This window comes from Gymnoscopelus microlampas (genome assembly GCF_963454915.1).
Source record: "Gymnoscopelus microlampas genome assembly, chromosome: 5".
NCBI lineage: Eukaryota > Metazoa > Chordata > Actinopteri > Myctophiformes > Myctophidae > Gymnoscopelus > Gymnoscopelus microlampas.
This window is the reverse complement of record NC_139942.1, coordinates 46,554,827-46,799,614: the sequence shown is the minus strand read 5'-3', so window position 1 is coordinate 46,799,614 and position 244,788 is coordinate 46,554,827. Positions and strand designations below refer to the sequence as shown.

The following is a 244,788-nucleotide window of genomic DNA, read 5'->3' as shown; positions in this document are numbered from 1 at the left end:
GCAGATCTACAAGCTCATAGCACGGCACTCGGATGCATTCCCAGTCTTAAAGGGTTAAATACCAATCCCATTTTTATTTGCTTCACCCTGTCTTCTACCCTCAGCCAGTCACCCAGACTAGCAAAGTGTGTTGGCAGGAATTGCTTATCTTTATATTTTTTTTTGGAGCTATAAAGAACAGTGTGTGACATTCAGGGTACTGTAGCACTGCAGACATGTTCAGTCCCCATTCAGGTCACATGGTACAGTAGCTGCAGATACGGCATTGAAGCAAACCTCTGCAGACTAATGCTGCTGTGGCTATAGTTCAGAGAGAAGGGGAGGTGTGTGTGTGTGTGTGTGTGTGTGTGTGTGTGTGTGTGTGTGTGTGTGTGTGTGTGTGTGTGTGTGTGTGTGTGTGTGTGTGTACACGCACATGCGCGTGCATGTGCATGTGGGTGTGTCTGTGACACAATACCACTGTTGTCAAGGCAACCACGACACTGCTGCCCGGGGTGATGATGTAACACTAAGGTTTCTAAGGTGTTTCTTGCACTTGACACTACGGTGAAGACGACAGTCTCAACGCACCTGCTGTCTCTGGTACAGTATAAACATAAACACTTACCTCATATGTCCAAAACTGTTACTTTTCAGGACGAAAAAACACAAAAAATAATGGAGATAAGAGGTTTCTGCCTGACAGCCACGATAAGCTGACTTCAGCCCTCCTGGCTTTACGCATCACACATCACACTAAAGGGAAACTGGAGTTTTGATAAGGGACCCGCATAGTCAGTGACCCACCGCCTCTCTCTCGTTTCATGATGGCACTCATCATTATCTACAAAAAAACAGGTGATTGTTTTCTTTTTGTTGTTGTCCTCTTGTCTTCTCAAGAGACACTAATGGTTGTAATTTCAGCTCAAACTAATCCGAGGCACTTGGGATAATAAAAAGAACTCTTCAGTTCATCCCCAAGCATTTCTTTTCTCTTTCCGTCCCTAATCGCTGCTCCCTCTCCAGTCATGATTGGACCGATCAGATCATCAAAGTCCCCGGTTTCATTAGTGGCTCAACGGTAGAATGCAAGACAACAAAAGGAAGAAGGCTTTGCTTTGGCAGATAGGACTGAATGGCTTTCAGAGTGAACAGCAGAGCAGCTGACAGTGAGCCCTTTCTATCACAAGGGGGCAGTGTTGAAAAGCTGATGTATTTTCTAAATGTCTCTCTTAATTCTCTCAACCAAGGATGATGAATTTAGGGTGCAAATGAATTACAATGGGCACTAACCTCATAGAAGCCATGAGTTACAGATTTATATTTATATGTTTTTTAATCCATATTGGGGTCCATATGCTGTCAGAATCCATGCTACTCAACCGCAGTAGAAAGAGTACGACAACAGTCATCGATCGTCAAATACGTAGATAATGCACTTTATTTGCAGGTCATAGAAATACTGTATCACACATTGAAAAAAATATACATCAAATCAACCTCCCAATACAAGCCACTATGGAAACTGTGCAAAGCTGGCTTGTCCGTCGTAAAGACAGTTCTTAAAAAGGAGCTGAGCGCATCCTAACTTTAATTATCTACAAAATGATAAAAATATAGATGGGGGGCTATAGGACATTATGGAAAAACAAGTTCTAAGCAATGAAAGAATGACTGCTTTAAACACAGAATGAAAAAAAGAGTAAAGAGAGAAATATTACAAGATTCTGTGTAAAGAATATCTGAAATACTGGCCCACCCACAAATGTAATCAATACCTCGCCATTGAGAGTCATTTAGAAGTGACAGTCATGCCCATGTACCGTTTAGGCTGTAGGTCCTTCACCAATGCCATTTAGATTTATATTCTTAAAAACCCGGGCTCTGGGGACCCCCAGCGGTCCTTGAGGGAGTTCCAGGGGGGTCCCCTGCTAAATGATGGATGGATAAGAACCAAATGGACACTTGTTGTGGGTTCCATTTGTACACTCCCAGAGTTAAATTAGCCCATTAAGACCTGAGTACCCGATTCAAAAAATGTCTTCTAAATCCTAACAGTTTTCTGGAAAACGTGTTCAGTGATTCTCAAACCTTTTCATGTCAAGGACCCCCATGTATTTGGCCGCCAACAACCCATCTCAAAATATTTTGTTCCAGGGACCCCCAGAAGCAAAGTTTTGAGTGCAAAGATTTGCAAAAATGTTCCCGATTAAAAAAATATAGCAGGTCTACAAGCTCATACGAATGCGTTATGAACTTGTAGATCTGCTATATTTGAATAGACCAAGTATAAAATAATAGTTAAAAATGGTTAAAATTGGCCTGGACCGCTGGCGTAGCGGTCCAGGCACCTAGGCTCAGTGTAGCCTGACAGCGTGTCGTGGGTTTGAGTCCCGATCCCGACGACCTTTGCTGCATATCAGTCCCCATCTCTCTCTCTCCCCATTTCCTGTCAATAAAGGCATAAAACCCCCAAAATAAATAAAAAAATAAATAAAATCTAAAATGACACATGGTTGCAATGGGTTAACTGTGTACATTGGGGTCCCAGAGATACTACATTCTATATCAAATCCATGGCCTATAATGGGGGTCCGGATGAGAATCACTGGTCTAGACAGCGGGCCCTATTCTATATTTGTATCCGTCCAGAGACAGAGGGCTTATTTATTATACATTCTTATCCGTCTAGAAGACAGAGGCCTCCTCAGGCTGCAGCTTCGCACCTCTGGCTGATCAAGACCTCGACCACATTGGGGTCCGCTAGGGTGGAAAGGTCCCCCAGGTCCTGCTCGTTGCGTGCGATCTGCCTCAGAACTCGCCTCATGATCTTACCTGTAAAAGGAGAACACGATCAACCTAGATTAGAAGTTATTAACCACCCCAGCAATGCATCCCTATTCCGGGGTGGACATTCGGCAAAAATAGAAGATCTACAAACTCACAACGCCTCACAACATCATGACATGACACGTTGTGAGCTTGGAAGTGATGTAGTATAATTAAATTGATAATAATCAAGTGATGCACACAGTTACTATTTACAATTTGTTGCTGTCGGACAGAAACCTCTTATCTCCATATTCTAACTTTTGTTGTTTTTTTCCGTAAATGAACGCCCTACTTGATCATACAACAGTGTCACACAAAAGCATCGAAAGTAGCAGATCCGCAAGCTCGAAACGCAGCGCGAAGCGATGCGTTTTGAGCTTGTAGATCTGCTACTTTTGAATTTGAATCCTGAAAAGTAACAGTTTTGGACATATGAGGTTTCCATCCAACAGAGACGAATTAAAGTGATGGGTTTGGTACTGTATATTATAACATAAGAGCAACATGGCCACTTTCCATCTGGCGTCCCTATTTTGGGCATGTCATTATAGGCAAACATTTTCGAAACAAAACAAAACAAAAAAGAGCTTGTGAGCTTACATGTAGATCTGCTATTTTCGCTATTGTCGCACGACACCATCGCATCGTACGACCAAGTATAAAAGGGGGGTTAAGTGGTTAATTAAGTCACATTAGGTAGGAGATGATGACGCTGCAGTCAATGTCAAAGTTACCTGAGCGAGTTTTGGGGAGTGCTGGGGCGTTCTGAATGAAATCCGGGGTTGCGATTGGTCCAATTTTTTCCCTCACTAAAGAAAAGAAGAAAATGTGGAATTTGCATAGAAAACTTCAACACAAATAGACAAAGAGATGGCCGGAGAGTACAGGAACAAGAGAAAGGTAAAACATATTATATAGTTCTTGCACTCCTCTCTGAGTCTCACCCAGTCTCTTCAGCTCATCCACCAGCGTGCAGTTGAACTCCCTGCTGTCTTTCAGGGTGACGAAGCAGTACAGACACTCCCCCTTCACCTTGTGGAGCCGGCTGACCACCGCAGCCTCCGCCACCGCGGGATGCTCCGTCAGCGCCGCCTCCACCTCCGCCGTGCTCATCAGGTGGCCTGGAGGTAGGTATGGAGGTAAGTATAGAGCAAGGTTAAGATGACAGTTCTTTAGTCATGAAGAATAAACAACAACAAATGGAACAAGAGGAAGATTTGAAGGCAGGTGAAAATAAATATAAGTACCTGTAAAGTACAAAAATGTGCTTTTCAGAGATAGCGCTGTTTTGAGCTCTGTATACCTTGTTGTACGACAAGTAGCTAAAATAGCCTATCTACAAGCTCACAATGTGTTGTGAGCTTGTAGAGCTGCTATTTTCGCAGAATTGGAAAATATGATATAAAAATAAAAAATCATTAACTTTTAGAACACAGAATTTGGCCAAAAAAGGGACGCCAGGGTTAAGGGCCATTCACACTGAGCACTATAACTATAAAAATATAGTTTAAAAAATCGTTCTAAGGCAAGTGGATGGCAGAGTTCACACCAACCATAAAGAAATACAATGGTGAACGATATATAGTTACAGTTATCGTTATAATTATAGTGCTCAGTGTGAATGGCACTTAATGTGGTAAAACAAATGACACTATAGTCATGATTTAGTGAACTGCAGTAATTGTAATAAAACCAAATAAGAAACTCTCAATAGCAACGTTGGGTAATGCAGTAGAGAGATAACATCTTATCTGCCAGTCCGTCTGAATAAAGGAAACAGTGTTATCATCAAGTGTAACATCCAGTAGCACCTGAGACGTTTAGCATGTCGTCTATCCTTCCTGTGATCCAGTAATAGCCGTCCTTATCCCGCCTGCAGCCTGACAAAGAACAAAAACAAGACACTAAATTAAAACACTCATTTCTTCCATTTCACCTTTTTCTAGGGTTCCAGACATTATTTGCCCAAGGTGAGAGGGGGGGATAAAAGCTCACAGAGGATACACTTGCACTGATTGGTCAGATGCTGTATCAGATATGACATGTCAATATGAGTGTCATACAAACTTTTGTCTCATTGATTGTTAGGTATTGTATTTCTATGTTTTTTTTGTTCTCTGGTCTAGTTTTCTTGGTTCTATGTTTCTGTTGGCCCCAGCTGTATCTCATTTGTAATCACCCCTCATGTGTATATCAGTCAGTCCTTGTTGAGTCACTGGTTTGTGTGACATGTTTTGGTTTGTCTGAGTTTTTGTTCACCTGTCTCCTTTATTAAAACACCCAATAATGGGGTTTGAGCACTACCTGGCCTAGCTGTCCTGCGTTTGGGTTCTCCCCACACCAGCACGCAACACCAAGGAGACACTGGAGTTTAGCCAGATGCAAAGAAACCAAAACACAGGGTGGATCAATGTTTCACAGAATGCCTGTGTAATGGTGAGGTCGACAAGCCAGCAGCACCTACAGTGTTCTCAGCAACTCTCTCCCCAAACTGTCGGGTGAATCCCAGCGGGACTATACCATTTTGGTCACCGGGGCAGCTCCTCATTGAAAGGTAATCTATTCTTCTAATCTAGTTGAATAAATAATCTATTTGCTATTGCTGATAATTTCTCATTGTCTTTGTTAATAAATGAGGCTATGGGTATGTGATAAACAAACTGCTTCCTGGCATTCATCGTCCAACCTCAGGCAAGGCTGCTGATATGCGGCCGGTTGGGTAACATGAAATGTCCAGGTGTGATCTATTGCTGTCGGGTGGAAACCTTATGTGTCCAATGTATATATATGTCCAAAACCACTCCTATTTATTTTATTTAAAAAACATTTTAAATGGTCAAAATAGCCAATCTACAAGCTCACAACGCATCGCAATGTGACGTGTTGTGAGCTTGTAGATCTACTATTTTCACTACATTTGCATGACACTGAGGAAGTAGGGCATTAATGTACCCCCCAAAAAATATTGAAATATGGAGGTACAAGGTTTCTGCCTGACGACAAATAAATACATGTACTTCTGTATCAAGCACCAGAGTATTGTCATTAGAAGGCTTAGTCACTGACAGGTTGACATTTGCTTACCATCACCAGTCACATAGAAGCCTGGGAATTTCTTGAAGTAAGTGTTCTCAAAGCGTTGGTGGTTTCTGTATACAGTACGCATAATGCCTGGCCAGGGTCTTCTGAATACCTGTCATACACCCACAACATATGTACCAATATTAGAAATGAATATATATATATACTTCACTAATAATTATTATTATTAATAATATTGATGATGATGATACTACTACTGCTACTGCTACTACTAGTACTACTACTACTACTACTACTACTACTACTACTAATAATAATAATAATATAATAATTATTATAATTATAACAAAACCAATAAGACCTGAGGCCAATTCTACAAATGCCTTCTAAACCAGTAGTTACCAGGTATCCCTCCGCCTCTCCCTCCAGCTCCTCTCCGTGCTCGTTGAGGATGGTGGGCTCCACGCCGAAGAAAGGAAATGTCTGAAATGTTAAGATGGATGGCCTCACATTAGCTCACTGACGTAGATTAGATCACTGTGTGTTTTCAATACCCCAGCACAGGCAGTGCTGCTTATTCCAGATCACAATCACATCCCTATTATTATACATATGTCCTGTATTAAAAATGTTTATGAAGAAAAGTTGCGTGTCTCATTTAATAACAATGTTCCCGGTTTGTCTATGTCCCAAATATTTTGGTCCTTATCATCAACTAAATATAATAACTATTAGCATTCATTAAGATATGGTATTATGGAGGCCAAGTCTTGTCTTGTTTTTTAAACACGTTTCTAGAGCAGTGGTTCTCACCGTGGGATCCAGGGACCCCCACAGGGTTCCTTGGGGGGGTTTCGGGGGGTCACAAGCTAAATGATTGATAGTTACAAAACAAACGGACCCTTAGGGTCTGTAACTCTTGAGAGTGTACAAAAAAGTGTAAAAATAGCAGAAATGGCTGTTGTACAAGCTTACAACGCACCACGAAGTGACACGTAAGCTTGTAGATCTGCTATTTTTATATTTCAAAATGTGTTCTTTTTTAAAAACGATTTTAACGATTATGCAAAAAATAATTGCGATTATCTCAAATAATTGCGATTAGACGATTATGTAATAATTGTGACAGGCCTAGTACAGTAAAGGATGTAAGAGGTGCGGTCACTTACAGCAGAGCCAGGTTTCAGAGGTGTAGCAGCAGGCAGAGGAGTCAAGACGTGACCACCCTGTAGAGTCAACGAGGAGAGGAGATCCCAAAGGTCAATGATTGACACATTTAGCTGTGAACTGGGTAACTGAACTTGATTCAACTGAAAACTGATTTGGGTTGTAAAGGTCAATGACAAAATGTTGCACCTTTGACTGCTCAAAGGCCTTTTTGATGATGAACTAAAGGCACAGGTTGATGCCTTTAGTTCAGAAAATACAACCTGGTTCTAAATAAAACATTACATCGCTTTATCGCCGCATATAATACGTGTTCTGTGTGAATGTACTTATAGCTCAAACAACAGTTCACAAATGAATTGCACAGAGAACCTACTGAACAAGACTGAACATGTGAACATATACTGTGTGTTTGAGCTTGATTTACATTAGAAGCTTGGTGCTAGGAACTATAATTAAAATTACTTTAAATTAGGCTTTTATTCTGTGCTTTTTCAAATACTTTTCAACCACACAAGGACTGAATCTATGACCTTTCAGTAACAGTATTCTTTCTCTAACCACAAGGTCAGCAAGCCGCCATGCTCTCATGTTCTAGCTCCCTGTATTTGGCAATTTTATTGAGCCATAACCACAGATTCAATATTGAGAAAGACAATGTAGGCTAAAGCCAACGTTTTGCAAGAGCAGGTACATTAGTTAATGCTTAATATAAAAGGGAGGAAAGACATGCACGCCCACACCCGAGGTTGGGCAGGTGCTGAGCGAAAGAATATAACATGGAAACCAAAAGAGAACGCTCGCGCACTGTGGGCTCCAGTTGCAGAATTCTTTATTGCACCTGAGCTACGTTTCATTCATAGAATGCATTGCAGCTGTTGACATCAGACACATAGACCTATGACCAATGGCCAATCGTGTATGATTAAATACATCAATGCATTAAAAAAGATGGAGGCACTAGAAGTGTCAGAACATGTAACATTGTATGTACGAAAACCCAATATGGGTGTCTCTTTGGGTGCACTTCAGTCTGAGGAAGGGCGAAAGCAGCACTCCTGTGCAATAAAGAATTCTGCAACTGGAGCCCAAAGTGTGCGTTCTCTTTTGGTTTTCACGTTAGTTAATGCCAGAGCCTTGCATTAGAGAGTTGCGTCACCTCGGAGGCAGAAAACAGCGCCGGTCACCGGGTTCATGTAAACTCGAAATAGTGACAAACGCTCATAGACTCCAGTGCATTACGTAAACATCCAGTTCAGGGCTTTGTCACTATTCGCCAATAGAAGGCCCTGTAGAAGACTGGCCCGATGATGAAGTGAGCTGACGGTTAATGCTTACCGTCTCAGTCTGCCAGAAGGTGTCAACCACAGGACACCTGCGCTGGCCGACCACCTCGTGGTACCACTGCCACGCCTCTGGGTTGATTGGCTCGCCTACAGTACCCAGAATCTTCAGGCTGGAGAGGTCATACCTGATAGAGATAATGAAAATATGTATAAACATTTTAGTTATTGCTGTACGGAGCAGATATAACAACAGATAGACTTGACAGACTTCACAACGGACATGTTGGCAGGTAAACACAGCCAGTGGTGTAAAGTAACTAAGTACATGTACTCAATCAAGTACTGCACTTAAGTAAACTTTTGAGGTATTTTTACTCTTAAGTATTTACAATTTTCAATACTTTTACTTCTACTCCCCTACATCTCAGAGGAAAATATTGTACTTTTACTCCACTACAACTAAATGAAAACTTTCACTAGAGTTACTTTGTAGGTTTTGATTATTATTAAAAAACACACTAACCACTTCAGCCGTATATATATTTTGGTCATTTGAAAATAGCAGATCTACATGCGACGCATTGTGAGCTTGTAGATCGGCTATTTTCTAAAGATTTTTTTTATTCATTTTGAACTTGTGAAATGGGACATTCTGCACAATGAGTACTTCTACTTTTGGAACTTTAAGTATATTTTTGATGCCAATACTTTTGTACTTTTACTCAAGTACATTTTTAATACGGGACCTCTACTAGTAACACAGTATATCTACATTGCAGTATTGATACTTTTACTTAAGTAAAATGTGTGAGTATTTCTTCCATCGCTGAACACGGCACAAGATGATAACGTTCATTGTGTTTCATGCAGGTGTTACTGTGTGCCTGCCAGCATGGACCTCTCCATACAGTTAACAACATGCTGGCCTGAGGGCCTGGCAACACCTACAGTAAATAAAACACACCCGCTCTTTAAAATTATCACCGTCAGCTGTATTTACCTTTATGAAAAAGGTTCGTTAGCAAACATTCGTCATGTCGCCGGTCGGACATCAAACGGTAAGTTACATAACTTGAATTGTAAGTGTTATGTAATGAAATGTGTAGTACGGATCTGAGTAGCAAGTTTACACTTATTATGCATTAATTAACTACTTTCAACCTGGCAACCCGTTTTTGAGCATGTCATCAAAAGATTTCAAGCTACAACATGTTGTAAGCTTGTAGACCCATTAAAACCAGTAAAGCATCTGTGTCATTTTAGATTTTAGCAGCTATTCAAAAATAGCAGATATACAAGCTCACAGCGCATCACTTCGTGCCGCGCTGCGAACTTGTACATCAGCTATTTTTGAACATTTTTGAAAAATCTTGAAAGTGTGAGAACTATTAGTAATCTAAATCCATTTATAATGCATCTTCGGTGCATTTACACTTAGGTTTTTATGTGGTTGAACAATGAGATATCTATCTGATTGCTCAAGATGTAGTTCAGGATCAGAGGTGCTTTCTCCTTTTGGCCAAAAGATGGCAGCTTGTAGTGACTGTGTGCTCCTGAGCACAGTTTCTCAGGTTGTTCTTGGCAGGTGACCCTGGAATGAAGGCCGACCGTTCCTGTGGCCCTCGCATTAAAAAAAAACATGGAAAATTGCATGTTTACACTCCTCTGATTGCAAATTGCCTGGAGAGCGTAAACAATATTCCCCCTTTTCTCCGGGAGGCAGAAATCAAACTGCCTTTGTGAACTAGTCAACTAGTGTGTAGTTGCATTTATGTAGCTCAAAAGTTATAGTATAATTCTTTTTTATGTTTTGACAGTGGCAAGATAGTAGGTAATACTGTAGATTAGAGCTTTAGGAGTTAGGGTTAGAGTTATCCCTGATTTATACTTGGTTGCGCACTGGTATGTGCACCGAAAAATATTCTTTGTCTATAGAATTCAGCTATTTTCATTGCTGTCCTAAGATTTTTATGTCCTCACAAGTATAGTAATACCAAACGTGTGTGTGCGTGCGTGCGTGCGTGTGTGCGTGCGTGTGCGTGTTCTTACTTCTGCAGTGGCTCTTTTCCATACTTCATCAGCAGGCGGATGGCAGTGGGCGCTGTGTAGAACTTGGTCACTTTGTACTTCTCTATGATCTCCCAGAAACGACCCACGTGAGGATAGACTGGAATACCTTCATACTGTGAGACACACACACACACACACACACACACACACACACACACACACACACACACACACACACACACACACACACACACAGGTTAGAATTACTATGATAGTGAGGACATCAACATTTTAGGGACAGCATGGAAAATAGCAGAAATTGTAAATCTGCTTGTAGATCGGCTATTTTTCTGTGCGGGAAAAACAACCAAGCATAAAATAGGTAAAACTAACCCCAACCCCTAAACCTAACCTTTAAATGTCTAATCCTAACCCTAAAAATATGTTTTAACCATAAAACAACCATTTCTATTGTGAGGACCAGGAAAATGGTTCTACTATACTTGTTCTGGGGACATTTTGTCCTCACAGGTATAGTAATACAAACACAAACACACACACCCACACACACACACGCGCGACACAAAATATAATGTATGCATTTGCTCTGACTTAAATGGCACTAACATTTGCAGGTTTATAGAGAAAACATCCACCCGTTGGTATTGTGTAGAGGGTTTAATAAGGTACAGTAGACAGCAAGCCCACATTGTAATGAGCACTATTTTTCAGCATAATGAGCAGGTAATCAAAAGCTTTCGCACGCCTGACTGAGGTTTGACAGGTGCGTTGGTTGGTGGAGGATAAGACTACTACTAGACTGAATGAAAATAAAAGCACCCGCACACTGTCTACACTTGCTCAATAAAGAGACTACATTTTATTAAATGCATTTAATAAACAAGTCTCTTTATTGAGCAAGGGTAGACCGTGTGCTGGTGCTTTTATTTTTATTCAGTGGCAGCATAATGCACAAAGATACAAATTAGCGAAAATAGCAGATCTACAAACTCAGAATGTAGCATCTGCTATTTTAGCAATATATAAATAAAATAAAAACATTTCTGAACATTTGCCCAAAATAGGGACACCAGGATTGATTGTAAAACAAAACCACTGACATATTACGATTACAGTACATAACGTGACCTCTATTGAAGAGAGAATCATGCTGTTTTTAATCTCATGTACAACTCGTTTTTCTTCTTGCATCTTAATAGATATATACCTTTATTTTTCCCTACGGGGGAAATTCAGTCGCCCCGAGGCAGCACAGCAGTTATGTCTTCTACATCATGAAGAGTATACACACCAACGACTATGCTCATACACCTTATGTCTGTCTTATGTATAGGGCATCACAGTTGCGGCCACTTCCGGGTTCCACTGCAAAATTCTCAATGCAATTTTCCCATTGACTTTTCCAAAAATATTTTTATCAATTAATTTAAGCCTAGAATCAAGCCATCCAGGCTCCTGGTGAATCATGACCATTAAACATTTTTTTCTGTGATTTTTTTTATTTTATATTTAATTATATGATATACTATATTTAATAAATACCCTTTGTTTTGCCGTTTTCAAAACATTTTTTCACAGAATCAAACGTTTTATGGTCATGATTCACCAGGAGCCTGGATAGCTTGATTCTAGGCTTAAATGAATTGATATAAATATTTTTGGAAAAGTCAATGGGAAAAATGCATTGAGTATTTTGCAGTGGCACCAGGAAGTGGGCGGGAACTGCGATGCCCTATACTGTTACGGATGGATATGCTAATATCCATCCTAAAAAATGTAGATACCTTTTTTTATTTTTTATTCTTTCTTGTCCCCCTTATCCTCTCCCCCCATGGAGCTTGCACAACAACGGTTTCACACCTGTAAACCTGTGATTTGACAATAAAGATGACAGATGTATCTACTCACCAGGACGCTGGTGGCTCCATTGGCCAGGGGGCCGTAGGTGATGTAGGAGTGTCCCGTGATCCAGCCGATGTCAGCCGTGCACCAGTACACGTCGTCATGGTGATGGTCAAACACATACTTGAAGGTCAGCGATGTGTAAAGCAGGTACCCGGCCACAGTATGGAGAACACCCTGTGTACAGTACACACAAAAAAAGACACGCGCACACACGCATTACTCACCCATTTGTAACTCTAAGAGTGTTGAGACCTTACGGGTTCATTAGGAAGCTTTTTTTGGTCCCATTTACAGTATACTCTCTCAGAGTTAAATTAAAAAGGAGGATTTTTACCGTGCATTTTGCATATCGTTGCTGTCGGGCAGAAACCTGCATCTCCATATTTATTCACGTTTTTTTCCCCGGGAATTAATGCCCTACTTTGTCGTACATAAGTAGCGAAAATGGCCAATCTACAGGCTCATTTGTTATAAAAGGTTGAAAGTGAAAATGAAAGTGGTTCGGTGGTTTTATAAATATGACTGTTTATAAAACCATTCTATTGGAACACAGGTTCTTTTTTTCCATTGTACAAAAGTAACTCTCGGACATACAAGGTTTCTACCTGTCAGCAACGATATGGTACATTTCCATTGCGTTGGCTTCCTGTAATAAGCTGCGAAACTGTACCTCAAACCACGCGCAGTGGTCTCCTATACGACCTACTGTACCTTAGGCTTGCCAGTGGAGCCGCTGGTGTAGAGGATGAACAGAGGGTCTTCTGAGTCCATCCACTCCGGCTCACACTCCTCAGAAACACCTGTGATGGCTTCATCCCACCACACGTCACACTGTGAGTCCCATGGGGTCTGAACACACACACACACACACACACACACACACACACACACACACACACACACACACACACACACACACACACACACACACACACACACACACACACACACACACACACACACACACCACCACAACACAGTGTCACTCACTATCGTCGATTCGTTTTCATATTTTTTTTAGTTGTTTCATGACCATAAGTTGATACTGTAGAGCAGGGGTCTTCAACGTTTTCAGGCCAAGGACCCCCTAGCTGAGAGAGAGATGAAGCAGGGACCCCCTCTATATTGTATAAAAATTGTGTTTCAGATTTAACTGTTTTTGTTTACTTGCTCTTTTTTTCCCTCTACACGACCAAACACCTCTTTGCCAAAAAATAGCCCATCTACAAGCTCACAACGCCTCGCAGCGCGAGGCGTTGTGAGCTTGTAGATCTGCTATTTTTTGGCTAATGTCCTCCTCAGAAAAGGGATGCTAGGGTTAAAGTGCTTAAGGTAAAAAAAAATCATATCACACAAAGATTTTGCGGACCCCCTGTAGTAACTCTGAGGACCCCCTAGGGGTCCTGGACCCCCTGTTGAAGACCCCTGCTGTAGAGTGTATGTAGACAAACAACTGGAAGTCCTTTCAACCCATTAAGACCTGAGGCCGATTCTACAGATGTCTTCTAAATCCTAACAGCTCTCTGAAAAACCTGTTCATGTTGCTGTATCAGTGGTGCTCAAACTTTTTTCATGTCAAGGACCCCCAAAGTTATATGTATTTGGCCGCGAACCCCCATCTCAAAATATTTTGTTCCAGGGACCCCCAGAAGCAGAGATTTGAGTTAAAAACTGTTTTCTTTCAAAAAAAATTCAGGATAAAATAAAAAGCAAGCTCATAAAAACAAGCTCATAAAAAACAAGCTCATAGCGCGGCACTTTGTGCCGCGCTATGAGCTTGTAGATCTGCTATTTTTGAATAGCCAACGCTAAAATCTAAAATGACAGATGCTTTCCCGGTTTTAATGGGTTAATGTAGATAGAAAACAGAAGAGTCACTATCATAGAGCCCTGAGGGACTCCGGTCAACCAAGTACAGGGTTTAAATAGGGGTTAAAATACTTAGGTTGCGGCTCCAACAGAATGAAGGGGGGGCACCGAGCCCGCAACCGTCTTCATTTGAAGTGCCCACCTGTAGCTTGTTACAAGCAGCTCCACTCTTTGTCCTGAGAGCCTGGTGCTTGACGACCAGGCATCTGGTGATACTCACTGGGCCTCTGTGGGGACGACATGAAGAGGCTCGTAAAGCCAAGCAAGAGACAAAATCCTCCCCAAAAGCATTTCATGGCCACTTTAGGCTTTGCCTAAATTTCCAAAATATAATCAAATGGGTTTTTCAAGCACGGCGGATTGACGGAAAAGGCATTTCAAATAGCTAATTATTTTTGAATTAATGAACCTCGCCGTTAACCTCTCAACGGTTCCCTCCTCATGTTTTATTGCAGATAACCATTAGCAGCACAGCCTTTTATTATTGCACGTCAACCACTTACTGTAAGGCCTACATACTTCATGTCATGCAATGAATAGCAAGAAACAGCCGGTCTGCGACCAGGATGTTGTGAAAATAGGGACGCTGGGCTGGAAGTGGTTCAAGCCTGCTGTGTTAATATTTATCAACCACATGACCCAATTTACAATTTAGGCATTTAGCAGACGCTCTTATCCAGAGCGACGTACAATAAGCAAGGTAATCACATACTGTACATCAAATGCAGAGAGACAGTGCAGTGCCTCAGTAAGCTAGGATCGCAGGTAAGCCAGGAAGGCAGGAACCTAGCATCAGTCTAAAAACGATGTGCCGTCAATAATAATGAACTCTAGCGTCCCGATTCTGGGCATGTGAACATTCGGCAAAAATAGGCAAATATTTGTCTACAAGCTCACAATGCGTTGCATTCTAGATTGTCTGTTTTCGGCAAATAGATGTATAGAGGGGACCAAGTATAGACCTCTGGGACACATCGGTAAATGAAGTATATACTGTAGGGTCTAAGTGTTTAAGTAAAAGCTGTGGATGTTACTTTGTGTGTAGAAAAACAATGAGTGCACATCTCTGCTTCCCAGGTAGCCATACATGCTGTTCTACGCAGTCACCATGCTCCCCTGATGAGTCATAACGCTCCATGTTGCCCGGCAACCTGGCACTATGTTTCCCCAACAACCCCCAATAACAGCTGATAGGGGTCTGAGGTGTGTGCGTGTGCGTGTGCGTGTGCGTGTGCGTGTGCGTGTGTGTGCATCCGCACGTGTGTGTGCGCGCGCGCGCGTGTGTGTGTGTGCGAGTGTGTGCATGTGTGTGTTTCAGTAAGCGTGTACGTGCGTCTGTGTTTGCGTGTCTGCAACTATACAGCTTGGGTTTGGTCCCATTACCAGTGGCAAGTGTCAATAGGAGCTTCTGTTTGAGCTGTAAACAGGGACCCACCTTTCACGACATTTTTCCAGAGCCTCGTCTGCAATATGTTTAAGATTAATCAGCTTCTCTCCTCTGTATACACCGTCTGTAAAATACGAGACACATAGACCGACAGGGATAGAGTGAGAGGGATGATAAAAACAGAAAGTCAGCTGTCATGATTGCATGATGAGGCATGATTAGTGGAGAGGGTCTGTTTACACTCTGACACTGGCGGTGGTCATATTTACTACCAGAACAAAGTAGCCCCCATAATGACAACAAACCATTAGACCCGGATGCCGTCATGCTTGGATTCTCAGTGGTTAACCAGTTAAACCCTCTAGAGACAATGGGTCTTCAACAGGGGGTCTGGGACCCCTAGGGGGTTCTTCAGAGTTACTACAGGGGGGCCACCAAATCTTTGTGAGATCGTAACTTTTTTTCGTACCACTTTCCCCTGGCATCCCTATTCTGAGGGGAACATTAGTCGAAAATAGCAGATCTACAAGCTCACAACGCCTTGCACTGCGAGGCGTCTACACCAAATCGCTTTGCCAAGAATAGAGCTTGTAGGTCGGCTATTTCTGGCTCATGTTCCCCCCAGAAGCCGTTGTTGGGGTTCATTAAGCAATCTGGGAACCCATTCGGTAGATTAGGGTTCAAGTGGCTAAAAGGCCACTTTTCTCGTTAGGGAAGCCCATTAGGGGAGCCACGTTATGTAATGTTAGCCATAATGTTGCATTGTACTGAACCTGCTGTCACCAGGAGGCTGCACTGAGCGTCCACAATCCTCTCACACAGAGACTCTGAAGAGAAGCCTGCAAACTGGAGAGAGAGAGAGAGAGAGGGAGAGAGAGAAGAGGCATGTTTGGATCTTTATACAATGTTGAAAGGAAGGATTAGCCAAACTGTATGGGAAAATAATTTCATTGGCGGTTATGTAACCTTTTTTGTACAGAGGCAGCCAGTTGGATGGCCTTATTATTTCATTGCCAGTTGGCAACCTTTCCTGAAACGCACTTGTGTCCTGGCTAAAGTTAATAGTTCACCGAGTTGATGACAGCACCACAAATCAATTGATTAGGGGACTCTGGACTCTGCAAATGTCACTGCGACGTTAAGTGCTTTTTATTTAGATTATAATTGTATGCCAAAGCCACTTTCTATCAGTAGCAATATGGACACCTTAGAACTGAATTAGGGAGGCTGGCCTCATCCCAACAATCCCCGCAAGTCTAACTGACATTTGTATACTAAAAGATTGGAGGATAGAAAAACCCACAACAATGACCAAGGCGAGATGAGGTCGTTTATATTTAATCCTGTCAAAAAACTATACGCCGGCGCACTTGAAAGAAATCCCAAGAGCAGCCAGGGAGTATTTTTAACAGCAACACTAACCTCTACATGGATATGAAAGGTTGAATGGCTAAAATAGCTTTGGCTGGGCGGCAGAATTATTCTTACTGTGTGATCCCTTCACGATCTGACAGTAAACATTTGACCCATATTTCAACTCTTGGCGAGATGAGGCCAACGAGACCAATCTGCTGGTGTGCAGGTGTTGCGAACATTGCTGTTCACAGCCTGAACAGCTGAGCACCGGACCAGAGCAGACTAGACTAACATGGAATGACACCTTTAAACAAATGTTTTTCCTGGGGAAATGGGGTCACATCAAGAAACCCTGCTGATTAGGGACGCAACAGTTAAATCAAACTAGTCGACTTGAGGGATTATAAATAATAATCGATTTTTTAATAAAGTATTGGTAAAATAATGGCATTTTCTGCCATTATGGGTGACAAGAGGCTAAATGCAGACGACTGTGTTAGCTGACACGAAAGCACTCTGCATCGATCATGAGACGGCCATGGACCATTCCCGGTGGAAGAAAGCCATAGCGAAAATCCAGTCCAACCCAGCGGTGCCTGGAAAGCGGACTTTAAACAGATGATGATGATGATGATGTCATTATGGGGTGACAGCACTACAGGGAGTTTCCTGATGACATGTTGCCTTGGTTAGACACTTTTGCCAGTAGCTCTTTTCCAGGCTTTATCTCCTCGTGAGATGGACATAAAACTGGGAACAAGGTTAACTTGTCTGTTATCATTTCAATGAATAAGGTTGAATGATGGAGTGTTTTCCTTCTCACTGATAGAAGGCCGGAGGAGACAGTGCAGTGAAGGCCGTTTGAAAGTCAATGTCACACAACTTTTCTGACAACTAATCTGACGCTTTGAATAGACCTGATGCGGTGAAGCCCTCCTGCCTCGTAAACCAAGCAGCTTTTAAAACCCAAAGGATGACTTCCAAATTCATGTTTAATCCGGGGCTGAATATTGCCTCTTAATTAACCTTGACATCCCTCTTTTGGGCACGTCATTATAGGCAAAAAGCTGTACGGCTAAACTCGAGCTAAAAAATGAGCTGTGGAGAAGGGACGTATTGTCACACAACTTACCACAATGGAGTGAACAGCTCCTATCCGGGCACAGGCCAGCATTGTGTAAACAAGCTCTGGAATCATGGGAAGGTAGATGGCCACCCGGTCTCCCTTTTTCACACCTTTAGTAGAAGACAGAGAGCGTGCAAGGGTCTGAGTAATGACTGTTACACTATCCATGGAATTGTGTAGGAGTTTTGTTAATAAAAATAAGCACAAATGTATTGTATCATACTTGATTTCAATAACATGCACTCTGTATAGTCCACAGGGGCTCGTGAGACACACGATACAGCATGTGTATCAGTCATTACAGCTATATTAACGATACCATGATAATGTCACTGAAAATGTAGACAGGTCTATGGCAGATGTAGAGTTAAGTTTCTTACCCATCTTTTTTAGAACATTAGCACACCTGCACACCTGGCTGAGCAGCTGACTGTACGTAATAGCCATGTGGTGATCGGGTGAGTTCCCCTCCCTGGGAAAACAACAAACCAGCAATAAAGACAATACAATTTGAAATGTGGCAAACAGATCTCACGTTGGTCTGTGATACGCTGTATAATAGTTGGCTACAATAAAATTGTCTTGATGGTCAACCAGATGGAGAGTTTTAATATTTAGGGAAATAGATTGCTCATATCGCATTAAAGTTGCAATCCATACAGTATGTTTTATTGGAGGTAATTGCAACTGTAACACCCAGGATTCAAACCCTGTCCTTTTTTTGTATTATAGCCCCCCTCCCCCAATTATTTTGCCTGGAAATATAACTACGACTTTGTAAACAAGCCAAATTGATAAAGATCGGTGGATCACCTTTGAATTGGAGATAAACTATTTAACAGCGTCACAGCATGAACCTCTAGACTGAACGGTGTGAGTTCATACAGGAGATAACATGTAACCATTGCTGACTGGTCAAATATTGGGTTTGGATGTGTGTCAGGCTTGAACAATTAATGTAGCACAATGTGCTGTAGCACAGAGCCAGCAGGCACCGGCCAGGGCAGCAGCATGCCTGCACAGCGCTCGCCTCTGTTGTGGGACAGACGCCAGAGAACCGCAACAACTTAACATCGACCTTATCGCCAGAACAGAAATGGTGAAACAAATTGATAACAGTGATGAAACTGTGAGTAACTGTGGACTGACTCGATATATAAATGTTGAAATTCTGCAAGTACCCAGAAAAGAGATTGGGAATGATCTTGGCCAAGATCCAGCAGACATATGACTCAAACCGCCAACAGCAAGCCAGGTACAATATAAAGTGTGTCACAGTGTCTTATCTATTACTTTCGGCCAATAAAGATACAATATAACTTTGAGGCATACAATGCTGTTACTATTCAAAAAGGAAACCTAGGAGTGATTTAAAATACAAAATACAATGTTTCCTCAATCACAGTATCAAACCACTGTTCCTGTGAGTAATGCACCACCTAATTTAGGTTAATATTCTACCTCTACGAGCACAGCCAGGTAGTCTCATGGCAACCACGAAGAGAGCTGCACTTTCTGACTAAATCACCTCACGTCACGTCATGTGACACGCAATACGCTGATAAACACATTGTAGCTGACATTTAACATTAAGTGTCTCAAAGTGGGCAGGCACCATTCTCTCCAGTGAAAATGTAAAGGTTATAAGTGTTAAGATTGTGCGATATTAACCACTGGCTACTTGATGAAACCATAGATGTTTTATCTACCTAGTTTTTAATCCATCCACATATGTCTACCTAGTTTTTAATCCATCTATATTTCTAAGTATACTTCATAAGGACACAAAAAACAATGAAAAGGTTCATTTAATTCTCATTCAGCCAAAGGTATCCCGGTAGACCAGTGGCTCTCAACCTGTGGGTCCGGACCCCCAGAGGGGTCCCCCCACATGATCATTTGTTTTGAAGGGGGGGCTCCCCAGATGACAGTAAAGTGAAAATTTAAGGTAATACCTAAAAATATAAATAAGAACATTACTGCATCAAAAGTCATCAACAAGCTATACTATAAAAACTGGTCAAACATTGGCCAAATTGTCAGATAATATAAGAAAGAGGCAAACATTTTGAAAATAGCTGATCTACAAGCTCTTGCGAGGCGTTATTTATCTGTGGAACTGAGTCAAACTAAATGTAATGCCTACAATTCCAATTGCTTGTCAGAGTGGGGGGTCCCCAGTTCAAATACGATTATTTTGGAGGGTCCCCAGTTCAAATATGATTATTTTGGAGGGTCCCCAGTTCAAATATGATTATTTTGGACTGACCCCAGGTAAAATATGATTATTTTGGGCGGTCGCGGTCTGAAAAGGTTCAGAACCACTGGTCTATACAGTCTATGGTCTAGACGGCCTCAGCGGAGGGAATTCCCATCACTTGTGAAGTCCTTAGTTAGAACAGGACGTTGATAAGACTTGGGCTTTATTGAAGAGGTGTGACCAGACCACATGTTAGCCCTGTTGCTTTGTCACAGTTCCGTCAGATCAGATTATATCGTGAATGGCATGTAGCGGCATGAAACCAACATGACAGACAGTTCACAAAGCCATCACATAGAGTGCCAGCGTGGAATTCAAACACTGTAATGTAACTTATGTGCATAGTGGCCGGTCTTACAAAGTAGCCCAGTATCACTGACTGTACTTCTGGCACTTCCAAGTTGGCGGACAACAATTCCTTGTTTGCTTAGTCGACAGGATTTACAGGGTAAATATTTGCACCTATATGAAATGAAACCCTATAACAAGTACAGCCTTATATCGTGGCTGGCTTAGGATGTGTGGCTTTATTGTCACAACCTTGGTAAAAAAAAGTCCTTAACCCATTCAATCCGGGAACGTATATCATGTCATTTTAAGATTTCTTTGGACTTAATCAAAAAACGCAGTTATACACGATCGGTGCCGGGCTATGAGCTTATATATCGGCTATTTTTGAATAGCCAAAGAAATCTAAAAATGGCAGAGATGTGTCCCCGGATTGAATGGGTTGAAAGGAATATGAATTCAATGAATTCAATTGAGGATACAAGTATTTTTAAACTGTAATTAAACTCCTTTAAGGTCCTTTAAGGTCCTCGTCAGAGTGTTCCTGTAAATAGACACAGGGAGACTATAAGACTTTATTTGGGTCATTGGATCAGACTCTAATTATTCTATTAATATCAGGACAATATTATATTACAAAGATTATGTTATTGTGTAATGTACTATTAAATAATATCTACTAATAGGATATCCGTCTCTGGCGCCTGAATTTCCCCCCGCGGGTTCAATAAAGGTATCCATCTTAGCCAAACTTCTAATTCATTCTAAGAATTTTGGAAACAGTCCTGGCGGAGTTCTCCTTTTGGATTCCAACAGGACTTTTGGACAAGTGACATAACCCCGGGCGGGTAGTCTTTCAGATGAGGATGTTCTTTTTTATCCTGTGTAAATGTTGTTGCTTACCAGTAATACGCAACCTGGTCACCAAGATTCTTCTCCCTCACATTTCTATCAAGGACATTGTAGCACATGTTGGTTTTGGCGCCCTCCATGCACTTCACGAAAACATCCCCTTTTGTCATGTCAAAGTTGTACTGCAGCATTGGTCCTGTTGCGGGCTTCTTCCAAAAGAAGTCATCAGCAACCTCTTTCCAGAAAGCTGAAAGAGAGTGACGTTATTCAAAATTGGCAAATAATTTGCATATTATATTCTAGCATTGCAGAAAGCAGGGCTTTACACATTATGTCAGACAGAGAAACTAAGGCTGATATGGAGGCATGCACACTGTAGAGGCAGTCAGAGAGAGAGAGAGAGAGAGAGAAATAAAGAGGGGAGATGACAGTCATGACAGTCATGACAGTGACAGAGAGGATGAACTGCGGGTAAATGGTTTTAAGTACAACCACTCAAAACTCATATTGACCTACCTTCAGGATCGTCCAGAGACTTCCTGTAAAGTGTTAAATAGGAGTTGAAATCAGGCACATGAGCATCCCTCTTCAAGTCAGGAGGAGGGTAGTACATAGTGTCCTGTATATGCTGGGATCCAGGAACAACCATTGTTGTGGATATAGATGCAGGCCCGGCCTATAATAGCATTGGAGGATGAAAGAGAGTGAGAGAGGGAGCGAGAGAGAGAGAGAGAGAAAATGGGTTAATCCGTAGCTAGCCACTGCACTGCTGATCAGACTATTCTCCTGGGGGCCAGCAGGTAAGAACACTACAAGGCCTCTGGTATTGAAGCACAACAGTTCAGTATCAGTACCACCAACAGGACCCGCCCCTAAGCCCTCTCTTCCCCAGTCTGCTTAGTGCCGGGCCAGCCAATCGCATCACACGGTTCGGCACTCCCACTTTTTCATTGGCTGCCCCGTCGCTGGTCTGTTGGTGGCATTATGCTATGGGGGAGGACCATGGATGTAGAGGACAACTGACTGGCTGGCTGACTGACTGCAGGGGTGCAGGATGAATGCTGGGATTCAGACACACTGGGGCGGGGGGGGGGGGACACTCCTGCTCACTGCTGTACACAAATAAGATCCCTGTACCTCTCATAGAGTACAAATGGACCTGTAAGGATCCACATGATTTAATTAATAGTTTTTTGAACAGAGACCAAGACTATAGACTGTCCTTGTTTTAAGTCATTCGGTTTTATTATTATCATTATTATTATTATTATGATTATATGCTTGCTTATATATTTGCCTGAAAGTAGGCCAAGATATTTTCTAATTGTTCCTTGTAAGCAATACTTTTACTGTGGTTTGTGTTAAACTTAACTGCACAATATCACACTGAACTATAAGAAATATAAATATTTCAATTAATACAGTTTATTTAGTTTTTCTCCCCTGATCATTGTAATGTTCAAAGCAGGTGGTATTGGCAGTGGATGGAACCATACTCACAATGCATCAATGCAATGCACAATGCAGCAACATGATTATAAAGGCTTCATTACCGGCCCGGGATCAAGTTCCTTGGGTCATACTTGGAATTTAACAGCATAGTATCACACTGAACTGCAAGAAAATATTAGTGTCTAAATTAAATGTAGTTTTTTCCCCTTTCTTTTTGTAATCACTGTTCAAAGTAGACAGTGGTGGAAGAAGTACTCATTTGTAACTTAAATAAATGTATCAATACTGCATTGTAGAAATACTCTGCTACAAGTACAAGTCTGGTATTCAGAATTTACTTCAGTACAAAAGTATTGGCATCAAAATATACGTTTTAAAATGTGTAAAAAGCATTTGAAAATAGCAGATCTACAAGCCCACAACGGGCTATTTTCAAATAGCCAAAGTATAGGGCTGAAGTGGTTAATGTATGTTTTTATTTTTATAATAATCAAGATACTCCAGTAAAGTAATAATAAGTAATAATACAATTGCGATACAAACTTTTCCAGTTATATAATTTAAGGAAAAAAATACAGAAAAATTGTACTGGCCACATACGTACGTAGGCTTTTTATCATAGAGTTATAATATGCTTTTTATGCTTCCATAGCTGTCATCTTCACTCGATCGATGCCATATTGTAATCTGTGATCGATTGAGTAGAGAAACGTTACGTATCGCGTCAGACCCTCTCAATCGAGAGAAAGGACACTGATTCAGTCGGCCATTGCAGACAGATTGTGGTCGCTGTTGATAGTACACATCGGGACTGAAACTCTCTTCAAGATGTTTTTATCCTCCATTGTTCGGTCTGCTGTGTCGCGAACGGTATGAATGTGATGTTCTACTTCATTGGAACACTTATATCACCATGACTATTAACATTACTAACGTTATACGAACAGTCTAGTGTTATGACACCTTCACAAGGGCAAGCTGTCTGTGAAGGCCAAGGCTATGTCTGCTGCAGCTAACGTTACTGAGTGTTTTACTGCTTTAAACATGGACATTAATATCAATAACTTAGACAATGATGGTTATACGAGCACGACATTGAGAATTAACGTTATCATGTCCTATTGCCTAATTGACTTAAATAACAGGCTCACTGACATTAGCTTGGCTAGCTAATAATGGCATGATGTAAACAGTGTGTGTGTGTGATGCACTAGAACATCATTGTAAAACGAAGGTCTATACATAAACATAACAAAAACAACTATTCATCATTCTGACTGTAGACCAAATCGGGATCTTTGTAAACTAACATCTAGGTTATAGGGTGGTATTTCCTGATGGAATGTGTACAGATACTACACAATATGAGATAAAGTGACTGGAGTACATTAGTTACGTTTAGTTGTCAGCCTATGGATAATTAGAACAAAATAATATATGATGGTTATACGAGCACGACATATTGAGAATTAACGTTATCATGTCCTATTGCCTAATTGACTTAAATAACAGGCTCACTGACATTAGCTTGGCTAGCTAATAATGGCATGATGTAAACAGTGTGTGTGTGTGTGTGTGTGTGTGTGTGTGTGTGTGTGTGTGTGTGTGTGTGTGTGTGTGTGTATGTTTGTCTCTTTCATGAGTGCAGTTGATATCATTTATATAATTGGAAGTAGGTTTAACACCGTGTTGTAACTATGTGGCAAGCAACACAAATATGAAAAATAAATGTTACCTCATTAACATGTACAGTATATTTCATTTTTATGATTCATTTTTATTATATTTGAATAATTTACTGCAAACTGTCCACATAATCACATAATATAACAATGTGATTCACTTTATTTATTTGTTGTTGCAGTTGTAATGAGCTAACTTACTTTTTCATGTAGCCCTAATATATTGTGGGAATATCTTTGCCACTGGTGATGACCAATGCTGTGGTTTTATATTTATTTATTTTTGGTTCTGGGGTAATGTACATCAAATACACTCAAATACGGTTCCTCCCATAGGTTGGAAAACAGTATAGTTTGCAATAGTGTTATCTTTAAATTAATATTTGGACAAACAAAATGCCTGCAGCTTTTGCAATAATAATGGTACGTGCTGCTCTACTTCTTTAATATTTAGATATCTATAACATTTCAAAGATATTGTCCATCTCAGATGCAGGGGTGGTGGCATCATTTGATGATTACTAGGATGTTTAGGCATGGGTGGTATGTATTGTATAAAGATTTAAAATAAAAAGTGATAATGTTGTCCATCTGACCAGCTCCAAAATAAATTAATGGAAATGAGCTGCAGTTTGATGCAGATGGGAAGGTAGAAGTATTTATTAATGTTGGAATAATTCATTTTCTATTCTCTGTTCGTTATAGAATGGAATATTTAATAGTTTTGTCCTCCATGTCCACAGGCCAGACAAGTCAGGAGTTTGCATCAATCTGCAGCACGTGCTGGAGCTGGAGGCATCTTTGTGGTAAGTTTGAATGTCATACATCCTATGTGTGTGACCTCAAATGATCTATTATTATTATTATGCAATTGAAGACAGGCTTCTTAAGAAGGACAAACTTATGACATAATTATGTTGTCATGGTGCTACCGTTATCTTTAGCTTAACCCATTGAGATATGAAGCTGATTCTATGTCTCCTAAATCCCAACAGTTTTATGAAAAACGTATGTTTCTATATTAGTGGTGCTCACTCTTTTTCATGTCAAGGACCCCCAAAATTATATGTATTTGGCCGCGGACCCCCATCAAAATAGTTTGTTCCAGGGACCCCCCAGAAGCAAAGATTTGAGTTAAAAATGTTCGCTTTAAAAATATATATATTCAGAAGATTTGCACACATTTTCAAGATTTTTCAAAAATAGCAGATCTACAAGCTCGTAGCGCGGCACTCGGTGCCGCGCTATGAGCTTGTATACCTGTTATTTTTGAATAGCCCAAAGTGTAAAATAATGCTTTTTAGCTCAAATCATAAAATGACACAGTTCCAGGTCTTAATGGGTTAATTTGAGAAAAACACTGTGTTTTGGCAACCATAATATTATTTCATACACATACAAATCCTGCGCAAATGTAGTGGACAGGTTGCCAGATGTGTATGCCAGATGTTTGTCTTCTGAGCCAGCTGTGACGTTGCCCTTCTGATATATATTTTCAGACAACAAAACAAAAACATCACATGTGGAAAGCCTATGTAATGGGAAGATGTCATGGTTACAGTCCCTTGATACTAGTGCGATGACTTGTTAATTCCCTGTTAGGGGGGGAAATAAAAACATTGTATGGCAGAATGCTGTCATCAATCTACATTTGTATTAGTGGTGGGAAGTGACCTTTCTCTTGTCATTTATTTTCATCATGAAGGCCATGCATTTTAAGGTTATATATTATTGAAGAGAACACAAGTGATCTTTGCTGCTCACAAGGGGGCAGTGTGTACAGAGACACAAACAACCTCATGTATGTGTGTACTATCTGGTGAGGTTGCTGTTTATGGTTTGGTAGGCGGTCTCCCCTGTGGTCCTACATATGGGAGTTATTCCATAGTTAACTACATGTCTCTCATAACCCTGATGCACTAGAACATCATTGTAAAATGAAGGTCTATACATAAACATTAAAAAAAACAACCATTCATCATTCTGACTGTAAACCAAATCGGGATCTTTGTAAACAAACGTCTAGGTTCTAGGGTGGTATTTCCTGATGTAATGTCTACAGATATCTACACAATATGAGATAAAGTGACTGGAGTACATTAGTTACGTTTAGTTGTCAGCCTATGGATAATTAGAACAAAATAATATATATTGTATATATTTATAATACTGTGTTCTGTTCTTCAAAAAATATGGTTAACAGGGATAACACTGGCCCAATGCTACGCTGCCAGAGTTATCCACACAGAAATATATGTTGGTTGTGGTGATGTATTCCTCATTTGTAGGAACCTGCTTTGACTCCCTTTATTTGTGCCATGTATCCTACATATAGGTATTGCCCTATGTGGGAGGTATGATATGTAGAATGACAAATATCTGAGTTCAAATGACAAAGGTTTGAACCTTTTTGGTTGTTTTTGTTTTGTTTTTAGCACAGGGACACAGCTGACAACAATGCAGACACTCCTTTTGAATTCACAGAGGAGAACATAAAGGTAGGCATTAGAGGCGTTACAAATATCTTTATATCTTTATTACATTGTAAATTGTCATAAAGTGTTGAAATACAAAGGTGAAATGTGAGTGTTTTGACATCCTCTCTGTTAGCGCATCGACGCAATCATTGCAAATTACCCAGACGGACACAAGCAAGCAGCCACCCTCCCTGTGCTGGATTTGGCCCAGAGGCAGCATGGATGGCTCCCCGTCTCGGCCATGAACAAGGTACAGAACATTAGGCCCCTTATTTCACTGTTGGATGGTAAAAATATTTTTATTCTGCAACTGGCTTCACTTTGATTCTTCACTTTCAACCTGGCGTCCCTATTTTGGGCATATTAGTGCCATTTTATAACCAGTGGCTTTGGCTTTTATACATTTTCTTTTGTCCAGTTTGCCCAAACTAGATTACTGTGTAATGTTGTATGCATTGTATTTTCCAAATAATGCATGCTGATAAATCCTGTCATAAAACATATTTTTGGCCTCTCAAAGAAGCTAATATACAGATTTATTAAAGAAGGCACCTCTTGCATTCAACATTATGTTCAGAGCTTATCTATCTGTGTTGCTTTCTCTGTGGACATGAGTTGCTTGTCTTGACGAAGGGTGGTGTAAGTGGTATTTTTTGTAAATTGAATTAAAACATTAAAGCTCTATGTATTGTGATAGTAATCATTGCTAGAGTGTTTGATCAGTAACAGGTCTCTCCTCAGAAAATACATTTCCACGTTTAGATACCAATTTAATCCAATCAGAAGAGAGATCCCCACAAAGATCACATCTCTCCGTTTCAATTTTATTGTGTTCTAATTTTGTCTACTCATTGTTTTTGTTTCATCACTTCCAATTTCACTTGTTTATCCTGTATGAGTCCTCTCTCCTGATTGGACCAAATTGGTATCCTGACCTGAAGATTTATTTTCTATTTACTAAAGAGCTAGAGAGATCATGGGAATATCCCTGTTAAACTGAAATCTCTATAGTCTACTCTATAGCAATGATTGCTATGGGAATAGATATTTAAAAATATCTATACACACTTAAGTAAATTACTACTGTGTGTCCCTCAGGTTGCAGAGGTGCTGGAAATCGCCCCAATGAGAGTGTACGAGGTAGCAACATTCTATACCATGTACTTGCGTCAGCCGGTGGGGAAATACTTTATTCAGATCTGCACCACAACACCGTGCATGCTCTGCAACTCGGACAGCATACTGGAGGCAATCCAAAGCAAACTGGGTAAGAGAGTGACGAACCAGTTCACCCCAGTAATGTAGAGAAAAACATTCATGAAAACAGAGACTTTGTAGTATGTATATTCAATGTAAACAGTGGTTGGTGGAACAAACATGTAAATATACAGTTGTCACTGCTAGTCAAACAACAGTGAGCACTCCGGTTCAGTTAGGTCTAAGCAAACAAGCTGAAGTGCAAATCTGGATGAAAGCCAGGAGAATGTTACTGGCGGGATGAGTGACGCTGCCTCAATCTGTGTAACGTCTATGAAGTCAACCAATATTGCATGAACTTTTAATCAGCTGAACAGTGAGGTTATACTTTTGTTATGATTCAGGTGTTGTATTACCGCTGTGTAATGTCAACCCACACTGCCTGTGTCACCAATATTGTTTGTTTCAGTAACCCAATCTGCCAGGTTGTCAGGAATAGATCGGGCTAAACGCACAGTGTGTGTTAATTGTTTTTCCACAGGTATCAAGGTTGGCGAGACCACACCAGACAAGATGTTCACTCTTATAGAAGTGGAATGCCTGGGTGCTTGTGTGAACGCTCCAATGGTTCAGATCAATGACAACTATTATGTGAGTACATGGTGCTTGACTACTCCCCACAGGCAGTCTTCTTCACTGAACGTGATAATTCAACTAAATTAATTTAGATCAAAATGCATTCTGAGGCACATGTCTGCAGAGTTTGCCCCTCTAATGTGTATACACACATACGTACAGTATGTGAAAGTCCATCTGCCTAATCACCCTTTTTGCACGAGATATGTTAGCTCATAGTTAGCAAGCTAATTCACAATGAATGGAAACCTTTCTTTCTTTTTTTCATTTAGAAAAGATTATTCAACTTCCAATTTGGCAGTCTTGCCTTGTGTACCCGTAAATCCCAGAGCACGGATCCAGTGATCCAAATGATGATGAGAAAGTCAGAGAGATGCAAAGACCAACATTTCCATGCACAAATGTTTTGAGTTTACCTGGCTCTAGTTTGACTAAACAAAAGTAAATTGGCCTGGTGTTACATTTGCAGAGTTGCAGGCAACACAAAATGTTCTGCACAACATTCACACAATAATTCCTGTCTTGGCATTGATTTCCAATATGATGATGATGAGAATGCCAATTCATAAGATGTTCAGTAGTAATTAGGACAAAAACTAAAAGATCCTACTTCTTGTTTTCAGGAGGATCTTACTCCTAAGGACATGGACGAAATCATTGATGACCTCATAGCAGGCAGGGTGCCAGTACCAGGCCCTAGGTGCGTAAACATTCGGATTTCACTTTAGTCCTAGCACTTCTCATCTTGTATGTTTCTTTCTTTTTCATTTGAGAAGGTTATAAAACAGCCGTAACATGATACATTTTAGTAATGTTGTTGTACCATCAGTCTGACTATTTTCTATGCTCTATTTACCATCTGTTGTGTCAGAGGCAGGTATAATATACTAATTGATGGTTTTTCTGCTGTTTGACTTGTTATATTCACTACTATGGATAAGAACATCAGATACATTACACAAATATAATGTCGAACAAATCTCTGTCCAGATTTAGTATATTATTTACTGGTTTTGTTAAAGCAATTATTTAATGTTAAGATATACTGCCAAGATTAGTTTTTCTAATAAGTGTTTGCGATTAATATTTCTAAATACTTTACAATTTGTTTGTTTCTTTCAGGAATGGCCGTTTCTCCTGTGAGCCTGCAGGTGGCTTGACTAGTCTGATCGAACCCCCACCAGGACCAGGTTTTGGTGTGAGAGCAGACCTGTAAACTTATGCCGAATTAGCGTATTTAAGAAGCGAACCCTTCCCATAAATGTTTGTCAAGTCAAGCAAAATGTGTAAATAAAATGTTCATTTACCTGTGCTCTAGGTGTCAGTGTGTCACTTTATAAATAAGACAGTGGTGGTGAGGCCACGATGGAAGATATCATTACAATACAAAGAGGTTACCTGTATATTGTCTTTCTTTGTTGTTCTTATGTTATTATATGTGTAATCTCTGCATCATTGTAAATGAGGGTCTCCCTCAATGGTCTCCCAGAGAATTCTAAATAAAGGTTGAATGAATTACGCAGTAATGCACATTGTGTCTATACAAATTTGACCAAGAAATATAAGATTAGATGAGACCTTTGTTGATCCCGGCTGGGGAAATTCAGGCGCCAAAGGCAGTACAGCAGTTGGCAATGGAGATGTTTCTGGAATAGACTATGCACAGTGAGTGGTCCAGAATCTGGAATGCAGAAGTCATGAACCACCTACACACAGCGTATGCACCTACCGCACATTTATATAATTATATTGCAGTCTGAAACAGAGGCAGAGTGTCTGGGCATTTAAATTCTCAATACCATTTCAATGACAGCCCTGTGCCACAACTGCTCCTGTCATTTCCAAGTCCACCCTGCATGGTGGCTCATTCATGTCTAGCCGGTGCCCCTCCCCCGCTGCCATTTACAACTGTGATTTTCAAGCTTGTTCTGCAACATAATATCATGCATCACTGCGCATGTGCGTCAAGCCCTCCTCCATGATGTAAATGTCACTGCGCAACAATTCAAAAAACTGGCCGATGCAATGAATTCACAAAACACTGGTGATTTTTTGTTTTAACCTGGGCAGTTTATATATAGGTAATAACATGTATATAGACGTTAATAGTGCAAGGAGCCCGTCGTCTTTCCTCTATTATATTATTATGTCCCCTCAGTTCCAGAACGTTCCCAGACTTCCCAACACTGACCGCAGCGGAGCAGCGGAAAAGATGACGTCAAGTGGTGGAAAAAGTACCTTTTTTTTTTACTTAAGTAAAAGTATCAATAATGCAATATAGAAATACCTTGTTACAAGTGAAAGTCTGGAATTCAAAATGTACTTGAGTAAAAGTACAAAAGTATTCGTATCAAAATGTACTTAAAGTACCAAAAGTATAAAGTACTCTTAATTATGCAGAATGTCCCATTTCACAAGTTTTCAAATGTATAAAATGTATAAATATGTTAAGAAAATAGTAGATCTACAAGCTCATTGAGCTTGTAGATGGCCGAAAATGTATATAAAGCTGAAGTGGTTTAATGTTAATATTAATCCAAATCTAGTAGCTTAAGTTTTCAAATAATTGTAGTGGAGTAAATAAAAGTAAATAGTCCTGTATTAAGTTAAAAAAAATACCTCAAAATTCTACTTCTACTTATTATTAGTACAGTACTTGAGTAAACGTACTTAGTTACTTCACACCACTGACGTCAAGTGTCCATTTACTGCCGCTTCATAACGTGTCTCTTCCAGCGACAAACTGGCTTAAATACTCACCATCAGATGATTATAAGACACCATCCTGTCATCTATTATAGAACCGTAAAGTGTTCTCGACGACGGAGGTGAAGTTGCACCACACTAGACTTAAATCTAAAGGAGGATTTAAATGTTTTTTGTTTTTTTTACACATACACAACAACATGTCCATCCTGGTGGAGACGTAGACGTTATAAGCTCGCTCGGTGTGTGGGGGCTAAAACCTCGCACGTCACGGAAAGCCTGGGGTTTCTGTTTGCCATTCGGTGCTCGGATCCGATCTAGAACCCACCCTACTGTATCCGGCAATTCCCCACTATTTCTCTCCTGATAAAGTTGTTTATTTTGTTTTGTTTTGTTTTAAAGTGACTTTGGGTACTACGAAAAGTGCTGTACAAATGTTATGTATATTATTGTTATAATTATTAACGCACATACGCGCACTTATACACTGGCCGTTTCCGCATCCGCTCCAGAGCGGATACGCAAACGTACGAATGTGAATCGGTTCCCCGAGCAGCGTTGCCAGATTCTGTGAGAGAAACAAGCAACCAGGCCTAGGAAAACCAGCCCAAAAGAAGCGACTAAGGGCCACATGTGCACTTTAACATATACATCAGCTATTTGAAAATAGCCGATCTACAAGCTCACAATGCGTCGCATCGCGTCACAACGCGTCGCATCGCGACGCGTTGTGAGCTTGTAGATCGGCTATTTTCAAATACAATCTTGCGGGGAAATTATAATGAGCAGATCTGGCAACCCTGTCCCCGAGTCTTTTTTTTTTTTTTTTTACGTGTGGGCTTCGTCGTCACTCGTCAAGGCAGGACCGCGTGACCCGCGACCGGCCAATGGGAGCGCCGCTCGCGCTGTTTTGCTGCTGCTGGGGCTTTTCTATTAGGAGGAGAGAGACGACAGAGCGAAGCGAACGGAACGTCGGAGCGATGTTTTCAAAGCAGCAGCGAACAGACGTCACACAGCCGTAGGCTACGGTTAGAAACGTCTCAACATTTTAGCAACACCATAAACCCTAAAAAAAAAGAAAAACGCTCCATATTTATATATTGCGCAATATTCACTACATATATAACAACAGCCTGCGTCCGAATGACTTGGCGGGAACCTCGTATAGGTCAAATTAAAGGTAAGCTTTAAAAAAAATATTCATAAAGGTTTTTGCTATATATTTGGATATCATAGACAAGCTAGCTGTAGCTTAGTAGGGGGGGAGAGGTAGGAGAAGAAAAATCCCAGTTAGCATCCGGCGGCTAGCTTAGTGCAAGGCAGGAGGAAGCTATAGCGAATGTAGCTAGCCTGGCTGTGTGTGTGTGTGCTAACTTTGACGTAAATGGAATGTTATGTGTTATGTTGTTGTTGCGTAGGGGTTGTGGTATTATACTTATGTGTGCCACGTGCGTTATTACACATTACACAGTTATTACACCGTTGCTAATTAATCCGTGTATAACTCCCGAGAGGGTGCAAATGTGACCAGATGGACCCCCCCTCCCCACCTTGGGGGTCCATCTGGTCACATTTGTACCTTTTAGTCGTCGGAGTTAAATGAACAGTCTGGTCCAGTCCGCGTAGGGTTCTCCTGCTAGCTTGGAGCTAGCTGTAGCTGCTGGGGAGGAGGAGGAGGGGGGGACGTTGTAAGGGCAGTGGGAGAGAGAAGGGGGCTGCATTGCATTGGGGCTTTTGTTTGAACGGGGGGTCTTGTTGTTCTCCTGTTAAATGTAGGGTACTAAAACGTTTCACCTCGTTTTCATTTGACGTTGTTTGACAACATGAGACACTCGTCTCGTCTGGCCAGAAGGAGCTGCGTTTTTTAAAAACGTCATTTACATGTTGTGCTGGTGGGTGTTTTCTTTCTTTAAAAACGAAATATTACCGTTTGTTTTCACGCCTCAAAATGTCTGTTACGTGGACAATAAAGAACCCGTTTTGATTCGGCTGAAAACATGCAAAGTCCTCCACAGCAAATGAACCAGTTTTGGCTTGAATAAATGGGATCTCGTGCGCCTGCGAACCGTAGCTCGTGTGACACCATAGCGCGAGGGTTTTAGAGGGGGGTGTGTTGCTTTGCTGCTGCTCGATACAAAAGCACTCTGTTTTACATGGCCGTCCTCTCTGTCTGCACAACCATGCAACCACCATGCAACCAGAACCTGCAACACCTCCTCTGCCTTATGCACTGTTGTTGTTGTTTCACATAGGAAGCTTTCAATTTGATACAAACATTATAATTTCAGTTATATATTACAGATTATTAGATGAAGGATTAGATTAAGGAATATATATATATACATATATTTTTTTCAAAGCCACGATTTTATATCTGTTACATTTGAAATGGTATTGTAAACCTTTTTAAATTAATGTCAACAGAACCTGCAACAACACCTCCGCCTTCTTATGCACAGTTGTATTTGTTCATATAGAAGGCTTTCAATTTGACAAAACATTATATTTTCTGGTATATATTACAGATTATTCGATGAAGGATTAGATCAAGGAATATATATGTTTGTTTTTTAAAAGCCAAGATTTTGTTAACACATATATACTGTTACATTTTACAATTTAGGCACTCTTAATCCAGAGTGATTTACAGTAAGCAAGGAAAACACGAGGTAGTACATCAAATGCATAGAAATGGTAATCTAGGATCATAAGTAAACCAAGAACCTATCATCGTTCTAAACCGTATAATATTAAAAAAAACTGTAATGTGTACATTGAAACTATACACACTGCTACTACATTGAAATGGTATTGTAAACCTTTTACATTAACGTCAAATGCTGCAGCTTTTACTGCCTCAAATGGAGCAGGAAAGAGAGCATAAATAAATCTGTCCATATAGTTGTTTTGGAGAGGAACAAATGTTAAATCTACATGCAGCAGCAGACTTCAGTAATGGTAGAGATTTTAGTAATGGTATCTGAAATGTGTTGTTGAAGGCACATGCAAAGAACTGATATCTGTCACACGTTAAAGCTATGGATCTGGCTTCTGACTGAGGAGGATATATTTAAAAATACGAGAACATGAGAACAGCCCTAAGTCATTGTGCAATTTACAGTTGGATACCGGGAGAGAAATGTGACAGTGATTGGCTAAATGTAGGTCGATCTTCTAACATCTACATTTGTCAGGATCTTGTAATAAAGTGACATTTAAAATAACTCACTAACCAGTCCACTGACCAGCAGAAAACAGATGCCAGTGGTTAGTTGGGTGGGCAAAAAATGACCTAGCTAGAACTCAGTCCTGCTATCACAAGACACTGAAAGCTTAATCTTTTAAGATTTTGCACAAACCGTTTTTTTTTTACAAACTCAGTTTAAAAGGCCATACTTTTAGTGAATGGCTACGATTGTTACCAAGACAAATTAAGTAACATAGCATTCTCCCTGTCTGACTGCTGCTGTATTGTCACGCAAATACACCCTAGATATGTATATAATATGTGTGTATACACTGTATATATGAATGAAGTCAATCTGCCCTCTTGACATCTTGGTATAGCACACACAATGTACGTTATTTGAGATACATGGCCTTTCGTATTAAAGCCATAGATTGAGTTAAACCCAGTAACCCTGTGATACAGCTGTCTTGATGTTTGTGTAATGTCATATGTATGCTTTACAACAGTTGCACACATGAAGTTACATGCAGGTCAGTGGTGAAGCTAGGGACTATGGTTATTTCCAAACAAGTGTCAGTCAAATGGATCAGATGTGGCTTTTCTGGATATACTGCTGTTTTGCAACATAAAAGGTCAATATTTGCCAGAAAACCGGCAGTCATAAATGGGTAGCTGACTAGCCTTGATGTAAAAAATGCCATATTCAATGGTAAACTACTTTGTAATGAAGCCTGCAGTCACATCAGAAATCTTACCAAAATCAATATCAAATGTCAAACTAGCCTAAAGCAATTTGAATATGAACCTTGTATTTAATTATAAAATGTGTTCTGGCTTAGAAGATAGATAATGGAGGGCTCAGGGCAGCCAGCTACCTCCAGAAATAGATATTAACAAGAACAACCAGTTAAATGCTAGCAAATCGTTCAACTCTAGCATCTTCTTTTCTCACACAGCCAGGGTTTGGTGGTTCTTTCACTCTACCAAATCTAGTTGGCTAGGGAAACCATAAAAGTAACAAAGTCACAATGCAGCTTGCGAATCACTGTGCTCTGTAGACGAGGTATCTTCCTGTTTTTCGTGATGATTACCAGCTGTTTGTCTTCTTGGCTATCGGTGTGATGCAGAGGTTTCACTCTGATGTTTCGGATGGCATGTCATCAAGCCAGGCACAAGACATAGTTTATAGACATTTTCCATTGACTATAATCTCTTAGGCTGCTGTGGTTATTGTACACCTGGCATTAATGTCTTTGCTGATCAGATAGCAAATTGATTCCATTTACGTGCATAAAAAGTCCAGGTGTAAATGCTACTGAGAGGCTTGGAGGGGGGATTTCAGCAACGTGTACCATTTCTACAGAACCGCAGATGTTCAATCGACAGGTGGGATGGTTAAAGAGTTAATGGAGGAAGAACAATTCCTCAATGTAAGTGCTGGCAGGGGGGTCATTTGGATTTCTATTTATATCGGCAACACATTTTCTGACAACAGCTGTCAATGTAATATGGATAATATCCATATATATCCTGAATATCATCCAGATATAATCTAGATTAGAATATAGAAGATTAAATACAAATTGTAGGTCTAAATTAAATAATAGGTGTGAATCTTGATAGGCCTCACGATTCAATTATAATTCACCTGTTAACCATTCGATTGTATGATGCATCTTGATCGTTCACAATTTTCTATATTACTATATTACAAACTATTTTATTTTGTGTTACATGTGATGTGCATATAATCACTCCATCAATATACACTAAATGTCTTAACATAAACATTTTGTAGTCCAAAATAAAATAAATCCCATGGTATATAGGCCTAACCTTTTACCTTTTATTGTAAAAATATCAAATCCTCAAAAACAAAACAAATCCTTCTGCAGTGCATTATAACTTTACAAGCGTGCTGCGTAATATACAAAAATAAGGTGTTTACAAAGCATAGCAACTCTAAGACGGGGCACTTAACAAACATGACTGAGTACATGGTAACATCTTTCTCAGTGTTAGTTGAACTCAGACAGTGTACAAATTAATATAACCATTGCCAAAAGACCTGTGAAGCCACGTCGTACCACTGTCACACGGTGAAAATAGCAGATCTACAAGCTCACAACTTGTCACATCATGAAGCATTGTGGATTTGTTGTGTTTTTGTAGATCTGCCATTTTCAATTGTGAGTGTGTACAGCAGTGATGTTAGGTTTTCAATGCAGTGGGTCCCGGGACCGACAGGTGGTCATCTGAATGCGTCCCCCAGCCGGGTCCCCAAAACAATGTGTTTTTTGCCAAACTAGATTTTCAGGCTGCTATGGGGCCTTCAAATCTAGTCCTATAATGCACTCATCAGAGCAGTGGTCACCAAATTATGTACGGAGGACATCCATCCACCGTCCAAGACAATTATAACATAATTGTTGGGTTGAATTCGTATTTGATGTAGTTTCTTTCCCCAAACATTTACAAATGTCACATACGAAATTAAGACAAAATGAACAAGGTACCCAAAGTGGGCCTTTGGTGGTGACGACTATACATTACCGTAACCGTGATCTGTTTTAATTATGTGCAACAGCACAACAACCGGTCTTTCCTTATTTCAGAGAAATCTGTTGCGGACCATTTGATAAACAAATATGTATATTATGCTTGAGAGTAAATGAAACCCCATTTAACAAAACTGGTTAAGAGAAATCATGGAATTGTTTACAACTTATTCCTGATGAGTTCTGTATCCTTCGTTATTACAATGTTATTCATCAAAACGTATTGCACCAAGTGAAGTCATTTACATAGCATGATGACGGCCGGTGGACTATGTTTGTGAATATGTTTGGGACTCATGCACACACACACTTGTGCAGTTTGTAGATCGACACATTTCGGTGCATGACACCTTCGTACGCCAGAGCATAAATTAAGCATAAAGGTGCGTTCAGACCTGGAGATATTTTCTTTTGTTCGAGCGTTGCGATTACATAAAGTGAATGCAAAGATGCAACGTGGCGTGATCAGGCCCAATGTTTACATCAAGCGGCACGGACGAAGCGATCCGTCGCCTCTGTTTCTTCACTCCAGTTGGAAAAATCCAACTGAAGCGACGTTCGCTTCCTCCCACTTCACCCAACGCGTCCTGACAGCCAATCAGCGTTGATATTGTTCTGTAGGACACGACATCGACATGTATCTCATATTAGGGATGGGCATTTGGGCAGCTTTCTTGCAAAAGTGTATGCATGAACTGCTCTGCGGTTAAACAGGGACCGGTTAAATGTGGTTGACATCGTATATGAATGCACGAAATCTGTGTGTGTCAAACTCTCGCACAAAGCTTGAGGACCGTCCAACTAATCAACTTCAAGAGTACGTGAGGTGTGTTGTGTTGTGCTTATTGGGAACTTATGGGAAGTCTGTTGGATAAGGGGTTGTCCAGAACCGAAAATCCACAAATCATTCCCAACGGGAATTGGCCTAGTTAGTAAAAATGTTCATGGCAGCGCATATCACAAACTTACGGTATCATACTGTAGGCTATACTGTATGTAGCACAGGTGATGTCATTAGCTTACTTGAAGCAAGCAACCAGCCTACAAGGTGAAGAGCAACCAAATAAAGTTAAACAGTCATCTGTCTTTCTGAAAACATTTTCCACAGCTGTGTTGTTTCTCAGTTGCCGCTTTATCAGCTACTGTTTCAGATCAATGCCTTTTGTTTAAAAACAAAATGAAACGTTACTGGAGTTTATATATGTAGATCATTTCAACCTTAATATGCCACTTGTTCTGATATTAATGTTATAGGTTTTGTGGCGACCAGCAGTCCTGAATATTAGATGCATTGGATGAATTTAACCTAGAGTCAAGTCACCAAGCTTTAGATGAATCCAACAGGATCGTGGCTCTGGATAGAGAAGGCACTTCAGCTGTCACTAGCACACGTGTTGGCACATCTAAGAGCTGTGCACATCTAACATTAGAATGAAACGCTTGTAGAACTAATTAATTAATGTGTTAAATCCAGTCTGAGAACTACTGACGATGCCTTTGAAATGTGTTACTCTACAACGTGCAACACTTGGAAGAGTATTGTATTTGAGTTTAAATGATATACAATATTTTACCTTCTTGTGGATACTGACCACATTAGTCATGCATTATGTGCAGCATTTTCTATGCAAAATATATTAACAATGATAAAATATTTACAATAAATTAAAATATAATTTCTGAGCTCAGTTGACAGCCCTAATTTTCATCAATACATTATTAACATACATGAGTATAACCATATAAGATCAAACACTACAATTTGTATTAAAAACACATTATTGGGGACCGACCACTTGAGTGTGTGACCCACCTGGATGACCACCCCGTGGGTCCTGGGAGTCACCACATTAAAAATGGTTCAACATGCATAACTGAATGAGAAACCATACCATGCTATGTCGTAGCTAGCCTGGCAGGCTGTAAGCTTCTTAGCTGTCAAGAGTACAGTATGGACTCCATACTATGCTGTAAAGTGCAATAGAGCTGGAACATGGATACCAAACCGTATTATAAGTAATCTGCTGTTTTTTGTTTTTTGTTTTTTTTGTGTTATTCCTTAGTGTCTTTTTAGAGACCTCAGGTGCTGAAAGACACGTGCCTTTGAAAAGATTGCTTGTCCCTCTTAAGGCAGCAGCGAGTATAAATGACAATGCTTCTATTTTTATGTTCTGGTTTCAACATGACTTGACACTTTTACAGTTTCGACATTCATCAGGTGCATATCCAAAGAAAGACATGTTACATTTGTGCGTTCACATTAAGCAAAAATTACACTCATTGAGATTAGGAGTAAGAGGGCATTTATATACAGTATATGTTGCAAGGTTGGGATTTGTTTAATGTTGACCCTTGAAAAGGGTACGAGGGTAGTGTGGTACAAACATAGACTAATGGGAAGTATTGCCAACTTCCATTTACAATCTGGACAACATAACCCCTCGTTAAGAGAAATAGGTGTGTAGAATACCTCATATTATGGTAGCCTCCGTTGCAGGGTTGACAAGAGAGTAAATTCCCTCCTATGTGAGCCCTGTCTCACTCAATGTTGGTCTTTTTTCCACGTGTATCACGATAAGAATGAGTCATAGTGTTTCTCTAATGGACGGTGCCCTTTGTGCTCGAGACTTTTTCCCATGAGAGGCCCTGCCTACCCAGCTATGATATGTTTGGGCAGATTTGGCTGTCGTAGCTAGGCCAAGTCTTCTTAGCCTGATCTTAGAGTGTAGGCGTCGGAATCTTTTCCCTAGGTTGTTTTGTTTTTAAACGACGGTATTTCCAGCTTCATATGCGTACTGTATTCTCAAATGTTTTGCATTCACATTCTAAGACTTCAGCTGCTGCTTGTAAGAGACTTGCAGAGAGACGTGCAGTGATTGAGCAGATCGGGTTCAGTGTCGTGATTCAGGATATTTGACTGTTGTGGGTACTGAACTTTTGACCTTTTCCAACCAGTAAGCAACCCCGTTTCGCAATCGCATCAGTATTGTTGAAGTGTAAGCCAGTCGTTGTAAGACGGCTTATGTGGTTGTAAGACGGCATGATGTTACTTACCAAGTTCCGCTTTTCTTTGTTTTGAATATCATATCTGTTCTTTATCTTTTAGGGAAAGCCCCTTCAACGGTTAGTTGTAGTTTGACTCTCGGCCAACAAGGCCAATGCCGGGACCACTTCTTCAACACTTTGAAATGTAAAACTGCTGTCAGTGACTAATGTGAACCATAACACAACATTTTGGTGTCATTTCGGAGCTGCTGGAACAGGATTATATGCAGAAGGGGGAGATCAGGCTCTGGAAACGGTCTTATAGGAAATTATTTAAAAAAAGAAATCTCTTGACAAAAGCGACCTTAAGGCAAAAACAAAATCTTCTTACTCCCCCTAATTCCAGGCAGGGCTGTAGCTTGGAAAATCTGCACTGTATGACTTCCCCCTTGAATTCTAGAGGATTGGCCACCTTTTCTAGTGCGTTGCAGTTCAAATGAGATTGTGAAAGCACAAGTGCTGTTCATGATATGAAGTGCCTCTAGCACGGCCCAGGCATATCTGCAGTTGAGTTTGGCAGGCGAGTATGTATCTGCGTCTCTGAGAGGCCCAGCAAGTGTGTCTGTGTGTGCGTGGAGGGTAGAGAGGGTGGAGCCTGCTGATTACACAACATGTGTGAGCATTGCCAGCAGTAGACTCTGTGCGGAGAGCGTTGTTTTGTTTAGTACGTTGACAGTCGGCGAGAGCGCCGTGTCTCAGTGTGTAACGGCTGCGGGTCATACTGATGTTGACTCGATAACCAATCATGTGCTTTCTGAGGGCTTGGCGATTCATAAGCCTGCAAGCTCCCATGGCTGTTTGAATGTAGGGTGTAAATTCCAAGGAAACACGAGTGAGAGGGTAGAAGGCCAGGCTGTTTATCTGTTAAGTGGTCGATTATTAAGGCCCAGGAGTGAGTTTTTCTGAATGAGGAGATGGCTGCATTTGTTTATTTGTTTATTTATAAGGATCCCCATTAGCTGTGCCCTGAAGCACCGCTAGTCTTCCTGGGGTCCGCATCTAAAAACAATACATTTTACAAACATGTGTCATACATTTAAAAACAAATTACAAAAAGGAAAAAACTAAACAAAAACAAAAAGCAACAAACAGAAACAAATCATAAACATAAAAAGAAAAAATATATGTATTTGGCTATGTGATCCATTCACATTGTGCTATGGAACACATAAGATTAATTAAAAACAGTTTAAAAAAAGCATTGATAGCTGTAAGATGATTTTTGACAATGGGCCTGAGGTTTGCATTCTTAATTGCCTGGGAATGGGTTGCTCTAATATTACCAGTGGCAAAGAAAGAGGTCATATCCTGTTTACTTTAGCTGTTTTAGTGACCATGCTTTCATGCAGACCTGAGGATGACCATCCTGTTCCTAAATAGGTTAAAAATAATTTGCTCATGAAGGAAGTGGGCAAAAAAAATCCCTCTTATGATGTGACTATATTCTATGGAACACCATGTGCTATTACTGTATCCTTGTATTTTTGGGGCAGATTTCCAGAAAGGGGTCAAGTTTGGTTAACGTTTACAGTGATGTGGTTTTTGCCATTCTTACTAGACTGTTGGGATATAGCCAATGATGATTGTCCACCATTTAGGTTGACAATGGAGCCTTAAAAACCTATTTTTAAGTAAAAGTTTCCAGAAATTCCATTCTCTATTCCAATCAAAATGATGGTTGTTGAGATAGTGTGTGCCACTCTTTTCTAAAAAGTTGATACATCATGTTTTGGTGTAAATCATATTAGGATGATGTCAAAGAAATTAAGCCAGATCTTGATGTTTCTTCCATAATGTACAATGCAATAATATTGTGATAGTCCCATCACAGTTGCATCATCGCCAAGTAAACATGTCAGCTCACATCATTAAGGTCAAATGTAGCATACGCAGTTTGGCTCAATGAAAAATAAATCTCGGCATGCAGGAATTTACAAGACATTTAGAGCGTTCTACAATGTAAACATTAACTACACAAGCCATGAAAACCTGATGGTAAATGGGATAAGTTTATGTGCATGCGTCAGTATGTCTGGCTAATGTCTGCTCGTCCAAGCTTATCATATCTGGGTTAGTAATAATCAGGACATGGGCTTACAATGTCTGCTGCAATAGCAGGGACAGTAGTAGGACATAGTGTTTACACGTACAGGAGTATGCCGAGCAACATTGTAAAATGCATGGGCAAGCAATGCAACACACTCATTGTAATGGAGAGTGCTTAGCACTGCTGCCACATGATGCATCACTTTAACTGTGAAAGATTGATTGACTGGAAATGGTTGTTGTGAATGAGCTGCAGCCTCCAATCAGCAGTCCTCAGCTTATAGCGCGATTACATTAGTCTAAGGCCGACTAGTTACTGTTCTGTTTCTGTTCAGGGAAGAGAGATGGTAACAAAATGAACAATGTTATGTTAAATTTTAACCAATACATTTGAGTGAAGTCAAGACTTTTGCTATATGCCATTGCCGTAGCACATTTCATGCACACAATTATAAGAAACTATATATATATACAATATTTATACAAATAATTATGGGGCGGAATTTTGATGGAGTAATGCATAAAAGGTCATGGCACCATTGTTACAAAACACAATTTCATCCAATAAGCTATTTTAGAAAATGGTCAATGCTACTGTACGTATTGAGAAGGCAGACAGCACATTTCATCAGTGTATTTATTCGGTTACCTACGGTGTACGATTATACTAATTAGCCTATTGTTTATTCTCTTTAATAGACAATGTGACCCTGGTTCTCATGATATCAAAAGCATTGTAGCTTTGTAGCTTACTGGAAGCTGAACACATCTGGTTCCATTCATCTCATTGTATAATACTGAGTTGATCAAGGATCTTGTATTTAAAAATACATGAAGGTTATACTTTCTTTAAGGTTGAAAATAAGCATGTCAACCATTCTGCGTTGGCCTTATGTTATTTCTCACGTGCAGTGGGACTTGAAAATAAGCAAAATAGGCTACTATTCATCTTTAAGGATGTAAATTGGCCATTGATATATATTTTCAAATATGATCCCATTCCTCCAGTCCAAACAGACATCAGGACACCCAGTCAGGCAGTGGGCCTTTTAGCAAAGTGGCTGATACAGGCCTAAGCTATGTCCATGTGGGGCTTTAGGTCACTGCATGGAGGGCCATGTGCAGAGCAGAGCCTATGATCGGATCGACGCCTCATCACGGCTGATAGAGTGTGACAGGTGCACACTGCGTCATGTCTTGAATGCCATAATGAAAAGTGACACAACATTTCCCTGTAGTTTACTCTGCACTTCAGACCAAGGCCTGCTAGTTTGATCCAATGGAACCTAATAGCCGGGGATCCCCCTGTGGTTGTAACACCCTCATAGCCACCGACGCATTTCTACTTTATGGTCGCGTGGCTTCTTCTCAGACAGTGCAGCCTTAAAGCATTTGCCTTCATCTTTTTACTTGGTTAGTTTACCAGGCATATAATGGGAAAATAACCTTGAAATGATGGTTGATTTAATTTCACATGAGTTCATAGATGAGAGAAAAATACCAGGCACAACTAAAAGGTTTGACCAGCTTTGATTTTTGGTTGTCATGTTTATATTCCTATTGTATAAACAGGTCCAGGTCACGCACATGCTATTCCCTGCTGCTTAGCTTTTTGAATTGTGTGTAGTGTATATTAAATCCTATCATGGTCTGTTTTGGAAGATGTTTACCTAAAACTGGTACCTTGTACTGATCATAAAATTTGCTAAATGTTTTTTTCATAAGCTCTCTCGATCAAGATGTCTTCCTCAAGTACATGCAGCAATGTTGGTTGTCCACAAAAATGTAAATAATTCAGCAAACATATCACAAGTCTTTGAAATGAAGCAGAGTCTGGCAATTCTGACAAACGATCCCTTCAAGATTTTCTATCACTTAATCATCATCTTTCTATACCCAAGCCCACAATAAAATCCTCAAGTGTTATTCTACACATTTGTAACTCTTGAGAGAGTATTACATGTAACCAAATTAATCCTTTGGTTACATTTGTACACTTTTGAGTTAATTTAACACTCAGGGTTTCATAGTGTAGCGTTGCTGTTGCTTGTCTAGCCTTATCTAGCCTTGAAATCCTCAACGCTTTGTCTGTCACGCTGCTCATGTGAGTCTGGCGCTGCGGTTGAAATCTGAGGACCGTCTGTGCAGAGCTAGACCCACGCCTAGGTCTTAACCTTTGGCCTGACCCCCCCCTCCACCTTCGTTTAAACCCATATTCAACAGTAAAGGCTTCATTGTTCTCGTCCACTGCTTGGGTATCTGATCATTAACCTACATTCATAATGGTGGTGATAGGGTTCTTAAGGCACTCACTGACTCTCTCCCCCTGTCCCTCCCCCATTTTCTTTCTCTCTTTCTCTCTCTCTCTCTCTCTCCCTCTCTCACCATTTCGCTCTCTCTCTGTCTCGTTCTCTTATTTCTTCCTCTCTGCCTCCTTTACATGCTGTCTCTATATCTTGCTATTTCTCTCCCTCTCTTCCTGGCCAACGTAATGGGCGTGTATCGGTGTCGAGGCCTGTGCTGAGCCTTCGTTTCCAGTTAGTAAATGTAACCCTATTTATTTCTCTCACACCGACTCAAAGGTTGGAGCTGAGCATCTCTTCCCAGTAAAATGGCTGTCTGGGATATGCAGCCCTAACAAATGAGTGTAACGAAGGCCAGACATGGTGGTTAGGGCCTGCGTGTTTAGTCTGTCAAGGGGTTAGGCTAGTGAGAGGTGAACAGACGCCCCAGGGCATAATGTGTCACTTTTTGTTTGTCCATGTCGAAATGAGTCCAAAACAAGTTGACCATATCAGACATTTCTATGGTGACTTGAGTAGAAGACAATAATGGCATTATTATTAAAAATATATATTTTTTAGAGAAAAGCTGTATCCTTGTGAGACTACAGTGTCAGCTAAAGCTAAAGCTATGTCAAGTGCAATACAATTTATGTTGCTTTTGTGTTTTCTAAATTTAAATTTTGTACAATTATGTTTTTTTTATATAATTTTGTGATTTCCTTCTCTAGTCACATGATGTTCGTACCAGGCATTGAGGTCATGCTACATATGGTGTAATGCCACTGCAGGGCCAGGCGCGAGTCCAGTTGATTTCTCTCTCTGTCACCTCCATGTTGCTACACAGACAGCGGGATTACTGACCACATGTTAAAGCATAGGACCCCCCCGCCCCCCAGCATTTTCCCTGCAGCAAAAATAATTTGAGTAGACAGTTCTAGGGCATGGTGCAGAAACAGATTTGGTGTACATACATGTGTGTTGTTGGTAGGGGGGGGGGACATTGTTGTGTGTAAATGCTGAAGTGTGCACAGTGTATGCATGGATGTCTGCAGCCTGTGTGTGCGCGCCAGTGCGTTTATGATGGCTGGGTCTTTTTGCTAGGTTATTGTCTCTCCGCCTCTCTCCTCCTCCAGTCTCGATAATCAGGATTTGCCTCCTGGCTTTGTCCTGCTGCTCATTAGGGGGTCTGAGGAGGCGGAGGCGGCTGAGTGGTGGGTGGGAGTACAGCTGAGAGACCTCCCCCATCATTTCTAGCCTGATGGCACACACAGCAGCACCGTGGCCACGTGACCTGCTGTTTACTGTCGCAGGCAACGTAGTGTGTCTCCTTGAGCCCATTAGACGACCCATCCCCACTCCCCTTCCCTTTGTAAGAGGGAGGGGAGAACGTGGCGTGGCTTACGCTAGATTCAAAACCTCAGCTGGCGTTATTTTACAGCTGTTCCTTCCTTGTGTAATATTGAGACGCAATCCTGTGCTTTTATTTGACTTGGTTTCTTCTTTGTGCACGCCATTATATGCGCAAGCCTCACGGGAGGCCAGCAGGGAAGCATCAGATGTGTTTTCCACATGGTGTGTGTCTGTGTACGTGTGTATGTTGCGTGTATCTTATGCACAGCAGGCGGCACAGTGGTATAGCCGTAGTGTGGCCACACTGGTGGTGCTGGAAGTGCTGGTGTTCTCTCTGCCGTGTGTCAGGCTGACGGCTATTCTTAGCCTTACTCCCTCCCTGTTCCATCCTGCAGTCAGTGGATCAGGTTACTGCGTGCGTGTGTGTGCGTACTTACATCTCTTCCAGCTTCACTAGCCCCCCCCCCCCCCCCTCGCCGTGCATGCACCCCACCACTGCCACCATAATAACCCACCCCGCCCACATCTCTCTGCCACAACTGTGGTGCTGCACGCAAGGACGTGTGCCCCTGTATCCGCGCTGGGTCTCGGGGACAACATGCACCACCAACAAACCAGCTACTACAGACAAATGTCTGTTATTGTTGTCAGTCAGACTCAGGAACCAGCAGACGTAAAACACAGGAACACACATCAGGGTGTTCCACAAGTGCTGACCGCCGGCTGGATAGCCAGGCATTGAAACATTTCCAGCCGTCTGGTGCCTTTACTGCGTTACTGCCTTTTTCGTGAGCTGCCTTCGAGTCCTGACTATTGATGTAAGCAGCCTAAAATCCAGTCTACTTTGGGAAAATTAAAGATCAACTGTCTCTCAGTACTTGTTACGTGCACACCCGAGTCACATCTTTTTGCAATTTGCCAAGTCAAATGCTTTTTGTCTGCTTCATGTCACGTTAAAGATCAGCTACAAAATGGATCTTGTGCAATACGCAACCTATCCTAAGTTAATCATGTTAATCAACCTATCCTAAGTTAATCATGTTAATCAACCTATCCTAAGTTAATCATGCCACACATGGATATGTTTTTTTGATGGACACTAATATACATGTATCACCCCTGTTTGTTTATTAATCCAATTTGTACGACAAAGTATAGCCAGTCGTATATATATTATATTGTATTTAGCCACTACAAATTTCTAATTTGCTTAACTTGTCAAAAGTATTTTGTATTTTTAACGGGCAGTTTCAAGTTCAATGGTCAGACTGTTATCAATATTAAAGTCTGTTGAACCATCCTCCCTGACACCCAGCATATTTGGGTAATCTTCTATTAGGCTTTGATGAGTCGATTCTGTGGTCGGAGATATTGTATTATTTTTTCCTCAAAAGTAGAGTATCTAGTCTAGCCTGTTTAATTATTTACCATTGATTTACAGATCAAAGAACCTCAACACATTCATCCTTTGTCCCTTTTGAATAATTCTGCTGTTTTGATGACAATGTACTGTGTAACATAGGGATGCACTTGATGCGATCTCTTGAGTTTTACCACACTCAAAAACGTGTTTGAGCCTCTATTAATCTGATACTGTACTAACCCCCAAATTGGTATGTATTTGGCCGCGGACCCCCATCTGAAAATGTTTTGTGCCAGGGTCCCCCAGAAGAGAAGATTTGTGTTGAGAAAATCTAAATTATTCAAACATTTTCAATATTTTTCCTTTCTCTTCAAAAATAGATGTACAAGCGCGCAGTGCGGCACGAAGTGACGCGCTGTGAGCTTGTATATCTATTTTTGAATAGCCAACATATAAATGGATAAAGTGTTAAAAAATGATCGTGACGCTGTATTAACACATTTTGCTGAGGACCCCCTGGAAACCCAACCCCCAAGGACCCCTGGGGGTCCCCGGACCCCACTTTGAGAGCCAATGTGTTACTCTACATGGGCTACATGATGCACGAGCCACCCTTCCCCTCCCCTCCGCTGGCTATGCCTGTATATAAATGCTACCCGCGCACCGAAAATAACATGGCTTGCAACGCATTGTGTGCTTGCGGATCAGCTATGTTCGGCATGCGACACTGACATACCGATACAATACTGGCGCAAATGTCTCTTCCCCCTTTTTACTTGGAGCACCCACGAAAATGTTAGGAGCACCAATATGTAATCAATGCTTTAATGAATAAAAACAATGATATAACAGTACGTTTTACTACAAGTAGTATAAAATGGTGAAAGTAGCCTTAAATCGTATGGTAGGCCACTACTGGGGATGGGTTTTTTATGCAATTATCTGGAGCCAGGATTTATGACGTAGTCTCCTGGCTGTCTGTCCCTCATCCATCCATCCGTCTCTTCTCTTAGACTGAGGTATCTCCAGAGGAGGACCCTTTACACCAGTGGATTTCAACCAGTGGTCCGGGGACCACCAGTGGCCCTTGAGGGGGTTCCAGGTGGTCCCCAGCTAAATGATGGAGAGTTGGTAACCAAATGGACCCTTACAGATCTTTAACTCTTGAGAGTGTTACATGAAACCAAATGGACCCTTACGGGTCCATTTGGTTTCATTTTACACTCTCAAGAGTTAAATTATTGTTCTTAACACCAACGTCACCAACATAAACACAACATCTGCATTACTTCATTTACAAGAAGTCTCCACAATTAGAGAATGTAGAAGAATTGTTATTTTGATCAACATTTGCCTGTTATCTCTCTTATGGTACCAACATCAATACAGCATGGAATTGTGGACGAAATCGTATCCAACGATAACAAAATATTCGAAGTCTTGGGTATGAGAGGCTAAATCTCATCAAACGGTGGTTCCGTGGCTCAAATGCCCAATAAATAATGGACCTTGATATGAAAAGGGTTGAAAACCACTGCTTTACACTGATTCGAAAGACATTAGAATCAGTGTAAAGACTTCACCTGTGTGACCCGCTCTACCTCCTCCTGAGCCACTGCCCCCCCCCCCCCCCCCCCCCCCCATATCTCAATAGGCTACATATTTATTCAGAATATTTAACCCATTCAATCCGGGAACGCATCTGTCGATTTCTTTGGCTATTCAAAAATAGCAGATATACAAAGTCATAGTGCGGCACCGAGTGAAAAATCTTTTTAAAGTAAACATTTGTAACTCAAATCTTTGCTTCTGGGGGGGGTCTATTTTTTTTCCAAAAATAGCAGATCTACAAGCTCATAGTGTGGCACTCAGTGCACGCCATGAGCTTGTATATCTGCTATTTCTGAATAGCCAAATAAATCTTAAAATGACAGATGCGTTCCTGGTCTTCATGGCTTAAGCAGTGCTGGGCAGCAATGCTTTACTAATTAATATATAACTAATATTACTTTCTCCAGTAATAAGTAACTTATTGCGCTTGCCAAAACATGAATAATATAGTTATTAATTCAAGCAATGCTATGTTAACAATGAGCGTGATTTGTTTTAGACCAAGATAAGTGCTCTCTCTTCCCTGCATTGTTTGTCTATAAGCCACAGTGTGTGTCCATCCAGCTGCATAGAGCCCAGTCAAGTGCCATAGTAGTCAGGAGGTAGTCACATGCAAAAAAATAAATCTACAAACTATCAACACATTGCCGTACAATGCATTGCTGGCTTGTAGATCTGTTCTTTTTAAGGATGCGCCTCGCACGTGAGTGATTGAGAGAGAAGAGCAGGGGATGAGAGAAGTGGTCTTTACTTTCGCTTGATATAAATCTCATGTATGTATTTTCTGTTTCCTAAAGAGCTGGAGAGACAGGGAAGACCCCTGTTAGTGAACAAACACTTGCTAGCAATGATTACTATCAGAATATAGAGTATATATTAACATATCTGCTGCACCTTTTAAATATATGTAGTATCCCCCCCGAACGGTATAAATCCCCCCTATGTGAAGCATATATTAAAGGGGGAATTCCCCCCCAGACTGCTCATAAGCGAAACATTGTTAAAACACAAACTACGTTTCTTTCCTACGACTTGATGTGTGGTGGAAGATTGTTCCAAAGTTTGTGTGGACATTAGAAACCGACAATAGAAATACTTGTTCTTACTACTGTGGCAGCATCTCGTGTACAACAAGATCATGTGCGGTGCATTGTCTCGTCATGTTGTGACGTGCACAACTGTCACAGCTCTTTTCTCCGTTGCTGTTTACCTTTTGCCATCATGTACTACTTACATTTGTTGTCTGGTCCATGTGACTGTGGTGACACTGATAGCAGTAACTCAGCACTTCTCAATGTCCCTACATTGTAGAGCTGTCGTTCTTCCTCTATAATCGCGTTCAAATTTTGATGCTTTTATTTATTTGTTTGGAATATATTCAAATATTGCATTGCTTTCTTTTTAGCCTATTATTAAGTGAACCCCCGGCCTTCACGGCGCACCGATCTAACAACATACATGTGAACAAGCGTGTGCACGCATCCAACTGCTATAATAGGCTAGATAATATAGCTAAACGAACTGTATTAGTTAAGGATTATGGTTTTAGTATTGGTTAATTTTCTTAAATGGGGGTTTTGATAAGAGGAGAGTAATATTACAACGTACTGGGACAGTGTGTCCTAGAGGAAAATACGCACCTCTTCCCGGAGCCCGAGTAGCCTGCCAGTGGCAACCCACATTGGCCCTGCAAGTCCTCCTCTTTATGTTGAATGAAATCCACTGGTTTATCAATGTGATTTGGATGTTTGGTGTGGGGGAACCTCAGAGAACAGCATACGTTGGGGCTGATCAATTTCATAAGATGGCAGGTGGAATGGTGGATCCATATTAGTTGTAACTCCTGCTGGTATCTGTATCGCTTTGTAAGTGGCTGTGCCTGAACGTTCTTACCCACTCTGAGTTTCTCACTTGAGGGCAAGGTCGTTGTTTGGTATCAGGTGTGTGGTGCTTTTAGATAGAGGGGTAGAAATGAATCGATTCTATCCAGATACTGTGCCTTGTATTTCCAAACAGGGTATTTACAGTTATGTGAGAATATGTCTCACATGGACAGTCTCCTGTTGTGTGCTACTTGTACGAAAGGTTGACACCTGACTGGACCATGTCCCTACCTGATTCCCTGGACAGAGTTCATAATGTGAAAGAAGCTTGAGTGATTAATTTACAGCATTGGTCAGCAGGTTGGCCTAACAACGGACTAGCCAATCACAGAACAACTGTCCGTCAGGCTATGGGATATAGTGGAGGTTGGTGGGTCTTATCTGCAATATTTAATTTGATTCCTTATAAATCACTCGTAGAATATCCTGAAAGAACCTGAACCCACTTACAGCATATTGGGTAAATAGCTCAGGTTCTCACCAGACAAATGATTTTGTGTAAAATATAGACAGATGAGATCACCAATCAGCACAGCACCTCCATTCCAATGCGAAACTGGGGGTCTGGTCAAGGCACATTTAAAATTTGAACCGGTAATAAGCCAATTTACGATCATCTGTATAGTTTACCCTTTTATCTGACATTATTCAGAGCGTAGGGTAGCGAGGCAGAAATCGATTTACTTTTTAGCTTATTTACAGATTTTGTTATATGCTTCATTATAATTCTTTCAAATACAACATCTGCTTACTGTAACAATCCAATATAGAGCAGAGTAGGAGGGAAAACAGCTCTCCGTATGCCGAGAGGCATAAGGGAGAGTGCAGTTAAAGCACCCAAATAAAACTCATTCTGACTAACCACTCAATACAGACTGACTGAGTCTTAGAAATGACACATCTGCAGTCAACAGATGATACAATAGTTAGTTACAATGAGTTAAAGCGGCACTATATAACTTTCCTCTTCTACCCCGGATTTGAACCTTGTTTCCTGCTTAAGTGCTGAAGGTTTTTACCCTTGAGCCGGCCTGCTTGCTAAATATAAATTGAATCTTGACCATCAGGTCAAAATACGTGTCAGATCCTGTGTCTAGGTGAGACATGACCTTTGACACGATCGAAATGTCAATAGAAGAGCAGGGAGACAAATTACAACCACCCCAGTTGTACGTTATATTTTATTAACATACTCTACTATTACAGATTGGACAAAATAACATTTTATTCATAAAGAAAAAGTTACATAGTGAGGCTTTAATCATTTCTCTTTCAGATTAAATAAAACATTCCAAGATATGACTGGAAAGTGTTGCTCTTACTACTACATTTATTAGAATTCTTTCCTTTTTTTTTGTTTTTACTTCAGTACAATAAATATTACAGGGGCCACTCCGGAAAATATCTGAACGTTTCATATCCAAGGATTCACATTATAGACACTGACATATCATTCTAACAAATTGCCCACAATTTCACACATTAGCCCTACCCATACAAGGTTCAGCCTTATACTGCGTTTCTTTTGACCCAGTTTTATGTAGCAAATGTCAGGCATGTAAAAAAGTGATATGTCAGTGAATTAGGTTGCGTGCCAAACCGTTCTCAGCTTCAGAGTCTTTGTGAACTGTAGTAGCTGTCAAAGTGATGGTTTTGATCTTGCCTCTAAAAAGGCCAAGGTTAACGGCAGTCACTTTACGCAGTCCAGAGTTGCTCGTGAAACACTGTGGACACTGGACACGAATGCCAAACTGGCAAAGGGCCCAAATACCTCTGTAATTATAGTCACACCCTCCTGGCTGTGTCTCTGGGACACATTGGAGTCGTGTCAGCATTTGTTTTCTGGTCTGCTCTCGAGCCCTCCGCACTGCTTTAATACCTAGCCCCCCCCCCAGCCCGGCCCCCCTCCCCAAACACTGGTCTCTCTCTTTACACTGGTCTCTTCACACCTACAGTCGCTGTGGCCCTCTCAGCTGTCTGAATGATAATGCTGCATGGTGGAGATTTGCTGACTAATGCTGGACCCCTCACTGGCCTTGCCCCAGCCACAAGGGCTTCGCATCAACAAATGATGCTGGTACTGTGTTGATTGTTGGTATTATTATTGATTAGTAAAGCTTAAAGGATTTTGGCGAACTTTGAAATGTTGGATTCTTTCAATGCAACATTTTAATTATGGGTTGTTTGAACTGTGGAAATTAGCTCAGCATGGTTTCATTCTGTTGTAACTGTACAGGACAAACTAATTTACTTGGATGAAATATGCCTTGTCATTCGGCAAGGTAAGGTATATGAAGAAGGTCTGTTAAACCGGTATCGGTATGCAAACATTTCAGTGGTACTCAGCCAAACTGCTGACTAATGCTGGACATCTCAATAGTCTTGGCTGAGCTGCGAGGCTAGACTGTTATTGGAGCAACATGGCTACCATAGCTCAGTTAGTTTTCACCCCCTGTATGTAAGCAGAGCTGAAAGAATAGCAGGTCAATATGGCACAGTTACTCAGCAGTAGGAGATTTTTTAGGTTCTTATGGACCTGAGAATGTGGCCCTTTGGCCTTTGCGGTGTACAGAAATGGAACACACACTCACATACAGGCGTTCCAGAAGAGAAATAGGCCACAAAATGCAATTTCTCTCAACCTAGATGAAAGGGCTTTTTTGCCTTCTATAATGTACAGTATGTAAACTGATGCACTAAAAGTTGACAGTGCCTGAAAACATGCTAATGAATGAACATGGTATCACCTGCCTAGAAAACCGACACACTCCATTAACTCCTATGTTAAACATAGATGAGTCATACTTGGTCCGGAATACCACCGACACCCACAATACCCCCATTGATGTTACTGCACTTACTACCAGCTTAATCTGGTAACACAAACCACATCACAAAGCTGCTTGGTCACGGCGTCAAAAGGGAAGTTTCCTCTGAGAGGCCTAGATGATTCGAGAGAGCCCCTAAACGAGTGATTCATGCTGCACTTTGCCTAGCCGTAATATCCCTTGCACTGGCTCTGTTTTAAGGTCAGTCTCGAAAGAAATGAAATGGAAATCTCTGCAAAATTCCCCTTATTACTGCCTGGCTCACGCAGCTTTCATCAAGAAACAAAAGTTGAGCTCCACATTGACAAGACTGTTAGTCCCGGGCTCTGATATCCTGCTCCTTGCTTCCTATGTGAAGCAGATGTTTTTTGCCGGAAAAACCAAGCTGCATGTATAAACAGTATCTGTAAAGCATCTGTATTTAACAGTATCTGTGCTTAAATCTCTGTTCTTGGCTTGCCAATGTTTTATGCAGGCCCCTTCTCAGTTTATATCCAGTCAAAACACTGGAACAGTTGTTCGCACAGAGTGAAGTAGCAACATGGCAGGGGATGCAAAAAATAAAGTCATGCATTAATCATACATCATGCTTTTTAGATTCCACAATTAATAATCGTAGAGAAGGGACACTAGTGTGAAATCTTGACCCACCAAGTCTTTCATCAGGGACCCTTTTCATCCAGCCAATGCACTTTTTGTCCCACTTCCTTCAGGAAAAAGGTTACAATGTTTTAAGACCAGAACCACTCATTTCCGTAACAGCACACATCCTGAGGCAGTGAGCGCCCTTAACTCCTCATAATCAGTCCAGATCATCAATTTGACTTAACTATGTCCCCTAGTGGGGTTTTCTTTTTAATGCACCGATTACGTGTTGTTTTATTTATTTTGTTGGATATGATGTTTATGCTGGGGTGTATTTGCATTGTATTGTTTTGTCTATCCCAAGCACACACTAAGATTAATTCATAACAATGTTTCATTGAAATGGTAATACATTATTTGAATCTTGAATCTTAAGACTAGTAAAGGTTGGCAATATATTGAAACCTTTTTAAGAATGACTGCTTTTTATAGTAGTTAAAATGTTCATGTAAGAGGCAAACATATATTTTGCCCCCTCCCCAATCATCTAAGACCTATTCTAACCTTAATTATTAAGCTTAATATTATGCAAACGGCTCAATTTGCATAGTAAAAAGCATTGGATACTCTCAAGGACTGATATTGTATATCAACATGTTAGATTGTCAGCTCTTAAATCTCTTGTTGTCTGTAGACCCCTGCTTAGTTTTTGTTCCTTCTAAACAGCTGTCCATGAGAGACTCTCTCATGGACTTATAGGACACACCATATAAATCATTGCATAGGTGTACACACTTCATTTCAAACATAGAGAGCATTCTTTCGTTTCCCCCAAGCCTTGCATATAACATCTGCTGAAAAGAAAATACCTTTCATAGTTATCAGCTCTCTGTCAGTGAGTCAATGACGGGAGTTTTAGGGAACATTTTATGTTTCTGTCTCTTCAGATATGAAGGTCATCAGCCTGACCAATGTAGTTTAAAACCGGTGTGTGGATTTGTTTAGTTTTTTCCCTACTTGATTTATAGACAATTTAGTCTTTGGCCAACAGCACTCGGGTGTGTGGAGACTTCAGAACATTCTGTCACTATGGTTTAATAGCAAGCAATGATCAGAGAAGATAGCTGTGGTAACTTTCAAATCGCAATGTGCTTTCGGTTAAACCCAGTGTGCAGCCAGGTTTAACAGGGGACATGTCATGTTGACATGATACTCACTCAGTGTGATTTTTGTCTGGTGTTTTTTCCAGGTGCATGATGAATTCACTGCGTAGCTGTCACAGCTAGTCAGGTGCCACACCATGGCCAAACCTGGGAGTGACCGAGATGGAGCCATGGTGGATAAGCAGGCGGGGAAGAAGGTACAGAAGCACACACACACGCGCACACACACACACGCGCACACACACACACACACACACACACACACACACACACACACACACACACACACACACACACACACACACACACACACACACACACACACACACACACACACACACACACACACACACACACACACACACACACACACACACACACACACACACACACACACACACACACACACACGGTAGCACTACACACACGGTAGCACTAAAGGTGGCAAACTTAAGTGATGAGGTGTCTGCTTTTTTGACTGGGCCGCAACGGTGGCGCCGCCGACCTTATAAACGTGAAAGTCTCTAACTGAGTCACTGACTAATGAAGTTACACCATTGGTCGGCCACCCGGGTGTTGGCGTTTCGCTATACACCTCGTTCCGCGCGAACAGTTTCCTATTATGTCATCAGGGGCCATTCACAGCGGCTCCACAGTCTTCAATTACGCCCACAGGGGTCTTCAATTACGTCCTAAGCGTCCTAAGAATTCATTCCAAAATTATTGCACGCCAAGGCCGGAACATTTTGCTGCTGCCGGATCACATTAATATCCTGGATTACTTCAAATGAATGAAGTTGGCAAATGTTAAACATATTTGGGCCTATCATTAAATACTCTCATTACTAGGCCCTCCTAATATTCCTTTATCACACTGGTTCTCAACGTGTGGTACAGGGACCACCAGGGCACCAAGTGGACCCTTAAGCCTGGTACATACTCCGTCCAACAGGGTAGGCAATAACTATAAAGTTACGCCTCTCAGAACTTCAGGATGGGTCTCTCAGGACTTTCTTTGGCTTTTTTTTGCACCTCTGACATGTTATGACCAGTGTTTTTGGTCAGAAGTTGGTCAGAAGTTCAAGGTGGCCGTGATATATTTAGTTTGGTTTCGGCAGTGAAAGCAGCGATTGTTTTGAAGAGAGGCTGAGGACTAGGCTTGTCACAATTATTACATAATCGCCTAATCGTAGTTATTTGAGATAATCGCAATTATTTTCCACAATTGTTTCCGTAGAGATGTACCGATTTTTCCTTACCGATTCCGATACCCATAATTTGCGTATCAGTTGATACAGAGTACCGAACAGATACTACCAGTGTAATTTAAACAAATCTAGGACAGTGGTTCTCAAAGTGGGGTCTAGGGACCACCTTGAGGGGGTTCCAACTTGACCCTTACAATTGTGTAACTCTGAGAGTGTACAGATGGGTTATAGGTCCATTTGGTTCCATTTATACACTCTCAGAGTTATGGGGGTTCTTGAAATTAAAATGTTTGAGAACCACTGATCTAGGAATAAATCAAAATTCCATTCATAATCGTTAAAGAGCAGCTACAAGTTAGTAAAATAATAATGTGAATAGTACAGTAAGAGTATAAAACAGTCGTGCAACATCAACTGAAGCATTCAATCTATGACTGTAAATTAAATGTCATCATGTGATAAGTTGCGTGGAATCGGATTGGCACAGACAGGCATACTCACCGATACCGATACCAGTATCTTAGGCAGTATCGGCAGCTTTTACGATGCTGGTATCGGTATCGGAACAGCTCTATGAGAAATGTTCATACATTTTGAAATATTTAAAAAAAGAGTGGAAGTAGCCGATCTTCAAGCTCACAATGTGTGTGTCGCGGTGCGACGGGTTGTGAGCTTGTAGATTGGCTATTTCCACAGTATTTCCACGCATTTTTTTATATAAAATATTAAATATGCCATATTTTGGCCATAGCACATTATTTGTTTTGATTATTGGTATCGTTCATTGTCAGTCATTTCTTTGTATATACTGTAGTATATATATATATATATTTTTTTTTTTTGTCATCTGCCCCGTGCAACCCTTGTTTACAAAGCCTAAAAGCCACACAATGAAATCGTTAATCGCAGTTTGCATTTGTATGACAACTAATCTTGATGTAAAGTGTCATAATCGTGACAGCCCTACTGAGGAGAAGTACTAGTCTCACTAGCCAACCTCCAGGAGTTACAAACACCTTTTGTAATCCCTCTTTAGTGGCCATGCATAAACACAACCTGTCGCAAGCAATGGTCAAAACAGTATGTATTACTTTCGTGCTCTCTGAACTGAACACCTGTAAAGCTTACATTTGCGTCAAAAGTTCACCAAAGTTGAACTCCAGATGAGGCTCATGGTGCGAATATGCTTTGCTGCCGGAAGCTCCACCCCTTTGCTCGCATAGAATGGATTTTAACAGGGAGTGAGAATTCAATTTGCGACCATACCCTGACAGGAGCCATAGCTAGGCAACGCTGAGTAGATATTATCTTGTGGGTCTGTTATTTTTGTTATATGCGTCACCGCCGTACCACGTGGTAGTATTTAGGTTTTAACTGAAGCGTAACATTGAGATACATTTACATTGTGTCCACCCCCTAACAAGAAATTAACTTAACATGAATTGCATTGGGCTTCTTTCTGATAATATCTTTTGTCAAATGTAGCCACGCCTTTGACCGCTTTGCTTGTCCAGCCATCCTGATCCTAGGGCGCAACCTGACTAAATGAAATGTCGCGAGGCAGTTAAATTACTCTTCCTTGTTTAACGGATCTATAATGCTCTATCTATCACCAGTAAATGTGAACATACATCTATCACCTATGAATTGATTTATGTACAGACTAGGCAGGAGCCATTAATCATAAAACGGGACAGAATATATGGATGCTTGGTTGTGGACCTTGATGGCTACTGGTTCAAAGACGGACTGTCCGAATTGCTTTGTTTTGTGCGGGGGGAACTGTGTGTGGCTGAACGTGCTCCTCATCTCCACTAGCTCATCATAGAGGGGATGAGCGGGGTTCATCAGGATAACGTCCGGCTTCCTCATCATCATCCCCTTCGCAACAACCTCCAGATTGTCCAGTTTAACTCCCAACTACAGAGCTAGCCCTCAGCAGCAGCTTGCTCAGTTTGTTAGTGTCTCTTGTGTTGATATCACCCCCAACAGAGTAATAGACCACTGCAAGTAAGAGCATTCTGTCTTGTAAATCAAGATTTTTGTTTTGTTTTGTTGGTTTTTGTCCAAATGTTCATGTAAAGGACATGTTTATGAATTTAACATAGTTGCAGTGCTTTCAGATTTTGGACATACTGTACAGTAGCTGAACAGTTGAGCTGTTAGATATTCATAGGTCATTTAGATACTTGTGGCATGCAGCTACAATATTGCTTTTTTTCAAAAGTTTCAATTACTAACCTGTAGCATTGCAAAGTTATTCACATGGCTAACATTACAATTGGAAATTATATTAAGAAAATAAAAGTGGTTGAGGTGTAGAATGACCAGCAGTCTCTGGGAACGGATGAATGGCTGGGCAAAATGTGTCATTTTCTTCTCTTGGCTTCACCCCGCCTGTCCGTTTATCCCCGGAGTAAACCCTAGAGTGAGTCACTTATATTCTTTCTCCTGACCTTTACTCCTTAAACACCAGCTTGTTACAGGCCCTGCCCTGGGAATAGGACTAAGGGAGAGAGGCATTATCCAGTGAAACCGGCCTGCTTGACTGCACGACCAAATACAACAACAAATACGAGTTCAGAAACTCCTCACTGGCTGCCTGTAACATGACCATGTGCACTCTGTTATGTCAGTGTCATGTTTTAGCAAAGCTTTAGTCCTCTCTGAAATATTATCCGGTGCTGCTGATCTCTCGCCTATTGTTGTGGGCCAATTTCCTGCTAGTTTGCAGAGCTTTGTGATCGGATTCTCCTGTGCTGGATTCACCATCGTTGTTTACCCGGAAACCACACATGGGATGCTGCAGTGAATCTGTCAGGCACTTGCATTTTGAATAGAGGCAGCAGTTGTCGACCCCCATAAAAAAAAAAAGAGAGAGAAAAGGTTGGGCCGTACTTGAGCGTGCAGCGCTGCTTCTGGGGCGCTTCGCCTTGCAGCACGCACTGCCGATGTAGCATGTGCAATTGATTAGCATGGCAGCAGCCCAGCAGCAGTTTCTGATCGCCTCCATGATGGAGCCGGTGTAGTTTGGGGTCTAGACACACACACAATACATGAATTATAGACACACCTTCATTTCTTTGTTTTTGTTGATTGATATCTATCCTTCATATATACCATATGCTTAAATACTATATAGGCATTAATGTATTTAAGTATTCATTCATTCCAAATGGGAGCAAAGAATCAATTGTGTTATCAATGCATTCATATATATGTGTGTATATGTTGTTTTATTTAACATTTTTAAATAAATTGTTTATTTCAGAGCAAAGACAAGTTGTCGTCCTTCACCAAAACTCCGAAGCTGGATCGGAGTGAGCTACTGGGGAAGGAAGGGAAAGCCAAGTCTTCCATGAAGCGCAAGCTCTCCTTTACGGCCAGTCCGCCTCGGACAGAGGAGCGAGACTCGGACACGGGTAAGAAAGAGTCTCTCTTCTCTCTCTCTGCTTCCACTGCTGGTACTGCTGGCTGGGGCTCCTCCCCCTTCTTCCAGCCATGCTGCTGGCCCCCTGCCATGTCCCCACACTGCCCCCTTGTGGTCAGCTGTGGAATTGAGTCAGATTCTCTAGCAGCCCCTCAGCTGGGTTAGCATCAGCACCAGAATTTGACCTCCACTCCAAACCTCAGAGACCAAAATATGTGTCAATATAAATAGATGCGGCCCAGTGCACTGAATATTTGATTAATATCTTAAAAGTTTATGACACTGGATGGACTAAAGGGCTGTAGGGCTGCAACTATTGATTATTTTCTTAGTGGTTGTTGTATAGAATATAGATTACATTTTGATGAATCAAATAATCAAGAAGAGTTTTTTTATAATCTTGCATTTTTTTTATATAGCAACGAATCTATGTGGAAATGTCTAATTGATTTGTTGTAATTTACTAAATCACTTTGTTTGATTAACCACTTAAACCGTACTTTATACTTTGTTGTACAACATAGCCAATCACAACGTGTTGTGAGCTTGTAAATCTGCAGATCCCCCCCAGATCGATTATTTTGTTGAGTCGATTTTGCTTAAGACTCGATTAAATTGATTTGTTCGATTAACTGTTGCACCAGAAAGTGCTGTGTAATTTATCAGATGGCAGAAAGCCATCAAAGACTGCCCTTTTATAATGAGGCGGTCAAGTTCAACCCCTAAAAAACTCATATATATGACAACATTCTGTTCTCTCAAGCCAAGTAATTTTAAAGGTAGTTATCCAATTTACACAAAAAAAAAGGAGTTACGATTTTGTCAGTGGTCGTCTGCAATAGGGATGTAAAACCACTTGTTTGCAAAACGTAGTAAGAACACAGGACAGGATCTCTCGTTAACTTTCATACATTCTGAAGACAGACAGCTGCACACAGGCCTGTGCTTGTTGTTGGAGGCGTTGGATTTTCTTTTCTTTTTTTTCTTCTTTTTACTTTAAACCTTAATCTTTCGGTTGTTTACGTCTTTCCTTGTGCAAATACACTCCATTCTATTACTGTCATTTAGTTAGAAGTTTAAGTATAAGTTTAGGTCAGATCTGAAAATGGGCTGTTGTATGCTGCAGCTATAATTACAGCAATTCAAAAAACCCAGAGGCTTTTTAGCTATGTTTTTGAGGACCTACTGATTTGACTGTGCTCTACGCTGTAGAGCAAAGCTATATAAACCTAACGATTTTCCATTGTGTGGTCCTGCCTTTTAGATGGTTCTTGCGTGCACTGAAAAGTGCAAGAAGGCCTGTCACAATTATTACATAATCGCCCGTTCGCAATCATTTGAGCTAATCGCAATTATTTTGCATAGAATACTTTCCATTCATCCGTATAAGAACAGCTGGATGAAATTACGAGTAATGACATACAGTATTCCCGATCATTGTTTCCACGTTGCTGTCCACGCTATCTTAGCCACTTTCAACCTAGCCGTCCCCATTGTGTGCATTTAGGGAAAAACATTTCCAAAATGTTCATACTTTTTCATTTTTTGTGAAAATAGCCAATCTAAGACCGTCACCTTGTGATCTTTTTAAAGTATACAATTATTACGTATATGGCCTGTTTTGGCCCTCGTTCATTAATTATTTTGATTATTGGTAACGGTCAGTGTCAGTCATTTCTTTGTCTACTTCATTGTTTGTCTTGTCTGCCCTGTGCAGTTTTAGTTTACAAAGCCTAAAAGGCAAACAGAAATGTTATTTTTATTTATATTCCATATGTTCAATGTCAGAAACAGAATTGAATCATGAATTGCATTTATTTGTATCATGACAATTAATGGTCAATTACAGCTTCATGATCCTAACAGCCTTAGCCTTAGATAGCCTCTTGCATTCAGTGTGAACAGTACAACCTGTATTGCTGCGGTTGTTCATTCAATCTAGCACAGAGAAAGGGCTTTGCCTCCTTCTCACAGGGATTCAAGTTTCCTGTGTCAATCAGCTGTAGGATGAAGGCAACCGAGCGACTCCTCTGACCTCCCGTAGATCACCAACATCTCCTGTGTTACTTGCCATGAGTCATAATCTGTGTGTGGCGGGTGGGTGGGGCAGTCTGTCTTTTGTGCGCTTGTTGTGTGTGCGTTTGTGTTCTACGTTGGGAGTGCGTGCGAGAAGCGATGAGCCCAAGGGAGCGTGTGGTGTAACACGGTGCTTTCCCCTCTGTGTTCCCTGCCTCCCTCTTCTCTCTCCCCTCCATCCTCTTTGCCTCGCACTGTAGATGACTCAGACCCAGGCCAGTCCAGTGAGACCTGGGGAGAGAGATTAGTGCCTCCCTCCAGGATATATGCAGGTAAACTGCTGCGAGCCCCCCTGAGCCTCGACCTCCAACCCCACCCTGCTCCGTGTCCTCAATTAGAGTCTCACACACACACACACACACACACACACACACACACACACACACACACACACACAGACACACACACACACACAGACACAGACACAGACACAGACACCTCATCTCTATCTCTTAAGTTGCTATGCTGCAAAAGAACACGCACCAACCCTCGTGCACGCTCTCGTGTGTGTATTTCACCTTCCCTCGTTGCCTGCAACTGGTCACCTCGTAGCTGCCCACGCATGTTTTTCTTTTCAGTAGCGACTGACTTGACTGACATTGATAGGAATTGGGAAGCCCAAGCAGCAACTGTTTGCACTTGGCTGGCTTAAAGAGAATGCTGGTTTGTTATTCTTTTCTTAACCCCAACCCTCTTTCTCTCTCTTTTCGAGCCTCATGCTTGTAATCTGTTCTCCGCGTTGCGCGGGCAGATACAAGGGCAGGACGAAAAGACTGTGCCGCCGTGCCATTGACGTCCCTGTTAGAAAAAGAAACTTCTTTCCCACCCTTCTATTTCTTTTCACTCTACCCTTTTTTCCCTTTCTTTCTTTACCATTCCTCCTCTGTTTTCTAAACGGTACATTTCCCTTTGAAACGTTCTTCTCTTAGATAAAGATGGGCCGGACAAGAAGAAGGTGAAGAAGGACCCCGGCAGTAAGAAGTCCCAGTCTTCGACCCTTTTGTTCGGCTACCCGCTGTCGGAACGCAAGCAGATGGCTCTGCTGATGCAGATGACTGCCAACAGTCCAGGTCTGTGTTGCGCTGCCCTCTTGCCCTTTCCTCCACTTCCTCAAGATGCCTGCTGCTATATTTACTATAATGATGAGTCACTGTGCTGAAGGAGCGAGCAGCCCTTCAAAATGTGCTCCACAAAGCGTCATGGTTGCTGGACAAAGGGCTTTGAAAAGCTAACTGTCCTGCTGGTTTAACTGGTTTCACCATTGGTTGGCGGAGACACATTTTTAACCACTTAAGCCCCATGTACTTTGTCGTTGGACGAATAGCCAAAATAAACTGTCTACAAGCTCAACGCGTTGTGGCGTGTTGTGAGCTTGTAGATCGTCGATTTTTGTTCTTTTTGAAATATCCGAAAAGATCTTTGCAATTAAAATAATAATTTGAATACATTTTGCCTATAATGACATTCACAAAATAGGGATGGCGGGTTGAAAGTGAATAATAACCGGTGTAAATGTAATGTGGATAAATCCCATCTGGATTAGAGCCCTGAAGGCCCGTCGTGACCCGACCAGGGCCCGGCCCGCCAATACGGGCCGGGCTAGGGCCGTTTCTGTATTTGACCATCGGGCCCAGGGCAGGGCTCGGGCTCACAGACCCCATTATATTAAAGGTAAACATTTTGCCGGCCAGGCTCAAGCTCGAATGGCAAAGTACATAGGATTTAAGCGGTTAAAAATGTGTCCCCGCAACCAACAATTAAACCAGTGAAACCAGGCTCGAGCTGTAAAATTGCGGCACCTATCGGGCCAGGGGCCGGGCTGGGCTGAATTCCTTGGTGGGCCAGTGCCGGGCTAGGGCCCACATTTTTGCCCTAATCTGGATACAAGTGTAAACGGTGCGTATTGCTCTGTGCTCGTCTCCAGATTCTACTCCCAGTCACCCCTCCCAGACGCCCCCTGTCCAGAAGAAGGTTCCCAACAGCGCCTCGTCCAAACAAAAGGACAAGGTTAACAAGCGGAACGAGCGAGGGGAGACCGCACTACATATGGCTGCCATCCGCGGAGACGCCAAGCTGGTCAAGGAGCTAATAAGTCTGGGCGCCGACGTGAACGTCAAAGACTTTGCAGGTACAATGTCACTGGCTGGCCGTTCCTCATTCCATTTAACCCATTTAGACCTGTTACACCTATACGTTGTTATACCTTTCAAGCTAGGAACGCCTCGTGTGTTATTTTAGTTGTTGCTACGTATATATCGCTGTTGTCGGGCATAAACTTCTTTATATCTATATTCTGGAAACATTTTGTGTTTTTCTTTTCTCGTAAATTAAAGCCGTACTTGATCATACTACAGCGTCACTCAAAAGTAGCAGATCCACAAGCTCAAAACGCGGCGCGAAGCGACGCGTTTTGAGTGTGTTGATCTGCTACTTTTGCTATTTTTGAATTTGAATCCTGAAAGTAACAGTTTTTGACATATGAGGTTTCTACCCGACAGAGACGATATATAGCAACAAGAAATTACGTCTCTGGGGTACCGACATTAGGGTGGACGACGATTTACGATTCTGTGCCTATCGCGTCATAACTCGGACGGCACTGAAGGTGACTTTGCAACGCTCGGCACGGCGACTCACTCGCCTGAGCTCGCTCAGCGGTGCCTCTCGTGGCTCAAGTCACCTTCAGCCGCCGCACCTCCGTCGGTGAAACCGAATGCACCTTTTTCAGTCTGACTTGTTTTCCAATCATACTGTGTGTGTGTGTGTGTGTGTGTCTGTATATGTCCAGTGTTGGGAAGTAACTAAAGTAATATGTAACTTAAAGTAATATTATTACCTTTTCCCAGTAACTAGTAACGTAACTAATTACTTTCACGTTTTGAGTAATAATATTACCTTTACTTTTTTTCAAAAAGTAACTTATTACTTTTTTTCACGAGCCTCGGTGGTACTCTGGGTTTGAATGTGTTTATTTGATCCTGTGTTGTTTTTGGTCCATTGATATCGTGGTAGACTGGTTGGGATCGAGTTGCTATGCAGGCTGCTTGCTGATCCGGTCTAGAGCGGATACGGAAACGTTGCGCACTTGTCTGTGTGAGTTATCAGCTGCGGAAGGGCGGGCCGCCCTTAAACCGGATCAAACAGTGTTGCCATGTCTGCTTATTATAAGCGACTTGTTAACCGATGAAGACGCGCCGTAAGCTTGTTGTAGGTCGGCTATTTTCTATATATATATATATAATATAGGTCACTGACTGTGGCATGTAAATACACACACACACACACACACACACACACACACACACACACACACACACACACACACACACACACACACACACACACACACACACACACACACACACACACACACACACACACACACACACACACTATATATATATATATATATATATATATATATATATATATATATATATATATATATATATATATATATATATATATATATATATATATATATATATATATATATATAGGTCACTGTGGCCTGTGTCTCATGATGAGTCATTATCTGTTTGAGCCCAGGTTTTTATAAAATACATTAAAGGGCAAGACCACTTTGTTAGAGGTTTGGGTTGTGTAGTTACCTTGCCATGATGTAACTCCAAAGGTGGACAAGAAATCAAAAATAATTGCTCCATTGATTAGAAATTGAACATTCAAAATATGCTCCTCATTGACTCACATTGTACGCTGAAACAGCTCTCAAAGTCACTCTTTTAGCATGTAAACGGACGCAAACAAAGTTGATTCAGACAATATAGAACATCACCAAACCCAGTACTGTTTTTTTTTTAATAAAAAATGTTAACTTCCTGTTGATTTTGCTATTTTTATTTAGAAGAAAACATGGACTGGATCTGAGGATCCGGATCCAGTTCTTCAAACAGTAAAATCAACAGGAAGTTGACATTTTTATAAAAAAAATTCAGTAATGGGTTTGGTGATGTTCTATATGCTCTGAATCAGCTTTGTTTGTGTTTGTTTATGTGCTAAAAGAGTGACTTTGAGAGCTGTTTCACCGTACAATGTAAGTCAATGAGGAGCATATTTTGAATTATCAATTTCTAATCAATGGAGCAATTATTTTTGATTTGTTGTCCACCTTTGGAGTTACACCATGGCAAGGTAAATACACAACCCAAACCTCTACCAAAGTGGTCTTGCCCTTTAAATACATTTAAAATACTTGTTTCCATTGAGGTCCTTAGTATTCAATTCATAGTCGTCAAATGGTTTTCATTTAGTCTGTAAGTTATGAATTCATACACAGTAAAAGTCTTAGTGTTAATATAATTCAAATGAGTGTACAATGAGGATTTTACAATGTAGGCTGCAGAAAAGAGAAAAAAAACAACTACTAATGTTGAAAATACAAAGTCTGACTTTTGGGGAGAAATGATGCAATTACTGGGGGCGAGGAAAAAAAGTAACTAAAGTAATAAGTAACTAAGTACTTTTGGCAGGGAGTAATAAGTAAAGTAACTACATTACTTTTTAAACAAGTAATATGTAATAAGTAATATATTACTATGTTTTAGTAACTATCCCAACAATATAATATGTCTATGTATACATATGTTTGTATGTATTTATTTATTGAAGTTGTTAAGAAAACTTTTAGAAGGCGTTTTTAGAATCGGCCTCAGGTCTAAATGGGTTAAATCAACTAAAAGCTTTCATCATGACCACATGTGAATGTGTAAATGTAAATTGATTCAAATACGTTATGTGGAGTTGTGATTGACGAGCTGGGAGGAAACATAACGCAAGCCTCACTATACTCACCACTAGCCCAAGATTTACCAGCATGAAAATACATTTGCCTGTGTTTATACGGGTTGGGGTTGCGTGGTTTTAATTTTTTTTCATACTGTCAAACAGTTCCCCCAAATTACTGGTGTAATTAAAATAAAGAGAGAGAAAAAAAACATTGCAGGGGGCTAGAAGGAGCTGTAATGCAAATGTTGCAGACTGGCTAGCGCCCGCTGACAGAAATACAGTTCATAAACTCCAAAAGATATAAATGCAAGACTAGCTCAGATTCTCTCTCTTTGTGTTTTTTTTGCATCTGACTGCTGCTTTAGCTCCCTGATGTAGCATTTTTATCTTTTGGAGTGCTGCTATTTACACTCATCTGGTGTTTAGAAAAAGTATTGACTGTAGCTGAGCCAAAGAGGCAGTCAGAGGAAGCGCACTACATTCTGACAGTTTACACACTATCCTATGTCTGTTGAGTCTTGATGTCAAGTATATAAACTGTTGTATTCTTGTCCATGGACCGCTCTAATCCTGTTTTTCCGTGCATGCAGTCACTGCCAATGTTTGTAGTCTGTTTTCTTCATCCAGACGATGTTGCTTTTAAACTACTTGATAATACCACATCAAGAAGAACCATTTGGAATTTTCTCATCCAATTACCATCTTGGTTCAAAGTAAAAAATGTAACACAACCCGTAAATGTGAATATGGCCATTTTCCTCCTTGCAGGAGCATTCTATTGAAACTCGCTTAATGTTGCCATACCGTTGTCGCAATTAACACTTTCAAGACAAGAACCACTTTCCACCCCACTACAGTATGTACCACAAAGAGCATATTGAGGGGGAAACACAATAACAGCTGACTAAATAAGCGCTTTGAATGGTTGTTTCACCCCGTCGCTTAGATTTTACATTCCGACTATTTTGCCAAGATCTGTTTCGGTCTACCTTTACTTTTTGGATACGATGTGCAGGAAAACTTAATCACCGCTGGGGACTTTCACCATACCCGACCTCATCCCGTGGAACCGCATCTCGGAGCTAATTGCGGAGAGTGAGGTTCCTAAACTGGGCTAGCGTTGTATCAAGTGATGAAAGTGGATACCGCTGTCATTTAAACATTCCTTCGTTTATTGTATTAGCCTAATAAATCCCAACCTTACTGCATACTGTTCCACACTCTTGACTCTCTGTTTGTACGCTGTTTATGTGCTTTCCAGGCTGGACTCCTCTTCACGAGGCCTGTAACCTTGGTTACTATGATGTGGCTAAGGTTCTGATAGCAGCAGGTGCAGAGGTCAACACCCAGGGTCTGGATGATGACACGCCCCTCCATGATGCCTCAAGCAGCGGACACAAAGATGTGAGTTCCATACACTTCACTGTGTGGTTAGCAGTAGTGTCAAAAACGTGCAAAATCGATTAAATCAAGCTGAAAACTTAACGTTTTTGCAAAAATAGAAAATTTAAAAATAGCCGATTCCTTGGCGAGTTTGTAGATCTGCAGTTTTTGTTAAATTTTGAATACTTTTCAGACGTTTTCACCTCTAATGACATGCCCAAAATCGGGTCGCCAGGTTGAAAGGGGTTTTAAAAAAAGATCCCATGGACTGCATAATTGCTGATATTGATGTCATCAAAAAAGACGATATATCGCTCTGGCTCTAGTTGGCAGGTGTTGTTGGTGCTGGCCGAGTAGGAATAGAAAAATATGATGGATGGTGCCAACTGCTACATTTTACCCATAGCTGTTGCCGATTTGAGCTGCTGCTATGGGCAACTTGATCACAAGTGCTGTTTTTCTGGTTTGCCAGTCCCATTGTGTCCACCTGTCTAGTTGGAGTGTTTGAGTTACACAGTCATGCATCCATTGAGAAGTCAAGAATAGGTCATGAGCACTCACTCGCTGTCGCTTTTACTGTTATCAAAAAAAGCTCAGTAATGAATAGCCATGTGTATTCATTATCTGTTGGTACTGAGCAGAAATGTGCTTTTAAGCAAAGTACAAAATTAAGTAACCCTATGCTTTCAAAATGATGTACTAGTAGGAATTTGACACTCAAAAAGAAATCTGATGTGATACAATTAAAATAAGGTTATTTTGTCAATCACTTTGCTAAGACAAATATACTACTATTTTAATGCTCAAAATTGTTCACCATTGCTACTAGTTTTTTTTTTGCGCCTCCTGCTTTTAAATTATTTCTGTCAACACCATAGGTTGTAGATGGTGTGTTTATACTGTTTAGGTGCTGCTTAACAGTAGGAGTAATAAACCATACGACAATGATGTGAACACTGCATCGTGGTTTGTGGTCTGATTTATGTGTTGTGAAAGTGCACTAGCTGTTAGGCCACATGGTCAGCCCCGGTGACGATTTGAATCTGCAGTTCCTGTATTTTCAAACCGGTTCCTGTTCTTCGCTCAAATTGCAGTATTCCACACTTATCACCCCTCCTCTGTTATCATCCACGCAGATCGTGAAGTTGCTGCTGCGACATGGCGGAAATGCCTTCCAGGCTAACAAGCGCGGGGAGCGGCCAGTAGACGTAGCGGACTCCCAGGAGCTGGAACGCCTACTGAAGGGGGAGGTGCCCCTATCAGACAAAGAAGACAGCTCCTCAGGTACACAAGGGGGTAGACCAGGGGTCTTCAACCTTTTCGGGCCAAGGACCCCTTAGCTGAGAGAGATGAAGCAGGATACTCTATATTGTATAAAATTGTGTTTCAGATTAACCTTTTTATTTTAGTTGGTCAGCTCTTTTTTCCCTCTACACCTATACCCCTTTGTCAAAAATAGCAGATCTACAAGCTCACAACGCCTCGCGCTGTGAGGCGTTGTGAGCTTGTAGATCTGCTATTTTTGGCTAAAGTTCTCCTCAGAATAGGGATGCTAGGGTTCAAGTGGTTAAAAACAAAAAAAAATCATATCACACAAACATTTGGCGGACCCCCTGTAGTAACTCTGAGGACCCCCTAGGGGTCCCGGACCCCCTGTTGAAGACCCCTGGGGTAGACCATTGTTGATCTGCACTGACTCATTATCTAATCATGCAAACCACTATACTGATCAGTGACAAATGTCTTGTGCACGAGGAAGTCTTTCACATTTTGTCTTCTGAGAATATTCTTCATATTTTTCATAATCTCATATCTCAGAGGCAAACTCTGAGATCTGACAATCTTTGGGGAAGATTGACATCAATTGACATTAGAGATTCACAGGGAAGCCATGCCGTTAGTAGTACCCATCTTTATTAGTTTCAATCCTGTATCCCATAGTCTTATCGGCTCTGCCCAGATACTGATGGAACCATGTGAACATACTGTATACTGTACTGCTCTGCAGGATATAAAAAAGACCCTTACAGTGCAACGCACAGAGTAAAATCCTTAGTATTCATTTCACTGCTGCAATTGAGGATATTTGGTCTGATATAAGCTTATCACCAACTTTGCATGTGTTAATAGAATTGCATTTATTTTTGTAAGAACGCGAGAGAAATGGCAAAGTTCTGAGTTTGATCCGATCACCTCTAACTCGGCATGTGAGTAGCACGGCTTATGTGACTACGGGGTAATATTACCCCGCAACATTCCAATACTTAATTTATGCTTTGTTGTACAACGGTGTCGTTGCCAAAAATAGGAGACCTACATGCTTCACAATGCCTCGTTTTGAGCTTGTTATTTTCGGCACGAGACACCATCGTACGACTAGGTATACATCAGGCTTAGAACAGTTTGGTCTCATCACAGATCTTTGGTCGTTCGATGGTAGGTTGGGGTGCTTCACCTCAGCAATCCATCTCCCAGGGGTCTAGCGCATTTCAAAAAGTAGGTAGGCACCCTCGTTATTCGGCTGATACCGACAATAAGCCACTCCGACCTACTTACGTATGCTCCAGGCTACCACTATAAATAGTTGTTATCACTACTACTATTATCTATTATATATTAACCCATTAAGACCTGAAGCCGATTCTACATGTCTCCTAAAGCTCAACAGTTTTCTGAAAAACGTATGTTATCAGTGGTTCTCAAACTTTTTCATGTCAAGAACCCCCACAATTATATGTATTTGGCCGCTGACCCCCATCAAAATATTTTGTTCCAGGGACCCCCAGAAGCAAAGATTTTAGTTAAAAATGTTCGCTTTAGAAATATATATATTCAAAGATTTGCACACATTTTCACGATTTTTCAAAAATAGCAGATCTACAAGCTCATAGCGCGGCACTCGGTGCCGCGCTATGAGCTTGTATATCTGCTATTTTTGAATAGTCAAAGTGTAAAATAATGCTTTTTAGCTCAAATCTAAAAATTACACAGTTCCAGGTCTTAATGGGTTAATGAGTTTTTTTTTCGTTCCCTCCATAGACTCTGAAGACCCCCCATCAGTGAACCCCTCCAGTATAGATGACATCATGGAGGACTCTGAAGGCGAGAAGGACTCGGACGGCAAGCCAGCCGCCATGAAAGCCTCTTCCTCTGTGTCGGGGCTGGATGAGTACGAGTTCAAGGATGAAGAAGAGGAGGAGGACCTGAGCAAAGCCCTGAACGACAGGCACATCCTCCGGAGGGAGCTACGGCAGAGGGAGAAGGAGGAAAAAGATAGGAACCACGTTGCAGGAAAGCAGGGTGGCAAGGGGGATACCTCGTCGTCGTCGTCCTCCTCCAAAGCCAAAAAGCAAAAGGCGTCTCGCGTTCTGCACTGCACCTCGGACACGTCCAGTGACGAGAATGAGAACGTGTCCGAGAAAAGGAACTCGCCCACCTGCTCTCAGAGCTCGGAGGGACTCAAATCGGACGCTCGGTCTAAGAAGGAGATCGTAGAGCCACAAAAAGACAAGGGCAAAGTGAAGAGGAAGAGCAAAAGCCAGAATAAGAACAAAGAAAACCAAGAGGACGGGAAGGAGAACAGCAAGGCTCTGGTGTTCTCGGTCGCCACGGTGTCTGACACCACGGACAAGAGCCGGGACGAGGACTCCTTCAAGATGTCATTCAGCCCCAAAGACGACTCGTCCGTCCACCTCTTTCACCTCTCCTCCGTCAAGTCTCCCAAACTGAACCACAGCCTGTCGGACAAGCAGGCAACACCACTAAAACAGGAAAATACTAAGATCGCCATCAGTGACAGTCCCTGTCCTATGGACAGTATGAAATACAACCACTACACAGACACAGATTACTGCACTGAAGGCTCCAGCTCGAAGGGGTGCAAGCACAAGGAAAAGAGCAAGCACCAGCAGAAGGACCCTAATGTTGACGGCGACGATGGCGGTTCCAGCCCTTACAAGGAAAGCAGCATAGGAAACAGCTTAGACAGCGCTGAGGGCGTCTTACGGAAGACAGATGTCGACGGCAAAGTAGTGAAAAAGCATAAGCTAAAACACAAGGAGAAAGACAAACACAGGAGGGAGTATGAGGCTGAGAGAAGCCGCCACAGGCAGAAGGATGCCAGGAAAGACGGCAGCCACAGGAATTTAGAGTTTGACAGGGAGTTCTGGAAAGAGAATTTTTTCAAAAGTGACGAGACGGAGGAGCCTCTGTCAGTGAAAAAGGAGAGCGAAGACAACAGCCTTCCGCAGAAGACCTCAGACACTTCCCTGGTCAAGGAGGAGAGAGGCGCAAGAGAAAAGCACTCCGCCAACAAGGAAAAGAGGCTGAGGGCAGAAGAGCGAGAGAAGGACAAGGCTGTTAAAAAGGACCGCAAAGAGTCCTCCGGGAAGGAGGAGAGGGGTAAGGATGAGAGAGCAGACAGCCACGGCTCAGCTCGCATAACAGAGGAGACGCCACAGCCAAACACCGGCATGAAAGAGGAAGTGGAAGAGAAACCTGTGAGTGCAAGCACAGCTGATCAAGACCAGCTGGAACCTTCAGAAAAGGGCGTGCGCGAGAAGGCCGACAAGAGGCTGCCTGGAAAGGAGAAGGAGGGAGAGAAGATGGAGCGAAGGCATCCTGACAAGGAAAAAAAGGTCAAAACGCAGGAGCACTCTGACAAAGCCGAACCGCAGAACTCAACAGACCGCTGGAGGGAAAAGGAGCGAACGGCAGCCAATTCTTCCCACGCACTTGGTGATAAAAACCACAGAGAAGGCGAGAAGCTGAGATCCTTGTCCACAACAAAAAAGCATGAGGACAACAGGAAGAATAAAGACAAGCTAGACAAACGGAGTGATAGGGAGAGAGAGAGGGAGTACAGTGGAGAGCACAGGGAAAAGGATAGGGCTAGCACTGACAAGAAGGGTAAACCCCAAGAGAAATCCACAGATCACTGTAAATCTGATCGCTCCAAAGACAAAGACTGTGATAGGAAAAAGAAAGACAAACTTAAAGACGGGGCTCTGTCCTCCAGTTCCAATCTAAAGTTGCTCTTGGAAGACAAGAAGGGCTACGTTTCTGAAAGCGGCAAGGCCGTGCCCACAAAGTCAAGGGAGGAGGTCTTGAAAACACCAGAGAAAGACCGTGACCGGAGAGAGAGAGACTCTGACAGACACAGAGACAAGGACAGACACAAAGACCGCTCTCAGCCGGTCAAGGTCACCAAGCCCAAGCCCAATGAGACGGAAGCGGACAAGGCCAAATCTGACAGGGCGAAGTCCTCGCCAGCGTCGAGAGACGCCCGGCCCAAAGAGAAAAGGCTGGTGAATGACGATTTGATGCAGACGAGCTTTGAGCGCATGCTTAGCCTCAAGGACCAGGAAATTGAACAGTGGCATCGAAAGCACTTGGAGAAAATAAAACAGAAGGAGCGTGAAAGGATGAAACAGCGGCCTGCAGCAGACCCAGCGAAGACCAAGAGCAAAGACAAGGCCAAGAATGAACCTTGCTTGAGCAAGGAGCTGCTACGCTCAAAAAGCTCAGAAGCCTCCTCCGATAGCCACAGCAGAGACAACAAGCCAGTCAAGGACAGCACTGGCTCCAGGACAATGTCTCTGGATGGTAAGAGTCTGTCGTCGATAAGTTCAAAGGTCATGGTGGGCGTGGAGAACAGCCTGTGCCGGTCGCCTAGGCCAGATAGCGAACGGTCTGGACACATGTCCAGGTCGGTCTCTATGATTTCGGTAGCCAGCTCGGAGGACTCGTGCCAAGCAACGACACTAACCCCAAGGCCCTTCGAGTATGACTCTGACATGAACCTGGAAGCCTCAGACTCACAGCCTCCATTCCTCCAATCTTCCCTCATGCTGCAGACGACAAGATCGCCATCTGTTCATGATAAAGAGTCCAACAGTCTTCCAGATGTACCACAGCAGAGTAACTGGACACCGCTGTCTGGCAGACACGAATCTCCTTACCTTAGGGCTATTCTGGATGAGGACATCAATTCATCACCTATTGAAGCTAAGCCCACTGAACATCCCCCAAAGGCCAGTGTGTCATCGCAGCCAGCAGAGGAGACACGAACGGCACAGAGCTCTGCAGATTCGGAGGAGAGTGTCATCAGTCAGAATAATGATAATAATAATTTGACTGCCCAACAAAATGTGAAGTGTGATGTCGATGCTAGCTCTGAGAGGGAAGGGGCCACTGTTGGCGATGGTACGCAACACATGTCAGCCAGCGACCCTCTAACCAAGGAGCTCGTGCTTCCGCAGCCCAGCCTCCCCCAGGCTAGTGGTCCCCAGGCTAGTGGTCCCCAGGTTAGTGGTCCCCAGGCAGAGTCAACAGATCAGAAACCTCTTTCAATCCCCGACCTTCCTCTAACAAGGGAGGTCCAGTGTCTCCCTGTGGAGAACGCCAGTGCGGAGTCAGAATGTAGTAAAAAAGACTCGCCCTCCGATCCACCACTGGTATCGGCAGCTTCTCTGTGTGCAGACTTGGCGGCTTTTACCAATGCAAAGACCCCCCTGCAGAGTTGTAGCCAACCGAGGGAACCCCTCCCAAGTGCCAGTATGGAGAGCTTGCATGAGTCAGAATCGGTGTCGGCACCAGGCCCTGACCATAAAGAAACTCCTGTGGAGAGTGCAGCTAGCAACAGCGCTGCTGAAAGAGTAGGACAAGACATCGTGGAGACCTTTCCGGAAGGCTGCGGATCAGAGACAATTGACACTCCTGTGCCTTCTACTAGCACACACATTCCCAGCTCCAGCACAGAGGAATCCATGCCAGGCGTTGACAAAACTAACTTTGATGTAAAACCTTCCCATGAGGACGTAGATGTAACTAACCAAGATGGCAAGAAATTAAGACCTTTTGTTGACATTGGAGGTTTATGTTACAGTCCTCAGATGGACAGAGTGGACAGCACAACGCCAACGTCGTCAGTCGTGTCAAACTGTGCGAGCCTCGAACAGAAATCTGAAGAGAAGGTAGAAGCTCCACTGAGCGCTGAGGCAAGTGCTGAGACCCCTATGATGACCGAGTCTTCCTTAACCGAGGGCAGCCTGGTTTCAGAAAATGATCCAGAGGTTAAAGCAGAACCCTGCTGCTCCGAGCCGATGGATATATCCCCTGTTAAGGAGCAACCCGAGACGTCACTGTCTTTTGCTGCAGGGGAGCCAGGTCAGAGTACTGTCCAGGTGTTGGCTCAAGCAAACTCTAGTTCCAATTCCTCAGGAAGCTCCTCCCCGCAGTCAGGAGAACGGGATTCTGATTCCTCCGGTGCCACGGCCAAGGTCCGCTTAGGGGATGAGGAAATGGATTTCCCTGTGCAACATCCGCGCAAGAGGAAGATGGCCAAAGTCATCGCCACTTGTTCTGCCACTGAGCAGGGAAAGGAGCAGTCTTTTGCTGATATTGTGGACGCTGTGAAGCTGGAGGAGATAGAGCCCTACCAGACAGAGAGAGCCAACCCTTACTATGAGTTCCTGCATATTCGCAGGAAGATCGAGGAGAAGCGCAAAGTGTTGTTAAGCGTCATACCCCAGCCGCCACAGTATTATGATGAATATGTGACCTTCAACGGGTCCTACCTCTTGGATGGAAACCCGCTCAGCAAGCTCTGTATACCAACAGTGAGTTTTCCTTTTTTTTCCCCTCCCATTGGCACTTTTCATTCCTGGGGCAGACAGGACCTGGGTATAATGCACTGGTGTTTGTTGTCTCCTGCTTAAATTTCACAGAGGATGCGGTGTACCACATCGGCACAGTTCGGTATCGGATGGTGTCAATTAAGTTGTCTGTCACAAAATGGTGTTTTTACACCAGATTGTGTACATTCCCCAGTAGTTAATTGTGTTGGCTTATTATATGGCAAATCCTGACCATCAGGCACCTAAGTAGGGGGGAAAAGATTTGTATTTGTTCGTTTACTAATCCTCCTGTTAATGGCCAACCATGTCTCAGGCATCCATATGAATCCTTGTTAAGTAACGTGAGCTAACCATCCAAATAGTATTCAGTGAATTGTCTACATAATTGACTGATTGACTCTCATGTAGAACTAATCGTCGAATGAATATTCAATTAAATGTTTGTTTTGTCTCTCCTTTACACAGATAACTCCTCCGCCGTCGTTACCGGAGCAGCTCAAAGAGATGTTCAAACAACAGGAAGTTGTCCGCATGAAACTACGTCTACAGCACAGCATAGAGAGGGTATGTTTGAAAGTTTATTTTCGTGGGTATTTTATTTCACTTTATTGAGACGGTGCAGTGTTGATTGACAAAATACATATACCGCACGTCTACATATATTTGTACATATCTGTCAAAAGGATAAAACGCAAAGCTTGAGAGCTTATTTCCAGTGTGGGAAACTAAAACGAAAAAATAACATGGGTACAGAGACATTGGTACCTAGAAACATCCTTATCATGCTTGTAAGCTTGAGTTTCCATGCCAGGGGCCATGCCAGAGCACAGGCTACACTGTAAACTCCTCAAGTGTCCACTTAACTCACTCCGACAGTGTACAAGTGTAACCAAATGGACCCGCAAGGTTCCATTTGGTTACACTTGTAGGCTGCCCGGAGTTACAGACCCGTAAGGATACATTGGTTACATTTGTACAATCTTGGGAGATACAAAACAGTTAAGGGTCCATTTGGTTACATTTGTTTACAGAGTGGCTGTAAAATCAGTTCACACAAAAAAAACATTAACCACATGAACCCTACTGTCCCTATTCTGAGTGTCATAATAGCGAACATTTGTCAAAAATAGGTGAATGTTCTGCCAACATTCTGCAAACGTTTGGCAAAAGAATTGCGGATCTACAAGATAGAGCTGCTATTTTGTCTCTTTGACATACAGTGAAGTATAGAGGGTTTAAGTGGTGTTTTAACTGAACTCTTTTCTTTTCCCCGTCCAGGAGAAGCTGATCGTTTCCAATGAGCAGGAAGTCCTGCGGGTCCATTACCGGGCAGCAAGAACACTAGCCAATCAGACACTCCCTTTCAGCGCGTGCACCGTTTTATTGGATGCTGAAGTGTACAACATGCCTCAGGATGTCCAGGCAAGCAACATGAAGTCACTCTTGTTTAATCCATTGGGACCGGGAACGGCGGGAACGCATCTGTGTCATTTTTTTGATTTCTTTGGGCTATTCAAAAATAGCAGATAGCGTGGCTCAGAGTGTCGCGCTATGGGCTTGTAGATCTGCTATTTTTGAGGGAAGAAATGCAAATGTTTGAATGTATATAATTGTTTTACTCAAATCTTTGCTTCTGGGGGGTCCCAGGTACAAATGTTCGCTTTAAAGAAATATATATATTCAAAGATTTGCACACATTTTCAGGTTCAAAACAAAAAATAGCCAAAGAAATCTAGAAAATGACACAGATGCTTTCCCGGTCTTAATGGATTAATCCCACTCTCTTTTAGATAGTGGCGATGACCACTGAAACCTTGAGAGCTAAAACAGACTACAGTTTTCAACGACGTTGTTAGGATGCTGCGGCAGATGTTCTTGATAATGCAGATGTGTTTAATAACGCGTTTGATTGTGGTTTGCAGCAGCAGCAGCAGCAGCAGCATGAAACTGATGTTCCCGCTGATGCAGATGTGTTTAATAAGGCCGTGTTTGATTTTGATTTTGCTTGACAGAATGATGATGGCAAAACGTCTGTGAGGGACCGATTCAACGCCAGGCAGTTTATGTCCTGGTTACAAGATGTCGACGACAAGTTCGATAAATTGAAGGTAAGCAATGGTGATTCTCATCTCTGTTGTCTGGCAAATCTATTTTTAGTTATTGTCCTATGCTTTCATCATGTTGTCTCCATCCCTTTCAGATGTCGTATGTTGTGTTAGTTAAGGCATACCTTCCTCTGTAGATAATTGATTTTATCCAGACCCTTTTTTTAAGCACCATTATCTATGTCATGTATTTCTATTGACTTGCCATTAAAGGTTAGGGCATTACTACAGAATATTCTATACAATAATATCGGCTGCCTTTTGTATATAATTATATAGAAATGACTTTAAATTATTATATTATAAGTGTCCCTGTATTTGTTGAGTGGTGCGGTCAAGCAGCAGCAAGGTAATACTACTTACACTCCTGACATCACAGCCTTGACTATGGGAAATGTTGGGGTGGGTGGATTTAGCTGTTTAAACACAATTCCCCACTTTAGTACAATTTCTCTTTCTGTTCTGTTCTGTCGCCCTGTCTTGTATTGTCAGCAACAGGGGCATTAAACCATTAACTTATGAGATGACTTATCTTTATCTATTGTTGCAGTGTTGTGCATCCCAGTTACATGATTTTTATCTATTAAAATCGCATGGAATCATCCAAAGCACATTTTCTTAACGCTCCCTCATCATAGTCCATGCTGTGCTTGTCCTTATGTCAGTGTGTTAAACCTATGTCTCTACGCCCCTGGACCTGGAACGCATCTGTGTCACCGTTTCATTTGAGCTAAAAAGCATTATTTTACACTTTGGCTATTCAAAAATAGCAGATATACAAGCTCATAGCGCGGCACCGAGTGCCGCGCTATGAGCTTGTATATCTGCTATTTTTCAAATATATGCAAATCTTTGAATATATATATATTCTTTTAAAGCAAACATTAACTCAAATCTTTGCTTCTGGGCGTCCCTGAAACAAAATATTTTGAGATGGCGGTCGGCGGCCAAATTCATATCATTTTGGGGGTCCTTGACATGAAAAAGTTTGAAAACCACTGATATAGAAACATACGTTTTTCAGAAAACCGTTTAGGATTTAGAAGACATTTTGCAGAATGGGAACCTCAGGCCTCAATGGAGCTATAGGGGTGCAACAGTTAATCGAACCAAGACAAGACAATGTCACTGGGTGGTGGTGGTGGTGGTGATGATGATGTTGTGTTCCTTCCCCATCCTTCCTCCACAGACCTGTCTACTGATGAGGCAGCAGCACGAGGCGGCCGCCCTCAACGCCGTTCAGCGCCTGGAGTGGCAGCTCAAGCTGCAGGAACTGGACCCGGCCATGTACAAATCCACCAGCATCTTTGAGATCCCTGAGTTCTACATCCCGCTGGTGGAGGTGAACGATGACTTTGACCTCACCCCGATATGACACACGAGACAAGACGGGACAAACGATGCTCCCTTTTGCTCCTATAGACGTCACGGGGTGGGGAGGGGAGGGGTGGAGGGGGGGCAGCAGAGGCCTTCCTCACAAACGTTCTTACGGAAACGGACATGAAGCACTTAACGTCAGGAGTGTGTGAGTGTGTCACAGAGAGCACTTAACAAAAAGCGAGCATTTCCCTCCAGAGCGCTTAGGGTAAAAATAACAAAGTTAACCGCCTTCCGCACGGATAGGACCCTCTTCCACAGGCGGCAGACTGACCTGCTTGCATATTCACAACGTTACCCCCCATGCCCTGTTGTTGGGCCTTACAAGGGGTCCAAGCCCCCAATTTTAGCCCCAGGGACCAGTGTCCGATGGCTGGGAGCCGGGCAGTGAGCTGCTGTCTGGGTGAAGTGAGTTGCAGTGAGAGACGAGAAGCACTGAGGCCTCCATTACCGCCTGCTATCGCTCTTCATCAAGCAGGGTCACAGAGCTGAAAAGATTTCATTTCTTTTGTTCTTTTTTATTTTATTTTATGGTTAATTTTGTCCTTTTTTTTTTATCCCTCAAGTGAGTGTTCATACATTATGTACAGACTGTGCTCTTAATTTTTAACTTATTTTATACATACAGATTGTGCATTTGTAAATAGCCATGTAATTATTGTTTTAAACTTGTAAGAAAATGAAAAGCAAAACAAAAAAGGTAATAGATATTTTGATTGTAAAACTTTTTGTTCTGTCTCATGTTTTAATGGACCAAAGTTGGTTTTTATATTGTGTCCTATTGTCCTTGATGTTTATTGTCGTTGGCTTAAATCTTAAGCATGTGTTGGCTTTTTTCTTTTTTTTTCTCGTAGCTTTCTTTTTTCTTTCTTTTTTTTTTCCTTTTTTTTTTCCTGTTTCTCTTTTTTCTTCTCATTCAAACACAACACAGCTGGTGTTCCGTTTTTGAATTGCGATTTCAATGCTGTGCATGCGTTGCATTGTTTGTACTTTTCTTTTTTCCTGAAAAGCTGTTCTGTGGACTAAATTGTGAGGTTTTAACTGAAGTGTTCCAGCTTGGTTTTCGTTTAGTTTTTTATTTTATGCCATGGTGTTCTGTCTTTTTCGCAGCCTCACTCCTTGTGTGTTGTCCATTGTGTCTTGCGCACATTAAAAAAAAAAGAAAGAAAAAGTTTGTTGTGGCTTCCAAGGAGGAAAAAACATACTTTTACAGTTTCAATGTGAGATCACAACAAAACCTATTTTTTCAGCATAATGCCTTTTGAACGATAGTTCTAAAAAATATGTCTATTTTAATATTTACTTGTTACATGACATGTACATATTTGTAATATATAATTGAATAAATTTTATTGGTTGTGAAATTCAAACAAGTGTCTGCATTTTAAATACATATAATGCTGATATACTGTAGGAACATGAACGAATGCTTAGTATTGTGTGTGTGTGTGTGTGTGTGTGTGTGTGTGTGTGTGTGTGTGTGTGTGTGTGTGTGTGTGTGTGTGTGTGTGTGTGTGTGTGTGTGTGTGTGTGTGTGTGTGTGTGTGTGTGTGTGTGTGTGTGTGTGTACTGTGCGTGTATATTTATATATATTTATTGTATATTACAATGTCACAGAACTGCAGGCACTTTATATTTTCAGTTTTTCTTGACCCTCTGCTTTGGTTTTATCTTGACTGAAACACAACTGGTTTCGTCCAGCAGATGGCAATGTACACATTCAAAGCATTGCATATTCGATGCAACACAACATGGTTCATGCAATGGCTGAACACAGTGATTTCATTAAAGCGCTGATTTATTACAAATAACGTGCCAAAGTAATAACATTAAATCAAGTTAATGTGCACGCGTACGCATATAAATGTCATGCTGCGTGAGCTTAATGTCTCCCTGTTGTATTGTACAAAACCATGGCAAGAATGTGTGTGATCACCAAGTTACAATGAAAGTCCTGTTATTTGTCACTGTAATGGTCCTGATGCACACATGCAGCATATGGCGGCAGTTCTCAACCTTTTCAGGCTGTGACCCCCAAAAGAATCATATTTTGAACAGGAGACCCCCCACCCTGACAAGCACATGGAATTGTATGAGTTGAGGCATTACATTTTGTTTGACCCATAGATAAATATTGTGAACATAGCAGATCTACAAGCTCACAACACGCCTATTTTCCAAATGTTTGCCTCTTTCTTATATTATTTGAGAATTTGGCCAATGTTTGACACATTTTTATAGTAGTTTGTTGATTAATTTTGATGCAGTAATGGTCTTTTTCTTTTATTTCTTTTTGAGGTATTAAAAAGGTCTTAAAAGCCCTTATAATTGTCACTTCACTGTCATCTGGGGACCCCCCTGACCATTGTGAGCTTGTAGATCTGCTATTTTCAAATGGCCGAAATGTATACAGGGCTGAAGTGGTTAATGTATGTTTTGTAATAATAATCAAAATCTACAAAGTAGCCTAACTAGTAACTAAAGTTTTCAAATAATTGCAGTGGAGTAAAAAGTACAATATTTGCCTCTGAGATGTAGTGGAGTAAAAGTAAAAGTTCTGAAAATTGGAAATACTCCAGTAAAGTAAAAAATCCCTGAAATGTGTACTTAAGTACAGTACTTGAGTAAATAAAATGTACTTAGTTACTTTACACCACTGGTAAAAGCCAGGGGTGAATGGGGTGAATTCTATAGAAATGTTTTGGAACAACGTTCCCAGCGGGGGGGCGTCTACAACTTCAAGGCTTCACACCTAACCATGAGCACTGGAGTCTGGACTCTCAGCTCATTCATGATGATTGATGGGGCTCTGGATAAGAACGGGGTACAAAGGGACACTTCTCAATGCTTTGATTCAGTGGTTCTCAAACTTTTTCATGTCAAGGACATGTCAAGGCCCAGTTTGACATGCATTAGGCTATGGACCCCCATTCAATGGCATCTCTATCTCTGAGGCCCCAATTCATATCGTAAAATCAATGTTAATTTAACTCAGAGTGTGCAAACGGGTCCATTTGGCTCCATTTGTACACTCTCAGAGTTACAGACCCATAAGGGTCCATTTGGTTCATAACTATCCATCATTTAGCTGGGGACCCCCTTGAACCCCTTCAAGTACCCCTGGGGGTCCCCGGACCCCACTTTGAGAACCAATGCTTTGATTCATTGAAGGATTGTCCACCACCATAGGTCATCATTAGCATTGGATCAAGACTCTCATAATCATAGTATGTATTTTATCGATTTTGACATTTTTTTTTAAATCTACAATGGTCTTGGCTAGCCCCCCCCCAGTGTCCCCTGCACTTTCACCAGTAAAGCCCGTACTTCTCCGTAGATGTATTAAAACAAATACAGGGTGCTGCTGACCCGGTTGCCCAAAATGTTAACTCACGATTCGGAGTCTTTGCGCAATGTATTAGTCCGTATTTTTCAATAAATATGTGTTTTAATCCCGTCTGTGTCCGAACGCCATTTCGCCCCCCTCGTTTGCTTCCCTTTTTCATTGAGTGTAATTCCAGCTTTCACCGGATGCGCCCCGTCACTACCGCCCCTTGAGGAATACAGGGAACTTCCAACAGAATCCGACAGATGGAATTAAAACACTTCTTTATTGAAAATACGGACTAATACATTGCACAATGACTCGCGAGTTAACATTTGGTGCAACCGGGTAAGCACCTTATTGATTTTTTTTGGTACATGTATGGAGAAGTACGGGTTTTACTGGTGAAAGTGCAGGACGCACTGCGGGGTGCGGGCCAAGACTATCGTAGATTAGATACGAAGGTAAAAGTCAAGAGTAGATAAAATACACCTATGATAGTCTTCTTGATCCAAGGCTAGGTCATCATAGCCTCCAACTACTACAGGCGTCCATGTTGACAACACATGGACAACTTGTCTGTGGAATACATTTTACGCGTGGGGTTTTACGCACACATAGCCTTTTACTGGAGAGAGAGCAGCTCGTATCCAGTGTTGCCATGTCCGCTTATTATAAGCGACTTAAGGCTTGTTTTTCTGTAAAAGTTGCTAGTTGTAAATATTGGTGGTTGCGGCTTTGTGGGCTTGTTTCCGAATGTTTAATTAAACCTTTCGGTTTCAAACAGTTTTATGGCAAGGACCCCCCACCATATGTATCCCCCCCTACCTTATATCCCCACATTTTGTGGCAGGGATCTGTGTTGTTTAAAATGTTTCAAAATTACCTTTTCTTAATTCAAGATTATTTTTGAAAATAGCCGTAGCCCTACCCAGTCGCTTCTTTTTGGGCTTGTTTTCATATACCTGGTTGCTTATTTCTCTCGCACAATCTGGCAACACTGCTGCTCATATCCATCGACGGGATCGTTCCAGTTGCCTTTTTATCCGCCTGGATTCTTTCTCTCTCTTTTAGAGGCATTCTGCTGCTGTTCACCTGGAGCCCCGGCGGTGCCTCCTTCTCTCTCTCTCTCTCTTTAAATGGAGTGTGCGCCTTTAAGGCGCCCGACTGCCTGTCGCTTTGTGTTGCGGAGAAACTGACGCCCTCTCTGGACAGTGTGCACACACAACTACACACAGTGGACACACACACAACTACACACACAGTGTGGACAGGACACACACAACTGACTCCATCCTGGAAGGAAAGTAGTGGAGAAGTTTTTAAAAAGGGAAAAGCTCATTGTCCTCCTGAGTTCCTCCTTTTAAAGAAGAAGACCTGCGCTTTGTGGCGTCGCTGTGGTAAGTTTTTTTTATATTTGTGATCATAATAATAATAAGAGCCGATCTGATCTGATCTGCCCCACGGGGGCATTAAGCAGTTTATGTGTGCGTGGAAAGTGAAACAAACGGTGGGTCTGGGGTTTTTCTAGCTGGTGTGGCGATGAGCAAAAAAAAAAAAAAAAAAAGAGGCAATCCGTACTAATGTTCCTCACATGTTTTCTCTCCATTATGAGGGAGAATGACTGAGGCTGCACATTGTGCAACGACCAGGGGTGGAAAAACTACTCGCATCTTTTTACTTAAAGTATTAATATTGCACTGTAGAAATACTCTGTTACAAGTAAGTAAGTACGTCTGGAATTATGTTCTTGAGTAAAAAAAAAGTACAGAAGTAGAAAGTACTCATTTTGCAGAATGTCCCGTTTCACAAGTTCAAGATGTATTAAAATATTTTGAAAATAGCAGATCTCAAGCTCACAATATATATATACATATAGGACTGAAGTGGTTTGTGTGTTTTGTAATAATAATCCAAATCTACAAAGTAACTAGTAACTAAAGTTTACACATGTTTATAGTTGAGTAAAAAGTGCAATATTTTCCTCTGAGATGTAGTGGAGTAGAGGTAAAAGCATTGAAATTTGTAAAAACCGAAGAAAGTAAAAAAATACCTCAAAATTGTACTTAAGTACAGTACTTGAGTACATGTACTTAGTTACTTTACACCAATGGCAACAACGAAGCCATGTCACAGGATGGGACAAACTTTACTGGACCACTGGAGTGTAGAGATCACTTTTAGATCCTTTAGTTAGTAGGCCTGGTTAAAGTTCAAGTTGCTGAATGTAAGTTAGTTTGATCTGGTAAAGAAGGCTGAAGCTGATGTGGCCAGATGTGTATGTAATGTATGTTCTGTAAACCTGTGCATCCTGTGATAGTATTGGTATCAAAATGTACTTAAAGTACCAAAGGTAAAAGTACTCATTATGCAGAAGGTCCCAAGTTTTCTAGGGTATATGAAATGTACAAAAAATCCTTTGAAAATAGCATATCTATCTATAGCAGTTCTCTAAACCTGTGATATTTTACTTAAACATACAGGTGCATGCCTATTAGGTAGGCTATGTAATGCCATAACACATAACAATATATTAATGGGTGCAACATATAATGCGTCAGCTTAGCTACACTTTGCTGTCTTCTTGACCTGAGTTGTAGAATTTATACGAGTTTCCACATGATGTCCTACACACTACACAGTAACATTCTTTATCCATGTGTTCCTTATTTTCCGATTCATGTCTAACTCAGAGTGTAAAAATGGAACCAAATGGACACTTATGTGGTCCGTTTGGGTCGATTTGGTTACATTTAAATTGACACTGATGATTTTACTGTGTGTGTGTGTGTGTGTGTGTGTGCGCGCGTGTGTGTGTGTGTGTGTGTGTGTGTGTGTGTGTGTGTGTGTGTGTGTGTGTGTGTGTGTGTGTGTGTGTGTGTGTGTGTGTGTGTGTGTGTGTGTGTGTGTGTGTGTATCGATAGATAGATAGATAGATAGATAGATAAGTATATAAGTAGGCTAACAGCTGCTCCATACTTGTGTGACAGAGTTAAGTTTATTTTTCCTTGGCATCTGTCTGTCTGTCATAGGGACAGTCAGTCTGTGTTGTTACTAGTCTGTCAGTCAGTATTAACACCTCGGCGGTCTCTGGTGTGTTGTTGTTGTGTTGGTGTGTGTAGGTGTTCCAGAACATTGGTGCGGAGGAGCCCCCCAGGATGAGGCCCGTTCATCTTCTCATCCCAGCCACGGCTGCCCTCCTCTTCCTCCTGTCAGGGATATCGGTGACATCCGGCTGCAACAAAGCCCTGTGCGCCAGCGACGTCAGCAAGTGCCTCATACAGGTGAGAGAGAGACGAGTGTGGTTTGGTTTACCTCCCCCGGTGTTTTCCATTGTCAAGCCAGGTGTTAGAAGTCTTTGCCTGAGCCGCTGACGCTGAATGGCAGGATTTGCACAACAATTGTGTAATGCATGTACCTGGTCACACTGATTTCCTGAGTCACACAACACAACCATTTAAGTGTAGTGGAAGGTAAAGTCACCTGATTTTGGTTTAGGTACCACGAAGTGGGGTTTAAAGCTTCTCCACTTTCATTTTACTTGATGTTTGTTATTAGTAACATCCCTGTGGGATGAAACATCAACCTTACGTACAACGACATTTTAATCTTTTGCAGAAGAAACAACTTGAGATAATTGCCTTTTAATCAGATCCTTCAACACACAACATGGCTGTTGTTTATACATACATAGCAGCTTCATTACTTTGTACTTGATCAGTGCTTTGTTTAATAAAAAATAAGAAGGTCCATTTGAGTGCAGCCAAGCATAAGTGTCTTTCATCTCAGAGCGCTCAGGTTTTCCCACGTGAATAGTGACTGTTGTTTCTCTAAAAGTAAGAACAAAGATGGAATTTCTGCCCGGGCCTGTATTCAACTGCACTTTAGCTGAGTCTGAACCAAGGCCAAAGACAGACGAGACAGAGCAACCGAGCCTATTTCAAGATTGCAACCATTTATTTGGCTTGATATTACAAAGTAATATATCACTGTATTTAAATCACACTTTTTTATGTGTAGAGGATATCAGTCATTCAATCAATCAATCAATCAATCAATCAATCAAAACCACCACTTATGCAGCAACGCCTGGCTGAATCAGATTATTTATTTACAATTGGGGCTCTGCTATAAATTAAAAACACTGCTAATATAAGAGGAACAACTCAACAGAGGCAATGTCAAACAAATTACATTGAAATAAATAATACGCAACTTTTGTTGAGTTGAGTCTGTAAAACAGTTTTGAAATGGCTCAGTAGTACAGTGGATATGGGCATTTAGAGATTCAAGGACTTTATCTGTCACATAAATGTCACAGGGAAATGTTGATGCGCCTAACTGCGCCAGACAGTGCTTCAAGTAATGTCCAACATACACAATACAACATATAAAGTAGGTAATAAAAAGGTTATAATACAAGTAAGGTAGTAAAGTACTACTAGCAGTAATACGTAATACAGTAAGTAATCTAGTGTGCAAAAACAGCATCAGTATAGAGGCATTGGTGTGTAGCGAATAATCATAGACTAGGGTATAATTAATACTGTACAGTACAGTAATTACAATTTAGAATAGGCTCTATGCACAGCAGCCATATTGGGAATGAATTGGGCCCCTTCCTTACTTCCTTCACAGGTGTTACCAATGATACTAATTAAGGCTCTGTTCCATTTAGTGTGGCATAGTGGTTGTCTTATTTTCAAGGACCCCCATAACTCTGAGAGTGTACAAATGGAACCAAATGGACCCGTAAGGTCCATTTGGTTCCATTTGTACACTCTCAGAGTTACACACCCACCATAAGGGGCCATTTGGGAACCAAAATGGAGTGTTTCTAGTGAGCCAAGATGCACAATATCAACACCCTGACCAGAATGGAACAGAGCCTTCATTAGTATCATTGTTAACACCTGTGAAGGAAGTAAGAAGAGGCCCAATTTCTTACCAATATGGCTGCTGTGCATAGAGCCTATTGCACATTGGGGAGAACTTTCAAAAATGTTTAAAAAAAATATAAACATCCTCAGAATTTTCAAAAAAGAGAAAATAGTACAAGATCACAAAAATGTACATGCTCATAACGCTTCCCATAGCTATTTTCATTTTCACTACTCGTCATAGGACGAAGTACATAGGGCTTAGAAATGTGTCAACTTGTGAAAATAAGCAGACACACACAAAACAGAAACAGGAAGATAATCAAGTACAACACCGCTGGATCCTAACCTTGAGAAGTAACATAGAATCTGTGTCCAGGTACAGAAGAATGCAGATACAGTGCATTCCTCTTGATAAGTCAAGTGAAGTTCTTGAAAGGGATCCCAGAATGACTTTCCCCGCAGCCCAGGGGAGGATTTATCCATCTGTGTTCTCTTTGTGCAGGCCTATACCTGTGGTATTTAGGCGGTTTGACATAGTTATAGCCGTGGCTCAAGAGATATCATTACAGGACTGTTAATCATGTTTAAATGTGCAGTACAATAGTACATAAGTATTCCCTGGGTCAGGAGAGGGATTCCTTGTGGCCTGTTAGATTTTCACTCTATTGCACCTATTGACTGGGTTGACGTCACTTTCACTGTGCAGTCACAGTTTCCCTCATGCCCAAATATTACCCATCTGGGGTGATTTTCCATGGAAAGGGATGCTACCTCCCTCGTGTTAATAAAAAACGGTGACATCCACATGCCGTGCTTTAGGAAAAGATGAGAAAGCATTACTTTTTGCCTTCCTATTATCTGCTATGCTGGACATGGACAGTTCAACTGCTGCTGTTATGTTTGTTATGTTTGTTTAGTCTTTCCTTACAGTATTGTCATCTGTGTCTCTGTGACTGTGTGTGTCTGTGTGTGTCGTGTATGTGTTTGCGTGCAGTGCACGTGAATGCGTCTGTTTGACCCACTGACTATGTGTTTAGTGGTCCTGCCTTGCCCATTAACGCCTTCGTGTAGCACTGTTAGCACTCATTACTAATTTATAATCCGTAGTACAGCGCTGTTGCTTGCCAACAAGAACTACAATGATTTACAATCAGTCCGTGTCAGCATTGCACTTCCATGCCATGGAGTAGTATAAATTAAGATTTAGTTGTCCTATAACCGTGGTTTCTCTGACCGTAAATTAAGGCTAAGATCTGATCGTAGCCGCCGAATAGACTGGATTCTTGGGATTGATAGTGAGCTATATAAAATATATATATAATGTATGTATATAAACTCTTCAAATTAGTGATATTTCTGGATTCAGGCCCCATCAAAATGCCCAGGGTCTGACATGGCCTGGTTTGTGAAGAACAGGTTAATAAGTTCACCCAACCTTTCCAGTGGGGTCGTGATGGATGCTTTCTAGGACAAGCTCTCCTGGCTGCCAGTGTTGACAGATTTTGCGAGTGAAATAAGCAGCAAGGTCTAAAATGAGCCCAAAAGAAGCGACTATATCAGTTCAACCACTTTAAACCTATTTAGATCGTCTATTTTTAAAAAAATCCTGAAAAAAGATGTGAGATATTGTGAATAATTTTGACACAAGATAGTTTCAGATGGGGGTCCACGGACAAATACATATTAATTTAAGGGATCCTTGACATGAAAAAGTTTGAGAAACTACTGGTTTAAACAACAATAGGAAACAAGCCCAAATAAGCAACTATAAGAGAAACCCGGCAACCCTGCAACTACCAATATTTACAAGGGACTTCACATTAAAACAAGCCCAAAGTCGCTTATAATAAGCGGACATGGCAACACTGTCTGTCTGTGACCCCATCGACACAGACCTGCTAGCTGTCAGGGGCAGCATGGCCAACCGGGGTGCTGTGAAGGAGAAACTAACCCCCCCCCTCCCCCTTCCCTCCCTGGAAGCTCCATGTTGCGGGTGATTAGTGAGATATGTTGTCTCGACGTTCACTTACACTCTGCTGCCATCTCAAGTCATTTGTCTGAATTCCCCAAACCCCCGAGGGGGAGAACATGAGAGGGAGGGTGTGTGTGAGTGCGGGGGAGATGGTAGGGTCACGAGGAGGTGTGTGTGTGTGTGTGTGTGTGTGTGTGTGTGTGTGTGTGTGTGTGTGTGTGTGTGTGTGTGTGTGTGTGTGTGTGTGTGTGTGTGTGTGTGTGTGTGTGTGTGTGTGTGTGTGTGTTGGAGGTTGGAAATAACACCCTCAGTGCCTGTAAAGCTTGTGGAGAATAAAGGCTCATTTACGCCAGTGTCGCACACCGGAAATCGTGTATTTAAGTATAAATCAGGCTTAAGGCAGTGAGCTAATTGTGGGGCTGAATTTATACTGCGTTCCATGGCCACAGTGCTCACAACCAAAGATAACTGTTAAAGGGCAAGAACACTTTGGTAGAGGTTTGGGTTGTGTGGTTATGTTATCTCCATTGATTGAATTTGATAATTCAAAATATGCTCCTCATCGTACGGTGAAACAGCTCTCAAAATCATTCTCTTTCAGCCTGCAAACGAATGCAAACAAAGCTGATTCTGTCTGTATAGATTATAGAGCGTCACACAACCCAGTACTGTTTGTTTTTTAAATAAAAATGTCAACTTCTTGTTGATTTTACAATTTGAAGTACCAGTCCGGGGTTTCTTCCTAATAAAAATAGCAAAATCTACAGAAAGTTGACATTTTTATTTAAAAAACAAACAGTGCTGGGTTGTGTGATGTTCTAATTATATCCTAATTATAGCCGAGCACAGGGTTTGCATTCGTTTACAGGCTAAAAGAGTGACTTTGAGAGCTGTCTCACCGTACAATGTAAGTCAATGAGGAGCATATTTTGAATTATCAATTTCTAATCAATGGAGCAACGATCATAGATTTGCCCACCTTTGTAGTTACATCATGGCAAGGTAACTAGTAACTACACAACCCAAACGTCTACCAAAGTGTTCTTTTTTGCACCATTATTTTCGAGAACAGGTTACGGACGGTCATACGGCAACATCTAAATGTGTCTTTTTGATTGGCCTGTCTGCCTGCGGCCCAGCCAGCTTTGTCCTGACCCAGCCGTTAGACGTTAGAGGTGGGGCAGCAGTTTCAAAGTTACACAGCAGCGCTCAGCAGGACATGGCAGCACACGTTCACTCTCTCCCTCCACACACTTTCTCTAACGACTCCCCTTCTCTCTCCCCCCTTGTTCACCCTTGACTGATTGCGGTGATTTCCGCCGGAGAGCTACCACTTGTTGCTAGGTTAATAAGGCTTTTAGTTTAACTCCATCCATCTCAGTTAAAAGGCCTCGTCGCCTGTTGTAATGTACGCAGCGCTGCCAGCCCATGCCGGCTGACGACCTTGTGATTCCAATTGTTGGTGTTTTTTCACGAATTTAGTTGAATTGGAGGGTTTAAATGCAGCCCTCTTCGAACCCCAGGCCCCATAAAGTGAGAGCTACGTTCAACATCGCCCGGTATGGTTTCGAAAACAGATGTTTGTCAGCAATTGGCAGAAGGTTTTTCATTTAATGATTCCTTAAAAGGTGACTTCTTGGAAATGGAACGTGTTTGTTTACGACCTGGCTGCCTTGACGTTATGTGTGCCGTACATGAAACAGTTTCCCACCATGACGAGTCAGTAATCACGCATATAGGATCAGATCTGGATCAGAGAGGGGCAAGGAGGGTTGAGCGACGAGAGATTAAGCCGACTGTGTGTGGCTCAGCCATCACTCACTGGTGAGTCACCGAGGGTCTTTTATCTCGCCTACACTGTGTGTTTATGTTTAGGAGATGGCTTCTCCCCAGGCACAAAGGAATGGCCAGAAAAGGAGGGAGAGAAGAACAAACAGTGAAAGAGGGAGAGGGAGAGAGAGAGAGAGTGGCAAAGAGTGAAAGAGAATGAGGGGGGAGAAAACAAGGTATAAAAGAGAAACGGTTTGAAGGAGAAGAAAGAGACAGGAGAGGAAACAAGGAACCCGAACAAGGGAGGGGGTGAAAGCAGCCATGTTCTGTTCACCAGGTGTTTTTGTGTACCCACTCACTCTCTTTTCTCTCCCTCCCTCCCTCCTTCCCTCTCTCTCTCTCCCTCTCTCCCTCCTTCCCTCTTTCTCTCCCTCCCTCCCTCTCTCTCTCTCTCTCTCTCTCTCCCTCCCTCCCTCTCTCTCTCTCTCTCTCTCTCTCTCTCTCTCTCTCTCTCTCTCTCTCTCTCTCTCTCTCTCTCTCTCTCTCTCTCTCTCTCTCTCTCTCTCTCTCTCTCTCTCTCTCTCTCTCCCTCCCTCTCTCTCTCTCTCTCTCTCTCCCTCCCTCCCTCCTTCATCGTTGTGACCTTGACTTTGTGGAATGCGCTCCCTTCTCTGTCAGGAGAGGAGTGTTGGTGAAATAGAGACTGGCAGTCCGACCCGACATTACTCCTTGCCTGGTTTCTCTCCACGCACACAGCAAAATCGGGAGTGTTCATTTAACTCAGAGATTGTCAATTGTTACATTCTCTTTTGAGTTAAATGAACACTGTGTAGCCATGCCAATAGCCACAACCTGGCTTCAGTTTATTGAAGGAATGCTGGGTGCTTTTGTATCCCGCCTCTGAATTTTCTATTTTATTTTCTTGACGCGGCCTGGATGCCCTTCAGATATGATTGCTGCAAGAAGCCCAAACACAGATGGTTGAGTTGAGGGCAGGGCAGGCGTTCGTTGCATGTTTTGGATATTTTTTGTTTACGGATCTTGTGACAATGTAGTAAACATTTCTCCCTGAAGCCTGAAATCCACTGTACTATTTTCCAACAGGTTTCAATCAAACCTCTGTCCTCTATGCCCATACAGCGATGTTGACACATTGGAACAAGACGAAACAAAGATTGATAACTACTTTCAACCTGGTGTCGTTATTTTGCGCATGTTATTATAAAAAAGAAAAAATCACAAATTTGATTACTCATAAAATATCAAACATTTTCATAAATAAATAACCAGTCTACGAGCTCACAACGTGTCACGATGTGACACATTGTGAGCTTGTAGATCGGGTATTTTCACTATTCTTCTTATATAAACAAAGCATAGGGCGTAACTGGTTAAAGTAATAATTAAGTAATAAACTATATTTCAGTCAGACATAATAATATAAATACCATTTGTTTTGTCTGCATGTTAGACATACATTCAAGTCATTTACCATTTGCCATAAAGGGGGTTACAAGCATGTACAGAATTGTATATTAGCAATTACATACTGTCGCTACTTTTTCTCTCCCTTCATCCCATGTGATGCTGGGTCCTTTATGTTGGATAGTGTGGGTGGAGGTGTTGCTATCTGTGTGGAATGCCTTTGCATAATTGTCTTTGACTTCACATCACAGATTTGCTTAATTTGGTTACAAGCAGTGGTGGGAAAAGTACTCAAACCTTTTACTTAAGTAAAAGTATCAATACTGCAATGTAGAAACACTCTGTTACAAGTAAAAGTCTGGCAATCACAATTTACTTGAGTAAAAGTACAAAAGTATTGGCATCAAAGTATACTCATTATGCAGAATGTCCCGTTTCACAAGTTATGTTATGTATAAAATGTATAAAAAGCACACATGTGAACTTGTAGATCTTCAAATATCCAAAGTTTAAACAGGGCTGAAGTGGTTAATGTATGTTTTGTAATAATAATCAAAATCTACAAAGTAACTAGTAACTAAAGTTTTCCAATTATTGTAGTGGAGTAAAAGTACAATACTTGTCTCTGAGAAGTAGTGGAGTAGAAGTAAAAGTATAGAAAATTGTACTTAAGTACATTACTTGAGTAAATGTACTTAGTTACTTTCCACCACTGGCACAAGTCAGGGCGTACGGTATACATCTGAATGGACACACACACACACACACACACACACACACACACACACACACACACACACACACACACACACACACACACACACACACACACACACACCGTGGCCAGTTGGCTAGACTAGACTGAACATCATGTGATGGCTTGTCACGTTGTTACGCCATTGTAAAGTTCATGAAAATAGTTTTGTTTATACTCGTATGAACGTTTGACGTGCCGGAGCATGTACTGTACTCCAGTGAGTGTACAGTTGATTCTGTTAGCAGAAAAGCCTTCATAAGAGCTTGTGATGTAGTGTTTGTTGTGCACCGCTGCATCACATTGTTTAACTCACTCCCTGGCATTTTTCGTGTAAACTTTCGCCAAAGCAAGTTTCTCTCAAAGGACGTTGATGGTCTGGAACAGATTTTTGTTGTTATTTTCTACAGGCTTGAAGCTACAATTTTGTTTCACTGCGCTTTGGAGGGTGTCACGCGTTCAGATAGATACCATACATACCATGTGATGTGTACAGTTCAGCTGTCTTGTAATTTTTTTGTGTCCGGTAATGGCTGCTGTGCTGGACACGAACCTGCTGTTGCTCTACTTGTTGACATTTTAATGGTATGTTTCCTGTTTGTATGTGAAGATGCTGTAGCCGAACGTACACCGTGTTCTGCCTGTGCAATCTGTCTTGCAGGTCTAATAAAACTGCTCCTTCCAACAGGCGCTCTGTTCAGATCCTGTACTTAACAGATGCAGCCTATATCTGTTTATTTACGGCCATATTGTAGTGTTTTGGTAACAAGAGGTGAGAAGTTCAATGTAGTTCATATAACTCTTGTATTTATTCTTTCCACAGTACGCATGTTGTATTATGTGCCTCAAAAGGATTATCTTTGTGATTAACAGTTTATTACAATAATACTTTCCATACAATTATTGCATTTATTTTTTTCCACAGTATTAGCATTATTTGTATTATGTGCCTCAAACCGATTATCTTTGTGAATAACTGTTTATCTCAATTAGTTTCCACAATTAATAATAATAAATACATCTACTAGCAGTCAAATAAAGGGATACAGTAACATTTGCAATTCATTATTTAACTTTGATCAGGGCCCAAGAGTTAAACACTTTTAATCCCTGTCTGAGTGGATCAGATTTAGATTTTTAAAGATAGATATCTTTAACAACAGATAGTTGTTAAAGATATATTATTTAATTACTCAAACTGATATTTCTTAATAATAATTTTTCTTGGAAAATTCTATGATCAAAGATCGAATATCAAAGTGATCCCAATGCCTTTTTTGTTTTGTTTTTAACTATCCAAAATCCAAATCTGATCCGCTCAGAGAGGGATTAAAAGTTTTGAACTCTTGGGCCCTGTAGATTAAAATAGTTAACGATATTAAAACAGAAGCTATTATTCAGAAACTGCATAAATGGCGTTAAAATAATGATCAAGACCAGTAATCCTGACTAGAATCTGCAGTCATGATATCTGAAATAATGACACAACATAGTCGTTTAGGTCAAATTGTGCAGCACTAACATGCGTGCCGTGGGATCACATGCATCAGTGGCAAACATAAACCACTTTTCTACCACTGTGCTTCTTGTACACAGTGAAATCCCCAGGGCTAATCTCTCCAGTTGTTCCTTATTTCCAATCCCAGAGTCAATGTCTTACTCTGGTAGTGTTCAAATGTAACCAAATGGACCCGTAAGGGCCTTCCTGTACACAGTGAAAGTATCAATATTAATGAATCCATTTGTTCCTTATTTCCCGAGTCACGTCCAACTCTGGGAGCGTTCAAATGTAACCAAATGGACCTGTGAGGGTCCATTTGGTTACATTTGTACACTCCCAGAGTCAAACAAACAGTGTATTCGTGTGTCAGTGCCTTGGCTGATGGGTGTCTGTATGTGTGTCTCAACAGGAGCTGTGTCAGTGTCGACCGACCGATGGAAACTGCTCCTGTTGTAAGGAGTGTATGCTGTGCCTGGGGACCTTATGGGAGGAGTGCTGCGACTGTGTGGGTGAGTGCTGCCTGCCGTGTGACCGTTCATTCACCAGATCCTAATTATAGCCGATGCCCGAGTGAGTCAGTGTATTATTTTTAAAATAAGCAATTGATAACCGCTATTTGTAAGAGTAAAAGCATACTATGCTTAGGGCGCCGTTGACGTCACAAAGGATTAAAATAAATCTTCATGATCCTTATGCTTGGAGGCAACGCAAGCTCCTGGGTTTTAGAGAATTGTAATGCTTCATGTACACTGCATAATGCTAGTGTATACTATTTGAGCGATTTGGGCGGTTATGTACTTTTCCGCCCCAAAACTACTTAACCGGTTGGAAAATAACTCCTCACTTGTGCGGAAAGTGCCGGTAGAAATATGGCCCTTGCATTTATAGTGCACTTAACATTTAAAAGGTGTGCCGGTTTAAAAAAGAGCAGCAGATAAATCTCGAGTGTGAGGTGAGGAAGGCCAGACGCTCTGGAAGACAGGCCTCAGCCTGGAGGTTAATCCAGGGTAGAGTCCGGACCGAATACCTTCAGGTACCCATCAACCCTGGTTAAGGACAACTGTTCAGTGAGCAACAGGAAATTAAACTAGCGCTAGCTAGTAGCACTTACCCAGATGGACAGGAAGTCTCAGACAGGAGGTTCAGAAGATCAAAGAGAAGCCGGAAGCGAGAGAGAGAGAGAGAGAAAGAGAGAGAGAGAGAGAGAAAGACAGAGAGAGAGAGAGAGAGAAGGAGGGCGACCTCTCCCAAATGATCTCTGACCCTGCTCTCTCACCAAGGCACAGTGGGGAGTGAGCTAAGTCACTCAGGGCGAGACAGGGAGATTTGTGAAACGGAGCAGCGTTTTAAATCGCCAAACCCTCCCACTCCTCATTTGAAATCTCCTTCATACTTATGGGTTTTTCAGATGTGTTTTGATAGACAGATATTGGTGCAGGTGTTGACAAGGAGGCTTTATTAAAGCTCCTTCATGTGTAAGACGAATGAAAGCACATGATGATGACACAGCTGAGCGCTGAACCCACTGCTGCTATACAGATGTTTTGCGGCGAAGGAGTCTTTGCTCCGGGAGCCAGGCTTTACAATACACAGATGACTAGTACTCGTAGCTGCGTGCCAATGTATAGATTCCTCATTTATATGATGCCTTGATGGCACTGTATCTACATCAGCATTTCAAGTAAATTTCCACTCTAAACATGATTTCTGTGCCGAGCGCCGGCTGCTTTTGAAGTGCGTATCTGTGAGTGGTTAAAGGCTACGGGTGCAGCCCAGTAGAACAGCGGTGGGGAAAGAACAGTTTGTATTTTAGAGGATGGGAGGACCCGTGTGTATGCTTTATCTGAAACAGCTGTTTCCCCTCTGCTTTTAGCGTTGGTTTGTAATCCAATTCTTGGTCAAACTCCGCTCGCCATTAAATGATTTACCCATTAGCCCTAATTCACTTTGCCTCATTTAGGGGGGTTAGGAGAATCATATTTGAGGCTGCAGAGGTGCAGACGGAGACATTGTCAAAATGATTGCTACTGTGTTTGGAAATTAAATGAAAGTGCTTAAATGGCACTTAATGTAGGACAAGAACATTGGCATTTGATTTAGTTTTTGTTTATCACGTTACAAAAAGTGTTGTTGCTGGTGTGAATTCAATTTTAAGTCAGAGCAATATATCAGTAGGATGATCTTGGCTTATTGCATATAGATATTTTATCTTCATATGTTGTCTGAACAAAGGCGATACGATACGCAGAGAAAAACACTTGAGATCATTATTTGTGTAGTCTATTTGAAGTGCCCAGTTAAAACGAGGGTGAATTTCAGTATTTTCCAATATATCAATATATGCCAGCACAAGCAGACTGAGGAACAGTTTCCTCCCCCAGGCTGTAAGACTGCCAAATAAGACAAAATGATGAACACCTTCTGTAGTATTATGGCCTTGTATGCTGATTTGGGTTTTTAAACTGTTTTTAACCTAATTTCTAAATGGCTTTTAAGGCTGTTATTAGTTTAGTATTTATGCTTTTTTTTTTTATTGTGTATTATGGAGCACCCCAACCTAAGTTTTTCACTGTGCATGTACTTATGCGTCCATGTTATAATAAATCTATTGAATCTTGAGTTAGGCATGTATGCACCATAGCTACATTTTTATCACAACTCTGGTTTGACCACATTTGAGGGATCCCTGCTAAAACAAAGGGTTTATCGGCCGATATATCACTGTATCGTAACTTTTTCCAGATATAAATATCAGCATTGGCCCCAAATATCCAATATCAGGCAGGCTCTAAATTTAACATAATGGATTCATCCTACTTTTGAACCCATTACATTATGGCCGGCTAATAGCATTATAATGACTCTCTGCTTTCCCCCACATGTGTGTTTATTTATTTGTCTGCGGTTGTTTAATTTCCAGGCATGTGCAACCCCAAGAACTACAGCGACACTCCAGCCACCTCCAAGAGCACCGTGGAGGAGCTCCACCGGCCCATCCCCTCTCTGTTCCGAGCGCTCACCGAGGGCGACGCGCCCATCAACATGATGGTGGTGTCGTTCCCCGTCGCCGAGGAGCTCTCCCATCACGAGAACCTGGTGTCCTACCTGGAGAGCCTGGAAGACCAGCACCAGAACGTCTCCCTCCCCGGCAACAGCATCCATGCTAGCTACGACACGCAAGGTGAGCACATGGTTTTTTTCGCTGCTAGAAACTGTCAACGCAGGAAAACGACGCACTTCCACACGTCAACAACACGGCTGTTTGTTTGAACTCATGACTTAGCACACAAATCTCTGAAGGATAAACAAGAGCTGTTTAATATTTACGCTAAATGCCCCCTCGCATGGAAGGCAGCTGAGGACTTTTTGAGCCTGTTGTAAGTCATTAGTGTTTGGGATGGCAAACAGGGTTATAAATGTTGTACCGAAGCCATTTCTTATTTTCTTCTGTGGCTGTTTTGGCTCTCTACTCCTCCTGACCCAGTGCTTATTTACTATAAAAAGACACCCTCATTGAGAGAGAGTTCCCACAGAGCTTAGCTGTGAACTCATTAAGCCCACTGAAACATATGGTCGCACTTAGTAGCTGCAAATTTATTTTCCTCCGCAGTAAAAACAGCAACGTTCAGGGCTAATGTTAATTGCTTTTATATACGCTCGAGATTACAGTCCAAGATGCTCATGTCCCGTTTTACAAGGTTTGTGACTCACGTCTCCCTGTCCTTTCTCCGCAGATAACATGTGCACGGTGGTCTACTTTGACGACTGCGTGTCCATCCGCCAGTGTAAACTATACTGCGAGTCCATGGGGGGCTCCAAGTATCGCTGGTTTCATAATGCCTGCTGCCAGTGCATCGGCCCGGAGTGTCTGGACTATGGCAGCAAGGCTGTGAAGTGCATGAACTGTCTCTTCTGAAGTGTGGGCACATTTATGTCTGGTACGAGATGTCTGGGCTATACCAGAGGACTGAAGAAATTGGGAGTCTATGACTGATATGTGCTAACATTTACCTTGTAAAGTAATCCCCTCCACCCCCTTATCTCCTATAAATTGTTTTTTATTCTGCTGTTACGTTTAACTGTATATTTTCTAGATGCGTTTTCAATAGTGTGTTTTTGTTTTGTTTTTGTTTTTACTAGAGGTGTATATGAATAATGTATTTTTACAATAATGCTCTGCTAAATCCCCGTGTCTCATGCCAAATAAAAGAAATGTTTGGTGACTTGGCATGTGTGGTCTTAAATGTGCACAGATTGTGTGACAGAATGTGAGCCGCTGTTGTTAAAATGTTGAGCTGAAGCCTCGTGTTCCAAACTTTTAACCACTTAAGCTTATTTCAAAAATAGCTAAAATAGATGCTATTTTTCAAATCTTATCTGCCTATAATGACATGCCCAAAATAGGCCCGGCGACACCAGGGTTAAAGTTGTTAAAAGACCTGTACAGTATATTTTATGAGAGTTAAACAAGAGTTGAAATGGCATGATGGAAATGTTTGTGTATGCCGGATTTTTGGGACAGGCGGCTCCTGGGAGCCCCAGTCTGCCGCTCTAATCTTAGCTTAGTGTTACCCGTGTCAGGAAACGCATCATTTCCTGGGGAAACAAAGTTGTTATTATACCATTCAGGCCCACAGGTGTTCCAGCAGAGCTGGCCGAGCATGTCATGCGAGTGGAGCTGTGGAGAGAGAGAGAGGGGGGGAGCGTTGAGCGCTCGCTGATGCCAATCTCTCACCGCTAATACACACAACCAACTCTTTGTAATGCCAATACTATGTTCAAAAGACTGCAGGGTGCCCTAACGTTGATGCTGTTCCCAATTGGCAAGCAAGCTGTAGTGTGCAAAAGAGACTAATGTGCCAGACACACAATGAAGCTTTGTTTGTCTTTTTTTATGATATTGAATCTCGACCTCATTTCGCCGGCGCAGCTGTGTGGGGATCAGAGAGCCCCGTGCCAATGTGGAGACGGACTTTAACGTGTTCCATATGTTCCCCGATGACCATCAGGCTTCTGAATCCAACCACAGTGTTTGGGGAGTTACACGTGATTAGGAATAGCATGTGGTTATTATAAATTTAGATCAAAGTGCTTATTCAAAACAACTTTTGACAAGTTTTCCTTGTACACTAACATATGCAAGCAACACTTCTGTTTAGATCAAAATGATACCACAATCTAAACACGCTTTATGCGTTCCAGATTACTCTGGGGGGAGAGGGATCTACTTGGATTACTTGGGTGGGGTAGCACAGAGCACGCGCGCGCACACACACACACACACACACACACACACACACACACACACACACACACACACACACACACACACACACACACACACACACACACACACACACGGCACTTGCTGTTCACATCACATCCATCCAGTGTTGCCATGTCCGCTTATTACAAGCAACTTTGGGCTTGTTTTTCTGTGAAGTTGCTTGTAAATATCGTTAGTTGCGGGTTGCGTTTTTTTGCAGTGTAGTTAGTTGCTTATTTGGGCTTGTTTCCAAATGTTCCAAATGTTCATTAATTTTCATGCCGGGCCCCCAATATTTAAAAAATACCTTTTTTCCACCCCAAGATTTCCCCCCATTTTTCTTTGTTGAAAATAGCAGATCTTCAAGCTCACAACGCGTCGCGATGCGACACGTTGTGAGCTTGTAGATTGGCTATTTTCAAATAGCCATAGCCTAGCAGTCGCTTCTTTTGAGTCTTTTCATAGACCTGGTTGCTTATTTCTCCCTCAAAATCTGGCAACACTGATCACATCCCGTGGTTAAACTACACCTCCCACCATGCAGTTCGGGTCACCCGGGCGCAGACTCAGATGGGTTTATTTGGTATCTACAGACAGCCGGAAGCGTACGTACGTTTCTCAGTGAATTGACCGAACGGACGGGATAGTAGTTGGTAAAGTTATTTTTCTAACTATATTTTCAGAATTGCTCATTCATAAATGTATTGCGAAGCACACATACAGACACTCGTGTCTGTATGTCGCTTTCATTTCGGGTTTTAACCTCACAGAAACACAGCATGTACTCATTGTAGGAGGATGAATAGGCTGGCTAATCAAATAGCTTTAGCTGCTAATAGCAGATAACGTTAGCATCCGGGCCCTTCATTCAGAACAATAATGTATTGATGATGGTTGATGGTTATGATGATGGCCAGGTACGTATGGACAGGTCACCTACACAGCCAGTGAAGTAGGCTGTGTGTCTGTACAGACACACAGCCTACTTCACTAGCTGTGTAGGTGATGTACAGATACATAGGACCTAGCCCTGGAATGCCTTTGATATTACAATACATGTAATAACGTATTGATGGTGGTTGATGGTTATATGGGTGCCAGGTACGTATGGACAGGTCGTCATTGGTCACCTTACACACAGCTAGTGAAGTAGGCCATGTGACAGTGTTGATGTACAGATACATATTGTACTTTTTACTCCTCTACAATTATTTGAAAACCTTTGTTTCTTTGTAGATTGCAATTATTATTTCTAAACTTACATTAACCACTTGAGCAGTCCTACATACATTTCGGCCATTTGAAAATAGCCAATCTACAAGTTCACAGTGGCTTGTAGATCTGCTATTTTCGAAAGATTTTTATACATTTGAAAACTTGTGAAGTGGGACATTCTGCATAATGAGTACTTTCTACTTTTGGTACTTTAAGTGCAAGTAGCATTTTGATATAAATACTTTTGTACTTTTACTCAGGTACATTTTTAATTCCAGACTTTTACTTGTAACAGAGTATTTCTACATTGCAGTATTGATACTTTTACTTAAGTACAAAAAAATTGAGTACCTTTTCCACCACTGCATACATGTAATGTTATTACATTGTCCACGACACATCAAACCATGGAGGGTCGCACTCAGAAATAAAAGTCCATATTTTGCATTGTTCCATAAGCTATATGCCTCAAATTGACAAGATTAAAAATGTTTTAGGCTATCCAGCATCTCATCTGATGAAGGCTGGATAGATGGATGGATGGGTGATTTGTTGGATAGTTTTGTTTATTTGATAACACTTCAGAGTGTGGTGGTAGTAGACTTTAGTTTGTTATTCTACATTGTACAAGCCATAGATCACTCCCATGGCATGGAAGTGGGCTGTTTTATATGTAATAATAATACATGAAAGCTATGTAATATCACAGCAGGCATCACAGGGCTACATACGTGGGACCCAGCAGGACAAAGAGATCTGATCATTCACATCGAAGAACAGACAGACAGTTTATTATCAATAGTTCATATATCAGATTGTTGATGCGGCACATACTATACGTATTATAGTATACATACGGTATTACACATGTCTTTGCATGTATTTGGGCATATATACATATAATACTAGGTCATGTCGCACAAATATAGGGTGTTAAACTCCTCATTAGGCCTGATCTATGTTCAAATATAAATATATTTAGACATTTTGTTTGGATCATCCTGTCAGACATGCTGTGTTCATAATGTATATATTTATGATTTTATTAAATAGGTCCTTTCTCATCAGGTATGAATGTATGTACCAAGAGCTCATTTTATACAGCTTTAACATTCATACCAAGAGCTCATTTTATACAGCTTTAATATTCATACCAAGAGCTAATTTTATACAGCTTTAACATTCATACCAAGAGCTCATTTTTATACAGCTGTAACATTTATTATGGAAAGACATGTATATACTTGTATTGAGTTGTCCAGCTTTTCAGTTCTCACAGTTAGGGTGATATACTGATATACTGACAGATATACTGTGTGTGTGTGTGTGTGTGTGTGTGTGTGTGTGTGTGTGTGTGTGTGTGTGTGTGTGTGTGTGTGTGTGTGTGTGTGTGTGTCTCTGTCTGTCTGTCAGCAAGCCTATGTGTTTTAATTTTGATGCAAGTGCACATTTTATTTTTTGCTGACTGTGTGTGTATTACTGTATTAGGAGGATTATGATCTACAAGAAGCCATCTTTCTTTTGTTCTTTAACAGAGCCCCCTCTGCTGGCTAGACCTTACCACTGCAGCTTACCAACAGTACATAGTTAGAAAACACAAGTGTAACATTGTAATAACCACAAAAAAAGTGTTGCATACTATGTAATACATAGCACAGCTTTAATGTGGCCATATTTCCAAGGATATAGTATTATATAATGAATAAAATCTCTATTATTACGATTAGTCCTGTCTGCTGTGTATGTATTGTAGTTAAGTTGACCCACACCCCTAAATGCCCTATTTATTATAGTTTGCTTTGTATGATTAATTGGTTGTCTTCATCTTACGGTCTTATGTCTGAGCATTTTAATTGCCTTCAAGTGGTAACAACAACAGAGAATACCAGTTACCCCAGATTTTTAACGAAGTTATACAGAGACTACTAGTAAAGGAGTCCGATAACCCACTGGGCCTTAGAACACAAAGTTGTGTGTTCTATTGTTATATTACTGCTATTATGTAATATGCATCTCTCTCTCGCCTCTGTTGCTCAGCCTTGCTTCCAAATGAGGACACTTGATTCTTTTAGTGTAAATATTGGGGTCCGAGATTACAGATTTGATCAGATGGGTGTCCGTGGTCTAATGCATATCGTTGCTGTTGGGCAGAAACCTCTTATCTCCATATTCCATGTGTTCCATGTGTTTTTTTCCCGTAAATTATTGCCCTACTTGATCATACTACAAAGTCACACAAAAGTAATAAAGTATCAGAAGAAGTAGCAGATCCACAAGCTTGAAACGCGGCACGGTGTGTTTTGATCTTGCCGATCTGCTACTTATGCTATTTTTTTTATTTGAATACTGAAAAGTAACAGTTTTGAATATATGAGGTTTGCACCAGACAGGGAGATATCAAACCGGTGGACCTTGAAATTAAAAAGGTTGAGAATCACTGCACCTTTTACATGCACTGTTCTCTTAACTAAAATTAATTTTGTCGACTAAAATGACTATGACGAAAAATGTTCGTCGACTACCTTTTTTCACTGACGTCAACAAATAAGAAATAGACTAAAATGTCAGGGAGGGACTAGTGGAGAAGAGATCCAGTAGAACTAAGCCACGTCATTCTATTCTTGCAGGTGTCACACTCCGAAATTGTGAGCTTGTAGATCTGCTATTTGTGGCACACAGCCGAGTATAAATCAGGCACTTCAACGCCATCACAGCCGGCCAAAATACATTTTAGTCGACTAAATCAACTGTAGATTAAGTCGACTAAAATCTTATGGTATTTAGTCAAGTAAAACTAGACTAAAATATGACTAAATCTAAATGGAATTTTATTCGAAAGACTATGACTGAAACAAAATACAAATTTGCTGTCAAAATCAACACTAATCTGTCTCTCTGCTGCCCCCTGCAGGTGTGATGGAGAGGCTGGCACGCCCCTGGCAGTGACGAGAGGAGTGACCAGGGCACGGAGCAGCCATGACGGAGTGCTTCCTGCCCCCGAGCAGCAGCCCCGTGGAGCAGCGGCGGGCCGACCACCCAGGGGGGGTGGCCCGCACCCCGAGCTCCGAGGAGATCAGTCCCACCAAGTTCCCCGGGCTGTATCGCACCGGCGAGCCCTCGCCGCCGGGCCACGACGGCCACCACCATGACCCCCCCGACGCCTACGTCTCGGACGACGACAAGGAGCATGGCAAGAAGAAGAACAAGTTCAAGAAGAAGGAGAAGAGGAGTAAGAGCATTACCTGTTAAAACGACCCCTACATATTGTCTAAAACGCCTTGTCGATGTTGTATTTAACCGGAGAGAAGGTGCTCGCTTTCTTTGCAATGCGCTGTTGGACGTTTAAACAGTGACACACACACAACCTTCTACTTTTGGTCACTGAACTGCAATAATGGAGCATTTGGGACATGTATATATACATGTAGTACCGAAGTCCAGACATCAAAATCATGCCATCTGGATCATGCAGATTTTTTTTCCCAATTCAAATCCCATACTTAAAAAAAAAAAAAAAAAAAATGTTTATGATATTTAGTTAAATTTGATACCATCTGTGTTTGGAAAAAATATATATTAATTCTGCGGCCATACCCGGGAGTGGCGTTGGATTAACTTTGTTTGATGTCATTTTAAATTCTTTATTCTACCTTTTTTTATTTTAGCAGGTCAGTCCCATTAAGATTAAAATCTCTTTTACAAGTGAGACCTGGTGAAGAAGAGCAGCAGCAAACCTAGTTACAACAAAACTCACATGAAAAAAAAATAGTGACTGAGTCTGATACCAAACATAGACTTTACAGAGCTTAACTAGGCCATGAAGATTAACTTCCATCTGCAGCCTTTTTCCATCCAAGCTGAGGGTGTAAATATTGCCTTAGTTTGCTGGGCATTGCTCTTACTTGACCCCATTGTCCCATATTTGTTGTTTGTCTGTTTTTATCACAGTTTTCCTAGTGCCTATATTTAGCACCACCTGGGCACGGTGAGGTAAAATAAGAGAGAGTCTTCAGGCAGCAGCAGGGAAAGGGGGAATAGAAAAAAAGACAAACCTATGAGGGGATCATTATCAGTCACGGTTTGGCAGTCATTCAGTCAGAGGAACTTCAGCAAAACTCTGTTGCACGTGAATAAAAAAGAGATCTGCCAGGTGCCGAGGGAGTTGTGCTAAATTGGTGCCTGACCTCTTTTCGGAGTCCCCATTCTCCCCCTCCTCCGTCTCTCATCTACACTCTCTCTACCGTTTCCTCTTTCCCTCCTTTCACTGTTCTTGTAGCTCTTGTGTTGTAGGTGGAGGATGTGAGATAGGGGCGTTCTAAATACATTCTAACCCCAGTTCTGTTCTCCCCATCTCTCTCTCTTTCTCTCTCCCGCCTGTCTCGTCTTCAGCGGAGGGCTACGCCGCCTTCCAGGAGGACAGCTCGGCGGACGAGGCGGAGAGCCCGTCCAAGATGAAACGCTCGAAGGGCATCCACGTGTTCAAGAAGCCCAGCTTCTCCAAGAAGAAGGAGAAGGACTTCAAGGTGAAGGAGAAGGGCCCCAAGGAGGACAAGGCCAAGGACAAAGACAAGGACAAGGACAAGAAGTCCAAGGACCTGACCGCCGCCGACGTGGTCAAGCAGTGGAAGGAGAAGAAGAAGAAGAAGAAGCCCGCGGCGGAGGCAGAGCCGGTGCCGGTGGAGGTGCCCACCTTCAGGCCCATCTTCGGCGCCCCCCTGGCCGAGGCGGTGAAGAGGACGTCCATGTACGACGGCATCCAGCTGCCCGCCGTCTTCAGAGAGTGCGTGGACTACATCGAGAGCTACGGCATGAAGTGTGAAGGCATCTACCGCGTCTCAGGTAAACAGGAGGGAGGTCAACCGCGGGAAAGGAGGGGGTTCATACAGGTTTTTAACCCATTCAATCGGGGGACGCATCTCTGTCATTTTAGATTTCTTTGGCTATTAAAAAATAGCAGATATACAAGCTCATAGCGTGGCACCAAGCTTGTAGATCTGCTGTTTAAAAAAATATATAATAATTTTATAACTCAAATCTTTGCTTCTAGGGGTCCCTGGAACAACATATTTTACAAATGTTTGCTTTAAAAAATATATGTTTAAAGATTTGCACACATTTTCACGATTTAAACAAAAATTGCAGATCTACAAGCTCATAGCTATGAGCTTGTATGTCTGCTATTTTTAAATAGCCAAATAAATCTAAAATGACAATGCGTTCCCGGATTGAATGGGTTAAAGTGAAGGTTTCTAGAACATTCGGCTGTATATGTTCCTTACCTCCATGTGACTCTCCATATGGTAAATGGTGCATTTATATAGCGCTTTTATCCAAAGCGCTTTACATAGATTGTGCATTACATTCACCCATTCACACATATTCACACACCGATGGCGGAGGAAACCATGCAAGGCACCACCTGCTCATCGGGAGCAATTAGGGGTTCTTGCTCACACTTTGACACTAATTCTGGGGGAGCCCGGGATCGAACTGGGAACCTCACGGTTCCCATCCGGCCACTCTACCCCTGAGCCACTGCCGCCCCATATAATCATTGTATCAAATCAGAATCAATTGTTACTGACTGTGCGTAGTGAGGTTAGAGGTATCTCCAGAGAGTAGATTGTGTTGTAGCAGGTCAAAACGGATGTTTTTTTGGCGTTTTTCTTCCCGCCAGCATAAAGGCAGCTTAAATAAAAACGGGACTTCTGGTAGGCATTAGGCAGTAATAGGCACTGAGCGAATTTCAAAATAAGACCCATGTTGACTAATATTATGAAAAATTTGTAACACATTTTGGGTGGGTCTTAGTTTGAAGTCTGCCCACTGGCAGTTTTTGTTGAAGCTGGATTTAGTGTAGAGTCTAGCCTACAGTGCAAAGAAAGTCCTTTACATTTGAATGGTTATCCCGATGTAGTGCAATATTATAGATATGAAAATAAACCCCTTAGATCAAATAGATTATCGACCCTAATCCTTACTGACGTCATTCAACCTCCTCCCATCCCCGTTCCCTCCCAGGGATGAAGTCCAAGGTGGACGAGCTGAAGGCGGCGTACGACCGCGAGGAGTGTCCGTGCCTGGAGGAGTACGACCCGCACACGGTGGCTAGCCTGCTGAAACAGTACCTGCGGGAGCTGCCCGAGATGCTGGTGAGCCGCGAGCTGGCGCAGCGATTCGAGGACGCCTGTGGCCGGCCGACGGAGGGCGAGAAGGTGGCGGAGTTCCAGCGGCTGATGGCGGAGGTGGCGCCCGGCGCCCGGCTGCTGCTCGCTTGGCTCATCACGCACATGGACCACGTGATCATCCGCGAGACTGACACCAAGATGAACATCCAGAACATCTCCATCGTCCTCAACCCCACCGTGCAGGTCAGAGCAGGGTGGAGGAGGGAGTGAGAGGGGGACGGAGGGAGGGAAGGGGCGGGAATAGAATGACATCTGGGGAAATGGGACCGTTAAGGAAGGAAAGAAGAAGTAACGATGCATTGATCATAGATTTTGATGGTACGATTATAGTCGGAGAAAAAAACTCTGGTTTCATGATTATTATGGGTACCACTATGGATGTATAATATCACATTAATATCCGTTTTTTAACCCCGCAAAGTTTCTTTGTTGGCTTTCAAAACACAAAAAATACAATAGCCAAATAATACACACAGAATAATAAACAAACAAAAAGTATATCTCTTTGGAGTTAAAAATAACATCATCTTTAAACCTGGTCCCAATTTTATAGGCATGTCATTTTAGACAGAAATTTCCAAAACCACTCATTTTTAATTAAACATTTGATTAAACATCCATGTCAGTAATATTATTTTTGTAATACACTGTGTTGCTAAACCTCTAGGGTTAGATAACGGTCGGTGAATCGCTGCAACCTTAGGAAGAAGTGAATATTGTAAAGAAGGTGATGGGTGACGTGTAAGGAAAATGTAAACGGTGACTTTCGGTGATAAATGAGAGGAGAGACCAAGGGTATAAGAAGTATTAAATGTGAGGCAAAGGGGCAACATGGGAAACCTCCCTTATCGCATAGCAACGCGCCAGCGAAGACGGTGGGTTTTTATTGGGTCACACAGTTCATTCATATGCGAAACTCTGGCCCACTTTAAAGCAGCTAATGTATTCCCAAAGGAGAGATCCCTGTCAGTGCTCCATTTATTCTGAACCAACCACACTGCATTAGCATTACATCTACTAGTGGTCATAATCAATCAATGTGGTCGCCGTGCACAGTATATTATTCAGTGTGTATTTACAGTATAACTGTGATTTGTGTGTATTTACAGTATAAATGTGATTTGTGTGCAAACACATTGAGTTCAGAATTTCACAGTAGTAACATGGCAGACAACCAGAGACAACCGGAACTTGCATAAAATGCAAGAGAGACATGCAATGTGCAATAGACGTATATTGCATGCATATTTATTGAATGCAAATTTGGTTATGTTGACTCGACTTGTGGTGTTTGTATATTTTTGTAGAATTTCCATGTATATGAGCTGAAACGTTTCTATCCTGTTGTCTTCTTCTCTACATTGACATTTGCTGTGGGATTAATTTGACAAAAAAATTCCCCTCATAGTCGAATAATCGATCAAGGCTTTGTTACTTGATTCTTTTTTTTGTTCATGCTTAATTTAATGCTAAATTGCTTATTTATTTACTTATTTCTTGAAATATGACCATGTCCATATCTTTTGTAAATTCTTGAAATAACCCTTTAATTCTACCAGTCCATAGGCCAATAGCCAGTGTGAAATAAACAATAGAATATTTAGTTCTCATCCTCACCAACCTGAAAAGGCGGGTCTATGTGTGATTGTATGGATCGAACGCAGATTGGACACAACTAATCACTTATTTTAACTAATTCAACTAGTTCCTATGACAATTAGTCAACTAAGAATGACTATATTGGAGGACAGCCCTAAGCGTGACTGTGTTCTGTGTTCAGATCGGGAACCGTGTCCTGTACGTGTTCTTCACCCATGTGAAGGAGCTGTTTGGGGACGTGCCTCTGAAGCCTGTGGTGCGGCCTCTTCGGTGGTCCAACATGGCCACCATGCCGGCACTACCCGAGACCCAGGAGAACATCAAAGAGGAGATCCGTCGACAGGTGGGTTGATTTCACCGACCAGCCAGTTGCCTGGTTCCTGGGGAATCCTGAGTTATAGGTAGTTGTGCATGAGTCGCATAGCCGATCTACAAACTCTCAGCGTGTCGCGCATTGTGAGCGACTGAAGTCGCACTGTCGTTGTGGCAACAGATGGCGCACCGTCCATGGTCGGGAAAGGACGGGTGTTAACTCGTGAGAGAAGGTTCAGACAGAGAAATTCTGGAATTTTCATTCAAGTTGTTACGTAATACAATGGCAGCATTCATGTCTTTTAAATTAAATTAAGTCTTTGGAAGATGCAACTGTCCCAGAAAAACCCAGCTTATTTCCCCTCTTTGCAGTCTGTCTGTGGTGCATTGGCAATATTACAACATCGACAGGTGCAAGGAAAAAACATCAGTGCTGAAAAGTGCGTGTGCTTTCCAAGTCCTCAGTCAGCTTAAGAAGGAATTCTCCCTCTTTCACTCATCGTTTGCCGTCAACGCATCACATCATGTGCTGTAGGAACTCCAAATGGAACTATTTGATGTTCAATCACTTCAGTGTGACCTCAAATGTAATTTGGGATTGTGGGTCTGGACTCATTCTATCAATACCTGAGACCGATGTACCCGAAGATGACAGACTTTGCCTGAAAGATTATTTTGCGTGTTCGGGACTCTGTGAACATGAACAACTCCAAGCTGTACTCGCAACTGACACACAGACATCTAAATGTCATTACACGTGACAATCACAACTGCCCAAAAACCCAGTTAAAGCCAAGACATGTCAGGTGTCTGTAAGCACTATTCAGTGCACAGTGACATGTAAGCATCAGGAAATATTTATATGTGATCTCTAGAAATACAAATTGATAGCTGGAAGCAGGCCTGGCTATTAAAATGTAGATGCAATTATGTAGCCTCCATTTACAATGTATTTTGTTAGTTTTATGTTTGTGTCTGCTAATGTTTGAGGCTGCCAAGACAATCCTAGTCAAAATAGATTTTGAATCTATCATCACAACTTTCTTGTAGCAAACGTTGCCTGTAAGTTTACTAAGTTAATACTGATCATAAAAGTAGTGCTTAGTAGCTAGGCAATCTTCTTGATAATAAGAAATGAAACTGTAAACACTTTTTATGATTTATACATGACTGATACACATGAGAGCACAAAGGCAATTTAAGCTGTGGGAGCTGGCACGTGTGCAGAACTGGTCCGACCCGCAAGAAGTTGCGTTTTGTCCAATCAGGCCCTTGATCAGAACGGGTGCCATTTATCTTGAAATGTAAATGTGTAATGTTTGCCTGTGTCCCAGGAGTTCCTTCTGAACTGCTTACACAGAGACCTCCAGGCAGGCGTGAAGGACCTGTCTAAAGAGGAGCGACTGTGGGAGGTTCAGCGCATCCTGACGGCTCTCAAGCGCAAATTGAGGGAAGCCAAACGTCAGGCAAGTTGTCTCAGTGCATATAATGTCCTGTATCATGCAAAAACTCATCAAAGTGTCCGCAACAGCCTACCAGTTCTGACCCTACCAGGGTCAGAATAATGTCAGAATACTACACATTTAGCCTATTTATCCTATAGTACTCTAAAGTACCTTGCTAGATGTAATAGTAGTATCATCAACGGACACCAAAAGCAGGGGTCACACAGTCTGGAAAGTGTGGAAAACGCTTGATTTAGGAAAATATTTTATTAGGCACCTGGAAATGCGCTTGAATTTTACTCTTTAAAAAGCTCTATGACCCATGCCAAAAAGGACAGAAAACCTTTCCATCTAAGTTTTCAACCGCTATAAAAGAAGCAACACAAACATTTTTACCTGGATGATTCATTCTGATGCTTATGATGCATTCAGTGTTATGCCATTTTTTATGATGTGATTTAACTCATCACGCAACCCTAATAAAATTACCCTAACCCTAACACATTTTGTTAAATCAAGCAAATCCTCTTATGACCACCACACCGTTCAAATTATATCACCATCATCATCATCTTAAATAAAAGTGATGTCGTCTGACCGTTCTATGTGTTGTTCTCAGGACTGTGAGAGTAAGATCGCCCAGGAGATCGCCAGCCTGTCAAAGGAGGATGTCTCCAAAGAGGAGATGACTGAAAATGAAGAGGAGGTGATCAACATCCTTCTAGCACAGGTATACGCACGCTCGCACACATCATCATCTGCTTCATTACTTGTCGTAGACACTGTCGTAGACGTGCAGGCAGGTTCTGAAATTGATAAAACAGAAGAAGAGGAAAAGGCAGTTTTATGGCGTGGCTCCTCGGAGGGGAGCCGTCTAGAAGAGGGTCTGTCTCCGTCTGTCTGTGTGTCCACATTTCCTGTGCATACTGCCAGTAGGCCAAGGAAGTAAATTCATGAATATTTTGTTTTGTTTTGTTTTCTTCTTTTTTTTCAATAAGCCTTTTGAAACTTGCATTGTATACTGGTAGTAAAGGGTGGGGCACATAATCAAATATTTGGAAGTCACTATGACGTCACAGCATACCTACCAGTTAACTGAGCTCAGTGACCTTGTGGTTCTGAGGGAGGTCGGAGTTCAATCCCTGGCCGAGGCATACCAAAGAAAATGGTCCCCAATGCCTCCCTGCTTGTCTCTCAGCATCAAGGGTTGGATTGGTGGCAAGTCCCTGCGACATACTAGTGTCCAGGGGGTGTACTTGTGCATCATGACTGCGGGATGTACGTGTACATCAAGCCGCCTCACGTTACAGGAACAGGAGATGGGCTCTAGGCCTGTCACAATTATTACATAATCGTCTAATCGCAATTATTTGAGATAATCGTAATTATTTTTGCATAATCGTTTCCATGTTGAAAGATTTTCACACATTTTCAAATGTTAAAAAAGCAGAAATAGCAAATCTACAAGCTTACAACGCGTCACTTTGTGACGCATTGTGAGCTTGTAGATCAGCTATTTCAGCATTTTTACATGTATAAAGAAATTATTGACATAAATTAATCTATATATACAATTTGAATCCTGCGCCATGTCGGTTGTCAGTATGTATGTATGTATGTATGTAGCCAGTGTGACGTCATATGACATCACGGTCGTGACATCACGATGAGACACGCCAGTGTGACGTAATCTCACGACAGCATGACATCACATCCTACCTATAAATAGGTAGGATGCACCAGTTCGACGGCTTCCATCCTCAACACAACCCACGCCGACGACCCTTTACACAAATAAACTGCTAACTTCATCTCCTGCGATTTCAACTGCGATTTCAACTATCTTTTCACATTGTACACCACTGCACACTCCCCACAGGTCTGCCATACCAGGTCTGAGTAATCACAAAGTGGGTTTTGGTCATTGGAGAGGTGATGCACGTCACCTCTTTCTGAAGTGGGTACTTTCAAAGCCTGCCGTGGATTTAGGAGAGCACAAAACTCTCTCTCACACTGTGAGGTGCCTGTAAGGTGGCACTGCAAAGTGAACGACGCGTCACGCTAGACGTTCGGGCCGCGTAGCGGCCCGAACTTCTAGTTTATATACAATTAATCGTCAACTTAAATGTGTAATCGTGACAGCCCTAATGGGCTCCTGACCTATGGGCTAAAAGGCTCGAGAACCATTGGTTCCCGGGCCACTTACATGACGTTATAGCAATGTGAGGTCATCATCATGATTAGGGGTGTGCCGATATATCGTCCCGCGATATATCGCGATACGTTTTCGCGACGATATGTATCGTTTTGGAAAAAAAAAATATCGTTTTTGAAAAAAAAAAAAAAAATTTTTTTTTTTTTTTAACAATCATAATAATCAGGCATGCAAACGGCCCCGAAGTGAAAAGAGTGACAACATGTTTTTTTTTTCGGGTCAGGTGTCATACTATTTGGATTCAAAACGGCTATTGTAGCTGAAAAGCTACAAGTTTGCATGTCTGAATAATGCAAAAACAGAATTATTTGTTTGCATTTTCTTTTTTTCTCCTCCATATATTTTCATAATAAAAAAAGTGCGTATCGAAATCGTATCGAAGTTGTGAGCCAAATATCGTATCGTATCGTTTCGTGAAATTAGTGTATCGGCACACCCCTAATCATGATGCCACAGACCCACACTGAAGCCGCACCGTTATCAGACCCCGTCTTGGTTTTAAATCTCCTCTCCCATCTCCAGGAGAACGAGATCCTGACGGAGCAGGAGGAGCTGATCTCCTTGGAGCAGGTGCTGCGGAGACAGATCGCCACTGAGAAGGAGGAGATTGAGAGACTGCGAGCCGAGATCGCAGACATCCAGAGGTAAGAGGTTGTTTCACTACCGGCATGAGATGGCATGTTATTTAGACAGATGCCAGGTTCATTTGTTGACCTGGCATCCTAAAGTTTGTATAGTTTCAATGTACATATTATTTATTGATATTATAATTTTCAGACTGATGATAGGTTCTTGGTTTACCTTTGATCCTAGGTTACTGAGACACTAAACTAATCTCTATGCCCTTGTTTTTACCTTGCTTATTGTAAATCGCTCTGGATTAAGAGTGTCTGCTAATTGCCTAAATTGTGAGAGGTTCAGAAATGGATGACTTCTCTGTGTCGGATCTGGGGGGACCACCAGGGGTTCAAATTGAGCCTTTTGGGATTAGGCATGCATTTCTTCAGAGAGTTGTTTCTTCAGGTGTTGGTCATGCTATTACACAGTGATGCATCTCAGCCATAATCTCCAAACTGGAATTACAACTCCGGCATCCATCCGTCTCCACGGGGTTGGCCAACATTGGCGTCCATGCAGCTCATCATATTCCCAGATCGTACGGCCAAACTGAGCGGTCGAAGCAGTTTGGCGATGTATTTATCATTTCCTTTATAGGACTCATCTGACAGGAAATACAGGAGGGTGAGATGTGATACAATATTGTGTGTGTGTGTGTGTGTGTGTGTGTGTGTGTGTGTGTGTGTGTGTGTGTGTGTGTGTGTGTGTGTGTGTGTGTGTGTGTTCCTCATGCAGTCGCCAACAGGGTCGCAGTGAGACCGAGGAGTACTCCTCAGACAGTGAGAGCGAGAGCGAGGATGAAGAGGAGCTGCAGATCATCTTGGAAGACCTGCAGAAACAGAACGAGGAACTGGAGGTGAGACACTGCAGACAGACAGATAGGTACCGCTTACAACTGCAAGCCATTTAGTCGCGGCTATTGTGGCGTTAAAGAGCTCTGAACCAGAATATTTCTTGCTTTAAACTCGACAACTGTCTACACAGTAGGTGGGGAGAGAGAAACCTGTGATCTGAATAGTCATTATTTTTTTCTTTTTTTTGAACAAAGACGTTCATTTGCTTTTCTGCAGAGAAATGTCACATTGTACAATTATTTTTAAGCAAATAAACTAAAATAAAAACACAAAAAGAGAAAAGACGAAACACACCAGAAAAGAAAAAAAAACAAGACAGTTCGGCAGACATACTAAGCAACAGATTAAATCAGATTTAACTATCAGGACATTCACTTGGAGATCAAAAATAACTAGTTACAACACAAAGATTATCATGACACATACACGGTAACATAGGCTTTCATATATGAATAGTCATTCTTAAGTGGTTACATTCTTAAACTGTTTCTCATTTTGCTGGGAACCCCCTCAAGGACCTCTGGGGGTCCCCGCACCCCTCGTTGAGAACCACTGAAATACAGTACAACTAGGAGAGAGCTAGACAAATTCCGACGAGCCATTTGCACTCAAATTCCGACGTGTTCCACTTGCAGAACAAGAACACTCACCTGAACCAGGCCATCCACGAGGAACAGGAAGCCATCTTGGAGCTCCGTGTTCAGCTCCGCCTCCTGCAAAGCCACAAACTGCAGCAGGAACTGACTGTCCCGCCCCCGGCCGAACAGGCCCCGCCTACGCAGCCTAGCCCGGAGGCCCGCAGCGAGGAGCAAACCAAGCGCTCCGTCACCGCTGCTGCGGCGACAGTCGTAGAACCCGTCGCCTCGGCCAATGGCAAGGACCCCTCGAAACCTTCGCCAAACAAAGACAGGAGAGAGAGCAACATGTGAGGTGTCATCGTGTCTGGTCAGCATCGGGCGGCTATGTATTGCTATGTGTCTCTGTTGCTAGTCAGCTGTCCTGCTGAGTCACGCGTAGCCCGCTAAAGGTTTTTGCTCCATCAGCGAGTGCACGTGGCCGAGACATTTGAATACCAGAGTTGTTTCCGTCAAATAGCCAACAATGAAGAATATTTAAATTCTACTCTTGGCACACTGTCCGTGTCAATACAAATTGAGGACCTTGGTTTTCCCTTATCTCTGCCACGTGAACACATATGTGCACGCACACACACACACACACACACACACACACACACACACACACACACACACACACACACACACACACACACACACACACACACACACTGATAAGCGTAGGGATAGTGTAGTCGCTTTTAGAGGACAATTGGCCACTGTGTGACACGGGGTGGGACCATTCATTTAGAACGTCGGTGCCAAGAGAGTGTGAAGGAACGGAGTTGTCAAGGGTTTGGTGACAAGCGTAAGTTGGTTGGTACACAAACTGAGAGGAAGGCACTTTACAACTAACAAACAGAAATTTCTTCTTCTTTTTTTGTCATTAGAGCTCAGAAAAATTCTCATTTATTTTTCTTAGATAATTTACTTCATCCTTTGCGTAGTTTCTATTTGGACACATTAGGATTGCAACCACTGTGCCATAACTGACACTGCAAAACTGGACAAGTTGCCCAAGAGAACCACTAATGCAAAAGGCTCTTTGATTTATGAAGAATTTGTTACATATGTTAAATAGTATTCTGGATGATATGGGAGACTATTCAAAGAAAGACGTTGATTTTAAATGATATGCTTTTTAGTAATATATATATATACAGTATATATATATAAATATATATAAATATATTGTAGATGCTTTCGTTTGTTTGAACTACAAATGCACATAAAGGTTGCGATGAATTTTCCTCGTGACGACCCAGTGGAAGAAAAACATGTACAGTGTGTGTATAATAATAATACGTATATATAAATATGCAACAGAAGTGCATGTGTCACTGCGAAATATAAACATTTGGACACACTTCACTGCTGGAGGCAACCTCAACACTTAAGAGGCTGTGTCCACCGTTTACAAAGGGGAGCGCCGCGTTTTTGGAAACCTCGGCAGCGTGATAAGGTGTAATTTGCTCTCTCATGTTCACGTGTGGCGTTTTTTTTAATCTGCTTGCTGATAGATTAAATATTTTCAACTCGGGTGTTTGGAAGAAATTTTCAGGCAAGCGCTGTGGCGTTTTCAGCCAGGAAAGAACGCCTTGGGTGGACACGGCCCCTAAGTCTGTACGTTTCCAATGCAGTCGCCATAACATAAATGATATTGTTTTTTTTGTCTGTTACCCCTGCCTTTCACAAACCAAATGGAAAGTGGAACGTGGACAGACTTATAATTAGACAGATGTAACAGAATAAAGTGATGCCAAGTGTCTTAAAATGTGTGTAAAAAGATATGCAGGTGATGTATTGACTTTTGTTGCATATTCAATGATATTTTCATCTCTCAATGGAGGGGAGTCATCGTCTTGGATTTCGGTTTCGAGTGGAATACATGTGGGGTGGGGTGGGGGGGGGGGGGTGAGATTACAAGTCAATCATTTCAGAGTAACTGGTCTACGACTATTACAAAGTGCTGTCTTATCTGTTTCATTCTTTGTGATAAGTAAAGCGAAGGCACAACCTACTTAATGTTCATATGTATTGTTACAATTGCAAACATACTGTATTTTCAGCTCTTGATGTTCTTATCATGTTTTTTTTTTTTTGTATTATTAATAATAATCTCTTAAGGCGTAGCCTATTCTCGGTCGACTGCCCTTGCTTTGGACATGGGCAAATTGAAGCAATCTGTCGTTAAGACTCATGATTTGAAACGTTCGTTCATTGTTTTAATACGGTAATCACCTGTGATTTAAATGGATTAATTCCAGATTTGGGCTCATAAGCTTCTCATAAGGTTTATTTTCATATTGTTCCAAGGCTTTTTGTAGCTTATTGTTGCAGACAGAATACCTAATGCTGTGAAGAATAAAGTGTCAATCTGAACTGAATAAGCTGGATATTGAATCTAATTGTAATATCCTAATTGGTTCGTCTTACCTCTCTAAAAAGGCCTAGTCGGGTGGGTCTGTAACTCTTAGAGTGGACAAATGGAACCACATTTGGTTCCACTTGTCCATTTTCTTCCATTTATCCACTCGGAGTTAAAGAAATAGGATTTTACTGTGTAGGTTGGGGTCCCAGAGATAAAAAGGAAAACTAAATAATTGCATCTTATGGGGGTCAGTGGCCTAATGCAGTTGACCCCCCCCCCCCCCAAATAATCATATTTGAACTGGGGACCCCACACCCTAACAAGCACTTGAAATGTAGGAGTTGAGGCATTACAATTTAGTTTGACTGATAAATATTTGGCCAATGTTTGACCAGTTTTTAGTATATTTGTTTGATGACTTTTGATGCAGCAATAAGTTGTCTTTTTTCTAATGTATTAGAAACACACACACACACACACACACACACAAAAAAATCATGTGTGGACCCCCCTGGGGGTCCCGACCCACAGGTTGAGAACCACTGGCCTAATGCATATCAAACTGGGGGTCCTTAGAATGAACATCACTGACCCAAACTACTTCTCTTTTTTTCATGGGAGTGTATTCCCATGAATGTGGTGCCGTTTATTTTCCATCCTGTGGTCTCTCTTATACATTCCTTCTTCCTTAACTCATCCGCAACCTTTTATAGGCTTGGGAAGCTTTTTGTCGTCCTCACTAATCTTTGAAGCCTAAATGTTTTCATATTCTCGATGGAATACTGGATGTTAGTTATGTATTTTACGGCTATACTTCTCATTGTAGCAGAAGATAGTTGGTACTGAATAGTATTGTTGCAGCCGCGACACCATCGTACTACTGGGTATAAATCTCAGTCCTTAAACCACGTGACTGAAATAGGTCCAGTGTTGCCATGTCCGCTTATTATAAGCGTGTTTGGGCTTATCTTTCTGTGAAGTTCCTTGTAAATATTGGTGGTTGCGGTTTATTGGGATTGTAAATTGCTTATTTGGGCTTGCTTTGCTTTGCAAAGTATTTATCTGCGGACCCCCATCTGAAAATTATGTTATGCCAGGGACAGCCCCCATACAAGATTTGTGTTGTTAAAATGTTTAAAAATATATTTCTAATTTGTCACTTTAAAAAAATAGCAGATCTACAAGCTCACAACGCATCGCATCGCGAACTTGTAGGTCGGCTATTTTCAAATATCCAATTTAAAAGTGCTCATGTGGCCTAAGCCGCTTCATTAGGGCTTGTTTTCATAGACCTGGTTGCTTGTTTTCTTTTTGTCGCGAAACCTGGCAACGGTGGTCCCTTTCCGTTACATTCGTAAAGATGGTCATAGTCCCTCATAGAGAGGGGGGCTGGGTTTGGTTTCTCTTCTTTAACATAAAACACACACATCTGTTGTAAAGCATGACGAGACAACAAAAGCACTAAGACAACTCTGCAGGAACTATGATTTAAGAAGATAATCTCTTTTAAACATGGCCATCAGGGAGCTCAAAGTGTGTCTTTTAGGGGTAAGTGGCAGATGTTTTTTGTTCTTTCTGTCTGTCTGATCATCATCACTGTTTTATTTGCATCTCGACAACATTTGTGATGAATCGGCGTTACTTCGTCTGGGTGGCGGCGGATACATAATTTAAATACTTTACATTTAATTGTGTGTATGTTGTTTTATTGTTGGTCTTTAAAACTTGGGTCAAAACAACTCGCCTCGGTGGTCGATCGACCCACTTTCTGGCGGATCAGGACGGATGGCCGGCCCTGCAGACAGGCAAGCATTTATGAACAGTGACAGTGGTGTAAAAAGTACTCACATTTTTTGTTTTACTTGAGTAAAAGTATCAATACTCCAATGTAGAAATAATAAAAGTTCGGTATTCAAAATTTACTTGAGTAAAAAAGTACAAAAGTATTGGTATCAAAATGTACTTAAAGTAGATCGGCTATTTTCAAATGGCCGAAATGTATATAGGGCTGTGGTTAATGTAGGTTTTGTGATAATAATCAAAATCTAGTACAAAGTAACTAGTAGTACAAGTTTTCAAATAACTGTAGTGGAGTAAAAGTACAATATTTGCCTCTGAGATGTAGTGGAGTAGTTAAAAGTATCGAAAATTGGAAAAACTCCAGTAAAGTAAAAAAAAAAGAAAAACCTCAAAAGTGTACTTAAGTACAGTACTTGAGTAAATGTACTTAGTTACTTTACACCACTGTCGCTGTCTGCTGTCAGTGTGTCTGTTTTGCTCTCTTTCCTTTTTTCCTCCCCTGGCCTTTGTCTCTGAAAATGACCAGGCATGCATGACGTCATCATCCGGCTAGTTCTTACAAGTTTAGCCCCCTCAACTCTATGGTTTAGCCAGATTGTTGCTGTGTTTGCAAAACACCACCAGACCAGTGTCTTTGTAAAGACACCACCAGACCAGTGTCTCTGTAAAGACACCACCAGACCAGTGTCTTTGTAAAGACACCACCAGACCAGTGTCTTTGTAAAGACAAAACACCTCCAGACCAGTGTCTTTGTAAAGACAAAACACCACCAGACCAGTGTCTTTGTAAAGACAAAACACCTCCAGACCAGTGTCTTTGTAAAGACAAAACACCACCAGACCAGTGTCTTTGTAAAGACAAAACACCTCCAGACCAGTGTCTTTGTAAAGACAAAACACCACCAGACCAGTGTCTTTGTAAAGACACCTCCAGACCAGTGTCTTTGTAAAGACAAAACACCTCCAGACCAGTGTCTTTGTAAAGACAAAACACCTCCAGACCAGTGTCTTTGTAAAGACAAAACACCTCCAGACCAGTGTCTTTGTAAAGACACCTCCAGACCAGTGTCTTTGTAAAGACACCTCCAGACCAGTGTCTTTGTAAAGACAAAACACCACCAGACCAGTGTCTTTGTAAAGACAAAACACCACCAGACCAGTGTCTTTGTAAAGACAAAACACCTCCAGACCAGTGTCTTTTTAAAGACAGTGCGCCTCTAGGACCGTAAACGGTGTTCTTCTGACACTGTACCTGCAATTAAATACATGAATTAAATATGCAACGACAAGGAAATGTGCATCACTTTATTCACTTTAGAGAAACAAGGAACTCCATCCGCATACCACTGTGGTCGCATGCATTCCAAGATGTTCCAAATTAAAAGTTGGGGCAGTGTGCTCTCATGGTGTGTGTGTGTGTGTGTGTGTGTGTGTGTGTGTGTGTGTGTGTGTGTGTGTGTGTGTGTGTGTGTGTGTGTGTGTGTGTGTGTGTGTGTGTGTGTGTGTGTGTGTGTGTGTGTGTGTGTGTGTGTGTGTGTGTGTGTGCACGTGCGTGTGTGTGCGTGCGTGTGTGTGCGTGCGCATGTATAGTGTGTGTGTGTATTGTGTATATATACACAGGTTGTATCAAGATTGGAGATTCACAAGATTCAAGATTGTTTTATTTTGTTACAGCTAAAAACAACAAATAAATACATGTCTAAGAATAGCAATAATGTAGAAGGTAAAGCAAAATATGTGCATTACTCATGTGTCCTACTTCTAAATTATACATATGTGTATGTGTAAGTATTTATTTACATGAAGGCTATATTGTGTGAAGGGTGTGTGTGTGTGGTAGGCAGACAGACAGACAACCGTCAATCGTTCATTACCTGATCACCTGGGGGAGCTGCTACGGAGCCGCTATGGAGCCTACTGCCTTTGCGTGGAAGCACTTTCCATGTGGTAGCATCTGAAGCCATCCTTGGTTGGGGTGGATAGGATACTCACAGTGATGTGTGCACATGGGACATCGCTGACACTCTCCACTGCACAGACGCCATCGCCGTAGAGGCGTGCTCTCTTTACGGTCTCCTGTGGTAGTAGTAGTCCACGATCAGCTCCTTGGTCTTGATGAGAGACAGGTTGTTCTCCTTGCAACATTGGTCAGGTTCTCAACGGCTCAACCTCTCTGTAGGTCATCTCATAATCAGTTATCAGGCCCATCACTGTCATTGATTGATTGATTGAATGTAAACAGCATGTGGTACAATCAGACATTAAGGCTAAAAGGATAACATAACTTCCACTGGTCCTATGTATTCAATTCATCAACATAGCATAAAGAATTAACACAATAATACATGTACAAAGGAGAAAAGGGAATTGGCAGTGAATGACACCTCCTTTCGTTGGGAATTTACATTTACCTCCCCTTGTGGTCTCCTGATGGATGTTTTTTCAGGCCAATTTTGAAAGAAACCAGTGATACCCCAAACATCCTTTAATGGATGGTGTCAGGGCATTCCACATGTTGGTGGCAGAGTAGTAGAATGATAATTTTCTCATGACGACAGCAAACTTGACCACTGGTTTGGAGGTGTGTGTGTGTGTGTGTGTGTGTGTGTGTGTGTGTGTGTGTGTGTGTGTGTGTGTGTGTGTGTGTGTGTGTGTGTGTGTGTGTGTGTGTGTGTGTGTGTGTGTGTGTGTGTGTGTGTGTGTGTGTGTGTGTGTGTGTGTGTGTGTGTGTGGCCCACTCAGTTGTGGCTGTCTGTGATCCAGCTGCACCGGCTGGGGTTGAGTCCTACTGTAGGTATACCTGAGCTGAGCTTGGTGTCAAATCTGGAGGGGTCTACATAAATGGTGTTGAATGCTGTAGTTTTCCTCTTCTCCAGGTGTGTGAGGGCAGTGTGGAGTTTTATGGTTTTGGCGTTGTCTGGATCTATTTCTCAAGACCCACAGGGGTCCTTGAGGGGATACCTGGGAGGTCCTAAAGCATAATTAGTTCATATAGCATCACAATAATTGTAACCTAACCATATTTTATACTTTGGCTATTCAAAAATAGCAGCTCTACAAGCTCATAGCGCGTCACTTCGTGCCGCGCTATGAGCTTGTAGATCTGCTATTTTTGAAACTTGTAATTTTGGCACAAAATATTTTGAGATGGGGGTCAAATGCATGTCATTTTGGGGGTCCTTGACATGAGAAAGTTTGAGAACCACCGCTTTACATGCTTCTCAAAGCATTTGCTCACTATTGGGGTGAGGGCTGTAGTGACGCCAGTCATTCACACCAGTTACCAATGGTGACTTGAGTTGAAGCAAGAGAGGACGACTCATCCCTCAGAAAGGGATTGGTTGTACTCTAAATGTCCACAAATGCTCCACACAGCCGAGTCGTGCATCTGACCCCCACTGCCTTGTGTGGGTTAACCCTCTGGGGAAAAAAAACATGCACACCTCTGATTCGGCAATGACCGGTGTGGTGGCGTCATCATTGCTCCTCAGCACCCATCCAGTTTTTTGTTAGCTGATTTGTTAGCTTTTTCAACACCTATGATGATCTTCTTGAATGTTTACATGTAACCTAATGCTCTGCTTGTATGATTGTGTACTATCATGATCTGCGTACGTGTTTACATGTACTGTAATGATCTGTATGTTTACATGTACTACATTGATCTGTATGTTGTTCACACATACTATGATGATGTGTATATAGTATGTTAGTTTAAACATGTACTATCAAAATCCACGTGTATGTTTACATTTTGAGTCAAGACAAGCGTAATGAACTTTGATGCCTTCTCAAAGATAATGCTGTAATTTTCTTCCATTTTTAGGACACTGGAGTTGGGAAGTCCAGTATTGTGTGCCGTTTTGTACAGGATCACTTTGATCACAACATAAGTCCAACAATAGGGTAAGATCATCACAATTATAAAATACATTGTAGGTGTGATGTACACAAAAGTGAAACAGATGAGCACTTTTAGTGCTCATCTGTTTAGTTAGAAGATTAGTTTAGTTAGAAGATAGATAGATACTTTATTAATCCCTGAAGGGAAATTCAGATATCCCATAGCGCATACAGGCATACAGTAAGGTTAGTTAAAAACACATCACAAAAAGAGGGGAAACAGGTTAAAACTGATTTAAAATATACATTATGAATAAGCATGAAAAGCATTAAAAAGATGTCACTGGGAAATGGGAATAATAATCCTTTGTTATTTGTTGCGTGAATATCATCAGAGTCAGACAAACTTCTTAATATGCAATTAAAATCGTTTTATTTTCTGTACGGTTTAACAATACTAAAATCAGGGGAAAGGGGAGGTGGAACAATGGGTTGGCATGTCATCTTCAAACAATTCAAATCAGATCCTGAAGGCAGGTGTTTCTGTCTGCCTAATAAGCACAGGTAGCCTGGTCTCTGGCACAGATGGGCTCAATCCCACTAATTAGGGATGACAATGGTCACTGTCCTATTGTCTTAACCCATTAAGACCTGAGGCGATTCTTAAAAATGTTTCCTAAATCCTAACAGTTTTTTGGAAAAAAAAATAAAAATCAAGTTTTTTTCAAAAATAGCAGATCTACAAGCTCGTAGCACGGCACTCGGTGCCATGCTATGAGCTTGTATATCTGCTATTTTTGAATAGCCTAAAGAAATCTTGTGACACAGATGTGTTCCCGGTCTTAATGGGTTAAAGTGTTCTAGAGTGATATAAAACATTACATAAACATTACATTTCAGTTTCCACAATATATCTTCAACATTATTGCACATAGCCCATGTGTAACTAAAACTAGCCTGCTTCATTCAGACCCAAGTTCAAATTAGTTTGTAAATTGCATTTCAGTGAACAGCATACTCAAGTGAACTTTAATGAATAGCAGTCAACTCAAGTCTAATCTCTTGACTTGCATGTGCACATAAACTGTTGAGCCTAACTCATGGTTAAGACCACTATGAAAAAAGACACACTAATACCAATACCGCTTTCAAATATATGATTATTCTTTCACGTTTTCACCAAGACAGCATTCTTTGTTCACCGCCAAATTGTGTGACTTTGTAGAATGTATGGCGGTAATTTTAGAAAACTTTGTGCTCTAAACCACGCAAAATGTTCTTTATTCTTCACAGTGCATCATTCCTTACCAAGACAGTGCCGAGTGGACATGAATTGCACAAGTTCCTGATCTGGGACACAGCAGGACAGGAAAGGGTGTGTACTTGCACTACAGACAAACATTTCACTTACCAATGGAGTTTATGAACTAAATTTGCATTTAAAATTACAAATCATATTTGTCAGGACGCTCAGGTGGTGTAGGGGTCTTGGGGTCCTTGGGGGGTACCAGGGGGTCCCCAGCAAAAGTAGTTAATATAGCGTCACAATCAGTTTATATATCTGCTATTTTTGAATAGCTAAAGTATAAAATATCTGCTATTTTTGAAAAATCGTGAAAATGTGTGCTAATCTTTGAATATAGTGTGATCATTTTTAGCTTTGTTTCTGGGGGTCCTTGGAGCAATACTTTTGAAATGGGGGTCCCAGGCCAAATACATATCATTTTGGGGGTCCTTGACATGAAAAAGTTTGAGACCCACTGGTCTAGAACGAACGCAATTGACTGTGTTTGAGGGATGGAGGATCATGCGGGGAGGGTGATCTTTGTCACTGCAGATACTCCTACGGGCTAGGGCGGCGCCTGTCAGTCGGGATTGTTGGGTAGCGGGAGGAGTAGGAGGGACGTCCTACTGTACGTCCTCCCGGTGGGGTACAATAGCTGTGGCAAGCAGACAGGGTAATTAATTGACAAAATGACTAAATTGTGGGGGAAAAGGGGTAAAAAAAAAAAAGAAAAAGATAATTGGTTATGGTCTCAGATATAGGTGTGTACATCTCCTCCTAGAGGCCATTATTTAGTTTGTTTTAAAGCATGGGTCTTCAACAGGGGGCCTGTGACCTTTAGGGTGTCTTCAGAGTTAATACAGGGGGTCCACCAAAGTTTTGTGTGATAAGAGAATTCTTTTTTTGTTATTACGTTTTTAGTTTTTATCAAAAAGTTTGAAATTACACATATTACACATATATTACACGTGAGTGAGTGAGTTGCGGTCCCTGCTTACTCTCTCTCAGCTAAGCGGTCCTTGGCCTGAAAAACGTTGGGAAGGAATTTGTGCTTCTGTGGAGATTGATATACAGTATACTATGGAAACAGGAAGTGATGATGTGCCATTATGGCGTTCACCCAGATTCTAACCCACAATGTTGATTCACACCCCTAACTGGATGAGTCGACGTGTCCTTCAGCTTATCAAGCAAAGCAAGACAAACGTATTCACACTTAGTTCATAAATCATGCCTGAATATTAGTGCATTGACACTGTCCTCCCATTCGCGGAATGTTACGCAATCTCTTATCTTATGTGTGTCATCGTGAAGTGGGCTGATTTGTTGGCATGAGGAGGATTATTCACACAGGTCCAGAGTTTGAGGTTGTTGTTTTGTCACGGTGCCACATAAGAGGGGAGGTGGGGTTATGGATGGATGGAAAAAAAACTGTCCTGTTCTTGTGCAAACGCTTGCTAGCTTGAACATGGTACGTGGAAAACCAGTATTAACCCCTTAAGCCCTATTTAAAAATCAAATCAAAAAGCTGATTTACAAGCTCACGACACGTCGCATCACGACATTGATGAGCTTGTAGATTATGCTACTTTGTTTTTTGAATGTTATCTATTCTGACACGCCCAAAATAGGGAAGCCAGGGTGAAAGTAGTTAAGGGAATGCCAATGTATTTTTTTCCTTCATTTTGTTTTGGATGACGCACTTGAGGCAGTAATGTTTACATGCTTAACAACTTAAGCCCTATATACATGATCGTATTAGGAATAGCTAAAAAGAAATAGCCAATATATAAGCTGAACTTGTGAGCTTATAGATCTGCTATTTTAGCTATTCTAAAAATGTCTTTTGACTTTTTGAACATTTCCCAAAATAAGGACACCAGGGTTAATGCGGTTTACCAGAATCAAATTAAGTGCCATGCGCCACCCTCTGTAGTGTTAATTGTGTTAAAGTCAAGTTAAAGGTTTCCTTACAGTCAAATTGCTTAGAAATATTCAAGCAATGTGCATTCTTTTAATCATTGCATGAACTCATCCAAACCTTCAGAAATCAATTACGTTAAATATTTAGCATTAATTCTGTGACATTCCACAATTATACTAGACTAGATCTCTAGTTCACATATGATCACAAGACCGTTGCATAGCATGATGAACCGATGAAGCATGCTGAATAATGTGATGTTCCATATGATGTAATGAGTGAACAGATTGTCACGCTCTGTTCTTCCCTTTTCTTTTCTTTTTTCTTGTAGTTTCACTCACTAGCTCCCATGTACTACCGAGGATCTGCTGCTGCTGTCATCGTCTATGACATTACTAAACTGGTAAGAAAGTTCAAGGTTCACTTTATTTGTCATTTACATGCTTGCACATGAAACGAAAATCGTACTCAGGACCAATGGTGTACAATAAAATAACTATCAATAAATTAAAAATAAGCATGTGAATTAAAACTGAGCAGCATATTAAAAACAGTAGCATCCAGCATTTATCAAAACAAGATAACGTAGCAGCATGACATACTGTATAACAGCACAGCAAGGCAGAACAGCGAAAGTGCATTTATGGGGGCATAGAGTTCATCAGTCTATCAGCCCCTGGGTAGAAGCTGCATTTAAGCCTTTCAGTTCTAGCTTTGATGGACTCTTGCCCGAGGGGAGCGGGTGAGTGGGGGTCCTCCATAATGCGGACCGCACTGGTCCTGCACCTGCTGACGTAGATGTCCTCAATGGACGGAAGATCTTATCTGTTTTTAGGTAGTCAAAAATGTCAACTACTTAAACCCTATATACTTTGTTGTATGCCAAATAACCGATCTGCAAGTTATGTGACATGCTGCGAATTGCTTGTGGATTTGCTATTTTTGCCTAACGTTCGCCTGTTTTTGCATGCCCAGAATAGGGACGCTATGTAGATCAACATGTTGCAAACAATCATGTCTAATTTTCCGGACCACCAAGTCCTTACTTTTTTTTTTTACTTCTACCTCCCAATAACGCTACAAGGGTCTTGAGGTCTACTGACCAGTCACTCCTTAAGGTCCCAGCAACAAAGCTGAAAACCCGGGGAGATAGTTAATTTTCCTTCATAGCGCCCACATCATGGAACAAGCTTCCACCCCATGTTAGAGCGTCTCAAACCCTGCCTGTGTTTAAATCACGTTTGAAAACTCACTTGTTCTCCTTGGCGTTTGAAAATTCAGATTGAGAAGCTGCTGTTTCCTCCAGGCATTGTGTCTAATGTTGTCCTCTTTATTGTGTATTGTTTTTTGCTCTTGTTTATTTTAGTATTTTGTTTCTGAGTGTACAGCACTTTGGTTCAATACTGTTAAATGTGCTCTATAAATAAAGTGGATTGGATTGGATTGGACTTACTTTCGTCCTCTGTCCCTGCCTGTGATGTCAGTCCAATTCATCATAGTATCTGTTACTGTACATAATTATAGTGAAATAAAACAGTTCCTCATTTTGCTGGGGACTGAAACGAGAGATTGCAAAAAGTTTATCGCTATCACTTATTTTCAGTGAAATGCGTGGCAAATGATGCTGCTCAAAGCAACATACAGATTTGTGACCTGTTTTAACAGTTGTTTTTTGACAGTTCTATGACTTTTGGATATTGTGGTGTTGACTATTATATAGTCAACATATAGTATTGTTAGTATTATGGACAATACTTGTTAGTAGGACAAATGCTGACAATGTTGACAATGGCCTTATCCTTCAACCACATGAACCCTAGCATCCTTATTCTGGGGTGAACATACGGCGAAAATAGCCAATCTACAAGCTCAAATGCGACGCAATGTGCCATGTTGTGAGCTTGTAGATTGGCTATTTTCAGCTAAGCGATTTTGTGTAGAGGGGGAAAAGGGGAGGGGATCAAGTATAGAGCCATGGGGGACATCGGTCAGCTAATTGTATTGGGTTTAATTGTTTAATCAAGACTCTTTAGCTTCAGTTCTCTTCAGTAGAAATGCAGAGTCACCAATAGCAGCACACTGGTGGTGCTGGGTTCTCACAGCTGTCATCATGTGTAACTTTAAAGTGGGATTTGCTGACAAAGAGCATGTCTGCTCAGCACAACCTCCCAGTTAAAGTGAATAAGTGTTTCTTAGCCCTGAGATGACTGTTATTTTGCTGTGTCGTCTAGGACTCTTTCCAGACACTGAAGAAGTGGGTGAAGGAGTTGAAAGAGCATGGACCAGAGGACATTGTTGTAGCCATAGCAGGGAACAAGAATGATTTAGGAGACATCAGGTGGGTCAATAACTATGCTCCTATATTGTATTAGTGCAGTATTGATATGCATATGCTAGAGAGAGAGAAAGAGAGAGAGAGAGAGGGAGACAGACAGACAGCGACAGACAGACAAACAGACCTTTATTGATTGCTGGAGGGAATATCAGATGTCATAGCAGCAACAACGATATGAATAAAACATAGAAGAGGTACAGGTAAGAGTACAGAACAAAACCAAGATAAATCTATACATTCCAGGAATGTTTTGAATAAATAAATGCATACAGTCTATACCCTATGAACCATCTATCAACAGTGAATATATGAATGGATACTTGGATATACATCTATTGCCAATTAATTAATATATACTGTGTGTGTGTGTGTGTGTGTGTGTGTGTGTGTGTGTGTGTGTGTGTGTGTGTGTGTGTGTGTGTGTGTGTGTGTGTGTGTGTGTGTGTGTGTGTGTGTGTGTGTGTGTGTGTGTGTGTGTGTGTGTGTGTGTGTGTGTGTGTGTGTGTGTGTGTGTGTGTGTGTGTGTGTGTGTGTGCGCGTGCGCGCGCGTGCGTGCGTGCGTGCGTGCGTGGTTTATCAGTTTATCAACAATGAGTTTATGGATGGATATATGCATGCACAGTCTATCAATAGTCTAAAGAACCTGCAGACAGAGACACATATATATAGATATAGGATATAGTTGTCGTTGACCAATTAGATTGAGGTCCGTGGCCTGCTGTCAGAGTGCACAAGAAATATGCCATAGTTTGGATATAATCGATGTGAGATTAGCATGCACATTTAAATTATTTATTTGAATCCACAAATTAATATTAATTTACAGGTAAACAAATGAAACCGGGTTAGACAGTTCATAGGTACATATAGCACCTTCTCCTCCACACAGCCATACTGCCTATAACAGCTGAAACAGAGCACTAATTAGCTATAAGTTGTTTGGCTTTGCTCTTTGTCATGCCAGCGATTTTCAGGCCACTCGTGGTCAGTTTGCCCTGGCTTCCAAATACGAGTATGCAGAGTCTACATCTGTAACCAAAGTTTGTTATGATTCTAGTGAGAATCAGTAAGTGAGTGAGTGAGTGAGTGAATGCAATGCATGTCATTGTAGGTGCTTTGCATAAAAGCATCTCCCAAATTGCATGAATGACAAATGTAAAGCAAACTGCACCTCAGAGATATTTAAGGTGGACTCTTTATACATCATAAAACATGGTAAAATGTCCAGTAGCAGCAATAGAAGATAGCTCAATATTGACATGATTGCGGTGGTCCCTTTCCACTGTGGCCTACCACTTGCTTACTTTAATCTCCTTCTCATTTACAGGGAAGTGCCTATGAAGGAAGCTAAGGAGTTTGCTGAATCAATTGCAGCTATTTTCATCGAGACCAGTGCTAGAAACGCTGTCAACGTTGAGGAACTCTTTCAGAAAATCAGTACGTTTCCTGTGCCACTTATGGTTATCATCATGTGTGACATGTGTCACTACTAGGTCATGTTGTCATGGTGTGTAGTGTGGGTCTAAATATTGTCAGTGTTTCAACATATGAAGCCAAGAATAATTCCTGTGTCTGTGTCAAGCAACGGTCACCCATCAAATGCCCCTTTTTCTTTTTTTTACGTAATTCAAACTAAAGGTCATTTTATGGTTGGTAGAAGGGTAATGATGAGGTTCCACAGAAAAAAATGGATTATTTCCCTGTTTTAAAATGTTGTCATCCCTTTTGCCATAGTTTCTGGTAAAAAAAAAAGAAAATAAATCACCAGCCAACATCTTTCAATATTCAGTTCTTAGAGATTTATAACAGAATACAGTTTCCCATAAATTTCAAACAATCCTTTGCAATTTGTCAAGTGGCTGGTAGAATAGACAGTGTTACTAGCCCTAGTCAAAATACACTGGCATTTGACTGGTGTGTGGTGGTACCATTAAAGGAACTACTACTCAAACTATGCTTCTTGCTGCTAAAAATGACTGATTAGTGATTACCCAATCTCTCAAGACAGATTCTGCTAACAGCTGAATCTGTCAGCACCACTGCCTTAAATCTAGCGTTTTTGTAAGTAGGAATAAACACCCGGGAGGAAGTAGACTAAGAAAGGGGAAGAGCCAAACCAAGTTCCTCTTTCTATACAATAAAGGAGGTGGTGCCCCAGAGGCAGAAACAAAGACAAACATTTTCTTTTCTTTTGTTTTTACCGGATGGGTTCCCAGATTGGTGATTACCTAGACTAAAAACCAACTCTAATTCTGATCCCTTTTCTTTTTAGGTAAACAGATTCCGCCGCTGGAAAATCCTGATGCAGATAGCAACGAGTCCTTCAAACTTACTCGGCAGCCGCCTCCATCAACCAGGAGATGCTGCTAATAACACTTAGCAAAAGCTCTAAGGGGGGGTATTAGCATCAGCTCCAAGGAATCCCCCCCCCGACCCCACCCCAACACACCACCTCATCTCCTCAGCATGCTGTCCACAATATTCACAATGTGCTGGTCCATGGCAATAGAGAGGAAGGTAATGATAATGAACTTTATGAATAACAACACCCATCTGAACAATGTGGTGGTCCAGGGGAATAGAGGAAGGTACACATGAAGTCTTGGTTGGTAAGAAACGTGATATAGAAGTAGTAGTAGCCTGTCCCCTGATTGGTCTTTGTGCTTCCTGGTTTTGTACCTTGTGATTCTGATGAGGAATGGGAACGGAAAACATTTGGTTTGTCTCCCTCAAGTGGCCTTATTTCTGAATTACAATACTTTGTTGGGTGTCTATATGGCAGTTTTGTAAGCATATTAGACATAACCATTTGGGTAAAAAAAACAAAATAAATGTTAGCCCATTATCACTAAAAACCCATTATCACTAAAAGCTAAATCAAGCATTAATTGATAGCGAGTCAGCTAGTTGATGTGCCATTGAAAGACTAAAAAAAAAATGTAATAGTTGAGGCAATATTAAGTTTCTTTTTGAAGAGTCAGTTGCTCTGTAGAAACTGTTGATGCACTGTGGGCCTTCAATGACACTTTCTAGAGGTTGATGTCATTGATTTAGTCATGGCTGTATTATTATTGTTTTCCTCATGGAGACATTGTGTGGCCTCACAGTAAAATCCAGTGTTAATGTAACACTGGATTTGACTGTACAATATATAATGTATAGAATTTAATTTGACTATAAGGTGTCAACATGTAGCGTATAACTAGCATACATTTTGCATTACTAAGTTACAAAGGCTTTACATTCCATTGGCTCATGACGCGTTGTAAACGCTGTGGCTGCGTAAGGATTTTACTGTAATGCCATCGACTGACCAGCTTAAATCTGTAATAGCACAACGGCCCCCTATGCTGAAACACTGCCTTTCCATTGCCAGCATTGCTCCTACAGAGATGTAGATGAAGATTTTTCATAAATTGTGTCGTCTGAGCTTGAGAAACAAACACTGCCACTATGTTGTAGCCGTTCACAAGTGTCAAATACCTTTTTAGTCTATTGAAGCTTGGATTGTATTCTTTTTCTTTTTTTTACCCTCTATCCTCCTAAATGTAATCGTTAATATGGTTAAATGATAATTAAGGAAGTAATTACGGCACCTGCACAAACAGGGAATTTGACCACTTGACAATGTCAATTTTCTCTTCTGTATCCCGACAGTATTGTTGAGTATTTGACTTTTTGGAGGCTGCACAATTAATTGCAGTATAATTGCCACTTTGCCTTAAAGACATATTCTGTGCATTTATGGTTTAAACATGATTGCCAATATGAGTATTAGTGAAACCACAGTTCCATACATAAGATAATGTTTACAGTTGTATTATTTGAGTTACAAAATGTGCTACTTCTTACTCCCAGTGTTGTACGATAGGCCGGTTGAGTTTTGACTTATTATAAAAGAGTTTTTTTTACTTTGCACATGATTGACCACCATACAACCGTGTTTATCATCTAATAATTTCTTACAGGTTATATAATATGTAGTAGACTTTATAAACAGTTTTGTAAAAAGTAAGAAAGAAAAATGTTGCCATTTCTTGGATTGCCATTGCTATATTCATAGCCAAGTGCCTTAAAAGAAAACAAATCGAAGCTGCTGTATGATGCAGATAAAATGGGCATGCTGCAAGTTAGGTAGATGCATGTATTGCTTGTCTAAATCGACAGACTAATGGCATACCTAAGAATCTACTTTTAAACCGCCCGCTATACATCTATTGCATCTTTCCTTTAATGCAGTGGTTCTGGTTCAAAGTGTGGTCTGGGGACCCCCAGGGGTCCTTGATGGGGTTCCAGTGGGTCCCCAGCTAAACTAGTTAATACAGCATCAAATTTAACCACTTTAACCCTATATACATCCTTTTGAAAATGGACAATCTACAAGCTTGCGATGCATTGTGAGCTTGTTGATCTGCTATTTTCAAACAATCTTCAAAATATGTGAGGGCCCTTGAGATGAAAACATTTGAGAACCACTGCTTTAATGTATGCCTACCCCCTTCTGTAATGTTTGTAGACCAGATTAACATTTGTACATTAATCTGTGTAATAAAGAAGTAATAATACATTTTCCTTGTGTTGTTGTTTTACTGTAGTGGAATTACAGAAATGATTTGATCTAATAGTGTTATATATATAAGGAATGTAAATGTTTCTTTTCATGCTTTATGGCAATTCTACTCAAGCATACTGTATGCAGTGCTGCAGAAATGAGAGAGGGAGAGGCAGAGGCCAAAAGTCAAACGAAAGTCATGAGCCAGATTTGACCCTATGACGTCACAAGGGCATGCTTTGTCGGCCCAGGAAAAGGAAAAGAAAAATATGATGTGACTGCAGTACTTTCTCAAGCCATAAACACGTGTGAAGTAAACATGCATTTTCCTTCAACTCCCAAGCGGGTAACTAAAAGTTTGGCCCCAAAAAAGAATTACTGCTAGATCTTCTAGTTGACCCAAACTTTCTCAATGGAAGAGGAGGAAGACCACCTCCAGCCTCTGATAGTTACATTGTGTTATAACATACTCTACTATACAGACTGGTTAAAAAGTATGTTTTATTTATAAGTTCCGGCATTGCAGCTTTAAAGCAAGTGGAGCGGAATACTAATTGGAGATTAGTCTCAGTTAAGCATAGTGCAAATGCACTGGACAAAAACATCAGGATGCACTTCTGTCAATTTTCCCTGTAAGTTCCTGTTTGTGCTGCTTTCAGAGTCACACATCAACCATCACCAATACCTCAATAAGTGTATAATCTAATCTCCTGGACGGTCACGTTATCTCTCTGCAGCTGGACGGAACATATTATGACGAAAACATCTTGCCGTACAAAGCAACAAACCAGGCAGCTCAAATAACAAACTACACTTTCAAATCCTGAGTCTTCACATGTTAGTGTGAAAATGGTATTGTACGTTTCCATGATCAAATTATTTTACTCCATTCTTCATGTCTATGTTTGTTATACAGTATACAGTTGGGCTTGAGGAACCAAATATAACAGGGAACCACTATGCCATTGAACTCAATGGATGTTAGCCATGTTCTTTTCTGTCTTTACTTTGAATGGTGTGCACGTTCTAGATAGTATACTATATATACTTGCATGTAATATGTGCATATATTTTTAGACTGATTATTGATTGAATACTTTATTGGTCAAAAATGTAAACAGCACGGAAGTACAGTAACACTTGGGCTAAAAGTATAACACAAAAAAGTCCTGATGACTTGTTGCCATTGTGGTCCTATGTATTCAATTCATCAACGCACGATATCTGAAAAGTGCTTTCATTTAGGGTTCTCTGGTTCCACTGAAAGCTGTAAGAAAATGCAAAACCCTTCTCATGAAATGTCAAAGGAAGAAACTAATCTCCTTCTCCTCTATCTCCCCTCCAGATACTGAGGAAGACCAACCTTCCACAGCTGGAAGGGACACATGACAACATCTCACCTTCCAAAATAACAAACAATGAGCTGGGTACTTATCTATTTCTTTTTTACATTATCTTTTAGCTCTTTACCCCTTTTTCTCCCCAATTTAGTCATTATGCCAATTGATCCGTGGTGGTGGGCAGGCACTTTACCACTGCGTCACACGAGCGCCCGGAGGGTACTTTATCTATAAGCTGCGCATATACTGTCATTATAATTTTTGGCTTGAGAGCTACTATATTGTAGATGTCTTGCTATTTTGCAAGACAGTGACTACAGGATCTCCTCTGATGAGGAAGGCCTGCTGCCTGCCCCTCCATGTCCTCCTCCTCCTCCTAAAGAGGAGGATGACTCAGAGTTCTCTCAACCTGAAGATAACTTGGACATCCAGGGTATAGGCACCACCACCAAGTTTACTTTGTCCCCTTCTGCCTCTCCCCAGTGAGTAACGAAAATATATTAAGCCCAGTCAGCCAGAAACTCTGCAAGAGAGAGTCATGAAGGTAACTAAGTGGAACAGACAGAAACCTAGGCTAAAAACAGGTTATACTCGCATCGAATTCGAACACAACCTTTTTTGGATCTGGAAGTATATTTGAATACCATTTGTTATTCATTGTATTCAACTGTAACTCAACAGTATAACAAGATTGTTTCTTTATTTTAACGTTACCAAAGAGAAAGAATGTATACAAACACCAGCAGTCCCTAATTTTAATTTAGCACTCGCCCCGAGTCATTATGTGATTATAATGATATTGATAATGATAATAATGATGTGTTATTCCTGTGGGGGGTGGGGCGGGTATTGATTTATGCTGTCAATGGCACATAGATTGGAGAGTTGATCATTCCACTGGGGGCTTGTTTTGGCTCATATAGCAGTGGATTAATCTCTCAAACAGTTCACAAAGGGGGAGGTCTGCACTTATCACGAAGATGGACTTAACCGTGGCCAAGACTGTCAAAGGTCTTAGAGAGAGCGGAGCGGAATACTAATTGGAGATTAGTCTCAGTCAAACAGAGTGTAAATACGGTGGACCAAAACCTCAGGATCCACTTCTGACTGTCAACTTTCCCAGCAAGTTCCTCCTTTTCTGCTTTCAGTGTCACACATCCACCATCACCAATACCTCAATAAGTGTGTAATCTAATCTCCAGGACCGTAATGGAAATAATTCATGTGACTTTATTGCAATATTCTGATTGATTAGCTATTATTGCCTATGTGCATATCTGTGTATGTATTGTATTTTAATGTATCAAATCAGCCAAATCAATAATCTCAGTTATAGGCTACCCCCATTTGGGAAACACAGGCCGAAATTAGGGTGCAAATAGTCTAGATGACTGATCCCTTACCTACATTATGTTTAGTTTTTTAATTTGTTTGGTATGTTGTCTCTTATTAGGCACACATTTAGTATTCTAATGTATTATATGTTGAGCACTGCCATTGTTGTCCCATTGTGAAGCACCTGAGGCATTGGTTTAAAATGGTGCAAACTTACTTTTAAAGAAGATAATAATTTTGTGCTGCTGAAATGCGAAGCCACATATATCTGATAAAAACTGTGAATTGAAATGTTGATGGTAAGGCAACAGGCAAAAACAAATCAACAAGATTTGCATAGCAATGCTATGAGTGCATAGTTGTGCACTGTCACTGGTGCAGTGGTGTAAAGTAACAAAGTACATGTACTGTACTTGAGTACAATTTTGAGGTATTTTTACTTAACTGGAGAATTTTCCAATTTTCAATACTTTTACTTCTACTCTACTACGCCTCAGAGGCAAATATTGTTCTTTATCTCCACTACAATTATTTTAAAACTTTAGTTACTAGTGACTTTGATTTGGATTATTATTACAAAACCACTTCAGACCTATATACTTTGGCAATTAAAAAGTGACGTGTCGGGCTTGTAGATCTGCTATTTTCAAACGCTTGTGAAATGGGACCTTCTGCATAATGAGTACTTTTACTTTTGGTACTTTGAGTATATTTTGATGCCAATACTTTTGTACTTTTACTCAAGTACATTTTTAATACCCAACTTGCACTTGTAACAGACTATCTCTACAATAGGGTATCGATACTCTTATTTAAGTAAAAAAAAAAAGTGAATACTTCAATCATGTTCCTGTGATACTGTGTGAACTAATCACATCAATCGGTTAGCCACGCGGGGACGCGCAACAACAGGGGCCGCGTTCCGCGCACTCGCGCGAGTTCCAATATTTGTAGCCACAATGCGCGTTCCGGGCGCCCAGTCAGCGTTTGACTCAGACAGTAGTGGCAGTAGAGGGAAGAGAAGCAGGGATCCACGACTTCCACTTGCCAGTGGTGTGTGAGTGAGTGAGTGAGTGTGTGTGTGCGTGTGTGACTCCCTCATATTGCTGCTATCAAGTGCACCCCCCCCTCCACACACTACAGCTAAAATGTCCAAGTTGGAACAGATCCTAATTCTTGACCCCCCCGTCGACCTCAGATTTAAAGGTAGGTGAACGTGATTTATCCGTGTCCGTTGGTCTGGTTGTCGCCGCTGGTTAGCGAGTCGCGAGGTTAGAGTTTCTAGCCTGAACGCTGGAGGAATGACTTCACACACTCCCCTCTTCCGACCGACTTTTCCCCCCGTTGCTAGTTAGCTTAGCCGGGGCTAGCGTTAGCTTATTAGCCTTCAAACCGCCATTTTAAGTGAGCAAGCTTCCAGTAGCGCGAGCGACGACGGAGGCCGCGGTGGAAGCCTCGTGCTGCCGTGACGTGGAGGACCCCGGCGTGGCGCGTCGCCCCACGGCGGCCCGCCTGTCATTCATTCTGTGTGTGACTGTGTGTACAGAGTGGCGTTAACGGACGGACAGGCGCGAGGCGGCTGTCCGCAGTGGTGGAAAGTAACCAATTACATTTACTCAAGTACTGTACTTAAGTAAACATTTTGAGATACTTTACTGGAGTATTTCCATTTGACAATACTTTTACTCCACTACATCTCAAGAGACAAATATTGTACTTTTACTCCACTGCAATTATTTGAAAACTTAGTTACTTTGTAGCTTTTGATTATTACAAAAAAATACATTAACCACTTAAGCTCTATATACATTTCGGCCATTTGAAAATAGCAGATCTGCGCATTGTGAGCTTGTAGATCTGCTATTTTCAAAAGATTTGTATACATTTGAAAACTTGTGAAATGGGACATTCTGCATAATGAGTACTTTCTACTTTTGGTACTTTTAAGTACATTTTGATACCAATACTTAAGTACTTTTACTCAGGTACATTTTGAATTCCGGACATTTACTTGTAACAGAGTATTTCTACATTCCGGTATTGATACTTTTACTTAAGTAAAGAATGTGAGTAATTTTTTCCCCACCTCTGGCCACAGCACTGGGACGGTGCGTAAAAATCGCCAGGTTGACACGCAGTCGCGCGAGCGTATCACTCGACAATAAATGACGTGTTTTTCCACCTGTATATCAAGAAAAACATTTACGTCGACGTCGACACCCCCGAAAAGTTGTACCGTAGTGTTGCTGCTGCGGTTTCACTGACCGACCAGAGCTGAACATAACAAGCTAACAACACGTCACATTAAGTCCTGTTATCAATGCAGCTGGGAGGCAAGGGCTTAATACATGTATTATAACTCTATGGTTTAAAACAGTGGTTTTCAACCTTTTTCGCGTCAAGGACCCCCAAAATTGACAAATATTAGCCCAGGGACCCCCATTTGAAAAGATATGCCAGGGACTCAACCATATAGATTTCTTGGGGGTCCCAATCTACACTGTATCACCATCATCAGTGTTCATTTAACTCTGAGAGTGTACAAATGGAACCAAATGGACCCGTTAGGGTTTTGTACACTCTCAGAGTTACAGACATACAAGGGTCAATTTGGTTGCTAACTATTAATTTGGCTGGGGACCCCCTGGAACCCCCTCAAGGACCACTGGGGGTCCCCGGACCACTGGTTGAAAACCCCTGGTTTAAAATAATAAAGTCCAGTGATGTGTCAGTGAGTTTAGCTACAGCTCATGTTGGCTAGGCCAGCTGTGCTATAGTAGCCAGTGAAAGTTGACATACATACATGTCCTCAACAACACTGTCCAAGAACAAGCGATGCTTTTTTTTGGTTTTGCAGTGCTGTGATGCTTAGAAAGGGGACTGCTACATGTTCACTTAAAATATAATTAGACAAAAGCACGTGTATGAACTCTGTTCTTATTATGACAACCTCATTTGCAAGTATAGTTCCCATTACGAGTAGTGTTGATAATGTCGTTGCCTGGCATTTAAGCTGACGTAGTAAAACTTGTGTGACTTACTTGTCCCACTTTGTGTATTTTTGCCAGTGGACGTGATGAAACACAGGTGGTAATATTAATGAGGCAATGTAGAAGAGCATGTATGCCAGTGATCCTAATATTATTTTCATGATGATTAATGATTGTTTATAAGTAGTTTTTCTTTGTATAATGCACTTTATCCCAATGGCAAGTCTCACCATGGAGGTTAGCAGTAGTATTAGACAACCAAGAATTCTTTCAGGCCATTGCATGTGACAGTTCATCAGCTGAGGGTGAAACATTGCCCCCAAATACATAATATTTGTTCCAATGTTCTGATGAACCTCACATCACAGGCAATCTACATTTGGCCTTGTCATCAGAAGTGGACCAGAAGTGCTCTGTCATAATCTGGTTTTCCACCTCCTAATTCATCATAATTTGGTGGTTATGCTCCAATTTGCTGATCAGTCACACGGTTTACATTCTCGCCTGATCAGATAAAAAAATGTTACCCCGTACTTCACCTTGGAATAGGCACAAAGAGACTGATGAGACTGATTTGCAATAATTCGATTGCATATGAGCATGTTGGCAACACTGACATTGAAATGATTCTACATAAGGTGAAAACAAGTCCTTTTCACAAGTCTGAACATTGTCAAAGCCCCCCCCCCCCCCGAAAAAACCCAACTTGAACCTATGGTGACTTTGAGATGCAAATCAAAATGCAAAACTCTTGCAAATACATTGACATGCACTTTATTTCTTAGCAGGCTAAGTAGCAAAACCTGCTTTATGCTACAGCACTAATGCCACACGTGCCCCTATGTAATTTTAGTACCCCTGCATTCTAAGCCGTCTTGTACGTTGGCTTAGGTCTGAATGCAACATGTTATGCAAGGACCTGGGTTTTGACACAGCTTATAATTCACCATAGGGTGCAAATCTGATGCAAGCCCACTGTGTTGCCACTGATGACTGGAAGGACTGTAATTGAGGAGCAACACTGGAGTAAAAGGGCAGAGCTCATTTCTGAAAAGGTATACCAATTCTAGGCAACTTGAGGAGGCGGTGGAGGATGGCTGCAGCTCCTTAACTGTCACAGAGACGGTGCTAAATCTGTCCGTGTTGAATCCTGGTGCTGCTCTGTTTTAGAGGCTCTGCTGGGATTCCTCCAGCAAGCTAGAGGGGGCAGCCCTCCTTTTCTCGGTTGATATTTTTAGAACGGGACTGGCCTGGGGGACCCTAACTCAGCAGCATACATGCAAGGAGATGAGGGAGACCGTGGTAATGCTGCTTGAGCAAAAGTGGGACCTCAGAGTTATGAAACAAATGCAGGCTAGAATGGTGGGTGTGAGCAGAGCATGCACATTTTCGAGCTGTGCACTATCCTGCTTTTCATGGTTTCGCCTTTCCTTGTGTTAGATACTCCCCTGGTGTATGTATGCCGAGTGTCTAAAGTGTTAACTTATGAATGTCTTCATAATTGAGTTGCAATCCCTTTTACACAAGGATCTCATGCCACATGGCTGGTACATTTTCATTTAAAGTACAGTTTTGTGAATATTTGTTAATCTTATCAGATCATTGTGATTACTACTAGTTTGTGTTTTTCCATGTTTTGTTTCAACAGAGTTGATGACTATGTGAATGGGATCCTAATTACGTCCAATTTCCAAAGCTATTCACAGAATTTTTACAAGAGTTAAAATGCATTCTGATGTGGTATTTCAGGTTTAGTGGAATTCCTTTGTCACACACCACCAGTGTTGTAAGTGCTGTAACCTTCCATTCACCACCATAGCTGTACGTTTTGCCCTCAGCTGGGTGTGACCACTCCAATCTGGTCATGCATTGCTTCTTATCTCTGGGTAGTGGGTGTGAAGAAAGGCCGAGCTTGTAGACACAATCTGAACACCAGGGCTCTTGTCTTGTCCACATGCAGAGAATTAATGGAACATTATTTTGACCATTTCTGTACCTTTTTTTTATTCTGGAAGAAAAATTGATTGAGAAAAAAACATCTGTGGGTATGATGATGAAATATGAGTAATCACGTGAAAGTTGGTGAAAAGGGATAGTTCACCCAAAAAATAACTTAATAACTGTTTTCCTATCGATTAGTCACCCCATAGAGACTTGAATTCATGGATATATTTTAGTTTTTGTCGCATCCCTAAGCCAATAATTTGATGACCAGTGGACCGGTAAGCAGCGGTTCCGGTAGGAGACACAAAGGAGTCTCTTTGTGTCTCCTACCGGAACCGCTGCTAGTCATTACATTATTGGCTTAGGAATGCGACAAAAACAAAAAAATATTCATGAATTCAAGTCTCCATGGGGTGACTAATCGATAGAAGAAGTAATTTTGGGGGTGAACTATCCCTTAAGTTTATCACCACGCTGCAAAATACTTGCTCTTCAGTAACACTGTATTTCATATAAGTTCGTAGTTTTCATAGTCTGCAGTTAAAAGTGTGAAATGGAGTAAAAAAAAATAGGTCTAAAAATCTGCCTTCAAATATGTTGTAACACTGGAACACCCACGCAACAGATGGACAGCCAAGTGCAAATATTTAGAAAGCTGAATAAATTGAGCACTATTTTCCCATCGCATATATTCATTATGACAAACATGATGTTGAAGCCCATGCATACATAGCAGTGTTGTGGCCGTGGCGTTTAGCCTTTGCGTATGCACCGCTGCAGTTCGTCCACATGAGCGTCCTGCTTTTGGCTTTGTAATGCCGCTGGTTGGCCGGCGCCCGTGGGGAATGCAAGGTTCTGATAAGGGCATATTTAATGAGAACTAGAGAAGCAGGCCTGACAACCTTTGGTGTAGTACCTTGCTTCTGATATTTAAATTATTGTATTTAGTGTACAGCGATACCACCCACAGGCTACATTATTTTCTATTATTATTATTATTCATCCCCTGGACGTATGGGCATTTATTTATTTCAGCACTGTGTATGTTGGAACATCACTTCTCGGTGTAGATTAGAACTAACTGGTTTAGCAGCCATCACTTTCGAGTTACAACATTCAACAGGTTAACAGGTTGTGCTAGCTTAGTTTCAGTCGTTTGTCAAATGGTCTACTCCAGTCTGTATTTTGTCTAAAAGTAATAAGTACATTTTTATTTATAAATCAAATCTGAAGGAAGAGCAACACAATGTGTCCATATCTAGACGATATCAGTTGTTTTTCTTTAAATTATTGTATGGAAATGACTTAAAATGGGAAGTTGTGCATCACTGCTGAAATATATATCACAAGGGGGGGAAGTTGCTAGTTGTAGGCCTACTGTACTTTGTAGAGTATTAACCTATTAATGTACATGTATATATCAAAACAATGTCACATAGAACAGAATAGACTACATCAAGCACGGTATGCAGACCAACCTTGTAGGCTTAGGCTACACAAATCACATCAAACTGTTGGAAACTGACTAATCATGCATTGAAGGTGGTGCGCTGAACAGATGGAGGTTACACCTGATTGAGTGGTAGGCTAGGCTGTTCCACAGCTACCTCTGTACACTGATTACAAAGGCACTGTCATCTTAAGCTTTAATTGAGACTGTGGCCTAGGGCAGTGGTTCTCAAACATCTTTTGGCAGTTGGCACCATTACCCCCTTTCCCTGATTTCCTAATCCAAGTACCCCCTTTACCCAACTACTGTAGGCGACTACAACATTTTGCTTAGAAAACGGCAAGAGAAAATCATAGCTAGCATATCATTGCCGTCAGGCAGAAACCTTGAATCTCCATATTTCAACTTATGTCTCTTAAATGAATGCACTAGCAGCCCTACTTCGTCGCATGACGGTGTCGAGTAAAAGCAGCAAAAATGGCTGATCTTAAGGCCCAACACGTCGCAATGTGTTGCATTGTGAGCTTGTTGATCGCCTATTTTCACTATTTCTGAATGTTCTTTTTTGCAAGTGGTTAACCGTGTGGGTTTTATAAAGTATTAACTGCATGTGAGCAAATGACTACATTGGATCTATTGGAATAGAGGTTATTTTTTTCCATTTCCTGAAATGTAACGGTGTGTGTCGAAGTGTCCTTGAGCAAGACACTTAACCCTTAACCAGAAAACCCTTAACCTTGCATGGTTTCCTTTGCTGCCGGCGTGTAAATGTGCCGTGTAGGTAAATGTGAAATGCATTGTAAAGGGCTTTGGAGAAAGGTGCTATATAACCCATTAAGACCGGGAAATCATCTGTCATTTTAGATTTTAACCACTTTAACCATTATTTTAGACTTGGCTATTCAAAAATGGCAGATATACAAGCTCATGGAGATATAAATCAGGCTGCATTAGCAGCCTAGGTGCCTGGACCGCTACGGCAGCTGTCTGGGCCTGATTTCTAATGTATCTATCTAACTATATAAATGGCGACCAACTTCCGCACCCTCGGTGTCCACACCCCACAGCTCTCTTATCGACTAAACAACGCACCGCCAGACCACATGTCGCCAACTGACTCGCCACGCCGGCCGCGCTGAATTTACGCCTCGCGTAGGGGACATCTCACTGCTCAATACACCTTTTCCACCGCGCAACATAATTAATTCTACTCACCAAATGTCGGACAAAACGGAAGGGGAGGCAGCTTCGTACCGTTTACCGTGCGCACGACCTCATCACCACAACTGCACGCAGCCGCTGCGGGGGTTTTTTCCTTTTTTTCCAAACTTCTTTTTTTGGTCACCATTTTCTCCAGGCACCATTTCTCGTGTAACGTCGGGTGTTTCTTTTCACCAGCCAATCACCTTTCACGTTGCCACGTCCGTTGCCACGTCGCGCTGACGTACGCTAAACAAGCGCTGCCGTGCGCACAATGCAAACGAGCCCAAAGGCGCGCCAAAATCAGCCGACCATTGCTTACACACAAAGTCAGACCTGGCAACGCAGCCTACGCCAATCATGTGTGAGAGATCTACAAGCTATGGGGCAGAGACGCCACCGTATCTTAGCAACAACTACAGCGCTCACTCTCATTGGTCGTGTCACGCTAAGAGCAGTCTCCAGACAATGGCATCGCAGACAGCTTGCTGTTACTGCTGTAGCCATCACAGGCAGTTGCAGCACGACGGACAGGGCGCTGTGATAGCTGCCATGTCGCTAACGCTAACCTGGTTGTCATGCCTGCAGCGGCTGTGCAATCACTTTGTCAACAATGCACGTTCGTGTGGTGAATGTCTATATTGCTGCTCAGTTCGTCCATTGTAGATGGTGTATGTTTGTGTGTGTCTTCTGGAGAACTATGTCGCTCCACAGCAACTACAGTAACTAACGTAATGGCAGGACCGCCCCGTGCAACAGATGTTAGGCTGCATTATGGTCATGTAGTAATTTCAGATAATTTCGCTCCGATTAGAGCAGTGTTTATCAACCCTTTCACGCCGCCCCCCCCCCCCCCCCCCCCCCCAAATACACGTACTTGATCTGGGACCCCCCCATTCTGTTTGACTCCGTTCCACAAGTAAATATTGTGAAAATAGCCGATCTACAAGCTCGAAACGCCTCACGTTCAGAGGCTTTGTAAGCTTGGAGATCGGCTATTTTCTACATGATTGCCTCTTTCTTACATTCTTTGCCAATGTGGCCCATGTTTTCATAGCATAGTTTCTTGACTACTTCTGTTGCAGAAATGGCCATTTCCTTTACTTTCGGTTTTTCATTGTCTCCGCCAGGCCGAAAGGCATGGCGCAACACTATGTTTCACCCCCTGTCCGTCCGTCTGTGATAGCTAATCTCTCACATCGTTGACTTGATCGCAGCAAAATAACAGCCCGATGTGGAGAGTCAGTGAGAGCTGGATAAACGACGTAAAATGTGTCAAAAGGAGTCTGTACGGCTGTCGATAAATGAACACATGACGTTGGTGGGACAGCAGATATTGTGTCTTTTGGACAAACAGCAGCGTGGTGCTGATGTTTGTTGTGTGAAGCAGCTTAATGTCAGAGTGTTTGTGTTGGAGCGCCTCAGTGCGGCTGCAGAGTTCATGTGCAACCTCTTCCAGAGAGACACAGAGACACTAGAAACTCTGCTGGGGAAAAAAAACACTGCTGGGCATTGACTTTCCTATGGACATTGATCTACACACTGCAGGTATATCTGCTACACACACAACATCAAACTACACACTGCAGGTATGATGCAGCGTTTGCATTACAGCCAGCATGCCAGCGTAGTTCCCATATGGTTTCAAGGTGGGCTAAACCATATGGACCCCATGTCAGCAATGTCAGCGGCATCCACTTCAGTCCCAACTGCGATGCCCATGCAGGCTATAAGTAGCTTCTACCTGGCCCTTAGCTGGGCCCCAACTAGCCATGTTTATGTGGGACCAAGGCGGGTCCTAACTGGGTTTGCCCATGCAGGCTTTAACTGGGTTCTACCTGGGCCCTAGGTGTACCCTAACCAACCACAGTGCAGTGCCCATCGCTCCAATTGTTGTGACGTCAGGGCTCTCAATACTGCACATTGGTGGAGGAGGAGGGGCCGCAGGGCGACCGCACACATCGCTGAACCAATGGTAGCCCACGGATGTTTCCTCTGTGGATTTACAATCTGCCCCTCTATGCCACATATCATCCGCACTACAGGGTCTTCACTGACCGCGCCACGGCCCCACTGACCCTCATGACGCTACGCCACTTAAACGTGCGGCAGCATGCGCTGGGTTGCCAGGTTTGCACAGCCTGCGCCAGAAACAAGCGACCACCTTCATGAAAAAAAAAAAACACCGAAATGGTCCGCAATGTTCCAGGGGTGTCCCCGCGCGTCCCAACACTCCACAGGGGGTCAGTGGACCATCAGGGGGTCCGCGGACCCCCTGTGGACCCCCTGAAACATAACAAATATTATTTCTTCAAATTTTTTCCTTTTTCAAAAAATTTTTTCCACAGTTTCACTCCGGCGATTTGGGTCCCCCAATATACACACGGCTGGGCCCCGTGCGCGGCTGGGGTTGAGGGGGGCCTAGCCCCCCGAAACTCTAGTAATCTATAATTGTGCATGTCAAGTTTTTTTTTTACTTCATTTGGTTTAACACTGTACAGATCAGCAGGTTCACCCAAAGTCTCAATGTTTTATTATTAAACATAATGGTAAAATAAATGTTTACATTTTCCACTTTCTCTCATGTACCCCCTGGAGAACCACACACATACCGCCCCATTTTAGATAACTCTCTTAGGGGAAGAGTGAGTGCAAAGTAGGTCAGTGATGTATAAGAGAATCCGTGTTAAGAACTAAAACCCTATTATTTTTTGGTCGACCGTGGTCCTCCAGGGCAGGGGTCCATACTAGGTCCGCTCCTCTTTTCCCCTCTACACCAGATCTCTTTGACAAAAATAGACAACCTCACAACGTTGTGAGCTTGTAGATCTGCCATTTCCACCGAATGTTCACCAGAATAGGGACGCTCGTCGTGGTACGTTAGCACCTCAAAGGCATTCAAAACAAAACTGCAGACCTCTCAAAACAAACTGGTCAGGTTACTACTGGGCCTTACACCCAGTACTCGCCTAACCCCTGCTCATTATGCTAGGGTGGGATGGCTCAAGGTAGAGGACCGAGTAAAGCAACTTGCAATGGGCCTGTTCTTCAAGATATGCGAGAAAACAGGGATACACATGTACCTGTCAGACTACTTCAATAGCGTAAAAGACACACACAGGCACAACATCAGAAGGAGCCCCACTGATCTCACTGAACCCAGTTTCGGCACACAAATGGGGTCAAATTCGTTCTACTGCTATGCCGCCAGAATGTGGAATGCCCTACCAACAGTCATAAAAAAGTGACTCCTTACCCTCCTTCAAAACCGCTCTAAAAGAGCACCTACACCTGTACAGGTGTCTGCAAATTGTAACTGGCCCCTGTTAAAAGTCTAAGTATATCACCGTAAACCCCCCCACCCACTGTTAACTGTACAATGTACATATCTTTCTTTCTTATTACTACTCGTATATATGATGTTTTTTGCATATTACTGTATATTATTGTTTATTTAAATGTCTCGATGAATTGAATACACAGGACCATAATGGAAACGAGCCCTGAGGGCTTATCTGGGTTATCCTTTAAGCATTCTTTTGTATAAATCTATATGGGAAATATAGATGGTTCTAATTGTGTGGTTAAAAAAGATTATTTTTTTCAAGATGGGCTAAAACCCTGTTCTTAATGTCATTGTCAGCAATCTAGCAGCTGAATTTTGTAAAGGCTTTAATATGCCGAAGCAGCCATTGCACACTGGGTGGGTGTTCCAGTGTTCCAACATGGACAAAAACAGACTGCAGGATGTGCTAGTCAGTGGTTTATTTTTATTTTTAGGACCGTATGAAGCTTTTGTATTTTGTGAGTGCTAGAGGGGATGCTGCCATCGATATCAAGTAGCACTTCTACCGATATCAAGTAGCACTTCTACTGCAGTGATGGCTTGTAAAATGGCCTTTTGGTTATTTAAATGGGTGATAAACCAAATTCTGGGACCTCCAGTTGAGGGAGCTGCTGGATTCCACAATCCATCTGCGATTGATTGAACTGTATGAAGTCCAGACTGAACCTATGATAAATTTGACCAACACCAATACCTTTCCACCCTGAATACTTAGGCTAATAGGCTATATGAAAGTTTATGCAGAATCCCTACTAAATGGATGCATAAAGGCATCTTCTCATGTCAAGTTTCCTTTTAATAATTCAGATTTGTTTCTAGTTGCTCAGACAGTAGCATACCAATCAATATAATTGCCTCAGAGGATGGAGATGACTCTTCTTTAGCTACAGTAGGTAAAGGAGGGCTAGTTTTTCAGCTAATTAACCGTTTGATTAAGGTGTCTGGGTTATGGTTTACTGGTAGTGACAGGTCCTTGACTTCCATCATGAATCATTTTAGTAGAATCGAATGGATTTTAAAGTAACTGTAAGCTGGCTTTAATGGTGATCCGTCTCGTATTCAGTCCTGTTTAACCCAGTCAAACACAACCCCTCCCAGATAATGCAAGTGGGACAGAAAATCAGATTTCACAATCGAATGTCCTCAATATAGCCATCTATCATGGGACAGCAGCAGGGGAGTGGCAGGTAGAATATTGACCACTGTGCTAACTTAGGACCAATACCCCGGTCTATACCACAATAGAACATGACATGGTCATTATGATTTGTCATGCTGCGTTTGTTTAAATGTGCAGCATCATGGCGCTTATTTGTTTGACCCCCTGTACATGACCACAGGTTCACACAATGCTCCCATGGTAATTGTGTTCATTAAGTTTGAGGTATAGGGCCGGGGATGGACAGCCGCCTTGCCTTTGGTGTTCAAGTTGTGTTCCTGACAAAACATGGACCTATCAAAGCCGGCCTGTGCTGACTGTAGTTAACAGACTAATTTGAAGCAAACCCTGTCACAAGAACGGACCAAATGTACTAATGTGCTCCCGGTAATTGAACTGTATAGGTCAAGTCCAATATGGACACGAGATCTCCATATGAAATTAGCTGCCGGTGAGGCGGTGTTCTTCATCTTGGATGTCTGAAGATGTGTGTCCTACTGATGTTCTCATCACAAGCTATGGGACTATGCTTGATGATGACAGCACAGGTTTTCAAGGTTATCTACTGCAGTTTGCCATTTTAAAGGGGCTGTGATTTTCTTAGAGGGGAAATGTGATTTCAAACGCCTTCCTATCCTGGTCCCTTTCAGAATCCCAGGCCTACTAATAACACAGATGTGTACTGAGGAAAACTGAGTAAATAATACAAACATTTGTCCTTTTATATATATTTTTAATTTAGCCTAAATGTGTGTGATACCTCATTCATACAGGTGGATCATTTTATTTGCGGTAAAAATTGTTTAGCTTGCATCCTTTTATCGCTGCTTAATATTCACGTTCAGTGTGGATAAACTCATGACACAAACAGCAGTTTATATGAATGCAAATGAATTGCACAAAATAAATTCTCCAATATGCTACATGTATTTCAATGAGGCTATTTCAATATTTTTGTTTAAAATCTTTTTTATCCTTAAACAGTGCAAGGGAGAATAATTCACAAAATGAATCTCAGTCGTCGCAATCTCTAATGCGTTTTCCAGTATAAATACATAAAGGAGATGAACTGTTGTGTCAATTATAGAAAGTTCTGAAAATTCAGAATATTTGAGACATGGTTCCATAAATATTACACAAGTCCTGTCTACCATTTGACTTTTTCCTCAAAACTGCTGAAGCAATGTTGTGACTCAGCCACTACTAGCCAAGGAGCTCTGTTTACTTAGTGAATTTAAACTAATTTAAGTTGAGTTACAGCCTGATAGCATTATTCAACTAAAAGACTTGCTTTGAACTGCTTTGCTGAGCCAGGCACAAAACGACTGTAGTAATCTAGTAATCTAGTTGGAACTTGGAATATTGAATTTGTTTTCTCTTTTGGTGTACTGTAGATACAAAATATACTGCTCAAAAAAATAAAGGGAACACTTTGATCCCTTAATTCTTTTGAGTTTTTTCATGAACTGTGTACAACAAAAAAACTCAAAAGAATTAAGGGATCAAAGTGTTCCCTTTATTTTTTTTGAGCAGTTTATATCTTGACCTCCATAATATCCTGTATTGTGAATTTAGGAGATCTACTGGAAAATGGTGTTTCTGTTTACTCACTTAATTTCCGTTTACTAAATAATAATGGGCCTACTAATTCTTAAAAGTCTTTGGAGGACTTCACTTCATATTTAAGTAGGACATTTGCTAAACTATGCTGTTATTCAAATCGGTTTTGTTTTGTAGCAGTGGTAACTTGTAAACTTCCTGAATATAGTGACACACTGCCACCAAATGAACAAAAGGACAGGGAACCGCCAACACACACAAAGGCTTTGTTGACTACTGTTGTTTATAATAATTTCTCCCTCTCTCTCTCTCAAGGTCCCTTTACAGATGTAGTCACCACCAACCTTAAACTGAAGAACCCCTCTGAAAAAAGAGTATGTTTCAAAGTCAAGACGACAGCGCCGCGCCGGTACTGTGTACGACCAAACAGTGGCGTCATCGAGCCTGGAGCAACCGTCACTATCTCTGGTGAGTGGGTTTACACTTAAGACCCGAACCAACTCAAACCAACCTACGACCATTATGTTATACAGTCAAATCCAGTGTTAATTTAACCCTTACACGTTCACAATTATATTAGCACTTAAGTTTCCGTGCTTTATAGTAATTTAGATGGGTTTTTCTTTTCTTGCAATGAACCTCCTTGAGCTTCATCATTGTTACATTAAGATATTTAATTGATGTTCTCATCCAGATGGATTTTCAATGAGGGAAACAAAGTGGAAGATTTCAAGCAAAGAGTGCAGGAACCACAAGTCTTACTGTAGCATAACAGAGATCTGTTATCCTACAATGTAAGGAAGTGGAAGTGGTAGTGGTAGAAGTATGACAGATTTTGTCAAGATATGGACTTATTATAACAATATATACAGTAGGAGAAACATATGAGTGGGTGATTCAGGTGTGGGCTGTGGTCATGTTGATATTTGTTGAAGAGTTGAGTTTTCACCTTGCAGCACAGCACAAGACGTATCTTTCTTTGGACTGCGCCCCGGTCCAGTGTAATAACTGGATGGGGGGTGCACTACAAATCCCGAACCCATTAACCCATGTAACCCATCGCTGTGGGAAATATAGATGGTATGATGACGCATGATCAGGCCGATCTTGGATTTACATAGGTTAAGGTTATCATTTCCTAGTCTTAAAGCAATCATGGCACCAGATCTTTCCGAATAACGAATTTGAGCCGCTCCACAAGTTGAAAGGAGTAGAGAGCCTTTCGGTTGAACAAGTCGCATTTTTTTTTGTTCCACGTTCCGGTGTCACATTGGCCCTGATATGATGTTTTTCTTTTGCAACGCAGTACCAAATATAAATCAGATTACATGAACATGATTGAGTTAGTAAGACAAGTTCTGGATGTATGCTGGCCCATTATGGATGCTAATTCTGCACTATGTGCCAGACATCTGCCCTGTCTGGCACATAGTACCTGCTACAGTACAAACACGGGATGCTGCCTCAGCTAGGGGTGCAATGATTCAGTTAGCCCATGGTTTGGTTCGTACCTCAGTTTTTGGGGCACAGGTTTGGTTTAGGTACAGTTTGGAAAATGTATATATTGATAATATTTAAAAAATGCTCTCATTATTCCATTTAGACTCATTCGAGTATGACATTATTGTCTTCCTTTCATTATTTTCAAGGAGTCAAAACTCTGTTGTTTTTGGTTGTTGTAATCTCTGTATAGGATTAAAAATATTATGCTAGCACCTCAAAGACAAGTGTTTACTCGCTCCGCTCAAACTGTGTTGGAAATAACTACACTTTAGAATGAGGCAACGAGCTCACCCCGTTGCACCCCTAGTCTCAGCATGCAGAGGGTAAAATGGTTTTGGTGTGCCAACTTGCCTCATTTATATGAACTATTACATTTTTACTGAAAATTAAGACAAAGTAAGATAAATCTGCAGACATGTCATCTACGCCTACATGGTGTGTGTTGATACAACTTGCAAAACAGTTGTCCTAATTGATACAGATCAATTGGATGCTGTTGCTGATGCATTTAGTAATTAATGCTGTGTTTAGTATGCATGCTGGTGCACTAAGACTACACTCGCATGAACATACTATATATGTACAGGAAGGCACAGAAGTGGACAGGATTTCTGCCACGGAAAGAGAAGAATAGACTCCAGACAGACTATTCAAAATTGTTCACGAATCACATTGTGGAGAAAACATAAGGCAGGCTAAAACAAACTAAAACAAATGTTGCACTCAATGCAGTTTTGACAGTTTGGTGAGTTTATTTAACGAGGATCTGGAACTTTGACATTATAGCAGAAGATAAGCAATGCTACAACCATACGTTGAAGTAGTGTTGCCTGCTACATTTTCATGTAGCTTAATTGACATGATACATGGAAATGTAGCTTGAGAATGGTATCGTAAGGATCCTTAGTCTCGGTAATATTGTCTTGGTCTTTATTTTAACACTGGCCATAACATTTCACGAAGTCCTGTTTTTATATAATGATGTTCAAAGTACAACCAGCATAACAGCAAGTTGGATTCAGAAATCCAACTTGCTGAAATCGGAAATGGGATACTTATGTTAAAAGAGTTTGACAAACCACTGGTATAAATCGGTCATGGCGCTCCAGATTTTGCAGTTGTCGGGTCTGATCTTTTTGGCATTCAGATGTTGACCACCTCGATATTCATATTTGTGTAATGTATGTTTTGACGCCGTTTCTCTTTTCACTTCACAGTAATGCTACAGCCCTTTGACTACGACCCCAATGAGAAAAGCAAACACAAATTTATGGTGCAGACCATTTTTGCCCCACCAAACGTTTCTGACATGGATTCATTGGTAAGGTTCTTATAAACCTGCTGTGGTTTAAGTCGAGACACACACACACACACACACACACACACACACACACACACACACACACACACACACACACACACACACACACACACTGTACATCAACCTTTTAGCCATGAGCCTAATGCCGAAAAAGTAGAAGATTTACAAGCTGACAACGCGGCACGTTGTGAGATTATAGATGGGCTATTTTACGGTGCACGACACTGGCACGCATCTAAGTATAAATCAGGTTTAATTACTCTTTAATTCCAACCCTTAACACCTAACCTCTAAATGTGTAATCCTAACCACACCCTGAATCTTTTTCTAATTGCAAACAGATCTATAAAAATATTTTTTTTTAAACCATAAATCAACCATTTTCCTTAAAAATCAAAAACTCAAATGCTACTATACTTGTGCTTGTGGGGTCATTCGGTCCTCACAAGTATAGTAATACACACACACACACACACACACACACACACACACACACACACACACACACACACACACACGCACAGTATTGTGTGTCAGTTTATAGGTTACTTATCGACCTGTAATGCTTTTTGACGAGGATTTGCTACAAACACATACACTCAATATATTGCATTTTAATTGAACAAATCACCTCTGCCTCATTAAGGTAAATGGATTTCATAATTGCCTGCTTTGAGTTACCAGTCAGACAGGCATTCCTTTTTTTCCTGCTTTGGTATGAGACAGTGTGACATTTGTCCACCAGAGGGCAGCAGATACCCAGTCTGACTGACACACACACACACACACACACACACACACACACACACACACACACACACACACACACACACACACACACACACACAGGCACATGCCTCATTGCTCTCGGTCATAAGCCTTGGAAAAAGGAGTGCAAATGAGGAAGTAGTGCGTAAGAAACCAAACAGACTTACTGATAAGTAATCTGCTAGGGAGACCAATGCTTTACAGGAGACATTTGTTCTCAGGTGTTACACAACCGTTCTGATAGAAAAATGTTAGTCCTAAAGAACATCTTGTGACCAACTTTTGGGGCTTGACTCTCTGGGCGAAAAAGAAAAAGCATTTGGTGTACATTATCCGTGTTGCTTAACTGTATTGCAACAACAATATTTCATTGTTCCTATGGTTTTATATTTTTTATCATTTTCATCATACTCTAAAGTTTGAACTGTATTTTCATTCTACTGTATGTTACACTGCACATTAAACTGTAGCCACACAGCTACACTGAATTGGTTGTATATATACCAGTAAGTGTTGGTGAATGTAGGAGCCTTTCTGTATAAAACAATCCAGTGGTCTGTCTAAAAAAGACTGACAGATTTGAAATGTACCGTTATGGTTTTTTAAGAGCATTTTAATTTTATGCAGCCTGACTCCCGAGAGGTTCATGGTTTTATCGTGCATTGAATGAAGACAGCGGTGCATGTGTGTGCATGCACATGTGTGCATGGATGAGATCCAGCTGTTAACAGTTCAGTCAGTGTGATGAATAACACTCCCATTTTTCATGTCCGCCAGTGGAAAGATGCAAAACCCGATGATCTCATGGATTCCAAGCTGAGATGTGTTTTTGAGCTGCCTTCTGAAAACGACGTGAAAGTGGTAAGAAGCGTCTGGAGCGAGTTTGAAACTGATCCCATATCTAGTTACAAAAGAAATACACCAAAAACGACACTAAAATGAACTTGCCGTTCTAACTAACAATTATCGATGGACCTGATTCTTTAATTTATTTAAATCTTTTCCTAAGTGGATCTTAGATCTGTGTGCTACAGTACATCAGCGGTAATTGGTTATTGACCGTTTACAGAACATCCCGAACGATAGCTTATGTACAGATTTAAACATTGGAGGTATGTAAACGTACATGCATTTAATCGTTGTGCACAGAGTATCATGGATCTCATACAGATTGTGTAAACGTCCACTTCAACTCGGTGACTTTGATTCAGGGACAATTTCACAGCTAAATGGAAACAGAACACTGTGTTGACGTACATGTACAGGGTCAGCAGAACCTCGCATCAATCACAAGGAGGACAAGTACATAATAGAGACGGTAAACTGTACCCTGCAAAAATGTAATTGAAAAAAGGTTAACATTTTCCAAAGTCGGTCACAATTATTAATATTCTAACATCAATGTTTTAGAAACATTTAACGATTAATTTAAAAGAATGACTTGGTGGATGTCAGTTTTAAATGAAACTCTGATGGTTGTACATGATTTCCAGAGGGAAAGTGGGCTCCTATCCAAGAGCAGCAGTATTAGCCAGTGCAGACGGGCAGAGAATAGGATGTAAAATCAGGCTCTTACCTCCAGCTACACAGGCTTCGCGTTCAACAGCTGGTCGATGCCTCAAGCTTGCCGACCCTGGCCTGTCCCCCACCCCCAGGCAGCGTTCCCAACAGAAGCGACCTTTAGGGATTCAGAACAGGGTCGCAGAGCTCTTGAGGTCAAACACAGGAAGCATCCAAGGGTTGTTGTCAGGGTTGAAGATCAAAAGGTCATGTCTGCTGATTGGCACATATACTGTACTAGTGGGATAGCAGGTGAGCAGCTGGGTAGGGAATGGTCACTGCTGCCACAGATTGGTGATGTTTAGTTGTTGAGGTATTTGCCACTGTACATTTGCACATACTGTACGTGAAATTTGTAAAAAAAAATCTGCATTTAGCCATCCTAACTATATATTAACCCATTTAAGGCCTGAGTCCGATTTTTAAAATGTTTTCTAAATCCTAATAGATTTTAGAAAAAAATATAAAACATATTTTTAAACTTTTTCAAAAATAGCAAATATTTTGTAACTATTTTTCAAAAATAGCAGATCTACAAGCTTGTAGTGCGGCACTCGGTGCCGCGCTATGAGCTTGTATATCTGCTATTTTTGAATAGCCAAAGAAATCTAAAATGACACAGATGCGTTCCCTGTCTTAATGGGTACATGAGTACATATCTGTATGTAATTGAATTTAGTGTATGGCAGAATAAATCAAATGTTTTGTTTTCATCAGCAAATGTTAGTGACCAGTGGAGAAGTAATTGCTCTTGCTGAAGGGTCCCCCGCTGACGTTGATGCATGCCTCCTACCTTGTAGTACACATGCCGCATATTACTAGCCACGACAGCGTGGATGGTATTGTGAAGTGTTTATACTGTATGTCTGTGGACAGATTTTGTCACCGCGATAGTCATAACCACATAAGAGTCAGTCAGTTAAGAATATAATTAACGCGGAGTTCTCAGTAACCGTAGTGTCGATAGAAAAGAACGTAGTGTCAATTTGACTATTTGACCAGTACCTCCAGAAAAACAAATGTTTTGGGTATAACTCTCACACTGCCAGCCTCTACATATCCATGCCATCATGTTTGTCTGTTCTCCAAAACTAAGCCACATCAAACAAGACTCTCGGAGGCACTGATTTCCTCCCCGGTCCCTTTGATGTGGCTGCTGTGTGCCTCGAAGCCCTGGACGAGTCTCCCTGTCTCTGGCACAGACTCCCGTCTGGAGGCTAACCTCCCTACTTAGTCCGGGGCATGCTGGATTTCACTTCAGTGGTCTCTCTTTTCTCTCTCTCTCTGTCTGTCTCTCCCTCTTTGTGCATGCCTCGCTCGATGTGCAGAAGCAAGAGAATGACGTGGATGCGACCAAAGCAGCCCCTGTGATGAACTCTGCTAAGGGCGACATGCCCTCTGCAGCCACGGCCGCAGCCAAACCTGTCAGTGCCTCCCTGGACGACTCTGAGATGAAGAAAGTGTTGGAGGAGTGCAAGAGGCTGCAGTCTGAGATGAGCAAAATGTCTGAAGAGAATCGGCAACTTAAGGTTTGATTTAAAGACGTGTGATGAGCGATATTTAATTTGTACAGTGGGTTTTCAGACAATCTTGGAACCCATTTACTATTTTATTTTATTTTTTACAGACAATTAGCCTTTTCTTGATTTTTGTTTTGTTTTACAGTCAATTAGCCTCTGAGGGAAATGGGTCAAGTTTGTGGGCTAAAACCATTAATCGTCTGCAAAAACAAATAAACGCAAAAAGATTATCCAATGGGTTCCGATATCAGTTTTCAGGTTACTAGTTGAGACAAAGCATTAAATTGAATTTGGAGATCTGGATGAGGTGTATAACCCATTTAGACCTGAGGCAGATTGTAAAAACGCGCTTCTAAATCCTGACCTAAGTTTTCTGAAAAATTGAATGAATTTATTCAAAAATTACAACAAATGTATGTTGCTATACACTGTACATGACAACAAGAACCCCAAAAGGGGTTCCCGTCCTGAAAGGTATAGTTACAAATAGGGGTTCCCGCTCAAAATGGGATAAGCAAAGCAGCCACAAAAATATCTTGTATGCCTCATTCGTTTTTCACTATGAATGTTTGGCATCACCATCAACTGATGAGGTTATCTGGTTGCTTTTGAAATGCAATGCAGAGAGAACTGTGTAGAAGATGTATACAATAGCCCCTGGGACTGTTTTTAATTGTTTCTCCCGTTGCTCTTTCCCAGGACGATGGACTTAGAATGAGAAAGGCTGCCCGCTCGGACCACGTGACATCAAACTCCACCATCCTCGGCCGAGAAACCAGCACCACCTCGCTGCCCTCCCTCCTCGTCGTCATAGCCGCCATCTTCATCGGATTCTTCCTAGGGAAGTTCATCTTGTAAACTGGGAGACGGTGTGTGTGCCAGCACGGCTCTCACCAAACCTCGCCCTGGCCCCCGGAATATGGAAAAAAATAACGAAAACAAAAAATAAACCAACCAACCAGGCCTGGATGAAATCGAAGTCTTTCTGTTGACTTTGCCATATCATTGGTAGTGCGGCCTACAGTGAAAACACGTCTGTACAGCATCATGTCGAGGGTGTCGCCTTTTTACAATCTTCCTCTCACACACGGTTAGTACACACACACACACAGAGAGTCAAGAAAGAAAGGAAAAAATAAAACAAAGTGATTGCTCCTTTATCGTTTTATTTTTTGATGGCTGGATGTACAGGTGGTAATGTGGATGTGGTGGGTAATCAATCAATTAACACGGACAGTTGAGATGCGCGTAGAGTGACGGCGGGCAAGAAGCAGTCAAAAAAATCATTCTCTCTCTCTCTCTCTGTTTTAATAGAAATTGAATGGAATGTTAGGTGTCTTGTAAATGTTGTTTTAAAAAGATCCTTTTAAGAAAAAAGGAAATAACTTCCATCAAAAAACACCTTGCTACCTGTTGCTGGATTGCCTCTGAAGTTGACTTAATTATGTTCAGTTTGTAATTTCTACTGTTTTCTCTTGGGGAATGTTTTGAGTCCAGCTCGGGATTTCGGTGCCTCCTTCCTTGTACATTTTCTGTCCTTTTCCTGTCACTGACAACACCAATGCAGACTTTATATTATTATTATTATTAATTTTATTGTTCTTTTGTTTCTCAATACAAATATATTCCTTCTGAGGCAAAAATAATGTTGACTGAATTAAGGTCTCATTCTTACAATCCTGTTCCATGGTATTAAGCATTGAAGAAATAAAAATGAAAAAATGTTGTTTTGATAACTGTCTGACTGTGTGTGTCCCTTGAGCCGTACACCATCAGCCATTGCACATTCAGATATAATATTTTCATGCAGTTGAATAAGCATATTTCATTCATAAACCCTTATCAAACATGACCCTTGAGGCACGGGTACACGTCTTCCTGTTGTGTATTGTGGCTTCCTCCTGTTGGTGCCACAATGTCTAATGTTCAGCAGGGGTTATACTGTCAACGTTGACAGAACTTGGTACAAGCGTTAAGACATGACGACTACACATGAGTTGGTGGTACAGGTGTTAAGTTGAGGATGTGGCTTTTGAGTCATGAAGGGATGAGACGGTGCACTGTACTTAGGGTTTCACCTCAATTGTTTTTTAAAACATCTACAACATTAAAGAATTGTGTTTGAGAGGTCCTCTGGACTTTTCAGTTATATTTCAATTTTATTAAAGTGTAAAATCACAGCAAGTTGTCTCCAGACACTTAACATGTAGAGCAGAGACCCGACATTGTCCCACCCTGATCAAGCTCTTTTGTAACGGTGGCACTGGCAACGACAAACTCCTCCTTAACTGGAAGAAGCGTCAGGCAGACCCAGGCTCTAGGGTGGCGGCCATCTGTAGTAAATAAATGGGAGTATGTATGGGGGAGAATATCCATGATGGGTACACTACAGCAAACCCAAAGTGTTAATCCAATCCGTTGACTCCATGAACCCAAAGTGAAAGCTCACCCTTTTTGGGTTGTCCTAATGTTGGCTCTTTTTTTGTTTTCGTACTCTTAATACTGCCCCTTCCTGTTTTTTGTGAGTGACTAGGTAAGTTAGACCAGTTGTTCAAACCCTTTCATGTCAAGGACGCCCAAATTGATATATGGCCGCGAACCCCCATCTGAAAAGAGTTTTTGCCAGGGACTCCCGGAAGAGACGTCCATGGACCCCGCTTTGAGAACCACTGAGTTAGACCACTACCATAGGACTGACTGGTAGGTAAGACACCTGGACATTGGTCCTTTTGTTTTCATAGTTTTCTGCTAGAGTACTTAAACTACTTGTAGTTGTCATTAGTAGAGATTTGCCCCTGCCTTCAAAAATGTTAGTCTCCCTCTGTAAGGGAAGAAGAGGCAAACGGCAGGCAGACCGGTCCTGGCTTTATCTGGTGGGCCATCCTTGTTGAATTACTGCACCTCATCCTCTTCTACTGTGCCGTCTGACTTCCTCCAGGTGGGCTGTAAAGATATAACTCACTGCCGGGTGACCTCAAAAGCAATAAAGCATCATTTTCAGCATGGCTCTGGGGGACTTGTGTGTTCGGAGCTCTTTCAGGGGTGGCCACCAGATACACGAGTCTACGCTTTTTGTACACCAGGCTGGTATTAGATAAGCCACCAGAGAACTATTCCCTGGAGATGGGTAGGTACTGGGTGGTGTGAATGGATCATTACCAGAGGTTGGTGTTTCCATGATCGTGGGCTTTCCTTATATACTACTTAGTCCTTGAATTTTGTGCAAGCAAACATAGCTAGAAAGCTCCTCCTCTGTTTGAGTGTATCGTGTGTCTCCATGTCTGTGAGGGTATGCAACACGAACGACTCCTAGTCCAAAGTATGATGTCACGTGTCACACATGTATGTGACATTGTAGTATGCCAATACTGACGTGCTTGAACATCTCCCTCCTGATTCACCATTAAGTCTCCTTGTGGACCAGTTCCATTTGTGGTGCTGTGATGTCACTGATGTTCAGAATGCACTTGTTGAGGTAACTGACCAAGCGAAGGAAACGCTGTAGTGAAGTCTGTGGGGACTGGAGTGATTGCTGCAGTTTTAGAGGGGTCAGCTTTTTGGTCTTCGATTGTGAAGTTGTAGTCTACATCAATGGTTCCCAAACTGGGGGTCCCCAATCATTTTGGGGGGTCCCCAGATGATTAGCTTAATGTGCAACATTGTTTTCTCACTCAACAGTAAACAAACCAACATACAGTATAACAGGTGTATACAGGGTATCTGCACATTTCTAAACTAATAAGACCATTACTACTCAACAAACTATTCAATAAAAAATGGTCAAACATTGGCAAAATTGTCAAATATTACCTAAGAAAGAGGCAAACATTTTGAAAATATCCGATCTACAAGCTTGTGAGTTTGTAGTTCGGCTATTTTCACAATATGTATCTGTGGAGCCGAGTCAAACTAAATGAATGTCTCAACTCCTACAATTCCAAGTGCTTGTCAGGGTGGGGGGTCCCCAGTTCAAATATGAGTAATTTGGCCAGTCACGAAAGGTTTGGGAACCCTTGATCTACATAACCTGCTTGCCTTGGTCCAGGCGAAATTTGCACTTTAACCTGAGTTTGACCTCCCCACACGCATTTTAAGCACTCTTTCCAAACTGGCATATTCAGCTACACCACAGCCTCCGATGATGATGTCATTGACGATAGCTGAGCATGGATAATCCATCAACAGCTGTTCCATAGAGCGCCTGAAACACCTCACTTGTGCGGTTAATGCCGAAAGGCATCCGTAGAAATCTTTAGCGAGTGAATGTCGTCAACGTTGAGGATTTCTTGTCGAGACATATCTGCCAGAAAGAGTTTTTGCCATCCAGTAGAGAGAACACTGTTGCCTCTGCATCAATCCAAAAGAAGCACAAATGTCAGAGTGATAAATACATTATTGTTTGTTTGTTAATGATTTGTTGGTATAAAGACATATACCGGTACATGCATAAGGTTTAACCGTCATGGACATTACACAAAGGCCGTCAACTTTTCTATACCAGACTGCATACAACCCCAGTATGCAGCCATGAACTTTAAACAAGTAGAATACTGCCTGGCCAAGGACCTGGATGTTTCGTCTGCCTAACCATGAGAAGCTGTACTGTTGTGGATTCCTGACGCCTGCTATCAAGCTTTGCCCCGACCCATCGGATTTGGGTCATAAGATTTCCGGAAGCTGCATACTGCATATTGCCTGGAACCATGGAAAGATGGTTTTGAAGCTGAGGTCAAACCTGCCCCCCTCCTCCTTGTGATAACGGACTCTAAACAACCACTTTAATATATTAGGAGATCTGCCTATTTGAAGCCAGTTGTGCTTATTCATTCAAGAAGGAAGGAACCATTTGTTCCATTTCACGCCTCTGTCATAACTGTTCTGTGCAAACTGTAATTAATAACTGTAATTAATAACTTATTTGTAATAATACCCTATTTGAACAGTCGTCTCATTCATTGAAACATACTTTTTATAACGATCACCTTTTTACAAATTATACTTTGACAGGGTCCGGGTTTCAGTGATATTGCCATAATTATTCTAAGTTATCACAGAGTCTGATTTCTTGTTTGTCCTCAATGGTCTTCAACAGGCCGGGAGGTGAAGAAGACTACGTATGTACCCATTTCTTACAAAAAATGCCCAAATTGAAATTGCATGTTGAGGGGCCTCTGCAACACAAAAAGCGCTTTCACTTCTGCCCATGGGGTGCCATAAATGTGAAAAGTTGAACCGTATGTTGTAGAAGCACTATTTCCCCCCGCAGCTTCCTTGCATATCGCCGACTATCACCACCACCACCTAGCTCTGAAACATGACTGTCATACCATGACAGACGAGCGTCATGTGAACCATGGCTACACCACCACCCAGCTTGGCAAAGTCAGGTGCTCAGGGGAGTGCCCTTTTCCAGTTATGGGATATGGCACTTTGGCATCACCTGTAGTCCTTTGTGTCTCAGTTAAGCCTAATTTATATTCTGTTACACAACGGTGTCACTCGCCAAAAATAACTGATTTTGACTAGAGAAACTCGTTGGCAAAACAGCATTACACTGTGAAAGAGATGCCCTTTTCCACTTGACAGTGTTGAAGTCAAGACCAATTAAGTCTTAAGTCTCCGGTTCCCAAGTCACCACCTTACCTCAAGTTGAGTCCAGTCTCTCCAGCACTCTAGTCCTAATCCAAGTCATGCAACCGCCAGTCCAAACTCTTGGTTGTACGATATGGTACGTGGTATATGAGAACAAATCCTCATCAATCATGTACGGCATCATTCCAAACTCATGTCACTTCCCCTCCACCGCTGCTCAGTTCATACCATTGGCATTTACCATAAGTGAATTCTAATTGTTGCCTAATGCCTACACAGCTAATTTTTAAAAATGTATTCTGTACAATTTGTGCTCAGAGTTAACGTTTTAACCATGCAAACCCAAGCAACCTATTTTCTCTAACCATTCAGCTATGGCCACATCATCAGCAGTGATTCTAAGGCAGTTGTACTCTGAAACAGTAAAGGGGTTTCAGGGGAAACCAGCAAAATGAGGAATAATATAATAAAAGACTGTCTTGCTAATAAAGCGTCATGTCTCTCATTTTCTACAATGTATTTGATATTACCTTTATATTATTTAATAAATCATGCATTTCATCCTCTATATATTGTCCAGCAACCTTTATGATAAAGGCGAAAAAAGATTGTAGACCCAAATTTCTCTTTTGGGCCTTGAGTCCCAAGACTCAAGGCCCAAAAGAGAAATTGAATGTCTCCGCGGGAGTAATTGGTTCGACTCAAGACCCAAAAGAGAAATTTTGATGTCTCCCCGGAATCATACGAGGAAGTAAAATGGACATTTAAAAGCAGGCTTACAACTACATACTTACGCCTAGTAACCTCATTTATACTTTAAAATGTTCATCTTACTGTGGACATGTTTGCCTGAAAAGGAATCTTTGAAATGTTGCATAGTTTTAGAATTGTACTCCTTTAAAAGTTCAGAGATTTATAATGGAGGTCGATGGACGATTTTGGGACCTCAAAAAAACACTTTCACCTAGAAACTCCATTCACAGTTCAAAAATTCCACCTTACTGTGAACATGCATGCTTGAGATTTTTTCTTTGAAATCATTTGTAGTTTTGGAGATATTCAACTTTAAGCGTCCCATGCATTGTTAATGCGGCAATGGACATTTAAAGGCAGGCTTACAACTACATACTTACGCCTAGTAACCTCATTCATACTTTAAAATGTTCATCTTACTGTGGACATGTTTGCCTGAAAAGGAATCTTTGAAATGTTGCATAGTTTTAGAATTGTACTCCTTTAAAAGTTCAGAGATTTATAATGGAGGCGGATGGAAGGTTTTGGGACCTCAAAAAAACACTTTCACCTAGAAACTCCATTCACAGTTCAAAAATTCCACCTTACTGTGTGGCGTGGACAGCATGAGCATGAACCGTTGTGGTGCAGTGTTTTAGATACAGGGCTTGCAACCACAAGGATCCCGCTTCAAATCCAGCCAGGATTTGAGTCTTGAGTCCCAAGACTCAAGACCCAAAAGAGTCTTGAGTTGAACCAATTACTCCCACGGAGACATCAAATTTCTCTTTTGGGCCTTGAGTCCCAAGACTCAAGGCCCAAAAGAGAAATTGAATGTCTCCGCGGGAGTAATTGGTTCGACTCCAGACCCAAAAGAGAAATTTTGATGTCTCCCCGGAATCATACGAGGAAGTAAAATGGACATTTAAAGACAGGCTTACAACTACATACTTACGCCTAGTAACCTCATTCATACTTTAAAATGTTCATCTTACTGTGGACATGTTTGCCTGAAAAGGAATCTTTGAAATGTTGTATAGTTTTAGAATTGTACTCCTTTAAAAGTTCAGAGATTTATAATGGAGGCGGATGGAAGGTTTTGGGACCTCAAAAAAACACTTTCACCTAGAAACTCCATTCACAGTTCAAAAATTCCACCTTACTGTGGACTTGCATGCTTGAGATTTTTTCTTTGAAATCATTTGTAGTTTTGGAGATATTTAACTTTAAGCGCCCCATGCATTGTTAATGCGGCAATGGACATTTAAAGGCAGGCTTACAACTACATACCTACGCCTAGTAACCTCATTCATACTCTAGAATGTTCATCTTACTGTGGACATGTTTGCCTGAAAAGGAATCTTTGAAATGTTGCATAGTTTTAGAATTGTACTCCTTTAAAAGTTCAGAGATTTATAATGGAGGCGGATGGAAGGTTTTGGGACCTCAAAAAAACACTTTCACCTAGAACTCCATTCAGAGTTCAAAAATTCCACCTTACTGGACATGCATGCTTGAGTTTTTTTCTTTGAAATCATTTGTAGTTTTGGAGATATTTAACTTTAAATCCGAAAAAATCACTAAGTGTGGAGGCCAAAATCGTCCCCCCAAAAACCTGTTAGGAGTACGTTTCAGGCAATTTAGAGTTGATTGGTAGTACTTTGTAGTGGAGTAAACACTACCGAAACGAGAAAAAAAAATGTTCCCCCAAAAACCTGTTAGGAGTACGTTTCAGGCAATTTTAAGTTGATTGGTAGTGACTTTTTTTTTGGTCCCTAATATTCATCGAGCTCTGGACTTAGTAATTTTTTTTCCGTTTCGGTAGTGACACAATGGTGTCACTACCGAAACGAAAAAAAAAATGTTCCCCCAAAAACCTGTTAGGAGTACGTTTCAGGCAATTTAAAGTTGATTGGTAGTGACTTTTTTTTTGGTCCCTAACATTCATCGAGCTCTGGACTTAGTAATTTTTTTTCCGTTTCGGTAGTGACGCTACCGAAACGAAAAAAAAAATGTTCCCCCAGAAACCTGTTAGGAGTACGTTTCAGGCAATTTAAAGTTGATTGGTAGTGACTTTTTTTTTGGTCCCTAACATTCATCGAGCTCTGGACTTAGTAATTTTTTTTCCATTTCGGTAGTGACGCTACCGAAACGAAAAAAAAAATGTTCCCCCAAAAACCTGTTAGGAGTACGTTTCAGGCAATTTAAAGTTGATTGGTAGTGACTTTTTTTTTGGTCCCTAACATTCATCGAGCTCTGGACTTAGTAATGTTTTGGTAGCACTTTACAATAATGACCCGTTATAAAGCATTTATAAACGTTTATAAGTAGTTTGTAGACTATTAACAAATCATTAACAACCTGTTTGTTGACATTCGTAAATGATTACTAAAACCTTTATAACTACAGTTACAAATCATTTGTAAAGTATTAGTAAGTAATGAACTATTCATGAATAAGCCATTTATATACATCTGTAAAAGATTATTAAATCATTTGTAACGACCCATTCTAAAGCATTTATAAACGTTTATAAGCAGTTTGTAGACTATTAATAAATCATTAACAACCTGTTTATTGACATTCGTAAATGATTACTAAAACCTTTATAACTACGGTTACAAATCATCTATAAAGGTATTAGTAACTATTCATGAATAAGCCATGTATAATACATCTGTAAATTATTATTAAATCATTTGTAACTGATGTTACATAATATATACAAGCTATTGGTAGCTTGTTCATGTTTAACATATGCTTTGTTAAACATTCCTAAAGTATCTATAAATCCTTAGTACATGTTATTATGTGCCCTATAGTAAAGTGAAGACAGTTCATCATTTACAACTGTCTGTTAATGTGTTTGTTCATGTTTAACATGCTTTGTAAAACATTCCTAAAATATCTATAAATCCTTTGTACATGTTATTATGTGCCCTACAGTAAAGTGAAGACAGTTCATCATTTATGACTGTCTGTTAATGTGGACTTTTTCCTTACCTGTTGCAAACTACCTGGCTTTCATGAATGCAGACACCAAACAATTACTAGAATTATCATTCATGTTAAGCAAATGATGCGTAAGACATTCGTAAAGAGTATGTAAACCATTTGTGGTGTTAGGGACCAAAAAAGTCACAACAAAGTACTACCAATCAACTCTAAATTGCCTGAAACGTACTCCTAACAGGTTTTTGGGGGGACGATTTTGGCCTCCACACTTAGTGATTATTTCGGATTTAACTTTCGTTTCGGTGGTGACCAACTTTCGTTTCAGTAGTTTGATTACAAAATGTAAGTTGTGTAAAAAATAATCTGACTATACTAAGTTGTTATTTGCTTGTTTAAGTCAGGCTATACTCTACTCAGAGTCATAAGTTTACAAAATGTACTAAAGTACAGTGAACGTCTGTGCGGTTTGTCTTCATCACTGAAAATAACGTACATGTAAACTGATGTCATGTGCAGTTGGGGTGAAGAAACACAACCATTTCACTCCTAATAATACCTATTTGATTTGACATCCTGACTTGCTGCTGTAGCTGAGGCTTGAACCTGTTACCTGCGGCTCACTAGTCAGTGACTCTATCCATTCACCTATAGCTGTTTCCTTGGAATCTATGGTTCTGAAACGTTTTGTTGTCAACCCCCCAAATTGACATGTATTTGGGCAGTGGACCCCAATGTGAAAAGATGTAGTGTCAGGGCCCCACATGAAAAATATTTATATTTATGCTGTAACACATTTTTTTAAAGTTATTTGTCTTGTTTGTTGTTCAAGTCAAAGCACCAGGAAGGCTGTATTTGTCAGCCATCTGTTAGCTCAATGGGTTGAGACGCAGTATTCATGATCCAGAGGCCATGAGTTCAAATCCCATTGATGTCTTTCCTATGATTCTTTCCTTTGCAGACTGGCTTCCAGAAGATCAACTGAAAACAACAAGGAAGGCTATATTTGTCATCCAACTGTTAGCTCAATGGGTTGAGACGCAGTATACATGATCCAGAGGCCATGAGTTCAAATCCCATTGATGTCTTTCCTATGATTCTTTCCTTTGCAGACTGGCTTCCAGAAGATCAACTGAAAACTACCAGGAAGGCTGTACTTGTCAGCCATCTGTTAGCTCAATGGGTTGAGACGCAGTATTCATGATCCAGAGGCCATGAGTTCAAATCCCATTGATGTCTTTCCTATGATTCTTTCCTTTGCAGACTGGCTTCCAGAAGATCAACTGAAAACTACCAGGAAGGCTGTACTTGTCAGCCATCTGTTAGCTCAATGGGTTGAGACGCAGTATACATGATCCAGAGGCCATGAGTTCAAATCCCACTGGTGTCTTTACTGTGATGCTTTCCTTTGCAGACTAACTTCTAGAAAAACAAGTTAAAACCACCAGGAAACCTGTAACTCTCAGCCAACAGCTTAGCTCAACTGGTAGAGCGTCTGTCCAATAACATGACTTGACTTGACTTGACTTGAGTGGGTTCGATTCCCACTTGAGTCAAGTGTCCCCGGTATCTTGGGGCAACGGATAAATTGACTGATATAGTTATATATAGATATAGTACAACCCAGGACCGCTCGGTCCTGGGTTGTACTGGATTTGAACCAGCACACTCCTACAAGTTATTCTACGGATATCAGTCAATGTATCCGTTGCCCCAAGATACCTGGGACACTTGACTCGAGTGGGAATCGAACCCACTCAAGTCAAGTCAAGTCAAGTCATGTTATTGGACAGACGCTCTACCAGTCGAGCTATGCTGTTGGCTGAGAGTTACAGGTTTCCTGGTGGTTTTAACTTGTTTTCTAGAAGTTAGTCTGCAAAGGGAAGCATCACTAAGGATATCAGTCAATTTATCCGTTGCCCCAAGATACCGGGGACACTTGACTCAAGTGGGAATCGAACCCACTCAAGTCAAGTCAAGTCAAGTCATGTTATTGGACAGACGCTCTACCAGTTGAGCTATGCTGTAGGCTGAGAGTTACAGGTTTCCTGGTGGTTTTAACTTGTTTTTCTAGAAGTTAGTCTGCAAAGGGAAGCATCACTAAGGATATCAGTCAATTTATCCGTTGCCCCAAGTTACCGGGGACACTTGACTCGAGTGGGAATCGAACCCACTCAAGTCAAGTCAAGTCATGTTATTGGACAGACACTCTACCAGTTGAGCTATGCTGTTGGCTGAGAGTTACAGGTTTCCTGGTGGTTTTAACTTGTTTTTCTAGAAGTTAGTCTGCAAAGGGAAGCATCACTAAGGATATCAGTCAATTTATCCGTTGCCCCAAGTTACCGGGGACACTTGACTCGAGTGGGAATCGAACCCACTCAAGTCAAGTCATGTTATTGGACAGACGCTCTACCAGTTGAGCTATGCTGTTGGCTGAGAGTTACAGGTTTTCTGGTGGTTTTAACTTGTTTTTCTAGAAGTTGGTCTGCAAAGGGAAGCATCACAGTAAAGACACCAGTGGGATTTGAACTCATGGCCTCTGGATCATGTATACTGCGTCTCAACCCATTGAGTTAACAGATGGCTGAAAGTACAGCCTTCCTGGTAGTTTTCAGTTGATCTTCTGGAAGCCAGTCTGCAAAGGAAAGAATCATAGGAAAGACATCAATGTGATTTGAACTCATGGCCTCTGGATCATGAATACTGCGTCTCAACCCATTGAGCTAACAGACGGCTGACAAGTACAGCCTTCCTGGTAGTTTTCAGTTGATCTTCTGGAAGCCAGTCTGCAAAGGAAAGAATCATAGGAAAGACATCAATGGGATTTGAACTCATGGCCTCTGGATCATGAATACTGCGTCTCAACCCATTGAGCTAACAGATGGCTGACAAGTACAGCCTTCCTGGTAGTTTTCAGTTGATCTTCTGGAAGCCAGTCTGCAAAGGAAAGAATCATAGGAAAGACATCAATGGGATTTAAACTCATGGCCTCTGGATCATGTATACTGCGTCTCAACCCATTGAGCTAACAGTTGGATGACAAATATAGCCTTCCTGGTAGTTTTCAGTTGATCTTCTGGAAGCCAGTCTGCAAAGGAAAGAATCATAGGAAAGACATCAATGGGATTTGAACTCATGGCCTCTGGATCATGAATACTGCGTCTCAACCCATTGAGCTAACAGATGGCTAACAAGTACAGCCTTCCTGGTGCTTTGACTTGAACAACAAACAAGACAAATAACTTTTAAAAAATGTGTTACAGCATAAATATAAATCTTTTTCATGGGGGGCCCTGACACTACATCTTTTCACATTGGGGTCCACTGCCCAAATACATGTCAATTTGGGGGGTTGACAACAAAACGTTTCAGAACCGCAGATTCCAAGGAAACAGCTGTAGGTGAATGGATAGAGTCACTGACTAGTGAGCCGCAGGTAACAGGTTCAAGCCTCAGCTACAGCAGCAAGTCAGGATGTCAAATCAAATAGGTATTATTAGGAGTGAAATGGTTGTGTTTCTTCACCCCAACTGCACATGACATCAGTTTACATGTACGTTATTTTCAGTGATGAAGACAAACCGCACAGACGTTCACTGTACTTTAGTACATTTTGTAAACTTATGACTCTGAGTAGAGTATAGCCTGACTTAAACAAACAAATAACAACTTAGTATAGTCAGATTATTTTTTACACAACTTACATTTTGTAATCAAACTACCGAAACGAAAGTTGGTCACCACCGAAACGAAAGTTAAATCCGAAATAATCACTAAGTGTGGAGGCCAAAATCGTCCCCCCAAAAACCTGTTAGGAGTATGTTTCAGGCAATTTAGAGTTGATTGGTAGTACTTTGTAGTGACTTTTTTGGTCCCTAACACCACAAATGGTTTACATACTCTTTACGAATGTCTTACGCATCATTTGCTTAACATGAATGATAATTCTAGTAATTGTTTGGTGTCTGCATTCATGAAAGCCAGGTAGTTTGCAACAGGTAAGGAGAAAGTCCACATTAACAGACAGTCATAAATGATGAACTGTCTTCACTTTACTGTAGGGCACATAATAACATGTACAAAAGATTTATAGATATTTTAGGAATGTTTTACAAAGCATATTAAACATGAACAAACACATTAACAGACAGTTGTAAATGATGAACTGTCTTCACTTTACTATAGGGCACATAATAACATGTACTAAGGATTTATAGATACTTTAGGAATGTTTAACAAAGCATATGTTAAACATGAACAAGCTACCAATAGCTTGTATATATTATGTAACATCAGTTACAAATGATTTAATAATCATTTACAGATGTATTATACATGGCTTATTCATGAATAGTTACTAATACCTTTATAGATGATTTGTAACCGTAGTTATAAAGGTTTTAGTAATCATTTACGAATGTCAATAAACAGGTTGTTAATGATTTATTAATAGTCTACAAACTGCTTATAAACGTTTATAAATGCTTTAGAATGGGTCGTTACAAATGATTTAATAATCTTTTACAGATGTATATAAATGGCTTATTCATGAATAGTTCACTACTTACTAATACTTTACAAATGATTTGTAACTGTAGTTATAAAGGTTTTAGTAATCATTTACGAATGTCAACAAACAGGTTGTTAATGATTTATTAATAGTTTACAAACTACTTATAAACGTTTATAAATGCTTTATAACGGGTCATTATTGTAAAGTGCTACCATTTTCCGTTTCGGTAGTGACACAATGGTGTCACTACCGAAACCTACCAAAAACCTGTTAGGAGTACGTTTCAGGCAATTTAAAGTTGATTGGTAGTGACTTTTTTTTGGTCCCTAACATTCATCGAGCTCTGGACTTAGTAATTTTTTTTCGGTTTCGGTAGTGACACAATGGTGTCACTACTGAAACGGAAAAAAATGTGTTCCCCCAAAAACCTGTTAGGAGTACGTTTCAGGCAATTTAAAGTTGATTGGTAGTGACTTTTTTTTTGGTCCCTAACATTCATCGAGCTCTGGACTTAGTAATTTTTTTTCCGTTTCGGTAGTGACACTACCGAAACGAAAAAAAAAGGTAGGTAGCCGCAGGTAACAGGTTCAAGCCTCAGCTACAGCAGCAAGTCAGGATGTCAAATCAAATAGGTATTATTAGGAGTGAAATGGTTGTGTTTCTTCACCCCAACTGCACATGACATCAGTTTACATGTACGTTATTTTCAGTGATGAAGACAAACCGCACAGACGTTCACTGTACTTTAGTACATTTTGTAAACTTATGACTCTGAGTAGAGTATAGCCTGACTTAAACAAACAAATAACAACTTAGTATAGTCAGATTATTTTTTACACAACTTACATTTTGTAATCAAACTACCGAAACGAAAGTTGGTCACCACCGAAACGAAAGTTAAATCCGAAATAATCACTAAGTGTGGAGGCCAAAATCGTCCCCCCAAAAACCTGTTAGGAGTATGTTTCAGGCAATTTAGAGTTGATTGGTAGTACTTTGTAGTGACTTTTTTGGTCCCTAACACCACAAATGGTTTACATACTCTTTACGAATGTCTTACGCATCATTTGCTTAACATGAATGATAATTCTAGTAATTGTTTGGTGTCTGCATTCATGAAAGCCAGGTAGTTTGCAACAGGTAAGGAGAAAGTCCACATTAACAGACAGTCATAAATGATGAACTGTCTTCACTTTACTGTAGGGCACATAATAACATGTACAAAAGATTTATAGATATTTTAGGAATGTTTTACAAAGCATATTAAACATGAACAAACACATTAACAGACAGTTGTAAATGATGAACTGTCTTCACTTTACTATAGGGCACATAATAACATGTACTAAGGATTTATAGATACTTTAGGAATGTTTAACAAAGCATATGTTAAACATGAACAAGCTACCAATAGCTTGTATATATTATGTAACATCAGTTACAAATGATTTAATAATCATTTACAGATGTATTATACATGGCTTATTCATGAATAGTTACTAATACCTTTATAGATGATTTGTAACCGTAGTTATAAAGGTTTTAGTAATCATTTACGAATGTCAATAAACAGGTTGTTAATGATTTATTAATAGTCTACAAACTGCTTATAAACGTTTATAAATGCTTTAGAATGGGTCGTTACAAATGATTTAATAATCTTTTACAGATGTATATAAATGGCTTATTCATGAATAGTTCACTACTTACTAATACTTTACAAATGATTTGTAACTGTAGTTATAAAGGTTTTAGTAATCATTTACGAATGTCAACAAACAGGTTGTTAATGATTTATTAATAGTTTACAAACTACTTATAAACGTTTATAAATGCTTTATAACGGGTCATTATTGTAAAGTGCTACCATTTTCCGTTTCGGTAGTGACACAATGGTGTCACTACCGAAACCTACCAAAAACCTGTTAGGAGTACGTTTCAGGCAATTTAAAGTTGATTGGTACTGACTTTTTTTTGGTCCCTAACATTCATCGAGCTCTGGACTTAGTAATTTTTTTTCGGTTTCGGTAGTGACACAATGGTGTCACTACTGAAACGGAAAAAAATGTGTTCCCCCAAAAACCTGTTAGGAGTACGTTTCAGGCAATTTAAAGTTGATTGGTAGTGACTTTTTTTTTGGTCCCTAACATTCATCGAGCTCTGGACTTAGTAATTTTTTTTCCGTTTCGGTAGTGACACTACCGAAACGAAAAAAAAATTGTTCCCCCAAAAACCTGTTAGGAGTACGTTTCAGGCAATTTAAAGTTGATTGGTAGTGACTTTTTCTTTGGTCCCTAACATTCATCGAGCTCTGGACTTAGTAATTTTTTTTCCGTTTCGGTAGTGACACCACCGAAACGAAAAAAAAAATGTTCCCCCAAAAACCTGTTAGGAGTACGTTTCAGGCAATTTAAAGTTGATTGGTAGTGACTTTTTTTTTGGTCCCTAACATTCATCGAGCTCTGGACTTAGTAATTTTTTTCCCGTTTCGGTAGTGACACCACCGAAACGAAAAAGAATTGTTCCCCCAAAAACATGTTAGGAGTATGTTTCAGGCAATTTAAAGTTGATTGGTAGTGACTTTTTTTTTGGTCCCTAACATTCATCGAGCTCTGGACTTAGTAATTTTTTTTCCGTTTCGGTAGTGACACTACCGAAACGAAAAAAAAAAAAATCCCCCAAAAACCTGTTAGGAGTACGTTTCAGGCAATTTAAAGTTGATTGGTAGTGACTTTTTTTTTGGTCCCTAACATTCATCGAGCTCTGGACTTAGTAATTTTTTTTCCGTTTCGGTAGTGACACTACCGAAACGGAAAAAAAAATGTTCCCCCAAAAACCTGTTAGGAGTACGTTTCAGGCAATTTAAAGTTGATTGGTAGTGACTTTTTTTTTGGTCCCTAACATTCATCGAGCTCTGGACTTAGTAATTTTTTTTCCGTTTCGGTAGTGACACTACCGAAACGAAAAAAAAATTGTTCCCCCAAAAACCTGTTAGGAGTACGTTTCAGGCAATTTAAAGTTGATTGGTAGTGACTTTTTTTTTTGTCCCTAACATTCATCGAGCTCTGGACTTTGTCATTTTTTTTCCGTTTCGGTAGTGACACTACCGAAACGAAAAAAAAATTGTTCCCCCAAAAACCTGTTAGGAGTACGTTTCAGGCAATTTAAAGTTGATTGGTAGTGACTTTTTTTTTGGTCCCTAACATTCATCGAGCTCTGGACTTAGTAATTTTTTTTCCGTTTCGGTAGTGACACTACCGAAACGAAAAAAATAATGCTGGTGACGAAAAAATGCTGGTGACGAAAAAATGCTGGTGACGAAAAATGACGAAAAATGCTGGTGACGAAAAAATGCTGGTGACGAAAAAATGCTGGTGACGAAAAATGACGAAAAATGCTGGTGACGAAAAATGACAAAAAATGCTGGTGACGAAAAATGACGAAAAATGCTGGTGACGAAAAAATGCTGGTGACGAAAAAAATGCTGGTGACGAAAAAATGCTGGTGACGAAAAATGACGAAAAATGCTGGTGACGAAAAATGAAGAAAAATGCTGGTGACGAAAAAATGCTGGTGACGAAAAATGACAAAAATGCTGGTGACGAAAAATGACGAAAAATGCTGGTGACGAAAAAATGCTGGTGACGAAAAATGACAAAAAATGCTGGTGACGAAAAAAATGCTGGTGACGAAAAAATGCTGGTGACGAAAAATGACGAAAAAATGCTGGTGACGAAAAAATGCTTGTGACGAAAAATGACGAATAAATGCTGCTGACGAAAAAATGCTGGTGACGAAAAATGACAAAAAATGCTGCTGACGAAAAAATGCTGGTGACGAAAAAATGCTGGTGACGAAAAAATGCTGGTGACGAAAAAATGCTGGTGAAAAATGACGAAAAATGCTGATGACGAAAAATGCTGGTGACGAAAAATGACGAAAAAATGCTGGTGACGAAAAATGACAAAAAATGCTGGTGACGAAAAAATGCTGGTGACGAAAAATGACGAAAAAATGCTGGTGACAAAAAATGACGAAAAATGCTGGTGACGAAAAATTACGAAAAATGCTGGTGACGAAAAAATGATGGTGACGAAAAATGACGAAAAATGCTGGTGACGAAAAATGACGAAAAATGCTGGTGACGAAAAAATGCTGGTGACGAAAAATTTGGTCCCTAACATTCATCGAGCTCTGGACTTAGTAATTTCTTTTCCGTTTCGGTAGTGACACTACCGAAACGAAAAAAAAATTGTTCCCCCAAAAACCTGTTAGGAGTACGTTTCAGGCAATTTAAAGTTGATTGGTAGTGACTTTTTTTTTTGTCCCTAACATTCATCGAGCTCTGGACTTTGTCATTTTTTTTCCGTTTCGGTAGTGACACTACCGAAACGAAAAAAAAATTGTTCCCCCAAAAACCTGTTAGGAGTACGTTTCAGGCAATTTAAAGTTGATTGGTAGTGACTTTTTTTTGGGTCCCTAACATTCATCGAGCTCTGGACTTAGTAATTTTTTTTCCGTTTCGGTAGTGACACTACCGAAACGAAAAAAATAATGCTGGTGACGAAAAAATGCTGGTGACGAAAAAATGCTGGTGACGAAAAATGACGAAAAATGCTGGTGACGAAAAAATGCTGGTGACGAAAAAATGCTGGTGACGAAAAATGACGAAAAATGCTGGTGACGAAAAATGACAAAAAATGCTGGTGACGAAAAATGCTGGTGACGAAAAATGACGAAAAATGCTGGTGACGAAAAAATGCTGGTGACGAAAAAAATGCTGGTGACGAAAAAATGCTGGTGACGAAAAATGACGAAAAATGCTGGTGACGAAAAAATGCTGGTGACGAAAAATGACAAAAATGCTGGTGACGAAAAATGACGAAAAATGCTGGTGACGAAAAAATGCTGGTGACGAAAAATGACAAAAAATGCTGGTGACGAAAAAAATGCTGGTGACGAAAAAATGCTGGTGACGAAAAATGACGAAAAAATGCTGGTGACGAAAAAATGCTGGTGACGAAAAATGACGAATAAATGCTGCTGACGAAAAAATGCTGGTGACGAAAAATGACAAAAAATGCTGCTGACGAAAAAATGCTGGTGACGAAAAAATGCTGGTGACGAAAAAATGCTGGTGACGAAAAAATGCTGGTGAAAAATGACGAAAAATGCTGATGACGAAAAATGCTGGTGACGAAAAATGACGAAAAAATGCTGGTGACGAAAAATGACAAAAAATGCTGGTGACGAAAAATGACGAAAAAATGCTGGTGACGAAAAATGACGAAAAATGCTGGTGACGAAAAATTACGAAAAATGCTGGTGACGAAAAAATGCTGGTGACGAAAAATGACGAAAAATGACGAAAAATGCTGGTGACGAAAAAATGCTGGTGACGAAAAATTACGAAAAATGCTGGTGACGAAAAATGACAAAAAATGCTGGTGACGAAAAATGCTGGTGACGAAAAATGACGAAAAATGCTGGTGACGAAAAAATGCTGGTGACGAAAAATGACAAAAAATGCTGGTGACGAAAAAATGCTGGTGACGAAAAATGACGAAAAATGCTGGTGACGAAAAATGACAAAAAATGCTGGTGACGAAAAATGCTGGTGACGAAAAATGACGAAAAATGCTGGTGACGAAAAAAATGCTGGTGACGAAAAAATGCTGGTGACGAAAAATGACGAAAAAATGCTGGTGACGAAAAAATGCTGGTGACGAAAAATGACGAATAAATGCTGCTGACGAAAAAATGCTGGTAACGAAAAAATGCTGGTGACGAAAAATTACGAAAAATGCTGGTGACGAAAAATGACAAAAAATGCTGGTGACGAAAAAATGCTGGTGACGAAAAAATGCTGGTGACGAAAAATGACGAATAAATGCTGCTGACGAAAAAATGCTGGTGACGAAAAAATGCTGGTTACGAAAAATTACGAAAAATGCTGGTGACGAAAAATGACAAAAAATGCTGGTGACGAAAAATGCTGGTGACGAAAAATGACGAAAAATGCTGGTGACGAAAAAATGCTGGTGACGAAAAATGACAAAAAATGCTGGTGACGAAAAAATGCTGGTGACGAAAAATGACGAAAAATGCTGGTGACGAAAAATGACAAAAAATGCTGGTGACGAAAAATGCTGGTGACGAAAAATGACGAAAAATGCTGGTGACGAAAAAAATGCTGGTGACGAAAAAATGCTGGTGACGAAAAATGACGAAAAAATGCTGGTGACGAAAAAATGCTGGTGACGAAAAATGACGAATAAATGCTGCTGACGAAAAAATGCTGGTGACGAAAAATGACAAAAAATGCTGCTGACGAAAAAATGCTGGTGACGAAAAAATGCTGGTGACGAAAAAATGCTGGTGACGAAAAAATGCTGGTGACGAAAAAATGCTGGTGAAAAATGACGAAAAATGCTGATGACGAAAAATGCTGGTGACGAAAAATGACGAAAAAATGCTGGTGACGAAAAATGACAAAAAATGCTGGTGACGAAAAAATGCTGGTGACGAAAAATGACGAAAAAATGCTGGTGACGAAAAATGACGAAAAATGCTGGTGACGAAAAATTACGAAAAATGCTGGTGACGAAAAAATGCTGGTGACGAAAAAATGCTGGTGACGAAAAATGACGAAAAATGCTGGTGACGAAAAATGACGAAAAATGCTGGTGACGAAAAAATGCTGGTGACGAAAAATGACGAAAAATGCTGGTGACGAAAAATGACAAAAAATGCTGGTGACGAAAAATGCTGGTGACGAAAAATGACGAAAAATGCTGGTGACGAAAAAATGCTGGTGACGAAAAATGACAAAAAATGCTGGTGACGAAAAAATGCTGGTGACGAAAAATGACGAAAAATGCTGGTGACGAAAAAAATGCTGGTGACGAAAAATGACGAAAAATGCTGGTGACGAAAAAATGCTGGTGACGAAAAATGACGAAAAATGCTGGTGACGAAAAAATGCTGGTGACGAAAAATGACGGAAAAATGCTGGTGACGAAAAATGACGAAAAATGCTGGTGACGAAAAATGACGAAAAATGCTGGTGACGAAAAAATGCTGGTGACGAAAAAATGTTGGTGACGAAAAAATGCTGGTGACTAGGGGTGTGCCGATATATCGTCCCGCGATATATCGCGATACGTTTTCGCGACGATATGTATCGTTTTGGGGGAAAAAAATATTGTTTTTTTTTTTCTTCCATATTCTTCCATATTCTCCTCCATATATTTTCATAATAAAAAAAGTGCGTATCGTATCGTATCGAAATCGTATCGAAGTTGTGAGCCAAATATCGTATCGTATCGTTTCGTGAAATTAGTGTATCGGCACACCCCTACTGGTGACGAAAAATGACGAAAAATGCTGGTGACGAAAAAATGCTGGTGACGAAAAAATGCTGGTGACGAAAAAATGCTGGTGACAAAAAATGACGAAAAATGCTGGTGACGAAAAATGCTGGTGACGAAAAATGACGATTTTTTTTTTTTCGTATCGGTAGTGACACCATTGTGTCACTACCGATACGAAAAAAAAAAAGTTCCCCCAAAGACCTGTTAGGAGTACGTTTCAGGCAATTTAAAGTTGATTGGTAGTGACTTTTTTTTTGGTCCCTAACATTCATCGAGCTCTGGACTTAGTAATTTTTTTTCCGTTTCGGTAGTGACACAATGGTGTCACTACCGATACGAAAAAAAAAATGTTCCCCCAAAGACCTGTTAGGAGTACGTTTCAGGCAATTTAAAGTTGATTGGTAGTGACTTTTTTTTTGGTCCCTAACATTCATCCCCAAAAACCTGTTGGGAGTACGTTTCAGGCAATTTAGAGTTGATTGGTAGTACTTTGTAGTGGAGTAATTTTTTTTTCACCATTGTGTCACTACCGAAACGAAAGTTAAATCCGAAAAAATCACTAAGTGTGGAGGCCAAAATCGTCCCCGCAAAAACCTGTTAGGAGTACGTTTCAGGCAATTTAGAGTTGATTGGTAGTACTTTGTAGTGGAGTCATTTTTTTTTCACCATTATGTCACTACCGAAACGTTTTTGTGTCACTACCGAAAAATGACAAAAAATGCTGGTGACGAAAAAATGCTGGTGACGAAAAATGACGAAAAAATGCTGGTGACGAAAAATGACGAAAAATGCTGGTGACAAAAAATGACGAAAAATGCTGGTGACGAAAAAATGCTGGTGACGAAAAAATGCTGGTGACGAAAAAATGCTGGTGACGAAAAAATGCTGGTGACGAAAAATGACGAAAAATGCTGGTGACGAAAAAATGCTGGTGACGAAAAATGCTGGTGACGAAAAATGACAAAAAATGCCGGTGACGAAAAATGCTGGTGACGAAAAATGACGAAAAATGCTGGTGACGAAAAAATGCTGGTGACGAAAAATGACAAAAAATGCTGCTGACGAAAAAATGCTGGTGACGAAAAAATGCTGGTGACGAAAAAATGCTGGTGACGAAAAAATGCTGGTGAAAAATGACAAAAAATGCTGATGACGAAAAATGCTGGTGACGAAAAATGACGAAAAAATGCTGGTGACGAAAAATGACAAAAAATGCTGGTGACGAAAAAATGCTGGTGACGAAAAATGACGAAAAAATGCTGGTGACGAAAAATGACGAAAAATGCTGGTGACGAAAAATTACGAAAAATGCTGGTGACGAAAAAATGCTGGTGACGAAAAATGACGAAAAATGCTGGTGACGAAAAATGACGAAAAATGCTGGTGACGAAAAAATGCTGGTGACGAAAAATTACGAAAAATGCTGGTGACGAAAAATGACAAAAAATGCTGGTGACGAAAAATGCTGGTGACGAAAAATGACGAAAAATGCTGGTGACGAAAAAATGCTGGTGACGAAAAATGACAAAAAATGCTGGTGACGAAAAAATGCTGGTGACGAAAAATGACAAAAAATGCTGGTGACGAAAAATGACAAAAAATGCTGGTGACGAAAAATGCTGGTGACGAAAAATGACGAAAAATGCTGGTGACGAAAAAAATGCTGGTGACGAAAAAATGCTGGTGACGAAAAATGACGAAAAAATGCTGGTGACGAAAAAATGCTGGTGACGAAAAATGACGAATAAATGCTGCTGACGAAAAAATGCTGGTGACGAAAAAATGCTGGTGACGAAAAATGACGGAAAAATGCTGGTGACGAAAAATGACGAAAAATGCTGGTGACGAAAAATGACGAAAAATGCTGGTGACGAAAAAATGCTGGTGACGAAAAAATGTTGGTGACGAAAAAATGCTGGTGACTAGGGGTCACCAGCACTCCAGTACTTTGTAGTGGAGTCATTTTTTTTTCACCATTGTGTCACTACCGAAACGTTTTTGTGTCACTACCGAAAAATGACAAAAAATGCTGGTGACGAAAAATGACGAAAAAATGCTGGTGACGAAAAATGACGAAAAATGCTGGTGACGAAAAATGCTGGTGACGAAAAAATGCTGGTGACGAAAAAATGCTGGTGACGAAAAAATGCTGGTGACGAAAAATGACGAAAAATGCTGGTGACGAAAAATGACGAAAAATGCTGGTGACGAAAAAATGCTGGTGACGAAAAATGACGAAAAATGCTGGTGACGAAAAATGACAAAAAATGCCGGTGACGAAAAATGCTGGTGACGAAAAATGACGAAAAATGCTGGTGACGAAAAAATGCTGGTGACGAAAAATGACGAAAAATGCTGGTGACGAAAAAATGCTGATGACGAAAAATGACAAAAAATGCTGCTGACGAAAAAATGCTGGTGACGAAAAATGACGAAAAATGCTGGTGACGAAAAAAATGCTGGTGACGAAAAATGACGAAAAATGCTGGTGACGAAAAAATGCTGGTGACGAAAAATGACGAAAAATGCTGGTGACGAAAAAATGCTGGTGACGAAAAATGACGAAAAAATGCTGGTGACGAAAAATGACGAAAAATGCTGGTGACAAAAAATGACGAAAAATGCTGGTGACGAAAAAATGCTGGTGACGAAAAAATGCTGGTGACGAAAAAATGCTGGTGACGAAAAATGACGATTTTTTTTTTTTTTTGTATCGGTAGTGACACCATTGTGTCACTACCGATACGGAAAAAAAAATGTTCCCCCAAAGACCTGTTAGGAGTACGTTTCAGGCAATTTAAAGTTGATTGGTAGTGACTTTTTTTTTGGTCCCTAACATTCATCGAGCTCTGGACTTAGTAATTTTTTTTCCGTTTCGGTAGTGACACAATGGTGTCACTACCGATACGAAAAAAAAAATGTTCCCCCAAAGACCTGTTAGGAGTACGTTTCAGGCAATTTAAAGTTGATTGGTAGTGACTTTTTTTTTGGTCCCTAACATTCATCCCCAAAAACCTGTTGGGAGTACGTTTCAGGCAATTTAGAGTTGATTGGTAGTACTTTGTAGTGGAGTAATTTTTTTTTCACCATTGTGTCACTACCGAAACGAAAGTTAAATCCGAAAAAATCACTAAGTGTGGAGGCCAAAATCGTCCCCGCAAAAACCTGTTAGGAGTACGTTTCAGGCAATTTAGAGTTGATTGGTAGTACTTTGTAGTGGAGTCATTTTTTTTTCACCATTGTGTCACTACCGAAACGTTTTTGTGTCACTACCGAAACGAAAGTTAAATCCAAAAAAATCACTAAGTGTGGAGGCCAAAATCGTCCCCCCAAAAACCTGTTAGGAGTACGTTTCAGGCAATTTAGAGTTGATTGGTAGTACTTTGTAGTGGAGTGATTTTTTTTTTCACCATTGTGTCACTACCGAAACGTTTTTGTGTCACTACCGAAACGAAAGTTAAATCCGAAAAAATCACTAAGTGTGGAGGCCAAAATCGTCCCACCAAAAACCTGTTAGGAGTAGGGAGACATACTTACTGTCTCCCTACTCTTTCATTGAGTAATTTAGACCATTGGTTCTCAAGGGGTTCCCAGGGGTCCTTGCGGGGTACCAGGGGGTCCCCAGCAAAATAGTTATAGTGTCACAGTCATTGTAACCACTTTAACCATATTTTATACTTTGGCTATTCAAAAATAGCAGATATACAAGCTCATAGCGCGGCACCGAGTGCCGCGCTATGAGCTTGTAGATCTGCTATTTTTGAAAATGTTTTGACATGAAAAAGTTTGAGAAGTTCATAAGTGCAATATCTCCCCCATACCATCTTCAAATCCCGGGTAGGACATAGAACTTACGGATTGCTGCTTTTAAAATGAAGATTCAAACATATGTGTATGTTCACATCTGGCTGAAACATCCACGGGGCCTTTAGAAGGCCCCTGTGAGAGCCATAAAACTTCATAAAAAGGCAATAACAATATGTTCTCTATAAACAACTGGATTTATGAGCAACACGTACTGTATGGATAAGAATGTTTTCTTAGCCAATTTGTTTGTGTTCCCTGCGAAAAGAGAAAAAATAATGGAACATGACACCAATAAAGAATAGTATCAAATCTTTATACATGTGTCCAGCTACAGTTAAAGGTGTTTTGTGAGAGCCCAGAAGTATACAGGATCTTCTTATTATCACACAGGATCTACTGTTTGGACTTTGGAAAGGAGTTCATATACCCAAATGTTTTTTTCTTCCACTGCACAACTGCACTGTAGTATGATCACACTGACACAACAGGATCTATTCACATCACATACGTATAGTTTTGCAGTCAGCGGTGGAAAGTAACCGAGTACTCAAGAACTGTAGTTAAGTGCAATTTTGATTTACTTTTACTTCACTGGGGTATTTCCAATGTGCTATACTTTTACTTCTACTCCACTACATCTCAGAGGCAAATATCGTACTTTTTACTCCACTACGATTATTTGAAAACGTACTTTGCAGATTTGGATTATTATTACAAAACATAACAGCTTCAGCCCCATTTAAACTTTGGCTATTTGAAAATATCAGGTGTACAAGATCTAGATAGTGAGCTTGTAGATCTGCTATTTTCCAATATTTTAATACATTTTAGACATTCTGGGACATTCTGCATAACGAGTACTTTTACTTTTGGCACTTTAATTATATTTTGATGCCAATACTTTTGTACTTTTACTCAAGTGCATTTTGAATACCAGACTTTTACTTTCTACATTGCAGTATTGATACTTTTACTTAAAAAAAAAAAAATAGTACTTTTTCCACCACTGAGCCTCATAACTATGGAACTATTATAATGAGACTGTCTGTGTATGTCACTCTGCCCGCAAAATTGGCCACCAGAGGGTGCTGAAAACTCACTCCACTGACAACTCCCTCAACTATGCACACCTCTAGGTTGCCTTGTTTCCGCTCGGGTATGTTGCTGTGCTTTGTGAGGAGGACACGCTACAACTACACGTATTTGCCTCTGTCCCACTATCAGAGCAGCCTGACAGGCCTGCGTCGTTATCAGTGGCGTGCACAGACATTTTGAGGGGCAGGTGCTCAAGTAAATTATACTTTTTTTTGTTTACTTGGTCCGCTCTTTTTTCCCTCTACACCTATACCTCTTTTCCAAAAATAGCCGATCTGCTATTTTTGGCTAAAGTTCTCCTCAGAAAAGGGATGCTAGGTTTCGAGTGGTTATGGTAAAAAGAAAAATCATATCGCATAAAGATTTGGCGGACCCCCTGTAGTAACTCTGAGGACCCCCTAGGGGTCCCAGACCCCCGGTTGAAGACCCCTGCTGTAAACCCTTTTTCAAAAGGGCACTTCTGGTCAAGAGGGCAAAGGGCAGGTGCTCGAGCACCACCTAGAGTCTATCTGTGCACGTCCCTGGTCGTTATGGTTTTGGAAGCAATTTTACAGTACATGACTCTGTATTCCAAAAGGAAAAACAAGCAACGCTAATGTTGCACCACACCCGCAGGAGAAGAAAAGCATGCAAGCGGTGGAAATACTCAAAGGCCGTCCACAAACCAAGCACTATAACTATATCGTTCACCACTGTCGTCGTCATAGTTGTGGTGTGCTATCCACTTACGTTGGAATGATTTTTAAAACAATATCTTTAACGTTACAGTGCTTGATGAGGATGTCAGACAGCGTATCAGGTTAGTGTACAGAACACACAGCACATGTTCTGCTGAAGTTCTGTTGCATCAGGAATGACTTCGTGATTGAGTGATATTTCATTGTACAAAAGATGACAGATAGCTGCTTACAGGTGCTACTACTGACAATTACATCGAGTCATACAGCAAAGCTATGCTAAAGAAGCTGTGTGTACTGTCATTTTCCCTTTTTTACTCAAGATCCTGATGTCCCTCAAGCATACAGTATCTCCTCACAAGATAGGGAGGTTATTGTCATCATAGATCATTGTAGAAGAGATGTTTTCCACTCGCAGTACCAAGGTGATGAATTGATTTTCTCTTGGACAAAAATATGTTGTATAAAACACATTCTCATGAGGGTGATTGATTGTGTGTTGATATATATGTCGTAGGCATCTCAGAAAGCTGTGTCTGTGTGCAAACAGACATGTCTAGAGTTTAGATCCACTCTTTACTAAAGTGCAGTTAGTTACTGTGGAGCAGCAGTGTCAAGTGTTTGGTGTCAGGGAAGGAGTTCAGAGGACAAGGCACCATAGGAGACACTGGCTGGTTCCCACTCACTCTCCGGCTTGTTCACCTCTAGTGTCCATCGCAGAAAGAGCGAGTGAGAGAGAAAGGAGAACAGTTTGAAGTGCGTCGTCACCGGATTCACAAACGTACGTATCTCACTGGGGGCCGAGTCCGCTTGTGAATCTCTTCTCCTGTTCGTTGTTCTCCCTCCTTTGTGTCTCTATGTACAAAAAAACCACTGGGCCGCCTCCCCGGGGCTAATGCCACCGCAGGAACAGAGTCAGGGCCAGCGCGGAGAAAGCGAGCGCAGCATCTCTCTCTCTGCCCCGGTGCCGTCGCCCTCTGCATCCGTTCCTGAGCCTCTGGGGGCGGTCGTCGCCGTAGTAGTCGTCGCCCGCGCCGTGCTCAGAGCGCTGGCTGCTCGAGGAGCACTGGACCAGGGGCATCTGGTAGGAGGTGGCCCGCTTCTCCGGCCGGTCGGGGCTGGAGCCGTCGCTGGGCCGGTGGCCGTTGTAGAGCAGGTAGCGGCCGTGGGCGTCCTGCTGCATGCGGAACAGCTCGTACTCCGTGTGCGGCAGGCGGATGCCCAGCGCCACGCAGCCGTTGGTCTGCGTGACGTCCTGCTCCACGCCCACCTGCCAGGAGCCCTCGGCGCCGCACTCGTTGCCGTTGAAGACGTTGAGGAGGGACGTGGTGGCCACGTCCATGGGCTTCACCCGCATGTGGTTCACTGGAGGAGGGAGCGAGAGCAGCCAGAGTCAGGTTCACATTCTAAAGCTGCGATTTTACAACTTTATTTTAACATTATTTCAACCAATCTGTACGGTAGAGTATGTTAATACACTATAACTAACACAATTATGATAGTTGTATTTGTCTCCCTGCTCTTCATTTTAGATATTGTGGTCGGGTAGGACCAGTCCACTACTGGTTGACAAGAGGTATTGCATGAAACTCAAATGGAAATAACACGCCTTCCCAGACATGCTCTCACTCTGTTACAGCTCAACAGTAAAAAATAAATAAATGTAGTGCTCGCACCAGGTGACCTGGGTTCGAATTCCAGGATATGAATATTACACATTGCAGATTTAAGCTTAATTTATACTCCATTGCCCGAGGGAGTCGCCTGCCAGACAGTTAGCTTGTAGAGCAGTTCTTTTTGGCAAGCAACACATAAAAATGAAGCTTTAGACAACATATAAATTAGACTTTAGGCTTGATAGCTACCCTGCCCTGTCATCACGAGCACACTGAGCTACACTGACAATTCCAGACCAACCTCAGTTCATCTTCCCATTCTTGTTCTATTATTGTATATACAGCCAACCAAGAAGTGACTTGCATGAAAGTCTCAACATCCACTTAAGAGAATTTATGTCCCTACACTGCAAAAACCCTGTTTTACTCTTAAGAATGTAGTGTCTATTACACTCTCAGAGCAAAAGTTCTTCTATCTGTTATTTTGCTGTTTAGAATAAGCTGCAGGCAAGATAGAACAATGCAACTTTATACGAAGAGCCATATTGGAAGGATTTATGGGAGCGGGTGGCAAGGGAGGAAGGGATCCAACCTAGGCAGGGAACGAATCCGAGTATCCGAGTAAAATGCAATCATGTGATCTACTTCTACGATCTACATCGTCAAGCCCAGTTACCTTTGAAGACAAACTCGGTTCCCCCCATGACCCGAGTGGAGTGCAGCCCCCGGCTGTAGCGTCCGCGGGCGTAAATGGTGAAGGTGGGGTGTCGGCAGATGGGGTCGGAGTAGTGGTAGTAGTGGCCCTCCCAGGTGTGGTTGTTGTCGTGGAAGATGAAGTGACGGGTGAGGAATAGGACCTCGGGCCGAACCTCACAGCGCTGGCTCACCCACTGGCCGTACAGGCCGACGGTCAGGTCGGCCCGCGGCGGCAGGATGGGGGGGTGGAACTCGTCTGACCGGTAGATGATGCGACAGGCGATGCAGCCGTGTTCGTGGTTCTGGAAAAGATAAGATACAAAGCCTTTGAAAATGACATAATTAACACATTAAAACAGGGAAATCCGTGTCATTTTAGTTAAAGTTTTTCAAAAAACTCTTAGGATTTAGAACAGTGGTTCTCAAAAATAGCAGATACACAAGTTCACAGCGCGGCCAAATACATATCATTTTGGGGGTCCTTGGCACGGAAAAGTTTGATAACTACTGATTTAGAAGGCATTAAGAATCGGCCTCAGGTCTTAATGGGTAAAACACTTAAATGCCCTATATACTTCGTTGTACAATTTATAAGGCGCCTTTGTCCAAAGCACTTTGCAAAGTACATTACACACACATGCGCGCACACACCATTACACTCTCTCTCACACACACAAACACACACACACACACACACACACACACACACACACACACACACACACACACACACACACACACACACACACACACACACACACACACACACACACACACACACACACACACACACACACAGCAGAGGAAGCCATACAAGGTACCAACCTGCTCATGGAGAGCAGTTAGGCGTTCAGTGTCAGCCAGGAGGAGCCGGGGATCAACCCGGGAATCTTCTGATTCCCAAGTGGCCGCTCCGCCTCCTGAGCCACAGCTGCCCTATTCATCGTAGGACAGATAGCGAAATTAGACAATCTACAAGCTCAAAGCTATTTTGATTATGTGGTCAAGTGGTTAAAGTACAACCCTCCTGTGTAATGCTGTTATATTGCCATAGCCACGTTGAGACTACTGCAAAACAGTAATATCGAGCAAACCCTAACATCAATTGTTCAGGTATGTTGGTTAGTTTGATTCATTGCACAGGCAAAATGTACCGATGGACATATGGAAGAGTTTTAGTCCAAAAACAATATGAGGGTAAGGTTTTTTACATTTATTTTTTTTCAAAAACGAACATATTGGTTTGGAATTAAACTCTTCGTTTGATATGCTCCACATGTCAGCGGTGAGGTATTGTCGGTTGGTTTGCAACAGCAGAGTTCAGATTGCCATTGGATATATCACAGAGACGGAAACCCTCTGCCATCCGTGTAGCCTGTCAGCGTTACATGTTATTTTAATCAATCACGCTCTGAAGTTGTGTCATGAAATCTACACAAATGTCTTGGCTGGACTTGAGTTGAGAGGTGAAGAGAGCGAGAGAGAGAGAGAGAGAGAGAGAGAGAGAGAGAGAGAGAGAGAAAGAGGGGAAAAGGAAGAAAAAAGAAAAAAACAATTTCCTTTGTGAGAAAACCTCAAGAGAAGTGATGGAATCCGGACAAGGCCCTGGAATTTTCTCAGGGCGATCACATGATTTACTGAGAAAGACAGATGTCTGATGCCTCGACGGCACACTAACGCAGACAACAGAGTGGCGGGTGAAACAAGCGGTGTTGCCAAGTCTCCTTATTATAAGCGACTTTGGGCTTGTTTTGTTCTGTAATGTCGCTTGTAAATATTGGTATAGTTGCGGGTTTCCGGTTGTTTTGGGCTCGTTTCTAAAGTGTAGTAGTTTATTTGGGCTTCCATTTGTTTAAACCAGTGGTTCTCAAACATTTTCATGTCAAGGACCCCTTAATTTGTCCGCACACCCCCCCATCTGAAATGAGTTGGTGCCAGGGACCCCCCCCATACAAGATTTGTGTATTTAAAATGTTTCAAAAACCTTCCAAATTATTAAAAACAATTAAAATAGCAGCTCTACAAGCTCACATGCGACGCGTTGTGAGCTTGTAGATCGGCTATTTTCAAGTAGTCGATGTATATAGGGTTCAAGTAAGTGGTAAAACTGGCTGCTTCTTTTGGGCTTGTTTTCATTTTGACCCTGACCGCTTGTCTCTGTTCTGGCAAAATCTGGCATCACTGGAAACAAGCGCAGCCTCTAACATGAGGCACGGAGCAGCAGCAGCGAGAAGAACCAGGCACTGGGACTGGTTTCTTAACTTTCATTCACTCTCATATTCATAAAAAGATGTCCCGCCGAGGCACAAATGACCGTTAATCACATTCATCGTTGCATGACATGTCTGGATTTGTAGCGGAGCCTCCGGATTGGCCCTGAGAGATGCTTAAAGGAACCTCAGACTAGACAGCTGTTGGGCTCTGACCGGAGAGAGAGAGACGACTATTACCCGGTCCTCGTGGGACGCGAGAGCCGGACATATTCATATTTATTCCCCCGTCGAACAAACGTGTTCCAAAGACAAAAAGGCCAAAAACAAGGCCAAAAACAACAACGCGTCGCGATGCGACGCGTTGTGAGCTTGTAGATCGGCTATTTTCAAATAGCCTATGTATAAAATAGGGCTAAAGTGGTTCATGTATGCTTCATAATATCATAATTTATATCTGAAAAGTAACTAGTAACTAAAGTTTTCAAATAATTGTAGTGGAGTAAAAGTACAATATTTGCCTCTGAGATGTAGTGGAGTAGAAGTAAAAGTATTGGAAATTGGAAATACTCAAGTAAAGTACAAATACCTCAACATTGTACTTAAGTAAATGTACTTAGTTACTTTCCACCACTGTTTGAGGGTGGTCAGAGTTTTTAGAGCCACTTCCCCAAGCCCCCCCACCACCCCCCCTTTCCTCTGTCTTTTCCCCCCAGACAACGTTATTCTTGCAGAGGAGATTTAAAGGCTGCGAGACAAGGGGCCAATCCTTGCGGAGGAAAAGCAGGAGTTTTTTCGGTGCATTCTTTCAGCTGAAATAATTCCTGTTCAGGTCCATATACCACCTCAGTGTGAGGGGTTAATGGAAGAGGCCTCTCATGAATCCTGCACTATGTGTATAGGAAGAGGTGTCTGTGTGTGTGTGTGTGTGTGTGTGTGTGTGTGTGTGTGTGTGTGTGTGTGTGTGTGTGTGTGTGTGTGTGTGTGTGTGTGTGTGTGTGTGTGTGTGTGTGTGTGTGTGTGTGTGTGTGCGCGTGCGCGTGTGCGTGTGCGTGTGCATGCTCATACTGTATGTATGAGTGTCTGTGAGATTGGAGGGGGGAGGCGGGCGGTACGGTACTTATTGCATCTGTGGAAAAGATGTTCCAGCTCTATAGGAACTCTCAGCTCATAAAACAGAGACTTGCTGACTGCACTATAAAACTACAGGCAAGGCTCATTCCTGAACACCTCTCCTATAGTCTAAAGTCATCTTGTGATACAGTTCTAAAGTCTAATTCAGTGATTCTCAACCTTTTTAATTTAAAGGACCCCCACTTTGATATGCATTAGGTCATGCCGCACGGACCCCCATTTGATACGTATTTTTGAGCGGTGTAGCCGCTCCTAAGTTGGTTTGGGACCGTCGTGAAAATTTGTCTTTCACTGTACTGTGATTGACTCTATTCACACCCTTTGCTCAGTACTGTGGCTAGCGAGACGCATGATGAAATTAATAACCTATAAATAGCACCACGCACTTTAAAAAAAATACTTTTTTTTTAAGTGAGCTTCCATCACTGTGATGACCACTGTTGTTGCTAAATAACACCGCTCACTTCACACTGGGTGTGATTTTTAATTTAATTTGAATTTTTATCTCTGGGACCCCAATCTACACTGTAAAATCCTTGGTGTCAATTTATCTCTGAGAGTATACAAATGGAACCAAATGGACCCGTGGATCCATTTGGTTTCATTTGTACACTGAGTTACAGACCCGCAAAGGGTCCATTTGGACCCCTGTTGGTACCCGGACCCGCCGATGAGAACCAGTGGTCTAATTTAGATGGCGCTTGGCTTGTTGTTAACTCGAAAAATCACTTCTCCTTCGGCAAGCAACACGGTCATGGGATGAAGTATACATTAACCACTTAAACACTATTTTACACTTTGTCGTACTATGATGCTGTCGCACAGCATTAATAATAGCCGGTCCGCTATAGATTTTTGTTTGGTTATTTTGGGGGGGGCTTACATTCATTACATGTTTATCTTTGGAAGGGGTTCGATTTCAGGATTTAAACGAGCATCATGTTGTTGTTGCTGTTGTTGGAAAAAATTCTTTGCCTATTCAGAACTACTGAAAACCCACTCAAATGTTATTGCCTATAATTGTTATTTAATCATTTATGTGCCCTCGTCGTAAAAAACCAACAACAACAACAAAAGTCTGCTGCTTTGCCACTTGCATCACTGCTTCAGATCGACCCAACAACAACGGCCACAAATGAACACATTTGGCACAGAGAAATCTACCGGGCTTGGGACCAGCCCCCGGGTATGCCACTTAAGATTAATGAATCAGATAGTTGCCATGGAACTAAAATTCCACCCCCCTCCAAAAAGAATAAACCATTACAACCTCAAGTGGTGGTTGTAATAGAGATCTACTGTAAGACAAAGTTTGTGGTGGGAGGTACTGAGGGCAACGCAGGGGGATTAATATGTTTTCACCCCTGTTGTGAGCGTCTATGTTTATCTGTTGGAGTTAATTGATTCCTAATTACTACTCGTTGCCTCTTAGTAGGCTCAACATGGTATAAAAGGGAGGTGGGAAGTGCTGAGGTTTAGTTTTGTGTTTTTTGGGCTGATAACAGACCACAGCCAGCGCAGAGAGCTGCAGAGCCTTAGTAGTATACCGCCTGAGTTGTTTTGTCTAGTTCTGCCTGAATTTTTTCCAAGCTTAATTATTCATTAATTTGTGTTAAAGTCAAAGTATTATTTTTGGCCTGGGGGCCAGCACTGTAAATATGGCACAGGGCTGTTGCTGTGTTTTTGGGAGTGAAATGAATACCAAAAACTGCATTCTTGGTCTTTTTGGAGCCTTGGGCATTGACCCGTTTGACCAACCTGACATGTGGTGTCAGAAGAATACGCAGAACGCCTCCAAAGCAACAAGGTCACCTGCAGGTGCAGCAGCAAGTCATGTCGTGGAGGAAAAGGGTGCCACGGGGCGAGCTATCATGGAAGGCTTCCAGCCCATGGTGGACACAACCATTCCCCAATCGGCAAGTTTTGCAATCCCAACAGACAGACAGACAGATGCAGAGATTTGTTGATTTATAGACAATAGATGGGCGTAGAGTTGGATTGGCGGTTCTGGACAACCGATCGACTTGACACCGGGATTCTCAACCCCCTCGGGTCGCCGGCGACGCGTGCACGGAGTATGAAGTCGGGCGGTCCAACGGTTTTCGAGATACGTGAAGAGACAGATGGACGGACATACAGTACGTACAGAGATTCTGCACATTTATTGTAAGATATACTAAACCAGTGCTCTTAGGGCACCTAGCTCCTACTTGGAGGCCATGCAAGTCGGGAACGATGCAAGTCAGGAATACACGCTCCACTCGTTGTGCAATATATTCGCTGCGGTTTCCTTCACCCATGAGATCTCGTACTTGTTGTTCCATTGCACACGCTGCCACTTATATTAGCCAGTAATGGAAGCCGATGCCCTGATGACAGCTGATGACAGACTGACCTCTGTGTTGGAACCAGTTAGTTATGGTAAAAAAATTGTTATAACGATAGCTAGTGTCAATTGCTTAAAGAGAAAGTGCTTTGGAAGCGATTGAAGTTAAAGGAGAGATCCGGACAAAGGCGGACATGTTAAGTGTTATCTTTGATGTGTCGCTAATCACTCACCAACGTAGAGACTTGTTTCTTCCATAGAACCTGGCATCTATAAGAAACAAGCGCCCTGCGTCATCTCGTTCTGAATGAACGGTGGCTCGCTCGCGACATTCAGTGCATGCTTGAGTATCATGACACTACACTATGATCAGGAGTAGAGAAAAAAATTTGCATCGGTCATATTAGGCGAATTTCAGCCTTCCACGCGCCTCCCCATTATGCCAACGGGGGGGGGGGGGGGGTCTCCAGACTGGACGCCAGGGGAATCTCTGAAATAACTCAACGTCCCTTTCTACGTTGGTGAGTGATTAGCGACACATCAAAGATAACACTTAACATGTTCGGATCTCTCCTTTAACTAAACTGCATTTGGTAATTTGTTTTCCATGCATCTTCTAAAAGCAAGACTTTAAGACACAATACAAGAATACAAGCATATGTCTCTGAAGTGGACATTTATTTTCACAGTAGGTCTGTATTTAGCCAAAAAGTACTACGACACCACGCTATGGTTTCTGGAATGCTCTGATTATACCAGACACAAAGCAGAATGTTACCAGCCTGACATCCTATTCTTCTTTTATTCAGAGTGAAAAAAAGGAGAGAGAGAGAGAGAGAAAGAATGGAAGAAAGAAAGAGAGCGTGTAAACTTTGATACGGGCCTCAGGCATGCATGAAATCAGACCTGGTATGCACTCTGGAATAATTCATAAAGGCCACATGATTCCAAATTCTAGGAATACCACATGTTGATCCCTCCCAGAGATAGGCTGACAGGGGTTTCACGTTGCCCTGCGTGGGCCATGGGGGGGGGGGGGGGGGGGGGGTTCCTTCTTACAGCGCTCTGGGAGAGGGCCTGTGTGATGCGATGATGAGTGCTGCTCCGTACTTTGTTTATATTATGATCAGCTATACCAAGGCCCCCATCATCCCCCCAAGTACAAATGGATTGTTTATTTAGACAGCAGAGTTGAATAGCATCGCGGGGTAATCTCTGTAAAGGGTGACGGCTAAAGCTTCACTCTAGGATTTCATCCAGCAGAGCAACTGCTGCTCCGACAGTGTAAACAGTGAAATGATATCCCGGCGAGGACAGCGGATGAATGGGTCCTTTCTTAATATTAGATTTAGAAGATGAGATCGGTATGTGCACCAGGGAGTCGTGTGTGTGTGTGTGTGTGTGTCGCTGGACGTGTTGGGCTTACAATGGCAAAAATGTGATAAGCACAAAAGTCTGACCGGGAGGTCACATAATATTTGTAACTCATAACAACTCTGTGTCGGGTATGGTGTCAAATACAGGGCACACTATACAAGTGTACAACTCAGTGTCAGGTATGTTGTCAAATACAGATTGATACAGATACTATATATGCACAATAAATCGTGATTCTAAATGATCCCCAGTCCCTTATTCTGCAAATCCCCCATTGCTGCAAAAGAAATGTGTTACCATAACAGTGCCTGTCTTAAAGAGGTTTCATCACACTTGCTGCTCGTATCTGTACTTTATCTAACTAGAAATCTCGACCAGTGTAAGCTTTGTGGCAATCCACAGTTCAGTACCAGCTAATGACTCAGTGAGGAAGTTGTTCTCAAAGTACTATCACACCCTCAGGCAGGGTTTTTAAAACTTCTGCATGTCACGGACTGACCCCCAGATTGACTTTGAATAGGAATTTCAAATGATTAGTCTTGGGGACCCTGATAAGATATTTTGGTTAAAATTAAACTAGAGTAAATTAAATTTTCTAAATGTTATAGTTGAGTAACAGATACATATAGTGGTGACACTGAAACACATTGCTAGAATAGAAGTCACTCATAATAGTTTTGTATTGTAATAATTTCAAGTGAATTGTATAATAATGAAATTTAAATTTAAACTATTTTGGCTGGGGACCCCCTGTAACACGGGGGGGGGGGGCTAAAACCTACTGCTCTACGGCAGTGTTTCTCAAAGTTGGGTCTGGGGACCCCCAGGGGTAGTTGAGTGGGTTCCAGGGGGTCCCCGGCTAAATGACTGATGGTGAGGAACCAAATGGAACCAAAACTCTGTAACTCCGAGAGTGTACAAATTGAACCAAATGGACCATTACGGGTCCATTTGGTTCCAATTGTACACACTCAGAGTTATGGGTGTCCCTGGCCTTAACGCATACGAAACTGTGGGGTCCCCTTGAAATGAAAAACAAAAAAAAAAAACAAACTTTGAGAACCATGCACTGCTCTAGCGGAGACAGAGAGAGAGAGACAAGCCAAGTGACTGACCTTGGCGTTCTGCAGAGCGGCCTGGTAGCTGGACGGCCGGTAGTACATCCTCTGGGCCGGCTCCGTGTGGATGTCCCCCAGGAACAGCTCCTCCACCAGGTGGTCCAGGTTCTGGTGGAGGTACTGCTTCTCCACGCGCAGCAGCTGCAGCTCGTGCATGGCGAAGTTGAGCTCCCGCGAGCAGTCGCAGCCGCCGTCCTCGCTCCACAGCTCGTAGGTGATGTTGGGCTCCCAGGGGCCCCCCTTGCCGCCCCCCCGCACGGCGCCCCGGCAGCTGCGGTTCAGCCGCTGGCCGAGCTCCTTGGCCACGGTGGCGGTGTGGCACACCACCTGCGTGCGGTGCAGCTGGTAGTCGGCCTCGGTGCCGCCGCGGATGATCCAGGAGGCCTGGCGTAGGCGCAGGCGGCCGCGCACCACCAGCGTGTAGGTGGGCGTGGTGCAGTGGTTGTCGCCGTAGTAGAACTGGTGCGCCTGGAAGGTGTTGTTGGGGTAGAAGCGGTAGGAGCGCGTCAGGAACTCCGGGCCCGGTCTCACCTCACAGCTGAGAGACAGAAAAAAGAGAGAGAGCGTAGATGTTCAATAACGCACACAGCTTGAAGATAAGAGAAGGCGATTATGTAAATTAGATCATTGGGGGGGGTCCTCCTTGGGGAGGTTCCAGCCAGGGGGTCCCCAGAAAAATGTGTTAATACAGCATCACAATCATTTGAACCATTTTTATCCATATTTTATACTTTGGCTATTCAAAAATAGCAGATGTACATCAGCTATAAAAAAAGAAAAGAAAAAGAAAATCTCGAAAATGTTTGATATTTTTTAACATAGGCCTAAATCTTCTCCTCTGGGCGTCCCTGGCACAAAACGTTTTTAGATGGGGGGGTGCGTGGCCAAATACTTTACTCAAATAATCAATTTGGGGGTCCTTGACATGAGAAAAGTTTGAGAACCACTGATTTAGATGTCCGTGTTTGGATACGCAGCAAGAATCCAGAGTGTCCATCTCACTCTGAGATTGTTAAAAACCGACCTGTAAAGGGCCGTCCACACCAAGCAAGAACTATAACGATAACTATAATTATACTGTTTTAAACTTTGTTCCAACTCAAGTGGATGGAGGAGTCCACACACCACAACTATAATGACAGTGGTGGTTGAACCATATCGCTGGGATCACTTTCAGGGCTTCTTGATGAACGATAGAAAAACGCTGCCCGGCCAAACACAATCCATTCCAATTGACAGGGTGTCACATTCAACCCGTCATGTTCAACATGTTTACTGAACATTATCCTTCATTTATAATTATCATTCTTGGTGTGTAGTGGACAGCCACAATTTTTTACACAATCGGAGTAAAATTAACAGCATGATCTTTCACTATATATGGAATTTCATTGCAAAAAGAAAAAAATAACTAAATGAACAAAATGTCACTTTCAATCAAATTGGTCTTCAGCAAATCTTTTGGGTCCAAAAAGAAATGAAAAAAAAAAGAGCAAAGGACATTGAGTGAAGAACTGCCAAAAATAGTAACACTATTTTGGGTCTATGTTCCTGATATGTTTAGATTTAAATGTTGAACATCAGAGAAGAGACCTTTACCTAAAAGAGATATATTGATCATATTTGTATCTTTTAGTTGTCCCCCCTATACAGTAAATCAATCTACACTACTACAGCCAGTGGTGTAAAATAACGAAGTACATTTACTCAAGAACTGTACTTAAGTACAATTTTGAGGTACTTTTACTTTACTGGAGTATTTCCAAGTGTCTATACTTTAACTTATGGTCCACTACATCTCAGAGGCAAATATTGTACTTTTACTCCACTACAATTATTTGAAAACTTACTAGTTACTTTTCAGATCTAAATTATTACATTATAAAACATACATGAACCACTTTAGCCCTATTTTATACCTAGGCTATTTGAAAATAGCAGATCTACAAGCTCACAACGCGTCGCGATGCGACGCGTTGTGAGCTTGTAGATCCGCTACTTTCAAACATTTTAGTACTTTTACTTTTGGTACTTTAAGTATATTTTGATGCCAATACTTTTGTACTTTTACTCAAGTAACATTTTGAACACATGCCTTTTACTTGTAACAGAGTATTTCTACATTGCAGTATTGATACTTTTACTTAAGTAACACATCAATCTACACTGCTACAGCATAACATTCACCTGGTTGACACCCAGTGTCCCTCGATGTTGGGGGGCATCTGCACAGTGATGCGGGCTCCATTGTGCAGGTGTTTGAGCATGTGCGTGCACTGAGAGTCCTTCACTGGTCGTCCGAACGTCTTGGTCCTGCTGTCACTGTAGTGCAGAGATGACCCTTCACCCCAGCCTATGGAAACAACAGAAAACAACAGTACCAATAGTCAGTGGTGGAAAGTAACTTTAGTACCTTTACACAAGTACTGTACTTCAGTACAAATGTGAGGTATTTTGAAGTGACTGGAGTATTTCCAATTTTCAGGACTTTTACTTCTACTCCACTACATCTCAGAGACAAATATTGTACCACTACAATTACTTGAAAACTTCAGTTAGTTGTTTTGAAGATTTTTAATATTATTACAAAACACACATTAACCACTTCAACCGTATATGTACTTTGGCTATTTCAAAATAGTCGATCTACAAGCTCACAACGCGTCGCTTTTTGAGCTTGTAGATCTGCCATTTTCAAAATATTTTTATAGCCTACACTACATGATACATACAATGGGACATACTGCATAATGAGTACTTTTACTTTTGGTACTTTAAGTATATTTTGATGCCAATACTCTTACTCAAGTACATTTTGAACACAGGACTTTTACTTGTAACAGAGTATTTCTACATTGTGGTATTGATACTTTTACTTAAGTAAAAAATGTCAGTACTTCTTCCGCGACTGCTATCATCAGACACACTAACAACTTAAGCTTGTGAGCTTGTAGATCAAAACATTATGTCATAATGACATGCCCAAAATAGGGACTCCATGTTGAAGGGGTTAACCAATAACCTCAATATTCCGTAGAGTACCTCATCAGTATCCATACTAATCCAGCAAAGATGAGAATTCATTTTGAGGCTATTCAGGCTATAATATGGTAGCTGAAATAGTCCTGATACCTGTGTGAAATTATGTTTATTTATTAGAGCATGGAGGTGGTGTATTTATATGTAAATTCCTGTCGATGTGCTAGACTTCATTCAAATTGCGGGACGATGAAATGGAAATTTAGATTATCGTCACGCAAGACTGGTGTTGCCTCAGCGCTTCATTCAGCACCACTCTGTGAAACATATTACGGCACTTAATTACAGGCAAATCTCCTGATAACGCAAAGCCACCTCTATAATGACTAAACCAGAGAGTAAACACATGCTGATCCTTCAGGTGTACTATGGGATCATTGCTCTGAAGTTTAAGCTGATGGTTAGATGGAGTCTCCTCTCTGTTCTGTCGGGACTTTGAAGTCATTTGTTGATCTAATTCAGTCCATTTGACTCTTTTCATCACAGCGAGATTACTGGGCATTACCATTAATCTATAACATGTCGAATTTGTGGTGCTTCAATATAATACAAATCAATCGGGTATTATGTAGTCGGAGAATAAAATCTGAAAAGCTCTAAAACTAGATATTTTAACCAGAGCACAAGATGTTCATGATTGTCCAACTCCTCAAGACAACACAGTACACATAGAGGATGCAAACAATTCTAAAAATATATATTTTTTTTTTATCATTATAAATATAGATATTTCATTCCCTTCCCTGTCTGCATGCCATCCGTGCACCACATGAAATAACAATACCCCTTACAAAGGGAGGAGCTCACAGGGATAAAATATCGGAAATTAAAGTATTTTTTCAAAGCCTGGGGGCAAAGGATATCTACATCCAAAGAAAAGCCCTCAAAGCTCACATTCCAAGAGAGATTTATCCCATATAATACTGTAATATCATCAAAATCTACCTTGAAATATGAGGACTTTGCCTTAAAATTCATTCTATTGAACCCCACTTGTCTGGCAATATCATTTAGCGCCTTGGAATGCTGGTGTGGCAGCCATTACAAGGTTGATTTGAGAAGGGGTGCACAGCGAAACCCTGACAGCTATTTGAACTCTGAGTGCTCAATTACAGGGGGGGCGGTAAGTGATTTCTTTTGGTTAAAATAAGTGTTAAATAGCTCTACATTCCAATAGTAACTGGGGTCTGCCCGTCTCTCCAGCTCTTTAGTCAAAATAAATGTTCAGGTGGGGATACCAACTGTATCCAATCAGGTGGAAACAAGTGCAATTGTAAGTAAAAACAAAAAAAAAGATCAGACAAAATGTGTGGATAACATTGGTATCCGGACCTGAAATGTATTTTCTGTTTTCTAAAGAGATGCAGAGACCCCCGTTTCTGAACAAACACTTTTTGGCAAAAAGCTTTAACTTTTTTTTTAACAAGAACATAAAACTTGCACCCCCTTCAACGCTTAAAAGTGCAAAGTGCAGATCATTTTCAAACCGTTCTTGTGTTTACGTTTGGGACAAGGCAATGTTTGCGTTACTGTTCGCACAGCTCAAAAATATGCTAACAGCATATGTCATGTGTTGATATCATCACATGTGTGTTTCCCCCAAATTTAGACACATGGGGAGGGGGTGGGGGGCACTGGCATAAACAAAACGCCACACCCTGTTCCAAGAGTGCACACAGTAAAATCGCGAGCGTTAATCCGCCTCTTGAGAGTGTACAAACCGACCCTTTCGGGTCGGTTTGTACACTCTCAGAGGCGAATTAACGCTCACGATTCTTTTCTTCCTGTGTACCAACCTCCGCTCAACACCAAAAGAGGCGACTCAAAACATTTGATTACAATGATTCAAAGCCTTGGCAGAGAACAAAGGGAGGTGGATCCAGCTGTTTGAGGCACCAATGATACACTGTAAGCGGAGGTTTTTTATCAAAGGCTTGGTGTGGTAGACGACGACCACATCAGAGCCCCGGTGCTTTGTTGAAACACTGGACTCTAAGCGCACATGATCCCCGTCCTCAGCTGGTGGCATTAGTAACGCTGCACTGCTGCCTGCCGCCGCGCTCATATCAAAGAGGAGAAGGCTTTGCACTTTGCTTTGAGTCTCTGGGAGTATATGTAGGCAACAACGGTCTTTGCATTGTGTGTGTGTGTGTGTGTGTGTGTGTGTGTGTGTGTGTGTGTGTGTGTGTGTGTGTGCCCGATCAAATAATAGGCCTTTGGGTTTTCAGTGTGTGTGTGTGTGTGTGTGTGTGTGTGTCCGATCAAATAATAGGCCTTTGGGTTTGCAGTGTGTGTGTGTGTGTGTGTGTGTGTGTGTGTGTGTGTGTGTGTGTGTGTGTGTGTGTGTGTGTGTGTGTAGGCCTAATGCATGTGTCTGTGTTTGTGTGCACATGCTTGTGTTGTTTGTGTGTACTTTACACATGTATGTGTTTGTATGTGTGCTGCAGGTATGTTGCCTGTGTGTGTGTGTGTGTGTGTGTGTGTGTGTGTGTGTGTGTGTGTGTGTGTGTGTGTGTGTGTGTGTGTGTGTGTAGGCCTAATGCATGTGTCTGTGTTTGTGTGCACATGCTTGTGTTGTTTGTGTGTACTTTACACATGTATGTGTTTGTATGTGTGCTGCAGGTATGTTGCCTGTGTGTGTGTGTGTGTGTGTGTGTGTGTGTGTGTGTGTGTGTGTGTGTGTGTGTGTGTGTGTGTGTGTGTGTGTGTGTGTGTGTGTGTGTGTGATGGTGTGCGTACGCGGCGAGCATTTGTAGCACCTGCAGCAGAGTCTGGACCGCAGGAAAAACCCGGGGCCGCTGCCAACATCTTGTTTTCACAATGAGCACAGCAGAAAGCTGTGTGTGTGTGTGTGTGTGTGTGTGTGTGTGTGTGTGTGTGTGTGTGTGTGTGTGTGTGTGTGTGTGTGTGTGTGTGTGTACTTGGATTACTATATTTGCGAGGGCCAAATGTCCCCACAATAGTAGAATTTCGTGTCTGTCGGGTGAAAACCTCCTACGTCCAAAACCGTTCACTTTTCATTTATTTCCTTTAAAACCAATGAAAATAGTGAAAATAGTCGATCTGCAAGCTTGCGATGCGAGCCGTTGTGAGCCTTTAGATCTGCTATTTTCACTACTTATGTGTGACACTCTTCTATGATTGAAGTAGGCCATTGATTTACAACAAAGCATGAAAAGTTGAAACATGGAGATACAAGGTTTCTGCCAGACAGCAATGATTTGAGAAAGGGACATAGTGAGGAATGGCTGTTTTTATGGTAAAATATTTTTTAGAGTTAAGGTCCTTACACACCGGGCGACACCGGCGAAAATAGCGAATATACGCAAAATTCGGACTCGTTCCGAATAATTAAAAGACGCTTTTTCGCTTCGCTTTTTCGCTCCATGTACGGAGCCATTGACTTTATAAGGTTTTAAAAAAAAACGCATTATTCGCACGAAAAAATCGCCCCGGTGTGTAACAACCTTAAGACTTAGAAAATGTTTAGGGTTAAAGGATCAGGCATTTAGAGCAGTGGTTCTCAAACTTTTTCATGTCAAGGACCCCCAAATTGACACTTATTAGCCCGCGGACCCCCATTTCAAAAGATATGCCAGGGAGAAGAGAAGATTTTTTACGGCTCTAGCAGTCATTCTCAACCATTTTAATTTCAAGGACCCCCAGTTTGACATGCATTAGGCTACGGACCCCCATTTAATGGTATTTCTATCACTTGGACCGCAATTTATATTGTAAAATCTATGTCAATTTAACTCTGAGAGTGTAGAAATGGAACCAAATGGACCCGTTAGGGTCCATTTGGTTCCATTTGTACACTCTCAGAGTTACAGACCCATAAGGGTCCATTTGGTGCCTAATCTATCATTTAGCTGGGGACCCCCTGGAACTCCCTCAAGGACCCCTGGGGGTCCCCGGACCCCACTTTGAGAACCAATGATTTAGAGGTTAGGTTTAGGGGTTGCGGGCTATGACGTTCGGCTATATTTCTTGGCTATTTATGGCTATTTTCAATGCCGTTCTATAATTGTGATGTCCTTCCTTACAAGTATAGTAACACAAACATGTGTGTGTGTGTGTGTGTGTGTGTGTGTGTGTGTGTGTGTGTGTGTGTGTGTTAGTGTAGAGAGGAAGCCTGTTGAGATGTGTTATGTAAACACCCTTTTAACCTCCCCACGGGTTCTATCGCTCACACACCACCACACGTTTAATAACAGGTGAAATTCTCCACACACACAACCACATAAATCCACATGTATGTGGATTTCCACACACATAAGCATAGTTATATTTAGACACACACAGTCTCTTTCTTTCTCATGTATGTTATGGTTAAGGGCCTTTACGGTCAGCAAGAGAAGTATCAAAGTACAAAACACACACACACACACACACACACACACACACACACACACACACACACACACACACACACACACACACACACACACACACACACACACACACACACACACACACACACACACACACACACACACACCATGTAATGCAACTTTTACTGAATCATCAGTTGTTGGGGGGGCATGGATTTATTTTCTGTAGCCTAATGTGTTTTTATAACTTGATTGCTGGCTGCTAAGCAAGTTGGCCCTCTGGGATCATAAGGATTTATTCAGTACAAACATGTACGCCCGCCCGCGCAGTCGCGCACACACACACCCCCACGCGCACACGCACACACACACACAGACACACACACACACACACACACACACACACACACACACATCGAGGTTAACTATCAATGTGGAATTATAAGGGATTTCAGTTAGGATTTGCACTACACACGGCCGTGAGAAGTGCAACCCCCTCAGGACCACTCAGAGTTTGAGGTGAGGCAGATATTATAATCCTGTATATACTTCAGCCAAGACCAGAGTCATGCTGGAATACTACTTGGTTCTCAAACTTTTTTATGTCTAGGACCCCCAAATGAATATGTATTTGGCCGCAGACCCAACCTCCCCCCTGCAAATATTTTGTGCTCGGGATACCCGTTGTTTCAAGAGAAAAAATAGAAAATCAAGATGTTTTTGAAAATAGCAGATGTTTAAAGGGTTAAAGTGGTTAAACTGATTTTCATGCTATATTAACCCATTTAGACCTGAGGCCATGTAAAAAACGCTTGTAGATCCTGAAACTTAGGTCAGGTTTGAAAGGTATATAACAACGTATAGGTGTTCCAAGTCTAAATGGGTTAACTCAATTCGCAGGGGACCCCCTGGAACCGCCCCCCCTCCCCCCCCAACCCACGGACCCCACAAACCACTATACTAGAGAACTGATTCAATCCCACCTCTAGAATGAGCCGCGCTGGAGGAATACTGTAGAGCTGATAGCATGTGTACAACAGCGGCCGGATATTATGGAAAGTCTGCTAAGTCGCAGGAAAAGTGCGCTGATAAGATGCTTCTATCTCTCATTCATTACCACAGTGTTTAAACAAGACAGGGTCTAATGACACCATGGCTTCTATGTGGACCTGGGACTTCATGTGGCCAGTGTATGACCTGAGAACTATGACATCAGTTCTATGACATCAGAACTATCAGTAATATGAAGTCAGTCATCTCTGTGTTTCCTTCATTGACTTCCAGTGTTGAAGTTTTAAAAAGGGAAATATTTTATTAAAGTTGAAAAATATCAGGGGACTCACTTCCTTGGATTACTGGCAGCATGAGCGTGCACAACCAATTTGCCGCTAATCGGTTCAATGGTTTGTGAGATTAGGCTAGCCCAGGACCAGGACACACACACACACACACACACACACACACACACACACACACACACACACAAATAATAAATAAAACTGGTGCTAAAAAGCTCTAAAAGTGGTTATTTGGCTCGTGATCATAGCATAGCAAATAGCAAAATATATCATAGCATATTTTGGTGCTATATAACACATATCTGTGTAGCACCTTTGTCAAATGGTGCTATAGAGAACCAACTAAGCTGATCTGAACCAGTAGAAAACCTCTAAACAGCTATACAGGGGTTGAACAGATTGTTTAATCCAGGGGTCTTTGTTGAATGTTTCAGGGGGTCTCCAGCAATTCTTTTTTAATACAGCAGAGGGGGGTCCGCGGCCAAATATTAATTTGGGGGTCCTTCAAAGTTTGAGAACCACTGCTTTAATTGTATGTCAGCAATATGTGGTGCTATATTCCACCTCCACACCCACATTTTTGAGTGTGTGAAAAGGCTCAGCCCCTATATAGTGCCACCACACCATAAAAAACATTTGTACGGTGATGGGTACATTAGGTGATGTAAAGACATCCTAACTGTAATTATAGGCAGTCCTCTGTGTTAATTGAACTCTGCATTTTGTACTCTCTCAAAGTTCAATTGAACACTCAGGATTTTAGCGTGCACTTGTGGACGTGTTCCACCGCGTCTCAAAGCCGTGGCATCACTGTACAGTACACTGTAGAAATCCTAAGTGTTAATTTAACTCTGCAAGTGTACAAATGTAACCAAATGGACCCGTCAGGGTGCATTTGGTTACATTTATACACTTGCAGAGTTTCAAATGAATAAATGAGCACTGAGGATATCTTTTTTTTTTTTTACTGCGTGCTGTATGTTCCCTGGTCTATTTCATTCTCGGTTTTCACATTGTCTAAATAAAGACAAAATACGACCCCTGTCCAGCCCCAGTAATGGTGTAGTGGTTAAGATGTCTGGACATGTATCCTAGATGACCCATAAACACAGTAAAAATCCTGAGTGTTCATTGACCTTGGAGAACATGTAAATTGCCAGAGCCTTACTCTTCACTGTCTCCCTGATCCCCAGGCTTCCCTACTTCTCAATAAAACAGAAAGACATTAGTCTTCCTAGCTGTGTTTCTTTTTAAAAGGAGAAATGTGGCTTGTTTTCCCTATAGGAAAATAAAATGTAAGACTTCAGGCTTTTTGAGACTTAAAGAAAGAAAATGTAATAGGAAACAACCTAAGTCTAACTGATTATATTTGATTCTGGAAAGTTATTCCATCAAAAATTAAGCATTGCTTCCTCTGATATCAACTTTAATTACTGTGAATAAATGACAAATCTGCTTCTCGGCACGTTGACGAGAGACTTCAAGCATCATGAGTACTGAATTTATTCTTCCAATTTTCCCCTAATAATATAATGGAACTAGACTTTAGCTATTGCACTTGTCAAAACCTAAGTACTGCATGTTGCTTTACAAGCAACACACTTTTGATATCTTCTGCTAAGTGATGTCTCATGATAATCTGCCTTGTTCTTTTTTGTTTTCTTTGCATGCGACTCGTATTTGATATCGTCTTGTTATCTGACTTTTTCCTTTGTTTTCATTCTCTATTGATTATTTTTGCAAATGAAAATCATTGTAGCTTGTATCGAAAATAATGTCACACACTCTTTTACTCTTGTTAACCTGTGAAAATAAACGTGAAGTTGAAATGGAAAAAAATAAAATAAACTGTAGGCTATTTAAAGGACACTCATTAGAGCCCTAGTTCTGGATGTTTTATAAGCTTATGAGTAAACGCCTGCCCTGGGAGTATCTCCGACCTGCCTTCTTAAAGTTCTCATTACAGCCTATAAGCACCCAATAGCTGAAGTTGAACGGCAGAGCCTCTAAAACCCCTCGCCGGTCCCTCAACCACTTTCCCAAACTGTTGCTCTCTATCTAAATCAAAGAACCCACAAAAACTCCCAGAGCCCCTAACCACGGAGAACATTTCCAGTTGGACAGAAACCACCAGTGAGGTAACAGTTCTGGGACCCCTGACAAAGGGAAGGCAGCGGAGAAAACCAAACGTCCCATGCCAGAACATCCCCAAGACAAAGGACAATGAGTTTAACATTAATCCATGGTGCCCAGACACACTGCACAGAGACTGGGACTTTCTTTGTGCTGCGGAGATATTGAAAGAGACATGGGTAGTCACAAAATAATGCAGAATTTGTACTGATGTTATCCGCTCCGTAGCAGAGAAAATGAGACACAGCTTGAATGTCTTTTCTAGCATCTTTATCTGATTTAGCTTTAATCAACCATTTATTTCCACTGGGATTAAGAACATCTTTTCCATGGGCCAGTCCCAAGGCAAACATCAAGACAAACCAAAGTTGCGGGCAAACAACAGCCTACGACAACGGACGTAAACAAAGAATCCAGTACAAAAGACAGTCACACCAGACGTTTTTACCCAAATATTTTGTCAAGTCTACTGGCTTATACTGTCTGGCCACAATGGTGCATAATGACATACAGTACTGATTATGACTGATGATGAGGTATCATGTTCAGGCCTAATAGCGGTCTGTCTGTCCTTTGTCCATTTAAAAAAAAAAAGGTGAGCACCAACAGGCCCACGGTTCCTTGTGTGTCCATTTTTTTTGGTCTCCTTTCCAAGTGCTCCTGAGGTTTCCCCCCATATATTTACAGTGCACACTAATCCATGCTGACAGTACATTTTTATTGCCGGCCAGGAAAGGCTGCAATAAGCGCCACTTAATTGAACCTTAGATTCACTTAAACACACTTAAGGGTAAGTGGATTCCAAAATATATATATATTTTTCTTTTTTTTTATCTCTACTGGTCATTTGAAGTTGCAGCCAAAAAAGCCTGCCTTTACACTGTCATTGGCAGCAGATGGACTGGGTCAAGTACAGTCCAGTAATCCTCTATTCATCAAGACTGGGGGGTTTCATCCGGGCTGGACGTTTTAAGTGGCCTTTAACTCTCCACATGCTTTCATCTGTGCAATAGCCCAAGGCTATCTTTTTTTTATTGCCCTCACCACTCAAAAATGTACATCATATGAACATAACTCAGCCATACGTTGTTATTATTGTTGTCATAAATCCCTTTGACCAGTTAGACTAAATTAACAAAAATTATGTTCTGAAAAAAGAAAAGAAAGAAAGAAAGAAAGAAAGAAATCAGAGACAATGTAGGTGGTGAGCAGGTGTGATCACAGAAGAGATGTGGCCCTGTGCCAACTTCTTTCTGAGGTCCCATCTGATAATGAGTTTTAAAATCAATGCTTTGTAAATGAGTAACGGAAAGGAAAAATACATGCATAGATCATTTAATAATGTATGTGATCCACATTAGGCTACAACGATAATTTGGTACATTACTGTGTGTGCAGGACATGACTTTATTTTGCTCAGGCCCCCTTAACGCTGACAGTGTACAAATGGAACCAAATGGACCATAACAGGTCCATTTGGTTCCATCTGTACACTGTCAGAGTTACAGAATTGTAAGGGTCAATGTAGAACCCCCTAGGAACCCAGAGAGTCCCTAGACCCCTCTTTGAGAAGCACAGTAACAGTAAAATATAGTATATATATATATATATATATATATATATGTGTATGTATGTATGTATGTATGTATGTATGTATGTATGTATGTATGTATGTATGTATGTATGTATCTATGTATGTATGCACAGTAAGTTACAGTAACAAAGTATTAGTACCTTACCCCACAGAGCAATGAGGACTAGTATAAACACAGTAAGTTACAGTAACAAAGTATAGTTCCTACCCCACAGAGTAATGATAACTAGTATAAACACAGTAAGTTACAGTAACAAAGTATAGTTCCTTACCCCACAGAGCAATGAGAACTAGTATAAACACAGTAAGTTACAGTAACAAAGTATAGTTCCTTACCCCACAGAGCAATGAGGACTAGTATAAACGTTGGTTCCATTCTGCGTTAATAGTTGTGATTAACTTGACACGGCTCACACTTGGATGTTGAGGATTCCTTTACGCAGCGTCCTCCTCGGTGGTTCCATCATGTAGATCTATCCACTGTCCACACAGTCTGTCTAATAGAGGCTAAAACCACTGCTTTTATGATGACAGATCAAACCATCTGTCCGGTGAATGAAACGGGCTAAACGACGCGAGAAAAGCAAACACACCTGATCAGTACTGTCTGTCTGTCTCTGTCTGTTAGTCCCACAAGTTCAAGTGTGTCTTTGACTTTCCAAGAACAACCAAAAACAAACGAAAAACGTTTTTAACGTTTAAAGTTAAAAAAAAAGAAAGAAAAAAGAGACTGCAGTTAGGCTACAGTGCGACGATAAGATAGATGTGTAGACACATTGCAAACCCGTAGAATTCAGGGGATATAGTTTAGTTTACTAAACAGAATGAACTCATGCAGCGGCTCAGTGTTTTTTTGCGCACGTCCTTAGTGCGTCTTTGCGCCCCGAGGAGTGTCTCTGTCTGGAGCTCCTCTACGGTCTGACCCTCCTCCTGCTCTCTGGAGCCGTTTAGGGGCGTGGTGGAAGAAGTACTCACACGTTTTACTTAAGTAAAAGTATCAATACTTGCAATGTAGAATTACTCTGTCTGTAAGTAAAAAGTCCGGAAATCAAAATGTACTTGAGTAAAAGTATAAAAGTATTGGCATCAAAATATACTTAAAATACAAAAAGTTAAAGTAGGCTACTCATTACGCAGAATTTCCCATTTGACAAGTTCAAAATGGATAAAAAAAATAATTTGAAAATGTAGCCGATCTACAAGCTCACAATGCGTCGCGATGCCACGCATTTTTTTTTCAAATGGCCGTGGTTAGTTAGTGTGTTTTGTAATAATAAGCAAAATCTACAAAGTAACTAGTCATTTAAGATTTCATATAATTGTAGTGGAGTAAAATTACAATATTTGCCTCTGAGATGTAGTGGAGTAGTAGAGGTAAGTACTGAAAACTGGAAATACTAAATTAGTCTCATTAGCCACTTAAGCCCTGTATTAGGCTATACAGCTGATATAAAGCTATAGTTAAAGTGGCTAAACTGATTTTGATAGACTATATTAACTAATGTAGCTGGGGACCCCCTGGAACCCCCATAAGAACCTCACTTTCAGAACCACTTGGTTATATTATGGAGGTTGCTGCACATTTTTGCATGATGATGATGATGATGATGATGATGATGATAATGTAAATGAATACCTTACTTTGTCATATAGGCTAGTGTCACACAAAAGTAGCAAAAACAGCCGTGAGCTTGTAGAGCTGCTATTTTCACTATTTAAAGAAAATAAAGTGAAGTGAAAGACAAAGTGGTTAAGTGTGTCTGTGGGTTTTATAGGCCTAAATATTTAACCAATAGAAAGTATTAACAAGAGCTTATTGTGACTAAATAATAACTACATTGGAACCCAGTGACCCCCGTATTACTGAAAAGTAACAGTTTCAGACATACAAGGTTTCTGCCCGACATCAATGATGATTAGCCCCAAGGAGAGAACAACAAAGTATTTCCCCTTCCAACACCTGTTGAGAACAGCAGAGAGAGAGAGAGAGAGAGAGAGAGAGAGAGAGAGAGAGAGAGAGAGAGAGAGAGAGAGAGAGAGAGAGAGAGAGAGAGAGAGAGAGAGAGAGAGAGAGAGAGAGCTGTGTTGCTGTGGCCTTGTGTGTCTGACCTTCCTTCTCTTTGAACTTGTGTTTCTTTGGAGTTTCTTTGTGATCCTATTGACCCTGAGGCCAGATCCAGATCCTCAGATCCATTCTATTCATCTGGCATGCAGCGAGAATGAGAGCAGGCTAAAAAGCTCCAAGTTATACTTCATAAGACAACTGTGTCAACGCTCGCCAGATATGACGGAATTAAACAACCTTCCTCTGTTTAATCTTTACTTTGTTAGTAATTTATAAAGCCTAATGCATTTGCTATTATAGCCATGTCACTCGCCCAAAGTGGATTCATGGCTCAAAATGTTTTGTTTAGCTATTCAACGAGTTGATTTAGACCAGCAACTAGGGATGCAAATTATCGATCAATTCATTAATTGATAATTGATAACCTTATCAACCGATTAACCGGTTAACTGATAAGCGGCGTTTTTTTTAAATCTGAGAATCTTAATTTCAGATTAAAAAAAAAATCCTAAAAAAAAGTGCTTAGGAGCCGAGATACAGCCTTTTTCAGTAAGTTAAACAAGAAGTGAATGGAGCAGAAAATCTTCAAATCATCATATCTTGGGTTCTGAACATTAAAAAAAAAATTATAATATATATTTTTTCAATTAATTGTTAATTGTTTGATTTAATCAAATAATTTCTTAATCGATTAATTCGATTAATCGATGAATTGTTAACATCCCTACCAGCAACACTTTTGTACTACAAAGTAGGCTTTCTAAAGTAGGCTTAAAAAGCACCAAAATGTTTAATATTAAGCTGGACAGGCTTTGCCGACCAAAATTAAAAGGTGTTTATTACAGACAGGCCATTATGGGTTATTATTGTTATTCGGGCGTCATGCAAGCAAATATGTTCCACATAGTCAGGGCAGGTCCTTCCCCAGGAAAAAAGGAAATGTTGACCAAATGTTATTCAACTTTACATATTCTTCTCTATTATTTGTACAGAGTTATGGCTGTTTTACGGATTCTTGAATTCATGGTGTCCCCCATAGTTTGATGATACGAATAGGGGCCATATAGAAACATTTCATATACTCCTATAATCTATATAGTATAATCCTTTAATCCTCCATCAATAAGTAACAGGATTAATCAGTAGAGCAATGCTCTGCTGGGAATTCTAATTAATTTCCATTGTGTGGCGTCTTAACCCCATGGCTGGGTCTCCCTCAGTAGCCTGCCTGCATGGTATTTGCTCTCTTTCCTCTTAATCCGGGGCCAATGCTCTGGGAGACTGACTCCAGCCCTCCTTTTTTATACCCCCACCACCCCTCCACCCCCCTTTTTCTAAAGTTCCGGAAAGTCCCCGGACCTGGATCCGGACAAACACTCCCGGAGTGGTGGGATTTGCCGTTTCCCCGGAAAGGGAGAGGGGGTATTAAGAAGGGGAGATGTATAGAGAACAAGCTCGGGCACTGGGCTGGTTTGTTCTGGTGTGATGACCCCTGTGTTGTGTGCTGTGTGGCTAATCAAAGCACCACCGCGGCCCCCTTTGTGACATTGCTGGGATCACATAAGCTTGCTTTGATTGCCACCGCAAAAAGCTGAAAGTTAACTGAATTGTGTAAATAAGCATGTATAAAAATGCACCGATACATTAACTTTTTTACACTTTCAGAGTTAACCACTTGAGCCTTATTTTTTTGAATGAAAATAATGCATTCTCACACCCAGGTTATACTTCGGTGATGAGTAGGGAAACATCTGACCAAGGGTCAGAAGTTCGATGCGACACGCTCCCCTATTGCGTTATTACAGCAGCAAGACGGCTGCACATATTTCTTTTGCCACCTTTTGTCAAATTTCCCATAGTTTTATGTTGCATTTCTCAACACTGTCCAGTGGTGGAAGAAGTACTCTTCTGGTGGAAGTACTTCTTCCATCTTGGTGGTGGAAGAAGCACTCTTCCAATATCAATATCACAATATGTTGCTATTGTCACGGTGCATTCACTGTCAAATCCACTGTGCTAATTTATCTCTGGAAATAAGTTAACATTCAGAGATAAACACTTTCAACGTCCCTATTTTGGGCATCTCATTACAGGTGAAAGTTTCCCCAAGTTCACCCCCACATTTCAAAAATGTTCAGAACTTTTCAAAGAATGTCCAAAGATGTTTCACATTGTTTCACATTTTTTGATGCAATGTGCCTCCCCCCCCCCCCCACCCACCCCACAGTTTTAGTGTGACACCGTCGTACTACAAAGTATAAAACAGATTTTAATGTGTTCATTGTTATTGGGGCCTGAAGCCACATACTGTGTGTACTGTATGGAAGTAATAGAGATATGCACACTCCAATGTTTTGCTGAAGTCGAGAGCATTCTGGGAGGACTCCAGCATCTTTTTCACATTAAGCATGCATCATCATCAGCATCCCTAAACATGTCAATGCAGATGGATGGCACTGGGGCGGGAGAATTCAAAGTTGTTGTCTACTCTGTTTCTGATTAAAGTCGTGTTCGGAATAATTGGAACGACTGCGCTGTTTTTCAGCTTTGCGTTCCTTTTCATGTCTCCCTTTAGACGTTTGTGTCATTCCATGAGGGCATTGTAAAACAAATGTGGGGGTGGGTGGGGGGGTGTTGAATTGGGTGGGGTGCTCGTAGCGAAGATGAAAAGTTGAGAGTTATGGGGACATCAGTTGCACTGTTCTTGATTGTTTATTGAATTAGGCCCTGTGAGGATGACTAATTCACTGGCAGCGATGTGTCATTGTCACTGACACTTCTTGACTCTCTGAAAGTGTCTGTGTGTGCGCGCTTGCTTGCGTGTGTGTATGTGTGCGTGCGTGTGCGTGTGTGCGTGCGATATAGAGGTGGTCTGTTCAGCTGTGAGGATTTGGCTCTGTTGGGTCAACGCCAATCTTTATTTATTGCTTTATTTCTTTATTGCATCCTCCTGAGTCAAACAGTAGTGTAATTATAGTTCTCAGCGTTCGTTTTTAACTGTATGAAGCAGCCAGATGGAAGACGTTGACCTCCATTTCTCACCGACGGTAGTTATATCATTAAACCCTATCAGTGGTTCTCAAACCTTTTAATTTCAAGGACGCCCATAGCTCTGAGAGTGTACAATTGGAACCAAATGGACCCGTAAGGTTCACCCCGTCGAGGACCCCTGATAGTCCCTGGACCCCACTTTGAGAACCACACTGCCCTATATACTTAGTTGATCAGGGTGTCCCCCAGGGGTCTGTACTTGGTCCCCTCCACACCCAAACTCTTCACCGAAAATGGTAGATAAATACAAGCTCACAAGCTCACACAATATGTCACAAAGCACCGTGAGCTTATTGATCAGTTATTTTCACTGAATGTTTTCCCCAGAATAGGGACACTAGGGTTCATGATATGTTACTGTGATCGTGTCAACTTCCTGGTGCTTGCATGTGTCTATATGCATATGGCAAAGCCAAATAGATCGAAACATTGAATCACAATAAACAGTATATAGGAGCTTATTTGGCCAGTGTGACTTTTATTTACTGCATTATTGTTTGTCCTACACCTGGCACACTTGGATGTGTGTGCACTATCCTTCCTACTGTATATATTGTCTCTGTCGGGTGGAAACCTAATATGTCCAAAACTGTTACTTTTCAGGATTCAAATAAAAACTTTTTTTTTTAAAGTAGCAGATCTACAAGCTCAAAACGCGTTGCTTTGCGCCGCATTTTGAGCTTGCAGATCTGCTATTTTTGATACTTTTGTGTGACGCTGTAGTGTGATCAAGTATACAGCATTCATTTACGAAAAAACACAAAAAGTTAATGTATGGAGATAATGATAATAGTAAAGCCACCCAGGTGGCCACAAACAGACCATTAAATGAGAATATTACTGCAGTGGTTCTCAAAGTGGGGTCCGGGGGCCCACCAGAGGTCCTTGAGGGGGTTCCAGGGGGTCCCCAGCAAAATTATAGCATAAAAAACTGTTCCATGTATATGTTATTTGAAAATAGCCGATGTACATATGTGAGCCAAAGCACACAGAGCTTGTAGATCTTCTATTTTCAAAACAAAATGCAACAAATTTGGAATATTTCTGCAACATTTTAACAACACAAATCTTGTATGGGGTCCCTCCCTGGCACAAAAAAAATCATATTGCATATTACATACATATTAATTCGGGGGGTCCTAGACATGAAAAAGTTTGAGCACTGTATTAGTGGACCTAGGTCCGGTCCATAGCCTAGAATGAGTTCTCCTTAAGACTATGGGACTTTCGAGCCTTTGCGCACGCACCACAGGCTGCATAGCCTGTCTGCAGTAAAAAAATAAATAAAAAAAAATTCACTACTCACCAAAACAAAGACGGTTTTATGGAGTTGAAAGCCAACTCTACTAAGTGGGAACACTCTGAGCGGTTACTCCGCTGCACCCTCTACATTTCTTGTCAATAGAAAAATTCCATTGACCGGATCTGTAGAGGGCGCAGCGGAGTAACTAAATAATGTTTTCTTTACGGTGAAATATTTAACATTTTGGCCAAAATTTTAGATGTGAGGTGGGGGGCTCAGAGTGTTCCCACATAGTAGAGTTGGCTTTCAACTCCATAAAACCGTCTTTGTTTTGGTGAGTAGCGAAAGTGTATTTTTAATTTGTACTGCAGACGAGCGGCTATGCAGCCTGTGGTGCGTGCGCAAAGGCTCGAAAGTCCCATAGTCTTAAGGAGAACTCCTTCTAGGCTATGGACCAGAGCTATAGTGGACCCAGCGTACGTACGGAGAGCCTGCAGCGCAGGAGGAGCATAATATAGGCTGGGCTGTAGCAGATCTCCACTCACTACCTCCGCTCCGCTTTCCCTCCCTTTAGAAAAACTCAGCAGCCAAACAATGAGTCAAACACATGAGGTAGTAGCCCCGAGCCCGCTCCACCATGAGGCCTGGCTCCAAGCACCGCTCCAATATGGCTGACATCTGCTACGGAGACAACAGAAACGGCACAGCTAAATCAGTCGCAGACAGAGAGAGAGAGAGAGAGAGAGCAAGAGGGAGAAGAAAAAGAGGGAGAAGAAGAGGAGGGAGAAGAAGAGGAGGGAGGGGTTGCGCTCTCGCTCTTGGCTGTGTAGCTTTGGTAAATACTCCCATGTGCAATAAGAGATCCCATTGTGTAGAAGCCCCTCTGAAGTTATGCAAACACTTATACCGGGTCGAACGGAGACCTTCTGCAAAGTAAATACATAAACAAATAAAACCCTCAAAACTGACAGGGGGGGAAGTAACAATGCAACAGGTCCAACTGCAGAGCAGAAAACAAAGAAAGGAGGAAGAGAAGAAGTTGTCCCCCAGGGGACAGAGATGGCGAGAGTGACAGAGAGGATCACAGAGAGGGGAAACCGAGACACAGAAAGGGATACAGGGGCGTAGTAGAGACAGACAGGCTCAACTACTCACGACTCAAGCCCAACACAATGCTTTGTCGAACGACCGGGTCGCTTGACGAAAACAAGAGGCACTGTGCGGCACGCTTTTCGGGGTGGAAATCTGGTGTTTTTGTTGAGTGATGCGGTTGCACAGCAAAGCTTATAGCCTGCTAAAGGGAGCATATAGAGAGCAATGCACACAGAGAGAGGGATCAGACAAGGAAGACGGATGGATGGATGGAGGAAGAAGAGAGAGACTCAGACATCTGTATGGCATGGCTGGTCCCATGCTGCCGTTGCTTGGCCGTGCTCGAGCCAGAATTCTTGTGGCGTGTATGTGTACAGTGTGTCGTCCTGTGTGTGTCGTCGTGTGTGTGTGTGTGTGTGTGTGTGTGTGTGTGTGTGTGTGTGTGTGTGTGTGTGTGTGTGTGTGTGTGTGTGTGTGTGTCGTGTCTCCTCCGTGCCATGGTGCTTCTGTCCAGGCCTTTCCAAAAGGCCTCTGCCAGAGCCCCGGAGCGCCAGCTGCCCTGTTAAGTCAGGGGGTGACTCGGCAGCGTGTCTCGGCTCGTTCTGTAGGACGGAAACCAAAGGCAGGAAGCCCAAGTTCCTCAAAGTTCCTACCACAACAGACGGTTATGCTAAAAGAATGCAACCCAATGCTAAACAAAGGCGAGGCGGTCTTTTAGTAGCTGTCAACAAAACTGAATAGACACGTCAAGCCAGTGGCGAGTGGAATAATGCAATTCTTAATGGACTTATTTTACTTTGTGCTCACTACTTTTAAATTATTTTGTATTGTTTTTACCCTTTATCTATCCAGGGGAGGTTCGCTGAGCACGGATGCTCTTTATCAGCACGCCCTGCTTGACAATCACACAGACACACATTAAAACCTCGGAGCTGTCCGGTACAACCACAGTCTTATGCTGTTGGCCACTGAGCAGTTGGGGGTTCAGTGCCTTGCCCAATGGCACTATGTCGATTGAGTGGTTAGTGTCGGACTTTCACTTCCCCATCCAGATTGTTTTTTTCAGTCTAGGGAATCGAACTGGGAACCTTTCGGCCACAAGCACGCTCCTCTAACCTTTAGGTCAGGCTGTACCCAGGTCCTTTCTGTTAGACATACAGTATAGGACTTTCTAGGTACTCAGGAATATTTGCTGCATCTATTGCAGGGGTCTTCAACAGGGGGTCCGGGACCCCTAGGGGGTCCTCAGAGTTACTACAGGGGGGCCGCCAAATCTTTATGATTTTTACATTAACCACTTCAACCAAGCATCCCTATTCTGAGGAGAACTTTAGCCAAAAATAGCAGATCTACAAGCACACAACGCCTGGCAGCGCGAGGCGTTGTATATCTGCTATTTTCGGCAAAGAGGTTTGATGTAGGGGGAAAAAAGAGCAGTGGGTCAAGTTTATTTAGTATGGACGGTCTATGTGGTTAATAGTCTGAAAACACACATTAACATGAATCCAACACTGATGACAGTGCTGTCAAACAAGTCTATGAAGCTATCTATGAAATCTATGAAAAGATTATATTCTATACAATATATAATGGGGGTCCCTGCTTTATCTCTCTCTCAGCCAAGGGGCCCTTGGCCTGAAAACGTTGAAGACCCCTGATCTATTGTATGTGTGCTGGTGTGACTTTGTACTTGGTTCTCGTTACCTTGGGTTGCTTGTTGGCAGTTCAGAGGTTCAAACTTATTTGAATTCATATAGGCTGCATTTATGAAATTATGTATTAAATCCCTTTTGATTGGGTGGTCTAGCCTTCTACATGGGAGGACCGAGGCCAACCCAGGCCCACCCCGTGACCTTGCCTTTGGCGTGAACTAAAAGATACATTTTATAGGCCTACACATTATATATAATTATGCATAACATTTTCTCTTGCACACAAAAATGCTATCGCTAAAACATTTTTTCATGGAGTTTAAAGTAAACCCAGTTGCAGGTCATGGACGCGGGAGAAAAAGTGAGGCAACTGAGGAGCGATGATGAATGGCGAGGGCAGGCTGGAATGGCGGGCTGGCTGACTGGCAGGCTAGCAGCTAAGCTGTAGCCTAATTGAGACTGCTGCAATTTTCTGCAATGTTCTAGATGGCTTTTCACACGGGTAGTAGCACAAAGCCTGCATGCTTGCTTGGATCTACCAGGTTGCATGGCACTCCTCATGAATGTGAATAGACATATTTTCTGCACAGCGGACTTCCATGTGACGAGCACAAACGCAAACATTGTGTCTGTTTGTTGCTATAACTGCCAGATTGCCTGTGCCTCTCTACCCCACGTACTTTGGGCTGAACTAGGCTTAAGCGAGCAGGCAGGCAAGGAATGATCCAGCTGCACAGTAAAAGACAGTTAGTACAAAACTTGGAAAGAAATGAGGAGAACTAATCGCTAAACTGTGGAGGTCAGAAGCGTGTCACTCCCACTGGAGCCGAAACGCCGATCTGACAATGAGTGGGTGAAGAGTCGGGGTTAACATGCAGGAGAGGTGATGAGTTGATGGATGGCAGGTGTCTGTTGGCTGACGGAGGCTATAGGGCCGAGGACCTGATTGAAGGCAGGTGTGCAGGATCCAGGTGAGTGAGTGGCGGGACAGAAACACGCGCACGTGGGCATTTACGCACGCACGCACACATGCACGCACAAATGCACACGTTTGTATTACTATACTTGTGCGGACATCAACATTTTAGGACAGCATTTTTATAAATGCAATTTCTTTGATCTACAAGCTCACAAAGTGTTGCAGCATTGTGAGCTTGTAGATTGGTGCATTACACTGGCGCACTAAATATAATAATAATAACAACTAAGTATAAATCAGTGATAACTCCAACTCTAACCCCTAAATCTTACCTCTAAATGTCAAATTCTAACCCTAACCCCAACCAAATCTTTTCGTAATTTGCTATGCCCGTAACTGCAGTCCCGGGTTTCGAGAAGGTGGCATACTCGTTTCCTGTTCCGGTTGAGTGTCCCATAACTTCATTTGATTGGCTCAGCATCAGACTTGAATAGGAAACACGAAATTACCCATCCCGTATATTGTCGTACATATCTGACATCAAGTGCTGGTTGTCCCAAAGCGGCCTCCAGCAAAACGAGATCAAATAAAAAATGTTCCTGTTTGGCCCTAGACGTTGCAACCCCTCCTCCCAGTCACATCTTGGCAGTTTATCCATAAACAACAACAACAGCAAACGGCCCGCAATCTAGGTGTGATCTTTGACTCTGACCTCTCCTTCGATGAGCAGGTGACTACGTTGACTAGTACATATTAATAAGTTCATATCATATTGATAAGTTCATATCGTCTCATTTGGACAACTGTCTGTTCTCTGTGCGCAGTGAAAAGCTATTGGCCGTCTTCAACTTTAGTGCAGAATTCAGTTGCTAGATTATTAACCGACTCCAAAAAACGCAATCAAAGTACATCCATCCTGGCCTCTCTTACTATCAGTTAGTTTCAGGATAGATTTTTAAAGGGATAGTTCACTCAAAACATTACTTTTTTCTCCATGTGGTGACTAATCCATAGGAAAAAAAGTCATTTTGGGGGTGAACTATCCCTTTAAGGTTTTACTCATGACTTTTAAAGCCCTGCAAGGCCAGGCTCCTTGCCACTGTACATTTTAGATATGCTGGTTCCATGAGCCTGTCATCAGTCTCAGACCCTCAGGTAGGGCTCTCTTGGTTGGGCTCTCACTCGCCTCATCACCTTGGGTGATCTGGCTTTTGCGGGCCGGGCACCTATAGGCTTTGGAACGCCCTGCCTGAGGATCTAAGGCTAGAAAACTCAGTGTCATCTTAATTTAAATCACTCCTGAAAACATATGTTTTAATGCCACAGTGTTTTTATAATGTGCACTGCCTGCTATACGCCTACTCTTATGTGTGTTGTTTTGTTTTATTGATGCTACCTGTGTTATTGTGTTACTTTTATCCATTTTTGTAAGCCCTTTTTGGAAAAGCCCTTCATAAATATACATATTATTATTACTTCTCTTGTGTGTGAGGACCAGGGAAATTGGCCTCACAGTCTGATAAATTCTACTATACCTGTGGGGACATTTGAGAAAGAGACGGAGACCAACTAGGGGACACACAAGGAGAGGGAAACATGCCGCTTATCACAAGCCTGGATAGACATTCTTCACTCTGTTGTTCTGATCCAGACTTGTGCATGGTTTGACAGGCATCTGCTGAGATCAGACAGCTCTGCCAGAGAACTGCTGACGAGGAACAGTGAGCTGTGAAACGCTACCTAGCGATCCAGAACATTCTACGTGTAGGTGTCAAGAAGATGACGACTGGAAGGCAGCCTGGGTCAATAAGATGTCTCGCTGCTCGTGCAGCAGGAATGACAGGATTGTGACAGTGCTGTTAGATGAAGTGCTTGTGGTGAAGCGATGTTCTTAGAACATGTATCAATCTTATCCAGTAAGTCAAGACGTCTGTTTTAATTGCATACATTTGTTTTATGAAATTAAAATCAAGCCAAAAAACCTATTACACTGTCATGAGCACATTTAAAGACCCTGCAAAGGAAAATCCAATGATTTGTTTCTAAAACATTCATTTATAATGTTAAAAAGTCATGGCCGAAAACAATTTTTGGAACTGTTTCACTGAATGAATTGACGACTTACTGTAAACTATAAAAAAATATCTGAGTTATGGTGTTGTTGGGCGGGGCTGAAATCATCAAATGTGGCTGGTTGGTAACACATTATTCTATGGTGTGACAAACTGAGAATACATATCATTATACATGCATTATTACTGCTTTACGCTGTCTTTAATGTGCTTCACACCAAAACAGTGCAAACGTCAGTGTCTGTCCCTATACATTTACATTGAAATATGATGATGGTTCCATTTCCATTTCTACTCTCTCTGAGTTCAATTATTGTCCTCACATTCTGATAAATTCTACTATACTTGTGGGGACAATTGAGAGAGACAGAGACCAACTAAGGGGACACACAAGGAGAGGGAAACATGCTGCTATTCAATTAACGCTGAGGATTTTACCGTCTTCCCTTGTGTTAAAAAACCTTTCACACACCTAGATTAAAAAGTCTTAAAGCAGGCGCCTATAGGCATAAATTCAGTGAACATCAACAAGGAAAAATAACTGCCCAACCCGCCACGGTGCAGGAGCAAACTTTATTTGAAGATGTGCAACGTTACGGTGCAGTGACGACCTTCCTCAGGCATGAGGAAGAGGAAGGTTCTTCCCTTCAAAACACTTAGAAGAAGTGCCAGGTGAAATCTGCTCATCCTTTTGGATCCTCTTATGTTTTTGGGAGGATGAAAGGACTGGACGTTTCATTGGTATTCATTGGGGACCCTGTGGGCTTGTAGACATGCTACCATCCCACTGAGGATTGACAGGTAGGATACAGCTTTACGGCCAGGTTTCAGATCTCACGTCTCCACATCCTGACAGAGCAGAGCTGCTCCAAAGTTAAAAAGTTAAAAAATAAATAAATAAAGCAGTAAAGCTTAACCATATCCTTATTCTGGGCATGTCTTAAAGGGATAGTTCACCCCCAAAATGACTTTTCTATTGATTAGTCACCCCATAGAGACTTGAATTCATGGATATTTTTTAGTTTTTGTCGCATTCCTAAGACAATAAAGATTTGATGACCGGCAGCGGTTACGGTAGGAGACACAAAGAGTCTCCTTTGTGTCTCCTACCGGAACCACTGACTACCGGTACGCTGGTCATCACATTATTGGCTTAGGAATGCGACAAATGGGGAGAACTATCCCTTTAATAGGCGAACATTGGGCAATGTTCGGTGAAGAACTTTGGTGGAGGAAAAAGGAGAGAACCAAGTACAAATGTTTTTTGTGTGTAATTGTTTTCAGATATTTTATTAAAATCCATCTCATTTTAATGGCCTCCTCTTAAGAACTAGAGCAGTAGTTTTCAAAGTGGGGTCTGGGGAGCAAAAGTAGCATCGCAATCATCTTAGCCACTTTATCCATTTATATGTTGGCTATTCAAAAATAGCAGATGTACAAGCTCAAGCTCGCAGGGCGGCACAAAGTGACACGCTGTGAGCTTGTGGATCTGTTGTGGCTTGTGGAAATGTTGAATAATGTTGTACTTTCTTTTGTACATAAATCTTCTCTTCTAGGGTTCCCTGGCACAAAACGTTTTCAGATGGGGGGGGCAAATATATATCAATTTGGGGGTCCTTTGAGAACCAGTGATCTACTGCATTGGTTCTCAAAGTGGGGTCCGGGGACCCCCAGGGGTACTTGGGGGGTTCCAGGGGGTCCCCAGCAAAATGATGGATAGGAACCAAATGGACTCTTATGGGTCTGTAACTCTGAGAGTGTACAAATGGAACCAAATGGACCCTGATGGGCCCCAAAACACATTGATTTTACAACATGAATTGGGGTCCCAGAGATAGAAATGCCATTAAATGGGGGTCCGTAGCCCTAATGCATGTCAAACTGGGGGTCCTTAAAATGTATCTTTTCAAATGGGGGTCCGCGGGCTAATAAGTGTCCATTTGGGGGGTCCTTGACATGAAAAAGTTTGAGAACCAGTGATCTACTGTATAGAGCGGAAGAACTGAGATTTCAATATGTAGTCATAGGTTTTGGCTCACGGCGCCGTGCTGTTACTCAGCTACAGTACATGGGCCTCCGTTGCCAAGTTTGGACACCCCTGGTCGAGAGCCTCTGAGCCGGCGCTAGGCATCATGTACAGTATAGTATGTGCATGGTTTATTTTTATAAGGACCAGCGCAACCACAAAGACATACTGCTAGCAACTGCCTGTTTGCATCGTGTTGTAATTCTGTTTTTTCCCCCACAGAGTGGCTCTGTAGGAGACTCCGTAGCCGTCTGTAAGAGGGTCGTGTGTGTGTGTGTGTGTGTCTGTGTGCGTGCGTGCGAGTGTGTCTGGTGCTAATCTCACAAGCCACTGGACTGATCAGTGGCAAATTTCTTGTGCACAATGACGGCACGGTAACTTAATACGTCAATGCACCTTTTCTTCCCACATGTTTATTAACTTTAACTTTATAATAATAATGGAAGTCGATGGAGTTCAGATCAGGATGGAATTATACATCATAGCTGATGACAACTGACGTTACGGACTGGCCACAGCTACGCTGTTCCCATGTGGATTCCCAGATCCACATGATTAGATTTCTTTCTTTTTTAAAGACTCATTTTATACTTTATTTCCGACAGGACAGCTTGTAGAGAGAAAGTAAACCAAGGGCAGAAAGGAGAGACATGCGAGACAAGACTGGGAGTCAGTTTTGAACCTGGAGACCATGAGCTCCTTAAACGCACTAACAAGGACAAGGAGCTCATGGTCTCTGTGCACCAACTGGTTGAGCCACCAAGGCTATTGAATTGTACTACTGTATGTGTAAGTATTTGAAGCTATAATGCTGGCTGGTTTGTAGAACTTGAACGTGGACCAGCTCGTGAACGGCGGGCCCCCACACATCACACAGGACTACTGCTAACGATCAAACAATAAAATGTGTAACAGCAAAGACCCTTGAGGGCCGTCCACATCAAGCACTATAACTGTAACTATATCATTCACCACTGTCGTCATTATAGTTGTGGTGCGGACTCTGTCATACGCTTGAGTTGGAACCATTTTTAAAACAATATATTTATAGTTATAGTTTATACTGCTTGGAGTGGATGGCCCTTAATGGACAGTAATAGCAATGGTTCTCAAAGTGGGGTCGGGGGACTCCCAGGGGTCCTTGGGGTGGGGGGGTTTCCAGGGGGTCCCCAGCTAAATGTGTTAAAATAGCGTCGATATTAGTTTAAACATTTTAACACTATACATCGGCCATTTGAAAATTGCAGCTCTACAAGCTCACAGCGCGTCATGATGCACAGCGGTGTGAGCTTGTAGATCTGCTATTTTCCTAAACATCTTGCATTTTTCTGTGTAGGCTAGGATTCCTCCTAATAGTATGTTCTCATTTGGTATCAGTGCATGCACATGGAGGCTTATATACCGTAGGTGACCTTGTGACCTTTGGCAGCGGCAGGACTGGAACCAGGGCAACCGGGCAACCTCCCTAAACCGAACCTGTGAAATCCGTATTTGTTTTCCCACGACAGCACAAGTGCCAGAGAATGGAGATGGGATATCATTTAACTTAATAGTGATTCAACAGTCATTCATATTTTATGACAAAATGTCCCTGGGCTGTGGCACAAAACAGCCTCCAAATGTTTCCTGGCAGCCTCATTAGCTCTACACAAAGAGTAGCAGGAAGAGGCACGTATCCTCATGTTTGTGTTTTTGCCGCTCTTGAATGACGGGAAAATTGCTATGGGGTCACATTTCACAACATACCAGCCCACCCCTCAACATTTGATCTCGTTTCTCTCCCTTTCTGGCTCCCTCTCTCTGTCGTGCGTGTGTGTGCGTGCCCAAGCCTGCGTGTGTGTGTGTGTTTGTATTACTATACTTGCGAGGACCAAGTATAGTAGAATTTGAAGAAATCTACATTGTGAGGACCGTTTTCCTAGTCCTCACAAGACAAATGGTTGTTTTATCGTTAAAAAAACATTTTTAGATACGTTAACAATCAGAAAAACATTCAGGTTAGGATTAGACATTTAGAGGTTAGGTTTAGGGATTGGAATTAAGAGTTAAACATGATTTATACTTAGTTGTGCGCCATGCATCATGCACCGAAAAACAGCCGATCTATAAGCCCACAACGCGTCGCAGCGCGACGCGTTGTGGGCTTGTAGATCTGCTGTTTTTCGGCTTTAGGCTTACGGTTAAAAATGGCAAAATATATATATTTTTAAATGGCATTCATAAAATGGCTGTCCTAAAGTGTTGATGTCCTCGTAAGTATAGTAATACAAACGTGTGTGTGTGTGTGTGTGTACACGTCTATAGATCACCAATGCATTTGTGTGAACGTGCGTGAGTGCTTGCGTGTGCGCAAAATGTGCTCCCATCTGGCGCGCAGGAGTGTGTGCATACATGCCCCGGCCTGAAAACAGGAAAAGAGGACTTTTGATCACTGTTGATCTTTTTGATGGATCTTTTTTTGATAGGGAGGGGATTTCCTCGCAGAGACGGTTTGCAGCTAATGGTCGAAAAATAGTTGATCTACAAGCTCACGCTGCGACGCGTCGTGAGCTTGTAGATCTGCTATTTTTTGGTGCACGCCGCGCCATAAAACAGAACTTAGGCATTGTCATGGGAGCCGGCCTCTGCCATGCAGACCTATATGTACAACAATAACTTCTGCAAACTCAGACAACGCTGTAAATACAGCCTAACAACAGCGTGTAATAACTATGAGTCTTTATGGGACACAAACGGAGGACTTTATGAGTCTGTGTGTGTGTGTGTGTGTGTGTGTGTGTGTGTGTGTGTGTGTGTGTGTGTGTGTGTGTGTGTGTGTGAAGTGGTCGGATTGATGGATTCTACAACGAAATGCCACTGATGTGTTTCCATGAGCAAAGACAGATCATAGCTCTGTGTGTGTGTGTGTGTGTGTGTGTGTGTGTGTGTGTGTGTGTGTGTGTGTGTGTGTGTGTGTGTGTGTGTGTGTGTGTGACTGTGTGCGTGCAAATCGAATTTGACCCAGATTCTTCCACTTCTTTCTTCTCTGTCCTCATCTTCTTCTTCATTTCTTCTTAATTCTTCTTTTATTTATTTTTATTTCTCTTCCTCTTCTTTTTTAATTCTTCTTTTTCTTCTTTTTTATTCCTCCTCCTCTTCCTCCTCTGTCCTCTCTTCTCTGTGGGCTGGATGGATGGATCTTTTGATGTGGCAGTCTCTCAGTGTTGTGACCACAGGCCTCAAGAGGAACCAGATGCTCTTTGGACTGGCTTGTGGTGGAGAGGCATATACTGTATATATACATATATATATAAATAATAGGGAGGGAAAAAAAGGGACGAGGCTGGGTGGTGGGGACGTGTGTGTGTGTGTGTGTGTGTGTGTGTGTGTGTGTGTGTGTGTGTGTGTGTGTGTGTGTGTGTGTGTGTGTGTGTGTGTGTGTGTGTGTGTGTGTGTGTGTTGGGGGGGGGGGGGGGGGGGGGGGGGGGGGCTGTGTCCTCTGTGCCAGCTGAGTTTACTGTAAAGCTCACCCGCACCACCAAAGCTTAGACAAGAGAAGGGGTGTCTTGTCCCTAAGGAAATGACATGACACCATGGAAAGCTTTAAGAGGCCCACAGCGAGACAGCAGACAGAAGATGAGCGGCAGGAGAGACGTCCCACGGTGCCAATCTGTGTCTCTTTAACGGTGTCGGTACGACTCCATTCGCACGGTCCTTTTAAACGTTTAATTGCAAAATGGAGTTTCGCCATTTGGTCCATCTTAGGATGTGGAGGAGGATGACGTTATAGAGAGGCCTTGATGGCCGACACCGAAACGGAATGTTGAAAGGCTCAAAGCAATAGTTTATACACGGCAATTTACAAAAGTGTGTACAAACGGAACCAAGTGTGTACAAATGGAACCAAATGGACCCTTGCGGGAGCATTTGGTTGCATTTGTACACACTCTTCTTCCATTTGTAGTTTGTACATACTCTGAGTTAAATCAACTCTGCAGATTTAAACAGTATGGTTTTAAACAGTGCTTCTACTGATACGGTTACTTTGAACCAAAATGTGGGATGAGGATGTTTGACCTTCTCATATCTAAAACCACCTCTATCTAAAAGTAAATAAAACATTTGATTAAAAAAAACGTTATTTCATATTTTTTGCCCCAACGGTAAGCCAGATGATCATGTCCGTTATGCAACTCTGCGCATAAAAATGGCGACAACCCCCAAGCAACAGCTTGTGGATGTTTCAAGTTTCATGTTGACGCTTTGTTATAAACTTTTGAACTTTTGTAATTTACTCTCATGGCTAGAATGTTTGTCTATATAGAATATACATGTGTATACAGAATACTAACACAGTATGTGCAATGTCTGTGTTTTCCAATTTCTAACCAATCTGTGGATGATGTAGCAGTGATGTCTGGAACTGTGTCAACACAATGTCAACACATAATGATCATTTCTTCTTGTGCATTCACGGCACCTAGCAAATAAAAGAGATCCTAATGTTTATGTTCACATGTATGTATATCACTGACACTGTTCAGATAGGGATTAAATTAAATTACTGTATTGTATTGTCTTCTAAGTTAGGCCTAAAGCCAGCTTGTAGATCGGCTATTTTCAGAGGGCAAGTATGAATAAAGCTCACGGCGTACAGGATAAAAAGCATGTCACATGTTAGCTCCGGGCCCCCGTAACCATCCCGAATAAAACAACAACGTCAGCAGCATGACAAAACCCACAGCGCTACATCAAAACGATCCCCTTCATGACTCGCCACAGTGAAATGCCGCCCTGGTACAAGTACCATTCAGAGAGAGAGAGAGAGAGAGAGAGAGAGAGAGAGGGAAAAAAAACCTCATTACACTTTTGATTTATGACCCTCACATGACACCGTAGGGTTTGGCTCCTCGCAGGAAGCCTCGAGAGTCGAGAGCTCCTTCCTGGACTTTGACCACATAAACATAAAGGCGCACATTAAGAATTTTCCTCTGGTCACACGCCGTGGACGGTAATGTGCTCGCTGACGGAGGCCCGTCTGGTTGCCGCTCAGACAGGGAGGTCTGTCTGACATAAGGGCTGACATTCAGAGTGGGCTTGTTGTTTCTGTCCTATGACTATAGCATTTTATCTTCAGAGTGGGCTAGTTGTGGCTGACCTATGACTATAACATTTTATCTTCAGAGTGGCCCTGTTGTTTCTGATCTATGACTATAGCATTTTATCTTCACAGTGGCCCTATTAGTTTCTGTCCTATGACTAGCATTTTATCTTCAGAGTGGGCCTGTTGTTTCTGTCCTATGACTAGCCTTTATCTTCAGAGTGGCCCTAATAGTTTCTGTCCTATGACTAGCATTTTATCTTCAGAGTGGCCCTATTAGTTTCTGTCCTATGACTAGCATTTTATCTTCAGAGTGGCCCTAATAGTTTCTGTCCTATGACTAGCATTTTATCTTCAGAGTGGCTTGTTGTTTCTGTCCTATGAGCATTTTATCTGTGGGATCATGGCTGAGTGGATTCAGTGGTTTCTGTTGTTTTTATTATTTTTTTCTTTTGTTCTTTCGCTCTCTGTCTCTGTCTGTCTCTGTCTGTCCCTCCCCCTGTCCTTTGTCTTTGTCTGCATCTCGCTTGCTCTTTCTTTCTCCTGATCCCTCCCCTTGTCAATTTTATTGACACATTTCCTCTCTCTCTCTCTCTCTCTGTGAGGAGAAGCTGTCCAACTCATTGATTCTCACTGCCAACTCATCATCACATACGGACGCTTGGTCAGGACCCCTTAGCGTCACTGTTTATCTTCTGTTCATGCAGCTAATCAATGTAGACCATCATAATTTCTTCCATAATGGACACTCTATTCTAAAGCACATAGACATGACAGAACTGCATTTATTCCAGGGGGGGCACACTATCCCACAAAACAATGAACAATAGGCAGCTTTTTAACCATTGACACTTAACTAAGGCAAATACGTGTGCAAGTCTTAATGTGAGCAATATTATTCATGATTAGTCAAATTCAGGACAATACATCAAAGTATTTAAGTATCACTTTAATGACCAACTAATACAAATGCGTTAATTTGACTTTCAGATGTTGCAGAGGTACACAGAGAGAATGCTGCTGTGTCACTCATATGTGGTATACAAATCACAGAACAGGACCTACTGTAGAGCAGGGTTTCTTATAGTGGGTGCCGTGGCACCCTAGGGTGCTGTGACGCAAATCACTTCAGTTTAACTGCTTTTTGAACCTACACCAAATCTCTTCGTTAAAAATAGCCGATCTACAAGCTCACAGCGTGTCACTGAGCTTGTAGATCGTCTATTTTGGGTGAATGTTCCCCCCAGAATAGGGATGCTGGGGTTCAAGTGGTTAAACGTCTGGTAGAAAGTTATTTTTGTCTATCCTGATGGAAACGGATATTCTCTCAAGCTTTCCTCGTGACACACTGAATCTTAGGGGTAAAGATTTACATATTTACGTATCGTAATATATAAATGTTAGGTGCTCTAAAGTAACAATGTAATTCAGGGGTGCCGTGGATAAAGAGGTTATTTACAGGGGTGCCCTGAGACAAAAGCGTTTGATAAACACTGCTGTAGACAGTTGGTACACTATACGCATACACACATTGACGGTTATAAAGAGATGTTTGGTATGCTAATGTTCCCAGTGATCATCCAGTCAAGCTAAAGTTGCTGACAGGAAAACTCCTAAAACTGGGGCCCTGTGGTTTCGTTTCATGTGGTTAAGTGGTGCCACTCTGAGAATCCTCCTTGGGTTCCCTCCTGCTGATCAAAGGGCTCTCTGCTAATCTATTTCGCTCTGAGGCTACGGCTGTTTCCACGACAACGTGATCACACACAGGAAGTCCTGTCCTTCCTTCATGGTCCCTTGTCATCGACAATGCAACCACTCAGCAGTGGCTGATCCTTCCTTCAGTCACCGTGTGTGTGTGTGTGTGTGTGTGTGTGTGTGTGTGTGTGTGTGTGTGTGTGTGTGTGTGTGTGTGTGTGTGTGTGTGTGTGTGTGTGTGTGTGTGTGTGTGTGTGTGTGTGTGTGTGTGTGTGTGTGTGTGTGTGTACGTGTGTACGTGCGTGTGTGCGTGCGTGCGTGCGTGCGAGAGAGATTCAAATGCAAACAGCAGACTGCTTTGTGTGTGTGGGTGTGTTTCTGTTTCTGTGATTGCATGCCCCGGGCTTGTGTGTGTTTTAAACACAATCCCTGTTACCTCGGTAAGCCTGACTTGTACTTCGTCGTGAGATGGTGTTGATGAAGTGTCATCACCCCGTGGTACTGTATGTGTGTCCTGTTCTAGTGACCCAGAATGCACCTTGAAATGCCGCTGTCTCAGGTCGCACCAGAAGTGCCCTCTACCCCAACACAGAGAAGATTCTTTGATTCATATATCAAATGTAATGTTCTTGTACTCTATTTCAGTGGTTTTCAACCTTCTCTGGATCAGGGGTCCACTGAGAAAAAATTCTAAAGCGTTCGTGGCCGTGTGTATTTACAGAGCGTGTTTATTTTAATGATCAATCAATCGATTGTGTTCCTGCTTGGATCAATGGAACTAACATACGGTATAGTATACTTTAAACAAAAAGTGTGTTTGTTTTTTATATTAATGTTATATCATCATTACAATCCAAACAACATCCAAAACAACAGCAAGGGTCTCGCTCATTCGACGCCTAGCAGGTTCAACTTGGGGAGCTTCCCCCCAGACCCTACGCATATCCACGCAAGCCCTGGTCCTGCCCGTAGCAGAATACTGCGCCCCTGTCTGGAGCAGAAGCCCCCACGTCAACAAGGTTGACACTGTCATCAACAGCGCTCTCCGGACAGTAACTGGTTGTCTGAAACCCACCCCTGTGTCCTACCTGCCAGTCCTAGCTGGAATCGCCCCAGCCAGTCTCCGACGGGATGCGGCTACCCTCGCCCTGGCAAGAAAGGCCCAGAAGTACGACTGGCACATCCTGCACAAAGCCACAACAACACCGGCACCACCAGGCAGGCTCAAGTCTCGCCATCCCTACAACAAGGCAGCACAAGAGATGCTACAGTCTATCCCTGAGGACTTGTCCAGAGACGCCTGGCTGGCAGCATCGTGGAAACGGTCATGGGAGACAGCTGGACCCTCCCGTATCCAGCGATACATCCAGGACCCAGGAGGAGGTGTAAAAGGAGAAGACATGCCACGCCATCTATGGACCTCGCTGAACCGTCTGCGCACTGGAGTCGGGCGCTTCAAGTCTTCTATGAAGAAGTGGGGCCTAACGGACAGTGCGGCATGCGAGTGTGGCGAGCCTGAACAGACTGCCGAGCACATTATCACTGGCTGCCCCCTATTCAGCCCACCCTCAGAAGCTGGTCTTTTCGACTTAGGACCAGAGACGAGGGCGTGGCTGCAGGACACTGAGTTTGCCATCTGATGATATACGAAAGAAGAAGAAGAAGAAGATCATTACAATCTTAGTGTTTTAGCTAATTAGTTGGGGGCCCACTTGCAACATCCTCACGGCCCATAGGTTGAAAACCACTGCTCTATTTATAAGATTATGATTGGCTGTGGTTGTAAAATGCTCTACACACACCTGTGATAGTGTCACTACATGTATCAGATTACTGCGCTAAAGACATTGTCAAAATGTCGATGTTGTGAAATTTGAAGGAATTGTCGTGAAATTGTTAACTGGGGCACATGATTTTGTTGGCACATTTGGTAACTCTGCTCCGTTTCGTGCACAACACCCCATTGCTGTAATCACTGTGAACCACAGCCTCCTCTTGGGGCTTATTACTTTAATCTACCTTTTGTTTTGTTCCTCTTTCATAAGAATCAGCCTGATTTATACTTAGTTGTGCACTGGTGTCACTCGCCTAAAATAGCCAATCTACAAGCTTGCAGATCTATTTTCAGTGCACGACACAGAGTTTAATCAAGCCTGATGTGGGCTGCGATGCAGACCTGCTGATTCGCTGCAAATCATCTCTTGAGTCATTTGATTTGCAGCGTCAGGAGTCTTGTCTATGTCCTAGCCCAGTGTTTTCCAGACAGTTGGTTGTGACCCAAATACGGGTCATGTGTGACATCACTGTCAATCACACCCACGTATGTAACCTCTGCAACTGTTAGCAGCAGGCAAAGCAATGAAAGATCCTTGATATCGTTGGTGTCGGGCAGAAAGCTCTTATCTACATTTTTTTGTTGTGTTTTTATAAACGGGTTGATCTGCTATACTTTTGCAGTTTTTTTTTAACAGTTTTGGACGGGTTTCCGCCCGACAGAGACGATATATTGAGAAGAGAAGATAGCCCACACCTTGCCAATTGTACAAAATGGTACACTTCCGGTCTCCTAAGTGTAGGCCTACATTAGATCTCCCGAACATTCTGATCGATCACGATCAGTGTTTCTAGATCTCATCATGAAAGTGTGCCGTCTGTCTGAAAAATACTATTTTCATAAATGTCAGAATGTTCAGAACATTATGTGACTTATGAAGAATGCGTCCAATATTTACTTTCAGTGACTATAGGGCAAAGGAGTTGGTCGTAATCTGGTTAATTCTCCATTTAATAGTCTCACGTTCTACTTCTGGTCTCCTAAGCCCAAATGACACAGATGCAGGAAATCGATTTAAGTTGGGGAGTCTTGATTTCTCCCGCCATTTTTGGCGCAATCGCCCTGCCGTTTCAACAAATGACTGAAGTCAAGCCTGATGAGGATGGAACTAGCCAACAAGTTCTAGCCATGCTTCCTCCTTTACAGTTACAGCAGGTTGTATCCATGATTGGATAGACATCTTAGACACCAGTATAGCATTGAGAAGGTGCTTCTATAGTGCATTGTGGAACAGTCTTTGCGTCTTTATATATACGTTGCATATCTTTGTCTACCGATTGCAATGCGAGGCTGTGTGAAATTAAAATACATTTTTAATCTTTGATGCACTTTGAGAACATTTCCACCCAGAGGTCATAAACAAATCCTCATTCCCAACTCTTTCATGTCACTAATGGCACTCAGTCCTCGGGGGAGCTCTGAGCACAATGTGCAAATCATCACCCTGCTTTCCTCCTGGCCATCTCTTGATGAGAACAGGGTGTGTGTGCGTGTGTGTGTGTATGTGTGTGTGTGTGTGTGTGTGTGTGTGTGTGTGTGTGTGTGTGTGTGTGTGTGTGTGTGTGTGTGTGTGTGTGTGTGTGTGTGTGTGTGTGTGTGTGTGTGTGTGTGTGTGTGTGTGTGTGTGTGTGTGTGTGTCTGTAATGTATTTGTATGTATTTGACCATGCAATTCTGTCTGCGTGCGTGCTTGTACATAAACATGATTGAATGCATGTGAGTGCGCTCGCATTGGCATGCATGCATGTGTACGTGTCCGTCCGCGGCGTGCTTGTACAATGCATGTGGCCCCGCGCAAAGAGCCTGCCATTCAGTCTCAAAGACTGTTGTCATCTCCAGAATGTTTCAAGTCGAATGTGAACAATATGTGTCGGGGGCGCCTGCGGGACTCTCATGGACGCGGGGAATGTCAAATCTGCATCCTATTAAGAATCTGTTAGAAACTTATTATGGAAAGATGGAATGAGCTTATGAAAGCAGGGGAGCATCAGCTGCAGCATATTAGATGGCCTGATCTCTCTCTCTCTCTCTCTCTCTCTCTCTCTCTCTCTCTCTCTCTCCGCTGGGTCCTTCAGACAGCGAATTCCATTGTGTCCAGCTTACTGTGAGTCAAGTATTTTTCTTTGACTTGAATTTTTGTTTGTATAACATCGAGGCCTTGGGGAATTGGAAAGATAAACTGGTAACACTGTAGAACAATGGCTTCATTCCATTGTATTAATATAATGTACTTACATATACAAAACATTCTACTACTATATACATGACAATACAGTCTTAAGTGGTGAATTGAAGCATCCCTGATACAATATGCATGTACCAGAGTGTGCAGTAAGTAGGCTACTGTCACAGCCAAATCCACCCGGTGAATAGTGTTATTATGTTATACTCTTACTCCACAACAATTATTTGAACACTTTAGTTACTAGTTACTTTGTTACTTCGCATCGCGACGCATTGTGAGCTTGTTGATCTGCTATTTTCAAAAGATATTTTATACATTTGAAAACTTGGGAAATTCTGCCTAATGAGTACTTTCTACTTTTGGTACTTTAAGTACATTTTTGAACCAATACTTCTGTACTTTTACTCAAGCCAATTTTGAATTCCGGACTTTTACTTGTAACAGAGTAGTTCTGCACTGCAGTATTGATACTTTTACTTTAGTAAAAAATATGAGTACTTTTTACACCACTGATGTTATCACATGAACCCGAGCATCCCTATCCTGTGCATGTCATAAAAGTTTGTAGTCAGTGAAAATAGGCAAACATCCTGTGAAAATAGCAGTTGTTCAAGCTCACTCAACAAGTTGTGCTGCGAACTTGCGACGCATTGTGAGCTTGTAGATCGCCCATTTCCTGTGAGTAGAGGGAGAAAATGTGCAGGCTATTAATGATAGACCCCCCTGACTGATTTAATTGTTTAGGCAGTACTTGTTTTCTAGGCCTTCAGCAAATGCACTTGACTTGACGCTTTGTATGTCAGGGCCGGTATTGTGTGTGTGTGCCTCAGTTGTCTCCCGTAGCGTTGCTTGCACCCACGCACCGGCGTTCATGCTTTCCCGTCGTCATCTGTGCTTCTTCTCGGCCAACACCGTCCTCAGGCTCCAACGCTCTGCCGCCTTTGCTTCCGTTAGCGGTTCAGTTTATTGGCTAACATTGAAGATGCAGGCAAGACTCAAACACAAACATCACTCCACGGAATAGGGGAAAAGTCTATAAAATCCTCACTTTGTCACACGCACCCCAACCGGTCCTTTCTGTCTCATCCTCCACTATGGTCAACTAAGCTCTCCAGCAGCTGGATCCAATTTAAACATTCTCATGATGTCAGGTAGCCCAACATCAACCAGTGTGACATGTTATTCATTCCAGCCAATAAATGGGAATTCCATTTGACCGTGACATTATTTAATAATGATAATAATAATAATACTAGGCTAATAATGAATTTAATTTATCTTATCACTTTACATTTGAACAAATCTCAAAGTGCTACAATAAACATTTGCATAAAAACCATCACAACACTGTAAAAAATATCTAAAGAAAGCAGAAACAAAAGTGTAGATAAAAAAAAACACACTTTTGATATATTTTTTTGGGTGTAAGGCCTTTGTGAAACAATGAAACCTAGAGGTGTGCATAGTTGAGCTGCTTCAGCACCCTCTGCTGGATTGAACCAAGTCTTACAATCCTAATAGTCTAGAATACATGATGATGATGATGAATCAAATCATTTACACCAGTGCAGTGCATGGGACACAACACGTTTTGTAGTAATGGTCATCAATAGAATTCTATAGAGCAGACCATTATTTCAATTTCAGAACCAACGACACTATCTAAATGCCAAAAGACGTAGGCAGATGTATTACTACCAGAGCCCGACCGATACATCGGCCGATTTCTTTTTTACCACTTTCAACCTGGGGTCCCTATTTTGGGCATTATATTATAAGTGAACGTTTTCAAATGTTTTAAAAAATTGTAGATCTACATGGTCACAATGCATTGCATCGTGATGCAACTTGTAGATTGGCTGTTTTAGAAATTCATTGAATAGGGCTTACAGTAAGTGGTTAAATAAAATGAAGTTTAGTTCATGTGTGAAGTTTATATTTTCTTGTCTGATTGTCCATTGTTTACGTTAGGTATTCGTTTCATCTATTGAAGTTTAATATACTGTAATCTATCGAAAAGTTATTTTGTTTTTCAGCCCAATGACCCCTTATGTTTTTGTTTGTTTGTTTGTTTACACAATATATTTTCTCTTAATACGTTAATGTGTATTTTCAGACATTTAACCACAAACCCTCAAATACTCAAACTACACCAAACCTCTTTGCCGGAAATAGACGTTGTAGATCTGCTATTTTCGTCTAATGTTCCGCTCACAATAAAAAAAACGTTCTTATCACACAAAGTTTGGCGGCCCCCTGTAGTAACTCTGAGGACCCTCTAGGGGTCCCGGACCCCCTGTTGAAGACCCATGGGCTGATAGGGGAAAAAGAATCCATTGATCCATTCATCAGAAAAGTTTATTCCAGGTCCTTTGTTATACAGTAACAAAGTCTTCTCTCTGCATGAGCTGCATCCCAATTGACCGTCTTTTATGTACAGCCAACGCTTCCTGGCTCTCTTGTCCAGCAATCAGGTGTTTGTGGTTGTGTCTTCTCTGGATCATTTGGTGGTGGTGGATGCTCTCCAGCTCCTCCGGCCTTCAGAGAGATGTTGATATTCTTACGTTGTCAAGACACACATGAGGATAACAACTGTGATGGTGTCATTTCTGCTTTCTTCATCAGTAGCCAACACTTTGTTAAAAGTCCTACTGCAGCATATTAGTTGAGAACAGTGAGGTATGAATGTTGTGCATCTCATCTGTTTCGTAAAGTATCATTTGCCTAAATATCTGGTATTATGGCATAAATCTTTAAGTGGAGGATCCTGTACTACTCACCTCTTTGCTACTAGGTCCTATTTGCTCACTGCCTGCCTGACATCCCCCTGCCGGCTGACTTTCCTCTGTTTCCTTACAAAAACAAAAACTATCACCCATACTATCCTGCTCAGCCTGCATGCCAACCAAAGAAAATATAGGCTGCATTACCCAACACTTACAAGTTCAACTTACTCTTTGTTTAGCATAAAAAGTGCCATCTCCTCTCCTTCTGCTCATGTTGAATTTGTGAATGAAATCTGAGTTTGATAAAGTAGGCATGTACATTTGAACTAATATATTTATCATACTACATCAGTACTGTTAACCAACCAGGTAAAACGTCTGCGTTCTTGAGTGAAAACAATGTTAGAACCTAAGCTTTGAAATGTTAGCGTTCGAGACACTTGACACAATCAAATTCAGAATGGCTGATGGCAAGAAAGTAAAGAAAGAGTAGTAGGCTATTAAAACATTCCACCCAGGTCTGTTCAAGTTTGAATCCCACAACAAAGGCATCGTGTTCAGTCGAATTCTGGTATCTATCAGACAGTCCAGGTGGGATTCCCCCAGTCACGCATATGTTCCAAAGTACAAGTGTCAAACTTACGCAGTTATTTATTAGTTGAACCATTAAAGAGCCTCACACTTTCACATTACAAAAGGCCGTGCCAAAGTGTTGCATGACGTTTGCGGCCATTAAAAACCGTAGGAGGATTTTTCAGTGTGCTTGGAACCATCTCACCCCACCTCCCCTCACACAGTCACACACACAGTCACGCACGCACACACACACACACACGCACACACACACACACACACACACACACACACACACACACACCAGCCTTTCAAACACCTCATTACTGATGAGTTGTGAGACAGTGTGGTTTTCAAACATTTCACTGACTCCATCTTTTGGCTGCGCCCTCTCTGTCATGTCCCACTTGCAGGTTGGGAACAGATGGGAGGAATGACCAAAAGTCTGACGCTATCTAAACTGTCCTGGACATGGCCCTTTGCCTTCTGTTGGAACCTGTACGGTTCTCATCCTCGAGATTCTCAACACATACTGTACTGTACAGTCGGTTGAAGATATACTGTAAAAGTATTTTAATGCAAATTGTTTGTGATCAGGCATCTTTCAAAGTAGAGCATGTAGTGTGTATTGCAAGAAGTTACATCATTTCTGTAACGTGGGCTTTAGTAGTTTTAGATTTCTTCCTTTTAATCATGTCGTAAGATGAGGTGCCACTTGATTTCAAATGGCAAATGACTCATTCTGGAACAAAGCTGGTGGCACCGAGAGAAAGCTCTCAGCCACCACCACCGCAGTGGCCTGGGTTAGACTCCTGGCAGTGGGGCCCCCTGGCTTAGCTGGGTGCTTCAGCAGGGTACACAAGTTGGCAGTTTTCGCAGGTGGGAAACGGGCAGCGTCGCTGCAGTAGCGCCCCCCTACTGGTTGGACACCAAACTGAGACAAATAGGCTCTATGCATAACTGTAGTCCCCAGGTTTTCAGAAGGTGGCATACCTGTTTCCTGTTCCTGTTTGTTTGATTGCCTCAGCAGCAGATTTGAACTGGAAACAGGTGTCAAGTTTGTGGGAGGGGCCTAATTTACAAACAACTGATCAAAATAATAATTGAATCGTCCGCCCCAGATTTGAATCACATATTGAGGGGGGGTGTTACAAATGTGACAAATGTGACTGTTTGCTGCAGAAACATCCCCCCCCTCAATCTACATCAAAATATAGGTACACATTATCATGGGAGTCATGTGACAATGAGAATTGAATAGCGTTTTGATATAGTATGCTGTTTATTGGCTTCCAGAATTAGTGAGAGGGGCCTAAAAACGCCATAAATCATCAATGCAACAACCAATCAACCCCAAATTGGAACTGTATGTTGAGGGGCCTCTATAGAGCCGTCGTACAAGCGCTATTTCACCCCGCCGCTTCATCAGGTCCTGACGGCTGCAACCCACGACTTACACAACCCTGGGTAGGCAGCGTAGGCTGCAACCTACGATTTACACAACCCTGGGTAGGCAACGTAGGCTGCAACCCACGACTTACACAACCCTGGGTAGGCGACGGCGCCTGGCAGAGATATGCGCTCCACTGAGCGTTCCTTAGTTTGAGTTATTAATGTAATGCACAGTGTTCAAACAGCACTCAAGAAGCCAAGAACACAGTATGGAAGTAGACACACAAGCAGCAACACATTTCAAACTAGTGCTCTTCCTCAGGCAGAATTCCATGTTCCTGGCTTCTTAAGTGCTCTCTGAACTCTCTGCACTGCTTTATTAGCACTAATAAATATGTAGGGAAAAGGCATCATGAGTAATTATCCTTCACCTTTATCCACTTCTGATTTACAGGCCCTATCCAGGTCATTGCCGCTAAAGTGAAAACCAGGCTGCTTTTTGTATCGTTTATTGTTGTGCATGTCATTGTGCAGTTTACTAGAGGGAGGGCACATTCATCTAATGCTGACAGAGTAGATTCATCCCCAGTTATTAATTGTCTATAAACATTTGGTTTTCATCTTGCAAATGTAACCCAGCTCTTCTCAACAGTGATTCAGGGTGTTTTGAATTGTTTGTGCTTGTGCACATTTTATCAATTAACAACAATTGAGGGTAATATTAGTTGCATTGCAAGCAGTGATCTGTCAACGATAGTTTTTAATCCAGATTTTCAGATATTTTGCTATCCATTTGTATTCACTATATGTGCTGTGTAGTAAGTAAAGGCCTTTCATGTAATGGGCCAGTTTAGAAATGCACACTTTTTTAATCACTCACAACCTGTGTGTTGGGCATGTCATTATAGGTGATGATTGTCCCACAAATAGCTAAAATACTGTAGCTATTTTGAAAAAGGGCTGGCTTGCTAGCATGCTAAGAGTTTTAGCCATGTGTTCAACCACAATACAAGAGAAGGCCGACGGTAAGGCCCTGACACTTCAGGCCCCTCTCACAGCACTGTGTGACTGGGCCTGACATCCCTGTGACAGAGCCTTACAATCGTTCCTCTTTATTGTCTTTATTGGATATAATATGTATTTAACACATGCCATAGTACATTATTTTAATACAGAGACATTGCACTACTTTTGAGATTGTACTAATTATTGATTTAAGTTCTTACAGATTGCAGTAAGATGGCTCCAGCTCCAGATGGCTGAAGGCATGCAGCTGTGAGACATGTTAGGCATGACAGAATGCACAGCCTGACAGAAGAGAGCAACTGCAAAAAGAAAGGGAGAGATGGAGGCAAAAACTTCCAAGGAGGAAAAGTGTTCAGGACTAAGACACAGAGAAAGATTCTGGAGAAAGCAACAGCAATCTAGAATAGACTTAATAGAAAGGCCATAAATCCACAGCCAGAACCAGGATCAGATATTCCTTGAAGAACCTGCACAAAAAAGACTTGGCAGAGAATCCTAATAAATAATTTGTAAATAGGGCTAGATCTAGATGTGGAGATCTGTTGTGACCAAACCAACAAAGTGCATAATGACTTCACTTGGGTGGCATACATGCAGTGGGTCACAGAAGACAAGAGGTAGTGTGACTGCTTAGGAATCAGAAGGTTTCCGGTTCGATGACATCTTTATCAAAGTGGACCTCAGCTGGACACAAAGTCCTTTCCTTCTTCCAAAATGCAGTTTCTGGATGCTCGTTATCTGACTCATCCATCCATCCATCCATTTTGTTTCATTTATCCAGGACCCGGTCATGGTTGCAGCAGGCCCCCTACATGCTCCAATTTTAGCCATCCATTACTGGTCACTTTACATTACTCTCCGCCCACCACCACCCCACCGGAACCAGAGGGAGGCGGGGTAAACCCTGAAAGGAGTATTACATACTGTGTATATGTCATACTGTATGTTGGTCAAAAGTAGACCAGTCGCAGCTCACGTCACTAAGTGCTGTGTCCCTATGTACAGTATATGTAATTGGTTAAGCCAACAATCAGCTCATTACAATTTACAGTTTAGGCATTTAGCAGACAAGCTCTTAATCCAGAGCGATTTACAGTAAGCAAGGTAAACACGAATGCATGGAGACAGTGTTGTGCCTCAGGTAATCAAGGATCATAGGCAAACCAAGAACCTATATCATCAGTCTAAAACAACTAGTAACGTGCTATTGATGTTTAAAGTTTGGACAGGGTTTCTATTGCGTATCACAATAGTAGCTGATGCAGATCTCATATTTTTGTCTCCGCCAGTATGGTGGAGAGTATGTTTTCGTCTCCGTCCGTCTGTGTGTGTGTCCGTCTCAGCCAAGCTAACATTGGTCAAGCTTCACGTGACACGTGACAATATGTTGTCACCAATGCTTTGATTGGCTAGCGAGACGCATGATGAAATAAAAACCTATAAATATCACCACGCACTTCAAAAAATAATTTATATTTTTTGAAGTGAGCTTCCATCACTGTGATGACCACTGTTGTTTCTAAATATGAATGGGGTGTGATTTTTCTCTCCGCCAGGAGAGTTTTACCCTCTGTGTGTGTCCGTCTCAGCCAAGCTAACATTGGTCAAGTGACACGTGACAATATGTAATATAAATAGGTAAGACAGGATTAATCAGGAACAGAACTGGCAGAGACCTGTGCTCCGAGGAGCACATTTTCTAGTTTTAATTGTGCTGCATGTTTTTAAAAAGTTATAAAGTTAAATTATATTGTAATGACCGATGGAAATGAAGCTTACTGATTCATCCTCAAGATAGGAATACAATACTTTTTATACAATACAATAAATATACAATACTATTATACATAGTCGGTATATTATTTCCCCTCAGTCTACACTAAATCTATTCACCAAGAATAGCTGATCTACAAACTGTACGAGCTTGTAGCCGTTCGCCCCCAGAATCATGATCAATAAGGATCTTTAGGTGGATAAGTGATATGAAGAAACAGTGGGTGAGTGGATGGCTTAATTTGGAGCATGTAGTCACCTGGGCGACTTTTTAGCTCCAGAACCAGTGCTATGAGTAGAGGTGATCCCAACTACAGTAGATCTACCTTTCACACCAGCTCCAGCTCCTTGTGATGCTGACAGTGGTGTGATAGCATCACAGTCTACTGAAGGGCTCTCTGTCTAGCAGCAGTTGCATCAGCCGTGGACCATAGAAACGCATGTGTATGCAGTATACACGCACGCACGCACGCACGCACGCACCACGCACGCACACACACTGGCTGCTGCCTGGCCCCCGATACTCTATACATCAGGACTGGGATTAACCATGTCATATTTCAGAAGGTGTTTGTCATCAACATGAAGCCATGTCTCCGGTAAGGGAAGTGTTAAGGGAAAGGATTAGGGGGAGGATCTTGTCGTCAAGCACGCCTGAAGGGTTTGCTTCAACTGCTTTCCAAAGTGCTTTTCATGCATTATAAAAAACACCTTTGTTGTCTATCACAATATTCTTTCATTTGTTTTCATTAGGCCCCTTGGATCTTGTTTTATCACACCAACGCAAATGTGTAGCTTTTGTCTCTTTCAGTGTTTTTTGTTGTTGTTTCTTCCATTCTGTGTTGTATTAAATCTCAGTTTTGTCATTATGCATAATACAATAATGACTTATGTTTCTGTTAACAAAAGTCTTGGGGTTGGCAAATAACTTAAATAATATTTCATGATGAGTTGTACTTTTATCCTAGCAATCATTTTTAAAGGTGTTTTTCAATATAAATAGTTTTTCATATAATATATGGACTTATCTTTACAAATGCTGAAGGACTCTGGATCAATGTGCTAAGCAGCTGGATGATATTCAGGTTGTGCGTTACAGAGTGCAACTTCAAATGTGGGTTTTGAAAACCAATGTCCCACGGAAAGATTGCAAAGCTCTTGGACAATGAGCAGCTATATCCAGCAGGACAGCAGGATTGAGAACACAATTGTTCAAAGTCAAACCCTGTACTCATTAGACTTTGAAAGTTAACCAGTTTAGAATTATTTTTCTTTTAACTCCAAAACTTTTAAGCTTGTAGATCTGCTACTTATGCTATTTTGGAAAATTGATTATTTTATTGAAATCCATAATTTTCTATATCCGCCAGACCGGACAGAGATTATATTTTCACACCTGTGTGAAAATATAATCTCAGTGTGCGTGTGTGTGTGTGTGTGTGTGTCTGTGAGCAGCTAATCTCTGGCACCGCTGTACCAATCTGCGTGAAAATGTACATGCACACCCCCAGTAAGTCAAGGAAGAACCTCTACCCCAGATTTTTCAAATTGGCTCATGGTGGTGCTATAACACGCCGCTTCAACTCTTTTTTTCATGAATATAATGGGGTGAAATCACATTGCACCAACTCTGGAGAGTTTGGGAATGCATGTCATCTGTGTTTACATGGAACATCCTGTGTCAGAGAGACACAAGAGATTGGTACATCCTCTGGTAATACATGATGCATTATTATGATACTCAATTATACATATTTCATCATTATCATTATCGTCAATATCAACATCATCATAATCATCACCATCACCACTGTCGTCATCATCATCATCATCAACAACATCATCATCTTCTACTGTAATTACACAGATCTTACTTGGTAACATTTTCAGAGGGAGAATATCACCATTGTAAATGAATGGAATGAGCGTGCCAGTGAAAGTGTGTGTGAAGGTGTGTATGTGTGTGTTAGTATCCGGATCAGAGAAGGACAACTTTCCTCTGTTCCAGTCCAGCTGGACTCTGATTCTCCGGAAGTTCTGTTTCCCTGAGAGAACAGTGGTTGACCCTGTTTGCCATGCTGAGTAGTCACCATCACTTAACATTATTAATAAGACTGGACCCTCTCTGTCTCCCTTCCTCTGGAAATACTGTTCTGACACACCTACTGTCCAGGATCTACTCAACCCAACCTCAACATCCCAGCTATGAACCCCTGAGTTAAAGCCCTCAGAACCCAGGACATGGCACCAGTGTTCAACCCTCTCTGGGTTGGCAGGAAGCTGCTGTTCGTCTCCACGTCTCACACTGGTCAGATCAGCAGATAGGATGAGTTCTGGATGGGCAGTGTTGGGGTCCAGAATCACAGGAGTGTAGGAGACAATGTCCCTCATCTTGTCCCACACTCTGAAGGTCAGGTTGTCCAGGTGTTTGACCTCGTCTATCAGTGCTCCCGAGACCAGCCGTGGGTCCTGCAGTGTGAACTGGACTCTTTCCACGGTGGCCTTGTAGTTGTGCAGGAATGAGTTGTGTTCAGCACTCAGCTCCTTCTCTATGACTCTGATTGTGTTTGAAAGTGACGATATCTCTCTGTTCAGACCTTCAATTTTCAATTTCAACATCTGACTCTTGTGCTCCTCTTCCTCCCTCAGTGCAATGATCCTGGCCTCCTCTTCCTCTTGTAGAAACCGTTGAAGCATCTTAAACTGTTGCTTAATCTGCCTCTCTGTGTTCTGGCTCTGGACCTTAACGTGTTCTGCTGCTTGGTCACAGATAGTTTTAACTTCATTAAATACCTTTAATTTCTCCTGCAAGAGCTTCACTGATTCCCGGACTTCCTCTTTCCGCATCTTTCGACATTTCTCCTTTAAGAGGGTCTCACACAGGTTCTTCAGAGCCAGGTTACAGGGTGGATCATCTGTCAAAGATATTTCCTTACAAAGTGGACATTCCCTTATTTCCTTATGTGTCCACCATTCCTGCAGACAGGCTTTACAGTAGCTGTGGCTACACGACAGAACAACAGGATGTTTGAAAACGTCACGGCACACAGGACAAGAAAAATCCTCCTCTGAAAATGACAACTGGAAAGCCATTAAGTCTCTGAGTGAAGCTACAAACGGAAGACAGGAAATCAGTCAGTCGTGGTAACACCCCCTCCTTTAGAATGTTCCCTGAAGTTTACTTTCACTTGGAACTCTGGTTCTTGCTAAAGTCCCCACTCAGCTGGTAGAGTCAGCGGCAGCTTCAGCTTCACTGGGTCAGTACTGCCTCATGTGCAGTAGCTGTGGAACCTGCGTTCTGGTTTCAGTTTATATCTAGAAATAGGCCAAATTGTCAAGGACGTCATGGTGACGTCACTACGGTTGTGACTTCATTCTCTGGGCCAGTGTTTCCCAAACACTGGGTCGGGGACCCATTTCTTATGGGTCGTGAGTAACTATCCCTTTTTTGTTTACTACAACTTTTTTTTGGGGCGGTGTAGCCGCCCCCTATAAGTGAGTTTTGGACACCGACCAAAAAATGTGTGGACCCCCTAACCCTTCCATTGTTAATGCAAATCGATACTTTTTTCATATCAGCCAATCACATTACAGCTAGTGTCATCACCACTAACTGTAATGTGATTGGCTGACTTTGCAAATTCAGGACTGTGATTGGCTAGCGAAACACATGACACGTGTGCAGCCCTATGAATAGCAGTATGGACTTTAAAAAAAGTTATTTGTCCTTTTTTTTTAAGTGAGTCATGTTGTGATGACCACACACCGCCCACTTCACACTGGGTGTGATTTTTTAATTATTAAGAAAATCTAAAAATATATATTGTTAAATCAAGCATTTTCAGACATTTCAAGAAATTAAAAAAAAAACTTTCAACAGAATTTCATGAATAAAAAATAATTCCATAAATTGAAAAAGTGGACCCAAACTAGTGAAAATAGCAGATCTACAACTTAAGCTCACAATGTGTCAATGCATCTCAAGGGCCTCATCCTCTAGTTACATTTCAAAATAAATACAAAATATGGTTCAAGCTAATGATAATTGCGCTAAAGATATGTAAAGAAAATAATTGTTGAACATTATAATGAATATTTACTATACATTCTTTCACCATAACAGAGCTCGGTGCTGTCACTGTGTGAGGATCTGTTCTGAAGGCCGTATCAGATACTGACTGCAACGGAGCAATCTGTGTCTGACCTTAAAAGCAAACCTCCGGCATTCCTCATTCTGAGTTGGACCACCCAAAAAGACCCCAGCCCCCGCTTTATCCCTCCACCCAACCGCCAGCACCACCCTCCCTCCACTCACACCACAGCCGCTCACCCCCCCCCCCCCCCCCCCCCTTCCATCTCGGGTTACAAGGCATCGCTGGTCTCCAAAAGAAAGGAAAAATGTCACAATAAGTGGAACTTGAACTTCAAAAGGCTCTTAATCTGAAGTAGCCTGAGTTTAATCGTGTGCATCTGTTCCACAGCGCTGGACACTTGTGACCCTGCTGGAGTCTCACCGTGTTTGCTCTGCCTCACCAAGCAGTAAACACACTGAATGCTTTGCCCCGGACGATTGTTACAACAAAACACAAAGAAAGTATTAGGCTAAATGTTTGGAGATACAAGCTGCTGGTGAGGCCACGTGGTTGAGCATCCAGAGTATCGTTCAAAAGTTGCTGGAGATTCATATTATTTCCGGAAGGAACTACTATATGAAACTATACTATATGAAAAAAGTGACTTTCACAAATCTTGATTGAACATTTTAAATTCCCACAATGTGATGGGAGGAAGCAGAGATTGTTGCCACTTTGTATAGGAATTCATTATTAACATTTACAGGAACAAACTTACACAGTAAAAAAAAATGTTTTCATTCTAACTGCGAAGACCAAATAGACCATCACGGGTCCATTCTTCAGAGTTCAATTAAAACATGGTATTTTACTGTGTAGGCTGTTATTTTGTCCTTCTTTGACTTTAGTAACGTACTTTTAAAAAAATGTGTTCCTTTGTGTTATAAATCATTTTATAAGAGCAGCTACTTCTGTCAAAGAAACATCACAGTGTGTAAAAAAGAATTGTTCATTTCCACCCAAAAAAAACTAGTTATGTTCCAGCCACTTCATTGTTTTGATCACTGTAACACACTGGCTGCATTGCGATGGTTTCTGATTCACACGCAACTCCAAAACAAGTTCAGACCAAAATAGTCTGAACGACTTTGATCATTCTGAAGTAGGCAACAAGTTCAATGGTTTTATGGTTTCACACGCAAACATGTGTGTGGGCAGGCGCGGGCCCGTACGCGCACGCACGCACACACACACACACACACACACACACACACACACACACACACACACACACACACACACACACACACACACACACACACACACACACACACACACACACACACACACACACACGCGCACACACACACACAACCACAGATGTCTAAAACAAGTTCAGATCTGAACTTCTCAGCGCCTTAATCGTGGAAAAACATTGTCACACAAATTCCCTTATTTGTTTTATTTATCGTACAAATTCCTCCGTGTATCTGTCTTTAGGGAGCATAGAATGATCGTTGTCCCGATATCCTTTGAGGTTTGAAAGCTCAGGCTATACGTATATTAGTTGCTTCCACATCTACCAGATGTTCTGTCGTGGCACACATATACACATACTATGAGTATACACTATGACACACAGTAGCGAGAGTCTGCTAACTCCAGTAACAGGCAACATTCGATTTCTCTCAAATTTGGTGTAATGACAGATCCGACCCCCATCCCAAAGTGTCTGCATTCCGCGCAGTGGGACAGAGGTACAAAAACATTGCCTATCAGGTTTCATCTCCTGCACCAGCTTGCCAGGGCAGATAGCAGTCCAGCAACATGTGGCCTGCCCTTGAAGGCTACCAGAAACCACATGTGTGAATCCCCCTCGACCCCCTTTCACGCACACGCACGCACGCACGCACGCACGCACACACACACACACACACACACACACACACACACACACACACACACACACACACACACACACACACACACACACACACACACACACACACACACACACACACACACACACACACACACACACACACACACACACACACACAGGCAACCTGGTGTCACTGGAGAGCAGCGATTAGGGGGAAGCCAAAATCAAAGGTACAAATCTTGAAAATTAAAGGACTGCGGAACAGCCATCTTTTCCTCTCTCTCTCTCTCTCAGTCAGGAATGCTTTTCATTAGAGGGCCTTCTCAATGGGAACCAGCGACCCACAGACA

General features: G+C 41.7%; 8 protein-coding genes across 14 annotated transcripts; 6 read left to right on the top strand and 2 right to left on the bottom strand.

Annotated features, from left to right (window-relative positions):
• Nucleotides 1-1,337: 1,337 nt before the first annotated feature.
• Nucleotides 1,338-22,185, bottom strand: acss2l (acyl-CoA synthetase short chain family member 2 like). 2 transcript variants are annotated; one of them, XM_084057300.1, is made up of 18 exons: nucleotides 21,897-22,185; nucleotides 21,432-21,627; nucleotides 18,361-18,452; nucleotides 17,987-18,090; nucleotides 16,272-16,344; nucleotides 15,547-15,622; nucleotides 14,254-14,338; nucleotides 12,954-13,091; nucleotides 12,230-12,416; nucleotides 10,356-10,482; nucleotides 8,359-8,491; nucleotides 7,023-7,079; nucleotides 6,256-6,336; nucleotides 5,896-6,004; nucleotides 4,623-4,691; nucleotides 3,756-3,932; nucleotides 3,546-3,620; nucleotides 1,338-2,814 (listed from the first exon to the last, which is right to left on the bottom strand). In XM_084057300.1, the coding sequence occupies exons 1-18, from the start codon at nucleotides 22,027-22,029 to the stop codon at nucleotides 2,687-2,689; spliced, it is 2,040 nt and encodes a 679-aa protein (XP_083913426.1). In that variant the 5' UTR covers nucleotides 22,030-22,185; the 3' UTR covers nucleotides 1,338-2,686. The 2 variants fall into 2 exon arrangements, with proteins under 2 accessions (XP_083913426.1, XP_083913427.1); XM_084057301.1 differs by having other exon boundaries at nucleotides 1,340-2,814; nucleotides 10,356-10,489; nucleotides 12,246-12,416.
• A 1,398-nt stretch (nucleotides 22,186-23,583) lies between these two features.
• Nucleotides 23,584-30,136, top strand: ndufv2 (NADH:ubiquinone oxidoreductase core subunit V2). Its single transcript, XM_084057337.1, has 8 exons — nucleotides 23,584-23,702; nucleotides 25,258-25,320; nucleotides 26,950-27,012; nucleotides 27,125-27,241; nucleotides 28,090-28,258; nucleotides 28,730-28,839; nucleotides 29,448-29,524; nucleotides 29,947-30,136. The coding sequence occupies exons 1-8, from the start codon at nucleotides 23,661-23,663 to the stop codon at nucleotides 30,038-30,040; spliced, it is 735 nt and encodes a 244-aa protein (XP_083913463.1). The 5' UTR covers nucleotides 23,584-23,660; the 3' UTR covers nucleotides 30,041-30,136.
• Nucleotides 30,137-32,496: 2,360 nt separating this feature from the next.
• ankrd12 (ankyrin repeat domain 12) lies at nucleotides 32,497-80,763 on the top strand. Of its 2 annotated transcripts, XM_084057288.1 has the most exons (13): nucleotides 32,497-32,710; nucleotides 55,524-55,634; nucleotides 59,917-60,067; nucleotides 62,352-62,423; nucleotides 63,081-63,221; nucleotides 64,076-64,279; nucleotides 68,159-68,301; nucleotides 69,417-69,564; nucleotides 71,320-75,899; nucleotides 76,383-76,481; nucleotides 77,196-77,339; nucleotides 77,930-78,025; nucleotides 79,212-80,763. In XM_084057288.1, exons 2-13 carry the CDS (start codon nucleotides 55,575-55,577, stop codon nucleotides 79,395-79,397), a joined length of 6,024 nt encoding a protein of 2,007 aa, XP_083913414.1. In that variant the 5' UTR covers nucleotides 32,497-32,710; nucleotides 55,524-55,574; the 3' UTR covers nucleotides 79,398-80,763. The 2 variants fall into 2 exon arrangements, with proteins under 2 accessions (XP_083913414.1, XP_083913415.1); XM_084057289.1 differs by lacking the exon at nucleotides 62,352-62,423.
• A 3,080-nt stretch (nucleotides 80,764-83,843) lies between these two features.
• On the top strand, nucleotides 83,844-99,257 carry twsg1a (twisted gastrulation BMP signaling modulator 1a). Of its 2 annotated transcripts, XM_084057580.1 has the most exons (5): nucleotides 83,844-84,124; nucleotides 85,847-86,008; nucleotides 95,439-95,538; nucleotides 97,950-98,210; nucleotides 98,764-99,257. In XM_084057580.1, exons 2-5 carry the CDS (start codon nucleotides 85,883-85,885, stop codon nucleotides 98,943-98,945), a joined length of 669 nt encoding a protein of 222 aa, XP_083913706.1. In that variant the 5' UTR covers nucleotides 83,844-84,124; nucleotides 85,847-85,882; the 3' UTR covers nucleotides 98,946-99,257. The 2 variants fall into 2 exon arrangements, with proteins under 2 accessions (XP_083913706.1, XP_083913707.1); XM_084057581.1 differs by lacking the exons at nucleotides 83,844-84,124; nucleotides 85,847-86,008 and adding an exon at nucleotides 93,835-94,113.
• A 1,626-nt stretch (nucleotides 99,258-100,883) lies between these two features.
• On the top strand, nucleotides 100,884-117,847 carry ralbp1 (ralA binding protein 1). Its single transcript, XM_084058566.1, has 10 exons — nucleotides 100,884-100,948; nucleotides 104,422-104,739; nucleotides 105,900-106,349; nucleotides 107,532-107,881; nucleotides 109,479-109,640; nucleotides 110,944-111,075; nucleotides 111,674-111,784; nucleotides 113,792-113,913; nucleotides 114,623-114,743; nucleotides 115,377-117,847. Exons 2-10 carry the CDS (start codon nucleotides 104,487-104,489, stop codon nucleotides 115,668-115,670), a joined length of 1,995 nt encoding a protein of 664 aa, XP_083914692.1. The 5' UTR covers nucleotides 100,884-100,948; nucleotides 104,422-104,486; the 3' UTR covers nucleotides 115,671-117,847.
• Nucleotides 117,848-119,088: 1,241 nt separating this feature from the next.
• rab31 (RAB31, member RAS oncogene family) lies at nucleotides 119,089-133,003 on the top strand. Of its 3 annotated transcripts, none has more exons than XR_014600877.1 (8): nucleotides 119,089-119,277; nucleotides 123,356-123,435; nucleotides 124,666-124,747; nucleotides 126,913-126,984; nucleotides 128,813-128,919; nucleotides 130,244-130,353; nucleotides 131,189-132,754; nucleotides 132,798-133,003. XR_014600877.1 is itself a non-coding variant. In XM_084058688.1 (7 exons), the coding sequence occupies exons 1-7, from the start codon at nucleotides 119,242-119,244 to the stop codon at nucleotides 131,284-131,286; spliced, it is 585 nt and encodes a 194-aa protein (XP_083914814.1). In that variant the 5' UTR covers nucleotides 119,089-119,241; the 3' UTR covers nucleotides 131,287-133,003. The 3 variants fall into 3 exon arrangements, 1 of the variants encoding a protein (XP_083914814.1); XR_014600878.1 differs by having other exon boundaries at nucleotides 131,189-132,773; nucleotides 132,819-133,003; XM_084058688.1 differs by having other exon boundaries at nucleotides 131,189-133,003.
• A 4,107-nt stretch (nucleotides 133,004-137,110) lies between these two features.
• vapal (VAMP (vesicle-associated membrane protein)-associated protein A, like) lies at nucleotides 137,111-158,190 on the top strand. The gene is made up of 6 exons (XM_084058177.1): nucleotides 137,111-137,349; nucleotides 150,108-150,260; nucleotides 152,513-152,616; nucleotides 154,162-154,245; nucleotides 156,273-156,473; nucleotides 157,164-158,190. Exons 1-6 carry the CDS (start codon nucleotides 137,292-137,294, stop codon nucleotides 157,320-157,322), a joined length of 759 nt encoding a protein of 252 aa, XP_083914303.1. The 5' UTR covers nucleotides 137,111-137,291; the 3' UTR covers nucleotides 157,323-158,190.
• Nucleotides 158,191-181,725: 23,535 nt separating this feature from the next.
• On the bottom strand, nucleotides 181,726-206,961 carry LOC311045730 (protein APCDD1). Of its 2 annotated transcripts, XM_084057750.1 has the most exons (6): nucleotides 206,417-206,961; nucleotides 195,870-196,035; nucleotides 193,680-194,220; nucleotides 186,343-186,453; nucleotides 185,498-185,819; nucleotides 181,726-184,570 (listed from the first exon to the last, which is right to left on the bottom strand). In XM_084057750.1, exons 1-6 carry the CDS (start codon nucleotides 206,454-206,456, stop codon nucleotides 184,098-184,100), a joined length of 1,653 nt encoding a protein of 550 aa, XP_083913876.1. In that variant the 5' UTR covers nucleotides 206,457-206,961; the 3' UTR covers nucleotides 181,726-184,097. The 2 variants fall into 2 exon arrangements, with proteins under 2 accessions (XP_083913876.1, XP_083913877.1); XM_084057751.1 differs by lacking the exon at nucleotides 186,343-186,453.
• Between the last annotated feature and the right edge of the window lie 37,827 nt (nucleotides 206,962-244,788).

What these genes read in the sequence shown, in the direction of transcription:
- acss2l (XM_084057300.1), bottom strand. Translation starts at nt 22,029, where the DNA reads ATGGTTGTTCCTGGATCCCAGCATATACAGGACACTATGTACTACCCT. An exon ending in CTCTGAAACCTGGCTCTGCT is followed by an intron (nt 6,337 to 7,022) that starts GTAAGTGACCGC and finishes TTAACATTTCAG; the next exon opens with ACATTTCCTTTCTTCGGCGT. An exon ending in CTTCTATGTGACTGGTGATG is followed by an intron (nt 4,692 to 5,895) that starts GTAAGCAAATGT and finishes GTTCTTTGTCAG; the next exon opens with GCTGCAGGCGGGATAAGGAC.
- ndufv2 (XM_084057337.1), top strand. Translation starts at nt 23,661, where the DNA reads ATGTTTTTATCCTCCATTGTTCGGTCTGCTGTGTCGCGAACG. An exon ending in GAGCTGGAGGCATCTTTGTG is followed by an intron (nt 25,321 to 26,949) that starts GTAAGTTTGAAT and finishes TTTTGTTTTTAG; the next exon opens with CACAGGGACACAGCTGACAA. An exon ending in TCACAGAGGAGAACATAAAG is followed by an intron (nt 27,013 to 27,124) that starts GTAGGCATTAGA and finishes CCTCTCTGTTAG; the next exon opens with CGCATCGACGCAATCATTGC.
- vapal (XM_084058177.1), top strand. Translation starts at nt 137,292, where the DNA reads ATGTCCAAGTTGGAACAGATCCTAATTCTTGACCCCCCCGTCGACCTC. An exon ending in AGCAACCGTCACTATCTCTG is followed by an intron (nt 150,261 to 152,512) that starts GTGAGTGGGTTT and finishes TTCACTTCACAG; the next exon opens with TAATGCTACAGCCCTTTGAC. An exon ending in AAGAGAATCGGCAACTTAAG is followed by an intron (nt 156,474 to 157,163) that starts GTTTGATTTAAA and finishes GCTCTTTCCCAG; the next exon opens with GACGATGGACTTAGAATGAG.
- ankrd12 (XM_084057288.1), top strand. Translation starts at nt 55,575, where the DNA reads ATGGCCAAACCTGGGAGTGACCGAGATGGAGCCATGGTGGATAAGCAG. An exon ending in ATAAGCAGGCGGGGAAGAAG is followed by an intron (nt 55,635 to 59,916) that starts GTACAGAAGCAC and finishes TGTTTATTTCAG; the next exon opens with AGCAAAGACAAGTTGTCGTC. An exon ending in GATGACTGCCAACAGTCCAG is followed by an intron (nt 63,222 to 64,075) that starts GTCTGTGTTGCG and finishes GCTCGTCTCCAG; the next exon opens with ATTCTACTCCCAGTCACCCC.
- LOC311045730 (XM_084057750.1), bottom strand. Translation starts at nt 206,456, where the DNA reads ATGGAACCAACGTTTATACTAGTCCTCATTGCTCTGTGGG. An exon ending in AGTCCTCATTGCTCTGTGGG is followed by an intron (nt 196,036 to 206,416) that starts GTAAGGAACTAT and finishes TTGTTTCCATAG; the next exon opens with GCTGGGGTGAAGGGTCATCT. An exon ending in GGACACTGGGTGTCAACCAG is followed by an intron (nt 194,221 to 195,869) that starts GTGAATGTTATG and finishes TCTGTCTCTCAG; the next exon opens with CTGTGAGGTGAGACCGGGCC.
- twsg1a (XM_084057580.1), top strand. Translation starts at nt 85,883, where the DNA reads ATGAGGCCCGTTCATCTTCTCATCCCAGCCACGGCTGCCCTCCTCTTC. An exon ending in TCAGCAAGTGCCTCATACAG is followed by an intron (nt 86,009 to 95,438) that starts GTGAGAGAGAGA and finishes GTGTCTCAACAG; the next exon opens with GAGCTGTGTCAGTGTCGACC. An exon ending in GGAGTGCTGCGACTGTGTGG is followed by an intron (nt 95,539 to 97,949) that starts GTGAGTGCTGCC and finishes TTTAATTTCCAG; the next exon opens with GCATGTGCAACCCCAAGAAC.
- rab31 (XM_084058688.1), top strand. Translation starts at nt 119,242, where the DNA reads ATGGCCATCAGGGAGCTCAAAGTGTGTCTTTTAGGG. An exon ending in TCTATGACATTACTAAACTG is followed by an intron (nt 126,985 to 128,812) that starts GTAAGAAAGTTC and finishes TGTGTCGTCTAG; the next exon opens with GACTCTTTCCAGACACTGAA. An exon ending in AATGATTTAGGAGACATCAG is followed by an intron (nt 128,920 to 130,243) that starts GTGGGTCAATAA and finishes TCTCATTTACAG; the next exon opens with GGAAGTGCCTATGAAGGAAG.
- ralbp1 (XM_084058566.1), top strand. Translation starts at nt 104,487, where the DNA reads ATGACGGAGTGCTTCCTGCCCCCGAGCAGCAGCCCCGTGGAGCAGCGG. An exon ending in TGAGGGAAGCCAAACGTCAG is followed by an intron (nt 111,076 to 111,673) that starts GCAAGTTGTCTC and finishes TGTTGTTCTCAG; the next exon opens with GACTGTGAGAGTAAGATCGC. An exon ending in GAGATCGCAGACATCCAGAG is followed by an intron (nt 113,914 to 114,622) that starts GTAAGAGGTTGT and finishes TTCCTCATGCAG; the next exon opens with TCGCCAACAGGGTCGCAGTG.